Source organism: Stegostoma tigrinum, chromosome 1 (genome assembly GCF_030684315.1).
Source record: "Stegostoma tigrinum isolate sSteTig4 chromosome 1, sSteTig4.hap1, whole genome shotgun sequence".
In the NCBI taxonomy this organism is placed as follows: Eukaryota; Metazoa; Chordata; class Chondrichthyes; order Orectolobiformes; family Stegostomatidae; genus Stegostoma; species Stegostoma tigrinum.
Genome location: NC_081354.1, coordinates 176,130,107 through 176,418,464, shown reverse-complemented (window position 1 = coordinate 176,418,464; position 288,358 = coordinate 176,130,107). Strand labels below are relative to the sequence as shown.

General features: G+C 44.2%; 6 protein-coding genes and 1 long non-coding RNA gene across 9 annotated transcripts; 1 reads left to right on the top strand and 6 right to left on the bottom strand.

The window, feature by feature from the left end:
* Positions 1–21,343: 21,343 nt before the first annotated feature.
* Positions 21,344–24,268, bottom strand: ap5s1 (adaptor related protein complex 5 subunit sigma 1). Its single transcript, XM_048535177.2, has 2 exons — positions 24,070–24,268; positions 21,344–22,742 (listed from the first exon to the last, which is right to left on the bottom strand). The coding sequence occupies exons 1-2, from the start codon at positions 24,249–24,251 to the stop codon at positions 22,316–22,318; spliced, it is 609 nt and encodes a 202-aa protein (XP_048391134.1). The 5' UTR covers positions 24,252–24,268; the 3' UTR covers positions 21,344–22,315.
* A 15,858-nt stretch (positions 24,269–40,126) lies between these two features.
* On the bottom strand, positions 40,127–84,288 carry cdc25b (cell division cycle 25B). 3 transcript variants are annotated; one of them, XM_059650367.1, is made up of 16 exons: positions 84,179–84,288; positions 77,123–77,196; positions 72,276–72,327; positions 68,484–68,525; positions 67,616–67,649; positions 63,900–64,016; positions 61,240–61,350; positions 54,179–54,304; positions 52,485–52,574; positions 52,198–52,371; positions 50,970–51,071; positions 44,472–44,534; positions 43,662–43,760; positions 42,885–43,018; positions 41,506–41,623; positions 40,127–40,745 (listed from the first exon to the last, which is right to left on the bottom strand). In XM_059650367.1, the coding sequence occupies exons 3-16, from the start codon at positions 72,317–72,319 to the stop codon at positions 40,605–40,607; spliced, it is 1,395 nt and encodes a 464-aa protein (XP_059506350.1). In that variant the 5' UTR covers positions 72,320–72,327; positions 77,123–77,196; positions 84,179–84,288; the 3' UTR covers positions 40,127–40,604. The 3 variants fall into 3 exon arrangements, with proteins under 3 accessions (XP_059506350.1, XP_059506346.1, XP_059506348.1); XM_059650363.1 differs by lacking the exon at positions 84,179–84,288 and adding an exon at positions 77,731–78,270; XM_059650365.1 differs by lacking the exon at positions 84,179–84,288 and adding an exon at positions 77,306–77,361.
* Positions 84,289–97,878: 13,590 nt separating this feature from the next.
* LOC125453104 (N-acetyllactosaminide beta-1,3-N-acetylglucosaminyltransferase 4-like) lies at positions 97,879–122,440 on the bottom strand. Its single transcript, XM_048532216.2, has 2 exons — positions 122,350–122,440; positions 97,879–104,652 (listed from the first exon to the last, which is right to left on the bottom strand). The coding sequence occupies exons 1-2, from the start codon at positions 122,392–122,394 to the stop codon at positions 103,486–103,488; spliced, it is 1,212 nt and encodes a 403-aa protein (XP_048388173.1). The 5' UTR covers positions 122,395–122,440; the 3' UTR covers positions 97,879–103,485.
* Positions 122,441–133,325: 10,885 nt separating this feature from the next.
* Positions 133,326–134,840, bottom strand: LOC132210441 (uncharacterized). Its single transcript, XR_009446563.1, has 3 exons — positions 134,793–134,840; positions 133,865–133,976; positions 133,326–133,729 (listed from the first exon to the last, which is right to left on the bottom strand). It is a non-coding gene; the product is annotated as an uncharacterized LOC132210441 (long non-coding RNA).
* Positions 134,841–154,047: 19,207 nt separating this feature from the next.
* On the top strand, positions 154,048–218,958 carry LOC125460011 (histone-lysine N-methyltransferase Smyd1-like). Its single transcript, XM_048547037.2, has 10 exons — positions 154,048–154,311; positions 178,618–178,794; positions 182,080–182,293; positions 188,621–188,751; positions 189,869–189,907; positions 197,920–198,115; positions 202,442–202,534; positions 209,778–209,941; positions 212,152–212,320; positions 216,727–218,958. The coding sequence occupies exons 1-10, from the start codon at positions 154,175–154,177 to the stop codon at positions 216,883–216,885; spliced, it is 1,479 nt and encodes a 492-aa protein (XP_048402994.1). The 5' UTR covers positions 154,048–154,174; the 3' UTR covers positions 216,886–218,958.
* A 2,214-nt stretch (positions 218,959–221,172) lies between these two features.
* Positions 221,173–234,997, bottom strand: LOC125454650 (fatty acid-binding protein 1, liver-like). The gene is made up of 5 exons (XM_059644755.1): positions 234,883–234,997; positions 225,029–225,130; positions 223,815–223,987; positions 223,564–223,656; positions 221,173–221,253 (listed from the first exon to the last, which is right to left on the bottom strand). Exons 2-5 carry the CDS (start codon positions 225,093–225,095, stop codon positions 221,173–221,175), a joined length of 414 nt encoding a protein of 137 aa, XP_059500738.1. The 5' UTR covers positions 225,096–225,130; positions 234,883–234,997.
* LOC125455339 (fatty acid-binding protein, liver-like) lies at positions 234,918–256,906 on the bottom strand. Its single transcript, XM_048537120.1, has 4 exons — positions 256,752–256,906; positions 250,282–250,454; positions 240,968–241,060; positions 234,918–235,046 (listed from the first exon to the last, which is right to left on the bottom strand). Exons 1-4 carry the CDS (start codon positions 256,816–256,818, stop codon positions 234,993–234,995), a joined length of 387 nt encoding a protein of 128 aa, XP_048393077.1. The 5' UTR covers positions 256,819–256,906; the 3' UTR covers positions 234,918–234,992.
* Positions 256,907–288,358: the final 31,452 nt, after the last annotated feature.

Sequence of the window (288,358 nt, the reverse complement as noted above, 5' to 3'; positions counted from 1 at the left end):
GCCCCAAACCCCACTTCTTCCTCCGTTACATTGATGACCGTATCGGCGCCGCCTCTTGCAAGGTATTTTGTAGAACAAGCAAAATGAACGTCATCTACAAAATACCTTGCAAGAACTGTGACAAACACTACATTGGACAAACAGGCAGAAAGCTAGCCACCAGGATACATGAACATCAACTAGCCACAAAACAACATAACCCACTATCACTCGTATCCTTACGTACAGATGAGGAAGGACACCACTTTGATTGGGACAACACCTCCATCCACGAGACACGCACGAGAATTCCTAGAAGCATGGCATTCCATCTGGAACTCCATCAACAAACACATGATTTGGAGCCAATCTACCATCCTCTGAGAAAAAGAACAGGAAATGATGTCACCAACGCAGGAAATGACATCACCAACCCAAGGAAACCTAAACAGATAAATAGAAAGCGGGACCTAACACCAGTGCTTCATCGGAGGCTCACTGATGATGTTACCTAGAATGGTGATGAAACGTCTGAAAACTAACCTTCCAGCTCAGGGAGCAAGCTCACATCCATGTTCCAATTAAGTTTAGGCTGATCCAACCGCGTTCATTTCTGGTCTCCCTGCTATCGAAAAGACGTGAAACTTGGAAGAGTGCAAAAAATATTTACAAGGGCCTTGCCAGACTGGGAGGGTGTGAGCTGTGGGGAGAGGCTGAATAGGCTGGGGCTATGTCCCCTGGAGCACGGAGGCTGAGGGGTGACCCTATAAAATCACTGGGGGCATGGGGACGGCGAATAGTCAAGGTCTTTTCCCCAGGGTAGGGAAGTCCAAATCTAATCTACACGCAGAAGGTGGTGTGTATATTTGAATGAGCTGCCAGAGGAAATGGTGGAGACTGGTATAATTACAACATTTAAAAGGCATCTGAATGGGTATATGAATAGGAGGGGTTTAGAGGGATATGGGCCTCATGTTGGTCAATGGGACTAGGTCAGTTTGGGATATTTGGTCAGCGTGAATGAGTTGGACTGAGAGGCCCGGTTTTGTGCTGTACAGCTCTATGACCTCTCCCTCCTCCCAGTGCCTCCATAGTTAATAGGTGGAACAATCTCCCATTATCTCCAAAGGACTGATAACACTAGCTTCCTGGTTCCTGAACCGGGAGCAAGAAAATGCAACCACAAGGATCCCCCAACCTGTATAAAAATTAACATCTGCTGCTGTCATGGAGTTGGAACTTCACCGTGGTCAACCTTCCTCAGTCATTGATAACCTAGTGAAGGCAGTGGTGCAGTACAGAAGAGAACTACAGCTTTAATTTGATCCCCTGCCTAATCTGAGTTCACTGTGGAGACACTAGGAGGGCAATAATTGATCCTAAAATCCATTTCGTACAGACAAAATACAATCAAGGAGCCAGTACTTCGGTGCAATCAGATGGCACAATTCGGTTCATCCATCCCAGGTGAAAGCCAAATACATAATGGGCAATGCTGACAGCTGAATGCCTGTGTTTTATTCATATATATTTTTATTGTAAATATTTCAGAACCTTAATTAGCCCAGCTGTTTCCAGCTAACTCACACTGCCAGAGTTTACAATCAAAACATTCACCTCTCAAGGAAACAGATTTTGTATTTTAGTTCCGCTGTTTTATTTTAATTGCTCGCTGCTAATCTGCAGATGGTGTTCAAAATCCTGGAGTTAAAGTTCAAAGTGATTCTTTTTTAAGAATCCCAATTTATAATTTTTCAGCATCCAGTTGATTGATGGACACACACTGACCCCTGGTGTTAATTTCTATTACTACAGCTAAGCCAAGCTTCATCAGCCGTAGTTCCAGGCAACATTGATATCCTGTTCTTCCAAAATGCTGGATGCCTTTGGAGCAACATGGTGATGCCATGTAAAGAATTGCAGATGGAGACAAAGGGAGGAATCTTTGTCATTAGAAGAGATCAAAATTAATAATGTCTTGGATAGATTGTTGGCACTTAATGTTGACTAGGCAGTGGGACTGAAGGAGATCCAACCAAGGACTCGGAAGGAAACAAGAATTGAGTTTACAGGGGCTCTGGTCACAATCTTTCAGTCTTCCCGGGTCTCAGGGGAGGTGCCAGAAGACTGGAGAATTGCCTTGTTCAAAAAAAGTTGCTAGGGATAATCCCAGTGATTACAGACCAGATAGTTTAACTTTGGTGGCGGGTAAACATCTAGAAATAATCATTTGGGGTAGAACTGGTAGTCACACGGAAGAAGTTGGCCACTTTAGGAAGTGCCAGCAAAGATTTCCAAAGGGTAAACCATATTTAACTAACTTATTGAAGCTTTTTGAAGTGCTAACAGAAAGGGCTCATGAAGGTAATGCTGCTGATGGGGATTTCCGGAAGGTGCTTGTTAAGTACCACAAAGCAGACTTTGAGGAAAGTTACAGGTCAAAAGTTTAATGAGACAGTAGCAATTTGGTACAAAGCTAGCTGAGTGACAGGGTCCATAGATATTTTTCAGGCTGGAGGAAGGTGTGTCATGGACAATATCAAAGTGTGCAAATGACACTAACTTGGAGGGATTGCAGACTGTAAGGAGGCGAGTGTGGAACGCCGAAAGGACACTGACAAGTCGGTGCAGTGGATGGATAGGTAGCAAATGAGGTTCCGTGCGGACAAGTGCGAGGGAATGCACTTTGATTGAAAGACTATTGAAAGACAATACAAAATAAGGTTGGAATTCTAAAGGTGGGGGCCGGTGGCGAGAGCAGAGGGATCTGTGTGTATGTGTGCGCAAAATATTAAACGTGGTGGCGCAGGTAGAAGGAGCAGTTGATGATGCACACAGCATCCTCAGCTTTAGTAACAGTGGCACAGAGACAAGAGTGAGGAGGAGATGTTAAAGTTACAAAAGACAATTGTTGGAGTATTGTGTAGTCATGGCTACCACATTGTGCTGCAGACGTTGGAGACAGCGAGCTACAAGTATGGTTGCAGCAATGAGAAATTTGGGTATGAGGATAGACTGAATATTGTTGATTGATTTTATTGTCACATGTACTGAAAAGCTTTGTTTACTAACAGCAGAGGCAGATCACAGCAAGCAAAGGATGTGCAGATCAAGAAGACTAAGAGGCACACAGGTTACATTGCAGGTCACATTATTTGAGGCTAGACAGTCCATTCAACAATCTGATAATGGCCGGAAAGAAGCTGTTCCAAAACCTGCTCGTGTGTGTGCTCAGGCTTCTGTATCTTCTGCCTGATGGAAGAGGTTGTAGGGAGTCATTACCAGGGTGCGATGGGCCTTTGATGATGTTAGTCACCTTTCCATGGCAGCGAGCCATGTAAATGGAGTCCAGGGATGGAACCCCACTGCGAAGCCTCTTCTAAGGGTGCCTACCCTGAAAAAGGTACCCTCCTCCCTCTGGAAAAACCTCAGTGGATCTCTCTCCCACTGCAACTCGCTCGTGAAAGCCCATTTCTGAAGAAGGATCTGGGCCCAAAATGTCAGTTTTCCTGCTCCTCTGATGCTGCTTGGCCTGCTGTGTTCATCCAGCTTGTTCTCCATGGATGGAGGGTTGGCTTCCACGATGCTCCAGGCTGTGCACACAGCCTTCGTAGTTTCTTATGGCCCTGGGCAGAGCAGTTGCTGCACCAGGCCGTTATGCACCCAGACAGTTTTCTTCCAATGGTGCATCTGTAGAATTTGGTGACGGACCTTATGGACATGTCAAATTTCCTGAGCCGCCTGAGGAAGAACAGGCATTGCTGTAACTGACTGTCACATCTACATGGAAAGTCCAGGACAGGTAGTCAGTTATTGTCACTCCAAGGAACTTGATGTTCTTCACCCTCTCACCCTCAGTTCTGTTGATGTAGATGGGGGCGTGTTCTTCCCCTTTCTTTCTGCAGTCAATGATTAGATCTTTAGTTTGCTGATGTTGAGAGACAGATCATTCTCGTGGCACTATGTCACTAAGCCCTCTATCTCCCTTCTGTAGTTTGACTCATTGTTGTTAGATATCTGTCCCAGTACGGTGGCATCATTAGCGAATTTGTAGATATTGTTCTTTCAGTATTTGGCAACACAAAAATGGGTGTACAAGGAGTTCATTAGTGGGGGTGAGGACAATCCTTGGTGGGGTGGGGGCCAGGGCCTCCAGTGTTGAGTGTTATGTCGAGGAAGTGCAGTTACCTATCCTCACTGATTGTGGCCTCTAGGTCAGAAAGCTGAGGACACAGTTGCAGAGGGCGGAACTGAGATCAGTTTTGAGATCAATCTGGAGGGGATAATGCTGTTGTAGGTGGAGCTGTAGTCAACAAGCAGGAGTCTGATGTAGGTGTCCTTGTTGACCAGATGTTCCAGGGATGGGTGTAAACCTAGGGATACTGCATCCTCTGTGGTCCTGTTACGTTGGTAGGCAAATTGTAGGGGATCACAGTAGGTTGGGAGCCTGGAGTAGATGTGGGCTGTGAACAGCCTCCTGAAGCACTTCATGATTATTGAGGTCAGAGTCACTGGGAGCTTGTCTTTAACACACACCGCATGTGTTTGCTTAGGTACTGGGATTGTTCTCCTTGGAGAGTAAACAGCTGAAAGGAGGTTTTCAAAATCAAGAGTGGGCAGGACACAGTTAATAGGGAGAAGCTGTTCCATCTCAGAAATAAAACAAGAAAAGGGCATAGATTTAAGGATTGATATGCAAAAGGAGGAAGATGCGACAAAAAATATTTTCACTCAACAAACAGGGTGTGGAATACACTGCCTTAATGTGTAGCCTTTAAGAGGGCTTTGGGTGATTATTTGGATAGAAATTGTGTATAGAGGAGTTTTTTTTCTATTCATTTGTGTGATGTGGGTGTCACTGACTGGGCCAGCATTTCTTGCCTATCCCCAGTTGCCCTTGAGAAGGTGGTGGTGAGCTGCCCTCTTGAACTTCTGCAGTCCTCCTGCTTGGGTCGACCCACAATGCTATTAGGAAGGCAATTCCAGCATTTTGACCCAATGGCAGTGAAGGAACAGGAATATATTTCCAAGTCAGGGTGGTGAGTGGCTTGGGTTTGAAGGTGTTCCCATGTATCTGCCATTCTTTTCATTCTGGGTCGAAGTGTTCCTGGAAATTCAGTCCACTGTCCTCTCACCTGTGGTACCTTTGAAACTGAGCAACAAAAGCATCAAAGACACTTGAAACAAACACAATTTCAAAGTTTCACAAAGCTTGGAGTAGTTGTAAATTGTGAAGAGGACAGTGTAGAACTCTAAAAAGACATTGACAAGTTGATGGGGTAAGAGATGTAAGTACCAAATGTGGTTGATCAGAAGAACATTGACAGACAATGTATATTTTGTTTTAAATGTCCCCAAGATTTGTTACCCCAGGATAAATTCAGAGTTAGGCCCTTCAGGAGACATTTTGTCAGAGAAAGGATGGCAGAAGTGTAGATTCCCCCGGCAATAAGAGTTTGAGGCTAGTCCCATTAATGATTTTCAATCTGACGCAGAAACGTTTCTGCTGGACAGTGAAATGGGATCAAGTAGGCAGATGGAGTTATGTACAGATCAGTTCAGAGCTCATTGAGTCGCTCAAGGGGCCAAATGGCTTTCTCCTGTCCAGCAGTATCCTGGAAATTAATTTTTACTTTGCCGAAGATATCAGGACAATCTTAAACAATTGGCAATTCTGGTCCATCCAGATTGGACACAGGCTGTTCCAGTGCTAAGTTCGCCCATGTTGTGGCTGTTATCCACTTGAAAAATTAGCCTTAATGCTCACCAATTTCTACCCCTTTATCTTTTCGCTGTTTCAGAACAAATGGAAATTTTGGGCCCGTTACCAATTATTTAAATGAATACAATCCCCTGGACGTCAACGCAAACTGTGAGACAGCTGGTGTAGTAATGAGTTATATAAATGCATCCTGAAACACCTCGAAATGGGCTTCAGAACAGCAGGGCTGCCAGGAGTTTACTGCGGAAATGTGGCTGTTATCCCAGGGATCCAGTGGCTGGATCGAGCAGCTGAACAGCTGAGAATGCACTGAATCAATGAACATATTCTCAACTTAGGCAAGAGGTGAGCAGCATTGTCGGTAGGTCATTGCATTAATAACAATGCAGGGAGAGATAGAGCTCCTGGGGCGTGGGGAAAAGCAATTTTTCTGCAAAGACCCCTTGACCTCTAACAGCTAAGGCCAATGAGAAAGTATCACTGGATTTAGATAGCACCTTCAATATAGTAATACACCTCAAGGTGCTTTACAGAGTCCTTTTTAGGTGGAACATGTGTGTGACTGGCTGTTCAGTATGTATTTCCCATCCCTAGTTGCCTTGAGAAGGTGCCTTATTGAACTCTTGTCATTCATCTGCTGTAGGTTGACCCACACTGTCCTTAGGGAGGGACTTTCAGGATTTTGACCCAGCGACATTGAAGGAATGGCGATATGTTTCCAAGTCAGGATTATGAGTGGCTTGGAGGGGAACTCAGAGGTTCCTGTGTATCTGCTGCCCATGTCCTTCTACATGGTTGTGGCCAAGGGTTTGTAAAGAGCTATTTAAGTGAATTTCTGCAGTGCATCATGTATACACTGCTGCTGCTACTGAGAATCATTGCTGAAGGGCGTGAATGTTTCTGAATGTAGTGCCACTGCTTTATCCTGGATGGTGTCAAGCTTCTTGAGTGTTGCTGGGGATGCATCCATCCAGGGGTTGATTGGAATAGTTTGTTTGCGGGCAAAGGGGAGGCCTTTAAAAGAGTGATTGCTAGAGTTCAAGGTCTATATGTTTCTGTGAGAGCGAAGGGTAAAGTTGGCAGGAGTAGGGAACCCTGGAGGACAAGAGATATTGAGCCTTTCACAGAAAAAAGGAGGCACTGCTCAGGTAAGGCACTGGGATCAAGGGAATCCCTGGAAAAATGTAGGGGATACAGGAGGAAATCAGATGGGCGAAAAGGGAATATGAGAAAGCTTTGGCTGAGAAGATGAGGGTGAATATGAATAGATTCTTTCAGTATATTGAAGGCAAAAGAATAACTAGAGAGAGAATAGGATCCCTCAAGGGCCAAAGTGGACATGTATGTGTGGAGAGATAATGGGAACTGCAGATGCTGGAGAACCCAAGATAACAAAGTGTGAAGCTGGATGAACACAGCAGGCCAAGCAGCATCTCAGGAACACAAAAGCTGACATTTCGGGCCTAGACCCTTCATCAGAGAGGGGGATGGGGAGAGGGAACTGAAATAAATAGGGAGAGAGGGGGAGGCGGACTGAAGATGGAGAGAAAAGAAGATAGGTGGAGAGGAGAGTATAGGTGGGGAGGTAGGGAGGGGATAGGTCAGTCCAGGGAAGAAAGACAGGTCAAGGAGGTGGGATGAGGTTAGTAGGTAGGAAATGGAGGTCCGGCTTGAGGTGGGAGGAAGCGATGGTTGAGAGGAAGAACAGGTTAGGGAAGCAGAGACAGGCTGGGCTGGTTTTGGGATGCAGTGGGGGGAGGGGACGAACTGGGCTGGTTTTGGGATGTGGTGGGGGAAGGGGAGGTTTTAAAGCTGGTGAAGTCCACATTAATACCATTAGGCTGCAGGGTTCCCAAGCAGAATATGAGTTGCTGTTCCTGCAACCTTCAGGTGGCATCATTGTGACACTGCAGGAGGCAGACATGTCGTCTGAGGAATGGGAGGGGGAGTGGAAATGGTTTGCGACTGGGAGGTGCAGTTGTTTATTGCGAACTGAGCAGAGGTGTTCTGCAAAGCGGTCCCCAAGCCTCTGCTTGGTTTCCCCAATGTAGAGGAAGCCACACCGTGTACAATGGATACAGTATACCACATTGGCAGATGTGCAGGTGAACCTCTGCTTAATATGGAGAGTCATCTTGGGGCCTGGGATAGGGGTGAGGGAGGAGGTGTGGGGGCAAGTGTAGCACTTCCTGCAGTTGCAGGGGAAGGTGCCGGGTGTGGTGGGGTTGGAGGGGAGTGTGGAGCGAACAAGGGAGTCGCGGAGAGAGTGGTCTCTCCGGAAAGCAGACAAGGGTGGGGATGGAAAAATGTCTTGGGTGGTGGGGTCGGATTGTAGATGGCGGAAGTGTCGGAGGATGATGCGTTGTATCCGGAGGTTGGCGGGATGGTGTGTGAGAACGAGGGAGATCCTCTTTGGGCGGTTGTGGCGGGGACGGGGTGTGGGGGATGTGTTGTGGGAAATGCGGGAGACGCGGTCAAGGGCGTTCTCGACCACTGTGGGGGGAAAGTTGCGGTCCTCGAAGAACGTGGACATCCGGGACGTTCGGGAGTGGAATGCCTCATCCTGGGAGCAGATGCGGCAGAGGCGGAGGAATTGGGAATAGGGGATGGAATTTTTGCAGGAGGGTGGGTGGGTGGAGGTGTATTCTAGGTAGCTGTGGGAGTCGGTGGGCTTGAAATGGACATCAGTTACAAGCTGGTTGCCTGCGATGGAGACTGAGAGGCCCAGGAAGGGGAGGGATGTGTTGGAGATGGCCCAGGTGAACTTGAGGTTGGGGTGGAAGGCGTTGATGAAGTGGATGAACTGTTCGAGCTCCTCTGGGGAGCAAGAGGCAGCGCTGATACAGTCATCAATGTAATGGAGGAAGAGGTGGGGTTTGGGGCCTGTGTAGGTGCGGAAGAGGGACTGTTCCACGTAACCTACAAAGAGGCAGGCATAGCTGGGGCCCGTGCGGGTGCCCATGGCCACCCCCTTTGTCTGTAGGAAGTGGGAGGAATCGAAAGAAAAGTTGTTGAGGGTGAGGACGAGTTCGGCTAGACGGATGAGGGTGTCGGTGGAGGGGGACTGGTCGGGCCTGCGGGACATGAAGAAGCGGAGGGCTTTGAGGCTGTCTGCATGCGGTATACAGGTGTATAGGGACTGGACGTCCATGGTGAAAATGAGGTGTTGGGGGCCAGGGAATTGGAAGTTCTGGAGTAGGTGGAGGGCGTGGGTGGTGTCACGGACGTACGTAGGGAGTTCCTGGACCAAAGGAGAGAAAATGGAGTCCAGATGGGTGGAAATGAGTTTGGTGGGGCAGGAGCAGGCTGAGACAATGGGTCGACCAGGGCAGGCAGGTTTGTGGATTTTGGGAAGGAGATAGAAACGGGCCGTGTGGGGTTGGGGATCAATGAGGTTGGAGGCTGTGGGTGGGAGGTCACCCGAGGTGATGAGGTCATGAATGGTGTTGGAGATGATGGTTTGGTACTCGGGTGTGGGGTCATGATCGAGGGGGCGGTAAGAGGAGGTGTCAGAGAGTTGGCGTCTGGCCTCGGCGATGGAGAGATCAGTGCGCCATACTACCACTGCGTCTCCCTTGTCTGCGGGTTTGATGGTGAGGTTGGGGTTGGAGCGGAGGGCTGCCTGTTCTGCGGGGGAGAGGTTCTAGTGGGTGAGAGGGGTGGAGAGGTTGAGGCGGTTAATGTCTCGACGGCAGTTGGAGATGAAGAGGTCGAGGGAGGGTCGGAGGCCTGGAGGAGGACTTGTGTTGGAAGCAGGTGAAGGGGTCAGTGGAGGGAGGGTTAGGTTACATATGTATGTGTGGAACTGCAGGAGATGGGTAAGGTCCTCGATGAATATTTGTGTTCTGTGCTTACCGTGGAGAAAGACATGAAGACTTGGGAACTTGGCTAAGTTAGTGGCAATATCTTGGGGACAATCCCTATCACAGTAGAGGGCGTGTTGGAAGTATTAGAATATATGAAGGTGGATAAATCTCCTGGTCCTGACCAAATATATCCAAGAAACCTCCGAGAGGCCAGAGAAGAAATTGCAGGGTCCCTGACAGACATACTTGCATCATCATTAGCCACAGGTGAGGTCCCAGAAGACTGGGGAGTAGTAAATGTTGTCCCCTTATTTAAGAAGGGCTGCCAAGAAAAATTACAATTTGGGAATTACAATGGGAATTACAGACCAGTAAGCTTAACATCTGTGCTACTTGAGAAGATTGCAGGATAACGTATCTGTGCATTTGGAAAGATGGGGTTTGATTAGGAGTCGTCAGCATGGCTTTATGCGTGGGAGATGATGCCTAACAAATCTGTTAGAGTCCTTTGATGAAGTGATCAGGAAGGTTGTTGAGGGCAGGGCAGTAGATGTAGTCCGTATGGATTTCAGTAAGACCTTGGATAAGGTTCAGGAGGCTGCTCTGGAAGGTTAGATCACATGGAATCCAGGGAGATCCGGTAAATTGGATACACAATTGGTATGATGTTAGGAAGCAGAGGGTAATAGTGAAAGGATGCAAATCAGATTGGAGGCCTGTGACGAGTGGTGTGACTCAGGGGTCGGTGCTGGGCCCACTGCTGTTTGTTACCTATGGCGATGATTTGGATGAGAATGTACAAGGCATGATTAGTAAGTTTGCAGATGACAGACAAATGGGCGGTATCGTGGACAGCTAGGGAGGTTATCAGAAATCAGCTGGGCAAGTGGGCCGAGAAGTGGCAAATCAAGTTTAATATAAATAAGTGAGAGTTGTTGCAGTTTGGAAAGTCAAGTCCAGGTAGGAGTTTCATGGTGAATGGTAGGGCCTTAACGAGTGGAACGGAGGGACCTTGGAGTTCAGGTGCACAGTTCTCTGAAAATGGAGTCGCAGGTAGACAGGGCATTGAAGAAGGCTTTTGGCACACTGGTCTTCATCAGTCAGGGCATTAAGCGTAGAAGTTAGGAAGTTATGTTGCAGTTGTACAGGAGTTTGGTGAGACCACACTCGGAGTATTGCATTCAGTTTTGGTCACCTTGCTATAGGACGGATGTTATTAAACTGGAAAGAGTGCAGGAGAAATTTAAAAGGAGATTGCCAACAATCAAGGGAAGAGTTGGGCAAGCTAGGAGTTTTTTCTTTATAGCATAGGAGACTGAGCGAGAATGTTATAGAAGTGTACAAGGGATGATGAGGGGCATGGATAGGTTGAATTCACTCAGTCTTGCATTGGGGAATCGAGGATTACAGGGAATCAGTTTAAGCTAAGAGGGGAAAGAATACATTGGAACCTGAGAGGCAATATTTTTACACAGAGGGTGGTGCACATATGGAGTGAGCTGCCAGCAGAAGTGATTGAGGTGGGTACATAACAACATTTAAAAGGCATTTGGACAAATATATGGATAGGAAAGGTTTAGAAGGATATAGGATCAGTGCAAGGAAACTCGGTTAGCATAGATGGACATTTTGGTTGGCATAGACCAGTTTGGGCTGAAGGGCCTTTCTCTGTGCCGTAGGCTCTGTGGCTCTATGACTGTATCTACATAAATTAAATTCTTCAACTTTAAAACCATTCTTGTGAATCCTTTCTACAATCTACATAAATCCTCCATTCCCTTACTAAAGCACTGAGCACAGCTTAATAAAGACGCACCACAATTTGCTTGTTTTGTACTCTGTGCCTCTCTCTATAATTATTGGATCCTGCATGCCTCAATTTCCACTTTCTCACACTGCCCTGTCGCCTTCAATGATTTGTTCGAGTAGACACCCAGGTCAACTGTTCCATTAGCCTATTTAGAATTGTATCTGCTGTACAAGGGTGTAAGGATCAGAAAGGGTTAATGGTGAGGTGTGACTCAAGTACCGCTGACCATGAGGCTGTCACACGGGCTTCAGGGATGAGCAGTTCAGGATCTGGAAGTAGTAAGATGCGCCATCTGGATCTTTCTTTCCATAACAATGCCTATCATATTAGCGTAACTCGTACATCACTAACATGCAAGAAAACATTATATGTTGACAATAGCTTCTTCTGATTCGATGAATAAGTGGCTTTCCTCTACCACAGTCTAGCCTGTGAATCACTGCTCTGAAAGAGCATGGTGGCAGTAAATTCACCTCATAGTCAGCAATTGTATCACATTCAGGTACAAACTGATTTTAATGCCTGTTATTTTACGCTGTCAGTTCTCATTCTGCCTGCTAAATAGAAAGAACGGTAATTTATTGTCATTTGTGTTTTTAACAAGAGAAAGTTTTTAAGTCGCCATACTCTGGCGCCTATAATAATAACAGAAATCATATGCTAAAAAAGAGTTAAGACAAAGTCCATCTTTGTCCAATTCACAGCTCATGGGTTCCTTTTCAATTTCACCCCCATATCAGAGCTTTGCACCGCAGTCTATCACTATCCTCCTCACAGTTCACACCACTTCCAAATCATGCATCATCTGCAGATTTTGAAAGTGTGCTTGCACACCTCATTAAGCAGTGATTCTCAAGGGCCTGTGTGAAGCCCCATCGTATACATTTGTCCAGATTGGAACTTTATTCACAGTGGTGGGTCCTGTCGTCAGTTCTTCAGCAAGAACACATTTAGCTTAAAGAGGCACTTTGTAAATTGACCTTTGTTGGGTTTCATATCCCAGGAGCCATCAGAGCTCTCAAATGAATCAAATAATTCAAACAAGACACAGACATGATGGATGAACTTAATGAATATATTAATCAAGAAATAGCTGGTGCAATCAGACCACACAGTGATATGTGTTTGGCCAGATTTAAGTGGCTGTCTTGATTATTGAACCTTGTGGCTAATCAGGACACACCGACAATGATTCCAATGCATCTCACGTTTTTGCTAGAGAGCTAATGGCTCAGGGGCAATCTGGTAGAAGAATTTAAAACTATGAGAGGCATGGATAGAGTGGATATTTGGAGTGCTGTTCCCCAGGGTGGAAATGCCAAACACTAAGGGGCATAGGCTTAAGGTGAGAGGGGGAACATTTAAAGGAGACTTTCTTTTCCCATTTATTTGTTCATGGGATGAGGGCATTGCTGGCTAGGCTGCATTTATTGCCCAGAGGGCAGCTAAGAGTCAACCACATTGCTGTGGGTCACGAGCCACATGTAGGCCAGACAAGGATGGCAGTTTCCTTCCCTCAAGGACATTAGTGAACCAGGTGAGAGGTTCCCCCAACAATGAATTCATGGTCATCATCTGACATGTTGGGATTTGAACCTGGGTCCATCTCAGGCAACCAGCTTGTAACTGATGTCCATTTCAAGCCCACCGACTCCCACAGCTACCCAGAATACACCTCCTCCCACCCACCCTCCTGCAAAAATTCCATCCCCTATTCCCAATTCCTCCGCCTCCGCCGCATCTGCTCCCACGATAAGACATTCCACTCCCGCACATCCCAGATGTCCAAGTTCTTTAAGGACCGCAACTTTCCCTCCACAGTGATCGAGAACGCCCTTGACCGCGTCTCCCGCATTTCCCGCGACACATCCCCCACACCCCACCCCGCCACAACCGCCCCAAGAGGATCCCCCTCGTTCTCACACACCACCCTACCAACCTCCGGATACAACGCATTATCCTCCGACACTTCCGCCATTTACAATCCGACCCCACCACCCAAGACATTTTTCCATCCCCTCCCCTGTCTGCTTTCCGGAGAGACCACTCTCTCCGTGACTCCCTTGTTCGCTCCACACTGCCCTCCAACCCCACCACACCCGGCACCTTCCCCTGCAACCGCAGGAAATGCTACACTTGTCCCCACACCTCCTCCCTCACCCCCATCCCAGGCCCCAAGATGACATTCCACATTAAGCAGAGGTTCACCTGCACATCTGCCAATGTGGTATACTGCATCCACTGTACCCGGTGCGGCTTCCTCTACATTGGGGAAACCAAGCGGAGGCTTGGGGACCGCTTTGCAGAACACCTCCGCTCAGTTCGCAACAAACAACTGCACCTCCCAGTCGCAAACCATTTCCACTCCCCCTCCCATTCTCTTGATGACATGTCCATCATGGGCCTCCTGCACTGCCACAATGATGCCACCCGAAGGTTGCAGGAACAGCAACTCATATTCCGCCTGGGAACCCTGCAGCCATATGGTATCAATGTGGACTTCACCAGTTTCAAAATCTCCCCTTCCCCTACTGCATCCCTAAACCAGCCCAGTTCGTCCCCTCCCCCCACTGCACCACACAACCAGCCCAGCTCTTCCCCCCCCACCCACTGCATCCCAAAACCAGTCCAACCTGTCTCTGCCTCCCTAACCGGTTCTTCCTCTCACCCATCCCTTCCTCCCACCCCAAGCCGCACCCCCAGCTACCTACTAACCTCATCCCACCTCCTTGACCTGTCCGTCTTCCCTGGACTGACCTATCCCCTCCCTACCTCCCCACCTACACTCTCTCCACCTATCTTCTTTACTCTCCATCTTCGGTCCACCTCCCCCTCTCTCCCTATTTATTCCAGTTCCCTCTCCCCATCCCCCTCTCTGATGAAGGGTCTAGGCCCGAAACGTCAGCTTTTGTGCTCCTGAGATGCTGCTTGGCCTGCTGTGTTCATCCAGCCTCACATTTTATTATCTTGGAATTCTCCAGCATCTGCAGTTCCCATTATCTCTCCCAGAATGTTCTCTAGGTTTAACCAGTCAGCGATAATACCACTAGGCCATCATCTCCCCTACTCATGTGAGACAAGTGTTTTTTGACACAGAGGATGGTAGGTGCCTGGAAAATGCTGCTACGTGATGCGGTAGAAGCAGATACAATAGTGATATTTAAGAGGCATTTAGACAGACACACGAACAGGCAGGGAATGGAGGGAGACTGATCCAAGCAGATGGGATTAGTTTAGAATGGCATCATGGTCGGTGCAAACATGGTGGGCCAAAGGGCCTGTACTGTCCTATGATCTAGATTGCTGCCCTCTACTTCCAAAAAGAAATCAAAATTCAAAATTACTTCAGATTAAAATCATTGTCCAGTACATCCAGAATATCCAGCATGGAAACACTTGTATGTTTTACTGGACTATTCACAAGCCCAGGGTATGAACTTGATACAAAATTTGAGATGTTTGAACTGAAGAGTGGGGTGGAGATGGAAAGCATGTTGTGTCAATCATTCAGAGACAGAGGGAGTGACTTTGAAGGATGACCGTGAACATAAAAAACAGGAACAGAAAGCAGGCAAGATTCAATGGCTATCTAGAGCCTTTCTTTCCCAGCTGAAAGTTCAACTTAGAATCATAGAATCCCTCCTGTCTGGAAGCAGGCCACTCAGCCTGTTGAATTCACCCTGAACCCTTGAAGAACATCTGTGCCACCCTTGAACTAATGGCGCTCTGTGGAAATTTTACTACAGTCCTTATCTCTCCATTTTCTCCTCTCCTTTCCTCAAGCCAGAGAACATGTTCATGGTGCCAAGTCTCCATGAAGTGATGTGTTGGTGTGTGTCAGCCATATTATCTGTACATTCCCTCATCAGGTAGCTTGTATCAGAACAGTCTTCCCTTCTGTTGCTGACAACAGGCTGAGTGCTGACCATACTTAATCAATCTATGCTTTCGAACCTCAGGGCATGATATCTAACACTAAATTTGTTTGTATTTGGACAGCACTTTCTGAAAAAATCCCAGGAGCGCTCTCTTACACGTGCTAGAACCTACATATATGCATATGTATGAACTTGCCTTCTGCAGGAAAACATAATGTGTGGATATTGCAACTTTTTGAATGAAACAAAACCCTGGGAGACAACGGTTCCTTGATGAATTCTCCATGGCAACGCCTTAACCAATATGCCGTCCAGCCAACATCATTTTCTCTCGCAATACAAATTGTTGCTTCTTTTGAAATTTGACCTTCTCTGTCCTGTTAAATGCAAGATCAGAAACTCCAGCAGCAAGTCTCGTTTCTCAGCAGCACTCTAGTTTGTGGATGGTAAGTCCGAGCCTCTGGGTTAGTCACGCAGTGAAATAAGCACTTCCCCACTCAATTAGGCACTGGTCTCACAGTTGTTCTTTTCTACATTAATCTCTACTAATGAAAACCACAACAACCTGAGGAGCCGCACATATCTGTGCCTCCCTGACACTGCTAGCTTTATAAACACAACAGATTATTACCAACATAAATTTTAATTAGACTAATGGTTCCTCACCCTGTTTGCTGTAAAATTACTGTTCTAATCATATGTCATCAGACAATCATTTATCATCCTATCCCTGCTTCACTTGTACCTTTGTAATTTCTTTTAATTATTTCAAGGAATGGGAGAATTACTGGCTAACCCAGCATTTATTGCCCATTGCTAATTGCTCTTGGAACAAACGCGGTGAACTGACTTCTGGAGCAGCTGCATTCCTTGGGGTATGGGGATATTAGGGAAGACATTCCAGGATTCTGACCCAGCAACAGTGAAGGAACGGCGAAACAGTCCCACCTTAGATTTGTGCCTCACTTGCAGGAAAGCACCAGGTCTTCAGGTCTGTCAGGACTGGAGGAATGTTACCCCTCACTGAGTAATGCCCTTGGAAACAGTCCCCACCATTCCCAGCGTTGTCACAAAAATTAAATATTTTAAACAATGCAGAGATTTCCTCAATGTGGCTGTCTGTTTAGACCCAGCTTGACAAAGCATGGACCTGGTTTCTGAACTTGACAAGAATTAGGATTCATTATAAATAAATAGATTCCAGTTACAGATAAACAGTTAGGAGCTGTCAACATATAACTCTAATTAAGACACTAACTGCTTGTAAAACCTCCCTGCACATACATATTTACACACATACACACACGCAATACGGGTGTTAAAAAACCTGGGGGCGCAGTGGGTCAGTGGTTAATATCGCTGGCTTACCGCATCAGGGATTCGGGTTTGATTCCACCCTCGGGCAACTGCCTGTGTGAAGTTTGCACGTTTTCCCTCTGTCCGGATGGGTTTCTTCCAGGTACTCCAGTTTCCTCCCACAGTCTAATGGTGTGCAGTTTAGGCAGGTTGTCTCGTGTCCAGGGATGTGCAGGCCAGCTGGATTAGCCATGGGAAATGTGGAGGTACGGGGATAAAGCAGGGAGACAGGATGCTCTTTGGAAGGTTGGTGCAGACTCAATGGGTTGAGTGACCTTTTACCGCATGGTAGGGATTCTAATAAAAAGAAATGCAGTCTTTACAGGAAGAACTATTTGTCACAACAGCAGGGAATACTGACTCTGCTGCAGAATACTGAAATGGTTAAATGAAACGGAGATAGCAGGAACTGCAGGTGCTGGAGAATCTGAGATAACAAGGTGTAGAGCTGGATGAACACAGCAGGCCAAGCAGCATTAGAGGAGCAGGAAGGCTGATGTTTCGGGCCCAAATTCTAAAGAAGGGTCTCGGCCCGAAATGTCAGCTTTCCTGCTCCTCTGATGCTGTTTGGCCTGCTGTGTTCATCCAGCTCTACACCTTGTTATCTCAGGTTAAACGAAACCCCCGCTTAACATACCATCTGAAAGATGGAGCCTCTGACAGTGCAGTAACCTGGATTTGATGCTCACGTGCCTTAAAATGGGGCTAATTACGTACTCAATATAGAATCCTTACACTGTTTATGCAGACCATTTGGCCCATCAAGTCCATGCTGACCCTCCAAAGAGCATCCCACAAGAGACCCGCCCCATCCCCTACATTTCCCATGGTTAATCTACCCAAGCTGCACATTTTCGGACTGTGGGAGGAAATCCGCACAGACACAGGAAGAACATACAAACTCCCTACAGGCAGTCACCTGAGGGTGGGATCGAACCCAGGTCCCTGGTGCTGTGAGACAGCTACACTAACCACTGAGCCACCGTGCTGATCCAAGTGTTCTCACTTGACTCCTTTCAGTTTTTGCCTTCCTTTCAAATTCAGCCTTTCCTTTCATAGTTCACCACACTCGTGGAAACACAGAGTGAAATATCTCAGTGCTGGTGTGATCGGTCGCCCAAGTCCTGTCAAAAGTCCAAGTGCTGTTCTGTGCATCGACCACCAGGTGGCCATGTTTCACTGCAGAACAACACCAGGCCCTCCTCTAAAAAGAGACCAAAATTCAACCTTCTTGATTATAAACCCCTTCAAGGACATTGATTCTCACTATTACTCCCAATAAGATTTATTACAACCCGAACTGTACCAATACTAATGAAACCTTACAATTACTCAACAAAATACTTAGCCATTTCCCTGTGAAGTCACTTTTTATTTGCTTCATTTTAGTTAGGTTCAATAGCCCCTTGTCCTTGACCCTCCCACCAAAGGAAACAGTTTCTCTGTTACTAGCCCAAGAAATAAAACAAAAACTAATAAAATAAAATAAAAATTATTTAAATATATTAAGTACCTTGTAAAATGATCCTCAACAGTAGCCTCGTACAGTGTCTTCACAATGTCATACTCTGATTGGGCAAATGAATGAAGTGCTAGACTGTTCCATTTAACTACAGAGACCAAAACTTGAAGGGATATCTGACAGAGTGTTTAGTGGTGAGCACTGCAGCCTCACAGCGCCAGGGACCCGGGTTCGATTCCCACCTCGGGCGACTGTCTGTGTGGAGTTTGCACATTCTCCCCGTGTCTGCATGGGTTTCAATAGACAATAGACAATAGGTGCTGCAGCAGGCCATTCACCCCTTCGAGCCAGCACCACCATTCATTATGATCATGGTTGATCATCCACAATCAGTATCCTGTTCCTTCCTTATCCCCATAACCCTTGATTCCACTATCTTTAAGAGCTCTGTCTATCTCTTTCTTGAAAGCATCCATGGAGTTGGCCTCCACTGCCTTCTGGGGCAGAGCATTCCATATATCCACCACTCTCTGGGTGAAGAAGTTTCTCCTCAACTGTTTTCTCCGGGTGCTCTGGTTTCCTCCCACAGTCCAAAGATGTGCAGGCTAGGTGGATGGGTCATGCTAAATTGCCCGTAGTGTTCGGGGGGATGGGTCTGGGTGGGATGCTTCAAGGGGCTGTGTGGACTTGTTGGGCCGAAGGGCCTGTTTCCACACTGTAGGGAATCTAATCTAGTTAAACTTACTTCCCAAATCAGGCCTACAGATCTAAGTAGATACTGTTAATACTGAAAACAAACAATTATGGATGCAGGAAATCTGAAAAAAAAACAGAAATTGCCGGAGAATTTGCCTTCCTACGTACCAACTGAGGCTGCACATTAACCTGAAGAGAATCCTGAACAGGACTCCCTAGTGTCTTTGTTCTTCAGATTGCCGAAGCTTTTCTCAGTTAGAAAATAGTCTACAGCTCTATTCTTCCTACCAAAGTGCGTAGCCTCACACATTCCATCCATTATTCCATCTGCCACTCCCTTAGCCACACTCCTGGCCCATCCAAGCTTCCCCATCTCCTCAATACTCCCCGCCTCGTCACCTTTCTTTGTGTCATCTTAGCAACAATGTCCTCCATTTCTTCATCCATATTGTTACTGCATGCCATGAACAGCTTTGGTCCCAATACGGACATCATTAGTCACTGGCTGCCATCCTGAAAAATACCACTTTATCTCGACTTTTTGACTTCTGCCAGTCAGCCAATCCTCTATCCATGCTGGTACTGATCACATCCACTGGCTCCTGTTTATCTGACATGCTTGTTCTATCCTCAAAGAATTCTAACAGCTTTGTCAGGCATGACCTCCCCTTGTTGTAGCTGTGCTGAATCAATTCTATTTTACATAACTGTAATAATGGACACTAAAATCCTACTGATGACTAAGGTCAGGCTAACCACCTTCTAGATTCCAGTTTTCTATCTCCCTCCCTCCTCCATCTCAAACAGGGATTACATTAGCCATTTTCCGGTCCCTTGAGGCCCTGCCTGACTCCAGGAAACATCACCACCGATGCCTCCACAATCTCTTCCTTCAGAATTCTGGGGCCTACTGTATGCAACCCGGGTGATTTATCCACCTTCAGGCCTTTCAGCTTCCCCAGCACCTTCTCCTCAGTGATGGCCACTGCACACTTACCTCTCTACCTCTGACTCTTGAAGTTCTAGTATGCTGCTGGCATCTTCTAGTGAGAACTGATGCAGAGTACCTCTTCAGCTCCTCATCACTGCTTCTCCCACCTCATTTCCCAGCAGTCCAATGTCCAATGCCTCTCTCTCGCCTCCCGCATATCTTGCAATCTATTTTTATACCAGTATCTAGCAAACCCTCATATTTCATCTCGTCCCTTTGCCCTTTACTATTTGTCTGCTGGTTTATAAAAGGCTTCCCACTAATCTTCACCACATTGTATGCCTTTCCTTTTGCTTTTATGCTGTCTCTGATTTCCGCAGATTGCCTCATCCTGCCTTTTAATATTTTTCTTTTTTTCTTCAGGATGAATTTCTGTCCTGCTTCCTGAACTACCCCCAGAAACTCCTACCATTGCTGCTCCAATGGGGATAAGTTGCAAGTTGGTTCCAGGTGGGATGGTCTCTGGAGGGCTGGCACAGACTTGAATGGCTGCACCGCCTCTTCCTACACCACAGGGATTTTATGGTTATTGGTTGTGGGCGTTTGCGTCCCCTCTGTTTAGTTATTTCAGAAGCCTTCTGTGGAATCTTTGGTTGCATTTCTTGCTCCTGATCTTTGGGCGTCCAGCCAAGAATGGAGTGGGCAAGTCAAAAGAGCTCCTTTGTGGGTCAGTTCCCAGGCCTGGCCAGGCTGGTTATAAACTGATCAGGCAGCGTGCTATGGAGGGAGTCACCTTTACCAACCGCCTGACCCTCTTCGACGTTTACATTCCTGGCTGGGTGACCTTGGAGAAGCAGCACAGGGTGCTCATCGCTGCCTTGAGAGAGAGAGGTAGGTACAGCGAGAGATACGGCACTTTATTTCACCCCTCCCAACTCCCTTTTGAGTTAACCCCTTCCTTCCTCCCCCACTTCACCTTTGATGGTCTGCAATGCCCATTGTAAGTACTCAAATGGTTTACACAGGTGTTGTTACTGGTGCTGGTTATTAGCGAGCCGAAAAGCAACAGAGATTTAGGTGGTGGGGTGGTCGCTCAGTTGAGTGCGATGACACTGCTGGGTAGAAAGGTTAAAAAAAGAGCATTAGTTTGGGTAAGATAGTAGCTGAAGACAGAGCGGGAAGACAGTGGTGCAGTGGCAACGTCACAGAACATGTAATCAGGAAACCAAGGTTAGCGTTCTGAAGATACAGGTTCAAATCCCAATTACGTAGCTATTGAGATTGCAAGAAATCGGAATTTGTTGAAGCTATCGGTGGAAGGAATCCTGCGGCACTGTGGACATGTCCCTATCTCTGAGCAAGAAGTCCCAGCTGCTCAACCGGTAAGTAATAACTTCCCTGAACAGGGAGACCAGAAAATACCTGGGAAGGAAACAAACGGATCCTAACACATAAAGGGAGTGGGTGTCTCTTGTTGTGCCGTGGTAGGGTCCCTACCTGAGCCAGGAAACCCTGCTCCGGAAGTGCGTTATAGGATCTCTGATCAGGTTAATTAGAAAACATCTAAAGGCAGAGACAGTAGCGCCAATAATGGCAGGCTGTTGGATACTACAATTACAGAACTGAAAATGAGATTGGATACACAGAGCCAGGCCAGCACACGACCGTACAGCTTTACTCCTATTTATTAATCAGCATCACCCTTACTCTTCAAGCATCTGAAGTGCAATTTTTATTGGATTAAAAACAACACCATCTTACATCCACATTTGTAACTACATTGATCAGCATTACGTTATCCAGGTGAAGTCTAATATTTCTAACACTCTGTTAATTTTCTGCACTGAGCACCTCTGCTGGCCAATTTGAGGGCTCAGAGGTTGCTCTGCACCGATCATTAAACGGGCATGAGACACAACTCTATTCACTGCATCGCCTTCCTTTCTTACCCATAGCCATCCCTGGAGAGGTGCGAGGCCCTTCAACAAACCCCAAACTGAAATCAGGAATCTGCAGTTTGTGAAAACGCAGTGAACCATCATTATCTGCTGCCCTAATGCATTACTGTAATACTCCTGCCGTAAGCACCGCTCAAAATTTCCAGGGTCAGGCTGCAAAACATTCAGAACAACCATTTAAGTGAGCAACTGAGTAAAGGAAAAACATTAAAGTCAGGAATGCTTTAACTACCACTCATGCCCAATACAACCCAGTTTGAAAAATCTGGAAATTGGACAAATAATTCTCAAGCCTTCCCAATTCCTGTCCATGTTCAGGTCACTGGCTTGTCCTGCTTCTGATGTCTGGCAATCCAACTAGCTTTGGATAAACATTGACCCTGAAGGCTTACATCTTCTGGTATACAAAGTTGTAAAGCTCATTCAATTCTTCCTTCATGGTGCTGCCAAAATGTGCCAAATGTTTCCAGCACACTGTCATTTTCAATATCTAGTATTTTGCTTATGTGTGCGTTAGTACCTGCCGCTGAACATAAGAATGAGAATAAACATTGATAGCCTCTTCCTCCACATCACTCCAAATCTGACCAAAGGAACAGCTGCATGAACCACAGTGGCAAAACTGCAAAATCTTCAGCAAAATGGAACTGCAAGGTTGAGAGAGAAAAGGAGCTCATGCAAGAGTGAAGGCATGGGCGAAACAAAAAGCAAGTGGCATCATTTGAATATTGAAGCATTCAGGTCCTTCTCCAGGCTCTGAATAAAGCAACAGTTCAGAAACATCAGCTGTCCGTGTGGCAAAAACGTGTTCAGGATCGCCTCGATCCTGTCAGTCTTCAGGATGACATCATTGCCTTGCATCAGCAGGTTCAAATGCTGCATGAAGTACTTCACCATCATTCTCATGGTATTTTCCGCCAGCATGAGGTTCTCATGGGGCTCGCAGATTAGGGCAAAGCCCAGGGAAAGGACTGCCACCCACACCACCATGGTTTCCTCTGCGTAAACGTCACCAGCTGGGAGGCGGAACACGCCTATGTCCAAATCCTGAGAGCCAGCGAGTTCTTCAGTGACCACAGACCCGAAATCAGGAACCGGCTTCTCTGCAGCTTGCCGAGTCAGGACACAGGAGGATTTCACCTGCCTGGAAGAACAAACATAGTGAATCACCCTCCAAGATTCTGTCATTGTTACCCCAATCAGGTCACACAAGCAGATAACCTCAGGACACCCCACAGTGCTTTACGGCCAACACCTCTGAAGTAAAGTCACTACTCTATCAGGGGAAACAGTGCAGAAACTTGTTTGCAAGTTTCACAATTAGCAACATGCTAATGGCAGGATAAGTCGTTTTGAGTTATTGATAGGATAATAATTCCTGGGTCAGAAATGAGGGATACCTCCTCTGAAAATAATGCCATGGGATCTTTAACAGCTCATCCAAAGACTGTACGTTGACAGTACAGTCCGAGCATTCACAATGTACTGGGATTGCCTTCCTCGATGTTTTTGGTCTAGAGTGGCCGTGATCCTAGAATTTTCTCACTGGAGAGTTCTGGACTGCTACCAAACCACAGCTGTCAAGTGAACTTTTCTATGTCTAGAAGAACCAGACAGGATTTCACAACTTCTGACTTTATCACCCAGAAAGATTTATGCCTTTTGAATACGATCATCACTGATTCTCCATCGTGTCCTTTCCGGTCAATCTGCCGGCTGTCACCGTTATCCCCACATCCCTTGCCTGCTCCAAGTGAGAGAACTCCCTCCTCCCACCTTCTCCCATATCTCTCTCACTCGACCCCACTTTATTTCACCATCACCATCTCACCTTTAACCACCTTCCCTTTCCATTAAATATCCCTCCGTAAGAAACAGCAACAGGACCACTCGGCCCCTCCAGTCTGCTGCACCATTCAGTGGGATCATGGCCGATCCCACATTCCTCATGATACTGTCCCTCCACTCTCGCCTCCACACGGTTTAGCCCCTCTGCCTCTCCTTCCCTCCAACCCCTCCCCTCTATCCTCCACTCCCTCCTCCCCTCACCCCTTCCCATTGCTTCGACAAAACTCTCCCACAAGCCCTCCCCTCAACTCACCACAGCCCCTCACTTCAGGCCCCCAACCTACCTCAACCCACACGCCCACCACAACACCTTCCCTCCATTCCCTTAACCCCACTGATCCTACTCTTCCCTCACCTCACCCCCTCCTTCATCAAACCCTCCTCCCTTAAACCTCTCTCACCCTCCTTAACCCCCTCTCACCCCATTACCCTCCTCCCCTTTGACCCTCTCCGACCTTTAACTCTCTCTCCCCAACCCTCCTTCTACCCCCTTATCCCTCTCTCCCGCCTTCTCTCCCTTTCTCCTCCCCTTACCCCCCTCCCCACATGTAACCCCCTCCCCTTTGACCCTCTCCGACCTTTAACCCTCTCTGCCGCCAGACCCGGATTCCCCCCTTTTCCACCTGGCCACGGCCGCCAGCTGCTCCTTGCTCCGCAGTCTCTGCCGCTGATGGCGGAGCTCGGCCTCGGCGGGGCTCTCCCTGTCCGCCGAGCACGGCTGCCGCTCGGCCGCGAAGCTGCGGGAGTAGATGAGGCGACACAGCTCCCCGGGCCCGAGGGACAGCAGCACCATGCCCCGCACCATGATGGCGACCAGACCGAGGTGCGCCCTGGGAATTGTAGTCCTCTCCCTTCCGGGGGAAACAGACACTACAAATCCCAAGGTGCCGAGCGGTTGGGCAGGGGCTTGTTCTCTTAACCTCACGTAACATCTCAGCAGCACCCCCAAGTGGAAGCGTGAAGAACAGGCAGGCTGTGAGGTGGAAAACTCATCAATGGACAATCAAACTGATTGGTTAATCCAAGACTAGAGGCAAAGTGGCAGCGCTCATTCCTCTGAGCCATAAGGTTCAGGTTCAAGTCCCAACTGCTCCAGAGGCCAGTCATAAAATGTCTAGAATTGAGGCAAAAGATGGAAGAGAATGCAAGGAAATATGAAATATTGAGAAGCAAGAAGAGGACAGTGTAGAACCTGTAAAAAGTAGGGATAATGGGAACTGCAGATGCTGGAGAATCCGAGATAAGAAAGTGTGGAGTTGGATGAACACAGCAGGCCAAGCAGCATGCATCTAAGGAGTTGAGATAAGTTTGTGAAATGAGCAGGAAGCAGCTGAAACTTGATGCAAAGAGGGGTGAAAATGATTCATTTAGGTACAATGAATGCTGGGAAACGTCAGAAAATAAATCTAAAGGATGTACAGGAACAGGGTGTGTCTGTGCTTAAATTATTGAAGGTGGCAGAAAAGATTGACAGACCAATTAATTCATCAAACAATATCCTAAGCTTTCTTGATCGGGGCATAGAGTACAAGAGCATTTTAAATCTGTATAAACCCCTGGCTCAGCCTCAGTAGAGTTTTGGAGTATTTGAAGGCGCTAGAAAGGGTGCAAAATATTCACAAGAATGGTTCCAAGGCTGTGGAAGAACGGGGAAGTTTGAACTGTACCCAGAGAAAAGATGTTTGAGAAGAAATTGACAAAAACATTCAAACTACCTTGAGAAGTTTGGACAGCAAAGCGATTACTGGAGGATACAGATACAGTGCAACTGACAAAAGGAGCACTGGCGAGATGAGGAAAAGTATTTGGCACAGAGTGAGTGACGTGGATCTGGAATGTACTGCCTGGGAGCAGGGAAATTGCGAATTAGCAAAAGGGAATTGGCTAAGTATTGGAAAAGGATTGATTTGCATTGGGACGTGATGGCCTATTGGTATTATTGCTGACTGTTACCCAGGGACCCAAAATCAAATGCTGCCATTGCCAGGTGCTGGAATTTGAATTCAATAAAACATCTTGAATTATGGGCTTAATGATGCCCATTGAACCATTGTTGATTGTTTGGGGAAAAATTCACTAGTGTCCTTCAGTGAAGGAAACTGCCATCCTTACCTGGTCTGCCCTACACATAACTGCAGACCCACAGCTTTTAAGTGCCTTCTGAGCAATACATACTGGCCTAACTAGTGATGCCCTCTTCTTATGAATGAATAATAAAAATGTAGAGGGTAACCACAGAGGTTTTATAGCACAGAAGGAGACCATTTAGCCCGTCATTATTGTACTGGCTCTCTGAATGAACAAATCATCCAGCGCTTCTCCTCACTTCTCTGTGGAACCCTGTATCTGCAAAACTGAGGCTACAACAAGAATTGGAAGACACCTGCATTTGGAGATGCCCCAGTAGGAGGGATATAAAATATCTCGTTCTTGTGCATTCGGGTGGAAATCCTGGGGGTTGCCACTCCAGTTGGTGTCCCTACCCTAGGGTGATGGAGGGTCTGGAGACAATAGCCACTCCTCTCCCATAACCTCCTCACTGGAAGCTGCCTCCAGGGATTCAGCAGCCTGCCCATACAGCAGGTCATTCCAGTGCTGCCAACATTTTGGTGCCCCAGGAAGATGGCACTCAGTTGGGTGTCCAATCCAACTGACCTGGCCATCTTCCCCCAACAGCTTATAATATACTTGGAGGGGCAGTTGTGGTGCAGAGGCAGCTTTCCTACCCCTGGACAGGGCAGGCCAGGTTCAAGTCCCACTTGTTCCAAAAGTGTGTAATAACATCTCTGTAAAGGTTGATTAGAAAAATAGGTTAAATAAAAAAGTGAAATATTTGGAGGGGCTCTTGTGGTGCAATGGTAGTGTCCCTACTTCTGAGCCAGCAGACCTGAGTTCCTGTCTCAGAGGTGTGTAACAGATGTCTCAACACATTAATTAGAAAATAAGTCAAACATAAATTTTAAAAAATACCTGTATATCTATTAAAGGGCCAGGACCTGCAGGGCCACAAAGCAAATGCAGGAAGATACAGAGTAACTCTTCCTCAACTGGCATGGACAGGTGCTCCAGTTTCCTCCCACAGCCCAAAGATGTGCAGGTTAGGTGGATTGGCCATGGGAAATGCAGGGTTACAGGGATAGAGTACGAGTGTGAATCTGTGGGGATGCTCTTTGGAGAGTCAGTGTGGAGTTGTTGGGCCAAATGGCCTGTTTCCACACTGTCGGATTTCTAGGATCTATGAGCCATGATCTTATTGAACGGTGAAGTAGATTCAATGGGTTGAATGCCCTAAACCCAAATAATGTCTTATGGTCTTAAGTGAATAGAATATGAGCCTGAAAACTTCAATTTGTAACACTATAGTGTAAAACCTTCACTTACATGCATGACTTTTCTCTCTCCATTGTTTTAATAAAATTATTAGCACTTGGGAATATACAAATTAAAAACAGGAATAGTCCATTTAGTCCCACGTGCCATTCAATAAATCATGACCACAACTTCACATTACAACATACCTCCAATAACCTTTGCATCCATTGCTAGTCAAGGATCTGTCTGCCTGACCCTTCAAAGTATTCAATAATCCTTCTCCTCTGCTCTTTAGAGAAGCAAGTTCCACAGGGTCATAGCCTGCTGAGTTGAAAAAATTCTTATTCCTGACTTAAGTGGGAGACTCTTTACTTTGAAACTGTGTACCCTCGTTCTGGTATAAAAACATGGAATGCTGGGAGAAACAGAATTAACATTTCAAATCTGATATACCTCTTTTTCAGAACTGATCGTTTCCAGAAAAGGAAACATCCTATGAGGATCCACCCTGTCAAGCCTCCTCAGGATCATAGAGTCCCAACAGTGTGGAAGCAGGCCACTTGGTCCATACTAACCTTCCAAAGACCATCCCATTCAATCCCTGGAATGCTGCATTTCCCATAGCTGATCCACCTAACCTACACATGCTTGGCTACTGTTGACAATTTAGCAAGGCCAGTCCACATGACCCACACATTCTGGGAGTAAACCACAGCACCCAGAGGAAAGCCACGCAGATGCGGGGAGAATGTTCAGACTCCACACAGAGCATCGCCCGAAGGTGGGATTGAACCCAGGTCCCTGGTGCTGTGATGCAGTAGTGCTAAGCACTGAGCCACCGTGCTGCCCCACAGTGTTTCAATAAGATCATCTTTCATTCCATTGAACTCCATTGAGTACAGACCCAGCCTGTCCTCAGAAGACAACTACTCCCCACCCCAAGAATCATTCAATAGTATCTTTGTTGAACTACTTCAAATGTATTTATGTCCTTTCTTAAATAAGGAGGCCAGAGCTGTATTCGATTCCGATTTCAGTAACTTACCGTCAAATAGAACAAAGAGGAATATATTACTGAAAATGGCAGATTTTGTTCAAGCTTATCATCTTGCTCTCATTTGGACAATTCACAAGAATACCAATGTAAAGATTTAATGGCAGGGAAGTGCTGAATGGGTGGCAAGTGGACTTTGACTGGTAAAGATATGGAGAATGCAACATGAACTCCCGAACTGATTCGAGACATTGGTCCTGAAAAGTTCACAGTCTTCCTCAAAATGTAGGTGTCTCAAGTGTTTGAGCAACTCAAGTGATATTGGCCACCATTGGGGTGCTTCAATCTAGGCCAAGAGAGCATTGGCCCAGCACACAAATGAGTAAAAAAGCGAAAGAACTGCGGATGCTGTAAATCAGGAACAAAAACAAAGTTGCTGAAAAAGCTCAGCAGGTCTGGTAGCATTTGTGAAGGAGAAAACAGAGTTAATATTTTGGTGACCCTTCCTCAGAACTGTGACACAAATGAGTAATGTGGTATATGAATCATAGTGCTGGTGTGATGCCAACTACATTGGCTGACTGTCCCAAAATCGAGGGGAATTGTGTCAAACTCCATGTCAGAGAATCCCTACAGTGTAGAAGCAGGCCAGTCAGCCCAATGAGTCCACACTGACCCTCCAAACAGCATCCTACCCACTCATTATCCTATCCTTGTAACCCTGCATTTCTCCTGGCTAATCCACCTAGACTCCACACTAGGGGCAATTTAGCATGGCCAATCAACATAACTTCCACTTTATTGAACCTTGGGAGGAAACCAGAGCAAACCTATGCAGGCACAGAGAGAATGTGTAAACTGCACACAGCCAGTTGCCTGAGGCTGGAATTGAACCCAGATGCCTGGCACTGTGAGGTCTCCTCAGCCCCCTACTATGTTCCCTTTACACCTATGACTGTCTTGCTAAATTCCAAACAAATGCCATCTACAGGTTCACTGATGACACTACCATAGTGGGAGAGATATCTAACAACAAGTCAAACTACAGAAGGGAGATAGAGGGCTTCGTGAAGTGGTTCAATAGAACAATCTGTCTCTCAATGTCGGCAAAACTAAAGAACTGATCATTGGCTTCAGAAAGAAAGGGGGAGGACACGTCCCTATCTACATCAATAGAATTGAGACTGAGTGAAGAGCATCAAGTTCCTCAGAGTGATGATAACTGACAACCTGTCCTGGACTTCCCACATAGACATGACGCCGAGAAGGTACAACAGTGCCTGTTCCTTCTCAGGCAGCTCAGGAAATTTGGCATGTCCATAATGTCCCTCACTAATTTCTACAGATGCACCATTGAAAGCAAACTGTCTTGGTGTATAACAGCCTGACATGGCAACTGCTCTGCCCGGGACCATAAGAAACTACAGAAGGTGGTTTCCACAGCCCAGACCATCACAGAAGCCAACCTTCCATCCAGGGACTCTGTTTACACGGCTTGCTGCTGCAGAAATGCTGCCAACATCATCAAAGACTCACCACACCCTGGAAATGATCTCCTACAATCTCCTCCATTAGTCGGAAGACACAGAAGCCTGAACACATGCACGACCAGGTTCAGGAACAGTTTCTTTCTGGCTGTTATCAGACTGTTGAATAGACTGTAGCCTCAAATAATGCAACCTGTATGCATCTAAGTCTTTCTGATGTGTCCATCCTTTGCTTTCTGTGACCTCCCTATACCACTCGTGAATAAAGCTTTTCACTGTATTTCAGTACATGTGACAGTAAAATCAATCAGCAGTGCTAACCGCTGAGCAATGTGGAGTTTGCATGTTCTCCACCTATCTGCGTGGGTTTCCTACCGGTATTCTGGTTTCCTCCCACAGTCCAAAAATGTGCAGATTAGGTGGATTAGCCATGGTAAATGCAGGGTTTTTGAGATGGGTCTGGGTGGGATACTGTTTGAAGGGTTGGTATGAGCTTGATGGGCCAAATGGCCTGCTTGCGCACTGTGCAATTCTATGAGAATGGCTTGCTAAGTCATGTTAGAGGATAGTCATGTGCTCACCACATTAAATGTGGGTATGGTGTCACATACTGGTTAGACCCGATGAGGAAGATAGATTTTTTTCCATAAAGGATGTTAACGAATTCATAGAAGCCCTACAGCGTGGAAACAGGCCCTTTGGCCCAACAAGTCCACATCAACCCTCAGAACATCCCACCCAGACCTATTCCCCAAACCCACCTAATCTATACATCCCTGAACACTACGGGCAATTTAGCATGGCCAATCCATCTACTCTGCACATCTTTGGACTGTGGGAGGAAACCAGAGCACCCGGACGAAACCGGGAAGAATGTGCAAACTCCGCACAGACAGTCGCCCGAGGGTGGAATTGAACCCAGGCCCCTGGCACTGTGACGGAGCAGTGCTAACCACTGAGCCAGTGTGCTTTTTTTTTGGCTCTTCATATCTTCAAAGTGAGCATGGACAAAGAAGTCAGTCAAGAATTAAATGGATGTTTACAACAATCACTGATAGTTATCATGGTCACCGTTACAGATGTTATCTGTCAATTCCAGCTTTTAATGCAATTCAAATTAAACCCGTTGTTGGATGGAATCTGAACCCTTTCGGCCAGAACATTAGCTTGAGCCTGTGGATTATGAGCTGGTACCTGTGTGCCTCTGACTTAAGTTAGTTTTTAACCTAACAGCACTGAAAATACTCAGCAGGCCAGGCAGCATCCATGGAGAGAAAAACCATAAACCTTTAAGGCAATGATCTTTCATCAGAATGAAACCTGGAAAAAGATCACTGAGCTGAAACATGAACATTGTTCCTTTCTCCATGAATGCTGCCTGATCTGCTGACCATTTCCAGCATTTCCTGTTTCAGAAAAAACTAATGAACTGCGGACGCAACAGAAATTAAAACAAAACTTGTTGATAAAAAAACCTCATAACAAGGCATAGAGCTGGATGAACACAGCAGGTCAAGCAGCATCAGAGGAGCAGGAAGGCTGATGTTTCGGGCCTAGACCCTTTTTCTGAAGAAGGGTCTAGGCTCGAAATGTCAGCCTTCTAGCTCCTCTGATGCTGCTTGGCCTGCTGTGTTCATCCAGCTCTACGCTGTGTTATCACAGATTCTCCAGCACCTACAGTTCCTACTATCTCAGAAAAAAAACTCAGCAGGTCTGGCAGCACCTGTAGAGAGAAAGCAGAGTCAATGTTTCAATTTCAGAGACCCTTCTTCAGAATAGGATTTTGAGCATTTTTTGTCTTGTTTTGACTTGTTGGAAATGTTGCTTGTGATTTTGGTCAGTGCGGTCGTTGTGTGGTTTATTTCGTTTGTGTTTTTTCTTTAAACGTGACACATTGGAGAGATTCAAACAGTTGCAGGAGTAAGCAGGAAAGAGCAAGAAGGTACAATATATTTCAATTGCTCAGCGATAAGAAAACGAATTTGAAAGCGAGTTGTTGGCTAGTAACGATGGCGCACCATTTTGTGGGAATTTCTGCTTTTTGAGCTTTCATCGAAATTAATTCATGGATGTGGGTGTTGCTGGCCAAGCCGTCACTTACCTTCATGTTTTCTTTTTAATTCAGTCACAGGATGTGGGTGTCACTAACTGAGCTAACATTTATTGCTCTTCTCTGGCTGACTTGAGCAGGGGTGGCCTTTTTGAATCGCTGTTTCAATCCATATGGTGTAGATAGACCAACAACGTTTTCAGGGAAGGAATTCCAAGACTTTCAGCTGCAGCAATATCTTGGAGAATTAATTTTTACGTTGCTGGAGGTGTCAGGACTATCCTAAAAATTTGCAAATTCTGGTCCATCCAGATTGGATACAGGCTGTTCCACTACTAAGTCAGTCCGTGGTTTTCATCTGAAAAATTAGCCTTAATGCTGGCCAATTTCTAATCCATTATCTTTTAGCAATTTCAAAATAAATGGAAATTTTGGGACCTGTTAACAAATTATTTAAATGAATACAGTCCCCTCGACATCAACACAAGCTGTGAGACAGCTCGTGTAATAATGAGTTCTATAAATGCATCATTGAATCCCCCACTATCAGCATCATCGGGTTTACCATTGATTAGAAACTGAACTGAAGTCAACACATCAACACAGCAGCTACAAGAGCAGGTCAGAAGCTAGGAATACAGCAGCAAGTAACTCACCTCCTGACTCCTCAAAGCCTGTCTACCATCTACAAGCCACAAGACAGGAGTGTGATGGAATACTCCCACTTGCCTGGATGAGTGGAGCCCAAACAACACTAAAGAAGCTTGACACCTTCCAGGACAAAGCAGCCTGCTTGATTGGCATCACATCCATAAGCATCCAGTCTCCACCACCGACACTCAGTAGCAGCAGTGTGTACTATCTACAAAATGCACTGCAGAAATTCACCAAATACCCTCGGACAGTACCTTCCAAACCCACGACCACTTCCATCTAGAAGGACAAGGGCAGCAGATACAAGGGAACACCACCAATTGCAAATTCCTCTCCAAGCCACTCACCATTCTGACTTGGAAATATATCACTGCTCCTTCACTGTCACTGGGTCAAAATACTAGAATTTCCTCCCTAATGGCATTGTGGATCAACCTACAGCAGGAGGACTGCAGCAGTTCAAGAAGGCAGCTCACCGCCACCTTCTCAAGGGCAACTAGGGATTGGCAAGAAATGCTGGAACAAATACAAAGTTGCTGGAAAAGCTCAGCAGGCCTGGCAGCATCTGTGGTGGAGAAAACAGAATTAATGTTTCGGGTCCGGTGACCATTCCTCAGAAATGCTGGCCAGCCAGCGACACCTACACACTGCAAAATGAATACATTTTAATTTAATCCTGAAATACCTTGAAATGGGCTTCAGAACAGCAGGGCTGCCAGGAGTTTACTGCGGAAATGTGGCTATTATTCCAGGGATCCAGTGGCTGGATTGAGCAGCTGAACAGCTGAGAATGCACTGAATCAATGAACATATTCTCAACTCAGACAAGAGGTCAGCAGCATTGTCGGTAGGTCATTGCATTAATAACAATGCAGGGAGAGAGAGAGCTCCTGGGGCGTGGGGAAAAGCAATTTTTCTGCAAAGACCCCTTGACCTCTATCAGCTAAGGCCAATGAGAAAGTATCACTGGATTTAGATAGCACCTTCAATATAGTAATACACCTCAAGGTGCTTTACAGAGTCCTTTTTAGGTGGAACATGTGTGTGACTGGCTGTTCAGTATGTATTTCCCATCCCTAGTTGCCCTTGAGAAGGTGCCTTATTGAACTCTTGTCGTTCATCTGCTGTAGTTGACCCACACTGTCCTTAGGGAGGGACTTCCAGGATTTTGACCCAGCGACATTAAAGGAATGGCGATATATTTCCAAGTCAGGATTATGAGTGGCTTGAAGGGGAACTCAGAGGTTCCTGTGTATCTGCTGCCCATGTCCTTCTACATGGTTGTGGCCAAGGGTTTGTAAAGAGCTATTTAAGTGAATTTCTGCAGTGCATCATGTATACACTGCTGCTGCTACTGAGAATTATTGCTGAAGGGCGTGAATGTTTCTGAATGTAGTGCCACTGCTTTATCCTGGATGGTGTCAAGCTTCTTGAGTGTTGCTGGGGCTGCACCCATCCGGGAAAATGGGGAGGATTCCATCACACTCCTGATCTACACCATAAGACATAGATGTAGAATTAGGCCCATCATGTGCACTCTGCCATTAAATGAAATCGAGACTGATCTGATAATCCTCAACTGCATTTTTCATCTTTATTCCCCTTATTGATCAAGGATATTTCAATGTCAGCTTTGCATATACTTAACAACTCAACTTCCATAGCCCTATGCAATAAAAAATCCTACAGATTCACCCGCTTCTGAGAGAAATAATTCTTCCTTGTGTCTGTCTTAAATAGGCGATTCCTTATTCTGAGATTTATGGCCTGTGGTCCTAGACTGCCCCACTACAGGAAACAATCTCTCCACATCCACCCTGTCAAGTCCCTTAAGAATCTTGGATATCATTGGAGAAGGTGCCCCCTCATTCTTTTAATGTCCAACGAGTACGAATCCATTCCAGTCAACATCTCATAAGTCAGTCCTTCCATTCCTGGTGTCAACGTGGTGAACATTCTCTGGACTGCCTCCAATGCCACCAAATCTTTCCTTAGAATAGGGACCCAAAACCATTCACAGTATTCCTGATTAGTGCCTTTTTATTGTTTTTCTGGGACCTTCCCACATATACATACTCTATTTCCTTTGAAATAAACGCCTACGTTCCATTACTTTCCCTATTACCCAGTGAACTCAGCTCGTCCAAATCATACCGAAGCATCTCTGCATCCTTGTCACAGCTCAATCTCCCTATCGCAGCACCATCTGCAAACTTGGAGATATTACTTTTGCTTCCATTATCTAAACCACTGGGATAGAAGTAGCTTCAGGGAGGTGTGATCACACTGCAAGTACAGTCAGGTAGATGGGTAAAAACCAAAAGAACTGCAGCTGCTGTAAATCAGGAACAAAAATTTGCTGGAAAAACTCGGTAGGTCTGGCAGCATCTGTGGAGGAGTAAAGAGTTAACGTTTTGGGTCCGGTGACCCTTCCTTAGAACAAGTCACTGGACCTGAAACATTAACTCTGTTTTCTCCTCCACAGATGCTGCCAGACCTGCTGAGCTTTTCCAGCAACTTTGTTTTTGTTGCAGGCAGATGGGTGCCTGTCAGGAAGGGTAGGAAGATAGTGCAGGGGTCTCCTTGGCTATATGTTACAGTGTGGAGCTGTAGGAACACAGCAGGCCAAGCAGCATCAGAGGAGTGGGAAAACTGACGTTTTGGGTCAGGACCCTTCTTTAATCCTGTCCAGTCAGGGACACAAGACAGGTGATTCAGTGACTGAGAGCAAGACTTCAGGATGGCGTGTTGCCTCCCTGCTGCCAAGGTCAATGACATCTTGGAGCAGTTACAGGAAACTCTGAAAAGAGAGAGTGAATATAGGGAGTTAGGCAGGAGATTTAAAAGCAGGACCTGAAGGGAAGGGTCTAGGCCCGAAACATCAGTTTTCGTGCTCCCAAGATGCTGCTTGGCCTGCTGTGTTCGTCCAGCTTCACACCTTGTTATCTCAGAATCTCCAGCTCCCATTATCTCTGACCTCGGGGGTAGTAATCTCTAGATTACTCCCGGTGCCACATGCTAGAGAGTAGGAATAGGAGAACAGGACAAATTAAATGTGTGGTTGAAGAGATGATGATGGATCAATATAGAGGATGGATTGTATCCAAATGGGAGCAGAACCAATATTGTGGCAGGGAGATTTGCTCGAGCTTCTCAGGAGGTTTTAAACTGTGTGTCAGGGGTTGGGAAGCAATGATGAGGGATCTTAAGTAGCAGTGAAAAAAAAAGAAAAGGTTGAGGATGGCTCAGAAATTAAATAGATAAGGCAGACAAAAGTTCTGATAAGGTAAGGTAGATAAACGCAGGGCACTGATGGGAACGTGGGACTGGAAATATCATAGCTAGTGCTGAAACATGGCTGGAGGGGGGAACAGGACTGGCAGCTCATTTTTATGGGGTATAGATGTGATAGGAAGCATAGAAGGAGATGCAAGAGAAGAGACAGAATGGTGTTTTTGATGAGGCAAAACATCACTGTACTTCGATGATATTCCTAGGGAAATCATCAGTGAAGCTATATATGTAGAGAAATAAGAAGGGGGTGTACTACAGGTCTCCCAATAATTACAGAAATTGAGGAGCTAATATGTAGGGAGATCTCAGATATCCACAAGAATAATGGGGATGTAAAAGTAAGGGATTGTAATTCTCCAAACAGACAGAAACTGTCATTGTTTTACTTGAATGGGGGAGGAATTTGTTAAGTCTTTATCAATGTGTGGATATACCTACTAGAGAAGGAGCAAAACTTGACCTTCTCTTGGGAAATGAGGCAGAGTAGGTAACTGAGGTGTCAGTAGGGTGAGCATTTCAGGACCAGTGGTCACAATTCTATTAGTTGAGTGTGTTTTGGTCTTACACAGTCAACGGTCAGACCCTGGTATGTAGGTACACACAGTTCCTTGAAATTGGATTCACCAGTAGACGAGTTGTAAAGGTGGCATTTGGTATGCCTGCCTACTTCTGTCACAGCATTGAGCATTAGAGCTAGGAGGTGATGTTGCAGCTGTGGAGGTCATTGGTGAGACCACTTTTGGAATATTACAGACAATTCTGGGGGCCCGACTGTATTTAAAATTGGGGCAGGATGCAGGATAGATTTAGCATGTTACTAGGACTGGAGTCTTTCAGTTATAAAGATGAGGCTGGAACATGCTACCATTGAGTGTAGGAGGATGAAGAGTGACCTTTAAAGTTTATAAAAGCAGAGGGGCATATGTGAGGAGAACAGCTAATGTCTTTTTTAAAAGGACAGGGGAATTCAGAACTAGACAGCATAAGTTTACAGTAAGATCTAGCAATTTATAGGGAATCCAAAGGGCAACTCCCCCCCCAGGGGGTGGTGCATATTTTGCATGAACTGCCAGTTACATGTAAGACATTTGGACAGGTACATGAATAGGGAATGTTTAGAGATATGGGCCAAATGCAGAAAGGGTGAGCACGGTTTGAGAAACTTAACGTGGATGGAGTTGGACCAAATGGTCTGTTTCCATGCTGTATGACTATGTTGTCATGCAAAAAGCAGCAGACAGCCCATTTTCTTCAGCAGCTCAACAGAATAATGGAATGCCATGAAAGGATTGAAGTCCCCTTCTTTCTTCGCAGGAATTGCTTTTCAGTTTACAACTGCCATTTGCAGCTGCAAGAGTTTCCAGCTCTGAAGAATGGATTCATGGTGTATGTACACACATAGCCAGGATCCAGTGTCTTATACCAGCAATAGGGGCAAATACTTTTGTTTCCCCCCCCGCGCCCTGCTCAACAGGCAGATTTGCCAACTGTTATTGGCATGTGGCATGATGGTCGTAGGAACTTAAAGAGCATTCTGTATCTTCTTACTTGGATTCCTCTTGCAATTAGGGACCAGTCTGCTCATTTTCCATTATAATCAAAATATCAGAAACAAAAAATACTAAATTCAGCAGGTCTTACAGCATCTGCAGGGAGAGAAAGGAGTTAATGTCAGTTTCCTGACTCTTGCACCTTTTCAGTTGACCGGTTTCAGTCAGCATTTTTGCACTTGCAGCATTTGTGAAGCAACTGTGTATGTAGAAAACATCCACAAATACATTCCACTTTACCTCCATGTGCAGGACTGTCAGACCACCAGGTCAGAGGCATTTAAAAAAAAACACCAAGGTGGTTATGTAGCAGGGCTGAAAGGCATACCCACACAAAGACAGGTGAGGGAAGCAGGAGAGTGGATTAGAGGGTCAACAGAGCAGCATGATCTGATTGAATGACCAAGCAGACGTGAGCTAAACTACTCACTTGTGGTCCTACATCTGTATCTCAGACAGAACTGATGGTAGTACTAGTTTGTCTATTCAGTTCTCTCTGGAAAAAACTTTTAGGCTTGAAATTGCTAACTAGATGTTTTGACAACCAAATGCTGATAGCTCATAGCATTTAGCTCCTTGGGACACAGGTCTATTATCCCTAGGGAAGCACAGATCCTAGAAGTTAAAACAGGACCTATTTAGGATTAAGTGTGAAGTGATAGAATGCATTTTAAGCCATTTGAGGGAACAGGTCCAGAAGAATGGAATGTAACAGTTTTTTTCCTAAAAAGGGCATCTCATGCACAACTCCAAGAGTTTAATATTTCTTTCAGTTTATAGAGCCTGGTTTCCTGTCCAGCAGCTGTCAAAGTTGCTACATCATGGTATCTTAACTCCTGGTAAGATGCACTGCAGCATGTCACCAAAATACAAGCCTGGGGCCCACCCAACCATGACAGGCAAATGGTAAACCAGTGGAACACAATGGTCTGAGAGAAATACCATTGTTTTGTTGAGCATTAGATTAAATTTCCTGTCAACTCCAGTATCCTCAACAATGGGCAAAAAAAACAAACCACACAACTTGAGATCTTGAACTGACCAAACCTCAGAGGTTTGTTCAACATCTCATTGAGCCCAAGGGATGTCAAGTATTGTTTCATTTGGACAAATCCTACAACCAATGTCATCTTTTGGGTTCAGTCCACCTTTGGATATCAGATTTTTGCCAAAGTTTGAAAGCTAAAAGGATAAGTGTCAGATAATGCCCATATGCCAGTGTCATGCTGCATGTCTGAGGGACCAAACCTAATTTCCTCTTCCAGTTCTGGGATTGAGCAATTGAGATCCCACGTATGTGCTGATTGAAAGGCTATGCACCAACAGGGAGACACTTGAACACTTGGCCTTTTTGGCTTTACTGCCAGCTGCAGTGCAAGCTAAAAAAGTGAGAAGCCAACAAGAGCACAGTTAGCATGCTAATATTGCACACAAATTAATTTTCAGGGAAGAGAACTGTTGAACAGGGATGTGTAATTAGTTAATTGTATGCAGGTTACAGCCATGTGAAATGTTAAGGAATGAGTATCAGTCTTGCCATTAGAAAATGCCAAAGTTTGCAAACTCTGAAGACATCAATTTGATTTTCCATCTGTAGCCATTTATTTCCTTGCACTCAAGGCAGTTGGCTAAAGTACATCTCTACAGCAAATAATTAAACCATACTTTCATTATTACAGCCACATTGCAAAATAAGCATTACATCATACCAACTCCACACTTATTACCACTCATTTCACTGCTCAGTTGTCAAGCCCCATGGCAGTAATGACCAATATACAAGTGTTTTCACAAGCTTATGCATTGAACAGTGTTGATCATTTCAGGCAGTATAAATGGGGTGGGAAATTAAATTTCATGCTCAAAGTGGCATAAGTTTGAGTAATTGGCCATGTATCAGGCTTATGTACATTATGTTCAGAGTAATAAGTTAAGATGGTCCAAACACTGGTATATTGAAGTGTACAAACGATAGAATGTTCTGTAGGTTCAAACGTGAAGTGTTACAACTAGAACTTCAAGATTAGCAGGTTAAACCACATGGCTCAACTTTCAGGACTGCATATGTATTGGACTTTATACTCTTGTAAAAAAAAGTTAGAATTATTCAAACAGAGTTCAAAAGCAAGTGCCTAAAATGAGCACTCTTCCCATGAGCAGCACAAACATCTGGTGCTTGCCCTGAGATTTATCTGGGCTCCTGCAGAAGTTAGGCATGGGTCAGTTAAATTAGGGGAGTGAAAATACAAGGACTGCTTTGTTCACAGTACTTTACTCAAAAAAGGGGGAAAAATACCTCAGGTAATTTAACAAATTGCACAAAGATGTTAAACAGGTGAGCGAGTCCAGGAGCCAAAATCTGGCAATAGCCAATGCCAGAATAATCCCCACTCCCCTATAAAAACAGCAACATAGTGAATAGTCAGAATTGTAAGGCTTTCCTTCTACTCAAATTCACTCATCTCACATTTTACCATTGATCTTTTTAGTGTATGGAAAGAATGTAAAATTTTAAAATTTAAGAAATGATGGAAATTTGTAAAATGAATGAATTGTCCCAGAACAGATTAAAATACTATAAGGTCGATGTTTCTTTAAACTTTTTTTTTTAAAAAACACTTGCTATTCCATTGTGCCAGTTAAAAACTTGCCAAATGTGCACATCTATTGTTTAGCAAAACTTGTACTAAAAAATTAGAAACATGTATGCAAAACGCCAACACATCAACTTATTCACCTGATTGAGCTAATACACCTTTGGAAAAAAGGGAATGCCAAGCACAAAATATGGACTACTAAAATAGAAAAATGTTGGTGATGCATTTTGGTTGTTAATGCAAGTTTGTTTCAAAATGCAAAAAGTGTATGAATTATTACACCATATTCATTGCAGAATGTCACAGGAGCTAGGCTCCTAATCCAAATCTTAAGTGCTGCTATATGAACAATTTTCACAGGACTTTGTGGTTTTAGTAGTTTGGCAGATCAGAAATTTAACCATGCACTATACTCAAATTTAACTAGTCTTTGAAAAATATGGACTAGGCTTTTATATGGAAAAAAAAATGAACAGACCAGACTACAAGCTACAGCGTAGTCTCAAACGAAGCTAGACTGATTACTTCAACTTCTTAAATGAAAAACATTGACTTAAAGTTCTTACTTCCAATTTACACGTGGAACAATTGGAAGCAAATTAGCAATGATCTTAACTCGTGAGTTATTTAAGTCTTAGGCCAAATGACTGCTAGCACTGGCCTTAAAGGGCAGATTTACATGATGGAAGATCACAAGTGGATGTTCCAGAAACTCATTCACACCCCCCCCCCCCCCCCCACCCCACCTCTCCAAATCATTATTTTTACAACTGGCCTGTCTGTCTGTGAAGAAAGCTGCATCTCCAACATTAGAAACCCTGTTGGTACCAGGATTAACACAATACATTAGCAAGTCATAGGGTGTACACACAGAACAGCCATCCAGAAACCCAGTAGATTAAAAATCAACTGTGTAGATGTTTACGCAGCAGTTCCCATTCACTGTCTTCATACTCAAATGGCTGAGGAAGTCATCTACTCCAAACTAGGCACAAGATTTAAAGAAAGTTGAATCTGTGGTCCCTGCCCACATCGCACTAGCTCAACATTGTTGAGAACAGGTAATGGAACACCAAGCTGTTGAAAATTAGTTGCTGCATCCTAATTAACTGAAGTATTCACGGGCAACCAATGATCGGAGGCATTATTGTACAGCATCATGGAACCAGCCCAGGAGTTCAAAGAAAAGCCTTCTACCCATCATAAAAAGGCCAAGATCCTCACAACTTCTTCAGCCGGCTGTACATATCCCTTTTGCTTCGTTCACCTGCCCATGTCCTGCTCTTAAAGCGAAATTTCCTGAGATCCTCTTTGAAATCTTCATGATTCATTGGGCGATAACTCTGTGGCTCACAGTAGAGCTAAAAAATGGAAAATGCATTGTCCGTGGTTAGGTTCACAAAAACCAGCCTAAAGTTTGTTTTTTGAAGAATTATTTCATAGAAGACTAAGTGACAGAATAAATTGTCTGGTAAGAGAGTCCACAGTGCGGAAACAGGCCATTTGGTCCAACAAGTCCAGTGACCCCCACCCCACACTTTCCCATCACTAACACCCAACCTTGCACATCCCTGAACACTGGGCAATTTAGCATTGCCAATTCACCTAGTCTGCACATCTTTGGACTGTGGGAGGAAGCTTGAGCACCTGGCACTAACCCATGAAGACATGGGTATAATGTGTGAACTCCATACAGACACTGAGGGTGGAATTGAACCGAACCCAGGTTCCTGGTGTTAAGGCAGCAGTGCTAACCACTGAGCCACTGTAGCACCAAAATATTATGGTCAACTGCACCTTGCAAGCACAGATCAAAATTAGAAGAGAAAAAGTGTGTGCCAATCATTTCTAAGATATAGGTAACAGCAGCCACCGCAAGATACAGGATCATATAGATCATTTCCATGAACTCAAGATCCATAGATTCTTAGAATGTGAAAAATCTCAACAGCCATCTCTTTAAACTTTGCAAAACTGCAAGACATCAAATATTTGGAAGCATGGAAAAAGCTCAAGCTTTCCTGCAATCCTAAAGTAGACAACTATGGACCACTATATAGTCACTTACTGCTGTTAAGTCAGGGGGCTGCAAAACAAATAAAAGTTGAAGAAAATCCTTACTTTAAATTTGGGGAAAAATTCCTTGTAGCCACCCTTCAGAACGTATAGTTCTGGGTAATGCAGTTTTGGGTAATCTGTGCCATTCACCTCACGATCTTTTTCACGCAGGAAACGGCACCTGAAAAGGGTTATAGAAAAAAATGAGGGAACAGCTTGTGCCTTCAATGTATAGTGCATAGAAGAACAGTAGTTTACAGGAACCAATTTCAATTTCACCTTCTTGTTAGCAGCTGCCCAATATACTATTTTATTAAATTTGTTTCCATAGTAAATTATGGCAGCTTCCCTGACCCAAGCATCTGACATGATCTAGTCATTGCAGTCATTTTTGGTAAAAACAAATCCAATTGCCTCTATACAGAATGTGCAGAGCATTTGACAAGCTTATGCCTTCAGAATATAAACCCTCTTCCAGACTTAATTTAAGTCTTCAATTAACGTCAGATACAATAACCGAGCAATACGATCACTAACAAATGAGGAATTCCATTCAAGCTTCAGCTGTACAACAATCACTGCATCCTTAGATGCACTTACGGTATATGGTGAGCTTTCTTGAACCACTACAATCTACATAATTAGATAGAATAATACCATTAGAGAACACCAGGATTTTTGATGCAACACTGAAGGATCCTCATACATAGTTAACTTTATTAAGTCAAGAATTTAAATGACTCAAAAAAAAGTAACTTCAGAGAACAAGTTAAAATTCATCTACCTCTTAGATAAATAAAAACACCTAGTTCATTGAGATCATCTCAGATAGCAGGAACTGCAGATGCTGGCAAATCCAAGGTAGAGAGCTGGATGAACATAGCAGGCCAAGTAGCATCAAAGCAGGCTTAGACCCGAAACATCAGCTTTCCTGCCTCTTGGCCTTTCATGTTCATTCGCCTCCACGCCCTGTTATCATTGAAATCAACTAGTTGGTATTTAGAATGCCATGAAATTTGATTTAGATACTAAGAAACTCTACATGGGTTTAATCCAAGCCACTTTAGGAATATGGTCAGGAATCGTTTGCTACCTGGGTAGTAAGATTCTATAGTAGCTCCAATGGGCTGAGAACAGGTCTAAATTACACAATCTGGAAATGTTACTAAATCAGCCATAAAGCAAGTGGCAAAAAGACCATCAAGTTTAGGTTACTATATTTTGTGAAAAATGAAATGTTTTCAGCTCCCTTATATTCAAGGGATCAATAGACACCAATAAGTGTAAAAACCAAACTGCAACATGTAAATAGTTGGCTAGATTTGACACCCAATTGTATTTTCAATTACCCTTTAACATCCTGAGTTCTAGTTATTTGACCCTTACCAGCAAAAACAAAGATTCATCACTAGATTTACCAATTGCACAAAGCTGCAACTTACATTCTTGGGGCTCGCTCAGATGAGAACTCACAATGGAAAATTATAATCACTCTCTTAGCTTCATCAACTGGAACAATGGGTTTCTTTAGCAGAAAACTCTCCACCTCGTCCTCCATGTGCAAATTAAGGGCACCCTTAAAGCAAATTGACAATCAATGTTTGGATTCCTGAAGTGTTGTGCTAGATATATAACTTTATTAAGACAACATAACCAAAATCCTTGTTCCTTCCCCTTCACATCTAAAAAGATTGCTCAAGAACTGAGCCCTCAATAAGTGAGCAAAATTGATAACTAGCACGCAACGTGGCAATCATTTCATGGTACAAATCAAGAAACTCAAGTTTTATAAATAACAGCACCTACAATTCCCCAATAAATTAGTATACAAAGACATTATCCACTAGCAAAGTGTAGATCACCAGTTCAATTCCCAAGTCAGCAGGGATACAAACAAACAGATTGCTGGGAAGTCACATTTAGTCATTTGTTTAGACACAAGAGCACAGGGAGAAAGTTTGGTTTCACATGTCCTGTGAAAGGCAGGGAGGATTGCAATGACTCAGATGGGATGTCGTGATAAAGTCATCAACAGGAATGACAAATGCCTACTGTCTCCTGCAAAACTAACCTGAAGGTTATGTACAGCACAAGTCCTACTGTGAGAGTCAGCAGTTAAAATAAAAAGTGATCAGGTAAAGATGGGATAATTGCATTATGTCCAAAATAACAGGATGCAAGAGGCATTAGCATGCAGTATTCTGGCATTAAACACTTACTTTAATGTGTCCCCCTTCATACTCATATGGATATCGACAATCAAAAAGCAGGAATCTCTCGACAAATTCATCAAATTTCCCATTCACCAACTGAACTACCTGCAAGACATCAGGGAAAGCAAGCACCATTGTCTAGTCATTAAAAAAGTGACTTTTCAGTACTGCATTCTGGATATTTTCATTCAACCTGCTAAGGTATTAGAATACACTTTTGGGGCAGGTACAACTTTAACCCAGTTTGCCAGCCTTCAAAAAGGAGAGAAACAGCCACTGTGCACTGCACTTTTAACTGAAAACCAAAAATCACCCCTCAGCTTTCATTGTGTCCCCCCCAGGGTCCAAAAACACAAGTCAAGAGGGAAAGAGATATTTCAGTGCCAGAATGAAGCTTCCCCTAGACTCACAGTTAACACGACAATTGATCCACTGGCATGAAGCAAAGAAATTCTCCCAAAAGAACACTTCAAAAGGATCTAGACCTTCAAGTGAAAGTCTGTGAAGCTGAAACAATAGGTGGAGCAGACATTTTGCTTACTTCACCACAATCCCACTCAACTGGTATGCTGACTGTTTCCCATGTCTACTTGAGCTGAAGTGCCTACTGTTTATCTATATTCAAAACAGGGTTACATTTGGAAGGAGCAGAGCTCTTGCGTTAGATACTGGTAGAAATGCACTATTGGAATAAAAATGGTAGCACAGTGATTTTACATTAACTAATGTGTAATGCTTAAACCTAATTTAACTTGATCAGTCAAGCCATATGCCACACAGCTTTCGTCACAATGCTAGGCATTTGTAACTACTTACCATCTCTGCCGTTATATATTGTAACTCTTGGTGTCTTCCCTCCACAGTAGGCAATATATATGGCTGTAAAGAGAAAACGAAAAAGTATTGAAAGTTATAGCTCTGAATACCCAATAAATTTGAGCTGTCTCTACTAGTCAGCAGCAGTGTGGCTTACTGGTTAGCACTGCTGCCTCAGCACCAGATTTGGTTCTAGCCTCAACTGTTGAATTTACACATTCTCCAGGTGTCTGCATGTATTTATTCTGGGTGCTCCAGTTCCCTCCCACAGTCCAAAGATGTGCAGCTTAGGTGGACTGACCGTGTTAAATTGCTCAGTGTCCTGGGGTGTGTAGGCCAGGTGGATTAGAAAATGTGGTATTAGGGAGATAGACTAGGGGTCAAGTCTGGGTGGGAGGTCGACTGTTGACTCATTGGGCCAAACAGCCAACTTCCACACAGTAGGGTCTTATGATCTCTAGTAGTAGAAAACTCCTTTCAATCCTTAAAACTCCAAAAACACACCAGAGAACCATATATGCTGGGAATCTGGGGTTGCACAAACTTGGACTGAGTCTACAGTAGAATTGGAAAATGCTATTTATGTGAAAAGCAAGAGAATGAGCAATCTTGGCCTATAGTACTTTTATCCTCAAAAGAACACTGCAGGATAAATGCTATAATCAAGGATTCTGTATAGCAAAGTTTAGGATGCAGCTTCCTTCTGCCCCCCAGAATTAGGCCCCCATGTCTAATCTCTTCTTGGCAAAGTTTGTTTGATGTTTGAAATAGGTTACGTATGCGGATTCTGCCAGTGACGCCATATCTCATTTTATCTAGAGACCCAGGTAATATAGAACATGGAACATTACAGCACAGTACAGGCCCTTCGGCCCTCGTTGTGCCAACCTGTCATACCAATCTCGAGCCCATCTAACCTACACTATTCCATGTACATGCATATGCTTGTCCAATGACGACTTAAATGTACCTAAAGTTGGCGAATCTACTACCGTTGCAGGCAAAGCATTCCATTCCCTTACTACTGAGTCAAGAAACTACCTGACATCTGTCCTATATCTTGCACCCCTCAATTTAAAGCTGCGCCCCCTTGTGCTCGCCGTCACCATCCTAGGAAAAAGGCTCTCCCTATCCACCCTATCTAACCCTCTGATTATTTTATATGTTTCAATTAAGTCACCTCTCAACCTTCTTCTCTCTAATGAAAACAGCCTCAAGTCCTTCCGCCTTTCCTCATAAGATCTTCCCTCCATACCAGGCAACATTCCAGTAAATCTCCTCTGCACCCTTTCCAAAGCTTCCAAATCCTTCTTTTAATGCGGTGACCAGAACCGTACACAATACTCCAAGTGTGGCCGCACCAGAGTTTTGTACAGCTTCACCAGAACCTCTTAGTTCTGGAACTCGATCCCTCTATTAATAAAAAGAGAAAACACTGCCTTCTTAACAGCCCTGTCAACCTGGGTGGCAACTTTCAAGGATCTGTGTACACGGACACCGAGATCTCTCTGCTCATCTACACTACTAAGATTCTTACCATTAGCCCTGTACTTTGCATTCCAGTTACTCCTACCAAAGTGCATCACCTCACACTTGTCTGCATTAAACTCCATTTGCCACCGCTCAACCCAGTTCAGCAGCTTATTTATGTCTCTCTGCAACCTACAGCATCCTTCATCTCTATCCACAACTCCACCGACCTTAGTGTCGTCTGCAAATTTACTAACCCATCCTTCTACGCCCTCATCCAGGTCATTTATAAAAATGACAAAACAGCAGTGGACCCAACACCGACCCTTGCGGTACACCACTAGTAACTGGTCTCCAGGATGAACGTTTCCCATCAACTACCACCCTCTGTCTTCTTTCAGCAAGCCAATTTCCGATCCAAACTGCTATATCACCCACAATTCCATTCCTCCACATTTTGTACAATAGCCTATTGTGGGGAACCTTATCGAACACCTTGCTGAAATCCATATACACCACATCAACCGGTTTATTCTCATCTACTCAATAAAGGTTTGTGAGGCACAACCTTCCCTTCACAAAACCGTGCTGACTATCCCTAATCAATTTATTCTTTTCTAGATGATTATAAATCCTGTCCCTTATAACCTTTTCCAACACTTTACCAACAACTGAGGTAAGGCTCACTGATCTATAATTACCAGGGTTGTCTCTACTCCCCTTCTTGAACAGGGGAACAACATTTGCTATCCTCCAGTCATCTGGCACTATTCCTGTAGACAGACAATGACGAGTTAAAGATCAATGCCAAAGGTTCGGCAATCTCCTCCCTGGCTTCTTAGAGGATCCGAGGATTATTCCCATCCAGCCCAGGGGGCTTATCCATCTTCACCCTCTGAAGGATTTCTAATACCTCTTCCGTGTGAACCTCAATCCCACCTAGTCTAGCAGCCTGTATCTCAGTATTCTCCTCAACATTGTCATTTTCTAGAGTGAATACTGTCGAAAAATATTCATTTAGCACTTCCCCATCTCATATGACTCCCCACACAACTTACCACTATCCTTGATTGGGCCTAATCTTACTTTCGTCATTCTTTTATTCCTTAAATACCTATAAAAAGCCTCGGTTTACCCTGATCCTATCCGCCAACAACATCTCATGTCTCCTCCTGGCTCTTTGAGCTCTCTTTAGGTCTTTCCTAGCTACCTCGTAGCCCTCAAGTGCCCTAACTGAGCCTTCACCCCTCATCCTAACATAAGCCGCCTTCTTCCTCTTGAAGAAGGATTCCACCTCCTTCGTAAACCATGGCTCCTGCACTCTACAGCTTCCTCCCTGCCCGACAGGTACATACTTATCTAGGACACAGGTGCTTTTCCTTGAAAAAGCTCACATTTCTAATGTGCCCATCCCCTGCAGTTTCCTTCCCCATCCTATGCTCCCTAAATCTTGCCTAATCTCATCATAATTGCCTTTCCCCCAGCTATAACTCTTGCCCAGTGGTACACACCTATCCTTTTCCATCACTAAAGTAAACATAACAGAATTGTGATCGCTATCACCAAAGTGCTCACCTACCTCCAAATCTAACACCTGGCCAGGCTCATTACCCAGTACCAAATCTAATATGGCTTCGCCCTTTGTTGGCCTATCTACATCTGTGTCAGGAAGTCCTCCTGCACACACTGGGCAAAAACTGACCCATCTATAGTACTCGAACTATAGTGTTCCCAGTCAATATTTGGAAAGTTGAAGTCCCCCATGACAACTACCCTGTCTCTCTCACTCCTATCAAGAATCATCTTTGCTATCCTTTCCTCTACATCTCTGGAACTATTCGGAGGCCTATAGAAAACTCCCAACAGGGTGACCTCTCCTTTCCTGTTTCTAACCTCAGCCCACACTACCTCAGTTGACGAGTCCCCAAACATCCTTTCTGCAACTGTAATACTGTCCTTGACCAACAATGCCACACCTCCGCCCCTTTTACCATCTTCTCTGTTCTTACTGAAAGATCTAAATCCCGGAACCTGCAACAACCATTCCTGTCCCTGCTCTATCCATGTCTCCGAAATGGCCACAACATCGAAGTCCCAGGTACTAACCCATGCTGCAAGTTCACCCACCTTATTCTGGACGCTCCTGTCATTGAAGTAGATACACTTCAATCCAACTTCTTGCTGGCCAGTGCCAGCTTGCTTCCCTGAAACTTTATTTCAGACCACCCTACTCTCAAAAGTAAAATAAAGCATTTGGTAGATTCCAGATCCCCCAGAATTAGCCCCCCCCCCTTTCCAAGTACAGCAAGAGTAATCTAGAGGGTTACCAGATCTTAACCATGGGTGGGCACGTGGTTTTAGAAGCTCTAAAATAGATGCCAGCCTGCACAGAAGGCAGCTGCCAAGATGAGCCCTCACCAATGGCAGTAAGTTCATGTGGAGCATTTGGGGAAGACTTCACCTGTCCAGAATAGCCTTGTTCCAATCAAGGTAGTGCAGGTCACCTCAGCTGGGATTGTTTTTCATCATTAAATAACTGACAATTCATTGCAGTCACAACCAGAGCGGAAGAAAAAAAGAAAGTGCTCATTCACTACCCAATCATCCACAAGGAACTGCACTGAAGACAGGCATAGTGGGGCCTGCAGCTAAGTGTCCCCACCTGACATTACAGACCCACAAGAATTGGTTATATGCAGGATTGTCTCCCTGTCAGGAAGTTAAAGTCAAAAGGAACAAGAAACTAGTTATTGATCATTTAAAACTCAGCCAAAAATCAGAGGCTACATGAAAGCAGCATTCAAGTTCGAAAAAACAAAAAGCACCCACAGTGTGCTATAATCTAGGTCCAGGGATCAGATGACAGCAAGCTGAAAGCCAGAAGTCTATTTCTGGCATTGGCTTATTTGAAAGCAGAAGGGTAATTTTCTAATCTTGCTCACACTGCTGAATGCTATAAATGTCAAATACCTTAACTGCAAGTAGTGACATTTAACATGAAATGTCAATCCAGGTTAGTGCTTTTCTTTGCTGTTTTGGAACAGGAAGTGGTTTGTTTTTAACCTGGGTTTTAACTTCAAAAAAGTTACGAGCCATATTTGGTGATGTGACTCATGCAAATGATTCCATTTGAGGGAAAGATTATTGCATGATTTTGTTTTAAAAAATTTAGTTGCTCTAAAACATTCTTGCAAGGTTCAAGATAAACAGCTAACCTATATTTCTAAGTACCTCTGTGCCAGACCAGAGTACAATACCTTTGCGATGCAACCACAATTGGTGCTGAAGGATTGCGTATTACTTATGACATTAAAAATGTTTGATCCAATATCTATTCAGGTCAATGACTGCACCCAGATTTGACAGTTTTTTTGTCATGAACCAAGAGTTAGAGGAAAAAAAACTTAATTGTTGCACCCCAGTCTGCAAAAATCAGGTGCAAGTTAAAGTGCTTGGAATCTATCAAATGGCCATGTTACTTTTAAAATGGGATTATGGCGTCACTGGCAGAATCAACATACATCACCTGTTACGAACATCAAAAAAGCTCTGCCAAGAAAGATTAAAGAGAGTAAAAGGCATTTGAATGCATTTTTTTCAGGCCTTCAACATCAGTACCTTATTGGTGAGTGTCTCAAATTAGCTTTCTTCACCATCTAATGAGCACTAGGATGGCAAATTCAAAGGCAGAAAACATTAGACTTTATGCCCTAATTCTACATTAGGCTAAAAAAGGTTCAAATTAGGAATCAAATCTTTACCCTGTCCAGTGACCCTTAGATTGGGGAGGCAATGGCCTAGTGGAATTATCATTAGACAGTTAATCCAGAAATCAAGATAACATTCCAGGGATCCAGGTCAAAATCCTGTTGTGGCAAGTGGTAGAATTTTAATTTGAATAAATATTAGTAATGAAGAATCTAAAATGGCGACCATGAATCCATTATCAATTGTTTGGAAAAACCCATCTGGCCTACATGGGACTCCAGACCCACAGCAATGTGGTTGCCTGAACTGCCCTCTGGGCCATTAGGGATGGGCAATAGATGCTAGCTGGCCAGCAATGCCCTCATGTGATGAGGGAGGGGAAAGAGGCAAGATCTGGCAAATTTAACACTAAGATTACATTTTAAATGCTTTGAAATCACTAATAGCACAGGGAGATGGTGACAGTGGAAATGCCACTGACTAATTTCCCAGATCTAGATTAGTGCAATTCAGTAATGGAAGCTGATCATTTAAATTGAACCTCAACGTGAAAGCTAGTTTCACCACTGTTGGGACTAAAAATACCACTGATTATAAAGCTTCAGTTCACAAAATTTCTTGAGGCCCCCATTTGACACCAGACCCACAGTAGTGTGGACAACACAACTGCCCTGAAATGTTGAAGCTTTGTAATTTGAGGGAGAGCGATTGGACAAAATATGGAACATCCATATTCCACAAAAGACAAAAGTTAGTGACCGAGTCAGAGGGCTTTAACTTTTTTTTGGTCAGAAGCCAGAAGGGATATTCAGAACAAGGCATATGGCATTACAACTGCCAGAGTCAAGAATAAACACCATAGACTGAACAGCCTGTTTTATGTAATTCAGCAGGGTAAGATATCAGATTCCTAGGGAATCTTATGGCTGTTACTCCAAATCACTGATACAGGATTAGTACAAATTAGATTACAACCTGTTAAATGGCACCCAACACATGGCTCCTAGTGCCTGCTGGATGAGGGACACATTCATGCTGTCCCCTAGCTAAACAAAACAACTTCTTTTGTTGTCCAATTATTTGCTAAGCTACAGATAAATGCACCAAAATCAATTAACATCAAAATCTGGATGTTGATCCAATTCAACTTTTGCCACCTTAATGCAACAATGCCATCAATACTCAGTGTAGGCTTTACAAGACAAAAGACAATCAGCATGGAAGAGTTAGACCAAAGGGTCTGTTTGTGCTGTACAACATTGACTATCCATGAAAGAAGTCTTTTATATTTAGGAGAGGAATTATGTAGAAATGTCATACCTTTGTGAAATCGCCAATCATGTGTCTGCAATCATCAATTTGGAGTACTTTCTCAATTTCTGCACCACAGAAAGATTTGGACCGCAATAGAGAATGCTGCTTCTAAATAGGTAGAGAAGAAAGTCAGCTGACTTGGTATCACAGTCTGTCTAGCTTTAAGTGATATTACTGAAGTAAATATAAACCTGACTGTCCAATTACTCAGGGTAATAAAATGTGAGGCTGGATGAACACAGCAGGCCCAGCAGCATCTCAGGAGCACAAGAGCTTTTGTGCTCCCGAGATGCTGCTGGGCCTGCTGCGTTCATCCAGCCTCACATTTTATTATCCTGGATTCTCCAGCATCTGCAGTTCTCATTATCACTGTCCAATTACTGAAACTAGTCTCAGATCCAAAGGACAGGACATTCTGCCAGACTCATCCAGCTAGCAATATTCACTTACGAAATGAAACCCAATAACATGACCAAACAGGGCACCTAAATCAAAAAAGTGACAAGCTGAAGCAGTTGGAGATGTAAAAGGGTAGAAAGACGAGAAAAGAACACCTGGTAGAATGATTGCTGAAGAGGAAACTAAGTTCACAATCAGAATGTTAGTACTTTTAAGTGGAAGTTAATCTAAAACAATGACAAGAACTTGAGATAGTGGATTCTCCAGCATCTGCAGCTCCCAAGATAAAGTGTGGGGCTGGATGAAAACAGCAGGCCAAGCAGCATCTTAGGAGCACAAAAGCTGACGTTTCGGCCCTAGACCCTTCATCAGAAAAAGTTTTTTTTTCTGATGAAGGGTCTAGGGCCGAAACGTCAGCTTTTGTGCTCCTAGGATGCTGCTTGGCCTGCTGTGTTCATCCAGCCCCACATTTTGTTAATAAGAACTTCTGAATTGGGTTCCATTAAGTACTGATAACACAGACAGCCGAGTTTAAAAGGGCCCTGCATGGTGAAAACAATATTGACTGCTTACTGCTAGGAGCTCACTATTTTACACTAAATGGCTCTACTACACTTAGAACTGGAAAACTCCGCCATATTCAGAACTGCTGTTTCAGTCAATCCTGTACCATTCACTTTTTGCCTGTAGTACCAGCAAGTTCCAGACTGTTTATTGCCAAGGAGATGCATACCTTTTAGGGCAGATGTAACCAGAGTCTCTTACATTTTCAAAATGTAAGAGATTCTCAAGCTACTTAATGCTCCTGCCAGAAACAAAACTTACATAAGCTTACCACATTGTCAGCGCTTGTTTCTTCTGTTAAGCCAGCAAGACTTCTCCTCCGTTTATTCTTGACCGGGGTCTCTTCATCTCTGGGCCGATCCACCCGCTTGAGGATGGACCTCATTTCAGGGCACAGAGTCGGAGATTTGAAGTTATCAGCACAGGACAATTTATTTGGAGTTTCCTAAAAAGCAAGAGACTTTCACCTTCAAACTGAAATTACAATTCTTTCACCCCTCCCCAAAAACTATTCCAAATCTGCCAAGTGTCATTGTAACTAAGCAGCCATAAACTCACATCATTCATAGTTTCCAGTGAGTTCTCCTTTCTAGCCACGAGTGGAGCAGTCAGTAAATTGGTCATGCCAGAAGGCACATCAGCATCATTCTGTCAAAAATGAAAGTCACAAAGATGTTTCAAACAAAAGCAATAACTACGAATGAGCAGGCATCACAGCTTCAAAGTTCCTACTATCCTGACAACCTAGGTCTGAACTAGAAAGTGTTTGTGATCTAGGCATCTCTATTTACTGCGTCTCTAACTGTCCTGGGGAAGGTGGTGATTTTTTTAAAAACCCACTGCAGTTCTTATGACAATGCTTTTAGGGATTCAAGCTTTTCATCTAGCAACAGTAAGGTTATAAAGTTAGAATGGTCGTTTGTGTGGAGGAGTGGGGCTCTCCTGTATCTAAAGATAACAAGGTGTAGAGCTGGATGAACACAGCAGGTCAAGCAACATCTTTGGAGCAGGAAAGCTGACATTTTGGGCCTGGACCCTTCAGCAGGAGTCAGCTTTCCTGCTTGGCCTGCTGTGTTCATCCAGCTCTACACCTTGTTATCTCAGATTCTCCAGCATCTGCAGTTTCTATTATCTCCTGTATCCAAGTGCCTCAACTGTAAAGCCAAGCAAGCCTTCCCCAGCCACTTATGAACCCTCCCCACCACTCAATAACTCAAATTAGACAACAAAACTGGCAGCAGAAAAGCAAGCATTGGGATCTTTACAGCAATATGGTAAAAATGAAATTGCCCATTTTGGCGGAAGACAAAAAAAAAGCACATTACTCAAAACAAAATTTGCAGAACTGAGGTGCAGATTCAACTAATTAGGAAAGCTAGCAATACCACAATTTGTTGCAAGGAGAGTTGAATACCAAGTTAGAGGTTAGCTTCAATTATTCAGGGCACTGCTGATACCACACCTAGAGGACGTGCATATTTATATAGAGGGAGGCAAATATATTGGGAGCAGTTCACAGAAGGTCTATAAACTAATACCTGAAGTGACACGTTATACCGGGATGATGATTCGGCACGCTTGGCCTAATTCACTGAAGTTGACCAGATGCAACTGAGTTGAGAAACTATATCCTGACTGAGTAGATATGGAGGGGGCACTTCCTCCTACAGGAAGAATTAGAACTGGGGGTCACTAAAAAAAGTTGCCCATTTTAAAAAGGGGAGGCAAATCTAAGGGTTGTGAAACTCCCCCAGAAACAGCAGAGTCTAAGACTATGCAGAAAGCACAGGTACAAATGTTCAGGGTAATGGGAAGACGGATTTGAGGTTAATCAAAAGCCATGAGTTTACAAGTATTGCAAACAGTTAAATAGAGAATTGCAACGGCCAAATTAAAAGTAAAAAAAAAAGTGATGACACCACAGTTTCAATGCTAATAAAACTGAAGAACACACATGCTGTGACAAGGACTAACAAACTAACAGTTTATAATTCTGGTTATATAAAAAAGTTTATCACTGATCAGCACACATAGCTACAGTGTTGTAATAGAACAAACCACCAACCTATAAGTGAGATCATAGGTAATTTATATAGTTCAAAGGTGCAACATTTGACAAAATAATTCCAATATTAAGTTCACTTTTTCTACCTATAAAAGGTTGATAGTTGCCAGTGAAGTGACCCTACAAACTGTGCTAAATAGACACCGTCTGCAATTTCATCAGTTTAGGATCAACTAAAAGGCTTTACCTCAATATCTTCATCAAGGAACTCCAAAAACCCATCATCTTCATCATCAACTGAAGATGTTAGTGATGATCTGCGTAGGAGGATTGGACTAACATCAGCTGATGTATCACCCATACAAGGCAAAAACTAAAATGACAAAAAAAGTTGATGTTTTCATGTTTTTCGATCAAAATTAGATTCACGTAATCTAGAAATTTGTATAATAGGGGGTTGATCATTTAGTAGTAATATTCAAAAACTAAGTCTTTCCAATAGACAACATTAAAGTCAGCAGCTCAAGATCAGAGGACACAGGCAAACAGTCATAAAGCACTGGTACAATTCATACTCTCCAAACAAGCAGGTACAATTGCTTTTATTCACTTGTGGGACAAAGATCTAGAATGCCCAGCGTGGAAACAGGCCATTCAGCCCAACAAGTCCACACCAACTCAAGAGCAGCCCACCCAGACTCACTCATTTTCCCTATCACCTTGTAGATGTCTGAACACTACAGGCAATTTAACATGGCCAATCCACCTGACTAGTACAATTTGGGTGCTCTGGGACAAAGGAAACCCTTACAGACATGACAGTGTGCCAACTCCACAGTCACCTGAAGCTGGAACTGAATCTAGATCCTGGCATTAAGGCAGCAATGCTGACCAATGCCACCAAACAACCAGCTAGCAACACCTGGGTAGGCCAGCATTTGTTGCCCATCCATAGTTGCCCTCAAGGTGGTGGTGAGCTGCCACCTTGAACTAAAATCCAAATGCTGTATGTCAACTCACTACTGTAGGGATGAGGTTCCAGAATTTTGAACCAGAGAGGGATGGTGATATTTCAAAATCAGGATGAGTGGGCTTGGAGGGGAACTTGCGAGTGATGTTCCTATGTATCTGGTGCCTGTGCCCTTCTAGGTGGTAGTGATGGATTTAGAAGGTGTATCTAAAGGACCTTTGGCAAATTTCAGCAGTGCATCTTGTAGACAGTACACAGATGCTACTGGAGGAAATGGTGGAAGGAGTGCCAAATCAGGAAACTCAAAATGTCATGGATGGTATCAGCCAGCCAAGAACATCCACATCCCACACGATTAATAAAAAGCATCTTGTTGGAGTTGCATCCATTTAGACATGGAGACCATTCAGCACTCCTTAGTTGTGCCTTGTACATGGCAGACAGGCTTTAGGTAGTCAGGCATGTAGCTTGCCATAGAACCCCATGCTTCTCACCTGCTCTTGTAGCTAGTGTTCTCATCTGGTAAGTCCAGTTGAGTTTCTGTTCAATGGTAGACCCAACAATGTCGATAACAAGGGATTCGATGAAGGTAGCGATTGAGTGTCAAAGGACAGTAGCTAGATCATCTTAGAGGTGATCACTGGCCAGCATATGGCGCAAGTGTTACTTGCTAGCCCAAGCCAGATCTTGTTGCATTTCCACATGGATTGCTACATTAATCAGAAGAGTCACAAATGCTGAACATCGCATAGTAGGCATGTTTGTCTACTTCAGACCTTACAATATAGAGGGAAGACTATTGATGAAACAGCTGAAGATTGTCCTGGGCCCAACAATCCCTGAGGAACACCTGCACAGGTGCCCTGGAAATAAGATGACTGACCGTCACACAACTATCCTCCTACACAGTAAGATGGACACAAGTGGACAGTCTCTCCCAACACCCACCCTCAGCACCCCACCAAACCCCAGTCTTCCTCATACTCTATTCTAGTTTTGCTACAGCTCCTTGATGCAACACAAATGTGGCCTTGATGTCAAGGGCTATCACTCATCTCACCTCTGGAATTCAACTTTTGTCCATGTTTAAATGTTTAAATTGAGGCTATAATGAGGTCAGAAGCAGCATGGGAGAACCCAAACTGGGCAGTGATCAGGGTTATGGTCCACCTCTGCCATTCCACTCACTTGGCACTTGACTGTAGACTGCTACAACTGCTTCTACTGCCATATCTTTTGCACTGTTGTGTGGGGCTATTCCAATAATGATGGGGACATTGTGGAGCCTCCTCATCCAGCAAGTTGTTTAATGGTCCAGTCACAACAGACATGGCAGGACTGCAAACTTAGCTCAGTTTGAAACTTGCTGCTAATGCTTTTGTTTAGCATACAGGCAATCCTGTTGCGGTTTCACATGGTTGACACCTCTTTTTAAGGAATGCTTGGTGCTGCTCTTTGTATGCCCTCCTGCACTCGTTGAACCTGGGTGGATTCCCCAAGTGGAAGATCATGGTTGGGCAAGGGATATGCCAGACCATGGAGGTGACAGATTGTTCCAGCATAATTCTGTTGCTGCCGATAGCCCACTGTGCTTCACATTCACCTAGTCTTGAGTTGTTAAAACATAGTCCAAGTCTGTCTTACCCAACTGTGACAGCACCACACAACATGGAGGTTATTGAAATAAGGTTGGACATTTTATCCACAAAGATTGTGCAATGGTCTCTCTGCCAATACTGTTATTGTGCTCTTGGCCACTTCATAGGCTGTCTCTTTTTTTTCCTTTGATACACTTCCTGACTTCCTTTGTCAGCCATGGCTGTCTAATTCCCCCCACCCGAAAAGTCTGTCTTTTCTTTGGGATGAACTGTTATTGGCAACTGCCACATTGTCCATCCAATTTCCTCTGAGACTTCAGAGCAATTGCTACAACTGAGTGGTTGTTTGAGGGAAGAAGTTGAGCAAACACATTGTGCTTGGAGTCACATGTGGCAAATTTCCTTCCCATGGCCAAATGGGCTTCCTCCCAAAAATTCAGAGGACTCATGGTCATCAGTAGATTCTTAATTCTATATTTAATTCAATTCTATCATCTTCAACAGCAGACTTTAAACTCAAGTCACCAGGATAATTAGTTAACCCCTCATTTCAATGTACTACTTTTGCTTATTGCACAGAAAAAGAAAATTATATTCCGCTCAATGAGCAAATCCATTCAGTCCCAAATCCTGTTCATATCTCCTTGCAACCAACTTGCATCCCTGCACCATTGGGTGTAGTCATCAGCAAGACCTGAAATATTACAACTGGTCTCCACATTCATACCATTTGTTGTCTGGACTTAGGAACAAAGTAGATGAATTAACGGCACAAATCATCTTGAATGATGATGTAGTCATACACAGATGCGGTTGCAGGGGGTTCAGGACAGAGTTAAACATCCAAGGGTTTTCAACTTATCGAAAAGACAGGGAGGTCGGCAGAGGGGGTGGGGTTGCCTTGTTAGTTATGAATGAAATTATATCAAATCTATGGCACTGAATGACATAGGGTCAGATGATGTGGAGTCGAGGAGCCACAAAGGCAAAAATGGGAGTTATACGTACAGGCCTCCTAACAGTGGTCAGGACCAGGGGCGCAAGATGCACCAGGAAATAGATAGGGCATGTCAGAAAGGCAACGTCACGGTGATCATGGGGGACTTCAATATACAGGTGGACTGGATGAAAAATGTTGCTGGTGGATCCAAAGAAAGGGAATTCATGGAATGCTTACAGCTTGGCTTTTTGGAACTGCTTGCGACGGAGCCCACAAGGGAGCAGGCTATTCTGGACTTAGTGCTATGTAATGAGCCAGATCTTATAAGAGAGATCTTAAAGTAAGGGACACTTAGGAGACAGCGATCATAATATGGTAGGGTTCAGTCTGCAGTTTGAAAGAGAAGGCAAGAGTCAGATGTAATGGTGTTACAGTTGAATAAAGGTAATTACAGGGGCATGAGAGAGGAATTGACAAAAATTGACTGGAAGCAGAGCCTAGCGGGGAAGACAGAGCAAGAATGGCAGGAGTTTCTGGGTGTAATTGAGGACACAGTACAGAGGTTCATCCCAAAGAAAAGACAGACTTTTCGGGTGGGGGGAATTAGACAGCCATGGCTGACAAAGGAAGTCAGGAAGTGTATCAAAGGAAAAAAAAGAGACAGCCTATGAAGTGGCCAAGAGCATTGGGAAATCAGAAGATTGGGAAAACTACAAAAACAAAAAAAAGGATAATAAAGAGAAATAAGGAAGGAGAGGATCAAATATGAAGGTAGGCTAGCCAGTTATATTAGAGGTGAAAGTAAAAGTTTAAGTTTCTTTCAATACATAAGAAACAAACAAGAGGCAGGAGGAGATAATGGGGCGCTCCAAATTGATGCTGGAAGGCTAGTGATGGGGGATAAGGAAAGAGCTTAAGAACTTAAGTACGTTGTGTCAGTTTTCAGTGGAAGACATGAGTAGTATCCCAACAATTAAGGAGAATCAGGGGGCAGAGTTGAGTATGGTCAGCATTACAAGACAGAAAGCACGAGAAAAGCTAGAGATCTAAAAATCGATAAGTCTTCTGGCCCCGATGGGCTACATCCTAGAGTTCTGAGGAAGGTGGCTGAGGAAATAGTGGATGCGTTGGGTGGGCCACCCTGTTGTAACCCCCTTGTTTAAGAAAGGATCAAGGCAAAAAGATGGAAGATTATAGGCCGATTAGCCTAATCTGTTGTTGGTAAAGTTCTGGAATCCATTGTTAAGGTTGAGATTTCTAATTTTATGGAAGTGCAGGGTCGGATTAGAAAAAGTCAGCACGGATTTAGTAAGGGGAGGTCATGCCTGACAAACTTGTTAGAATTCTTTGAAGAGGTAACAAGTAGGTTCGACCAAGGAAACCTAGTGGATGATATCTAGACTTCCAAAAGACCTTTGATAAAGGTACCTCACCAAGTACGGTGAGGGCCCATGGTGTTCAAGGTGAGCTACTGGCATGGATTGAGGATTGGCTGTCTGACAGAAGGCAGAGAGTTGGGATAAAAGGCTCTTTCGGAATGACAACCAGTGACAAATGGTGTCCCGCAGGGTTCAGTGTTGGGGCCACAGCTGTTCACTTTATATATTAATGATCTGGATGAAGGGACTGGGGACATTCTGGCAAAGTTTGCCGATGATACAAAGATAGGTGGACAGGCAGGTAATACTGAGGTGGTGGGGAGGCTGCAGAAAGATTTAGACAGTTTGAGAGAGTGGTCCATGAAATGGCTGATGAAATTCAACATGAGCAAATGCGAGGTCTTGCACTTTGGAATAAAAGAATACAGGCACAGACAATTTTCTAAACCGTGAGAAAATTCATAAAGCCAAAGTACAAACGGATCTAGGATTCTCTCAAGGTTAACTTGCAGGTTGAGTCTGATTAAGAAAATGAATGTAATGTTGACGTTTATCTCAAGGGTTGGAATATAAAAGCAGTGATGTGCTTCTGAGACTTTAGTTAGGCCCCACACCTCAGGAAGGACACTGGCACTGGAGCCTGCCCAGTGGAGATTCACATACAGATAATCTCTGGAATGGTAGGCTTAACGTACAATGAACGCCTGAGGATCCTGGGATTGTATCCATTAGAGTTTAGAAGGTTATGGGGAGATCTAGTAGAAACTTACAAGATAATGCATGGCTTAGAAAGGGTGGATGCCGGGAAGTTGTTTGTTAGGTGGGGAGACTAGGGCCCATGGGCACAGCCTTAGAATTAGAGGGGTTCAATTTAGAATGGAAAATGAGGAGACATTGCTTCAGCCAGAGAGTGGTGGGCCTGTGGAATTCATTGCCACAGAGCAGTGGAGGCTGGGACATTAAATGTCTTCAAGGCAGAGATTGATAAATTCTTGATCGCCTAAGGAATTATGGGCTACGTGGAGAGTACAGTTAGGTGGAGTTGAAATGCCCATCACCCATGATTAAATGGCAGAGTGGGCTCGATGGGCCAAATTACCTTTCTTCCGCTCCTGTGTCTTATGGTCTTGCACTGATTTACAATCCCCCCACTGAAACTGATCCATCTCAGGCTGGCAGGTTATTTGCAGTCTGGACTATCAAACACAAAAGTAGTATATTCCCACCTAAGATGGGCACACAAATTCACTAACTGGTGAGACCTTAGCAAAGTCTTCTGAAAATCCAAAATACGCTACCATCCCCAGAAAAGTGTGGAGCTAGAGGAACACAGCAAGCCAGGCAGAGGAACAGAAAAGTTGGCTTTTCAGGTCAGGACCCAACCTCAGAAATTTGAAGATTTTCTGAAGCAGGGTCCTGACCTGAAATATCAGCTGTCCTGCTCCTCTGATGCTGCGTGGTCTGCTGTGTTTCTCCAGCTCCACACTTGTCCGGAGTCCAGCATCTGCAGTTCTTATTACCTCATGCCACATCCACAGGTTGTAGAATTCTAACACAAAACAAAGAGGATCTCTAAATCAATGCTAACCCTGCCCAGTTTTTCAATTTCTAAATACACAATGATCACATCCTATCTGCTCGTCAGGCCTTTACCCTACTACACAGGCAACAGGGCTATAGTTTACCACTGCCCCATCTCCCTTCTTATAGGATTTACATTTGCATTTTCCAGTCAGCAAGAACGCAAGTTCATCTGCTTCACAAGATTATCAACGCTTGACCCAACCCATTTTAAGCACACCTCCACTAATACTGATCTTAAAGCTCTTCAGTTACACAAGTCCCTCAGTCACCTATTTGATAAATTCCCTGCATGTATTCATAATTGTTTATGTTCTGCCATTTTCCCTGTTCACACTAAATTCTCTTGTCCTCACCTGTAAAACATCTATATTTTTAAAAAGATTTTAAACATGAAAATGAAGTGTAACAATTTGAGATGCGCTGAAGCTATTCATTTCAATTGGGATTAATGCAGGAGTGCCAATTAAGACAATTCATACAAGAGAAAAAAGGTGTGCTATTGAGTGCTTACCAAAGATTGTCATTAAGCAAGCAACTGGGAATTATAGGCTTTCCAATCTTCCAGGCAATTAAAGGCACAAGGCTTGAACACTGTCTGCAAACACTGTCATTTCAGTTGTTGGACCAGTGCATTGTGTTAATGATATTTGCAGACAACAGGTCCCCGCATAAGTGTTTGTGGAATTTCATTTGAATAGCAATGCTGTAGCAGTGCCATAGCCAGCCAACTCACTTGTAGTACAGCATTATCCTTTGATGCATTTGCTGTTGTCCTTCTGAATGAAAAGCCAAGCAACTTCTTTGCACCAAGAGTTGTAGTTAAAAATGGTTACTTGCCATTAATGCAGGTGCAGAGCTCGGTCTCTGATCTTGTCTATTCCCACTAGAGAAGGTACAGAGACGGTTTCGAGAAACTGGATGAGCTGGCTTTTTGAACTCAAATCCTTCCTGTGAAGAGACAGAAACAAGGTGAATTCATTTGCAAAAAGCAAGCTGTAAGAGCCCATCTCTGTGCAATTTTCTCCCAATTACATATTTGGAAGCAAGCTACAGTCTAATTTCAGATTACTGCATCACTGGGTGGATTACAGACAAACATAGCAAAGCAGCATTTGAACCACAAAACACTTAACCCATTGTCATAAGTGCTATTTAGGTTAACTTCATACCTTAAGCTGAAGTTAAAGTTACAACCCAAAGAAACAGTTAAATTTTGAAATTATGCAGAATTCCCAACTTTCATGTCCTTTAAACACAGGTTGACAAAACAGAGGCCAAACAGGGGAGCAGCAAGCTCTGGAACAGAGGCCAAATTTCTGTACTCAAGGATGACTGAATAGAATCTAGCTTCAGGTAAATAATTACAAGCCATCAGTAGATAAACCCTTGGTTAAAACTAACCCAGCCTTAGATCCAAAAGAACAAAGTGTTCACATGTGGAGGAAAGGACTGGGAAAAACAAACAGTAGATCCTGATCAGCTTTCAAGTGGTTCTCAATCAAAACAATATTTCTCAATCTTCCTTTCTAGATGCCTTCATAGGTTTGTAGGAGACACTGACTGGTTCACACAACTAAAAAGTCAGTTACGTAAGTCACAGCTTACAACTGAAGGGGGGGGCGGTGGGGAAGAGAGAGAGAAAGAGTCAGCTTTCTTCAGGCTTATTGTGTTTAGGTCACAGGAAGGTGGTGCTGTCAAACAAGCTTTGGTGAATCCTTAAGTGCATCCTGAAGGCAGTACACTACACAGTGGTGGATGACATGCCACTCAAGCAGGCCACACAACACTATCCACAAAGCTACATAGAGAGATGTTCAAGCTGCATACTTCTAGAGAGAAAAAAAGAGAGACAGTGTTTCTCATCACACTCTAAGCAGTACTTTAAGCGGTAGACAGACCGAGTGCCTCTTTGCAGGATTCCTAGCCTCTGATCTGTTTTTGTAGCTTGAGTATTATACGCATAGTCCAGTTTTTTTTTGGTGAATAAACCTTAGCACATTGATAGATAGGAATTCTGCAAATGATTTTTTTTAAAAAAAAAAGGTTTATTCACAGGATATGGGCATCACAGCATCTAGTACTTGTCCCTCATTTCCCAAAAGGGGAAGGAGTTAACCACAATACTGTAGGATTGGAGTCACACTTAGATCAGAAAAGGACATGAGTTCCCTTCCCTACAGGAAATTGGTAATCAAATAGTTTGTCTAGTAAAATCAATTGTTTCATAAAATTCCAATTCCACTGTCTGCCTAGATATTCTGGGTGTTCATAACATTAGAGTATTAACCCAAATCCTAGGAGAGTGTCAACACCTCTCCTTGAGAGGGAGGGGCAATGGTCAGATCCTCCAATTGGGCATGGTCAGTCTGGTATTTGTGGCACGAATGCTACTTGTCCAAATTCAGCAAGGTCTCAACAATAACTGGGCTTGGGCTGAAGAGTGGCATTTCACTCCTACGTCCCTTCTGCAGGTCAACCCTTTTGGTCATTTATGAGCTACGGCTGTAATGTCATGAACCTAGTGGACCCTGCAGAATCCAAACTGAGACTGTAGAGGCTATGACTGACAGTGCTTTTTAGTTCAACTGCAGGATGTGGGCATTACTGACTGGCCAGTATTTATTCCATCCTTAACCACCCTTGAGGTAGTGGTGAGCTGCCTTACACTGCTGTAGCCCATCTGCCATGAATTGACCCACAATGCCACAGGGGAAAGAATTCCAGAATTTTGACCCAGCGACAGTGAACGAACAGTAGTATATTTCAAGTCAGGATGGCAAGTGAATTGGACAAGAACTTATAAATGGTATTCTTGTGTACCTACCGCCCTTCTAGAAGGAAGGAACCGTTGGAGATCTGAATTTCTGTAGTGCGTCTTGTACATAATACACACTGCTGCTACACAGCATGTCAGGGAGTGGTATCTCCTCACCCCTGGAATTCAGCTCTTTTGGCCATGTTTAAACCAAGGCTGTAATGAGGTCTGGAACAGAGTGGCCCCAACAGAATCCAAACCGGGCATCACTGATCAGCTGCTGCTTGATTGCACTGTACATGACCCGAGTAGATTAATGGGTTAATGGTGCAATAACTGGCCAGGTTGGATTTGTCCTGCTTTTTATGTACAGGATATGCCTGAGCAATTTTACACATTGTTAGGTAGATGCCAGTGTTTTAACCATACTGGAAAGTGGTTAGGGGAGCAGCAAACTCTGGAACACAAGTCTGTAGTACTCTTGCCAAAACCCATAGCCTTACAGTATCCAATGTCTCCAACCGTTTTTTTGATATCACACGTAGTGATTTAGTGCCCTGCACCATCTTCAACCTCCCAAAAGCAAAACAAAGTTTCCAAATTTCAACATACCCAAAACAAAGGCACTGGCATTCTTAAGGTTCAGTTTTAAGTTACAGACTCTACCGTTGGTTGCCTCAAAAGAGTCATTCAAATGATTTGCATTTAAAGCAAAACTATTTGTCAGAGTCAAGGAACTTACGTTTTCTTTGTTTTTGTCAGTTGTGAGGATACCACCACTTCCTTCATGAAACACTTCCAAATCCAGAGAATTACACTGGCTTGACTTCAATGCAGGACTGGATCCTAGAAGTCTCATCTAGAAATAAGGAAATCGCTTAGCATCTGCTTTTCTAATTATATGGTAAATATACTGAAACGCCAAATGCAGATGACATTTCTACATTAGGCCTTGTTCACAGTCTCTTGTCAGAGGACCTAGATTGATTAGTCAATTGCAATCCATGGACGACAAGGTATCCTTTAATGTCAAAAACTCATTATGGTCTGCTAGTGCTTCAGTTATTTTACCATTTATCAGACGTGGGCAGCACTGGCAAAGTAAGCCATTATCAAAACAAAAACAAAACACCCCAACTGGAGAATTGACAGAAGAAACTGTACTGAGTGTGGGACGTTATTAGAGACAAAGTTAGTGCACTTTGACTGAATGTACTTCATTTGCAAGATAAGTGGTCTAAAAGGCAGAGAATATTGGAAAATAATGGCGGTTATCCACTGTTAGAAAGATCAGATGTGGAGTATTTCCAAAATAGAAAGCACTTGTACAAAAGAACCTAGGTCTCCTTGTTAGCCTTCATGTCTTTATGACTTGAAGTTCAGCAAGCTATTCAGAAGCCTAAAGGAATGAAAGCCTTTCTTGAGAGGATTTGAATCAAGGAGTCTTGCCTTTAAACTTTTACTTCATTTGTGTAGGAGTTCGGTTAGATTACAACTGGACTACTCTATGCAGTTTTGGTCTCCATGTCAGGAGAGATTATTGCCAGAGGGAGTGCAAAGGTTTACTACACAGCCTTGTGAAGGGAGTGACTAGGCAAAATAGGCCTGCATTCGAGTTTAAAACAGAAGTGACCGCATGCAACTTCAAAATACTGAAGGGAGAGAAGATAAATGTAAATAATGCACTTCCCTGGTTGGAGAGAGTGCACAGCCAAGCGATACCATGAAATTCAGGGGTGGGGTGCCACTTACACTAGAGATGCAGAATTTTGCACGCTTTTAACTCTTTACCAGAGGGCTGTGGAGGCTCAGTGAGAGTATGTTTAAGGAAGTTTTCTGATTACTTGTATGATCCATCAGGATGGTGTACACAGAAGAGTATTCAAGTGTTTGATCAGACATAGTTGAACTCAATTGTGGCATGCACTAGCTGCTCTTGTTCCTCTGCTTATGCCCACTTGTAAGCGACCTTAGTTTAAGTGAGTTCAGATGGTAGTGTGGATGCACAGTCAAGGGCAGGTCAATATTTTTCCCCCCAAAGAGATATTTGTTAACATACCAGTTTGTTACAAACCCACAACTTTTCATTCCTACACAAATGAAATTTAAATTCAACTACTGTCACGGAATTAGAATCCCATCTCCAGATAATAGCCCAGATTTGTAGTTTCAGTCTTAAGTGTTACTGCTCCTTTCATACAAATGAAAGTGCTGTTATAGTAAGTGGAAAGAAATAATTTGAATCATTGGCTATTTGGATGGTGCAGAAGGTAGGGTGAAGGATTAAGATTAAGGCATTAGGACCAATTTAGAAGGAGAATGGAATCTGCACTGGATTGTTTGCACACGGCAGGATCAAATGTCTAAGGTTTAGTGCTTTGGAATAACATTAAATCAGTGAATGAGTGACAAATACTTTGAAACATAACATGAAGTTGCCCATGTCAGCATAAGAACACACCAGTAGCAATGCATTATTTAGAATGTGATAGATTGGAAAAAATGTTGACATACAAAAGAGAAAGCTGATGGTCTCACAGACCAGTCACAGAAAGCAAGTGTGCAGATGGGAGTGTTGTCATCACTGGACTAGCAATCTAGAAACAGGTGTTCTGGGGATATGGGTTCGAGGGTTCAAATTCTACCATGGCATAAAGAAGAATTTGAATTTATTAAAAATCTGGAATAAGAGCAGTATCTTGTCAAACATGTAAACAATTGTAGTTGAAGCCCACTAGTTCAATTTCCTTCTCTTAAGGCCAGCTATTCTCAGCTGCTCCATCTTATAAATGGATCTCTATACCCAAAGCAATACAGCCTGACTTCACTATCTTCAACACACCAGCCATAAAATCATCATATCCCATAAATGAAAAACAATTGAGGCAAATGACATGTTGGGCTTCATTGCAAGGGGTTAGAGTACAGGAGCAAAGACATTACATTGCAAGTGCATTAGGGCCTCAGGACACACCTTTACATAGTTTGGCCCCTGTACCCAAGAAGGGGCATTGTCAGAATGACCAGGAGAAGGCTCAGACTGATGTGGGATTGTAGGTTTAAAACACGAGAGATTAGATCAACTTGACTTTTATTCAGCAGAATTTGAAAGTGACAGGGAATCTTAATAAAATTCTGACACTACTTTGCAACTGGACAAAGGAGTGATTTCTCCTGGCCAAGAATCCAGAACAAGGGTTATGGTGTCAGGATACATAAGCCAATTCAGTCTGAGATTAGAAGAAATTTCTTTCCTGGAAGTGATAAACATGTGGTTTTTTTTTAAACCACAAGTCCTTGTGGAAGCAATGCCACTTAGCAGGTCTAGGCATCTGTCACTTGAATATGTTCAACAGAGGAAGGGTGGTTTTCAATTGGCAGCAGCAGCCCACTGCCACCCACGTTTTGATTCTAATCAAATTAGAATTGTTAAAAGCACAAGAAAGTTCGATGTTTCCTTCTAGTCTTGTCATTATTTTTCTGGAGTGAATTTCAAGCAAAAATGTATGTAGTCAGCTGGTGATTACATCAACTGACAATTCTGACAAACAGCTACACATTGTGGTTTATCATGGCGCATCATTGATATTATGCTCTTTGTTCATTTCAGCACTGCACATTAAGAAACTGGAAATAACAGTTTATAAAGCCACCAGGAAACTCTGTACTGATCCACATAAGTGATTCATAAGATTAGTATCCCTCATTCTTCATGGGATGGGAAAAATTCAGATCAATAGAATAACAGGAACAGCTTTTGACTCACCATTTCCATGATAGGGGAAGTTGAAGGCAAGAAATCTAACCACCAGTTAACATTCAGATTAGTTTAGAACAGCAGCATGGTTGGCACACAGACTTCTATCGCTGTTCTGACAGGTGAACACTTTCTTCACCCCCCAACTCAACAGTATACTTTTAGTCAAACAGCCGCAATAGATCCCTGCCCCTTCGGTGAGATCATGTCTCAGACTGGTTCTTTCTGCCTCCTGCATGCTCCAACTGCCACTCTGCCCAATCTAGATGATTGGACAAGAGCTGTAATTGGTCATTTCCTGTAGATACAGACAGGCATTCAAACTTATTGCCCACATCCCAAGAAGCATACTAGTCTGCTAACTACATTTTTTACACTAGCAACTAAACTTTTTAAATTTAGAGCTAACAAGATGGCCCCTTGAGCCAGAATCTAAGGAATACTAACTAGCAATCACTAGGTGCTGCGCAATCCCATTGTGGTCCCACTGTAAAACCAGCCTATATTTGATGATTAAAACCTAATGGGTATGAAAAGACTAACGTTATTAATAGAAGCATGTATTGATTGCCACCACAGCATATGCAGCATGCTTTAAAAATACCAAATCTGCAACAAGAACTGTTCCTAAAATTTCCAAGTTTTAAAAGCCATAGTCTACAAGGTGTGTAAGAAAACCAGTATCTAGTGAAAGGACTCACCGGGAGGGAGTTTATTCTTCTTATGGGGAATTTTCTGCAAAACAGGACAGAAGAGATTGTTAACAAAACACTATCAAAATTGGCCAATTTAAACTTCTACCCCTTTTGGCTTCCTCATCTTCAGTATAATCAACCTGACCTTTAGTTGGCAGGCCACACAACTTTCTGGTAAAAAAAAGTTGCCACTAGAGACAAGATGGCGTAAAGTCTGCTTAGTTATGTTTGATTAGTAACATATCAATTTGAGTTCATCTGATCAAGCTTGATTGGATGTATTGGCCTGATGAATAAACAATGCACCAAGAATGAGATAGCTACGAAGTGTTTTCCTGGTCCTTTTAAAGCCTATACTACCAGCAGTAACAGGTTTCCCCCTAGTCAGTCAAGATCACAATGAGGAAGAGAGGAAAGCTACAAAACAAAAGTCAGAGAATGGTGACCCTCTTTGCCGCTGTCACCACCTTATAAAGAAGGTATCCTAGTTATTCATCAACTCCAGTGGAGTGTGCACTGGGATAGACAAACATCAAACTGCCAGCGCCCTACACTGGAGGAGAAACCACTTAAAACATAGCAAGAATGAAGAACAGTTTAAAAGCTTGGGAGGGTGACAAGAGAGGAACAAGGAGTTGCTGCATGCAACAGCAGTCACAGCAGGAAAAAGGACTGAAAAATGAGAAATTTTAAGACTAATAAATAATTCAGCTTTATCACTAGAAAAACAAAAGCAGTCTCAAAATTCAAATAAAGCCATGTCAGCAATCTCAGGAGCCCCACTAGAGGACAAACAGAAGGCCATTGCACCATGCATACATTTTAGCACCTCTGTGCAGTTAAAAAGGTTACTTCAAGCCAGAGGCTTACTTACTTGGCAACCACTTTGCCAGATTCTAATATTGCTTTTTCAAACCTGTAAGAAAGAAACAAACTTTAGCTCATTGTTCCATTAACAATCATAGCTGTCAGTATAAGCTATCGAATGAAAGCAGTTTTTCCAAGTCATGGCAATAAAAAAAAAGACAAGTTATCGATGAATTAACCATTACAGCTTGGGTTTAAAGGGTGTATTAAAGGGTAAAACAAGTTGAGGTTCCATTATTTCAAAAACCACAGTTTCATGTAACATTGGTCAAAAGACATGCATTTGAAACCCCATCTAAAAAGATCACATTCACCATTTCAAAATGTTGTTTTAATATTGGTAGATAGTACTACATTCACCAGTGGTTAAATTCATGACACCTTAATACTTAATTACATGGTGGCTTCACAAAAATCGGTCCACGACTAGCATATGAACCTTTAAGTGTTATGAATATAGACATTCTACAAAGCATAGGATTCCAGACACCCTTAGCTCAAACAAACAGGGCCAAAATTGACAATACTATATTCACAGAATGGCTTTTTGGACTCACTGCTTGCCACCTGTATGCAAATCAATCCCTTTGTCTGGGACCAAGATTAGCCTCAGTCACCATATGCCATCCAGGAAGAGTTCTGAAGGGCTAACCCTACAGCTGACAGCATTTAAATCAGTACTACAATCAGGAAGACACGTGTGGCATAACAAAGACAGCACAGAATTAGTCAAGCAGAAGAGATAACCTTTTTCCTTTCAACATGTGCTAATAAACATACACAGCAGTCTAAGGCAGTAAGTTAGCAACAGATGGGCTATACATGCACTCACCCCACAATTAAAATGGAAGTCTCAGTTTATTGCATAGCTTGCAGATAGCAGTACAAGAGAATTGTTTTGACCTCTTCATTAGGAAGAAAGTTAAATCGATAACTCACTAAAGCTGCTTGAGTTTGCCCATGCTTCAAATCAGGGCACAAAAAATGTTAAATCCCCATTTTAAAAGCAACTTAAAATGGATTATGACCTACAGTTCTGTAACTGTACATTTGGCAAAAAGGTAGCTTCCAAAAATTGTTGCTACAATACAAAGGAAATCTTAGAGATTAGGATGAGCAGCAACAAGTTTAAAGTGAAACAACTGCAATAAGCCAGTGTCTTAAAAACATTTGAATAAAAATAAGATCAAGCGTGAAGCTGGATGAACACAGCAGGCCAAGCAGCATCTCAGGAGCACAAGCGCTCACGTTTCGGGCCTAGCCCCTTCATCAGAATAAAAATAAGTACTGAACCAAAGAGAGAGAGTGTTGAGCAGCGAATAACCTTACAGGCATTAAAACAGCATCCGAGGCTGATGAGAAGCTAAAGTATTCCCCAGCACTAGTCTAATTGAACTGAAGCAAAACTGGTCAGTGAGATCAAAACACACACAGTCTTGTCATTAAGTACAGGAGACACAAGAATAACATTCTGCTGTTCAAAGTCAAGCCCAGAGTCGTGGCTGGTGCACCAACATATACTAGTTACAAATTCAGAATATGTAACTGGCCTATTTGTATAGAGAAAAAAGTGAAAAAACAACAGGTTCTTCAAAGAAAACAGCTCCATTGGAAACAAACATAGCAGAGGTCATCACTAGTAATAAATGGTTGCAGATAGAATGAACAGTTTAACTTGACGCTTCTGCAGCACCTGTACAACCCTGTCTGAAAGGGTAGAATCCTAGGGTAACAGATTTAAAAACAACAAAACAGCTTTATACAAGGACAAGGACAGTGACAGCAGAAAAAAGCCCCTGTTGAGCAGAGGCAGCATTTGCCCACAATACCTTGGTCAAACAGATCCTGACTGAAGGCATTTATCCAAAAATCCCAATGTGGTTTAAAAACTGGAAGACCTATCATTGCATGATCTGTACCACTGATTAATAGTTGGTCATCACTTGCATTTGAGTTGGTTGGTCATTTCATCAATCTGATGTCATGAGAAACCAATTTTTAGAGTCACAAAAGAGGCAATGATAAAAATTTCTATTCTTGACAAGTTGTACTAAAGATCATTAGATGTTGGAGATAACTACAGATTTTCTGGGATGTTCCAGTCCAGTTAAGAGATAAGAGCGCTTGCAATTAAGAAAGGATGGGATGGAACGGGACATGACAGGTAGGAAAAAAAATCCCTTCTCAAGTTCTCAATTTAACTAAAATGTTTAGCTCAGCAGAACTCCACAGCCCAAATTCCATCAAATGCATGGCAGAGAGAAGATGGGGAGATGGAAGGAAAGAAAAGAATCAGGCAACTGTTGACCATATTTAGTGGCCCTACTTATTCACATGGTGGGTTAGCATTAGTAAGCAGTGGCTGTACAGGACAAATTTTTAAAAACCTACTCTCCATGACTGAATTGAAGGTGGTAAAGTTACAATAACTGAAATTGCATGGAATAAGGACATGAGGATTGTCAATTCTCTTTGGCTTCTTTCCAAGAGGTTTAATCTGACAAATAAGAAGCAAAAGTATTGGTTTTTGAAGGGAATTAACATCTGCTATTTTTTTTGCTGAGATTTGAAATAAAACACCACTGAAATCAGACAGTAAAGAAACATGCACCGTTAGCTGGCGACATCTGCACAAAACCCAGGCTACATTCAGAAGAATGAAACAAAAACAGCATTTCTGCCTTCATCAGTTGACCTGAATACGTAAAGTCTTTAGATTTTATGCAGAGGGAATTTTGGTGCTCTACATTTGAAATGTGGATCCCTTGCTTCAACATCTTAAGTCATTAGGTTATCCACACTCAAAGGGGTGCTGATTTAAGACAAATAAAAAAGGAATTCCTTGAGGAAGTAGGGCATGACTGCATGGAACAAAGGAACTACTACAAAACAGAGCACAAACTTCATACTTGAGTTCATACACTTCAACATATCCAGGCCCAATTATTAATAAAAAGGATAATGTATACAGTCCAAGCAAAAAGAAACCACAAACAGTTTCCTTTGAGTATTCAAACCCTCTTAATGGCTGGAGCCTTCAATGGGAATAAAACCAAGTTACAAGTAGCATTAAAGCTAATTATTTCTTCCAGACTGAGTGAAGGAAAGTATACAGTGTGGCAAATTAGGAACCAATAGCATGAAGACAGAGCATGGTCAAATTTGAGTCACAGCTAGGTAGTACCAGATGTGCAACTGGACATAGCTGGAAAGGGATGCCTTACATTCGCCCCATTCATTGCACAGCAATCCTCTTCCATAAAGATTTTCTCAGGAAGCAAGAATAAAATGATGCTCAACTGGATGCTTTGCAACAGAACTATTCAACTTTTTAATCCAAAATTCTACCCATGTTCTAGCAAGACACCTCAAAATTACATTTGGAACTGGAGGATAAAGCATGAAGTGAAACAAAAAAAACCACAATTTTGAAACTGAATTTTTGTAATAGCAAAGAGTAACAAGCAATTTCTCATTATACAAAGCACATACCTTGCCTGGAGATAAAAATCTCAGGAAAATTGCTAATGTAAACAGCCCAGGAGCATAGAAATAGAAGTCAGCAAGAACGAGTAAACACAAGGTAGAAAGTGGATTTAATCTATAGCCAGTATGAAAGTAGCAAAACATTCTGGGCACGTCAGAAGTTTGCAAAACACAAGCTATCAGTATACAGAGATACTTTAACACAGCAGCAGGCTCACTAGCAACTAGTATAAAATGTCTGTTAGTTACCGATCTTAGTTAATGCTTTGCCCAATAATTATCCAAGCTTAACCAAAAGGAAGTTGAAACTTACGTTTCACTGATTGCCTTTTCATCCATTGGACTTGGAGAATCCATACAAAGCCCTGGAAAGGCAAGTAGGACAATACAATCAGTTACTCGTTTCTTAGTACAAAGTTTAAAAAAAATTCTTTCAACATCAAAAAACTGCCTAAATACTCAATGACACGGCATCCACATACATCTGGGGCAAGAAAATTCTGAAGATTTGCAGGCTTGAGTAAAACAAAATCCTCCTCATGATAAGGCTTAAATGGAGGAACTACAAACTGTATAGATTGATCCTTGGTTGAAGCACTGTGTACACAAAATTCTGGAGAATGATCTTGTTAAGCCCAATTTTAGATGTTTCATCTTTGTATTAGAGGCATTTCATACCATATCTACTGGTGGGGCAAACCCTCATTCCAGAAATTGAGGACTTCTTTGCACTTCACGTAAGCCAAGTATTTTAGATTTCAGCTGCCTTTATACAAAGTAAGAAGTAAATCCCAACTGAATTTTGACTATATGTTTTGAATTAAAAAATTACAATCATGTACAGTAGTTGTAATTTCTCTATTTATGAAGAAGAGTAGTTATGATTGACTCAAATAAATGAAATTGTTGACTTGCTTGCCGTGTTGGCTTGTTCTCATTCAGCACAGCGAGCAAGGTCAACAACCTCATCCACAACCTGAGCTACAGATGATCTTTGCTATAGTCAATAGGTGCTGGAGTAGGCCATTCAGCCCTTTGAGCCAGCACCACCATTCATTATGATCATGGCTGATCATCCACAATCAGTATCCTGTTCCTGCCTTATCCCCATAACCCTTGATTCCACTATCTTTAAGAGCTCTGTCTATCTCTTTCTTGAAAGTATCCATGGAGTTGGCGTGCACTGCCTTCTGGGGCAGAGCATTCCATATATCCACCACTCTGGGTGAAGAAGCTTTTCCTCAACTGTTCTAAATGGCCTACCCTTATTTTTAAACTGTGTCCTCTGGTCCTGGAAAAGCTGAAATTCAATAAAAAGCTGGAATTAAGGGTCTAATGATGACCATAAATCCATTGCCAGTTGTAGGGAAAAACCCATCTGGTTCACTAATATCCTTTAGGGAAGTAAACTGCCATCCTTCCCTGGTCTGGCCTACATGTCGTTGACTCTTAACTGCCCTCTGGGTAATAAGTGCCACCAAACCAGCAACACCATCTCATTAATGAGGAGGAGAAGTGCTCCATACATCCAATGACTACTGCAATGAAGTGCTGAAGGAGAATGGAGGCCACCTAGCAAGATGCTAGTGGAAGGATGCCAAGCAATATTACATGTCTCTTATTTTGTGAATCAAAAGTCAATTTAAGAGTTGTGGTACACTGTTTGGTCAAAGGATAAATACACAAACACAGATGATTGTAAGAAACCTTACAAGTGGAGAAACATGTAGAATGGAAAGTGGTATTCAAATTTTCAGCTATAAAAAATTACACACAGTGCAATGCAAATACTTGCTTGGTTTAATTCTCGTACAGTAAACAGCAAGTTAGTAACACGGAGTTAGAACTTTAAAATTCAAAACTTTCATCTTCATACTTCCCTTAAATGCATTTATATTATTGAACTCACCACTTCAATCATGTGGAATTTGCTTGCTCTTAGATCAATCTAGTTTCATAAAAGAGACATGCAGTGCATGTACAAGTCATCGATTGATGTAAAGCAATTTATACTGGAGTAAAGAAGCAGTTAGACATGTATACAAGGCACAAATACTCGAAAAAGGTAAAAAGAAAGTCAAACTGATCAGGGTGACTTTTCCTGTCGTATGTGTGAAAAACGGGGGCGGGGGGGTAACATTCTGGCAGTATTCAGCAGTAAGCAGTCAGGAACTAATTTTCCATTTGCAAGCCTAAACGCTTGCTTTTACTAACAATAGAAATATCATCCTAAAGCAGTGCCAGATAATTTGCCCATGTAAAGTGATTGTTTGTTTAGAGATCAATGCACTTTTCAGGCCACTCAGTACCCCGTCATGATCTGGGCTAACCGTGGTGAAATGCAGCAGCCTGTGCTGCTCAGGCAGGAGAACTGCTAATGACAGCTCCACCTTGGGTGTGGCAAATGATACCATTCAACGAACCAAAAGGAAACCATAAACTGGCAGCCAGCCAATGAAATCTACGAGGAGTTTTTGCAAATATCAAAGAACAAACTTGCATAACACAACTAATTTAAAATGAAATGCCGAGATCAGTACATCAGTCAGCCACACCATGAAATTGCTTCTAACTTGAAGTGAAACAATTGTTAGCTCCCTCACATTTGAAGTAGTAACCTTTGTTCTCACTCCCACTCAGCCCTCACACCATCAGCCACGAAGGCTGAGAACGTAAATACAGATGAATAAGTCAGTTTTAAACTATTGCAGGTAGCAAGTTGAAAGTTCTTTCAACGATGAAGATATCACTGGCAAAGCCAGGTTTTGGTGTCCATCCTTAAAACTCGGCATGAGCCACCTTCATTGAGTAATGCAATACGTTGAGACCTGATAGATTTAAAATTGATAAGTTGGCCACAGTATTGGTTAGACTGTCAGCACAATAGGCACCAGTAATGATTTTTCAGGCCTCCTCACACAGAGGCAGTATCAGAAGGCTGGAGTTGCAACATTTTAAATGCAAGGTTTAAGTCCAGCCATTTGCAGGCCAGTCACCAGTGGACAAGCGTCACGTAGCAATAATTTGGCAGATGGACAGTGACATGAACAGACCAGTTGATGAAAGCCAACCTGGGTTTCTTCAGGAAGAAAAAAAAGATACTTAGCTGGCTTACCAGAGTTTATCCCTGTAACCTCTTCAAAATAATTTGAAGTTTGTGGAGAACATTCAACTTCGAATCATTCTAAAACACAACAGTCTGAAGCTTTGATAAAAAGGCAAGGACAGGTTGATGGAATAGGCAACATGTGGCAGATGAAGCTCAAGACAAAAACTCTCAGTCTGACAGAGCCTAAAACTACAAAAGGGGAAGGAGCAGAAGGATCTTTGTGTGCAATTCTAGTTCCTGATGGTGGCATGAGATCGCAGGAGTCAAAATACACAGTATCCTAGGTTTTACTAATAAGAGCATGGAGAACAAGAGCAAGGGAGGTGAAGTTGAATTTGAATTGGAGATATTTTGGCCTTAGCTGGAGTACTGCATCGGATTCTGAAACTCATGATGAGAAGGTAGTGAAGCATGCAGAAGGCATTTCCAAGAATGGCTCCACTGGTGAGGAACTTCAGTTACGAACATCAATTTAAACAGGTCCCACTGAAGTATTCAACACAAGTCAAAAACTTTTTTCCATAATGAGCATACAGAGCTACAGAAAGAATGGGTACCAAGTAAAAGTGTTTATTTGGAGAGGAGATGCAGACATTGAGTTAAGTGCAACGCAACAATTGAGATATTGGTGTAAGGATCAGTGCTGGAGGAAGGGAATTTCACCCAGTGGCAGTGATGTGATGGCGACAGGTGAAGTAAAGATGTTGTGTACCTTTGAGTACAACTTGCAGGCACCGAAGACAAGAGCCAACAGATGCAGGTGGTCACAAGTGATAAAGAGCCCAGGTGTGAAACACGTCAAAGGTAGCTTGGTATGTTTCTGCAGTCCATCTTGTTGGCATATTGGGACCACTATTTTTGGATAGGAACTGTGAGCTAAAGTGGAGTTAGATTTTCAGCAAGTGAAGTTTATGGAAATTGGCTTGGAAAGTTAACCTTAGGTTGATTATTGTTCTAAGATCACGGCAGAAATTGCAGCATCCAAAACGTGTTATGCTTAAGAACCAGCAGCTGTCTGGGCATTAAAAGCAAAAACAAAAGACCAGTGTCAACCAAAGAATCTTAAGTGAAGAAAACAAACATTGAACTGGTTATGACTTTAAGGTAAAAGGTAGTGTGGTTGTGAAAGCTGCTGTATGGAGTTTTGGCTTTTCTAGTTCACATGCAGTTTTCAATAACTTGAAAACTTGAGAAAAGCCTAGTGTTTAGGTCAATAGTCCCAGTCAGCAAAACCTAAGATCAATTTTATTTGCTATTGTCTGCTAAAGTTGGCATTTATAAATTGTTAACTCCTCTGAACTATATAAACCTGGTGTCTGATAACCAGACTGAGTAAATGTGAGGAACAATTGGACACCGACTATTAATTTCAATGCTGCGATATCCAGTATTAGCTAATCTTGTTTGTGTCGGTGAAGATTACGGTGAGTGTTCAAGGTGATGGCTAGATTGCCAAGCGTACAAGAGAGTTTGAACAAACTTGGATTATTCCCACTGCAACATTGTAGACTGAGGGGCAACCCGATAAAAGTACACAAGACCGAGTCAGATAAGTGAGACCAGTCTTTCCCCCCCTGCCAGGGTGGGGATGTCAAACACTAGGAGACATAGGTTCCAAGTGAGACAGGCAAGTTTAAAAGGAAGAAATGCACAAGGCATGTTGTAGATGCCTGGAACATGAAGAGGTAACAAAAGCAAATATGATAGCAACATTTGAGACATTTAGACAGACATACTAACAAGCAGGGAATACAGGGACAAAGGCCAGGAACAGGTATCATGGTTGGCCGAAGGGTCTGTTTCTGTGCTGCTCTAAGTACTACTGAAGACACACTAATGCAGTTAAGTGGATAACTATTTCATTTTCCTGGGATATTAGGAACTGCAGATGCTGGAGAATCTGAGATGACAAGGTGTAGACCTGGAGGAACACAGCAGGCCAGCAGAGGAGCAGGAAAACTGACATTTCAGGCCTAAACCTTTCTTCAGAGATTTTCTTGGCTTGTTCAGAGTATTTGAATAGATAACACCAGCCACCTTTAAGTACCAACCTGCATCAGATTCAGATGAGAGTGTCTTGAGTAATGGGGACCCACTTGGCCTGCGTTTCGGTGTATCACAATTGCTGGATGAGTAGAAGACAGACAAAAAAAAAGTCAGCATTGAAAATTCCACAGACAAGCCACACAGGAGCTGGAAACGTGAGGGTGGGGGAAGAGAACAATAAGGACTACCTGCACACACGCGCTTCCAGCTTCTGCATGGCTTGTGCCATTTAAAACATTGCACAAATTAAAAAAAAAACCTACAATTCAGCATAATAATAAAATGTGAGGCTGGATGAACACAGCAGGCCCAGCAGCATCTCAGGAGCAGAAAAGCTGACCTTTCGGGCCTGGACCCTTCAATTCAGCAGGACACATTAAGCATTATTGGTTGGTGTTTTACTGAGACAACCCTTGCATTAAGCAGAATGCCTGTTCTTCTCGACTTCCTCCAACATTAACCAGCCTCTTCACTTTTTTTAAACAGAAGATTTGCTTTCCCGGTCGGGAGCATCAGGCAAGACAATTATAGATGAGGGAGAGGGAGAAGGAAGGAAATAGGGATAAATCTTACAAAAAAAAAGGAAAAAGGAACAACCCCCCGCCTGTTTTACCTGCCCAGGCCAGTCAGATTGACCATGTTCAACGCCAGGTTGGTTACCGGCGACAGCACCGGAGGCTCGGAGAACAGGGCCTTACACGAGCGGCCTTTCTCCAGCGGGAGGGACGGTGGCGGCGGCTGCGGCCGCCTCCCGGGGACCTGACCGGGGCCGAAGCTCCGGCGCGGCTGCCGAGGGGGACTGGTGACCCCGCTCATAGTGAAGTGGGAGGAAAGAAACGCTTCGACAAAAAAAAAACTTGACGCCGAGGGCTTTTTATTTTTTTTAAAAAAAAAGAAAATTTAAAAGGGGCCGCGGGGTTGAAAAGCGGCGAGGAAAGGGTCGGCTTGGAGCAGGAGCGGGCGGTGGGTGAGACGTCAGGGAGCGTGTTCCTTTCGCTTCAGCCCCGGCGCCAGGGCTTTCTCTTCAGAGTCTCATCAGCGGTGCCCGGCCCTGTCCACTCTCTCTATCGACCTGACGGTGCCCTGCTCCATGGCGCCCCGAAGGCCTCACTCTGGAGCCGCCACTCGCGCCACCGCCTTTATTTCGAAAAATAACATCGCCGGTAGGCACCGCCTCCGAGGGGGTGGGGCGGCAACAGCAGGGGCCACGTGACGCCGACCGACCAATCCCTGTGCTCCTTCCCCTCCCCGCCCCGCCCCGCACGCGATGAAGGGGTGGGGTCTGCTCTCCAGCACGCCTGGGCGGAAGGTCGAGCCTTCCTTCAGCCGCGACCCCGCCCCTCCGAGTCACGTGACAGTGGCGTTCATGACCAGCGCTCCCCCCCGTCGCGGGCGGAAGGGGTGGAGCCTGACCTCCGGCCGCGCCTACGGCGGGGTGCCACAGCTGATGAGGGTCACGTGACAACGAGGGACCAATGCCTGCGTCCCTCACCCGCGGGGAGGGTGGGATGTGACCTCTAGCCACGCCCAGCGTCAGTAGCGTCTGTTGTCACTTGTCAGGGAGATGATGTGCAGGTGCCAGTCTTGGACTGAGATGGATAAAGTCAAAAAAAGAAAGTTACAAGTTTTCTGAGCACAGCCCCGAAGATAAGAGGTTCATACCACTGGTTTGAGTGGAGTGAACAGTGCCTGGCTGACTGCCTGCCTCCTGTTAAAATCTTTAATCATTCCAACATACATTTTGTAGTCATAGGCAGTCAGTGTGGCATCTTATAAATTCCTGCTTTTGGAACAAAGCCAGCCTGATAGCAGGTTAAAATTCAATAAACGTGGAGCTGGACAAACACAGTATCAGAAGAGCAAGAAAGTCAATGTGTCAGGCAGAAATCTTTCATCAGGACTGGGGAGGGGAAGCCCAGAAATAATTTGAGGACGGACCGTGGGCTGTAAGCTCCCAAGGCAAAATATCACGTGTTGTTCCAGCGATAGTAGGAACTGCAGATGCTAGAGAATCAGATAACAAGATGTTAGAGCTGAATGAGCACAGCAGGACCACTGTCTCCGTGGCTCACTTGTCCTCACCACACCACCACCCCCAGCATTTTTCCCTGCAACCGCAGGAAGTGCTACACCTGCTCCTACACCTCACCTTGATCCCAGGCCCCAAGACCTTCTACATCAAAAAGATGTTCACCTGCACATCTACTGTGGTATACTGTACCCACAGTTCCTGATGTGGCCTCCTCTACATCAGGGAAACCAAGCAGAAGCTTAGAGACCACTTTGTGGAACACCTACGTTCGGTTTGCAACAACTGATTGTACCTCCCAGTCACAAGCCATTTCAACTCCTCCTCCCACTACTTGGATGACATGTCCATCCTGGGCCTCCTCTAGTGCCACAACAATGTCACCCAAAGGTGGCAGGAACAGCACCTCATACTCCGCTTTCAAATCCTGCAGCCCAATGGTGTCGATGTGGACTTCACAAGCTCCAAAATTGCTCCTTCCTGGACCACATCCCAAAACCAGCCCAGCTCATCTCCACCTCCCTAACCTGTCCTACCACCTACCCCTTCCTTCAATTTCAAGCCCCATCCTACCTACCAGCCTCATCCCACCTCCTTGGCCTGTCCATCTTTCCTGGACTGACCAACCCTCATCCACTTGAGGAAGGGTCTCGACCCAAAACGTCAGCTTTCTTGCTCCTCTGATGCTGCCTGGCCTGCTGTGTTCATCCAGCTCTACACCTTGTTATGTCGGATTCTCCCGCATCTGCAGTTCCTGCTATCTCTCTTGAACAGGAGGGAGGCAACCAGCCTTCCCGGCTGTGGGGGGGGGGGGTCACGTACCCACATCGCGTCTCAAGCCACGCCCCACTCAATGTCATCCTGTCGGGGGTCATCTTTTCAGGGAGCGACCAGCCTCCAACCACGCCCCCTTCCTGGGATCACGTGATGGAAAAGGGGCCTATCCCAGCGTTCCCGTCTCGCCCCGCCCCCTGTTCGGTCACGTGGCCGTCTTTAAAGGGTCTAGGCCCGAAATGTCAGCTTTTGTGCTCCTGAGATGCTGCTTGACCTGCTGTGTTCATCCAGCTTCACACTTTGTTATCTTGGATTCTCCAGCATCTGCAGTTCCCATTATCGCTGATACACTTTTTACCTTCAGCCGCGTTCGTTCACCCCCTGACCCCGCCCACCCAGAGCACGGGACAGAGCAGAACCCCTGTTCCTCTCCCAACCCGTTCCTGCCCCGGCGTTGGAGAATCTGACCAATCAGAGTCCCCAGCACTCACACTGCTCCGGATCCCACCAATACCCGCCGCTCTCACATCGAGCGACCCGAACATTCGGCCTGGATTATGCCATTAGACCAGGAAAAGGGAGGTACTGGTCCCTAGCTGAAAAGTGAATTGAAGTGAAACGTTAATTAATAAAGCCCTATTCAACTGGTTCGGTTCTTTTTTTTTGCAATTATATTTCTTGTTGTTTGTCTGTCCAGTGAAAGGATTTATTATTTGACATTTATATATTTGAAATGAAGAGACAATCCTCTTTTCCAGATGGATCTTTCGGATTTTGTATCCAGTTTCTGGCGGGAGACAGCTGTTATCTGGGATTTTAAACTTGTTCAGGGCAACACTGTACGTGTCATTTGGGAATGATTATCACGCGTGACTTCTGCTTGGGGGCTGGGGTGCTTGTGCACTTTAAACATTGAAATGGTTATCTGACCTTTGTGGCGGGAGAGGACTGGTTAGAAGAGAGAGAGAGAGCGAAATGGAAATAACAAGAGGAGGTCACACTAGATTTTCATTCATTCATTCATTCAGCGGCAGTGTCCATGACAGCTGGACATAACAGAGCGTGACAGGCAGTGATCATTAACAGCCTTGAATCCCAAACCACCCACAGGCAAGAATATTCCCTCCCCCCACTGCTTAGCATTCTTGCGATAGGGTTGGGGCTGGCGTTTCGGCCCTAGACCCTTCATCATCGGCTTTTGTGCTCCTGGGATGCTGCTTGTCCTGCTGTGTTCGTCCAGCCCCACACTTTGTTATCTTGGATTCTCCAGCATCTGCAGTTCCCATTATCTTTGCTTAGCATTCTTCGCAGCTTTTCAGAAGAGCTCAGTGCCAACAAATATCTAATTTTTCTAAGTGATAATGGGAACTGCAGATGCTGGAGAATCCAAGATAACAAAGGGCCTGCTGTGTTCATCCAGCCTCACATGTTATTATCTCTAATTTTTCTAAAGCAGTTTTAAACTCCGTAATACTCAGGTAATAGAACTGCAATGTTTGTAAACATTTCCTTACATTTTGAAATGAGTTACCATATTATAACTCTTAACCATTTCTTTAACAGCTTTTTTATTTTAAAATGTTACTACTTTGCTTTATCCAATAAATAAAAGTTTTTTGACTACTTTAAATTACACCTTTCAAGTAAACAAATGCAAAAAAACCACATACACTGCAAATCTGAAACAAAAACAAATAGCTGGAGAATCTCAGCATCTGCAGATTCAACATTTCGGGCCCAGAGACCATTTTCAAACAAATGCCCTGTGGTGCTTTCTAAGAGTTGGTGAAGCACCGAGAGCAGAATTTTTGTCACTAAACGTGTTGTGAAACTTTGGAATTCTGTACTCAAAGGTTTGTGGAAGCTCAGTCTTTGAATATATTTAAAGTAGTGATTGCTAAATGTTTGATTTACAATGGTGTTCAAGTTTTTAGGCTTAATTTGAGTAATAGGCATTAAAGTTATGATCATATTAAATAGTGGAAGAGACTCGATTGACTGAATGGCCTAATCCCATTCCTATTTGAAATAATTACACAGAGACTGACATCCCATCACCAAGTCATCCATTAGGTACATGTGGAAAGCCCTTAACACTGATGCAGCTCTCGTATTTGGAGAATGTCTGTCAATTTTGTTTGTATTTGTCAGCCAGGGCTTCCTGTTTGGACCAGATTAACAGGCCCAATCAGGGAACTCATACTCTATGAGGTCCAACTGGTTAAACCTGTTATAATCACTACATCACTCCTGATTCCGAGGATATAGGCTAATTCTATTTTTTTCTGTAGTTCTATTTTAGCACCAAGTCAGGTCCCGCCAATTCTGCTCTGATACCAGCAGTGTTTAACACAGGGCAGCTTGCCTCTTGCACCTGGAGTGTCTCAGAAGAAATTCATTCTCTTCTACAAGTGTCAAAGATATTGAAGTGGCAACATCTACTGTGTCCATTCTCAAATCCCGAGGCGTTTTCAATGTTTGGCAGAGATGGAGAACCCACAGGTTCTGACTGTTTGAGGAGCTGAGCATGTTTTGTTCCCGCACCGTTTGAGAGTTCACAGCTTTCAAATGGCTCACATGCTTGGTTGGGACCATGGCACCTATCTGAACTTCATATGTCACTGGATCTGACCTCATGTCAAACCATGCTTCTTACCCTTGCACGGTCCTTCCTGTGGTTCCTCTGTTAAAATTTATCCCTGAAGTAAATCGCGTCGCTTGCTTAGCTTAGTCTTGTTTCTGGCATTGGCATTCCTGATGCCATTTCATCCTTGCCCCAGGTCTGGAAAGGTCCGATTTAACTTGGAGCGGAGTCTTTCTCCCCATCAGCAACTCTGGTGGAGCTGTCCCTCCACTTGCATGAGGGGTGGTCCAATAAATAATTAGGAACCTTCACAAGGCCTTGCAGAATCATGGAATTGCTTCCTGGTCAACATGCAAGGTGCCTTTGGCAGCCTTGATAGTCCCTAGACATTCCTGAAAATCCTGGGAATTTAATTAGGAGTTCACTCAGGCAGCCATTTTCCAATGAAAAAATGTTGAACCAATCTAGGTGAACCTTCCTCTACCAACTTTGTCCCATCAAGCTTGGGCCTGAACCTTTAACTATAAATTGCAGTAACTGAACCAGCTGCTTCTCATAACAGAACTGAAGTTGTACCCTTAATCAGTAAAGGTTCCCTGGTATAGGTTCTCAATCTACCTGAGGCCTTGCACAAACTTGAGAATTGGATTCCAGAGCAAAGTTTGTTAAAGACTGGTTTTATGATTATTGATACAATCGATCTGGTATTGACCTCCATTAGAATGGGGTGGCCATTTAATCAGACATTTATTTTGATTGGTTCAAATTTGGATATTGCTAAGCTATTTAACTGTTACAAACCAGATGTAGGTGGACTTTCCAGGGTGTGCTCTCTCCTGGATGCCGGCCTATGAGTTATCTTACCCCATTTAGGTCTAGTGGAACTATTTTGCTGTCAAGCCCACATACTGGCAGCAACTGCAATGGCTTTCTGGCCCAGATCCTGAAGAAAATTTTGACTGCTTGGCCAAGGCTTGGTTTTGTTTTGGGGTTTTGCTGTGGCTGATCTAGACTCCCGCTGTTCAGGATATATCCTGAATGAGGCTATGCAATTGTATTCACTCAGGTAGTGTTCCCAAGCTCGCTCAACTGCTGGCACAGACCAATGGGCAGAATCACCTGCTATTATGTATTTTTGATTCTATTATCTGTTTGCTATTTATTCTGAAATAATGCCTGTTCTAACTTGCCACAAATGTAATAAGTTATAAATATCAAATTATCACACAGACGTGGAGGTGAAGGCCTAGTGGTAATATCACTAGACTGTTAATCTAGAGACCCAGATAATGTTCTGGGGACTTGGGCTCAAATCCTGCCACGGCAGATGGTGGAATTCCATCAGAATGCCCTGTAACTCAAGTGTTCTTTATTGCCGCATTTTCCAAAAATAAAGCCAGTTGTAGTGTCTGTTTGAAGTCCAGTTGGCCTTCAGCTGGTAGGCGCTGTTCCATGGTTACATCATTAATCCCTCATACCAAACAGTCTCTCAGCATCTCATTAAGGGTTAAACTAAAGTCGGATACCTTTGCCAGTCATCTTAACCAAGTCAAAAATCCACAGATTCTCCTGGTACTTGAATCGCTGAGTAAAAACAATAGAGTCTTAGAATTAGAGGAGATTTGGGGTAATATTCCTGAACTCAATCCATCAACTCTTGAAAGGTTTTCGTACCTAGTGCTTCAGGGAAAGTTAGGTTCCAAATAACCAAAAAAAGCTCCGGGCTCACAAGCAGTCAGACGAATTACTCATTGCTTTTCCTCTGCCTCAATGTAGTTTGCCTGGAAAAAAATACAACATACTTTTCACATACTGGGCCCAGTCTTTGACAGCAGGATCAAACAAGTCCCAAATAATAGCACAGTGCAAGGAAAGTTTACCCCTACTCAAAGATAACGGTTGCAACTGAGTTTCTTCAGGATGTGCTTTACTCTCATTGCTGTTGAAATAACTCCACAGAGGCCTGTATCCCATCACCAAGTCACCCTTTCATTTACATGTGGAGAGCCCTTAACACTGATACAGTTCCCCCAGAGCCAGCTGCGAGAGTCAAAGGATGTCTGACCCTTCCTAATTCCTTGCAATCATCAGTTTCTCCTGATTACACCTTTATAAAAAAAAACTTGCAAGGCTCATTTTAGTCAAAGTTCTGAAGTTGGGACCCTCATATGAAACATTAACTTGCTTTCAGTAAGAGTGAGGAGCGACTGGCAGACGATGTTTTACTCTGGCAATTGATAGAGTCAGAAATATTGTGTCATTCAATGAGAATAGCTGAAGAAAGTACAGGAATTGCTGTGAAAATGTTCTCCTAACATTTGATCACTGAAGGAAGTAGCTGGCACAAACTAATGAGCAGAATCACCTGCTATTATATATTTCTGATTTTATTGTCTGTTTGGTATTTCTACTGAAATAATGCCGACTCTAAATTGCCACAAACCTGATAAGTTATAAGTATCAGACTATCACACAGGCATGGAGGCAATGGCTTAGTGGTACTATTGCTGGACTGTTAATCCAGAGATCCAGATAATGTTCTGTGGACCTGGGTTCAAATTCCACCATGGCAGATGGTGGAATTTGAGTTCAATAACTATCTGGAATTAAGAATCTAATGATGACCATGAATCCATTGTCGATTGTCAGGGAAATCCCCATCTGGTTTGCTCATGTCCTTTAGGGAAGGAAACTGCCAGCCTTACCTGGTCTGGCCTACATGTGACTCCAGATCCCCAGCAATGTGGTTAATTCTTAACTGTCCTCTCGGGGAAATTAGGGATGTGCAATAGATGCTGTCTAGCCAGTGATGCCCTCATCCCGTGAATGAATAAAGGAAAATAGGATATGTACACAAACATGGGAGGTCCTGATCAGAAAGAAGAGCAACAGGTTAAAAACAACAAAACCCGAGAAAAATGTCAACAAAAACATTGAAGAAACTCTTTGAATTGAAACAGTGTAACTTGTCAGACAAGCTATTAAATTTCAGGAATGCAGGCCTCCCAGGGATGAGAAAGAACAACTCATCAGCCAGCTGCCGATTTCCGGTCCCTTTCAAACATATAATGTCATTTGCAGATGCTTAACAAACAAGGGTGCTCCAGCAAACAAACAGCCACACCGAGATTTGTGACCTTGTCTGAACTAACATTTCCTCTTCACATTCCTCAGAACACCACTTTCCAAGTAGGGCAGTGTCAGAAGTCACGCGACACCAGGTTATAGTCAAACAGGTTTATTTGAAATCACAAGCCTTTGGAGCGCTGCTCCTTCGTCAGGTGAAGTGGACAGTGGCAGCTTGGTTTGTTTATTAGCACTCACTTCTGAGTCAGTTGGTCATTAGTACTAGCCCTTCTCTGCCCCTCCGACAATGGTTTGAATTCTGCCTTGGGATTTGAACTCATGTTTCCAGAACATTAGTTTTGGATTATTAGACCAGCATGTTACTGTAATGTCAAGGAATCCCTCTCCACTTTCATGGATGTCCTCTTCCCCTTAATTTTAATGTCTCAATCTTGCCTCTAACACCAGGTATAACAATATTTATTCAAATCAAACTGAATCTGACACTTATAGCACACATATAGGGAAGGTCTGGGGAGCTCGGCAATTGTGAGATGTTGCATTTTCGTAAGGCAAATCAGGGCAGGACTTATACGCTTAATGGTAAAGCCCTGATATGCACCTAATGGTAGGGTCCTGGGGAGTGTTGTTGAACAGAGACCTTGGAGTGTAGGTTCATAGTTCCATGAAAGTGGAATCCCTGGTAGACGGGATAGTGAAGAGGGCATTTGGTATGCTTGCCTTTATTGGTCAGTGAATTGGGTATAGGAGTTTGATGGTCATGTTGTGGCTCTACAGGACATTGGTTAGGCCACTTTTGTAATACTGTGTGCCATTCTGGTCTCCCTGCTATTAGGAGGATGTTGTAAAGCTTGATTGATTGATTGATTACTTGACTTATTATCACACGTGCTGGAATACAGTGAAAAGCTTTGTTAATGAGCAGTGCAGGCAGATTATAGTAAGCAAGGATGTACAGACCAAATGTTATAAAAATCTTGGCAGAGGCATACAGGCTACATTACACAGGCACGCGCTAGGTGAGATCAATGTTAGATATATCAGTGTTATCTGAGGCTAGAGAGTCCATTCATCAGTGTGATAATGGCCAGGAAGAAGCTGTTCCTAAACCTGCTTGTGCATGTGTTCAAGCTTCTGTATTTTCTGCCTGACAGAAGAGGTTGTAGGGGGCCATTACCGGGGTGTGATGGGTCTTTGATGATACCTTTCCGCAGCAGCGAGCTGTGGAAATGGAGTCCATGGATGGAAGGTTGGCTTCTGTGATGATCTGGGCTGTGCTCACCACCTACTGTAGTTTCTTACACTCCTGGGCAGAGTTACAAGGATGTTGCCTGGATTGAAGGGTTTGAGTTATATGGGGAGGCTGAATTGGCTGGGGCTATTTCCCCCGGAGCAGAATCCTTACAGCATTGTATAAAATCAGGAGGGGCTTTATAGAGCGTGAATAGCCAAGGTCTTTTTCCCAGGCTAGGGGAGTCCAAAACTAGAGGGCATAGGATTAAGGTAAGAGAAGAAAACTTTGAAAGGGACTTAAGTGACATCTTTTTCACACAGAGGATGATGCATATATGGAATAAGCTGCCAGATGTGGTGGTGAAGGCTGGCACAATTATGACATCTAAAAGGCATCTGGATTGGTATATGATTAGGAAGGGTTTAGAGGGACATGGGCTAAATGCTGGCAAATGAGACTAGAGTAATTTAGGATATCTGGTCAGCATGGACTATTTGGACCAGAGGGTCTGTTTCCATGCTGTACATCTCTATGGTGCATACAAGTGGGCAGAGAGAGTGACAGACACTAGATTTAGGGAGGTGGTTACAGGTCCAGATAGAGATGGGTGATTACCAGGACTGGCAGGCAGGTAGTGCAGGAGTCTCCTTTGGATATTCCCCTTTCAAATAGGTATACCGTATTGGATACTGTTGGGGGTACAGGCTCTCAGGAGATAGTACTACCTATAGCCAGACCTGTGGCACCACAACTGGTTTTGCTGTAGAGCAGGGCTGGGCAAAGTCCAGGTGAGTGATAGGAGCAGGTGACTTGATAGTCAGGGGCACAGACAGGCATTTCTGTGGCCATGAACAAGACTCTAAGATGGTGTGTTGCATCACTGGTGCCAGGGTCCTGGATGTCTGAGCAGGTACAGGACATCCTGAAATGTGAGAGTAAACAGACAGACAAGTGACATTGGTAGGAAAAGGGGAGAGGTCCTGTGAGGACAATTCAGGGAGTTAGGTAGGGAGATAAAAAGCAGGACTACCAGGGTAGCAATTTGAGGACTTTGGAAATGAAATAGTCAGCGACAGACAGCATGATTTCATATGGGGAAGGTCATGTCTCACCAACTTGATTGAATATATTGATGAGCTAATGAAGATAATTGATGAGAGAAGAGCCGTGGCTGTAGTTAATATGGACATTAGTAAGGCATTTGATAAAGTCCCACGTGGCAGATTTATTCAAAAACTACAATCACGTGGGAATTGGATGTCGGCTGGCCAGGTGGATACAAAAATGGCTTAGTCATAGAAGACGGTGGAAGGGTGTTTTTCAGAATGAAGATTAGTAACTAGTGGTGTTCCACAGGAATCAGGCCCAGGTCCTCTGTTGTTTATAGTGTATATAAATAACCTGGAGGAAAATGTAGTCTGATTAGTAAGTTGTGATGACACAAAGATTGGAGGAGTTGTTGATAGTGCCAATAATTGTGAAAGGATAGAACAGGATAAAGATAGATTGGTGACTTGGGCATAGAAAGGGCAGATGGAGTTTAATCCAGACAAATGTGAGGTGACACATTTTTTAGGATCAAATGTAGGTGTGAATCCTACTCTTAATGGCAGAGCCCTTTGGGACATTAACATACAGACAGATCTGGATGTGCAGGTCCACAGTTCCCTAAAGACACAACACAGTTGGCTAAAGCAATTAAGAAGGCACGTGGCATGCTTGCCTTCATCAGCCGGGGATGGAGTATTAGAGTTGGCAAACCCAAGCTGCAGCTATATGAAACCCTTGTTAGGCTGCATTTGGAGTATTATGTGCAGTTTTGGAAGGATGTTACATGCAGGATGTGGAAGCTTTGGAGAGAGTGCAGAGAATGCTCACCAGGATATTGCCCATTATTGAGGGCATTGGCTATGATGAAAGGTTAAAAAGACTAGGATTGTTTTCACTGGAAAGCTCCTCATCCAGACTATGATTGCCAATCAAACTTTTCCGGTTTCTATGCAGATTAAAGCCACCCATGATAATGTGTGTCCTTTTACCATAAGCAGCTAATGCTTCGCTTGCGGGACTGGGTAAGATAAAATCTAATACACAAGTAGTTTCTACATTGGGCTGCTAACCAGGCATCTGCTGGCCCTGAGTGTTGTATGATGGAACATAAAAATGACAGTTATCTGACTGATGATATTACTCTGTTCTAATCAAAGCAGTGTAGAGCATTAGAGGAACTGTGGAGGCTGCACTACAGAGTTGTATTCGATATCTAATAAGTGTAAATAGAGGATTACAGTACCAGAGAGAGCTAGAGAGGGTTACTCCACAATAAGGACAACCTGGAAGTGCTAGAGATTAAGGAGATCAGTAATCGAATAAAAAGAGACCAGCCTCTAACAGTGTCCAGAGCGAATATGTATGCATCCCTGGCAGCAATTTTAAAAACATGTCAATCTCTCAGCCTCTGAACTATCCTGGCAGCGGTCCCACTGTGAGCGAGTTTGCTTCCTTTGAGTTTCCCTTAGTGGTAGCGGAGATTGAGTGTGAGATTGCGCCTCTTGTTTCATACATACTGTAATACTGAAGCTGTATTGACAAGCCCAGCTACTTCACCTTGAGGAAGCCCATGGGATGGAGTTGTGGGTGTGGAGACCAAAGTTTCACTCCAATGGTTCACACTCTTACAAACAGGGAAAAAGTCAGCAACAGCGTGTGCAACTGTGATTGCTCCTCCTGGCAAAGTTTTACTTAGGTTGTGAGAGGTTAGGATACAGAGTCACCAGGCTAAACATTTAAGTGCCTACAAAGATCAAAATACTTCTTTGAACACCAACTTAGCTGGTCTATTTGCCAAATCACTGCTTCCACTGCTGTGGAAATGTTATGCACTTGGTTGTTATTGTAGTTAAGAGGGAAAAAAACTCCTGCATGTGACTCTGAATCATATCTAGGACAACAACACCATAAGCACTACACCTGTGACAGCATTGTGGCAGAAACGGATACAAGAATTTGCATTACAGTCAGCTACTCCTGCTCTGTGAATACCAGACAAACAGACAGACAAAGGTATGAACAAAGAGCAGGTCATTCAGCCCTTCGTGGCTGCTGCACCATTCAATAAGGTCATGGCTGATTGGTTGCAACCTCAAATCTGCATTCCCACCTCCCTCAATAAGTGTTCACCCCTCACTTAACAGAAGAGGACAGGGTAGATCAAGATAAACTATTTCTACTGGTTGGAGATCTAGAACTAGGGGGTATAATCTCAACATTAGGGCCAGACTATTCAAGAGTGATATTAGGAAGCGCATCTACGCACAAAGCTTGGTAGAGGTTTGGTAATCTGTTCCACAAACAACGGTGGATGCTGGGGAAGTTGTTAGTTTTAAATTGGAAATGGGTTTTTTTTGTTAAGCAAAGGTATTACAGGATATGGACCCAAGGCAGGAAAATGGAGTTAGGCCATTAAATGGCAGAACAGGCTCAAGGGGCTAAATAGCCTACTCCTCTTCCTACATTTCCTATGGAATCAATCTCACAATGATTTAAAAACATTCAAGGAATCTGCTTCTGTCTGCTTTTCAGGAAGAGCATTCTAAAGATTGACAACATTCAGAGAAAAAAAATACTGACTTATTTCTGTTTTAAAGTGGTAAACACTAATTCTTAGAAGGTGACCCCCTAGTCCCAGGTTCTTTCTGGATGTGAGTTTGCTCGCTGAGCTGGAAGGTTAGTTTTCAGACGTTTTGTCACCATTCTAGGTAACATCATCAGTGAGCCTCCGATGAAGCGCTGGTGTTATGTCCCGCTTTCTATTTATAAATAGAAGGCGGGACATTACACCAGCATAGTGTTCATACTCTAAAATTGTTGAGTCCTGATAGTGGCATTGTCCCCAAGTGGAAGGTGAGGTGTTATTTGTTCAGTTTAGGCTGGGCTTTGCTGGATCACTGCAGCAATCCCGAGACAGAGATGTTAGCCATGGTGGTGTGCTGAAGGGGCAGGCAACTGGAAGCTCAGGGTTATTTCTGTGGAGAGAGCATAGGTGTCATGCAAAACCATCACCCAGTCTGCGCTTTGTCTCCACAATGTAGAGGAGACAACATTGTGAGCAGCGAACACGGTAGACAAGATTGTGTCTAGTGCAGTGCTTCACCTGGAAGTTGTGTCTGGGGCCTTGGACAGTGAGGACAGAGGCAGTAAATGGGCTATTGCAGAGGAAAGTGCCCTGGGGTGAGAGGGGAGTAGAAGAGGAGTGGATCATTCCCAGACGGAATGGTTCCTGAAGGAGGCCGACAAGGTTTGGGGACGGTGGAGGGGGAAGGAGTGCTGGGGGTGGTTGGTGGAGGTGTAGTTAAATCTTGTTGGAGGTGGCGGAAATAGTGGATGTTGGTGGGGAGGTAAGTGAGAGACCCTACTGCTGTTGTGGGAAGGAAGAGACACATAGAACATAGAACAGTACAGCACTGTACAGGGCCTTCAGCCCATGATATTGTGCGAACTTTGACCCTAATCCTAAGGTCTATCTAACTTCCACCCCTAGCCTATACTATCATCCATATGCCTATCTAATAGCCTCTTAAACGCCCCTAATGAGGCCGACTCCACTACCCTCTCCGGCAATGCATTCCCTACCACTCTCTGAGTAAAGAACCTACCTCTGATGTCTCCCCGATATCTACCGCCTTTCACTTTAAAACTATGCCCCCTCATTATAGCTACTTTCACCCTAGGAAAAAGTCTCTGGCTATCTACTCTGTCTATACCTCAGATCATTTTGTACACCTGTATCAAATCACCTCTCATCCTTCGTCGTTCTCAAGAGAAAAGCCGTAGCTCTCTCACCTTTCCTTGTAAGACCTTCCCTCCATTCCAGGCAACATCCTGGCAAATCTCCTCTGCACCTTTTCCAACGCCTCCACATCTTTCCTGTAATGTGGTGACCAGGACTGGACACAATACTCTGGATGTGGCTGAAACCAGGCTTTTGTATAGCTGGAGCATAACTTCACGGCTCATGAACTCAATCCCTCTATTCAAACCAGCGTCTACAGGAAAACAATACACTCAGACCAAATACTGAACTACAGGAGCAAACATCCCAACACCCACAAATGAAGCTGCATCAGAACATTATTCCAATGAGCCACCACACACTGCAGCACAGAGGAACTATGCAGAGCAGAAGAAAATCACCTATACAGCGTTTTCAAAAAGAACGGGTACCCAATGAACACAGTCTGCCGATTCCTCAGCCACAAACCAAAAGAAACAGACAAAACAGGCCCAGAAACCATAACCGCTCTCCCGTACATCAAAGACATTTCCGAAATGACTGCCAGACTACTCGGACCTCTTGGCATCAACGTAGCCCACAAACCCACCAACACACTAAAACAGCAGCTAATGAACTTAAAAGACCCTATACAGACAACAAGCAAAACGAACGTCATCTACAAAATACCTTGCAAAAACTGTGACAAACACTACATTGGACAAACTGGCAGGAAGCTAGCCACCGGGATACATGAACATCAACTAGCCACAAAACGACATGACCCACTATCACTAGTATCCTTACATACAGATGAGGAAGGACACCACTTTGATTGGGACAACACATCCATCCTAGGACAAGCCAAACAGAGACACGCACGAGAATTCCTAGAGTAATGGCATTCCAACCGGAACTCCATCAACAAACACGTTGATTTGGAGGCAATCTACCATCCTCTGAGAAAAAGAACAGGAAATGAGATCACCAACCCAAGGAAACCTAAACAGATAAATAGAAAGCGGGACATAACACCAGCACTTCATCGGAGGCTCACTGATGATGTTACCTAGAATGGTGATGAAACGTCTGAAAACTAACCCTCCAGCTCAGCGAGCAAACTCACATCCAGAATCCCTCTATTAATGAAAGCTAACACACCATTTTCTGTCTTAACAACTCTACCTACTTGGGTGCCAGCTCTCAGGGAACTGTGGACATGAACCCCAATATCCCTCTGCTCCTCCACACTGGCAAGAATCTTTCCATTAACCCTATATTCTGCTTTCAAGTTTGTCCTTCCAAAATGAATCACCTCACACTTTTCAGGGTTAAACTTCTTCTCCACTTCTTAGCCCAACTCTACATCCTATCAATGTCCCTTTGTATCCTAGAACAGCCCTCCGCACTGATCACAACGTGACCCACCTTCGTATCGTCCATGAACTAGCTCATCCACCCTTCCACTCCTTCCACGTGGGAAATGAAGTGCAGGCTGGGTGATGACTTTGTGGAACACCTACATTCTGTCTGCAAAATGATCCTGCAAGGTGAAATGTAGGTGTCTTTTCCCTAGGGTGGGGGATTGAGGGGCAACTATTTTACACGGAGAGTGGTTTATGTGTGAAATGACCATCCAGAGGAAGTGATGAATGTGGGTAAAGCCACAACATTCAAAAGACATTTAGATAAGTCCATGAATAAGAAATGTGTGGAGGGATATGTGCCAAATGCAGAGAGGTGAGACTAGTTTAGTTTGGGAACATGACAGTTATGGACTAGTTGGACTGCAGGGTCTGTTTCTATGCTGTATGACTGTATGATTTTTTTTTTCTTGATTCATTCACGAGATGAGGGCATTGCTGGCCAGGCAGGAATCATTGCCCATCCCTAATTGCTCAGAAGGTGGTTACAAGCGAACCACATTGCTGTGGGTCTGGAGTCACATGTAGGCAAGGATGGCAATTTCCTTCCCTAAAGGACATTAGTGAACCTGATGAGTTTTTCCCCAACATTTGACAATGGATTCATGGGCATCATTAGACTCGTAGTTCCAGATATTTATCGAATTCAAATTCCACCATCTGCCACAGTGGGATTCAAACCCACGTCCCCAGAATATTATTTGGGTATCTTGATTAACAGTCCAGTGATATTACCACTAGGCTATCACCTCCTTGTTATGATTCTATAACTCTAATAACATCAGATCAAACACAGCAATTGGTTTGATGTGCATGACTTCCATTGGAACTGTGAACACTGAGCAGTAACTAAGCATAATTGTTTTGTAGACCAATTGTGTAAAATGTTTGAAAAATGATTGAAAAAGTTTTGGGAGCTGAGGAATCATTGACAGGGAAGTCAACCCCAGCCAAAAAACATGAGCAAAATTGTTGCTCCCAGCAAGAGAAGAAGAGCAAAGGCAGAATGGTTCGTAATTTAAATTCAGCATTGAAATGTTTTTTATGGTCTTTTTAGTCATGTGTCCTAGTATTTTTGCTGGTTGGGGAGATTACAGATGGGTGGAGATTTGACCTTTTATCTAACTGAATGGAGGAGCAGCTTGAATGGCCTAACACTGCTCTGATGTAAGCAATATTCAAAGCAAAGACATCTTACTAAAAGACTGGAATAATTGATGATACACTTTGAGGTTTTCTATCTGTTAGCCTATGTAACCAATGCAACAAAGAGTTACACCCTTGTTGAGACAGATATCCTTTATTTATTCATTGGGATAAGGGTATCCTGGCTTGATAGAACACTTTAGTTTAAAAAATAGATAGGGGAATAAGCTGCAACATAGATTTAACACACATTTAGCTCAAAATCTTACACTGGCAATAATGAAACACCCACTAAAAATGGCCAGCTGAACAATCATTAAGGGAGTCAATGAAAATTTATTTAATCAATTGGAACCATTGAATCAGATCTAACCTCTGCAGTCCTGCCACATCCAGTTGTGTATGGTGGTGAATGATCAACAACTTACAGGAGGAGGAGGCTCCACAAATATCCCCATCCTCAATGATGGGGGAGCCCAGCACATCAGTGCAAAACATAAAGCTGAAGCATTCATGGCTATCTTCAGCCAGAATTGTCGAGTGGATGATCCATCTTGGCCTCCTCCAATGGTCCCCAGCAGATACTAGTCTTCAGCCAGTTTGATTCTCTCCAAGTTATACCAAGAAACAGATGTAGGCATTGGATACTGCAAAGCAATGGGCCCAGACAATATTCTGGTAATAGTACTGAAAGCTTGTGCTCCAAAACGTATTGCGCTATCTCGCCAAGCTCAAGTACAGTTACAACAATCTGGAAAATTGCCCAGGTGTGACCTGGGCACAAAAAGCAGGACAAATCCAAACCATCCAATTACTGCCCTATCAGGCTCCTCTCAATCATCAGTAAAGTGTTGGAAAGTGTTATGAACAGTGCGATCAAGCAGCACTTGCTCAGCAATAATCTGCTCAGTGATGCCCAGATTGGGTTCTCCCAGGGTTGCTCAGCTCCTGATCTCATTATACCCTTGATTCAAATATGGGCAAAAAATTCCAGAGATGAGGTGAGAGTGACAGCCCTTGACATCAAGACAACATTCAAATGAGTGTGGCATCAAGGAGACCTAGCAAATCTGGTGTCATCAAATCATAGAGCTGTGCGGCATGGAAACAAACTCTTTGGTCCAACTCGTCCATGCCAACTAGATATTCTAAAGTAATCTAATCCCATTTGCCAGCATTTGGCCCATAGCTGTCTAAACTCTTCCTATTCATATACATATCCAGATACCGTTTAAATGTTGGTATTGTACCAGTCTCCATCACTTCCTCTGGCAGCTCATTCCATATATGCAACACCCTCTGTGTGAACTAGTTGCCCCTTAGATCCCTTTTCAATCATTCCCCTCTCACCTTGAACCTATGCCCTCTAGTTTTGGATTACCCACCCCAGGAAAAAGACCTTAACTCATCCTATCCATGCTCCTCATGACTTTATAAACCTCTATAAGGTCACCCCTCAATCTCCAATGCCCCAGAGAAAATAGCCCCAGTCTATTCAAACTCTTCCTTTAGTTCAAACCCTCCAACCCTGGCAACATCCTTGTAAATCTTTCCTGAATGCTTTCAAGTTATGCAACATCCTTCCTATTAGCAGGAAGACCAGAGCTGAACGAATGATTTCAAAAGTGGCTTAACCAATGTCAATGGGAAAATCAGGGGGTAATCTCAGGTTGACATCATACCTGGCACAAAGGAAGATGTTGGTCGATGGTTGCATGAAACCTCAGACACTGAAGCAGTCCATTCCCAAACACAGAAAGGCCTGGTCAATAAGTGATAATGGGAACTGCAGATGCTGGAGAATCCAAGATAACAAAGTGTGGTGCTGGATGAACACAGCAGGCCAAGCAGCATCTCAGGAGCACAAAAGCTGACGTTTCAGGCCTAGACCCTTCATCAGAGAGGGGGATGGGGAGAGGAAACTGGAATAAATAGGGAGGGATGGGGAGGCGGGCCGAAGATGGAGAGAAAAGAAGATAGGTGGAGAGGAGAGTATAGGTGGGGAGGTAGGGAGGGGATAGGCTAGTCCAGGGAAGACGGACAGGTCAAGTAGGCGGGATAAGGTGGTAGGTAGGAAATGGAGGTGCGGCTTGAGGTGGGAGGAAGGGATGGGTGAGAGGAAGAACAGGTTAGGGAAGCGGAGACAGGCTGGGCTGGTTTTGTGATACAGTGGGGGAAGGGGAGATTTTGAAGCTTGTGAAGTCCACATTGATACCATTGGGCTGCAGGGTTCCCAAGCAGAATTTGAGTTGCTGTTCTTGCAACCTTCGGGTGGCATCATTGTGGCACTGCAGGAGGCCCATGATGGACATGTCATCTGAGGAACGGGAGGGGGAGTTAAAATGGTTCGTGACTGGGAGGTGCAGTTGTTCATTGAGAACCGAGCTGAGGTGTTCTGCAAAGCGGTCCCCAAGCCTCCGCTTTGTTTCCCCAATGTAGAGGAAGCCACACCGGGTACAATGGATACAATATACCACGTTGGCAGATGTGCAGGTGAACATCTGCTTGATATGGAAGGTCATCTTGGGGCCTGGGATAGGGGCGAGGGAGGAGGTGTGGGGCAAGTGTAGCACTTCCTGCAGTTGCAGGGGAAGGTGTCGGGTGTGGTGGGGTTGGAGGGGAGTGTGGAGCGGACAAGGGAGTCGCCGAGAGTCCGGAAGGCAGACAAAGGTGGGGATGGAAAAATGTCTTGGGTGGTGGGGTCGGATTGTAGATGGCGGAAGTGTCGGAGGATGAAGCGTTGTATCCGGAGGTTGATGGTGTGGTATATGAGAACGAGGGGGATCCTCTGGGGGCGGTTGTGGCGAGGGCGGGGTGTGAGGGATGTGTTGCAGGAAATGCAGGAGACGTGGTGGACAATAACCTGGTTTCAGCTGGTGACAAGTAGTATTCATGTCAGGCAATGACCATCTGCGAATAACCTAACAATCAGACCTTGACATTCAATGGCAGTCCATTGCTGAATTCCCTACTATCAATATGTTATCAGTTATCATTTAACAGAAATTGAAGTGGATAACGTTTGATCCCACCTGCCACCTTATCACTGACTCCGTGCAGCACTGTAGCAGACTGCTTTGTGTACCATCCAAAAGATATGCATTCACAAATTATGAGGCATCCTTAGACAGCACCTTCCAAACCTATAACCACTCCTGTCAAGAAGGACAAGGGCAGCAAAAACATGGGAACATCACCACCAAGACGTTCTCCTCTAAGCCACTCACCATCCTGACCTGGAAATATATTGCCATTCCTTCACTGTCACTGGGTCAAAATCCTGGAATTCCCTCCCTAATGGCATTGTGGGTCACGCCACAGCAGGAGGACTGTACTGGTTCAAGAAGGCAGCTCATCACCACCTTCTCAGGGGCAACTAGGGATGGGTAAGAAATGCTGGCCAGCCAGCGACACCCACACCCCACAAAATGAATACGTGAAACAAACCTCACTTCCTTGTCGCTCTGACACTGGGTCTATTGGAGAAACTCTCAGCTCAGGAAATCTCCAATATGTTGTCTCAGGTAAAACAGATTAAATTAGCAAACAAAATTCACAGCAGAAAAGGGAAGAAGTTCAGAGCAAATCACACCCATCTTATTTTTCTTTGAAATGGTAATTAATTATAAAATGCTCCGGGTAAATTAAAATAAAATCTTTAATCAGATAATTTTCTGTTTATTACACAGCCCAAAGCAAGGCAAAATCCACATTGAGACAACAATGTCCAAAATTCATATTAATTAATAAATTCATTAACACAATTGCAAATAAAACTAGAAAGACACTTAATTTTCTCACTGATTCTATTTTAAAACTAACCTGATCAATTAATGTTAATTTTATCCTGCCTGTCAAGACTGAATGGAAGGGTCTTTTATTCTGAAGGATTTCCAAGCTTCAAAGCTTGCACTAAGGATCTTTGTCAGTGTGAGCTGTGACTCAGTCAGGAACACCCTCACGTCGGAGTTAGAAGGTCAGTTTTGTCCTCCCTCCAGTTGAATTGCTGACTCGATTTGAACAAATAACCAGGTTTTGAGTAGGTGAGCATCAAGCCCTTTTGATGCAGCATTGACGGAGTATGGAGGAGAAATAAGTGAGAGGTCAGAAAAGTTGCTCAGTCTGAAGGCTTTATACAGCTTTTGGATTGATATTGCAGGTAACAGATTGCCATTAGCACGTAAATGGGCAGGCTCACTCCATTTAGAAAGAGATGATTGTTTCACTGTCCTTAGGGCAAGATTTTAGAGACGACTGCAAAGTAATGATCTTGAGAAGTCCTTTCAGTATTGCACAAGATTTTTCACATTGATAAATACATCACTATTGCCCTTTAAAAAAATCCTGGGCTACAGCAACCATAGAATTCCCTGGAATCACAGTGATAATGGGAACTGCAGACGCTGGAGAATCCAAGATAACAAAGTGTGGAGCTGGATAAACACGGCAGGCCAAGCAGCATCTCAGGAGCACAAAAGCTGATGTTTCGGGCCTAGACCCTTCATCAGAGAGGGGGATGGGGAGAGGGTTCTGGAGAGACGGGGAGGCGGACCGAAGATGGAGAGAAAAGAAGATAGGTGGAGAGGAGAGTATAGGTGAGGAGGTAGGGAGGGGATAGGTCATTCCAGGGAAGACGGACAGGTCAAGGAGGCAGGATGAGGTAGTAGGTAGGAAATGGAGGTGCGGCTTGAGGTGGGAGGAAGGGATGGGTGAGAGGAAGAACACGTTAGGGAAGCGGAGACAGGCTGGGCTGGTTTTGCGATGCAGTGGGGGGAGGGGACGAGCTGGGCTGGTTTTGTGATGCGGTGGGGGGAGGGGAAGAACTGGGCTGGTTTTGGGATGCGGTGGGGGTAGGGGAGATTTTGAAGCTTGTGAAGTCCACGTTGATACCATTGGGCTGCAGGGTTCCCAAGCGAAATATGAGTTGCTGTTCCTGCAACCTTTGGGTGGCATCATTGTGGCACTGCAGGAGGCCCATGATGGACATGTCGTTTGAGGAATGGGAGGGGGAGTTAGAATGCTTTTCAACCCGTTATGCCTGCGCTAGTCCTTTCAATGAGCTCTCCATTTTAACCCAACATCCTAACTTTTATCCCTGGAACTCAACAAGTTAATTCTCTCCAAGTACATGCCCAATTGCCTTTTAAAAAATTCTTATGGAATCTAGCTCCATCACTTTTCAAGACCTCAAAAATGTCTTTAACAAACTTTCTCTTCCTCACAAGCTTTCTCAACATTTATTTTCAATGTGTTGTCCGTAGAAGCTGACCCAGTTGTTTGAAGAAAACTTCTCACTATTCTCTCTATGAAATCCCTTTGAAGTTCTGAACACCCTGAAACCTCTCTGGTATATGTTGTCAAGCTTTTGTATCTTCTATTTTGTACTTTGCCACAAACTGAACACCTTCATCCCTTTTAAACTTCCTCTGCACCCTCTTAATACCATACCTATGTGAAGTGCCGTACCCAAAAACACGCACACTGCTTCAGCTGAGGTGAAGCAAAGATTTCTAAAATCTTAGCATTACTTCCTTGCATTTGTACTCGATTCATCTATTGACATTGCACTGTGTCCCATATGATTTTTTTTAATTAGATTCCCTACAGTGCGGGAACAGGCCCTTCGGCCCAACAAGTCCATACCACCCCATGCAGCATCCCACCCAGACCCATCCCCCTGCGACCCACACACTCCTGAACACTATGGGCAATTTAGCATGGCCAATCCACCCAGCCTGCACATCTTTAGACTGTGGGAGGAAACCAGAGCACCCGGAGGAAACCCACGCAGACACAGGGAGAATATGCAAATTCCGCACAGACGGTCGTCTAAGACTAGAATCGAACCCAGGTCCCTGGCGCTGTGAGGCTGCAGTGCTAACCACTGAGGCACTGTGCCGCCCCATTTATGCTTCCATTAAAGATTTCTGATAGCTTTAAATTGAGGGGTGAAAGATATAGGACAGGTGTCAGAGGTAGTTTTTTTACTCAGAGAGTAGTAAGGGAATGGAACGCTTTGCCTGCAACAGTAGTAGATTCGCCAACTTTAGGTACATTTAAGTTATCATTGGATAAGCATATGGACGTACATGGAATAGTGTAGGTTAGATGGGCTTCAGATCGGTATGACAGGTTCGCACAACATCGAGGGCCAAAGGGCCTGTACTGTGCTGTAATGTTCTATGTTCTATGAATATTCATCTTCCTGTCTCTACTTTTGCACTCCCCACTTAAAATATATTGCCTCTCCTTGATGTTTCTCCTTAAAGTGCATTATTTCATACTTGCTTGTATTAAATTGCAACACCATATGATTGCCTGTTTGCACAGCCAGTCTACATCGTCCTGGTCGCTACAATCCTGATTACCATTTGCCATATTGTTGAGACTCGTGTCAGTTGCAATCATCAAAATTGTACTCCCTGCACTGAAATCCAGTTCACATAAAGGAAAAGCAGTGGATATTTAACTTAAACTGGATGGCCACCAATATCCTCGCAGGTAGGTTTGCTGGTGCCACTTGTGAGTGTTTAAAATAGTGTTGGGTGTGGGTGGGTGGTGGGAATTAGAGTTGTAAGGAAGCACATGGAAGGATTGAAGAGATGGTAGATGTTAAGTCATGTAAGTCTAGTTGAAAGAACAGCAGGGCCAAGTCAATGAACACAGCGAGGCTGATGGTTTGAAATGCAGATTATGTCACATGAGATCCATGGTGAGTTGGTAAGTTGGACATAAAACAAGCCTGGTCATAGAAGAGAGAGGGTGGTCGTGGAGGGATGTTTTACTGACCAGAGATCTCTGACCTATGGTTAGCGCCAGGACCGCTTTTGTTTGTAATATATACAAATGATGTGAATGTAAATATATGCGGTCTGATGAGTACGTTTGCAGACAGCATGGCAATTAATAGCGTTTTGGATAGTGAGGAAGGTTGTCAAATGCTCCAAGAGGATATAGATCAGTTGGAAAGTTGGATGGGGAAATGGCAGATAGAGCTTAATCCGGACAAGTGTGAGGTGATGCATTTTGGAGGTCAAATGCAAGAGGAGAGTATGCAATAAATGGCAGGACCCTGAGAAGAATTGATATAGAGAGAAACCTTTGGGGCACAAGTCCATAGGTCCCTGAAAGTGGTAAAACAGGTGGATAAGGTAGTAAAGAAAGCGTATGGCATGCTTGCCTTTATCAGTTGAGGCAGAGTATCAAAGTTGGCAAGTCATGTTACAGTTGTGTAAGACTTCACTTTGTCCACGTTTGGAGTATCATGCGCAGTTCTGGTCGCCACACTATGGGAAGAATGCGAAGGCTTTGGAGAGGATGCAGAAGAGGTTTGCCTGATTTGGAGTGTATTATTTACAAGGAGAGATTTGACAAACGTGGATTGTTTTCGCTTGAACATTGGAGTCTGAAGGGCGACCTGATGGAGGGGTATAAAATTATGAGAAGCATTGATAGGGCGGATAGTTGGAATTTCTTTTTTTTCCCAGGGAGGTTACGTCAAATATTAAGGGGCATAAGTTTAAGGTGTGTGGGTGAGGGGATGGATTCTAAAGGAGATGTGCAAGTCAAGTTTCTTTAAACTGAGGATGGCAAATGCCTGGAACGCGATGCTAGGGAGGTGGTAGAAACAGATGTAACAGCAACATTTCGGAGGAATTAAGACAAATACATGAAACCAGCAGGGAATAGAGGGATGCGAGACCATATGTAGGCCGATGGGATTAGTTGGCATCATGGTTGGTGCCGATGTGGTAGGCCGAAGGGCCTGTTCCTGTGCTGCACTGTTCTATGTTATATGATTCTAATTTTGATCCCTTGGGATCACATTCCATTCACTTCTGTTCACCATGATTCCCAATTGCCTATACTTCACCTATCACATCTGCAGATTAGCAACATCTCTTTAATCCTATGTGTTTCTATTTTGAGAGGAACTTTGTGTGCAGTGTTTTATCAGACACTTTTTGAATATCCACATACGCAATTCCTGTAAACCATTTACAGAGATTCATCTCTTTGAGGGTGATGTTAAAGGTGGATGTGCAAAAGCCACATTGAAACATGTCATAGAGTCATGGAGCCTAGAAACAGGCCCTTCGGCCTACTCCATCTATGCTGACCAACAAACATTAAACTGCACAAACAAAAATAGAAATTGTTGGCAAAACTCAGCAGTTCTGGATTTAGCAATTCCGATGAAGAGTCACTGCACTCAAAACATCTTCCCACTGATGTTGCTGGACTGACTGAGTTTCGCCAACAATTTCTGTTTTTGTTTCAGATTTCCAGCATCTGCAGTTCTTAGTTTCCTATCCAAGTTACTCTTAAACCAATCTAGCTGCACTCGGGCCACATGCCAACTATGCCCTGGTATTTTAAGTCCTTGTCGAGATACTTCTTAAATGTTGTGAGAACACCTGCCTCTACGACACTCTCAAGCTGCTTGCTCCAAATGTCTACCATCCTCTAAGTGCTGCAACATCCTTCTGGAATATAATGCTGTCTCGGCAAAGGTAGTCATGGTCACTTTTTGTTAAAATGTATTTGGTTCCTTTCAGAGAAGGAAATCTGTCATATTTTCTCAGCCTGGCCTACACGTGACTCCAGACCCCCAGCCAATGTGGTGAATCTTAACTGCCTTTTGCAAAGGCCGAGGAAGCCATTCAGAGGTAACTGCTGGATATGTCAGTGACACTCACATCCCCTTGGGAAATAACGGAGCAAAACAATTAATCCCTCAAAATTTCTGACGCAATACAGCAAGACTTTTTTTTTAATTCTCAGGATCCCAACAAGCATAATAGCGTCAACGGTTCATTTTAGGAGGTAAATAGAACTAACATGAGGGCACCTTTTCACAACTTCTGAATGCCCAAGCACAGCCACAGGAATATTTCTGAAATGCAGTGCCTACTGTAATATTGAGAAATTGCTGAGAGCAGGGCCATGTTAAAAGCAGTGGCCAAATAATCTATTGAAGCCCTGTTGAGAAAGGGGTAAGCATTGGCCAAGATACCAGGAGGGATCCTTTGCTCTTTGGTAAACAGAGTGGCCACAGCTAACAGGTACGCATCTTGCCCCAAAAGACAAAAGCCAGGTGTCAGACCTTGGGCTAGACATCCACAGAGAGGCTGATTTGTGTCCAATTAGCTGTCCTCAGCAAGATCAACATTCAGAACATTTCAATGGAGCATGGGAAGGATTCAGAGAGCAGCAGAACACATCTCCCAACTCTGATTTGTCTTTAGTGTCTTCTGCTCGAATCCAAAGGCTCGAGTGTTGCTGTCAGGTAGTTAACGGCATAGAAAGAGCCATTTCTTCATGGTTTAACAGAGAATCTTGTGAAACGACTGCATGGCTTTGTGCTCATCTTTAGCAAGCTCCAGATCAGCCACAATTCATTGGGCATTACTCGGTGAACGACCATTAATCCTTGGTAAACGCACGGGTCGAATGGAATATCCCCGTAGGTACGGAAGCCTCTGTGCGGGATTGCATCAATGTTGGCCTTCTGGGCACAGATTCCCACAAAAGCATCATCGATAGGAAAGAGCTCCTCAAATTCGGCAGCCTTGTGTAGCTTGAGGATTGACGTTCCAGACAACAGGTAACCACCCCCTCCAGCATAGGGAGGATAAGGTTTGTTGCCGTACAGAAAGAGTGGGATGTAGTACTTGCTGTGCTCAGCTCTGGACGGGTACCAGTTTCTGAAGACATCCCCCACATAAAGGTCCTGGGAAGGATTGTGATCCTTTAAAAAATCCACGACATTCTCCACGTTAACAAACACATCATCATCACCCTTGAAGACAAACTTCACAGCCCGGCAGTCCTGGGAGAACCATTGCCAGAAGAGGGTCTCTTTTAGTGTGACGTTGAAGAAGGACTCGCGAAAGCCCCATTGGATGATGTCGTTGTACTGCTTGCTCTCGTGGTCCACCAGGGCCTGCACAGCTTGTGAACGGATCTGGCGCTCTGTAAGGCCCAGGAGAAAGACGCGGCGCACTAATGCCCCTTCCACCACCCGCTCCTGCCCCCAGGTGCTGCGGATGGATGCCCGGCGGTCGGCGTGCTCCGCCAGGGACTTAACTGCCAACAGCAGGAAGGTGCCTTCCCTATCGCAGCTGCTGGCCTTGCGCAGGAGAGGGAAGTTCCTGCAATGTCGGTACATCATGAAGTCCTTGTAGATTGGCTTGAGCTTGGAGGTCAGGCTGTTGAAAGCAGGGTTCGGATGGCAGGGCTGTGGGGTCGGCTCTGCTCTGGGCTGACCACTGAGCACCTCAACCGCGGTCAAGTTCCTGGAATTTATTGTGGCTGGTGGAACCTTGGAACGCCACACAAACTCGTCAAAGTATGACAAGAATGTTAATTTCTTCTTCATGACAATCACAGGGTTGTATAAACTGAAACCAACCATGAGCACAATGGAAAATATCAGGATGCCTTTCATTCCACGGATCAACGCAGCAGTGTTCATGACTGCGGACTGAGAGGGAGAAAAGATACATCTTGAAAAATTTATTCATGCAAAGACATTATGTTTAAATGTTGGAACATATGAAAAGCAATAGGTATTCATTTCTGAGTTAGGAATCTTCCAAACTGAAGAAATCATATTGGTCTCAAAATGCTTAGTGGAGCCAAATGCCTGGTGCTGTTATTCATTAGACTGTTAATCCAGAGACTCAGATAAACTACTGGAGGACTTGAGTTCAAATCCCACCATGACAGATGGTGCAGATTGAATTCAATAATTTAAAATAAAAATTAAGAGTCTAATGATGACCACAAACAATAGCTGATTGTTGGAAACCCTATTTTTTTAAATTCATTAACAGGATGAGGGCATTTCTGGTTAGGCAGAATTTATTGCCCATTCCTAATTGCCCAGAGGGTAGTTAAGAGTCAACCACATTGCTGCGGGTCTGGAGTCACATGTAGGCCACACTAGGTAAGGATGGTGGCTTCCTTCCCTAAAGGACATTAGTGAACCAGATGGGTTTTTCCAACAATCAACAATGGATTCATGGTCATCTTTAGATTCTTAGTTCCAGATACTTTTCTTGAATTCAAATTCCACCATCTGCCGTGGCGGGCTTCAAACTCAGATCTACAGAATGTTATCCGGGTCTCTGGATTAACGCCCAGCGATGGTACCACTATGCTATTGCCTCGCCATTTGGTTTGCTAATGTCCTTCAGGGAAGGAAACTGGCATCCTTGTCTGGCCTGGCCTGCTTGTGACTCCAGAACCATAGCTGCGTGGATGACTCTCAACTGCTCTCTGGGCAATTAGGGATGGGCATTAGACAATGGCCTGGCCAATGATGCCCTCATCCTGTGAATGAAGAAAAAACATTTCTCTCCACAGTTTGTCAAGCCTGCTGAGTATTTCCAGCAATTTCTATCTTATTTCAATTGAACCTTCAATAGTAAAAGGTTATTCAGGCCATCAAAGATACCAGTGTGCATAATCAAATGCAAAAAATTATGTTTGAAAGTAACCTAATTCAAAACAAAAGCAATTAATTCACTATTTTGATGTCTAACGTGTGGAACATCAGGAAAAGGGAAGTCACTTCATAACCTTCAATTCTACTTTGTAGTTAACTTATTGCTATAATCTATTTCTCTTCAATTCTTTAATTCATTCAAATGTCACGATTCATCATGTTCCAGAGTCTGGATGGGATAGATACTTCTCTTTCTGCTTCAAACTGGAATCTCAGGTTTAATCTCATTGCTAGTTCACCACTAAACGCTGGAAGCTTTCATTTTTTTTATTCATTTGTGGGATGTGAGGATCGCTGGCTGGGCCAGCATTTGTTGCCCATCCCTAGTTGCCCTTGAGAAGGGGGCGCTGAGCTGCTTTCGTAAACCGCTGCATTCCTCCTGCTGTGGGTTGACTCACAATTAGGGAGGTGATGACTAGTGGCACTATTGCTGGACTGTTAATCCAGAGAGCCACATAACGTTCTGGGGACCTGGGTCCAAATCCCACCACGGCAGGTGGTGGAATTTGAATTCAATAAAATATCTGGAATTAGGATTCTAATGATGACTGTGAAACAATTGTCAATTGTCGGAAAAACCCATCTGGTTCACCCATGTCCTTTAGGGAAAGAAACTGCCATCCTTACCTGGTCTGGCCTCCATGTGACTCTTAACTGCCCTCTGGGCAATTAGGGATGGGCAATAAATGTTGCCTAGCCAGTGATGCCCTCATCTTGTGAATGAATAAAGAAAGAATTCCAGGATTTTGACCCAGTGACATGAAGGAATGTCAATGTAACTCCAAGTCAGGATGGCAAGTGGTATGGAGAGGAACTCGTAGGTGGTGGTGTTCCCATATAGCTGCTGCCCTTCTTCTAGATGGAAGTCGTCGTGGATTTGGAAGGTGCTGTCTGAGGGTCTTTGGTGAATTTCTGCAGTGCATCTTATGGATAGCACATACTGCTGCTACTGAGCATCATGATGGAGGGGGTGAATGCTTGTGGGTGTAGTACCAATCAAGTGGACTGCTTTGTCCTGGATGGTGCCAAGCTTCTTGAGTGTTGTTGGGGCTGCACCCATCCAGGCAAGTGGGGAGTATTCCGTCACACTCCTGACTTGTGCCTTGTAGATTGCGGACAGGGTTTGAGGAGACAGGAGGTGAGTTACTCACCGCAGTATTCCTAGCTTCTGACCTGCTCTTGTAGCCAGTGTTTTTTATGTGCGTATTCCATGTTTAAATCTCTTAGATTTCTCTGCCAGTATTTGTAACAAAACCCCTGGAATGTTTAACATACAGGTAGTTGGTGAAGAAGACTGACTTTGTATTCATAAAGCAAGTGGGTTGAATGGTTTAATTGATCTATAATAATCTTCTAAAACACATAAACACTTTTTCCTCAATCTCATATTTTTAAGATTGATTCCCCGATGATGTGCTGGCAAGAATAGTATTAACTGACCATCACAAAATTTTTCTTTAACTTATTTCATGGGATGTGGGTGTCACTGCCACATCTACTGGTCATTTATTGCTTATTCCTAATTGCCATGGAGCAGGTGGTGGTGAAACATTGTGGTCCATGCAGTATAGGTGTATCTTATTTGGAACTGATGGTAGCTAGGAAAAGATTGATGCATAAGCTGGAGATGGGGGGGGGAGGGGAGAGGGGTAAACAATAGGTGGAGATGGAGCCCAGAAAGAGAGAGCAAAAGAGTTGGGCAAACAAAGGAACAGGTAAAGGTAAAGGTCAGTCTGGCTGAATCAATAGCTGCTAGTGAGGACCCTTCTGAGGAAGAGTTACTGGACCTGAAACATTAACTCTGTTTTCACTCTACAGATGCTGCCTGACCTGCTGAGCTTTTCCAATCATTTCTGATTTTGTTTCTGATTTCCAGCTTCTGTGCTACTCTAGTTTTTGACTGTGGAGGGAGTGAATGTTGGAGAGAGGATGAGTTCTAATCAAGTGGGTTTCTCTGCCTGAGATGGTCTGGTTCCTGAGTGTTGTTAGAAAAGCGCTCATTCAGACAAATGGGGAGTACTTCATCATGCTCCTGAATTGTGCTGTGGATAGGCTTTAGGGGTGTCTGCAGTTGAGTTACTTACTGCAGCCGCTGACCCGCTCTTGTAGCCACTATATTTATATGGCATTAAAAAGATAGAAATTGCTGGAAAAGCTCTGCAAGTCTGGAATCATCTGTGGAGACAAATCAGAGTTAACATTTTGGGTCAATTAGCTCTTCCTCAGCACTGTATATGGTCCAGTCCAGCTCAGTTTCTGGCCAATGATAATGTCCCACGATATTGGTAGTCAGGATTCGGTGATGGTAATGCCCATTAAATGTCAAGTGACATTCAATTATTAAAGAAAGAAAGGGTTAGATTTGATTTTGAGTTGATTTTTACAGGAAGGATGTGGAGGATTTGAAGAGGGTGCAGAAGACGTTTACCAGGATGCTGCCTGGATTTGTAGGTTTCAGCTATGAGGTTTGGTGAGTACAACTTGGGTTGTTTTCTCTGGAGCAGCAGAGGCTGTGGGGAGACTGGCTAGATGTCTATAAAATTCTGAGATGCATAGATAGGGTTGGTGGTCAGAATAATTTTCCCAGAGTTTAAAAGTCTAATATTAGGGGATACGGATTTAAGTGTGAGAGGGAGAAATCTCAAAGGAGATGTGAGGAGCAAGGATTTTTACACAGATAGTGGTAGGAATCTGGAATGCACTGCCAGGGGTGATGGTGGAGGCAGATACGATAGGGTTATGTAAGGGACTTTTACATAAGCACATGAATATGCAAGGAATGGAGGGATATAGACCAAGGGCAGGCAGAAGGGATTAGTTTAATTTGACAGTGATAATGGGAACTGCAGATGCTGGAGAATCCAAGATAACAAAGTGTGGAGCTGGATGAACACAGCAGGCCAAGCAGCATCTCAGGAGCACAAAAGCTGCTGCTTGGCCTGCTGTGTTCATCCAGCTCCACACTTTGTTATCTTAGTTTAATTTGATGTCATGTTTGGCACAACATTTTGGGCCGAATGGTCTGATACTCTGCTGTACTGTTCTATGATCTTTGTGCTATGTACTATGATTTGATTTATTATTGTCATATGTGCCAAGATCCAGTGAAAAGTACTGTTTTGCATGCTATCTAGACAAATCATACCTTACATAAGTACATCAGGGTAATAGAACAGAATGCAGAATAAGATGTTACAGCTACAGAGATGATGCAGAGAAACATCAACTCTAATATATGAGAGGTTCATTCTTAAGTGGTATGAATTATATAATTAATGGTAGGACCTTAGGAAGTGTTGTAGAGCAGAGGGGCCCAGGGTTTCAAGTACATAATTCATTGAAGTTTGTGTTACATATAAACAGGGTGGTTAAAAAGGACTTTGGCATGGTTGCCTTCATTGCCCAGTCCTTTGAATAAAGGAGTTGGGAAGTCATTTTGAGCTTTTACTTCAAATTAGTGAGTCCTCTTCTGGAGCACTGTGCCCAATTCTGGTCACCCAGTTGAGGGAAGGATATCATTAAGCTGGACAGAGTTCAAAAGAGATTTACCAGGATGTTGCTAGGTATGGAAGGGTTGAGTTATAAAAAAACACTGGATAGACTGGGACTTTTTTACTCGAGTGTAGGAGGCTGAGAGCCACATCGCAAACTCACCTTTGTGGGGAGGTGAAGGGCTAGTGGTATTATCGCTTGACAGTTAATTCAGAGACCCAGATAATGTTCCGGGGGACCCAGGTTCAAAGCCTGCCATGGCAGATGGTAGGATTTGAATTCAATAAAAAAAAGGCCTGGAATTAAGAAACGATTGTTGGGGAAAAGATCATTTAGTTCACTAATGTCCTTTAGGGAAGGAAACTGCCATCCCTACCTGGTCTGGCCTACATGTGACTCCAGGTCCACAGCAATGTGGTTGACTCTGAACTGCTCTCTGGGCAATTAGGGATGGGCAACAAATGCTGCCTAGCCAGCAATGCCCACATCCTGTTAATGAATAAAAAGACCCTTATAGAGATTTATAAAATCATGACAGGTATAGACAGGGTTAATAATAGTTATCTTTTCCCAAGGATGGGGGATTTCAAGACTTGGTGAAAGGAGAGATTTCATTAAGTCACAAGGAGCAAGTTTTTTTTACACAGAGGGTGGTTTGAAAATGGAATAAACTTCCTGAGGAAGCGGTGGCTGTGGGCACAATTACAACGTTTAAAAGACATTTGGAAAATAAAGATGAAAATTATTACCTCCTTACCAGGAGTCAAGGTAAGTCACCAGGCACAAGGCAATAGGGGAACAGTATTTTCTGTCGGTTAAGTTATGGATAGCAGAGTTTTGAATGACCTCAAGTTTACCAAGGACAGACCTTGGGAGACCAGTTACATACATAGAACATAGAACATTACGGCACAGTACAGGCCCTTCGGCCCTCGATGTTGTGCCGACCTGTCATACCGATCTCAAGCCCATCTAACCTACACTATTCCATGTACGTCCATATGCTTGTTCAATGACAACTTAAATGTACCTAAAGTTGGTGAATCTATTACCGTTGCAGGCAAAGCGTTCCATTCCCTTACTACTCTCTGAGTAAAGAAACTACCTCTGACATCTGTCCTATATCTTTCACCCCTCAATTTAAAGCTATGCCCCCTCGTGCTCGCCGTCACCATCCTAGGAAAAAGGCTCTCCCTATCCACCCTATCTAACCAGTGTAGTATTTGGAATAGTTATACCTTGAGGTAACAAAGGAGTGAAGGAAGGTTTCAGCAACAGATGGGCCCAGGCAGGGGTGAGGGTAGATGTTGTTACTGAGGTGCTGGTATGAATACCAGATCAGAGGCAGTCGTTAGTATTGTTTTAAAAAGATTGTTCTGAGTAGGCATAGTCAAGTTACACTCTGAGTAAGAGGAGAAATAAGATCTCATTGAGCTTCACCCAGAGAGTTGTGAGCGCATGGAATAGTTTGCCAGTGGTAGTCGTGGAAGCGGAGTCATTAGTGACATTTAAGCGACTGCTGGACATGCACAGGGACAGCAGTGAATTGAGGGGAATGTAGGTTAGGTTATTTTATTTTTGGATTAGGATTATTCCACGGCACAACATCGTGGGCCGAAGGGCCTGTACTGTGCTGTACTTTTCTATATTCTATGTTCTATGCACAGCTACACAAAAGTCAGCCCCTTTAAATTGGTGCAGATTAAAATTTAAAGGCCATCACACTTAATCAAATCATCTGCAAATTGCAAAAGCAAGTTTAGAGGATACGTTGCTTACAAATGATGTGTATCTCATTTTACAAGAGGAAACTTGTACTTACATGTAATGCTTTTTTATGTTTCTCCTTATGGGAGAATCTGGGACCAGAGGGGCATAGTTTCAGAATAAAGGCCTGCCAATTTAAGACTAAGGTGAGAAAACATTTCTTCTCTAAGTGGGTTGCGGGCCTTTGGAACTCTTTGCCAGAGAGAATTGTGGGGGACATTATCCTTGTGCATATGAATTGTTGAGGTAGATAGATTCTTGATAAGTCGCAGAATCAGGGTTACCGGGAAAGGGTAGGAACGTGGACATGAGGATCATCAGATCTGTCACAATCCCATTAAATGATGGAACAGGCTCAAGAGGCCAAGTGGCTTACTTATGTTCCTCTTTCTTATGATCATGGTTGCACGACCACAGGACCTCCTTTGCAGATGATTAAGGACTTCTGAAATGTCATCAACTATTGCACAATAAGATTCTACAAACACAAACGATAGTATTCTCATGCATCTGTCACCTATGCAGCTGAGGTTGCTGCTTTAGAAGATGTTGCAAGAGCGTTGGCGAATTGCAAGGGGGCATCTTGTAGGCCACTGAAATTGTTTTCCTTTTAATGTGCCTTGTGAGCATCTTTGTGTCCATCACATCCTGATGGTGGAACATAACCTGGATCTAGGGTCAATATCACTGCACTAGTCCCTGTCCTTTAGGTAGAAGCATTGCTGAGATTTGGACTCAGGCTCCATTGTACACTGTGTAGGTACTTCAAAACTCTAAGAAAGCCTTTTTAGAAGGTACAAAAATTATTTTTATTCAACCTGTTCAGGCACATTGTAACGTAACACCAGGGCACCCATGAGGCTCAAAGTCTACGACAAAATTCTGTTTAGAGGTGGCTCACACTCATGTTGCAAGCATTGAGCTAAGTGAATGTAGATACAGGCATGCTCAAGGTATCATTAACAGAAAATAATGTTAACTGTAGCACATATTTAAGAAGTAGCTTCCTGTGAGAGCTTTTGCAACATAGTAGTTGTGTCCCTATCTCTGGTCTAAAAGGGCTGGGCATTGATCATGATGACGGTAGATGCTTAAAGTGGTGGATGGGTTGGGTTGGGTTGACACAGGTTGCTTTGGCCAGATTGGTGATGAGCTACTTGAGTATTGTCTGAACTTCACTCCTGCAGGTCAGTTAGGGGTATTCCATGACATTCCTGACATGTGCTTTGTTGAAAATGGAGTCATGAGGTGAGTTACTGACTGCAGTGTTCCCAACCTCCAACATGCTCTTGTTTATGTGACTAGTCCAGCTCAAAGAAACCTACAGCACAGGAACAGGCCCTTCGGCCCTCCAAGCCTGCGCCGATCGAGATCCTCTGTTTAAACCTGTCATCTATTTTCTAAGGGTCTGTATCCCTTTGCTCCCTGCCCATCCATGTACCTGTCCAGATACATCTTAAAGACACTAATGTGTCTGCGTCTACCACCTCCGCTGGCAACGCGTTACAGGCACCCACCACCCTCTGCGTAAAGAACTTTCCACGCATATCTCGCGTAAACTTTCCTCCTCTCACTTTGAACTCATGACCCCCACTTTCTCTCTCTCTCTCTCTCGCTCTACTCTGGGAAAAAGCTTCTTGCTATCCACATTCAGTTTCTGACCTAATCTTTAAATGAACCATTGGTGATTAAAACAGCCCTTAGTGGGATATTGACAAAGGATCAAGTGACAGACACAGCTATGTGACCCCAAAACCAACAGATCAGATCTGAGCTTTACGGTCCTGCCATATCCAGTCGTGAATGTTGATGGATAACAAAACATCTCACTGGAAGAGGCCGCTTCACAAATATCCCCATCCTCAATGATGGGAGAGCCCAGCACATCAGTGAAAAAGATAAGGCTGAAGCTTTCATAGCAATCTTCAGCCAGAAGTGCCGAGAGGATGACCCATCTTGGCGTCCTCCAATGGTCCCTAGCATTACAGATACAGTTTCCAGCCATCTTGAGTCACTCTACATGATATCAGAAAACAGTTGGAGACACTGGCTACTGCAAAGACCATGGGCCCTGATAACATTCTGGCTATAACACTGAAGGCTTGTGCTCCAGAGCTTACCACTCCAACAGCCAAGATCTTCCAGCACAATTACAACACTTGCATCTACCCGACAATGTGCAAAATTGCTCAAGTCTGTCCCGCACACAAAAAGCAGGACAAATCCAATCCATCCAATTACTGCCCTCTCAGTCTATTTTCAATCATCAGTAAAGTAATGGAAGATGTCATCAACAGTGCTATCAAGCAGCACCTGTTCAGGAATAACCTGCTCAGTGATGCCCAGTTTGGGTTCTGCCAGGGCCTGTCGGCTCCTGATCTCATTACAACCTTGGTTCAGACATGGACAAAAGAGCTGAATTCCAGAGGTGAGGTGAGAGTGACAGTCGTTGACATCAAGGTTCATTTGACTGAGTGTGGCATCAAGGAGCCTTGGCAAAGCTGGAATCAATGGGTATCAAGGGGCAAACTCTCCTGTGGTTAGAGTCATAGGAAGATGGTCGTGGTTGTTGGAAGTCAGTCATCTCAGCTCCAGAACAACTCTGCAGGAGTTCCTCAGGGTATTGTCCTCGGCCCAACCATCCTCAGCTGCTTCATCAATGACCTTCCATCCGCCATAAGGCCAAAAGTGGGGATGTTCGCCGTTGATTGCACAATGTTTAGCACCATTCGCGACTCCTGAGTTACTGAAGCAGTCCATGTTCAATGCAACAATATCGCAACAATATCAGTCCTCTTGGGCTGACAAGTTGCAAATAAACTGCTGCACACAAATACCAGGCTATGACAAACTCCATTAAGAAACAATTTAACCACCTTCCCTTGAAATTGAGATTAAGGGTTCCATTACCGGATCCCCCACTATCAATATCCTGGAGGTTACCGCTGACCAGGAAGTCATCTGGTCTCACCAATTAACACAGTGGCTACAAGACCAGGTTATAGATTAGGAATGCTACAGCAAGTAACTCACCTCCTGACTTTCCAAAGCCTGTTCACCATCTACAAGGCAGAAGGCAGGCGTGTGATGGAGTACTTCCATCTTGCCTGGATGAGTGCAGCCCTGTAAATATTTAAAAAGCATGATACCATCCAGAACAAAGCAGCCTGATTGATTGGCATCACGTCTACATGCATCCGGTCTACGTACCACCAACGCTCAGTAGCAGCAATGTTAACCCACTATCTGATGCACTGCTGAAATTCACTAAGGATCCTCAGTCAGCACCTTCCAAACCCATGACCACTTCCACCTAGAAGGACAAGGGCAGCAGATATATGGGAACACCAGCATCTGCAAGTTACCCTCCAAGCTACTCACTATCCTGACTTGGAAATATATCGCCGTTCCTTCACAGTCTGGCATCAAAGTCTGGAATTCCCTCCCTAAGGGCATTGTGGGTCAACATACAGCAGGTGGACTGCAGTAGTCCAAGAAGGCAGCTCACCACCACCTTCTCAAGGGCAACTAGGAATGGGCAATAAATGCTCACCCAGCCAGCAATTACAACATTCCAGGAGTGAATGAAAAAAGTCAAATATTAAAAGGAGATGGTTAATTCTTCTCCATAACCATTTCCCCATAACACAATTTTCGATGGCAGTTTTGTATAGCACAACCTCCTCCAGCGTGTGGTCAAATGAGAACACAACTATTGTGTTATAGAAGAACTACCTGTAAAGGTCGCTTGAAAGATAGAAGAGTTCCATAATCAGAAATTCATGTGAAAAATAAAGTAAAAAATGTGAAATGAAGATAGCAGAACAGCTGCTGTGTGTAGGAATTGATGGATGCCAGTGAAATCCAACAGTAAAAAGATCAAGAACAAAAACAAAGTTGCTGGAAAAGCTCAGCAGGTCTAGCAGCATCTGTGGAGGGGAAAACATAGTTAACATTTCAGGTCCGGTGACCCTTCCTCAGAACTGAGAGTGGCTGGGAAAACGGCAGTTTATATGCAGAAAATAGGGAGGTGGGTGGGGTAGGGAGTAAATGATAGGACAGAGCCCGAAGAGAGAGAAAAGTAGTTGGCCAGACAAAGGAGTTGCTAACGATCAGGCTGGGAGGGTGAACAGTTGTTAATGGGGACTGTTAGTGATTAAAGTGAAAATATCAGCACTTGAGTTTATAGAGCTTGATAAGCTTCAGCTAATCATTGAACTGGAAATCCAGCAGGTGGACTGCAGCGGTCCAAGAAGACAGTTCACTACCACCTTCTCAAGGCTAGGAGGAAGGCAGTTTTAACCAACATGTGGTTTCACCCCTTGGATCTTCTAATTTCCTCCATGGTCAGGGAAAGGAGAGTGTGACCACAACTAAGACAAGTAGAGCCATCGAAAAGTAAGGGTTTTTCTTTCCCTTTATTCATTAACGGGAGGAGGACATTGCTGGCTAGGCAGCATTTATTGCCCATCCCTAATTGCCCAGAGGACAGTCCAGAGACAACCACATTGCTGTAGGTCTAGAGTCACATATAAGGTAGACCAGGTAGGGATGGCAGTTTCCTTCCCGAAAGGACATTTAGTGAACCAGATGGGTTTTCCTGACAGTCGACAATGGATTCATGGTCATTATTAGATTCTTAATTCCAGATATTTGTTTAAATTGAATTCAAATTCCACCATCTGCCGTGGTGGGATTTGAACCCAGGCCCCCAAAATGTTATTGAGGTCTCTAGATTAACACTCCAGCAATAATACCACTAGCCTCCCCCCTCGTTAAAATATAGAAGTGGGGCATCTTTTATCATGGCAATTTTCCAACAGGTTCAAGTGTTTATCAACCTGCTTGGCTGAAAGTCGTGGATGGCTGCAGGGTAGATGAATGGAACTGGCCATGGCACTGTGGTACATACAAACATACCAGTTAGAAGGAAGACTAAGCCACTCAGCACTTCAAGACCGTTTCGTCTTTCAATATGTTCATGGTTGGTTTGATTTCATCCACATTACAGTCACCCTGTAAACCTTTCATTGCCTTGCTTTTCAAGAGCCTATTTCTCTCTGACTCCCTTCATACGGAAATCCTGCCATTCCAGGAATTAGTCTAGGAAAGCTTTGCTGCTCTGCCTCCACAGCCAGAACATCTTTCCTCAGATAAGGAGCCCAAAACTGCACGCAATATTCCTGAGGTAACACAGTGTGAAGCTGGATGAACACAGCAGGCCAAGCAGCATCAGAGGAGCAGGAAAGTGTGACGTTTCGGGTCGAGACCCTTTGGTTTGAACCAAAGTACTGCTCTTGTCCTTGAATTCTTTCACTATGAGTGCCAACATTCCATTTACCTTCTTCATTGCCTACTGCTCCTGTATTCTTACTTTCACTGACTGGTTTGCAAGGACACCCAGGTCTCATTGCACCTCCCACTTTCTTAATCTATCGCTGTTCAGATAATAATCTACCTTCCTGTTTTTGTTACCAAACCTTCATTTGTCTGCACTAAACGTCACCCACCCACTCACTCAACTTCTCCAAATCACACTGAAGCATCTCAGTGTATTTTAAGAATCATGAGGTTTTATTAAAGCTTTATAGCACCTAGACACAACCCATCTGGCATACTGTGTACGGTTTTGGACTCCTTATTAGAAAAAGGATACAGTTGCATTCAAAGCAGAATAGGAATATGTACTTGACTCCTTTCTGGAACAACAGGGAAGATTGAAGAGGCTAGGCCTGTAACCGATGGAGTTTAGAAAAATGAACAATGATTTCGCTGAAACATAACAATCTGTGGAAACTTGGTAGAGTAAATACTAGAAGGATGTTTCTTTTTGTGCGGGATTTAGACCTCAGCACCAGTGTTTAAGATTAAGGTATCCCTTTTAAGATGGAGATTAGGTGTAATTATGTCAGTCTGAGGAATCATCTTTTTAAGAAGGCAATGGAGGGTGTGTGATTGAAATTTTCAAGGCAATATAAGATTGTTTTTTTGATATGCAGGAGTTGGGGCTTCTGTGGTTTGGGTTAGGGTAGGGCTAAATAGGAAAGTTGGGCTGAGACCACAACCAGATCAGCCACAATCTTACTGAATGCTACAGCATAGTTGAAGGGCTGAATGGCTTACGGCTGTTCATAAGTTCTAACTCAAAGATAACGGATTTGTCATAACACATCCAAGTATAGGTATTGGATCAGTGTTCGAAATCACCAGTGGGCCCGAGGAGAAAGTAAACAAAAGTGAGAAGATTTTTGGAAGCTCCTTTCAAAAGAGAGCATAGTGTTATTGAATGATACAGCATGGAAATGGACCCTCCGGTCCAGCCAGTCCATGCTGGCCATGTTCCCCAAACTGAACTAGTCCAACTTGCCTGCATTTTGCACATTTCTCTTTCACGTTTCATATTCATATACTTATCCAAATCATTGTAATTGCGCACGGCCCCATCACTTCTTCTGGCAGTTCATTCCACGTACAAACTAACTTCTGAATGAACAAGTTGCCCCTCATGTACTTTTTAAATATTTCTCCTCTCATGTTAAAAATGTGCCTCCTACTTTTAAACTCCCCCACCCCAGGGAAAAAAAATCTTTGCTATTTACCTTATCTATGCCCTTCATGATTTTATAAATCCCCTCAACCTCATACGCTACAGTGAAAAGCCCCAGCCTATCCAGTCTCTCCCAATAGAGAGGGAGAGAAGCATTTAGGAAGTATCTATGGCTACGGCGTTCAGGTTGTCTGGGAAAGCAGAGTTGAAGCCTTATCGCTACTGGGTGGATTTGCATGTACATTAGTGAAACAGGCAAAGATAAAGCCTTAAAGTATGTTGTAAGTCAGAAGACTAATTTCAAGAATTTGGGAAACAAGGGTTAAGCTCCAAGGAACCAAGAGGAGAAAACCTCAAAGATCCTGATATCTACAGAATTGTACACTGACACATGCACTATGCTATTCTCCAACTAGCAGAATGTTAAGTTTTAAACCTATTAGAACATAGAATATAGAACTGTACAGCACAGGGATGAGCACTTCAACCTGCAAAGTTGTGCTGAACATGACACCAAATTAAACTAATCCCTTCTGCCTGCTCTTGGTCCAGATCCCTCCATTTAGTGTGCAATAAATCCCGATAGTTTGTTTGCATTTCACAACCATGGATGCAGGGAATCTGAAAAAAAAAGAAATTGCTGGAGAAGTCCAACAGGTCTGACAACATCTACGGAGAGAAAGCAGAATTAACTTTTTGAGTCTAGTGACTCTTATTCACAATGGGTCCTTCTTTATCCATGACACTTTGGGCTTGAGTGCAGAGTTCACATCCCATGGGTTTAAAGGTAGTCTTTAGGCCATATAAATAAGTAAAAACCTTTGCATTAACTGCATTATTTCAACTGATTTGAATGCAGCTTCATTCCTTCTTTGGTGTTTCACTTGCATCAATTAATCGAATAAAAATCTGTAGTCCCTAATGTTATTTATCTATTCAGAGACTGCAATACAAAGATAAGAAAAGGGCTGAATTTGGTTAGATTAGATTCCCTACAGTGTGGAAACAGGCCCTTCGGCCCAACAAGTCCACACCGCCCCTTGAAGCATCCCACCCAGACCCATCCCCCTATAACCACACACCCCTGAACACTACGGGCAATTTAGCATGGCCAATCCACCTAGCCGGCACATCTTTGTGAATGGATAGTATGCGTTCAGTCCATCTCTCATTTTCTTTGCCTGCTGTTAGACAGGTGAAAAATAATTTATTTTCTTTTTTGCTGAAATGTCTACTGTATCCCACTGAATTTCCATAAATTAGGATTTATTAAATCAAATATTGAAAATATTTTTTCTTCCCAAAAATAAGTCTTCCTTTATAAGTTTATCCCTGCTTTTGGAAGAATGTTTTTAAGCATCAAACATTCGTGTTTACATTACAATCAATGATCTCTCACTTTAAAAGAACAGGTAGACATGACACAATTTGACTAGTGATGAGGTAAGTGCATTTAAAACGTTTAAAAATGGGAATGCATTATACAATTTTATTTTTGTTTTGTACTGAGTCTCCACTTGGTGCTTGGCCTTGTTTCCTCTGATTGCAATTTTTCTTTCCTACCATTCAATGTCATCTTTGTTTCCCTTTCTTGTGTCTCCCCACTCAGATTCCCATCCTTCCCCCACTCTTGTTTAAAATCCTACAGGTCACTAGCAAATACTTCTACACAGATTTAGATTCCAGTCCTGCTGGTGTGTGTCCTGTCAGTTTGTCCAACTTCCTCAGAATTGGTCCCAATGTCTCAAGAATCTAAATCCCTTCCCACTCCATCAGCCTCTCAACCATGCATTCAACTGGCCTTTTCTCTTTTCCCTGAGCTCTCTAGCATGTAGCGCTGAGTGTAATCCTAATATTGCTGCCTTTTGAGATCACATTTTTAAATTTATTTCCTAATTCCCTATATTCTGCTTGCAAGACCTCTATCCTTTTACCAACCTGGGCCGAAACCTCTGGCTATTTCCCCTCCCCCTTCAGAATGCCCTGCAGCTGCTTCGTGGCATTCTTGACCCTGGCACCAGGGAAGAAACACACTATCAATAATTCCACTTGCGTGCAGCTGTGAAAGGAACAAGGAAGTTAGCAAACAGGAAGAGCAGGCTAATGCAAAGGCAAGTATGCGTTTGCCTTTCTTGCACGGGGTTTGGATTACAAAAATGAACATCTAACCATGATTGTACAGAACATTATTGAGACCAGACTTAGAATACTATGTATGTTTGGTATAATGAGAGGCTGGGAAAGTTAGGCCCATGTCTGTACATTTAGTAAGATGAGATTAAATCTCATTGAAGCATGCAAGATTCTGATAGGATTTTTTACGGTAGACACTATTTCCCTTTTCTGGAAATTCTAGAACGCAGCCACACACAAGGTATGGAAATGAAGGTTTGTAAGATTGTATGGTCAACCCCTGCTGCTGTGTCATACATTCTTATGAGCAAAGTCCTGAAGCAACTCCACCCCCAACCCCCGTAAATTTATCTGTTGTACAAGACAATGGAGCAGGAGTAGACCATTCAGCCCATCTGCGCTGCCATTCATTGTCATAGATAATCTGTCGACCCTCAACTCCACTTTCTTGTGTTATCTACATAACCATTGATTCACCTACTGACTCAAACTCTTTCTCAGCCTCTAGTATACTTAATGACATAGCCTTAACAGCTCTCTGTGATAAAGAATTCCACAGACTTGTGTGAGAGAAAAACATTCTCCTCATCTGTTTTAAATGTGCGACTCCCTACTCTGGGTGACACCCTCCGACCCCAAACTCTCCCACAACAACCTCCCTGCACTTATGCTGTCAGGGCCCCTAATAGGAATCTAAGGTCTCCTCTCATTCTTCTAAACTCCAATGATTACAAACGCAAACTACTAAATCTTTCTTGGGGTAATAGGGCCTTATAGCATGGAAACAGACCCTTTGGCCCAAGCAGTCCATTTTGACCATAATCCCAAACTAAATCACTCCCAGCTGCCTGGGGTTGGCCCAAATCCTTCCAAAAATTTCTTATTCATTTACTTAACTAAATGTCATTCAAACATTGTAATTGTACCGGTATCCACCACTTCCTCTGGAAGCTCATTTCACACATGAACCTGTGTGAAAAAGTTGACCCTCAAGTCATTTTTAAATCTTTCTTCTCTCGCCTTTAAAAAATTGCCTCCAACCACAAAACTATTCACAGCCTTCTAGGTGTGATCTGACCAGCACCTTGTACAGTTTTAACAATAATTCCTTATTCTTATACTTTGAAACAAAAATGTCTATTTGCCTTACCTATTTCCTGCTGAACTTTGATATGGTGCGAATTGGCAAATGCGAGACTTATTTTGCAATCTTAAAAAGTTTGAAAAGACAGAAGATGCTCAGTTGGTCTCAGTTGGTAATAACCTTGAAATCGTTAGCTTTGAACATTCAAGACAACCCTCAATACTCAATTCAGACCTATCCCACCTCCCTGTCTCTTCTTGTGCCATATAACTCAGCAATAACTTCCATAAGGCAGTCTACCTGAACAGTGTGTTTACCCGTTTCTATGCAATACTGTCTGTGTTTTTGAGTCTCTGCAGATGTTGCCTGACCAGTCTGTGTTTGTTACATTGCGCATTACATTCCCAGCGCTTGCAGTATTTTAGTTTACTTCACCTATCTACAATGGTATATATTCATACAAACTTACAAACTAGATGCAGAAGCGCGGCATTTTGGGCAACATGGCGGCTCAGTGGTTAGCACTATTGCCTCACAATGTGAGGGACAGGGGTTCAATTCCACCTTTGGGTGACTGTCTGTGTGCAATGTGCATGTGCCTGCGTGGGTTTCCTCCAGGTGCTCCGGTTTCCTTGCACAGTCCAAAGACATGCCTGTTAGGTGGATTGGCCATGCGAAATTGCCTGTAATGTCCAGGGATGTGAGGCTGGTTCCCATGGGAAATACATGGATAAGGTAGTGCATTGGGTCTGGTTGGGGTGCTCTTTGGAGGGTTGGTGTGGACTCATTGAGCCAAATGGACTGCTTCTGCACTGTAGGAGTTCTGTGATTCTATGACATTCGGTTCCTCATGCCTGCTTCATCATTCAATAAGATTATGGTTGACCTGACTCAACCCTCCCTCTTACTCCAATAACCAATAGTCTATTGTTCATCAAGAATCTATCCATCATATTAAGAATATTCAGTCACCCTGCCTCCAGTGCTTTCTGGGGAGGAGAGTTTCAAAGAGTCACAAACCCTTCTGAGAGAAAATATTTCTCTTTATCTCAGTCTTAAATGGAAGACTGATATGACAACACTAAACAGCGGAACCAACCTGAGGACCATACAAGTCTGTTCCTATTTCTGCTGCTCTCAAAAACACTAACAATAAAAGAGCTCGACTTACAAGAGAAACAAAAGAGGAATCGCATTTCTGAATCGAGCATTTGAAAGCAGGATTTGCTGAGAGACCGATTAATTGCAATGATTCGAAACAGCCTCCAGTTGATGTAAGTGTATGGCCTCAAGTTAGGAGATTTAATAGAAAAGATGAGCAAGCCGTTGGTTTTTCACTGACAGGCAGAATAAGACAAACAGATGTTTTCATCCTCAAAAGTAGCATCTTCCTTTTACTTGTTAATCACTTCCCTTTTTCTAAAATACTGTGTTCACAAATGTGATAGAGTTAACAACAGAAAGTGCTGAAAGTCTGTACATTGGCTGTCAGGGTGTAAACCTGTCCTTTCCAATGTAGTCATTTCAAACAAAAAGTGCAAGGCTAGATTTTCATTCGTGCTGTATTTTGAATCTCTCTGCAAACAGCAATCAAAGCGTTAGGCTCTATATATCATTTCTATTATAATAAACTATAAAGCATACTTACCTGATAGATTGCTCTCTCACTGCAGCGAGTCACTACCAGCCTCATGTAACCAGTAACTCATTCTATGCAGCAACTTTATTCCAGATTGAGATGCCCTGTGACGTAGGGCATGCCCTGCTGCTGTGCACTCACTGGGCCCTAGTGCCTGCCTGGTTCACACTCCTTTCAGTTGGCTTGTTGAATCAGTTGGAATCTTCTGTCTGGTCGAGGGACATGGCATCAGAACAGGTATCCTGCTGATGGCCAATGCCATGCCGTTGCTGCTGACCAGCCTCTCCAGTGACCCCACCCCACTTCCTTTCACAAACCCTGAGCCCATCACCTTCTTGCAGACTTGGTTCCTCTGCCTGGCGTTCAATGCCAACATCCTTGCCGTCATCCCTGCTGGCACAATCCAAAACCAGGAAAAGAACAAGGGCCCATTAAGGACTAAGAGGGAAATCTGTATGTGGAGCCAGAGGTCATTGACAGAGTATTTAATGAAGGGAGGTAATGGTCTAATGGTATTATTGCTGGACTGGTAATCCAGAGAGCCAGGTAATATTCTGAAATTAAGAATCTAATAGTGACCATGACTCCATTGTTGATTTTCGGGAAATCCCATTTGGTTCACTAATGTCCATTAGGGAAGGAAACTGTCATCCTTACCTGATCTGGCTTACGTATGACTGCAGACCCACAGCAATGTGGTTGACTCTTAACATCCCTCTGGGCAATTAGGGATGGGCAATAAATCCTAGTCTGGTTTATGATGTACTCATCCATATGATGAGAAGAACTGTCTTTCCCGAGCAGGAGAATTTAGGTACAGATTTCGAGAAGAGGGATTGTGAGGTTCTTGAGCAGTTTGGCGGGGACAGTGAGGAGGTATTGGATGTTTTGATGGGCTTAGAAGTGAAAGAATGCCAAGGTCCTGGATGAGTTGCATCCCAGGCTTGAGTTGGAGACATGAGAACAGATTGCAGGGTTTTTCCCAAATGTTTAGGGGGTGGCACAATGTCTCAGTAGTTAGCACTGCTGCCTCACAGTGACAGGGACTCAGGTTCAATTCCAGCCTCGGCCTGTTTGTGTGTTATTTGCATGTTCTCCCCGTGTCTGCATAAGTTTCCTCTGGATGCTCTGGTTTCCTCTCACAGTCCAAAGATGTGCAGGATGTGTGGAATGACCATACTGAAATTGTCTCATTTGCAGGCTAGGTGGATTAGCTATGGGTTACAGAGATAGGGTAGGGGGTGGGTCTGGTTGAAGTGCTTTTTGGAAGGTTGGTGACGACTTAATGGGCTGAATGGCTTCCTTCTGCACTGTGGGGGATTCTGTGATTGTCTGACCACAGGGGAGGGACTGGAGGGCAATGAATGTAGTTCTACTTTACAAAGAAGGTGGCAAAGATAAACCAGGGGATTGCAGACCAGTGAGCCTCACATTGGTAGGGAAACTATTGGAGAAAATTATGAAGGGTGAATTAGTTTTCACTTGGAGAGGAAGGTTTGATCAGGGATAGTCAGCATGGATTTGTCAGAGGGAGCTCATGCCAAAAAATTTTAATCTAACTTTTCAAGGAGGTGACCAGTATGTAGATGAGGGTAGGTGTCAACCTACCTGGACGAGGAGGTGTCAACATTGGACTGGGGTGGACAAAAGTCAGAGTCATACCTCATCAGGTTATAGTCCAACAGGTTCATTCAAAATCACAAGCTTTCAGGTACAGTCTGTGGGTGGTGCCATGTATAAAGCTCATATATATTTTAGCAAAGCCTTTGACAATGTCTCAAAATGGTAACTTGGCGAGTTGCAAATACAAAATTAGTGGTAAGGTTGTGGTAGAACACTGTTTATGTGACTGAAGCAGGGTGCGCAGTGACATATCATAGTGGTCAATGCTAGGTCCCTTTTCATTTGTGATAAATATAAACAAAATTGAAGAGAATGCTGGTGGGTTTGATAAGTACATTTATGGATGACACAAAGATTGATTGGGAGGTTAATAGTGAGGAAGAAGGTCTTAAATTACAGGGAGGTACAGATGGATTAGACAGATGGTCAGATCAGTAACACATGGAATTGAATTCTGATAAATGTGAAGTGATTTGAAAGAAATAACGAGACAAGGGAATATACAATGACTAGCAGAACACTATACGAAGCTCAGACGAACACAGGAATCTTCAAGGCTGCTTGTCCACAGTTCCCTGAAGGACAGTTTAACAGGATAGTTGAGAAGGCATACGGGACACTTGCCTTTATCAGTTGAGGCATGGATAATAAGAGCAGGGAGGATATGCTGGAGGAGTGCAGGACTTCAGTTAGGCCACAGCTGGAGTGCTGTGTGCAGTTTGGCCAACACACTGTAGGAAGAGATAATGGGAACTGCAGATGCTGGAGATTCCAAGATAATAAAATGTGAGGCTGGATGAACACAGCAGGCCAAGCAGCATCTCAGGAGCACAAAAGCTGACGTTTCGGGCCTAGACCCCTCATCAGAGAGGGGGATGGGGGGAGGGAACTGGAATAAATAGGGAGAGAGGGGGAGGCGGACCGAAGATGGAGAGTAAAGAAGATAGGTGGAGAGGGTGTAGGTGGGGAGGTAGGGAGGGGATAGGTCAGTCCAGGGAAGACGGACAGGTCAAGGAGGTGGGATGAGGTTAGTAGGTAGCTGGGGGTGCGGCTTGGGGTGGGAGGAAGGGATGGGTGAGAGGAAGAACCGGTTAGGGAGGCAGAGACAGGTTGGACTGGTTTTGGGATGCAGTGGGTGGGGGGGAAGAGCTGGGCTGGTTGTGTGGTGCAGTGGGGGGAGGGGATGAACTGGGCTGGTTGAGGGATGCAGTGGGGGAAGGGGAGATTTTGAAACTGGTGAAGTCCACATTGATACCATATGGCTGCAGGGTTCCCAGGCGGAATATGAGTTGCTGTTCCTGCAACCTTCGGGTGGCATCATTGTGGCAGTGCAGGAGGCCCATGATGGACATGTCATCAAGAGAATGGGAGGGGGAGTGGAAATGGTTTGCGACTGGGAGGTGCAGTTGTTTGTTGCGAACTGAGCGGAGGTGTTCTGCAAAGCGGTCCCCAAGCCTCCGCTTGGTTTCCCCAATGTAGAGAAAGCCGCACCGGGTACAGTGGATGCAGTATACCACATTGGCAGATGTGCAGGTGAACCTCTGCTTAATGTGGAATGTCATCTTGGGGCCTGGGATGGGGGTGAGGGAGGAGGTGTGGGGACAAGTGTAGCATTTCCCGCGGTTGCAGGGGAAGGTGCCGGGTGTGGTGGGGTTGGAGGGCAGTGTGGAGCGAACAAGGGAGTCACGGAGAGAGTGGTCTCTCCGGAAAGCAGACAGGGGTGGGGATGGAAAAATGTCTTGGGTGGTGGGGTCGGATTGTAAATGGCGGAAGTGTCGGAGGATAATGCGTTGAATCCGGAGGTTGGTAGGGTGGTGTGTGAGAACGAGGGGGATCCTCTTGGGGCGGTTGTGGCGGGGGCGGGGTGTGAGGGATGTGTCGCGGGAAATGCGGGAGACGCGGTCAAGGGCGTTCTCAATCACCGTGGGGGGGAAGTTGCGGTCCTTAAAGAACTTGGACATCTGGGATGTGCGGGAGTGGAATGTCTTATCGTGGGAGCAGATGCGGCGGAGGCGGAGGAATTGGGAATAGGGGATGGAATTTTTGCAGGAGGGTGGGTGGGAGGAGGTGTATTCTAGGTAGCTGTGGGAGTCGGTGGGCTTGTAATGGACATCAGTTACAAGCTGGTTGCCTGAGATGGAGACTGAGAGGTCCAGGAAGGTGAGGGATGTGCTGGAGATGGCCCAGGTGAACTGAAGGTTGGGGTGGAAGGTGTTGGTGAAGTGGATGAACTGTTCGAGCTCCTCTGGGGAGCAAGAGGCGGCGCCGATACAGTCATCAATGTACCGGAGGAAGAGGTGGGGTTTGGGGCCTGTGTAGGTGCGGAAGATGGACTGTTCCACGTAACCTACAAAGAGGCAGGCATAGCTGGGGCCCATGCGGGTGCCCATGGCCACCCCCTTAGTCTGTAGGAAGTGGGAGGAGTCAAAAGAGAAGTTGTTGAGTGTGAGGACGAGTTCCGCTAGGCGGATGAGAGTGTCGGTGGAGGGGGCCTGGTCGGGCCTGCGGGACAGGAAGAAGCGGAGGGCCTTGAGGCCATCTCCATGCGGAATGCAGGTGTACAGGGACTGGACGTCCATGGTGAATATGAGGTGTTGGGGGCCAGGGAATTGGAAGTCCTGGAGGAGGTGGAGGGCGTGGGTGGTGTCACGGACATAGGTGGGGAGTTCCTGGACCAAAGGGGAGAAAATGGAGTCCAGGTAGGTGGAGATGAGTTCGGTGGGGCAGGAGCAGGCCGAGACGACGGGTCGACCAGGGCAGGCAGGTTTGTGGATTTTGGGAAGGAGATAGAAACGGGCCGTGCGGGGTTGGGGAACAATGAGGTTGGAGGCTGTGGGTGGGAGGTCCCCTGAGGTGATGAGGTCATGAATGGTGTTGGAGATGATGGTTTGGTGCTCGGGTGTGGGGTCATGATCGAGGACGCGGTAGGAGGTGGTGTCGGAGAGTTGGCGTCTGGCCTCGGCGATGTAGCGGTCAGTACGCCATACTACCACTGCACCACCCTTGTCTGCGGGTTTGATGGTGAGGTTGGGGTTGGAGCGGAGGGAGCGGAGGGCTGCCCGTTCTGCGGGGGAGAGGTTGGAGTGGGTGAGAGGGGTGGAGAGGTTGAGGCGGTTAATGTCTCGACGGCAGTTGGAGATGAAGAGGTCGAGGGAGGGTAGGAGGCCTGGGGGTGGTGTCCAGGAGGAGGACTTGTGTTGGAAGCGGGTGAAGGGGTCAGTGGAAGGAGGGTTGGGTTCCCGGTTGAAGAAGTAGGCATGCAGGCGAAGACGGCGGAAAAACTGCTCTATGTCCGACCGTGACTGGTATTCGTTGATGTGTGGTTGTAGGGGGACAAAGGTGAGCCCCTTGCTCAGGACGGTCAGTCCTGAGCAAGGGGCTCACCTTTGTCCCCCTACAACCACACATCAACGAATACCAGTCACGGTCGGACATAGAGCAGTTTTTCCGCCGTCTTCGCCTGCATGCCTACTTCTTCAACCGGGAACCCAACCCTCCTTCCACTGACCCCTTCACCCGCTTCCAACACAAGTCCTCCTCCTGGACACCACCCCCAGGCCTCCTACCCTCCCTCGACCTCTTCATCTCCAACTGCCGTCGAGACATTAACCGCCTCAACCTCTCCACCCCTCTCACCCACTCCAACCTCTCCCCCGCAGAACGGGCAGCCCTCCGCTCCCTCCGCTCCAACCCCAACCTCACCATCAAACCCGCAGACAAGGGTGGCGCAGTGGTAGTATGGCGTACTGACCTCTACATCGCCGAGGCCAGACGCCAACTCTCCGACACCACCTCCTACCGCGTCCTCGATCATGACCCCACACCCGAGCACCAAACCATCATCTCCAACACCATTCATGACCTCATCACCTCAGGGGACCTCCCACCCACAGCCTCCAACCTCATTGTTCCCCAACCCCGCACGGCCCGTTTCTATCTCCTTCCCAAAATCCACAAACCTGCCTGCCCTGGTCGACCCGTCGTCTCGGCCTGCTCCTGCCCCACCGAACTCATCTCCACCTACCTGGACTCCATTTTCTCCCCTTTGGTCCAGGAACTCCCCACCTATGTCCGTGACACCACCCACGCCCTCCACCTCCTCCAGGACTTCCAATTCCCTGGCCCCCAACACCTCATATTCACCATGGACGTCCAGTCCCTGTACACCTGCATTCCGCATGGAGATGGCCTCAAGGCCCTCCGCTTCTTCCTGTCCCGCAGGCCCGACCAGGCCCCCTCCACCGACACTCTCATCCGCCTAGCGGAACTCGTCCTCACACTCAACAACTTCTCTTTTGACTCCTCCCACTTCCTACAGACTAAGGGGGTGGCCATGGGCACCCGCATGGGCCCCAGCTATGCCTGCCTCTTTGTAGGTTACGTGGAACAGTCCATCTTCCGCACCTACACAGGCCCCAAACCCCACCTCTTCCTCCGGTACATTGATGACTGTATCGGCGCCGCCTCTTGCTCCCCAGAGGAGCTCGAACAGTTCATCCACTTCACCAACACCTTCCACCCCAACCTTCAGTTCACCTGGGCCATCTCCAGCACATCCCTCACCTTCCTGGACCTCTCAGTCTCCATCTCAGGCAACCAGCTTGTAACTGATGTCCATTACAAGCCCACCGACTCCCACAGCTACCTAGAATACACCTCCTCCCACCCACCCTCCTGCAAAAATTCCATCCCCTATTCCCAATTCCTCCGCCTCCGCCGCATCTGCTCCCACGATAAGACATTCCAGTCCCGCACATCCCAGATGTCCAAGTTCTTTAAGGACCGCAACTTCCCCCCCACGGTGATTGAGAACGCCCTTGACCGCGTCTCCCGCATTTCCCGCGACACATCCCTCACACCCCGCCCCCGCCACAACCGCCCCAAGAGGATCCCCCTCGTTCTCACACACCACCCTACCAACCTCCGGATACAACGCATTATCCTCCGACACTTCCGCCATTTACAATCCGACCCCACCACCCAAGACATTTTTCCATCCCCACCCCTGTCTGCTTTCCGGAGAGACCACTCTCTCCGTGACTCCCTTGTTCGCTCCACACTGCCCTCCAACCCCACCACACCCGGCACCTTCCCCTGCAACCGCAGGAAATGCTACACTTGTCCCCACACCTCCTCCCTCACCCCCATCCCAGGCCCCAAGATGACATTCCACATTAAGCAGAGGTTCACCTGCACATCTGCCAATGTGGTATACTGCATCCACTGTACCCGGTGCGGCTTTCTCTACATTGGGGAAACCAAGCGGAGGCTTGGGGACCGCTTTGCAGAACACCTCCGCTCAGTTCGCAACAAACAACTGCACCTCCCAGTCGCAAACCATTTCCACTCCCCCTCCCATTCTCTTGATGACATGTCCATCATGGGCCTCCTGCACTGCCACAATGATGCCACCCGAAGGTTGCAGGAACAGCAACTCATATTCCGCCTGGGAACCCTGCAGCCATATGGTATCAATGTGGACTTCACCAGTTTCAAAATCTCCCCTTCCCCCACTGCATCCCTCAACCAGCCCAGTTCATCCCCTCCCCCCACTGCACCACACAACCAGCCCAGCTCTTCCCCCCCACCCACTGCATCCCAAAACCAGTCCAACCTGTCTCTGCCTCCCTAACCGGTTCTTCCTCTCACCCATCCCTTCCTCCCACCCCAAGCCGCACCCCCAGCTACCTACTAACCTCATCCCACCTCCTTGACCTGTCCGTCTTCCCTGGACTGACCTATCCCCTCCCTACCTCCCCACCTACACCCTCTCCACCTATCTTCTTTACTCTCCATCTTCGGTCCGCCTCCCCCTCTCTCCCTATTTATTCCAGTTCCCTCCCCCCATCCCCCTCTCTGATGAAGGGTCTAGGCCCGAAACGTCAGCTTTTGTGCTCCTGAGATGCTGCTTGGCCTGCTGTGTTCATCCAGCCTCACATTTTATTACACTGTAGGAAGGCTGTGATTAGATTAGATTCCCTACAGTGTGGAAACAGGTCCTTCGGCCCAGCAAGTCCACACCACCCCTTGAAGCATCCCACCCAGACCCATCTCCCTTTAACCCACGCATCCCTGAACACTATGGACATTTTAGCATGGCCAATCTACCTAGCCTGCACATCTTTGGACTGTGGGAGGAAACCGGAGCACCCGGAGGAAACCCACGCAGACATGGAGAGAATGAGCAAACGCCGCACAGACAGTCACCTGAGGCTGGGATCGAACCCGGGTTCTTGGCACTGTGAGGCTGCAGCGCTAACCACTGAGCCACCGTGCCGCCTTCAGATTACACTGGAGGGGATGTAAAGGAGAACCACCAGGCTGTTTGCCTGGGATGAAGAGAGGCTCGAGAGGTTCAGACTGTTTCACTTAGAGCAGAGAAGGCTGAGAGATCACCTGTTTGATATATATAAGATGTTTTGTGGCGCATGGACAGGATAAATAAAAAACTGTCCCCTTCAGTTGAATGTTGAATGACAAGGGAGATTAGCTTTAAGATGAAAAGCAGGAGTTTTAGAGGGGAGTTGAGGAAAAGTGGTTTCGCTCCGGGGCGATAAGAATGTTCTGTGTAGGAGGGTAATTAAACCTCACCAACCTTTAAGGAGTATTTGGATGACCACTTGAAGTATTATAACATTCCGAGCTGTGGGCCGAGTGTTGGGAAGTAGTGTAGAGTTAGAATAGTTTTGTAGGTGCAGGCTTGAAAGCCTCTTCTATTCTCTGTGATTCTATGAATCTAGAATTGATGGTTGCTGGCCTCTGATTGATGTCATGGAGCGGGAGTGGGGGAGTACTCTCCAGCTCACGTGTGAGGTTCCATTCTCTCGATTGAATCCAAAGAACTGTAGAATAGCTTCAAGTATAGGTAGAGGTCATGCAAACAAATGTATCTGTGTTGGTTCTCACTGCAAGAACAGCCCAGCTAATCCTGCTCACCTGCTCATGTCCTCCAGCCCTTCAAATAATTTTACTTCAAATTTAAATGTCAATTCATCTTTCAGGGTGGTAGTAAGGGCCTAGAATAGCCTCTGGTCACTTTCATGTCTGTCATGATTTGGAGGTGCTAGGTCTGGATAAGGTCAGAAATCACACATCACCAGGTTATAGTTCAGCAGGTTTATTTGAAAATACAAGCTTTCGAAGCCTCAGTCCTTCTTCAATGTTAGTGACAGAGGTAGTGTCAGCCACAAATTTATTATTAAACATCAAAGGGTCACACCTCTGATGTATTAAATAAACCTGAGACGAAAAAACAAAGTTGCTGGAGAAGCTCAGCAGGTCTGGCAACATCTGTGAAGGAAAAAAACAGAGTTATTGTTTCCATTCTGAGGAAGGGTCACCGGACCCAAAACATTAACTCTGTTTTTTCCTTCACAGATGCTTGGCTTCTCAAGCAAATTTGTTTTTGTTCCTGATTTACAGCAGCCGCAGTTCTTTCAGTTTTTATTTAAATAAACCTGAGATGCTGTTATATTTTTAATCGGTTAGAAGGTTTAAATTGATTAATATGTATATGTAAATCTACAAATTCCTTTCAAGTCATGGTCCTGAGAGAACTGAAAGTTTTATCAGTGTAAAGAAGAGGTTACATTTTAGCTCAAACAATGCATGTTAGGTGTGAGGCCTTGTCTAGAATCTGTTTGACTCCAACCAAGTCCCCCTTAATACTGCCATATCCTATCCTTTGTGAGCCTACATTTCCCCTCAGCCAAATGTTCCACCTCTCTAATTACTTTAAAGTGCCCTCTACAACATTAGTTATTCAATTCATCAGAAAACTGGTCTTAGGATGGTTCAAGTGAAGCCCATTCCAGTGGAACGGCTCCCTTTTGCACCAGCACTGTCCCACAAACTGAAACCCATTCCACCCACACCAGTCTTTGAGCAACGTATTTCGTGCTTTGATAACCTTACTGCCCTACCTTATTTATCCCATGCTGGTTGCAAATGGCTCAGATGGTAATCCAAAGATTATTACCTTGGAGTTTCTGTTTTTCAGTATTGTTTCTTACTCTTACCTGAGTGGAGTATTTGGGTTATATGCAGAGGCTGGATCAGCTGGGAATTGTTTCACTGGAGCATAGGAGATGGAGGGGAGACCTTACAGAGGTTTTTAAAATAATAAGGGGGCTATGGATAAGGTGAATGGAAGGTACGTTTTCCCTATAATGTGAGATTTCAAGACGAGGGGCATATTTTTAAGGTGAATGGAGAAAAATTTAATTAAGACATGAGGGGCAATTTTCTTTTACACGAAGGGTGGTTAACATGTGGAATGAACTTCCAGAGGAAGTGATGGACACGCTTACAGTTACAACATTGAAAAGACATTTGGTAAGTACAAGAATAAGAAAGGTTTGGAAGGATACGGGTTTAGTGCAGGCAGGTGGGACTGGTTTAGTTTGGGATTATGGTCGGCATCGACTGGTTGGACCGAAGGGTCTGTTTATGGGTTGTGTGACTCTATGACTTTATGCTCAAAACTTTTTATCAAAATCTCCTTTCTAAATTGATCGATGTCATTGGCACCAATATGGATGATGGCAGTGGCATCCCTCCCCTCCTTCTCCAAGCCTTTCCTCACCCCCCAAAAAGATTTCCTTAACTCTGGCACCAGGCAGGCAACATAGCTTTTGGGATTCTCACTCCAGGTTGCAGGGAACACCATCTGTGTGTTGGATAACACAGTGTGGAGCTGGAGGAACACAGCAGGCCAGGCAGCATCAGAGGAGCAGGAAGGCTGATGTTTCAGGTCGGGACCATCTGTTCCTTAGTTGTACTGTTCTACATTCCTATATCTCCCTACTACTTGACTAGCTGCCTATATCAAACCACTATAGTTAGTTCACACATCGTCCCTGCAGTGCCCACTCTCTTCTGCAAAGTTTGTAAGAACCTCATAATCCCTAGGCAATTACAAGGTCTGAGGCTCCTCAATTGCTATCCCTGGGTGTTCATACCTGCTTCGCTTGAAGGGACACCCGCTGTCCCCTGATCACAGACCAGTTTAGAATGAACTAGGTTGAGGGGTGTGACTGCCCTCTGGAGCAAATTGTCCAGATAATGTTTCCCTTCCCTGACATGGAACAATGTCTGCAGCTTAGACTCCAGGACCTCAACTTGGATCCGAAGTTCTTTGAGCTGCAAACACCTACTACAGATGTGTTTGCTCTTGATGATGCCGATGTCCAGCAGCTCCTACATACTGCAGCAGCAATACATCACCTGTCCAGCCATCTCTTATATAAGATGAGAAAAGTTTGCTGATTGGACCCAACCACAGTCTGCGAACTAAGACTGACAGTTAACTGTTCTTATCGCATCTCCATGCCAACAATGGTCCAACCAATCAACACCCCTTTTTCATGCTGTTTAGACAATAAGATTAGAAGAAATAGAAACAGAAATAGGCCATTCAGCCCCTCAGATTTGCTCCACTATTCAATAGGATCCGACATTCCTCAAATCTACTTTCTTGCCTTTCCCAATATTCCTTATTTTCCCTCATCAACAAGAATCTATTTCAGCCTTAAATATACACAAGGACTCTCTCCACAGCTCTCTGTGACACAGAATTCCAAAGACTTGCAGCTGTATAAATTCCTTCTCATCACACTGTTAAACTGGTGCCCCTGTAATTTTGGGACTTGTTCTCCGGTCCGAGACTTCCATGAGGGGAGAAATCCTGTCAACATTTATCTGTCAAGCCCCTTAAGAATCTTGTACGTGTCCGTTATTTTTCAAATCTGTTTCTTGTGTCCTGGTCCTGATAAGGGCAAGGAAAAACATTTCAACATTTTGTCTGCTTTCAGCAATGCTTAAATTCTGTAATACTAAAATATTATGTAATAAAGTCTGGGATGTCGTGTGCCTTATTGACTAATTTTTCAAAATTACTTACCCCACTCAATGACTTATGCACAAGTGTATATTTCCAGATCCCTCTGTTCCTGCATCTACTTTGAAGTTGCACCTTTTATTTTGTAATGTTTCTCCACGCTCTTTCTGCCAAACTGCATCATAAAGTCCATGAGACCACAATAAATAGGAGCAGAATTAGGCTATTTGGTTAATCACGTTTACTTTGCCATTCAGTCATGGTTGGTATGTTTCTCAACCCATTTTCCTGCCTTCTCCCCATAATCTTTGATTCCCTGACTAAACAAGAATCTATTTCTGTCTTAAATACACTCAGTGATTTGATCTCCACAGCCCTCTGCAGCAATGGGTTTCAAAGATCCACTACCCTCTGGTGAAGGATTTCCTCCTCATCTCAGCCCTAAAGGGTCATCCCTTCACTCTGAGATTGTGGCCCCAGGCCGTCATCTCTAATACCAGTGGAAACATTGTCTCCTATCCAAGCTTTTCAGTGTTCTGTGAGTTTCAATCAGATCCTCCCTTGTCCTTCTAAACTCCATTGAATAGAGACCCAGAGTCTTCAACCGCTCCTCATATGATAAGGCCTTCATTCATGGGATCTTGCTTGCGAACCTCCTCTGGGCCCCCTCCAAGGCCAGTGCATCCTTCCTTAGATACTCCTGCTTCTGAGTGTTGAATTATATTTGCCACCATGGTCTTACTGTTTTATTTCCTGCTAGACTCAGCTGAGTCTTAGTTATCTCAGTTCATTGCCTCATCAGGTCACATCACTCACTTGTTAAATTCTAGGCCCGAAATGTCAGCTTTTGTGCTCCTAAGAGCCTGCCATGTTCATCCAACTCTCCACTTTTTTTAACTCAGTTGTTAAACCCTGTTTTCTCTGACAATTCAGTGCTGAAGCCTTTTCTCTAGGTTTATGCTTTTCTTGGGGCCTTGAGAATGAACCTTACCTCCTCCAGCAGCTCTGTGTCCTTCCAGCCCTTCCCCCTTTCTCTTCCTCTCACCAGTGTTCTGAGCTGTTCTACCTGAGAGGAGCTGTACAATGAGATGGTTGTTTTCCTGCAAACTGCAGCATTCTCTCAGATGGGAGGAATGCCAACCAATATGAAATTCAAGTACAGTCAGAATTAATCCCTTCAATAAAGCTTCTTTGTTTTGCATCAGTCACACCTGTTCCTGTAGAACAGTGAACTGTGAAATGGTAGGACTGATCATTTATAAAAAAGAATTTAAGAATTTCCAGTCAAACCAATATCTGCCGAGGTATTCACCAATATTGTCAACTTCCGCCTGTAGATATTTTTTAGATGAATTTATTTGATGAGAGGAGAGGCATTACTCATGTCATCTATGTCATAGGATTTGGGGGATGTTGAAAGTGGATAAATAGCTGTTCATTTACTGCGAGATAGAGTTTGAACTCCAGGGAATCAAGGGTTATCTTTAATGAATCACTGGGGATGGTTCGTTGCTCTAGGTTACAGATGCAATCAGATTTGCATCATGTAATGTGTTCCTGAAATAATTCAAGAGTAAACAAGTACCATAGATCATAAACATTGGTTTAAATACATCCCTTGTATTCAGATTGTGTTATCCATTTAAATTCAAGGGGGCCATTTAAACAGTAGAAAGCAAGAGTGGAACTTGATGAGATAGACAGTGGGATGATAGAATTGCAGAAAATAAGAGCAGGAGGAGGCCTTTCAGCCCTTCAAGACCCCTGCTCCACCATGGCTGACTGTCTAATCAAGTACCCCGTCTCTGCTTTGCCCGCACACTCTTGGAACCAGGTCTCGTTGCATCTTCTCAATTCCCAATTTATCACCATTCAGATAATAATCTGCCTTTGTGTTTTTGCTACCAAAGTGGATAACCTCACATCATCTACATTATACTACTTGTGTCATGCTCATGCTCTCAGTTTGTCCAAATCACACTGAAGCAGCTCTGCATCCTCCTCACAGCTCACCCTCCCACCCAATTTTGTGGAGATATTACATTTGGTTTTCCCATGAAGAGAGAGAACTCAACCTACTCTTGGGAAATAGGGCAGGACAGGTGACTGAGGTGACAGTGGGGGAGCACTTTTGGACCAGTGGCCATATTTTTATTGATTTTAAAATAGTTATGGAGAGGAACAAAACTAGTCCATAGGTTCAAGTACTAATTTGGGGCAAGGCAAATTTTGATGAAATTAGGCAGGAGCTTGCTGGGGTTGATTGGAATATTTTATTTGCAGGCAAACGGACCACTGCCAAGAGTGATAGCTTGAGTTCAAGATCTTTATATTCCTGTGATGACGAAGGTCAAGGCTGGCAGGAGTGGGGAGCCCTGGATGACAAGAGATATTGAGGCTTTGACCAGAGCAAAGGAGGAGGCATGGCTCAGTTAGAGGCAGCTGGGATCAAGGGAAATCCCTGGAAGTATATAGGGGATACAGGAGTTTACTGAAGAAGGAAATCGGGAGGGTGAAAAAGGGTCACAGGATAGCTTTGGCTGAGAAGATTAGGGCGAATCCAAAGAGATTCATTAAGTATATTAAAAGAAAAAGAATGACTAGGAGAGAATAGGATCCCTCAAGGACCAAAGTGGGCATGTATGTGTGGAACCACAGGAGATGGGCAAGGTTCTCAATGAATATTTCTCCTCTGTGTTTACTGTGGAGAAAGACATGAAGACTTGGGAACTTGGGAAGTTGGTGGTGATATCTTGGGGACAGTCCAGATCACAGTAGAGGAGGTATTGGAAGTATTAGAATATATTCATGTTGTGGCAATGCAGAACATTAGTCAGGCTACTTTTGGAATACTGTGTTCCATTCTGGTCATTCTGCTATAAGAAGGATGTTGTGAAACTTGAAAGGATTCAGAAAATATTTACAAGGATGTTGCCAGGGTTGGAAGGTTTGAGCTATAGAGAGATGTTGATTAAGCTGGAGCTATTTTTCCTGGCACACAGAAGGGGTGATCTTTATAGAAGTTTATAAAATCATGAGGGCTATGGGGAGGGGTAGTAGACAAGATCTTTTCCCTGGGGTAATGGAGTCAAAAACTGGACGGCGTAGGTTTAAGGTGAGAGGGGAAAGATATAAAAGGGACCTAAGTGGCAACTTTTTCACACAGAAGGTGGTGTGTATATGGAATGAGCTGCCAAAGGAAGAGATGGAGGCCGGTACAATTATAACATTTAAAAAGTATCTGGATGGGTATATGAATAGGAAGCATTTAGAGTAATATGAGCTAAATGCTGGCAAATGGGACAAGAGTCATCGAGGATATCTGGTCAGCATGCACAGGTTGGACTAAAGGGTCTGTTTCTGTGCTGTACATCTCTATGATTGTATATGTGGATGGATAAATCTCCTGGTGCTGATCAGATATATCCAAGAACTCTGCAAGAGGCTAGAGAAGAATTTGCGGGGGCCCTGGTTGATATATTTGCATCGTTGTTAGCTACGGGTGGGGTCCCAGAAGACTGGAGAGTAGTGAATGTTGTGCCCTTATTCAAGGAGGACTGCAAAGAAAAACCTGGGAATTATAGTTCAGTAAGTTTAACATCTGTGATTGTAAGAACTGCCGATGCTGGAGTCAGGGATAACACAGTGTGGAGCTGGAGAAACACAGCAGGCCAGGCAGCATCAGAGGAGCAGGAAAGGTAAGGGGGGAAAGAATACACAGTAACTTGAGGGGCAACTTTTTTTACACAGAGGGTGGTATGCATATGGAATGAGCTGCCAGAAGTGGGTGAGGCAGGTACATTAATAACATTTAAAAGGCATTTGGACAAGTAAGTAGACAGGGAAGGTTTAGAAGGATATGGGCCAAGTGCAGTGAAGTGTGGTTAGCGTGGATGGACATTTTGTCCAACATGGGCCAGTTTTGGCCAATGGGCCTGTCTTCGTGCTGTAGGACCTCTATGACTACATCATTGGTATAGATTGTGAATAGCTGGGGCCCAAGAACAGGTCCCTGTGGTACGCAGTAGTTGGTTGCTGATTGGAAAATGACCCATTCATTCCAATGCTGTCTGTCATCCAGCTTTCTATCCATTTCAGTACGCTACTCCCATTCCCATGTACTTTAATTTTACTTAGTGATCTGTTATGTAGGACTTGTTTGAAAGCCTTCTGAAAATCCAAGTAAATCTAGCATGGTGGCTCAGTGGTTAGCACTGCTGCATCACAGAGCCAGGACCCCGGGTTCGATTCCACCCTTGGGGAACTGTCTGTGCTGAGTTTTCACATTCTCCCTGTGTCTGCGCGGGTTTCCTCCGGGTGCTCCGGTTTCCTCCCAGAGTCCAAAGACGTGCGGGTTAGGTGGATTGGCCATGCTAAATTGCCCGTAGTGTTCATGGATGTGTAGATTAGGTTGGTTATAAGGGAATGGGTCTGGGTAGGTGCTCCAATGGTCAGAGTGGGCTTGTTGGGCTGAAGGGCCTGTTTCCACACTCTGAGGATTCTATTAAAAGACATCCAGTGGTTAAAACCCAAAGAGCTGCGGATGCTGTAAATCAGGAACAAAAACAAGGTTGCTGGAAAAGCTCAGCAGGTCTGGCAGCATCTGTGAAGGAGAAAACAGAGTTAATGTTTCAGGCCTGGTGAGGAAGTTCTGAGGAAGGGCCAACGGACCCAAAACATTCTCTTACTACTGATGTCAGACTAACATATTCAGAATTCCCTGTTTGCCATTTATAAATAATGTTTCCTCATGTGGGGATGTTGAAAATAAGGGAACACTGTATGAAACTAAGAGATCTCTCTTTCAAGATGGACATGAGGTGATTTTCTTTATCACTCCAAAATTTTTTACTCTGGCGAATTCTCTTTTGCAACAAGTTGTGGAAATTGCATTATTCAATTCAATCAAGGCTGAGTTAGACAGATTTTTGATAGACAAGGAAGCCAAAAAGTTATAGGGTTGGTGATCAAACAGGAAAGTGAAGCTGGGGATCACAACCAGTTGAGCCATTATCTTATCAAATGGTGCAGCAGCATCGTAGTGCTGAATGTCCTGCTTCTGTTTCTGAGTTCTGAATGCCAAATTGGAATTAGCACTACAAGGATGGCAGTTTATTTTTAGAAGGGTAGAAATGAAACAAACTTAAAATGGGCTGAACTTTCAAGCACCTACTCTAGCCCCATCTCTGTGTACCTCAACTCTGTCTTTTCCCCTCTAGCCCAGGAACTCACCATGTCAAGGTGGCATGGTGGCTCAGTTGTTAGCGCTGGTGACTCACAGTGCCAGGAACCCGGGTTCAGTTCCACCATCCGGTGACTGTCTGTGTAGAGTTTGCACATTCTCCCCATGTCTGCATGGGTTTCCTCCGAGTACTCCAGTTTGGCCATGCTAAATTGCCCATCGGTGATGTGTAGACTAGGGGGATGGGCCTAGGTGGGACACTCTGAGGGTCAGTGTGGTCTTGTCAGGCCGTAGGGCCTGTATCCACACTGTAGGGCCTGTATCCACACTGTGTAGGGATTCTATGTTCTATGTTTGGTACACTACCCGTGCCCTCCACCTCCTCCAAGACTTCCAGTTCCCTGGACCCCAACACCTCATCTTCACCATGGGCATCCAATTGTGTACACTTTCCCCATGTGGATGGCCTAAAAGCCCTCCGCTTCTTCCTCTGCTGCAGGTGCAACCAGTCCCCCTCCACCCCCACCCTCATCCATTTAACCAAACATGCCCTTACCCTTAACAACTTCTCCTTCAACTCCTCCCACTTCCTACAAACTAAAAGTATGGCTATGGACACCTGTATGGGCCTGCCTCTTTGTTGGATACGTGGAACAGTCCTTCCTCCTCTGTTACACTGGCACTCTCCCCCACCTTTACCTCTGCTACATCGATTATTATATCAATGTCACCTCGTGCTCCCACGTGGAGCTTGAACAGTTCAACAACTTTACTAACACCTTCCTACCCAACCTCAAGTTCACCTGGACCATCTCTGATACCTCTCTCTCCTTCCTGGACCTCTCTGTCTCCATCTCTGTTAGCCGCCTCAGCATTGACATCTATTTCAAGCCCACCGACTCCCACAGCTGCCTGGACTACACCAACTCTCACCCAACCTCCTGCAAGAATGCAATCCACTACTCCCAATTCCTCCGCTGCATCTGCGTTCCACTCCCAGACATCCCAGATGACCTCATACTTCAAGGACTGCAACATCCTACCTCAGTTGATCCATTTCCTACACTTATGCCCTCAAATCCCCTCCCCCCAACAAAGCTAAAGACAAAGTACCCCCTGGCCCTCACATACTACCCTACCAACCTCCATATCCAGCACATGATCCTCCACACTTCTGCCACCTACAATCTGATCCCACAACCAAAGGAAAATTTCCCTCCCCACTCCTATCAGCTTTTTTGTGGGGGCCGCTTACTCGGCATCTCCCTCATCCACTCCACACTCCTCACCAGCCCCACCACACCTGGTACTTTTCCTGCAACTGCAGAAGGTGCAACACCTGCCCCTGCATCTCCCCCTTCACCGCTACTCAAGGCACAGGACAAACTTTCCATATCAGGCAGGGGTTCACCTATACATCCTCCAATCTGATCTACTTTATTTGTTGCTCCCAATGTGGCCTCTTCTCCAAATAGATGAGACCAAGCACAGACTCGGTGACCGATTTGCAGAGTATCTGCACTCCATATGCTAGTATCAACAACACCTTCGGGTTGCTAACCATTTTAACTCCTCCTCCCAATCCCTGGGTGACAAGTCCATCCTGGCCCTCCTCCAGTATCATAATGACACTGCCCAGAAGCTGGGGGAGCAACACCTCATATTCTGCCTCAGGAGCCTACAGCCCAATGGCCTGAACATAGAATTCACTAGTTTTAAACTCGCCTCATCCCTCCCTCTCATTGCCAACTCCTTGATCTGTCACAACCTGCTCATCTTCTCTCCCACCTATCTGCCACTCCCACTTCACTGACCATTCCCCTTTACTCCCTACTAGCATCCACATATCACCATCCCACCTACCTTCCCCAGTCTCACCCCTCCTCTTTCTATTTATTTCCCAACTCCCTTCCCCCTCCCCAGCCCTGATGAAGGGTCCTGACCCAAAATGTCAGCTTTCCTGTTCCTCTGATGCTGCCCGATCTGCTGTGTTCCTCCAGCTCCACACTGCGTAAGTTTTCAGGTCCTGTGAAATGTGTCCAAGCATGCGCGCGCGCGCGTGTGTGTGTGTCTGTGTGTGTTCATGTGTGCGCGCGCGTGTGTGTGTCTGTGTCTGTGTGCGCGTGCCTGTGTGTGTGTGTCAGTGTGTGCGTACGTGTGTGTGTGTGTGTGTGTGTGTGTGTGTGTGTGTGTGTGTGTGTGTGTGTGTGTTTGGTGTGGGCGTGTCTGTGTCTGTGTCTGTGTGTGTTCATGTGTGCGCGTGCCTATGTGTGTGTGTGTGTGTGTGTGTGTGTGTGTGTGTGTGTGTGTGTGTGTGCGCGTCTGTGTGTGCGCGTCTGTGTTGTGTGTGTCTATGTGTCCATATGTGCGTGTGAGTGAGGATTACAACTATTCACATTATACATTAACGATTGGGATGAAGAAAGTTAATGCATTGTTGCAACGTTTGCAAATGATACAAAGACAGGTGGAGGGACAAAGTTTGCAAATGACACAAAGATAGGTGGAGGGACAGGTGGTGTTGAGGAAGTGGCGAGGCTGCAGAAGGATTTGGAGAGGTTAAGAGAGTGGCCAAAGAAGTGGCAGATGGAATACAATGGGAGTAGGTGTGAGGTTATGTGTTTCGGTAGGCTATGTTCTAAATGGAGAATCTGAAGCACAAAGGGAGCCCTAGTTCAGGATTCTAATTTGATTTTGGATTTTGATTTTATCGCCACGTGTATTTACAGTAAGATTACAATAAATTATAGTGAGAAGTTCTTATTTTTCACCTCAAAATGGCACCATATTGAATAATTTAAGAATAAGGAAAAATCGAAATAAAGAAAGACATCGCTTGAAGAGAGTCCATCAACCTGACCCAGCTCCTCACCTTTATCGATACCTGCACTGCCAACCCTCAGTCACCGCCTCACCGCTGTCTACACCAGACCCAACCAGCATAGAAGTCCCCGATCCTCGGGTGCCATCTTTGCCTTTGGGCAGATTTCCCTCTGCCACCACCTCACCCCCAGCTGTGCCAGACCCACCAACATCAGAGTCGCACTTCTCACTGCTGTGTCCACCTCATTGATGTCGCTGTGATGCCCTTCCAAATCTGCCGAGATTTTCCACCAATTTCTGTTTTTTTTTCATATTTCCAGCATCTGCCATTCATTTGGGACATTTTTAAAGAAAGAATGAAATCGCTTTGGGTGCATCAGCATCAATGTTACATAGAACCAAGAATGGCACCAACATTTTCTATCACACTAATGCATTGCAATTCTCTTTGACAAGGCCTCTGATTGATCTTGCTTCTATTATAGCCATCCTTTAAGGCACTGATTGCACATATCATGTGTTAGAATTTGTTTCCAAAAATGGTTCCAGGGATGAAGAAACTTCTATTGTGAAACTGGATCGAAGAAGTTGGACTGTTCTTCTTGGAGTGAAAAAGGCTGAGGGGAGATCTGATAGAGGTTTTCAAAATTGTGAGCAAGCTGGATTTAGGAGAAATTTCTTGCTCATAAATAAAAAACAAGAATGATTGGGCATAGATTCAAAGTGATTTAGAACTGAAGCAAGCGTGAAGTGAGAAAAAAAACTTTTTCGCTCAGAGATTAATTAGGGTGCAGAATTCACTGCCTGGAAACATGGAGGAGGCAGGTTCGATTGAAGCGTTCAAGAGATCATTGGGTGATTACATTGATAGAAAAACTGTGCAAGCATATTGGGAAAATGTAGGCGTATGGCACTTGGTAGTGAGAACCAGTGCAGGCATGATGGACTGAATGGTTTCCTTCTGCCGTAGCATTTCTGCAATTCTGTGATGTAGAGCAGTACCTGGGATGCTCAGAGGCTGCAATTATCGGCTGCCCTCTCAGAGGAACATGATGTAGTGAGATACATGTAAGAGCCTGGGGAGTGAGTGAGCACTGTCTAGCCCTTCCTCTATTCTAATAGATCAATACTTCTTGTTGGAATGTTGCCCAGCCTCACGTGTTCCTGTATAACCTTGGTCCGGAAACAATGTAAAAGCTCTTTGGAACAATGAAACAAAGAAACGTACAGCACAGGAACAGGCCCTTCGGCCCTCCAAGCCTGCGCCGATCAAGATCCTCTGTCTAACCTGTCATCTATTTTCTAACGGTCTGTGTCCATTTGCTCCCAGCCCATCCATGTACCTGCCCAGATACATCTTAAAAGACGCTATCGTGCCTGCCTCTACCACCTCCGCTGGCAATGCGTTCCAGGCGCCCACCACCCTCTGCGTAAAGAACTTTCCACGCATATCTCCCCTAAACTTTCCTCTTCTCACTTTGAACTCATGACCCCTAGTAATTGAGTCCCCCACTCTGGGAAAAAGCTTTTTGCTATCCACCCTGTCTCTACCCCTCATGATTTTGTAGACCTATAATGTTATAATGCTATAAAAAGACTTAAATTAAATGCCTAGTAAATGGGCATGAAGTATAGACAGTGCAAAACAAACACTTCCTTTAGGGCTATCATCATAGCTATTCATACCCATTTCTAACTGCCCTCTGGGGCAACTAAGGATGGGCTGGCCTTGTCAGTGATGCCCACATCCCAGGAGTAAACTAAACAAAAACTCCATGGGTTAACTCCATTTAAAACCAATTGTAAAGCAAACAGTATTAGAACCAACTGATTTCTGTGCATGCAGCTTGCAAACTCAAAGCAGAAATGTGGACAGGCACGGTCACAAAATTGTATACACATGGCACATGGTAATGTGTGCTTTATAGCTTATAACATGGCATAAGTATTTGAAACAAAGTTACAACCTCAACACACATAGTTCATCAGTCACCGATAAACAACTGATTGTTAGAGAACCATCATGAATTAGACATGCACCTCCATGTTTTAATTGAACATTTTCGGCCTTATCCTGTACAGTTCTTTCCCTTCATGAATTCAGGTTTGATGAACTCTATGCCTACTTTAATTCAAGCATGAAAATGTCACTTGCCTCAGAGGTTCTCAGTTGACTGGGACTATACAGATCGGAATTTCGAAGAATGATGAGGAGAACTTATAGAAACATAAAATTATGAAGGGAATAGATAGGATAGAAGCAGGGAGGTTGTTTCCACTGGCCAGTGAAACTAGAGCTAGGCGGCAAAGCCTCAAAATAAGGGGAAACAGATTCAGGACTGAATTGAGGAGGAACTTCTTCACTCAAAGGGATGTGAATCTGTGGAATTCCTTGCCCAGTGAAGCAGTTGAGGCTATCTCATTGAATATTTTTAAGGTAAAGATAAATTTTTGAACAGTAACAGAATTAAGGGTTATGGTGAGCTGGCGGGTAAGTGGGGCTGAGTCCCGGAAAAGGTCAGCCATAATCTTGTTGAATGGCAGGTCAGACTGGATGGGCGAGATGGCCCACTCCAGCTCCTATTTCTGGTGTTGTTATGTAGGTTTAGGAGTTTAATTTAAATGGTGATATCATAGTGATATTCATACCATGTTAACTCTGATCTGACTCAGAGATATACAGTATCAAACCTGGTAAAAGTTAGCAACAGGCACTGACTTGGCTATAAGTTGCATCAATAAGTTGATTTTTCAAAGAAAAATTGTCCAATGCTTTGCACTGTGACTCCCTTTCAAAGTAAGATAAAGTCTCTGTAGCTTTACTTGACTGTAGGGCTGCTGTCTCATGAGAGAGAGGAAACTGATAGTGATTTAACTTGAGGGTTGCCACACCACAGATGAGGAGAGAGCCAGAGAAAGGAATTCCTTTATGGTCACCTCAGCCAGTGTTAGGAACTGAACCCATGCTGCTGGTGTTATTCTGCATTGCAAACCAGCCATCCAGTCGCTGACCTAACCAACCCCCACCCTTCAATAACAGCTCAATGGTTGCAAATCACTTTGTGATTCTTCACAAATAAATACTTTACAGTAACCTCTCCAGTCGAGAATACATGGGACCTCATCATTTCTGGTTTTTGGAGCTTTCGTGGTTAAGGAATGATGTTAGAACGCACAAGTGTGTGAACTGGAGAACATTATGGAGCATTTGGCGAAGGTGGGGGAGGTGGAATGTTGTGGGGGGAAGTGGCGGTGTGTGGATGGTGATGGTGGTGTGATGGCCTACCAGTATTATTGCTGGGCTGTTAATGCAGAAACCCAGATAACATTCTGGGGACCCAGGTTCAAATCCCACCATGGTAGATGGTGGAATTTGTATCCAATAAATATCTGAAATTAAGAATCCACTGATGATTGTCAGAAAATTCCATCCAGTTCACTAATGGCCTTTAGGGATGGAACGTGCCATCCTTACCTGGTCTGGCCTACATGTGACTCTTAACCTACCCTCTGGGCAATTAGGAATGGGCAATAAATCCTGCTCTAGCCAGTGGTACCCTCATCCCATGAATGAATAGAGGAAAAATCAACCTATTCAAATACTGTGTTCCCTGTTTGGTTAATGAACTAAAATAAAGCTATGACTTTCTTGTGTCGCTGATAAAAATCAGCTCTCCTGCTTTCTAAATTTCTGGACTGGAGACTAACAAATATGATTTTCTTAAAATCTTTCCATGGGTCGCTTGCATGTTTTCTGACTTCTCTCATCCCATAAAAAATCTTGAGTGCCTCCTGGTCCAAATTTACAACTCCTCCTCTCAAAGTCTCCCAATTTACCTTAAAAAATAATAAAATGTGAGGCTGGATGAACACAGCAGGCCCAGCAGCATCTCAGGAGCAGAAAAGCTGACGTTTCGGGCCTAGACCCTTCATCAGAGAGGGGGATGGGGTGAGGGTTCTGGAATAAATAGGGAGAGAGGGGGAGGCGGACCGAAGATGGAGAGAAAAGAAGATAGGTGGAGAGGAGAGTATAGGTGGGGAGGTAGGGAGGGGATAGGTCAGTCCAGGGAAGACGGACAGGTCAAGGAGGTGGGATGAGGTTAGTAGGTAGATGGGGGTGCGGCTTGGGGTGGGAGGAAGGGATGGGTGAGAGGAAGAACAAGTTAGGGAGGCAGACACAGGTTGGACTGGTTTTGGGATGCAGTGGGTGGAGAGGAAGAGCTGGGCTGGTTGTGTGGTGCTGTGGGGGGAGGGGATGAACTGGGCTGGTTTAGGGATGCGGTTTTTCCTCCGCCTTCGCCTTCACGCCTACTTCTTCAACCGGGAGCCCAACCCTCCCTCCACTGACCCCTTCACCCGCTTCCAACATAAGTCCTCCTCCTGGACACCACCCCCAGGCCTCCTACCCTCCCTCGACCTCTTCATCTCTAACTGCTGTCGAGACATTAACCGCCTCAACCTCTCCACCCCTCTCACCCACTCCAACCTCTCCCCTGCAGAACGGGCAGCCCTCTGCTCCCTCCGCTCCAACCCCAACCTCACCATCGAAGCCGCAGACAAGGGTGGCGCAGTGGTAGTATGGGGCACTGACCACTACATCGCCGAGGCCAAACGCCAACACTCCGACACCACCTCCTACTGCCCCCTCGATCATGACCCCACACCCGAGCACCAAACCATCATCTCCAACACCATTCATGACCTCATCACTTCAGGGCACCTCCCACCCACAGCCTCCAACCTCATTGTTCCCCAACACCGCACGGCCCGTTTCTATCTCCTTCCCAAAATCCACAAACCTGCCTGCCCTGGTTGACCCATCGTCTCAGCCTGCTCCTGCCCCACCGAACTCATCTCCACCTACCTGGACTCCATTTTCTCCCCTTTGGTCCAGGATCTCCCTACCTACGTTCGTGACACCACCCACGCCCTCCACCTCCTCCAGGACTTCCAATTCCCTGGCCCTCAACACCTCATCTTCACCATGGACGTCCAGTCCGTATACACCTGCATTCCGCTGGCAGATGGCCTCAAGGCCCTCTGCTTCTTCCTGTCCCGCAGGCCCGACCAGTCCCCCTCCACCGACACCCTCATCCGCCTAGCTGAACTCGTCCTCACCCTCAACAACTTCTCTTTTGACTCCTCCCACTTCCTACAGACTAAGGGGGTGGCCATGGGCACCCGCATGGGCCCCAGCTTTGCCTGCCTCTTTGTAGGTTACGTGGAACAGTCCCTCTTCCGCACCTACACAGGCCCCAAACCCCACCTCTTCCTCCGGTACATTAATGACTGTATCGGCGCCGCCTCTTGCTCCCCAGAGGAGCTCGAACAATTCATCCACTTCACCAACACCTTCCACCCCAAACTTCAGTTCACCTGGGCCATCTCCAGCACATTCTTCACCTTCCTGGACCTCTCAGTCTCCATCTCAGGCAACCAGCTTGTAACTGATGTCCATTTCAAGCCCACCGACTCTCACAGCTACCTAGAATACACCTCCTCCCACCCACCCTCCTGCAAAAATTCCATCCCCTATTCCCAATTCTTCCGCCTCCGCCGCATCTGCTCCCACGATAAGACATTCCACTCCTGCACATCCCAGATGTCCGAGTTCTTCAAGGACCGCAACTTTCCCCCCACAGTGATCAAGAACGCCCTTGACCGCGTCTCCCGCATCTCCCGCAACACATCCCTCACACCCCGACCCCGCCACAACCGCCCTAAGAGGATCCCCCTCGTTCTCACACACCACCCCACTAACCTCCGGATACAACGCATCATCCTCCGATACTTTCGCCATCTACAATCCGACCCCACCACCCAAGACATTTTTCCATCCGCACCCTTGTCTGCTTTCCGGAGAGACCACTCTCTCCGTGACTCCCTTGTTCGCTCCACACTGCCCTCCAACCCCACCACACCCGGCACCTTCACCTGCAACCGCAGGAAATGCTACACTTGCCCCCACACCTCCTCCCTCGCCCCTATCCCAGGCCCCAAGATGACTTTCCACATTAAGCAGAGGTTCACCTGCACATCTGCCAATGTGGTATACTGCATCCACTGTACCCGGTGTGGCTTCCTCTACATTGGGGAAACCAAGCGGAGGCTTGGGGACCGCTTTGCAGAACACCTCCGCTCAGTTCGCAACAAACAACTGCACCTCCCAGTCACAAACCTTTTCAACTCCCCCTCCCATTCTTTAGATGACATGTCCATCATGGGCCTCCTGCAGTGCCACAATGATGCCACCCGTAGGTTGCAGGAACAGCAACTCATATTCCGCCTGGGAACCCTGCAGCCCAATGGTATCAATGTGGACTTCACCAGTTTCAAAATCTCCCCTTCCCCTACTGCATCCCTAAACCAGCCCAGTTCATCCCCTCCCCCCACAGCACCACACAACCAGCCCAGCTCTTCCCCTCCACCCACTGCATCCCAAAACCAGTCCAACCTGTGTCTGCCTCCCTGGCTTGTTCTTCCTCTCACCCATCCCTTCCTCCCACCCCAAGCCGCACCCCCATCTACCTACTAACCTCATCCCACCTCCTTGACCTGTCCATCTTCCCTGGACTGAACTATCCCCTCCCTACCTCCCCACCTATACTCTCCTCTCCACCTATCTTCTTTTCTCTCCATCTTCGGTCCGCCTCCCCCTCTCTCCCTATTTATTCCAGAACCCTCATCCCATCCCCCTCTCTGATGAAGGGTCTAGGCCCGAAACGTCAGCTTTTGTGCTCCTGAGATGCTGCTGGGCCTGCTGTGTTTATCCAGCCTCACATTTTATTATCTTGGATTCTCCAGCATCTGCAGTTCCCATTATCTCTGATACTACCTTAAAAAATGTTTTATTACATTGAAGACCTATTTTATGTCCCACGTTCATATTAAGGAGAGCAAACCCAGTTTTTCTAATGTCAGTAACTAATTATATGTCTTGTACTATTCCAGAAAATTTCTACTGGACTCTGCGTACAGCATTCACATTCTTTCTAAAACATAGTGCCAAGCCTTAGACACGACTATGTTGCTCTGATTTTTAATCTGTGGTGGGTCAAGCAATGCTCTGTTTTTCCTTTTAGATACATTTAGAAGAGGACCTCCCACTGTAGGTTCAGTTGCAGTTGTTCTGCTGAGGTCATAGTGATTTAAACTGGGTACTTTCCCTTTTGCATTCTTTGCAACTATTATAAGGCCGAGAGTCAGAGGAACATTAGAGCATAGGAACAGAAGTAAGCCATTTAACCCTAAATATACCCCGAGGTACTGCCTTCCAGCAATCTCATGCCTAATGAGGTAGCTTCTCATACTTGCCCGTTTCCCCATTTGACCTCTGAACTTCTTTAACAGTAATCTATCAATCTTACATTTGTCATTCACAATAAACCCAAACGTTCACGACCATTTGTATGTACGGGTGCATTTGACTTTCATCCCTGAAAGGTCTGCATCCAGTCCTAACCTCAAGTTGTCCAGTCTTTGACCTTCCAGCCAATGGAAGTAATTATCTCTATCTCTGTCCATTTAATAACATGAAACGTAATTCCTGACAGTACAATGTTAGTTGGTGAGACTTTTTTTTCATAATTGAGCCTGGGCTTTCAGCACCCTCTTGTGTGCCTACTCCTCCTTCTAATAACAGTAGGGTCAGAGACATCTACTAGGATAGAAAGAGGCCCTTCAGCTCATGGTACCTGCAAAGGGTAAACACAGCCATCTAACTATTCTACTACCATTTTCCTGTATTTGACCCATATTCAGAAAGCAAGGAGGCATTGGATTCAGGAAAATTTGGCTGTCTGGATACAGAATTGGCTGTCCAATAGAAGGCAGAGGGTGGTAGTAGATGGAAAGTATTCAGCCTGTGCCTTGGTGACCAGTGATGTTCTGCAGGGATCTGTTCTGTGACGTCTGCTTTTTGTGATCTTTATAAATGACTTGGATGAGGAAGTAGAAGGGTGGGTTAGTAAATTTTCCGTGACATGAAGGTTGGTGGAGTTGTGGTCAGCGTGGAGAGTTGTTGCAGGTTGCAAAGGGACTTTGATAGGATTCAGAGCTGGGCATAGAAGTGACAGATGGATTTCAACTCAGAAAAGTGTGAAGTGATTCGTTTTGGAAGGTCAAATTTGAATGCAGAATACAGGGTTAATGGCAGGATTCTCGGCAGTGCGGAGGAACAGAGGAACCTCGGGGCCCACATCCATAGATCCCTCAAAGTTGCTACCCATGTTGATAGTGTTGTAAAGAAAGCATATGGTGTGTTGGCTTTCATCGACAGGGGAAATGAGTTTAAGAGCCGCGAGGTTATGCTGCAGGTCTATAAAACCCTGGTTAGACCACACTTGGAATATTGTGTTCAGTTCTGATCACCTCAATATTGGAAAGATGTGGAAGCTTTAGAGAGGGTGCAGAGGAGATTTACCAAGATGCTGCCTGGATTGGAGGGCAGCCTTATGAGGAAAGGTTAAGGGAGCTAGGGCATTTTACATTGGAGCGAAGAAGGATGAGAGGTGAATTGTACAAGATGATGAGAGGCATAGATAAAGTGGATAGCCAGAGACATTTCCCGAGAATGGAAATGACTATTATGAGGGGGCATTATTTTAAGGAGATTGGAGGAAGGCGTAGGGGAGATATGAGAGGTAGGTTCTTTACACAGAGAGTGGTGGGAGTGTGGAATGCACTGCCGGTAGTCGTAGTAGAGTGAGATACATTAGGGTCATTAAAGCAACTCTTGGATATGCACATGGATGATAGTAAAAGAGACAACAAAGTGTGAAGCTGGATGAACACAGCAGGCCAAGTAGCACCTTAGGAGCACGAAAGTTGACGTTTCGGGCCTAGACCCTTCATCAGAGAGGGGTCTAGGCTCGAAAGGTCAGCTTTTGTGCTCCTGAGATGCTGCTTGGCCTGCTGTGTTCATCCAGCTTCACACTTTGTTGTCTCAGATTCTCCAGCATCTGCAGTTCCCATTATGTCTGGATGTTAGTAAAATGTAGGATATGCAGGGTAGTTTCGCTCTCAGAATAGAATAATAGGTCGGTACAACATCGTGGGCTGAAGGGCCAGTACTGTTGTATATTCTATGTAATTTAGATTCATTAAACTCACTTTGTGTATTTCATCATATTTCTTTGCATTAAGTTTTGACTATTCTCTCTTTGCCTCTTTCATGAATCAACCTTCTTCCAACTATAAAATTGGGTGGGATCTTCCCATGCCATGAATGATGATGACTAATTTGGAAGGACTGAGTGAGATGTTGAATGGGGGCTTTCATTCGGAATCAACAATTCAAATTTTCCAACTGAGTTCCAGATGTGGAAAGAACATTCCCGCCAGTGAGAGGTGAGAGGCCTATTAATAGGAATGATTGCTCAGCCTCAACCTCACTTATGTGTAAGTACACCTTGTTTATCTGCAGACTTCTGTCTACCACCCTCCAAATGGAAACCAGTTGCAGAAATACTCAACAAAGAAAAAGTTTCTAGAAAAAGTTTCTAAGTGGGTGCCTGGCAATCCCAGCCCACTGCTTCAGCCTCCAGAAACCAAGCACCAAAGTCTCACTGCGGTCTCCATGGACAGTGGCCGCACACATTCTATGCCCACGGACATTGGCAGCCAAGACCATATCAGTCTTTCTGCAATCTCATGCCACACCTCCGACCCATTCGCAGTAAGCTCCATTCTGGAATGCATCAATCATTGCAGTGCTGCGCATGATAGACTTGGTGTGGGGGAATAGGCATCGATAAGGGGTTGGAACGTTTTGCATCTTGGGGATCCTCACATGCTGTCTCAGCATTCACTCACTTTGCTTAGATGTTTACAACATCCTCAGGTTTACCATGCCTCTTTTCCCTATGCTCCTTCAGGCAGAATGAAGGGATAGATCATATTTCTACCTTGACTTGCCTTCTTGTGCAGACACAAAGCCCGACATTCTGTTATGGTGGTCAGCAGTTCGTCAGACCAGGGGTTGGGCATGTTACTGTGTGGCACTATACTGAGTCAATCTCACACCTGCATCATATGTCAGCACTGTACATAGAAAATACACCACACGCGCAGCAAGAAAATAGACTTTACTCGAAGGCTCCAGAGGCTAGCCCGAAACATCAGCATTTGTGCTCCTAAGATGCTGCTTGGCCTGTTGTGTTCATCCAGCCCCACACTTTGTTATCAAGGTAAGAACCTCTTCAGCCATGGGGTGCTGTTACAGCTGGTCAAGAACAGCCCTTGATGTCACCTCAGGAGCTTGGACATGGTCATTTGGCCAACTGGGATGGCCATTCACCTCTTTGTAGCTGAGGGGCTGAATGTCAAGCAGCACAGCACCCATCTGGTTCATTCTCCCCACATCATGGACTATTTTCTCCTGGAATGAGAGAAAGGGAGGGTTTGAATGAGATTAAGGTAGGAGGCAGAACTGGTAGTTTTGGAGCAGGTGGTCAGAAGCTGATGCTAGAAATGATGGGTTAGTGGTACTATCACTGGACTGTTAATCCAAGGAACCAGATAATGTCTTGGGGAGCCAGGTTTGAATCCCGCCGTGGCAGGTGGAGATTGAATTCAATAAATATCTGGAATTAAGAGTCTAATGATGATCGTGAATCCATTGTCGATTGTCAGAAAAACCCTGATGCAGGGCAGTTTTGCTCTCAGAGTAGAATAATAGGTCGGTACAACATCGTGGGCTGAAGGGCCAGTACTGTTGTATGTTCTATGTAATTTAGATTCATTAAACTCACTTTGTGTATTTCATCATATTTCTTTCAGAAAAACCCATTCAGTAATGTCCCTGAGGGAAGGAGACTGCCATCCTTACCTGGTCTGGCCTACATGTAACTCCAGACCCACAGCAATGTAGTTGACTCTTAACAGCCCTCTGGGCAATTAAGGATGGACAATAAATGCTAACTGGCCAGTGTTGCCGTCATCCCATGAATGAATAAAGAAAAAAAAGTGGCCTGAGTGAGTGAATAGGCAACCCAGAGGCCATGGTGTGAGGGAATTGGGTGGGTGAGAATGAGTGAGGAAAGATGCTTCACACAATACTGAGACTGGTATGGTAGGAAGAGGGTATAGTGGCAGAGATAGAGTGAGAGTAAGGTAGCAGAGTGAAGGTGGTGGTAGTCTTCCTGGCAGAGTGGGGAGGTCATTGACCTTCTTCTAGCGGTGCTGTCTTCCTTCCAGCCAGATGCCTGCAATTGCATTGACCTGGGTGGTAAATATGTGCCTTAGGCTGGCAGACTTTAGTGATGTGCCCTACTCTGTCAATCTTGGCGAAGGGGTAGTCCTAACCTTGCATCACTCTCTCCGGTGGAGCTCCAAGCCCCTGCCCACAAAGCAGGCACCAAATTCCCTTCTCTCCCATGCCAGGCTGAATGTCACCAAATGCTTGACCAGGTGAACAATGACCTTTTAAAAGTGGTACCAATACAAGGTCAGTGATAAGCACTTTCAGTTACAGCGAGTGGGAGAACGAGGTCAGTATCAGACAAGAGGGAAACTATTGGAATGTGGTAAATCGTCAATGGGGTGAGTTTGGAAACTGTAACATGAGAATACTCTTTAGGCTTTGCAAAGTGAAACTCTCTGTGCAAGTCAACAAAAATGACACTTTGCCTGAAGAAAAGGTAAGATTCAGCCCATATTTATTTCATTTAGCTTAGTGTTCAGATAAGCTTAATTTATTGTTGGATTGGGTAACCAGCACTACCCTTCTAACATGCCCCTTTCAATCGCTTAACCTTTGTCAGGTTTCTGGAGCCTTCCATGAAACATTCTCGTGCCTTTGCATTCACTAATGCTTTAGGCCAGTGCCAGAGTCTACTGTTCAGTGTGCAGAAATTCAAGAGACTGATAACACGCTGATATCTTTTAGCGAGTCTCACAAGTAATGGCAACTCCTCTTCAGCTGTCACACTTTGACGGACAATGGCATCTGTTTTCCAAAAATAAATCCACTGGCTGCACCCAGCTCATTTCTCAAGGGGATAGAGACATTACACATGTAATGTTGCAGGATTGTTGTAATACCTGACCAAAAATTTTCCTTTTTCTTTGAAATGAGCTATGACTAACTATTCTGAATCATCGTCAGGAGTTAAAGGAATGTACAATAGTTTGTCTGAATTAACCTAGGCATCGTGTTTCACCAGGTGGGTGTTCTTGCTATTTTCATCCACAAAGCCGACGCTCCCCCCCCCCCCTCAACTCTCCTCACCATTTTTTGACTTGGTACAGGCTGGATGAGTCAGACCATTTATAGAGCTCACTTTTGACTGCCTGAACGTGTCAAGATTAGCTGAAGATTAGTGGCCAAGGTTAAAGCTCGTAGTGCTGGGCTCTTGCTCATTCTCTCAATGACGGTCGGTGACATGGATAAAGTAGAAATCTTCGATGCAGATGGCAAGGGCAGGGGGCTGAAGGCCAAGCAAGATCTTCTGAGTGGGGATGTGGTCTTTGCTGAGCCAGCGTATGCTGCGGTTGTGTTTGACAAGTAAGTACGTCTGTCTACTTGTCTTCCTACAAAGTCACCTTACATTGCTCCAGAATGCAAGTTATAGAATCAAGTTCAGGTGTTGGATAAGAGTTTTTATTTACATTTGATTTTAATACAGCAGCGCTTCTTCGACATTTCATTTCCTATTGACTGTTTAATTGATTGAGTTCCTTGTCTTCATTGACTGAATTCTGCAAGGAATGCCCGAAAACTGTTGTCTTTAATTCCACTGGATACTACAGTCTTCCAGTTGACAATGATCTAGCTTCACCATGAGCTGGTGGGACAATCATATGGGATCATTTTACGTTGCTACAGGGAGTTACTTGGCTCAGTTCTTTCCATTTGGGGGTTTTCAGGCCAAAGGTATTTCTTTAGGGAGAAAGGTTCAGAACCCAGAGTCAAACAGCACAGAAACAGATCCTTTGGTCTGACTTGTCCACTTTGGCCAGATATCCCAATCTGACCAAACCCTATTTGCCAGCATTCAAAGTGGGAACTGTCATTTATTTCATAGAAACCAATCAGGGCTGTTTTTGAAGTGGTTGTTATTAAAATGGAGGAAAATTGACAAAACCTCATTTTTTTAGTTGGCCTTTCCTAGTTGCTTGGGAAGGTGATGACAAGCATTTCTATTTAACTTTTTAATCCTTGCCTTGCTAAAGCTCCAATGTCGGTATTTGATGTGAAACTGCAGGGTTTGAACCTCGTAGTGTTCCAGAAGTGGCGCTTAAATTCAGGTCAGGATGATCTTGATATTGAGGAGAACTTGCAGGTGACGCTGTCCCTCCAATCCTGGTACTCTTATCCTTCTCAGTGTGGCCGAGACTGTAGACTGGGACATGACATTCGAAATGCGGCTAGAAAGTGGCTGCTGTTACCGTAACCTGCCGGGAGATTCATCCAGTGGCAGATCTCCCGATCAAGTGGATCACATTCCGTCCAGGATGGTTTAATGTTTCAGATATCCCGTTCACTATGTCAATCTAATCCCAACTTGAGCCTTGTAAGTTATAGAGTGCACTGAATGAGTGGGAAGTGAGTCACTTGTCAGAGTGATGGAGTTTTTGCTTTGTTCTTGTGTCTGTCTTGTTGCTTTGACTTAGCATACTCGACAAAGGATTTAGAATCACGGATTTGTGGAACTTCCGAAGGAGGCCTTTCAATCGATCATGTCTAAGATAGATCACAACAAAAACAAGTCACCTATTGCCATTCCTCTGCCTTTTCCCTGATAGAATCATAAAATGATCAATGGTGGAATGTTTATATGTAGTGCTGTTGGAGACTTAGGGAGAAATGCGAAGTGGTTACACAGTCTGCATTTGGATTCACAATGTGAAGGAAACTGCATGGTGAGCAATGAGTACAGAAGGCTGGATTGAAAGAAAAAGTACAAGAAAACTGCTGCCTCACCTGTAAGATGTGCTTGGGACCCCGAACGGTAAGAAAGAAGAGGGGACAGTTCCACTGTCACAATTCTACCAATGCATGGGGAGGGGGGCATGGGTTTGCTCTCAGTACAGCTGAGCTATTTCCTACTATTCACATCTATTTTGAATCCAGATCTCTCCTTTGTGGCCATTAGAATTCACTTTGCCTTTTGCTCCAGGCATTCTCATGATCTGTTCCCCTCACCCCCCGTCCACCTTTGTCAACAGCATAAAAAGCATTATTTTCCAGCCCTCTTCAATTCTGAGGAAGAATCACTGGATTTGAAATGTTTCTCTCTTCAGAGATGCTGCCAGGCCTGCTGTGTTTCTCTGCCACTTTCTGTTTTTATTTCTGATTCCCAAAGTCCACAGTACTTCAATCCCACATAACTGCTCTGCTCAATATGGTTTGCATCAGGTGTGTCTCTCCTGGGGGAAAGCAGAAATGTTTGTTGCAATGTCCTGAAAAGATAAAACATCCTGGTTGACTCTTAGGAAACCCTGGTTTGCACTCAGCCTGAGAGGGAACATTTGGGAAGACATAAACCACATTGAGACTTCACTGGGGATGTACAGAGGTCAAGTCAAGACATCAGAGAGTGAAAGTAAATAGCCCATTTGTCTCACCTTTCCTATCTGTGACAGAGTCTGCAGAACAAGCAATGGACTTATCAACCCTTTCAAAAGTTGGGAAGTTATGATGTAGTTGCTCTGGATCTTGGTGCAGTTGCACTTGGAGTATGGTGTTCAGTTTTGGTCACCTTGCTATAGGAAGGATGTTATTAAACTGGAAAGAGTACGGAAGAAATTTACAAGGATGTTACCAGGAGTCAAGGGACTGAGTTATTGGGAGAGGTTGGACAGGCTAGGATTTGTTTCTTTAGAGCGTAGGAGTCTGAAGGGTGATCTTATAAAAGTGTATAAGATCACGAGAGTCATGGTTTAGGGTGAATGCACTCAGTCTTTTTTCCAGGGTTGGGGAATCGAGGATTACAGGGCATCAGTTGAAGGTAAGAGGGGAAAGAATACTTTGGAACCTGAGGGGCAACTTTTTTACACAGAGGGTGGTACACATATGGAATGAGCTGCCAGTGGAAGTGGTTGAGGCAGGTACATTAACAACATTTAAAAGGCATTTGGATGAATACATTGAAAGGAAAGGATGAGAAAGATATGGGTCAAGTGCATGGAAATGGGGTTAGCGTGGATGGATATTTTGGTCGGCATGGACCAGTTTGGGCTGAAGGGCCTTTCTCCATGCTGTAGGACTCTATGGCCCTGTGACACTATATCCCATCAAACCATAGTGGATGCAAATCATCCATGATCCTGAGCACTGCCTAAGGTGATGGAGCAGTTCATGACATTCTTTTCTCAGAGTCATAAGGCTTTGCGCTCGTCTAACTCCCAGACTGGAGCTCAAACCCAACACAGTTACTTAGAAATAGGAGTATGCTATTCAACTTCTCAAACCTACTTCACCATCCAACAAGGCCATGGTCGACAATCTGTGGCCTAATTCCATATGCCTGCCTTGGGCCCATATCCCCCGACACACTTGCTTAGTTAAAAAAAAGTATGTCTCATTTGAGGAAGAGAGCTCCAAAGTTCTGCTACTGTTTATGTGTGAAAGAGCTTCCTAACATCTCACCTGGATGGCCTGGCCCTAATTCTTAGACTGTGTTCCTGGTTCTAGAATCTTCAACCAGTGGAAATAGTTTATCTTTATCTATTGTGTCTTTCCTTGTCAATATCCTGAAAGCCTTGATTAGATTTCCCCTTAACCTTGTAAATTCTAGACAATAAAAGACTAACTTCTCTAATCTCACCTGAAAGCTTAACCCCTGAAGCCCAAGTATAACCCTTGTAAATTTGTATGAAACTCCCTTCGGGTCCAAAACACTCTTCATAAGGTGTGGTGTCCAGATTGGCTCACAGCGTTCCAAGTGAGGTTTAACTCATATCTTGTATAACTGCACCATAATATCTGCACCCCTCTACTGCAGCCCTTTAGATATGAAGGCCAGCATTCCATTAGCTGCCTTGACTATTTCTGTACTGATCATGGAGTTTTAAAGAACTATGTATCTGAACTCCCAATTTTCGTTGGATATCTACTGCATTTAACTTTGTGCCCTCTGAAAATATATTGATTTATCCAATTTAATTCCAAAGTGGGTAACTTCACATATGCTTATATTAAAATCCATCTACTATAGCTTTGCCCACTCACCTAATCTTTCAATATCCTTCTGTGATTTTATACTGTCATCAACACTGTCTATAATGCTGCTCAATTTTGTGACATCAGTAAATTTGAATATTTGACATTTTGTGCCATTTTCCCAGTCAGTAAAGAATGTTGTGAATGATTGAAGCCCAAACACAAATTTCTGCAGGACGCCACGAGTCACATCCTGACTGAATGAATACCTCCCATTATTACAACTCTCTGCTTTCTGCCAGTCAATTAATTTCCTATTCATGTCAGTAATTTGCTCTCAATTCTGTAGGCTTCCACTATAGCTAACAGTCACTGGGACTTTGTGTGGGATTGTTTATGGCACGAACAGTACTGCGTTGTATGATCATAGAATCCCTACAGTGTGGAAATAGGCCATTCATCCCAACAAGTCCACACTGACCGTCCAAAGAGCATCCAACCCAGAGCCTTCCCCCTGAACCTGCATTTCCCATGGCTAAGAAGGATGAGAGGTGACTTGATAGAGGTGCACAAGGTGATGAGAGGCATAGATAGAGTGGATGCCCAGAGATTTTTTCTCAGGGTGAAAATGACTATTGTGAGGGGGCATAATTTTAAGGTGATTGGAGGAAGGTATCGGGGAGATGTCAGAGGTAGGTTCTTCACACACAGAGTGGTGAGCGTGTGGAATGTGCTGCCAGCAGTGGTACTGGAGTCAGATACATTAGTGACATTTAAGCGACTCTAGGATAGGCACATGGATGATAGTAAAACGTAGGGTAGTTTGATCTTAGTAGGATAATAGGTCAGCTAACATTTTGGGCATAGGGCCTGTACTGTTCTAATACACCTAACCTACACTTCCCTGAGTAATATGGGAGATTTAGCATGGCCAATCTACCTAAACTGCACATCTTTGGATTGTGATTGGAAACTGGAGCAGCCAGAGGAAACCTACGCAGACACAAGTAGAACATACACACTCCACACAAACAGTTGATTGAGGCTGGAATCAAACCTGGGTCCACAGCACTGTAAGGTAGCAGCACTAGCCACTGAGCCACCATGCCATTGTTCAGATGGCTTATTAAAGTACAGCCCCAGCTTTCTTCTTGCGTAAATGTTAAAGATCCCATGGCACTATTTGAAGAAAGGTAAGGGTGTTCTCCTGGGGCAATATCTATCTCTTAATCAACATTACAAGAAATGGATTAGCTGGTCATGATCACATTGCTGTTTTTGGGAGCTCGTTGTGTACAAATTAGCTGCTACATTCCATACATTATAGCAATTACGACACCTCAAAAGCATTATGTTCACTGTAAAGCATGCAGGACATTTTACAATTTTGGGAAGTGCTGTGTATATACAGGTCTTTTATTTAATTACAGAGAATCAGGATTGGGAAAATGAAATGAATAAAGCAGATTGCATCTCAACCTACTTATTATGAGGATAATAGATTCTATTGCACTTTCCGTGTAAAAACCTGACAGTCAGAATTAGAGGTGATTGAAGAAATAACTCCACAGAAACTGGTATGCCATCACCAAGTCATTCTTCATTCACATGCGAAGAGTTCTTGACACTGCCCCAGCTCCCTCAGAGCTAGCTGTCAGAATGAGCAGAATCTCTGACACTCCTGTCAGCCAGGGCTCCCTGATTTGACCAGATTAACAGCCCCAATCAGGTAACTCACATTCTACCTGGCTGACCTTCTTATGATCACTACAATTGACATCCATTATATTTCTGCCTGTTCTGCAGACCTGGGCTGGAGAAATACAACTGATCATGTTGTTGCTCACAATAGAATTTCGAGCAAAAATTCTCAGCATAGATTCACTTTAGCTGAGAAGTTACCTGATGGGAAACATCAACTGAAAAAAGCCAGTCGTTGACATTGGAGCTATTTCTGCAGTAAGGAACCAGCAATCGCAATGTGTTCAGTGACATGGGAGATTTTACAATTTCCAACGATAAATTTTGGCACAGTCTATTTATAGCCAAAAGTTGAAATAGCAGAAAATCAGGTCTGTAGGCGGGAAGCATATGGCCAAGAATTAAAAATAAGAAAGTTATGGAAATGAGGCATTTGCAGAATCCATGTGAAAAAATTAGAAAAAGCTGAGGAACTGTTTCCAAAAGCAGTATAGTGACAAAAGTGTGCTCAAAGGCAGGTCTGGTCTATATTCAAGTGGTTGAACGTACCCTCTGAGTTGGAAGGTTGTAGCTTCAAATCCACTTCAGAGACTTGATGTAATTTGTATGTTGATCTGTGTGTAATTCTGAACTGCAGCTTATAACATGATGTCACAATGAGTTTTGACAAAGAGAGTTAGTGTATGTCACCACACTCATAACTTAAGTGCTATCACAATACCTCAGTGCAGCACTGATGAAGTTCATGGCACTGCCAATTTGAACGGGATGTTAAACTGAGGTGGATGTAAAAGACCCAATGTGAGGAACATAATAGTTCTTCTGGCACCCTGACCAACATTTGTTTCTCGATCAATACCACAACGAAAGAATTATCTGGTCACTTGTCTCTTAGGTTTTTGTAGGTCCTTCCTATGCACGTGTTGGAGCTTTCATTAATTTACTTTACAAATGTAGCACTGGCTTTAGGCTCCTTTGAGCTTGACTGAGGTTGAGAAAAGCACTGTAAGGTCCCCCCTTCCTTCTAGACAACAGAGATTTAAGGAACAGTTTGAAATCTTTAAGGATGAAGAGCAGTATTTATGATGAGAAAATGAATAAGGAAGTGGTTGACGTTAACCTTGGAGAGAGTGAATGATGTGAATATTAAAAAGGGATGCATAATAGCCAGAAGAAACCTGAGCACTCCATGTAGGAGAATGAATAGGAGGCAAGGCAGTCATAGATGTGGCAACAATATGTTGGAGTTGGAAACATCACCATAGAACTCGGGTTCTTTTTGGGAAAAATCTGTCTGGGAAAATAAAAAAAAGCTAAGTTTTAAACTATTGAAAATTAACATCTGCTAAAATTACTCATTAGGTATTGATTTCTTAAAAATATGATCTCTATATTCAGTTTCATTTTGTTTTGTCTGAGGCAAGCATCATTATGGAGACTAGAGTGCTACTTTCAGTTATCATACAATGGTGTTCATGCAGAATTATTCTGTGAAATGGCAATAGCTCAAAGCTACAAATACTGTGGATGCAGGAAATCTGAAGTAAAAACAGAAAGTGCTGGAGAAACTCAGCAGCATCTGTGGAGAGAGAAACGGAGTCAATGCTTTGAGTCTGACATGACTGTTCTTTGAAGACTTTTCCCCAGCAATTTCTCTTTTCATTTGTGGTTCAAAACTAACTTGGATTGAATGCATTCCAATGTGTTTTAGTTGATCCAAGGCCATTGTCAACCAGGGACAGGAGTGCAGTGTAAACCAGAATATAGATTAGTTCTAAATTTGACTGTGAGAATGGCATTGTTGAATTTGCTCACTCAGTTTTCTGATGCTGTTGTAACAATGTGGTTCAACAATGTGTCATGATGGGACAGGTGTCACTGGCATGCCAAACAGTTATTGCTTTTAGGATGAAGGTTGTGAGTCACTCTCTTCAATTGCTGCCATCCTTGGTGATGTGGGTACACCCATTGTAGTGTGAAAGAACTCTAAGGGAGTGAGAGCAGCCCCTTGCTGCACCAGTGTAACCAAGTGAATAAAGTCTATGCTGCCTCCTTTGAAAGTAAGTGCACTTTGGAGGCAGAGAGAAAACACAAGAAGGGGAAGTCATTAGCCCGAAAGCCACTCTAAACTCAACTACCTGCAGCATTTAGGGTACAAATCATTCTTAGCAATATTAACATACCTGCCAGGATGCTACTGAACATACCAGGTGATAGAGACGATCACCTTTACCTTGGACAATGGATGGAAAAAGCAATGACATTGAGGTTAGACAGGGAATTCAATTACTATGGCTCCGTGGTATGAAGGAATAAAGCTATATTTCCAATAAGATGTCTGTGATTTGGAAGGGAACAAAATCATTACCCTACTATGTTCACAGTATTGCATGAAGTGACAAATGGAAGGCACTGTGTCAAGCTAATCAGGCAAATACTGATTGTGATCGTTCTGTGCTGGATTGGGTAAGCAACCTAAGGTAATATTTCTGGTCACTACAATTATCCTCAGCACTCTGTGGGCAATCATAGAAACAAAATAGCCAACAAATATCCAGTGGTCTATTGCTCTAAAGTGCAACATGTGGTAGCGTGTGAAGGAAGGATTAAGCTGAGCAGAGGTAGCTACAAATGCACCACCGACAGTCACTGTTTGTGCTCTCATATGGAGAAGGGATGTGACAGAGATACCAAGAGGCAGGGGCTTGGGTTACATAATCCGCAAGCCATTTCCCACCCAGAGGCCATGACTTCAGTGAGGGACGGAGATGTAGGTGGGGCAAACAAAGTGTAGTAAAGGACTGTATCACTAAATGTACTTAACAGATGGCAAAACTGAAGAGTAACATTGCACAAAGAAACATGAAACATTCTTTGCTGAGAACTGATAGCTGATACTTTGAAGGAAGGTCAAGATAAAATGTCAACTGAAGTTCATGGAGTTTCTGGCATAAGGGAATGCCATCATCCCATTCAGATATTTAATAATAATTTACTTTTCTAAAATTCATTCACGGGATGAGGGTATCGCTGGCTAGGCTAGCATTTATTGCCCATCCCTAATTGCCCAAATGGTAAGTAAGAGTCAACCACGTTGTTGTGGGTGTGGAGTCACATGTAGATCAGACTAGGTGAGGAAGGAAGATTTCCTGCCATCAAAGGTGGGTTTTTCATGATAGCTTTCAATTCTAGATTATATATTTAATCAATTCATTTTATGAATTACATTTATATTCCAGTAGCTTCCCCAACAGAGTTTGAATCCATGCCGCCAGAGCTTCCAAATTTGAGACAGAGGTTGTTTCAGGTTGCGAGTATAATACACCTACTGCAACACCATCCCTTGCTATGCCACCCTGTTAAACTGATAAACTCCGTGCCCTTTCGGATGACGCAGATAAAGAGCCCCCTCATTTTCTGATGAATTAATGCCTTTTTAGCTAGATTTCACTTCCTTCAAGGCATTGTCACCCATCAAGCTTGGCTGAGAGGCTGCTGGGAAATGCAGAATATGGGGATGCAGGATACTGGGGCAATGAAAGGGGGCTAAATTTCTGTACCCAAATTGGTGCGAATCTTTCAAATACTCAACCCCTTAGGGTTGGGGCTGCTGCACTGTTGAACATATTTCTGGCTGTAATAGACAGGTGTTTGGTGTTTTGTGGAATCAAGGGATATGTGGAGCAAGCGGGGGAATGGGGTTTAGGCTAATTGCATTGAATGCTTGATCAGGCCTGAGGGGGGTCTCTCCTCTTGTATAATTGTGAGGATTGAGCAGAGAAGGAAGGTTTGGGAATGTTTGGGTGACTGCTAAGCTACCTGTTCGGATGTTATCCATTCATTCTCCTCTTGAGATCTCTTTGGTTGCGGGCAACCAACCCTTGTTTCGGCAAACCTTAAACTTTCAGCCTCTGCTACACCCTGTACTAACACCAACTGCTCTCAAGTTCACCCTGAGGTTGATCCTCAGCCGCTCCCTTTTTATTCACTCAGGGACCTGGGCATCGCTGGCTGCGCCAGCATTTATCGCACATCCCTAGTTGCCCTCGAGAAGTTGGTGAGCTGCCTTCTTGAATCCCCGTGGAGCAAATGCTGTAGGGTGACTCACAATGCCCTTAGGGTGGGCATTCTAGGATTTTGACCGGGTGGCAGTGAAGGAACAGTGATATATTTCCAAGTCAGGATGGTGAGTGGCTTAAGACCATAAAAAATAGGAAAAGGAGTAGGCCATTCAGCCCCTCAATACTGCGCCACTATTCAATAGGGTCATGGTTGATCTGACATTCCTCATGATCTTTTCTCCCTCCTGTCTTTTTACCACAATCCTCAGTTCCCCAACTGATCTGGAATTTCAGGTTTAAATATACGCAAGGACTCTGGCCCACTGCGCTCTGTAATAAGGAGTTCTCACAATGCCGTGAGAGAAGAATCTCAGCCTTAAATTATTTTAACTGCCTGTTCTTTTGCATCATATCCACATCCAAGATTTGTCATCAGACCATTTCCAACAAAGCATGAAAAGTGTTTTGTGTCAGCACGAGAGGCATTGTCATTCATGGCTATACTTGAGTTCAACCTGAGTCCTATCTGACATGTAGGAGGCAGGTTTTAGTGGTGGAGTTCTTGGAAGCCTCCAGACTCCTCCGGATGGTGACCTTCCGTCTGTGGTGGGGTCAGAAGTAGGAAGGTTCACTCATGAGTTCACTGAGAGGTGGCTCAATTGAAGGGTAGCACAATGGTTCAGTGGTTAGTATTGTTGCCTTACAGTGCCAGGGACCTGGGTTCAATTTCAGTCTCAGCTGATTGTCTGTGTAGAGTTTACTCTTGTTCTCCCTGTGTCTGTGGGATTTCTACCAAGTTCTCTGGTTTCCTCCCACGTACCAACAATATGCAGATTAGGTGGACTGGCCATGCTAACTTGTCCATATGTTCAAGGGATGTGTAAGCAAGGTGGATTGGCCATGGGAAATGTATACATGTGGGCTTACAGGAATAGGGTCAGGGACACAGTCTAGGTGGGATACTCTTCAGAGGGTCAGTGCAGTCTTGATGTGCTAAATGGCCTCTTTCTGCACTGTTGGGATTCTATGATTCTAAATAATACTCTGCTGTATTGTTCTGCCTTCCAAATGAACAAATTTGTATTTTCACACATTGAGTTCAATTTACCAACATTTTGCCAACTTGTTTAATCTATGTCCCTCTTAAAACCTGCCTTTCCACCTATTTTTGTGTTGCCTGGCTGTAGTACATTCACTTTCTCTGTCCAAGTCATTAATATATATTGTAAACATTTGTGGTCCCAGTACTGATCCCCGTGGAGCTCCACAGGGCACATGTTGCCCAACTGGAAAAGAACCCTTTATCCCCACTTGCTGTTTCCTGCCCATTAGCCAATTCTCGATCCATGCCAACACTGTGGCCTATTATCTTTTGGCTTAATCTTTTGTGTTGTACCTTGTAGAGCGCCTTCAGGAAGTCTAAATGCAAAACAATGACTGGTTCCCCTCTATCCATTCCAATTGCGACTTCCTTGAAAAACTCCTATAAATTAGTCAGACATGATTTCCCTTTCATGAATCTGTGCTGACTCTACTTGATTAGATTATGATCTTCCAAATGTCATGCAATTACTTCATTAATAATTGATTCCAATACTTTTCCAGCAGTAGATGTGGGGCTAATTAACCTATAGTTACTCGCTTTTTGCCTCCCTGCGCTTTTCAATAGGGATGTCACTTTAGCAACACAAACAAAAATTGCTGGAAAAACTCAGTAGCTCTGGTAGCATCAGTGGAGAAGAAGTAGAGTCAATGTTTCAGGTCTAGCGACCCTTCTTCAGAACTCTTCAGAACTGCCACTTTAGCATTTTTAGAATCCTTTAGCACTTCTTCAGAATCCAGTGGTTTTTTGGAAAATTACAACCAATGCATCTGCTGTCTCTGTAGCTATCTCTTTTTAGGATCCTTGGATGTAAGCCATCAAGGCCAGGGGACTTATTCGCCTTTAACTCCATTAATTTGTCTAATGCGACTTCTTTGCTGGTGGTGATGGTACTTCATTCCTCCCTTGTATTCTTCGATATTAATGGGATGTTCAAAGTACCTTCCATTGTAAAGACAAATGTAAAATATCTGTTTAACAACTCTTCCACTCCTTTGTGCCCAAAACTGGGTTGTTCCCCCGATTCTTTTCCTAAGGGACCTACGTTGACTTTGATCTCTCACTTCCTTTTTATGTATTTAAAGAAGCTCTTAATGTCAGCTTTTATATTTCTCATGAGTTGCCCTCTGTTTTTATTGTCTTTTTTGTCCTCCTTCGCTGGATTCCAGTCTTTGGTGTTAACAGTAACTTTGACCGCCTTAGAGACATTTTCTTTCAACTTAATTGAAGGGAACTTGCAGTGAGGTGTTCCCATGTATCTACTGCCCTTGTCCTTCTACGTAACAATGGTTATGGGTTTGATAGGTTTTTACCTAATGGTGAATTTCTGGCGGTGTGTCTTGTAGATAGTATAGACTGCTGCTACTGAGCATCAGTGGTGGAGGGAGTTAATGTTTTGGATATATTGACAATCAAGCAGGCTTTATCCTGGATGGTGTCAAGAAACTTTACTGTTGTTGGAGCTGTAGCCATCCAGGCAAGCGAGGAATATTCCTGACTCGTGTATTGTAGATGGTGGACAGGCTTGGAGAGTCAGGGGGTGAGTTTCATCCCATTGTCTTTGATTCCTTTAACCCTAAGAACTATATCTAACTCGTTATTGAAGCATTCACTGCTTCAGCCTCAATCACTCTCTGCAGCAGAGAATTGCAAAAGTTCACCACTCTCTGGGTAAAGAAATTTCTCCCCATCTCAAACCTAACTGGCCTTCTCCAATATTCTGGTACTGAGGAAGTAATGGCCAAGTGGCATTATCGCTGAACAATTAATCCAGAGACCCAGAAAATTTTCTGGAGTCATGGGTTCGAATCCTGCTACGGTAGATGGTGGAATTTGAGTTCAATTAAAAAATATCTGGAATTAGGAATCTAATGATGGCCATGAATCCATTGTCGATTGTTGGAATAACCTACCTGGCTCATTAATGCCCTTTAGGGAAGGAAACTACCCAGAGAGTGGTGAACTTTTGCAATTCTCTGCTGCAGAGAGTGATTGAGGCTGAAGCAGTGAATGCTTCAATAACGAGTTAGATATAGTTCTTAGGGTTAAAGGAATCAAAGACAATGGGATGAAACTCACCCCCTGACTCTCCAAGCCTGTCCACCATCTACAATACACGAGTCAGGAATATTCCTCGCTCGCCTGGATGGCTACAGCTCCAACAGAATTCTGGCTTGCCTCACTAATGTGCTTCAGTGAAGGAAATTTGCCATCCTTACCTGGTCTGGCCTCTATGTGACTTCAGACCCACAGCAATGTGGTTGAGGTTCAGCTGCCCTCTAGGTAGTAAATGCTGGCCCATTCAATGACGGCCACATCCTGAAAATGAATAAAAGAAATCACACTGAAGCCATCTCTGCATCCTCCTCACAATTCACTGTCCCACTTAACTTTGTGTCATCTGGAAGATTTGTGATTATATATTCTTGGTTCCTCATTTTCATCATTAATATATCTTGAGAATGGCTGGGGTTCCAACGCTGATCCCTGCAGTATCCCCTAGTCACTGCCTACACTTGAAGAATTGACCCATTTATTCCTATTCTCTGTTTCCTGTCTGTCAACCAATTCTCTAGCTGTGTCAGTGCACCTACCCCGAGTTCCATGCACTTGAATTTTACATGCTAATCTCTTATGTGGAGCTTTGTTGAAAGTCTTCTAAAAGTGCAAGTAAACTATATTCACTGGTTCTCCCTTAACAACTCTACTATCTACATCCTTGAAAAATTCCAGCCCTGAAATAGGCTGCTTCAATATCTGAGGAGCCGTGAATGGTGCTGAACATTGTGTAATCATTGGTCAATATCCCCACTTCTGACCTCATGATAGAGGGAAGGTCATTGATGAAGCAGCTGAGATGGTTGGACCCAGGACGCTATCCTAAGAAGATCCTGCAGCAATGCCCTGGAACTGAGGTGGATCTGCACTGTGTTATTCGCAGCACAGATATTTTCCTGGAACTTCTAAATCACAAAGGAAGCTCCATCAGTGGGTCTCAGGAGACCCACCATGCTCCCAGCTGATGAAATGAAACAAAGAACTGCAGATGCTGGATATCTGTAACAAAAACAGAAATTGCCTGTGGATCTCAGCAGGTCTGGCTGGAACACAGTGGCTACAAGAGCAGGTGAGTGGCCAGGAATAATGCAGTGAATAACTCATCTCCTGACTCCTCAAAGCCTTTTCACCATCTACAAGACACAAGTTATGGAAAACTCTCCACTTTCCTGGATGAGTGTGGCCCCAACAACACTCAAGAAGCTTGACACCATCCAGGACAAAGCAGCCCACTTGATTGGCACAACATCCACAAACATCCACTCCCTCCACCACCGACACTCAGTAGCGGCAGTGTGTACCATCTACAAAATGCACTGCAGAAATTCACCCAAGATCTTCAGGCAACACCTTCCAAACCCATGACCACTTCCATCCAGAAGGACAAGGGCAGCAGATATATGGGAACACCATCACTTCCAATTTCGCCACCAAACCACTCACCATTCTAAATTGTAAATGTATCACCGTTCCTTCACTGTTGCTGGGTCAAAGTCCTGGAATTGACTGCCTGATACCATTGTGGGTCAACCTGCAACAGGTGGACTGCAGTGGTTCAAGAAGGCAGCTCACCACCACCTTCTCAAGGGCATCCAGGGATGGGCAAGAAACGCTGACCAGCCAGTGATGCCTACATCCCGCAAAATGAATAAATAAAAAAAGCTAATTCAATTCAATTCAATTCAGTTCATAATGCAATCTGACCAGAGCCTTACTTAGCCTTGTCAGTACATCCTGGCTCTTGTATTCTATTTCTTTTGAAATGAATGGTAACATTACGCGTGCTTTCCTCACTGCCAACCGAACTTGCCTGTTATTCTAAAGAGAATCTGAACTAGGACTCCCAAGTCCCCTTGTGCCTCAAATTTCTGAAGCCTTGCCCCAAGTAGAAACTAGTCTGCACCTTTAATCATCCTACTAAGGCTCACAACCTCATACTTTCCCACATTATATTCCATCTACCACTTCTTTGTTCTTTCTCACTTTGTAGCTGGTACACACTGCAACCAGCATGCCTCAGTGGTGGAGGGAGTAAATGTTTACCATGACGCACAGTGCATTAATTAACTGGATCAGTGAAGAGCATTCCATCACACCCCAACATGTATCTTGTAGATGGTGGGCAGTCTTTGGAGGCTATGGGTGGCGCAGGGGCTAGCACAGAGACCCAAGTTTAACTCCAGCTGTGGATCACTGTCTATGTGGAGTTTACATGTTCTCCCTGTGTCTGTACGGGTTACTGCTGGGTGCTCCATTTCCCTCCCACAGTCCAAAGATGTGCAGGTTAAGTGGATTAGCCATGGTAATGTGTGGTTACGGGTTAGGGGTCTGGGTGGGATGCTCTTTAGAGGGACTGTGCAGACTTGATGGGCCAAATGTCCGATTTCTATACTCTAGTTTCTGACCTTCTCCTGTGGCTACAGTATTTATAAGACTGGTAAATCCAAGTCTGTCTCTCTATAATTATATATCTAACATACCAAGGGATTAGTAATAGTAACTAGTGTTTCACAATGCTTGCCACCTGTTGGGATACACAACAGTGGAGATGCAAAAACATTCCACCATCAGCTGCTAAGGGACTGGCATAAGAAACACTAATAATTTATGGGGAGGTTACTTCAAACATGCAGCTCCAAAACAGCTTGCACATAGTATTTTTCAATTTTATTCACTGAAATCTTAATTTGTGTAATTTACACTTCAAGTGGACTTAAGGGTTGGGAACAAACTGGTTGAACATGATCAGAACAATGTGTTTGTGTGGAGAGATGGATCAAATGTCCCATCCCAACCATTATACATGATCACAGCAGTAATAACTTCTCATTGTATACTATTTAACTTAAAAAATGTCTCAGGTTTCTTAAAGAAATATGACCAGACAAGAATTCTTGTGGCTTTCTGTGTGTTAACACATTAACATACTACAGAAGCTTAGGGTGTTATTCTGACAGATTTCTGTAAATTTAATGACAACCTACCCTGTACATGAGTATGATATTTCAGACTTACCTTTAGTTTAAGTTCTATGCATAAATGTGATACAGCTGCATTATGTACCTAGCTTGCTGGTTGACTGGCAAACTGACTTAAACAAAGAATTGTGGATGCTGGAGATTTGAAATAAATAAAAAGAAATCGTTGGAGAAACTCAGCCCCCTTAAGGTTCACAGGATATGAAATGTTGCCTCTGTTTCTCTCTCCACAGATGCAGCCAGATGTGCAGAGTTCCTCCAGCTATTCATTTTCGTTTGTCTTATTGACTGACTGCATGCTTAACTAGCCAGTATGCGAGAGTATGACGACACCTCTTATGCTACAGCTTTCACATGTTGTAACGCCTTTGGAACATAGAACAGGAACAGGCTATTCAGCTTTCAAGCTGTTCTACATTACGACTCACCATCTACCTCAATACTATTTCCGCACACCACTTCCCTTGGCATCATTAGCAACTAGAAACTAATCGTATTTGTCATGATTTTACTTAATTACTGAGCTTCCAAAGCACCTTGGAATAGAAAATTTCAAAGATTCACCACGTCCTGAGTGAAGATGTTTCTCCCCATCTCAGTCCTAAATAGATTGTCTTTTATTCCAAAGCTGTGTCTCCTCGTTCTAGATCGCACAGCTAGGACACTCAACATTTACTCTATCTCCCCCATTAAGAATGTGATAAATTTCTATTTGATTGCCTCTCGTTCTTTGAAACTCCAGAAAACCCCCATTCTCCTCAATTACTGCTTGTGAGACAGACCCACCACCCAATCAATCAGTCTGGAGAATATCCGCTGCACTCCCACTATGGCCAGTATATTCTTCCTTTGGCCATCTTTTCTGGGATATAAAAATGAGGAAATCTTCCTAAAGGTATGCCAGGCACTAAAATCATAGAGAGATAGAGATGTACAGCATGCAAAAATATCCTCAGTCCAACTCATCCATGCCAAGCAGATATCCTAAATTAATCCAGTCCCAATTGCCAGCATTTGGTCCCTATCCCTCTAAACCCTTCCTAGTCATGCACCCATTCAAAGAACAAAGAACAAAGAAAATTACAGCACAGAAACAGGCCCTTCGGCCCTTCAAGCCTGCGCCGATCAAGATCCTCTGTCTAACCTGTCATCTATTTTCTAACGGTCTGTGTCCATTTGCTCCCTGCCCATCCATGTACCTGTCCAAATATAGATGCCTTTTAAATGTTGTAATTGTACCCATCTCCACCAGTCCCTCTGGCAGCTTGTTCCATGTACGCACCACCGTCTGCGTGAAAAAGTTGCTTCATACGACCCTTTTGTATCTCTCTCCTCTCACCTTAAACCTATGCCCTCTAGTTTTTGGCTCCCCTACCCTTAGCTCTTCACATTATCCATGCCCCTCATGATTTTATAAACCTCTAAAAGGTCATCCCTCTGCTTCTGACACTCCAAGGAAAATAGCCCCAGCTGATTCAGCCTTTCCCTATCGCTCAAACCCACCAACCCAAACATTCTTGTGAATCTTTTCTGCGTCCTTTCAAGTTTCACAACATCTTGCCTGTAGCAAAGTCAGACCTTAGCTAGAATATTGTGAACAGCATAGTCTCCTTAGCTAAGAAGAAATATATTAGCATTGGAAGCAGTGCGGAGAAGGTTCGCCAGGTTGTTTCTGGGTATGGTGGGATTTTTTCCATGAAAAGGGGATGAATTAGATTGGGCCTGCACTAGTTAGAGTTTAGGAGAATGAGAGGATAGCTGATTGAAACAACACAGTGATGTGTAATCTCTCAATATTTCAAATCTTAATTCTAGGTATTGTAATTTTCTCTCCTTTTTGTAGAAATGTGAGTAGTTGCTGTAAGACATGCATTCTTAGGGGCCTCAGCAGGGAGAGAGATTTCTTCTCCTTGTGGGAAGAGTTCTAGAACCAGCATAGAGCCTCAGACTAAAGGGTCACTCATTTAAACCAGAAATCTAATCTCTCAGTAGGTAGTGAATCTGCAGAATTCTTTACCACAAGGTGATGTAGAGGCTGTATTGTTAAGTATATTCGTGGCTGAGATAGACAGATTCTTAATTGGGAAGGAGATTATGGGTAATAGGGAGAAGGCAGAAAAGCGGAGTTGAGTGTTATCAGATAAGCCATGATTTTATGGGATGGTGGAGCAGACTTATAGGACTGATTGGCTAACTGCTCCAACATCTAATGATCTTATGATCAAGGAACCAGAGCTGCACACAATATGCTAGATGCAATCCAATCAGTGCTCTTTGGAACTGAAACAAGACTTCTTGATCCCATACTGAAACTTTCCTGTTTTAAATTGCTTGCTGCATCTGCTTCTAGTTTTCAGTGACTCACGAACAAATACACCTAGGTCCCTTGGATATCAACATTTTACAGTCTTCCATCATTAATGAAATACCCTGTTCCTCTTTCCAAAATGGGCAATTTAATATTCCATCTTGCTTATTTGCTCAGGCTGTCTCAATCCCATTGAAGACTCTTCGCACACTCCTCACAAATCGTATTTCGAACAAGTTTTGAATTGTTTGCAAACTCAGAAATATTACATTTGGTCCCCATGTCAAAATTATTGATATAGATTGATAACAGCTGGGGCCCAAGTATTGATCTTTTGAGTACCTTACGGTCACAGTCTGCTAACTTGACAATGTTTCTTGCCTTCTACTTTCTACATGTCAACCAATCCTCATTCCATGCCCATAAGCTGTCCCCAATGGCATGCACATTAACTTGGTTTATCCAAAATTTTCTAAAAATTCAAATAATACACACCCACTGATTCCCCAATATCTATCCATCTAATAATAATCTATCAACGTTGACAAACATGATGTCCTCCTCATAGATCTACATTGACCTTTTCCACTCAGATAAATTGATTCTTATTTAATATTTTTTAATTGTATAGTGCTTTTCTGAGATCTGAATAATGTAATGTGCACTAAGCGAAAAAAGGAGCTTGCAGGAAAGGTGGATCAGATAGATGAATTTTAAAGAGAATATTAAATGATGAGTGACAGAGACGTTTACAGAGGCATTTTTTGTTTAAATCTGGGATATGGGAGTTGCTGGCTAGACTTGTATTTATTAGCCATCCCTAGTTGCCCAGGGGGCAATCAAGTTTCATAAAACAGAATCATGGATTTCCTATGTTGGGGAAACAGGCCATTCAGCCCAACAAGTCCACACTGACTCTGACAAGCATCTCACACATACTCACACTCCTACCCTGCCCTATCCTATTCCTGCAGTTCCTATACTAATCCACCTAACCTATCCATCTCCAGACACTATGGGCAATCCACTTACCCGGTACATCTTTGGACTGTGGGAGGGGACCAACACTGACACAGAGAGAATGCACAAACTCGACACTGTCACTCATGGCAGGAATTAAGCCCAGGTGCCGAGCGCTGTGAGGCAGCAGGGCTAACACTGAACCACCAGTCCTTGCGTATTCATGTGCTTATCTAAAAGTCCCTTGAACACTCCTATCATATCTGCCTCCACCACCCACCCCTCACAGCATGTTTCAGACTCCTACCACTCTGAGTAAAAGTCCTGCCCCCTCACATTGCCTTTGAACTTACCCCTCTCACTTTAAAGGCATGGCCCCTAGTTTAGACATTTCAATGTTGGGATAAAGCTTCTGACCATGAACCCTATCTGTGAATCTCCTAATTTTATAGACTTCTACCAAGTCTCCCTCAGCCACTCCAGAGAAAACAACCCCAGTTTTTCCAGAGATAAAAGGAACTGCAGATACTGGAGAATCCGAGATAACAAAGTCTGGAGCTGGATGAACACAGCAGGCCAAGCAGCATCTCAGGAGCAGAAAAGCAGACATTTCAGGCCTAGAACCCTCATCAGAAAATTTTGTGTCGAGGCCCGAAACGTCAGCTTTTGTGCTCCTAAGATGCTGCTTGGCCTGCTGAGTTCATCCAGCTCTACACTTTGTTATCCCAGTTTTTCCAGCCTCTCCTTATAGTTCATGCCCTCTAATCCAGGCAGCGTCCTGGTAAAACTCTTCTACATCTTCTCCAAAGCCTCCACATCCTTCCTGTAATGTGGTGACCAGAACTGAACACAATAAAAGGTTAGTACGCAGATACAGTAAGTGAGGAATGCAGTTTCCTTCCCTAAAGAAGTGAACCAGATGAGATTTTTTTCTCCTGAGAATCAGCAATACTTTCACAGTCATGGTGGGATTTGAACCTAGGATCGGAGACCATTAGTGGGTTCTTGGGTTAACAGTCTGGTGCTAATACCACTGGGGACCATTGGAACAGAATGTTTAAACAGCTGAAAGCAGGCTTGCAAACAATGGGAGTAGAGGAGTCTAATAAACCCGCTTTGAATTGCTTTCAACATCCTACCTGAAAGAAGGTAACTAGTACAATACACACTACTCCGGATGTAGTCTCACCCAGTGCCCTCTATAATTGAAGGCTAACCTCCCTACTTTTGTATTCAATTCCCCTCAAAAGAAATGATAACATTCTATTGGCTTATCTGATTACTTTCTGTGTCTGCGTACTCACCTTTTTTGCAATTCATGCACGAGGACACCCGGAGCTATTTGTGTCTCAAAGCTCTGCAATTTCTCACCATTTAAATGATACACTTTCTTTTTATTCTTCCTGTCAAACTGACGATTTCACATTCTCTCAAATTATGCATTACTTTCCAAACCTTCACCGCTCATTTAATCTATCTGTATAATTTTGCAGCCCCTCTTATGCCTTTGTTACAGCGCATTTTTCCACCCAGCTTTGTGTTGTCAGCAAATTTATAAATATATCTTCCTGAATTACTCAGGAACTTGGAGACCATTTCGTTTCCCGCATTGTTTCCATATGGAGAAGTCTCAGTCAGCAGGAGGCAGTGGTGAATCACATGGTCCATGTGCAGATTAATCTGTCATCAGTCCAGGGCAAATGCTTGGAACTGAAGACAGGGGGCCAGATTGATGATTTAAGCAATAAGATGATCCTTTACACAGCTTTTGTTATCTACCCCTTTCTGGAATTCATGCATCAGCTAGTGTCAACTAAGAAAATTTCACGCTAGCCGTGCACCTGTGCCTGCTGACTGAATAGGGTCTGTTTTGTTGGTACATATGGAGAAAGGCTGGAAGACAAGTTGATGTTCATTTTTAGAACAGGAATGTGCAATGATAACTGAAGGATGCTTACTGGAGGTTTTACCAGGATATTCATTCAGTATTGTGGACCTTTGATGAGGTTTCCCTGTAGTCCAATATCCCTTGGGTGCAAACAACAACAACTTAGATTTTTATGACAATTCTTGTTGTGAAAATTTCCAAGAAGCTTTCGACGCATGTCAATAGAAAAACTAGACCCCGAGGTGCTTTGGGAAGTAAAGGAAAGCTGGTGAAAAGTTTGATTAATGAGTTAGGGGCATCTTACAGCTCAATAATAAAAATACAAATTTTACCCACAAAACTGAAGAAGAATTAACAGTAGGATTTTAATCACTCGCCTTGCAATTTTGTTACAAGAGAGAGGGTTATAGAGGGAATTCCAGAGTTTGGGACTAAGAGCATGGCTAACAATGGTGCAATAATGAAAACTGTTAATGAAGGAGAACAGAATCTTCGATAACAAAGTGTGGAGCTGGATGAACACAGCAGGCCAAGCAGCATCTCAGGAGCACAAAAGCTGATGTTTCGGGCCTAGACCCTTCATCAGAGATGGTGAAGGGGAGAGGGTTCTGAAATAAATAGGGAGAGAGGGAGAGGCGGACCGAAGATGGATAGAGGAGAAGATAGGTGGAGAGGAGAGTATAGGTCAGTCTGGGGGGATGGACAGGTCAAGGAGGCAGGATCAGATTAGTAGGTGGGAAATGGAGGTGCAGCTTGAAGTGGGAGGAGGGGATAGGTGAGAGGAAGAACAGGTTAGGGAGGCGGGGACGAGCTAGGCTGGTTTTGTGATGCAGTGGGGGAAGGGGAGATTTTGAAGCTTGTGAAGTCCACATTGATGCCATTGGGCTGCAGGGTTCCCAAGCAGAATATGAGTTGCTGTTCCTGCAACCTTCGGGTGGCATCATTGTGGCACTGCAGGAGGCCCAGGATAGACATGTCATCTGTGGAATGGGAGGGGGAGTTAAAATGGTTTGCGACTGGGAGGTGCAGTTGTTTATTGCGAACTGAGCGTAGGTGTTCTGCAAAGCAGTCCCCAAGCCTCCGCTTGGTTTCCCCAATGTAGAGGAGGCCACACCGGGTACAATGGATGCAGTATACCACATTGGCAGATGTGCAGGTGAACATCTGCTTGATGTGGAATGTCATCTTGGGGCCTGGGATGGGGGTGAGGGAGGAGGTGTGGGGGCAAGTGTAGCATTTCCTGCGGTTGCAGGGGAAGGTGCTGGGTGTGGTGGGGTTGGAGGGCAGTGTGGAGCGAACAAGGGAGTCACGGAGAGAGTGGTCTCTCCAGAAGGCAGACAAGGGTGGGGAGAGAAAATTGTCTTTGGTGGTGGGGTCGGATTGTAGATGGCGGAAGTGTCGGAGGATGATGCGTTGGATCCGAAGGTTGATGGGATGGTATGTGAGGATGAGGGGGATTATTTTTTGGTTGTTATTGCGGGGATGGGGTGTGAGGGATGAGTTGCAGGAAATGCGTGGAACAATCCCCCTTCCGTACCTACACTGGCCTGAACCCCACCTCTTCCTCCGTTACTTTGATGACTGTATCGGCGCTGCCTCATGCTCTCACAAGGAGCTCGAACAGTTCATCCACTTCACCAACACCTTCCACCCCAACCTTAAGTTCACCTGGACCATGTCTGATACCTCTCTCTCCTTTCTGGACCTCTCTGTCAACCACCTAGAAGCTGATGTCCATTTCAAGCCCACCGACTCCCACAGCTACATAGAATACACCTACTCCTACCCACCTTCCTGCAAAAATGCCATGCCCTATTCCCAATTCCTTCGCCTCTGCCGCATTTGCTCCCCAGATGAGCATTCCACTCCCGTACATCCCAGATCTTCTTCTTCAAGGATCGCAACATCCCCCCCCCCCCCGCAGTGGTCAAGAACACCCTCGACAGTGTCTCCTGCTTTTCCCACAACTCATCCCTCACACCCCGTCCCCGCAATAACCACCCAAAGAGAACCCCCTTCGTCCTCACATACCACCCCACCAACTTCCGGATACAATGCATCATCCTCCGACACTTCCGCCATCTACAATCCGACCCCACCACCAAAGACATTTTTCCCACCCCACCCCTGTCTGCTTTCTGGAGAGACCACTCTCTCCGTGACTCCCTTGTTTGCTCCACACTGCCCTGCAACCCCACCACACCCGGCAACTTCCCCTGCAACCGCAGGAAATGCTACACTTGCCCCCACACCTCCCCCCTCACCCCATCCCAGGCCCCAAGATGACTTTCCACATCAAACAGATGTTCACCTGCACATCTGCTAATGTGGTATACTGCATCTGCTGTACCCGTTGTGGCTTCCTCTACATCAGGGAAACCAAGCGGAGGTTTGGGGACCGCTTTGCAGAACACCTCCGCTCAGTTCACAATAAACAACTGCATCTCCCAGTTGCGAACTACTTCAACTCTTCCTGCCATTCCTTAGATGACATGTCCATCATGGGCCTCCTGCAGTGCCATAATGATGCCACCTGTAGGTTGCAGAAACAGCAACTCATATTCCGCTTGGGAACCCTGCAGTCCAATGTTAAAAATGTGGATTTCACAAGCTTCAAAATCTCTCCGCCCCCTACCGCATGCCAAAATCAGCCCAGCTCGTCCCCGCCTCGCTAACCTCTTCTTCCTCTCACCTATCCCCTCCTCCCACCTCAAGCCGCACCCCCATTTCCCACCTACTAACCTCATCTCACCCCCTTGACCTGTCTGTCCTCCCCAGACTAACCTATCCCCTCCCTACCTCCCCACCAAAACTCTACTCTCCACCTATGTTCTCCTCTATCCACCTTCGGTCTGCCTCCCCCTCTCTCCCTATTTATTTCAGAATCCTCTCCCCATCCCCCTTTTCTGATGAAGGGTCTGGGCCTGAAACATCAGGTCTCCTGCTCCTAAGATGCTGCTTGGCTTGCTGTGTTCATCCAGCTCCACCCCTTGTTATCTGAGAGGTAGACAGAGTTGACGTCATGGAGGAGTTTTGAAAAAAAATGTGAGTTTCATATTACTGATATCCAAAATATTGATCACGGTGCCTCGCTTGTCAATCGACACTCCAGCCAAGCTTCTTGGAAAGTTTCACAGCAAGAGGCATTACATAAATCTAAGTTGTTGAGTCATGAGGAAACGGAATCAAATGTCCACTTTGTGAAGAATTAATCACCTCTGGATTAATAGTCCAATGACAATACCACTAGGCCCAGTTTCGTGGCCTCCTTCTGAAAGCATTGTGCCCAAACTGAACTTGAACTGAGGCTAAGATAGCAGGAACTGCCGATGCTGGAGAATCTGAGATAACACGGTGTGAAGCTGGATAAACGCAGCGGGCCAAGCAGCATCAGAGGAGCAGGGAAGTTGACGTTTCGGGTTGAGACCCTGCTTGGCCTGCCGTGTTCATCCAGCTTCACACGTGGAACTGAGGCCGATCCAGTGTCTCCAATTCTCAATAAAGCAACCAATCCCAGCACCTTTGTTTTTTGTAATAGCTTTGCGACACCTCCTTCGAAAGTAGTCACCTACGTTGAGTGTGCCGTGCAACTTCTGTGGCAGTGGAAACTGAAAGACAAGCTTTCTAATTTCTTTTCTCCCTCACGACAGCCTCATATATGAAGTGTGCCACAGCTGTTTCAAGAAACAAGCTAAACTCCAGCGTTGTGGACAGTGCAAGTTTGCCCACTACTGTGACCGGACCTGTCAGAAAGCAGCATGGGCCGAGCACAAGAATGAATGTGTTGCCGTCAGGAACTATGGCCAGCCCACCAATGAGACTGTCAGGTGAGTCTACTCCGCTGCTCCCTACCACCTTGCAGAACCTACATCTGCTTCGTGAAAGCACAAAGTAATTGAAGCAAGTTGGAGGGATGCTACAGATGGACAGAGGAAGGGTACAGTGGAGATCGCATATGCTGATTACATAACTCAGGTTAAAAGTCCTAAGGTATTACTAATCATGGAGAATGATCACTTTCTGGTCACTGAATGTTGCACTCTGAGGCCCTCAAAACAGAGCCAATTAGAAGGTAGGAATTTTCCATTTATTTTGGGTAAACTGGGGCCTTAGATTATAGGAGCAGAAGCAGGCCATTCAGCCCATTGGGTCTGCTTTGCTATTTCACTCCAGCTGACCTGAGGATCCTCAATTCCAGCTCCCATCTTTTCCTTAGAAGCCTTGACCCCCTTACTGGTTAAAGCTGTCGTACTCAGATTTGAATATATTCAATGATCCAGGCCCAACAGCCCTCTGTGAACAAAAATCCATTGATTCATTAACCTATGAGAGAAGAAATTCCTCTTATCATTGTCTTGAATATGGTTTAATCAAGTGAGACTTTTGAGTTAGCCAAGGGTTTACTTGATTGCCCCAGGTGGTTGGAGAGGAATTTTCCCAAGACGTTTCCTCAAATGGGCCACAGCTTTTTAACTTGCTTCTTAATTTTGCTCTCCCAGGAGCTCGCAAGTTTTTTAAAAAATCTCTGTTGTTAATGTTTTATGGGCATAACTTACAAGGCTAGCATTTTCTGCGCAGTCTTAATGGCCCTTGAACCTAGCAGCTTGTCTGGCCTATTCAAATGGAGAGTCAAACATTGGCTTGGAATCACTGTAGACCAGACCAGGTAAGGATGGCAGATTGCCTTCCCTTAAGAGTGTGAGTGAACCAAGCAAGTTATTAGACAACAATCAATGATAAATCTCATTGTCACCAACACTGAAACAAGTTTTCACTGAAATTAAGCTCACCCAGCTGCCATGATGAGATTTGAACTCTAAACACTGGAGCATTAACCTAGACTTCTGCGTTATTAGCCCAGTGACTTACCACTATGCCACACTACTCCCATGATTTATTTAATGGTGCACTATCTTGATTGGGAAGGCTCAAAGCGCTACATAATCCTTTCCTATCCTTTTGTATATTTCTATCAAAAAACTAATTGGTCTTTTCCATTGGAGACTTTCAAAAAGGGAACTTGACTTTGCAAATTCCCAGTGGCAATGAGCAAATTTATAAAAACAATCAATTTTATATTAAACTCAAGTCTTAGAGAAATAAGCATTGACGTATTTTGCCTCTTTATCCAGATCTTTCCCCTCACCCTGAAGGCCATTCTTTATCTAGTTTTAGAGAACTTGTTTTGTGGTGGCGTAGTAGTTGGTGAATAAATCTATTTGATTTTCAATCCATAGAACCATAAAAATAATACAGCACTGAAGGGAGCAATTCATGCCATCTTCTCCATGCTGACCCAAAGACACCCAGATGCTATTTCTAATCTCATCTTCCTGAATGTAGCCCAGAGCCCTGGAGCCTAAGGTGCAGACCAAAACAGATGATCTACCCAATCCATCTTAATCTCCAGCCATTAATCAGGCAACCTCTGTTCCTGAGCTAGATACCTATTGCTCTGAGACCTCTTTCTTATACTACTTTTCAATGAAAGTCGCCTGTCCAGTCTTCAGAAATTGTATAGTTTTACCACTGGCAAACATCCTAGGAGTGTGATTCCTTCCACGGCCTCGTCAATCTTCAGCTTGTTTTGACAATTTCTCGTTCCTCATTGAAAGAGGCTAATCTCTAGATTTTAATAGACCTTGACCTCAGGCCAGCCTGTTCAGGTTGCTCGTAATCCCTTGTAGTTTTTCAGTCAATCAATCAACCATAATGATACTTCTGCAGAAGAATGTGATCGACAGCACTTTGTTACAATAGCAGCTGATCAGCAGGTTCACAGCGAGTGCCATATGTTTGCTGCAAACAGAGCTTTAGCCAGACATTCTGTGTCACCAGTTTAATCCATCACTGACTGAGTTGTAAACACGCATATCCTTTCAGAAAACGCAGAAAGCTCTTAAGACATCCCAGGAATCATCCAATTGCTATTTAAAAACCGAAAGAACTGCAGATGTTGTGAATCAGGAACAAAAACAAAGTTGCTAGAAAAGCTCAGCAGGTCTGGCAACATCTGTGTAGGAGAAAACAGAGTTAACGTTTTGGGTCTGGTGACCCTTCCTCAGAACTGGTTCCTCTGGGTCACCAGACCCGAAACGTTAGCTCTGTATATTTCCTTCACAAGTGCTAACAGACCTGCTGAGCTTTTCCAACAACTTTGTTTTTGTACCATCCAATGGCTAGTTCATCTTCTGACCTATTGACTTTTTCGAATGTGGTGTTTTTTTCTCTCATTTTGTCTAACCCAACAAATTTAAGGTTATTGCATGCAGGGGGAACTGACAGCTAGTGATGCTCCCCTGTATTTACTATCTTTCCCTTTTAGGTGGTAGTGATCTTGGATTTGGAAAGTGCGGTTGAAGAAATTGCAATGATGTGTATTACCATGCCTGAAAGCAGTGTAGAAGCAAATCCAACAGTAACTCTCTGAAGCCACCGGGTTACACATACTTCAAGGTTTTGGGGGCTACATTGCCAGGGAAAGAAGGCTAGCAACATTTGAATACCACTTTCTAAACACTGCCACGATCTCAGTGGACTTGCTGTGCTACGCCATTCGATGGAGTCATAGAGCTTTTGACAGCCTGGAAAAAGGACCTTTGGCTCATTTTGCTCCTGCTCCTTCATATCGTTATATGAACAAAGAACAAGAGTGGGCCATTCAGCCCTTCAAGACTACTCCAGTATTCAATAAGATAATGGTTGATTTAATTTTGACCTCAGCTCTGCTTTCCTTCATATTCCCAATAATCTTTCATCCCTTTGGCAAACAAACGTCCAAATATTCTAGTTACATTTTCCAAAACTTGGTCCATAGCCTTATATCCAATGGTGTTTCAAATGTTCATCTAAATAGCTCTTAGGTGCCTTGAGGGTTCGGTCTCTCAGGCAATGAGTTCCATATACCCACAACCCTCTGGCTGTAGAAATCTTTCTTCAAAGCCCCTCTAAACCTCCAACCCCTTAACTCAAAATGGTGCGCCCTATGAAGATGGCAAGTCCCATTCTCTATACCTGGTTTACGGCCCTCAGAACTTGGGTCCATCACAATCAGTTCCCCCCTCAGCACTCTGTGCTCTAGAAGTAACTTGATACTTTGGCGTTGCTTTCAGACTGGCTTCCCGTATTTTGTGGCGAATGGTAAGAGAGGGAGACAATGTTTCTGAGGACCGCCTCTCATCGCTTGCGGATCTCCAGGACCATGTGGATGACCTGAGTGAGGAAGAGAAGAGACAGCTCATGTCAGACGTTGAAGTTTTGCACAAGTATTGGCACTCAAACAATCAGCACTTTGACAGTCAATCCATAGCCCATATATTTGGAGTGGTAAGTTATTGTTGAAACAGTGACCTCAGCCTGCTAAGCTAAGATGCTGCTAAAAGTGACTTTCAGGGCTAAGTGTCATGTGAGTATAAAGCTGTGAGAAGTTGGTAAAGTTAATGTGACTGATTCCTGAGATGGCAGGACAGGTGTAGGAACAGAGACTGGAGCAGTTGACACTGTATTCACTGGAGTTTAAAGAGAGTTGGGGAGATCTCATAGGACCCTATAAAATTCTAATATGGCTTGACAGTGTAAATGTAGGAAGGATGTTCCCAATGACTGGGGAGTTCAGAGCCAGAGATTACGGACTAAGAACTAAGATGAGGAAACACGACGTCACCCAGAGAATGGTAAGCCTGTGGAAATCTCTGCTGCAGAATCCAAAATACGGAGGCTAAAATATTGAATGATTTCAAGGAGTTAGATATAGTTCCTAGGGATAAGGGAGTGGATCAAAGGGGTCTACACTTTGTTTCCCCAATGTAGAGGAGACCACATTGTGAACAGCGAATGCAGTAGACTAAATTGAGACACTACTTTGAACAAAAAATGTTTGGAGTAAATAATCATAAAGCTTGACAGTCAGACAGCTCAGTCTTTGTTTTGTGTTGGAATGGTTATAGGAATATCCAGGGTGGTGGTGTGGGGGTGTGTAATTTCTAGGACTTACTGAGGCTGAGTATTAGGATGCTCTGCAAGTGCCCTTGGTACTCATAAAACAGACAGGATATACCAGGGTAACAAAGTGTGGAGCTGGATGAACACAGCAGGCCCAGCAGCATCTCAGGAGCACAAAAGCTGACGTTTCGGGCCTAGACTCTTCATCAGAGAGGGGGATGGGGTGAGGGTTCTGAAATAAATAGGGAGAGAGGGGGAGGGGGACTGAAGATGGAGAGAAAAGAAGATAGGTGGAGAGGAGAGTATAGGTGGGAGGTAGGGAGGGGATAGGTCAGTCCGGGGAGGACAGACAGGTCAAGGAGGCGGGATGAGGTTAGTAGGTGGGAAATGGAGGTGCGGCTTGAGGTGGGAGGAGGGGATAGGTGAGAGGAAGGACAGGTTAGGCAGGCAGGGACGAGCTGGGCTGGTTTTGTGATGCATTGGGGGGAGGGGGGAGCTGGGCTGGTTTTGGGATGCAGTGAGGGGAGAGGACGAGCTGGGCTGGCTTTGGGATGCAGTGGGGGAGAGGGAGATTTTGAAGCTTGTGAAGTCCACATTGATACCATTGGGCTGCAGGGTTCCAAAGCGGAATATGAGTAGCTAAAATCCCCCTCCCCCACTGCATCCCAAAACCAGCCCAGCGCTTCCTGCCTCCCTAACCTGTTCTTCCTTTCACCTATCCCTTCCTCCCACCTCAAGCCACACCTCCATTTCCCACCTACCAACCTCATCCCGCCCCCTTGACCTGTCCGTCCTCCCTGGACTGACCTATCCCCTCCCTACTTCCCCACCCACACTCTCCTCTGCACCTATCTTCTCCTCTATCCATCTTCGGTCCGCCTCCCCCTCTATCCCTATTTATTTCAGAACCCTCTCCCCATCCCCATCTCTGATGAAGGGTCTAGGCCCGAAACGTCAGCTTTTGTGCTCCTGAGATGCTGCTTGGCCTGCTGTGTTCATCCAGCTTCACACTTTGTTATCTTGGATTCTCCAGCATCTGCAGTTCCCATTATCTCTGATCAGGATATACTGGGGTAATCGATATGGGACATAGGCAAAGGCAGAGCAATTGCTTTCAGGCATAAAGAGGAATTTATCAAAGAAATTGGGAATAATGTACTGGACCAATAACCTTTTAATATAAAGGAGGAGCTGAATGGAATTCACTGTCTTTGAATCAGCTGTTGCATTCGAACACTTCTGAATGACTTTGTTCACTTTTTCGGACAAATGTGCTCTCAGCGCCACCCAATGGTGATGATGGAACTATTCATGGTCTGGGAAAATATACTGAGACGTGGTTCTCGTGAGACTACCCCACAGCACAGATTTAACAAGAGGAAATCTTACATAGAGAGACCACTGTGTCTGTTTTGGGAGATTGAAATGGAAATCCAACGTGAGACGGGCTGTCAAGAATTTGAGTTAGAATCCCTTCTTAGGTACTAATCCCAGTTCTGCTTCAGTGCATTTTACACAGGCCTGCAGCTTCAGTTTCCTGGAGTATGTGACATAAATACAGTATGCGATAACTTTGGTGGCATTTTAGACCACTTCACACACCAATATACAGGAGCACGACTACACCATTCACAACCATGAGCCTGCTCTGCCATTTGACAAGGGCTGATCTAATTGAGGCATTAACTCCATCTCCTTGTCTGCCTCCTTTCCCCTTTGACTCTCTTGTCAATCAAGCATCAATCTACCTCAGCCTTTAAAGCTTTCACCAATTCCCTCATACAAAGTTTGGAGGCGGCATGGTGGCTTTGTGGTTAGCACTGCAGCCTCACAGCGCCAGGGACCCTGGTTCGATTCCAGCCTTGGGCGACTGTCAGTGTGGAGTTTGCACATCCTCCCCATGTCTGCGTGGATTTCCTCTGGGTGCTCCGGTTTCCTCCCACAGTACAAAGATGTGCAGGTTAGGTAGATTGGCCATGCTAAATTGGCCATAGTGTTCAGGGGTGTGTGGATTATAGGGGGGTAGGTCTGGGTGGGAGCCCCAAGGGGCAGTGCGGACTTGTTGGGCCAAAGGGCCTGTATCCACACTGTAGGGAATCTAATCTAAAAAAGTTGATTATTCCAGCTTCAACTACTACACACTTGAGGTCATAACCAAACCGTTTGCAATGCCAATTTTATGGAGTAATGATATTTTACAAACCCCGATTACTCAGATATGAAAGATAAATGGAATGTAATTCATGAGTTTGAAATAATGCAAAAGTTTCTTGATATTTTGTGAACTACTTTGTCATTGTGTGTAGATATTGCTTCAAGTACTTTAGAAACATTGACAATTTATGGCACAGAGGGAAAGTATTTGGCTCATTTCGTTGAGTTTCCCCTTCCTGGAGGTGCAACAAGGATAAATAATTGAGTGGGTTATCTTGGAAAGATACTTATTTTGGCCACTACACCAGTAAAGATCTGGGTGAGAAGCTCTTTTGGAAACATTCCTGGCCTGTCAGTAATGGAGGGGGTGGCCTTAAGAGATGAATTAATGGCCACTTAAGGGCTTCAAGTCACAATCAACACAATTTCTTGCAGTGCCTAATAAGTGGCTGGTCGGGGAAACAAGGTCCAGCTGGGATGGTTCCTGAGGGATCTCTGTTTGTCCCAATCTGGCACAATTACTGCAAGAGTTTAGCTCCCGAAAGTCAACCCCAACCCCTTTCCTTGCCTGTGACTCCTGGAGCCCCACCCCTGGTGATCACCACCCCACCAGAACTGAAACAGAAAGATTTACACTCTTGCCATTGCGTTCCCTGATGACAAAGCCTCACCCGACGATCTTTACGGCCCAGGATCTGCCACTGAAAATACTTGCCCTTACATTTGGGCTGCCCTTCAGAAAATCATACCTGTTACTGACTTCGCAGCTCCTGCTCCATACCGCTGCAGGATACTCCACTTCCAATGACAATCGAAGTTTTTGTTTAGACGCTAAATAAATTCTGTGCTCATTGTATGGCTCTACCAGCCTCTGACAACAGTAGGGATCTGTAACAAATCAGTTTGTTCTCAGCCCTGGAGCTTCCACTACAAAACACACTGTGCGAGATCAAAATGAATCCTATCAGGGCAAAAGGAAATGATGACCATGAGAAAATCGTTGTAAAAACACATCTGGTTCATTAACATCATTGAGGGAGGGTAATCTAACATCTTTATTTTGTCTGGGTTACTTGTGACTCCAGACCTACAGCAATGTGATTGACTTTCACTCGTCCCCTGAAATGACCGAACAAGCCATGCAAGTACATAGAACATAGAACATTACAGCACAGTACAGGCCCTTCGGCCCTCGATGTTGTGCCGACCTGTCATACCGATCTGAAGCCCATCTAACCTACACTATTCCATGTACGTCCATATGCTTGCCCAATGCCGACTTAAATGTACCTAAAGTTGGCAAATCTACAACCGTTGCAGGCAAAGCGTTCCATTCCCTTACTACTCTCTGAGTAAAGAAACTACCTCTGACATCTGTCCTATATCTTTCACCCCTCAATTTAAAGCTATGCCCCCTCGTGCTCGCCGTCACTATCCTAGGAAAAAGGCTCTCCCTATCCACCCTATCTAACCCTCTGATTATTTTATGTGTTTCAATTAAGTCACCTCTCAACCTTCTTCTCTCTAATGAAAACAGACTCAAGTCCCTCAGCCTTTCCTCATAAGACCTTCCCTCCATACCAGGGAACATCCTAGTAAATCTCCTCTGCACCCTTTCCAAAGCTTCCACATCCTTCTTATAATGCGGTGTGACCAGAACTGTACGCAAAGCTCCAAGTGCGGCCGCACCAGAGTTTTGTACAGCTTCACCATAACCTCTTGGTTCCGGAACTCGATCCCTCTATTAATAAAAGCTGAAACACTGCATGCCTTCTTAACAGCCCTGCCAACCTGGGTGGCAACTTTGAAGGATCTGTGTACATGGACACCGAGATCTCTCTGCTCATGTATGCTACTAAGAATCTTACCATTAGCCTTGTACTTTGCCTTCTGGTTACTCCTACCAAAGTGCATCACCTCACACTTGTCTGCATTAAACTCCATTTGCCACCTCTCAGCCCAGCTCTGCAGCTTATCTATGTCTCTCTGCAACCTATAGCATCCTTCATCACTATCCACAACTCCACCGACCTTAGTGTCGTCTGTAAATTTACTAACCTATCCTTCTACGCCCTCATCGAGGTCGTTTATAAAAATGACAAACAGCAGTGGACCCAACACCACTAGTAACTGGTCTCCAGGATGAACATTTCCCATCAACTACCACCTTCTGTCTTCTTTCAGCAAGCCAATTTCCGATCCAAACTGCTATATCTCCCACAATTCCATTCCTCCGCATTCTGTACAATAGCCTATTGTGGGGAACCTTATCAAACGCCTTGCTGAAATCCATATACACCACATCAACCGGTTTACTCTCCTGCTGATTACCACATATCGTCCCTCCATTGACTGATGACTCTGTGCTCCTCTATATTCAATAATACTTGGAGGAAGCCTAAGGGTGACAGAGATGAGAAACCTACCCTGGGTTGGGCAATTTCAAGACCCTCCCAACATGTCCTTGCTCCCCCATGGCACCTTCCCATGTAATTATAAGGTGTAAACTTGCCCATTTACCTTCTCCATCCTCACTGTCCAAACGCACAAACACAGCTGCCTGGCAAAGCAGCAATATACTTGTACTTCTTTCAATGTAGTCTCCTGTATTTGCTGCTCACGTTACAGTGTCCTTTCTATTGATGAGACCAAATGAAGACTGGATGACTATTTTGCAGAACCCTTCCACTCTGTTTGTAGGAATGATCCCAACCTACCAGTTGTTTACCATTTCAATAAACCACCTTTGATCTCATGTTAATATTTCTCAGGTCCCCTAGGGTGTTACAATAAATGCATTTTGGAGCAGCACCAAATTTTCCACTTGGTCACATTACAGTCTCAGGACTCAATAATGAATTTATAGTTTTAGAGTTTGACCAGCAGTTCTTCACTTACATTCTTCTCCGACCCTGGTATGAAGAGTCATATCAGACACAAACGCATTAACTCTGTTTCTGTCTCTACAGACGCTGTCAGATCTGCTGAGCTCCTCCAGCATTTTCCATGTTTGCATTAAGTTTGTAATAAGCATTTGGCCAAAATAAATATCCTAATCACACAAAATGGTAATCACATAAGATGGTTCTACACAATATGGGAACTTGCTTTCCACAAATTAGTTGTCTCTTTCTCCATCGTAGTTGTGCTATAAAACTACTTAATGGGTTGCAACGTACTTTGGGAACACCCTGAGGTAATGAAAAGATCATAGATCACAGATCACAGAATCCCTACAGCACTGAAATGGGCCCTTTGGCCCAACAAGTCCACATCGACCCTCACAGCATCCCACCCAGATCTATCCCCCATAACCCATCTAATCTACATCCCCGAACACTATGGACAATGTAGCATGGACAATTCACCAAACCTGCACATTTTTGAACTGTGAGAGGGAACTGGAGCACCCGGAGGAAACCCACGCAGATGCTACATAAATGCAAGTATTTCTTCTTAGGAGGAAGAAATGTGATCAATAACTTAGAAAGAGAATTTAATGCCATTTTTATATACAGGATTTAACAATGAAAACAAATTATGTTTTTAATTTGCCAGATAAACTGCAATGGCTTTACCATCAGTGACCAACGTGGATTGCAAGCGGTGGGAGTTGGATTATTTCCAAACCTCTGTCTTGTAAATCATGATTGCTGGCCAAACAGCACAGTTATACTGAACAATGGCAAGTGAGTACAAAAGAAATGATAATTAGAATAAAATGTTAAACATAGTTGCACGATCATTGTTATTTTTAGGGAAGATGATATTTATCTGAAAACGTAATGGTGAGTTAAATGTAATGTGAATTATACTGATATATATGTGCTGTTACTGTATTATAGTTTAATGTGGCCTTATCACATTTGCAGTTAATGAATTTTAAACAATACAGGACAACTACTTGGCCATAGATTTGCCCTTGAGCCATCTCTGACATTCAGTTAAATCATGGCTGATCAATAGCTTAACTTCCTCTAACTTGCTTGCTGTCATGACTTTTAATAACCCTACTCAACACAACTGTTTCAAAGGTGTAGAGTGTGATATATTATAAGCAACTGTTAAATTCAGAGTCCACCAGATTCTCAGTTCAGCAGGTACCGCTCTTGTCTCTGAGGTGAGGTTAATGGGGGAACAAGACCCACTCGACAGAGTTGAGCACATAATCCAGGCTGAGCACTTGAGGCTACTGGAATTACTCCATTCAGATGACATGCTAAACCAAGGTTTTAACTGTCTGCTCTGAACATAAGAGAATGCATGCACTATTTAGAAGAACATCATGTGCTATTATTCCTATCACTGTGGTTAACATTTATCCCTCAATCAATATCACTGAAAAGAAAACATCTGGCTAGCACTTCATTCTGAATGAATAGCAGGTCACTCTTTGTGGGAGCTTCCTATATACAAACATCTGTTGTTCTCCTACATTACAACAGTGACTACATGTCAAAATTATTTCAATGAACTTTGGGATATCGTGGTGCTGTATATTTTATATATACATGGCCTCCTTCCTTTCTATAAAATGCTGCAGATGTGTAGATATTCTACTGGTATAACAATGGGACCTCAAGTTCCCTTCCTAAATCCATTCATCTCTCTCTCTTATTTCTTTGACAATGTATACAGTTACCTCTTCTACTATTGCTTTATGTAGCTGGATGTCAAACTTTGTCCTACAATCCCTCCTGTTTTGGAGTAGGTTGTACGTTAAACGCCGATTATTAAGTGTTGTTGAGTGTGACTTCTTTAATTCTGCTTTGGTTGTGAAATGTAGCTTTTTATTTTGTTTTCCAGTCGCTCTGCAGTTAATTCAATGTTTCACACGCAGATGAGGTGGGTTTCAGTGTTTTTATTGACATCGGTGTTTTTTTTTCCTTTACCTGTTTGGCATTAACTCTGCACAGTATTCATTGTCTAGGAGATGTAACAGATTCTACCTCTTCTGAGGTTAACCCTTCCAATAAATTGTGCTGAGAAAGTAACAAAGTATGAGCATGTGAGAAAGATGAATCTGTACAGACCAAAAGAAAAAGGCATGGCAACAATATTCAAAATGGGACAATTACAAATAGTGACTGTGGACAGCAGGGCAGTTAGCATCTCAAGTAGAGAAAAAGGTCAATGTTGGTAACAAAAATGGCTGGAGATCACAGCAGCTCAGGCAGCATCATTGGAGAGACAGTAAGCTAACATTTCAAGGCTGGGTGACTCTTCATCAAATCTTCGTGTTGAGCATGCAACCCAACCACAATTGCCTTTGAGAAGCTGATGGTCATCTATCGTCGTTACATTACCAAAAGGATGTGGATGCTTTGGAGAGGGCGCAGAGGAGGCTCACCAGGATGTTGCCTGGTATGGAGGGCGCTAGCTATGAAGAATGGTTGAGTAGATTAGGATTATTTTCATTAGAAAGACGGAGATTGAGGGGGGACCTGATTGAGGTCTACAAAATCATGAGGGGTATAGACAGGGTGGATAGAAAAAAAGCTTTTTCCCAGAGTGGGGGACTCAATTACTAGGGGCCATGAGTTCAAAGTGAGAGGAGGAAAGTTTAAGGGAGATATGCGTGGAAAGTTCTTTACACAGAGGGTGGTGAGTGCCTGGAACACGTTGCCAGCGGAGGTGGTAGACGCAGACACGTTAGCGTCTTTTAAGATATATTTGGACAGGTACATGGATGGGCAGGGAGCAAATGGACACAGACCGTTAGAAAATAGATGACAGGTTAGACAGAGGATCTTGATCGGCGCAGGCTTGGAGGGCCGAAGGGCCTGTTTCTGTGCTGTACGTTTCTTTGTTCTTTGTTCTAGAACCACAGTAGTCCATATTCTGTTGGTAGACCCACAATGTGCTTACTGAAGGAATGGTGACATATTTCCAAGTCAGGGTGGTGAGTGGTTTTGAGGCGAACTTGCAGGTGGCGTGTGCAATCATTATCGAAAAGCGTTAAGCTTCGAGAGAGCGCTGAGCACAGACCCGAAGGGACGATTTCAGGGATGGGACACTTTAATTGGCAAGAGTACAAAAGCAAGAAATCTTTTCCTTTACAGAATATTGGTTAGGGCTCTGCTGGACTATTGTGTTCAATTCTGGGCACCAATCAACGTTCCCTGCAAACCATGAACAACACAGCTACCTCAGAGCTCCTGTTTGCGTTACAGTCAAGATAGGCCCTTTGTTATCATGCAAAACAAAACTGTAAAGATGCTATTCATTTAAACAAGATATTCGCCCTCTCCAAAAGAAATCAGAGAGTGATTTGCATCATGCCATAGGAAGATTGGAAGACATTTTCAAGGATACACAATACATTTATTTCCTTACTGAGAGTCAGCCTCATGGATCGAGTGAAGGAGACTTTGTCAGAGGGAGACTGAAACAGAGTAACTGGGAATTTGGAGCAAATTGGGAATTCGGTGCAGAGGGAAATGCTTTGATTAATAGTTATTGCAAGAAATGAATGCTCCGGAGTGAGAGATGTATGGGAGAGGAAATAAAATATGAATCGAGAGGTCTTCCTGTAGTGTACATCAGTAGTGGTGTGAGTGTAGGAATAGCAGTTGATTGGTGAAAAAGGGTCTAGGCCCGAAATGTCAGCTTTCCTGCCCCTCTGATGCTGCTTGGCCTGCTGTGTTCATCCAGCTGTACACCTTGTCTTCTCAGATTCTCCAGCATCTGCAGTTCCTACTATCTATGAAGACTAACTTGTAGTTGTAGTAAGCTATTAGGAAGGCTTGTGGAGTACTCCTTTTTGTGGCCAGTGGACATTGGGTACAGGAATAATGACATTTTGCTTCAATTGTATCAGAGCTTTATTAGATCACACTTTGAGTACTCAGTGCAGTTTTGATCTTCTTACCTCAGCAAAGATGTTATTGCCACTGATGGAATGTAACAATGGTAAACCAGTCTTCCCTGGATGAGAGGGGACTGTCCAAGGATTAGAGATTAGGAAAACTGACCCTGAATTCCTTAGAGTTTCGAAGAATGAAAGGTGATCTAACTAAAACCTCCAAAGTACTCAAAAGGATACCCAATTTGGCTGCAGGTAAGATATTTTCTCTGGTTTACAGTCTAAAACTGGGAGGGAGGGGTCAATTTAAAAACAAGGGGGATGCTAATTAGGTCTGAGTTAAAAAGTAATAGTTTGTTTCCCATTGAGAGCTGTGGAAGTTGGGCCAATCTTAATTCCCTCAACAGCTCAGTCTTTGCGTATGTTTAAGGTAGAGATTGATAGATTTCTGATTACCTTTGGTATAAAGGGTAATAGCGATGGGCTGAGTAAAAAGTAATGAAATGTTTGATGGATTACTCCCTGGCACAGGAAGCAAAGAAGACTAAGGGGACCTCTAATAAAGGTGGAAAGCATTTATGGAGGATTTTGTTTGAGTGAATTGGTATGGTCTATTCCCTCTGGTGACTTGATTATAGGAAGAGTTGGTTGGTTTGCATTTGGAACTGCTTGAGAGAATAAGGAGGCAGGAACTGTTAGATTGTATGTGAAGGTGAGAAAATATTTCAAACAGAGGACATTGCGGTTACGAAGGAGAAACATAGAAACTAAGAGAAGGAGTTGTCTAGTCAGCACTTTGAACCTCTTTTATCATTCAGTACGAGATAACAAGGTGTGGAGCTGGATGAACACAGGAGACCAGGCAGCACCTTAGGAGCAGGAAAGCTGATGTTTTGGGTCTAGACCCTTCACCAAAAATCGTCGAGGCCAGAAACATCAGCCGTCCTGCTCCTAAGATGCTGCTTGGCCTGCTGTGTTCATTCAGGTCCACACCTTGTTATCTCAGATTCTCTAGCATCTGCAGTTCCTAATATCTCTTATCATTCAATACGTTCATGGCTGATGCTCTATTTCAATGTCAGATTCCCGCTTTCTCACCCTACCCCTTGATGCCTCTAAAATCTAAAAATTCAGCTAATTGTTGAATATATTCACTGCTTTGGCCTCCACAGTCTTCTGTGGTAGGGACTTTCCCAGATTCACTAGTCTTTGAATGAAGACACTTTTCCTCATACTTAGTCCTAAATGGCTGACCCTGTATCTGGAGATTGTGTCTCTTGGTTCTAGATTCCCCAACCAGGGAAAGCATTCTTCCTGCATCTAGCCTATCCATCCGTGTCAGAATTTTACACATTTGAATCAGATCCCATCTCATCCTTCTAACTTGTAGTAAATATAGGCCCAGATGAACCAATCTTTCTTCATAGGACAGGGAGGTGTTGTGTGATTCAGAGATAATGGGAACTGCAGATGCTGGAGAATCCAAGATAACAAAGTGTGAAGCTGGATGAACACAGCAGGCCAAGCAGCATCTTAGGAGCACAAAAGCTGTTGTTTTGGGCCTGGACCCTTCATCAGAGGAGTCTAGGCCTGAAACGTCAGCTTTTGTGCTCTTGAGATGCTGCTTGGCCTGCTGTGTTCATCCAGCTTCACACTTTGTTGTGTGATTCATTTCAGTTTGTCCTAGCACAAATCCAATGGGTTGATTGTACTGCCTGCCGTAAATATCTGTCATAACACAATATCAGGCAAGAAAGTGCTACGTCAATGCTATTAAAATACATTTTCAGTCCAGTCTTTCTCGTTCAGATATTGACTGTTACATATTTTCTGCATTTTTAATTTCTGTGTCAGATTGAACTCCATTGTGAAGGAAGCCAATGGGTTAAAATTAACCTGAATAAAAACTGAAGGAACTGTGGATGCTGTGAATCAGAAAGAAAAACAGAAATTGCTGTCAATCAGAAACGAAAACAGAAATTGCTGGAAGAGTTCAGCAGGGCTGGCCGCATCTGTGAAGCAAAATCAGCGTTAACATTTCTGGTCAAGTGACCCTTCCTCAAAACATCCCACGTTCTGAGGAAAGTTCACTCGACCCAAAACGTTAACTCTGATTTCTCTTCAAGGATGCAGACCTGATGAGCATTTCCTGCAATTTCTGTTTTTGTTTAAAAGGAACCTATCTTTCTCTTCTAAATGCTAACTGACTTGCCCGTGGTGATTTGTATTTGTCTGTGGAGAAATAAATGAATTGTTGCATCCAAGTTGTCGAATAAAGCCATAATATCTCACCATTCACCCACCTTACATCACTAACAAATGGCCAACTTGTGAACAGGGCTTCAGGCTGAACCACACATGTGTGTTGGTCATGGGCCTGTTTGTGTCAGCACGCAGATGTCTTCAGTTATGTATTGGTACAAGCCATGGTGCACAAACGTTGCATCACAAATGCAAGTTCTCTTAATGTTAAAAGCAATGGAAGTGGAACTGTGCAGGTAATCAAGGCTGACTCTCCATTGCTTGGAGCTAGTGCAAACATTGTTTGGATGTGGTGTAATTTCTGACTTTGTCCATCCCAGTCCATCACCAACATTTCGACATCATTGTTTGGGATAGATAGCTATCATTGCACGAAGGATTGAAGTTGGGTTCCACCTCAGAATCTGAGAAGGATCTGTAAGGATCCATGAAATCAGTCCAGATCAGCCAATTCACAGGAAGAATTATTCAAGGGAGACAGAGAAATGAAAGTCCCCGCTGATGCAGGTCAAAACCAACCAAAAGTAGCTCCCAGAGTGAATCTTTCTGAATGCCCTCATTTGTTTTCACCTCTGCTTGTGCCTGCATGGAAGTAATATGTAGAGCCTTTCAATTGATTCTTTAGTTATAAAAAATTTCTAGGTTCAGTGCAAGTAACTTAACATTCGCTAGCTCTTTTGCTATGAGCAGTTTTTTAAAAGAAAATGAATTAGCTATTATTTTCCAAATCATCAATGAAAGGAAAAGTTGAACAATGTTAAAATGGAAATTTCCACCATTCTTTTCAAATACTTAATCTCTGTTGAAATCTATCGTTGAATCTGCTTCCACCACCGTTTTGACTAGTAAAGTGATTAAAAGCAATGGGCCAAATTCATTTCCTTGAACACCTGCCTTACTGAATATGCTTTGCCCTGTTTAGTGCAGATTTATGTGTCTGTTTTATGCCCAGCATGTATGCATGTAAAAACGGGGTTCACATGGACACAGCTAATTTCACACAGAGATGCTTACAATCAGCACAGTCCCAGGAGCAACTATGGGGTAGCATGGTGGCTCAGTGGTTAGTGCTGCTACCTCAGAGTGCCAGGGACGCAGGTTCAACCCCACACCTTGGGTGACTGTGTGGAGTTTGCACATTCTCCCTGTGTTTGCGTGGGTTTCCTCCAGGTGCTCCAGTTTCCTCTCAGTCCAAAAATGTGCAGGGTAAGTGGATTGGTCGTGTTAAATTTTCCCATAGTGTTTAGGGATGTGTAGGATAGCCATAGAAAATGCAAGGATAGGTTGGGATGGGATGTTCTTTAGAGGGGTGGTGTGGACTTGAATGGCCTGTTTCTACACCGCAGGGGCTTTACTGTGGATTCAAACCAGACTCCGCTGTGGCTGAAACCCCATCTGCAGACTGGAACAGGAAGTGCAGGTTGACTCTAGCATTTTGTCAGGTGGAAAAGATTTCAAGGAACTATTTTCCAGAGACTGATAATTTGACGAACACTCACCCGTCAAACATCGAAAATGCATGATCGTTTCGCTGCAGTTTATGACATGTTACTGTATGTAAATTGGTTGCTGCATCTCCTACATAACATCAAGGATTAGACATCAGAGGCACCTCACTGGATGTAATGCGTATTGTGAAAGTGGCTATATAAATGTAAGCGCCCGACACTGATCTCTTCCATCATTGTTATGACCCATAGATAGCCTGTATTTAATTACAGGGGGAGTGCACATATTCCAGCAACAGATCAGATTAAATAAAAACCGAAAAAACTGCAGATGTTATAAATCTGAAATGAAAACAGAAATTGCTGGAAAGGCTCAGCAGGACTGGCAGCATCTGTGAAGAAAAATCAGAGTTAGTGTTTCCTGTGACCCATCAGATTGAACGCTGAGTGAACCAACTTGTCAACAAATGATAATGCAATAAAATGATCCTTCCTGTTGTGCAGAGCATGACTGTGCCTCACCTCAAAAGGAACCAAAGTTAAAAGTATAGAAGTACCATTTTGCAAAAATTTGTATTTGCATGACAGTTGCACTTTCAATTTGAGTGTGGATCAAGACTCTTCTGTACAAACCCTGCAGTCAGTCATTTGAAATTTTCCAAATGCAAAAATCCTACAAACTGCTGTATGAATGTGTTGAAAATTTAACCCTACCTTTTAAATTGTTATGCTTGTTGTTTAAACAAATGTGTTCCCTAGAGACCACTAACTTTTAAAAAGAAATTTGAATTTCCACTTGATAGTTGAAAAAGTGATATAGAGCATGTAAAAGGACACTTCGGCCCAACCAATCCATGCCGACCATAATCCCAAACTAAACTAGTCCCACCTGACTGCTCCTGGCCCATATCCCTCCAAGCATTTCTTATTCATGCACCTATCTAAATGTCTTTTAAACATTATAATTGTACCCACATCCATCACCTCCTCGGGAAGTTCATTCCACACGTGAACCCCCCCTCTGTGTATAAAAGTTGACCCTCATGTCTTTTTTAAATGCCTGTCCTCTCACCTTAAAAATGTGCTCCCTGGTCTTGAAATCCAGAATCCTTGGGAAAAGACCATTACCATTAAACCTATCCATACCCTTCACTTTAAGTCTTACTATAACCTGCAAACTACAATGTTATTGCCTAAATGCTGTTTCACAGGCAACTTATTCATTAAACAACATAACTTAATTTCCTCTTTTACTTTTAGCACAACTGGAAAAAGCCACTTCACAAGTATACTTCACTCTGTGTTATAAATAATGAATCAACTTTCCCGAACCACAGTGATTTGTAGCTCCCGAGAATTGGCTTCCATTCCTTCTTTTCCCCTGCTTGATAGCCACAGAATAGTCATTCCCAGTTATTACATGAGTATCCCTCCAGTGTAAGCTAGGTAAAAGCTCAGGCATCATTTTAAATCATCATGCATTTAGCCTTTTCACTCTGGACATGAGCTCTCACTATCATTCCTGGCAGTGAACCATGGAGACGTCCAACCCCTGGTTACTCATTCCCCCTCATGCATCTTGGCCCACTAATTTGAGGAGCTTCAGAGATATCTTAGAAACTGTTTCCCTCCAGAAACCCACCTCGATGGTCACATTAGTCATTCCTTGTGTCCAGGTAGAAATGCTAATTAGACACTCACTCTATTCCATCTTGAAAGTCAATGGATATTTTGAAGAGTATTGGCATCCTCCTGATATTCTCAACACCTTCATGGCTGGTAGTCTAACCACGGTCAACATAGATGCTGCTGCAGAGGTAATGGGAACTGCAGATGCTGGGGAATCCGAGATAACAAGGTGTGGAGCTGGATGGACACAGCAGGCCAAGCAGTATCATAGGAGCAGGATAGCTGATGTTTCCTGCTCCTGAGATGCTGCTTGGCCTGCTGTGTCCATCCAGCTCCACACCTTGTTAACATAGATGCTGCTAACATTGTCCATTCTGGAAAAGCAACTAAGGTCTTCCTTTAATTTTTCACTGCTGTGTTAGCTGGGTCTGTTGTTAGGCAGACATCAGAACAGGTCACAAATCTCCTTCACTTTTTCATATATAACAATGCAGTCCCGAAACATAGTGATTTTACAAACCTCGCACTTGTAACAACATTATAAACTGGATGTTAGAATGTGCAGCATGGTAATTAAATAATGCAAGTGCCCATATTCTAATCTTGTGCTAACAGCCAGCAACATAGAAACAAGTGGACAATTGGCCATGGGCCACGACTGTAATATCTCCTACAGTTAAGCCTTGCAAAAAAAAGTCTGTTTTTGTAAACAGAATTGAACTTCGGGCAATCCAGAAAATCAAGGCAGGAGAGGAACTGACGGTGTCGTATGTGGATTTCCTGAAACCAAGTGCAGAGAGGCGCAGCCAACTCAAAAAACACTATTACTTTGACTGCACCTGTGAACACTGCACAAAGGGAATTAAAGATGACCTGATGCAGGCTGCGAAAGAGGAAGACGGCAAAAAGGTAAGCAATGCAGGGATATTAGTGAGATAAATTGAAAAAACAAGATGTGAGAGCAAGGAAGCAAAAAGGGATACAATATCAGAGTGTGACAGGAAGGAACAGAATGCATAATCATATCAGACCCCCAGCAGATAAAGCTAGAGGCTACAGAAAAAGGAAAAAAGACAGAACTGAAGGCTCTGTATCTGAATGCACATGGCATTCATAGCGAAACAAGCATTTTTACTGCACAGATGGAAATAAACATGTATAATCTGATTGCTATTGCAAAGGCCTGGTTACAAGATGATGCTGACTAAAACCTGAATTTTAAAGGATATCTAACATTTAGGAAGGATAGGAAGCTTGGAAGAGATAGAGGGTTATCTGTGTCAATTAAAGATGACATTAAAACAAGAGAGAGGCAATGACAAACTTATTAAATTTAAAACTGAAATGAGACGACATTTTTTCAGCCAGAGAGTGGTGGGCTTGTGGAATTCATTGCCACGGAGTGCAGTGGAGGCCGGGGCGTTAGATGCCTTCAAGGCAGAGATCAACAAATTCTTGATCTCACAAGGAATCAAGGGCTACGGGGAGAGTGCAGGGAAATGGAGTTGAAATGCCCATCAGCCATGATTTAAATGGCGGAGTGGCCTTGATGGGCCGAATGGCCTTACTTCCATTCCTATGTCTTATGCTTTGATAGTCTTATGATTTTAGTTCCAGAGATAAAGATGTGGAATCAGTTTGGGTAGAGCCGAGAAATGTTAGTATTAATAAATAACTTCTGGGAATGGTTTATATGACCCATAGCAGAAGTCACATTGTAGCATGGGGTACATGGGAAGTGATAATGGGGAGACAGGTATGGTGGCCATCACGGATGCAAGAAAATACAATCAGCATGCATTTGTGATCGAGAATCTATCTCAGCCTTCGATATGCCTAAGGACTCTGCCCCCCACCGCTCAGTGTGGTGAGGAGTTACAACCCTCTGAGACAATTAGAGCTCTGAGGTGCAGAGGGATCTGTGTGTCCTGGCACATGGATCACAAGAGGCTCAATAGGATGATCCCTGATGTAAAGGGATTGCCTTATGCTCAAAGGTTAAACAGGTTGGGATTCTACTCACTGGAGTTTAGAAGAATGAGAGATCACCTCGCTGAAACATATAGGATTTTTCAGGAGCTTGGCAGGATAAATGCTGAGAGAATGTTGTCCCCTCATGGGACACTCTTGGACCGTGGGGCATAGTCTCAGAATAATGGTGTGCCAATGGAAACAGAGATGCGTAAGAATTTCCTCTCTCAGTTGGTTGTGAGTCTTTGTAACTCCTTCTCACAGTGAGCTGTGAGGGGAGAGTCCTTGTGTATATTTAAGGCTGAGACAGGTAGATTCTTGACCAGTATGGGAACCGAGGACTATGTAGAAAGGGCAGGAAAGCGGACATGAGGAAAGTCAGATCAGCCATGATCCTCCAGAATGATGGAAAAGGATCAAGGGGCCAAGTGGCCAATTCCTGCTCCTATTTCTTAGAACGTTAGTATGCACGTACAACAAGGTATGCTCCTGAGATGCTGCTTGGCCTGCTGTGTTCATCGAGCTCCACACTTTGTTATCTTGGATTCTCTAGCACCTGCAGTTCCCATTATCTCTGAGGCAAGTAGAATGTCGTCTTTTTGCGTGGAGTATAGAATATAAAAGTCGGGATGTTTTAGAACATAGAACATAGAACATTACAGCACAGTCCAGGCCCTTCGGCCCTCAATGTTGTGCCGACCTGTCATACCGATCTCAATCCCATCCAACCTACACTATTCCATGTACGTCCATATGCTTGTCCAATGACGACTTAAATGTACCTAAAATTGGCAAATCTACAACCGTTGCAGGCAAAGCATTCCATTCCCTTACTACTCTCTGAGTAAAGAAACTACCTCTGACATCTGTCCTATATCTTTCACCCCTCAATTTAAAGCTGTGCCCCCTCGTGCTCGCCATCACCCTCCTAGGAAAAAGGCTCTCCCTATCCACCCTATCTAACCCTCTGATTATTTTATATGTTTCAATTAAGTCAGCTCTCAACCTTCTTCTCTCTAATGAAAACAGCCTCAAGTCCCTCAGCCTTTCCTCGTAAGACCTTCCCGTTTTGTTGTATTTATACAAGATATTGAGGCCATATCTGGAATACTATGAGAAGCATCGGTCTCTTTACTTAATAAAGGATGTAATTCTGTTTGAAGCAGCTCAGAGGTAGTAGGATTGATTGATATCTGAGATTGGGGATATTGCAGTTGTTCAAGAAGATGGCTCACCACAATGTTCTCACAACAATCAACAGCAGGCAATCAGTGCTTATTTTGTTAATGATGTCTTTATCGCAAGACCACAGTAATAGATAATGGAGTTCACATTTTTTAATAGCTATTTTAATGGTTTCTGGATGATTAAGGCATAGTGCAGCCATCAATCCCTTTTTCTACGCTTAAAATAATAAACTTTAATGGGGCACTGTAACATGAAAACTTACAGAAGGAAAATTTATCAAAACAAACTAATATAGTCTTGCTTAATTGTTAGCAGCAAAGCACAGACCACTGCTCGTCCTCAACAACAGCCTTAACTTCTGTTACATAATAAGAGATTTTTTTGTATTAGGCATTCTTGGGATGTGGGTGTCACTGGCTAAGCCAACATTTAATGCCCATCTCTAATTGCCCAGAGGGCATTAAGAACCACTTTGGAGTCACACATTGGCCAGACCAGGTAAGGACAGCATTTGGACATTGGTCAATCAGATGATGTTGTCCTGGCAAATGACAATGGTTTTATGGCCATCATAAATATCAGATTTTTTTAAAAGTTTGAATTCAAGTTCCACTATCTGCCACAGCAGGATTCAAACCCAAGTTCCCAGAATGTTATCTGGGTCTCTGGATTATTAATCTAGTGCTAATACCACTTAGCCATCATCAGCATTGGGTACAAGTGTTGTGGCAATGATAGCATCATATACAGCATGAAGGAAATAGGTAAAGCATTTTTTTTCATTGATGGGAGGTGTGTGCCATTGGCAAGATTGGCATTAATTCCCCCATCCCTGGTTGCCTTTGAGAAGCTGGTGGTGACCTGCCTTCTTGAACAATTGCAGTCCACTTGATCTTTTCTTAAGAGAGATTAGAGGTTTTTCAGTGACTTTGACTCAGCGACACTGAAGGACAGGTGATGTATTAACATGTCAGGATAACAGGTGGCTTGGAGGGGAGTTTTCAGATAGAAGTGTTCACATAGATCTGCTGCCATTGACCTTCTAAATGGTAAGAACACAAAAGCTGACGTTTCGGGCCTAGACCCTTCATCAGAGGCTCTGATGAAGGATCTAGGCCCAAAATGTCAGTTTTTGTGCTCCTGAGATGCTGCTTGGCCTGCTGTGTTCATCCAGTTCCACACTTTATTATCTTGGATTCTCCAGCATCTGCAGTTCCTATTATCTCTGATACAATTTTAACCTCACTGCAAAGCCTCTTCCAGGGATACCTAACCTGAAGAAGTTACCCTCCTCCCTCCGGAAGCTCTGATGAAGGGTCTAGGCCCGAAACGTCAGTTTTTGTGCTCCTGAGATGCTGCTGGGCCTGCTGTGTTCATCCAGCCTCACATTTTATTATCTTGGATTCTCCAGCATCTGCAGTTCCCATTATCTCTGATCTTCTAAATGGTTGTGTGTTTGGAAACTGCTGTCCAAGGAGCCATGGCCAATTTCTGCTGTACAGCTCATAGATGGGGCACAGTGCTGTCATTGACTAGTTCATCCATTAAAACTATCAGGAGCCTGAGGTGAGACTTCTGTCTCCATCGGGATCTTATACAATATGACCTGATTCTCCACTGTGCACCATCATCAAATTGGGTGGAGCTAATGTGACTTCAACATTAACTTTTTCAGAACCATTGCCTTATACAATAGTAACCAGCACGTTCAAAATTCCAAACAAAACACTTCAACATCCCTCCCCAAATCTGACTCATTAACATTTACGAGAACTTATTAATTCAGCACTTCCCAAAGTCAACCCGCTTTGCAGTCACCAAACCCAACACATTCAATATTGCCAAATCTGTGAAGGCAATCTGGTCAGTTGCGATCATTAGGAGTTAAAAATGGACGGGCTTCATAATGTGCACCAGTCAGATCTTCCCAATTATAATTCCGATCCTTCTTGGTGAAAGTGCTGAGAGGAATTGTGAAAACAGACCCAACTGAATACATCAATACTGTAATTCTGTTATAATTCTGTTAAATCCATGCCCCTTAAACCAATAACTGCTCTATTTGTCACATTTTAGCCTTCGGATGAAACAGTGAAGGAAGTTATCGAGTTTTCAAAGATGACCTTGGAGAAAATTGATAAAGAACGATCTGAGGGGCTGTGGAGTAATGTAAGTACTGGCCAACATTCACTGAATCCTCTGAATTTAACAATGAAATGTTCTATTTGGATACATAGGACTCACCTTTTTCTTCACCAGGTAGCACCCTTGATTATTTTGGGCCAACAAGTGATGTCTTACGTAATGCCTTTACTGTTGAGCGTAGCATGGAGGCTGTCCCCACGTTTGCCCGAGTTGTAGTAGGGATTGAACCCCGTTTCGTTGGTGGTGTGCTGGCCACAAATTCACTGGTGTAGCCAATTGAGGTAATTGTGGCTATCACCCCTCTCACAGTAGAATGACGGATAGAATGACAGTAGAATAACAGATGAACTGGTCAATGACAGTGCTGCGCCCCATTTACTTCCTTTTAAGCACTCAGCCTTTTAGCCTAACTTCGCTTACAGTGCTTGGATTCTTATATAGAGGAGAAATTTTCCCCAATTAGATCAAGGGTTTGTATTTGTCCAAGTGCATTTTCAATAAATTTGGGACTGTGAAATAGTGTAGGTCAGTCATAATCTTACTGAATGGTGGAGAAGATTGAAAGAGCAAAGGGTCCTACTGCTGCTCCTAAACACAGGAGGCAGGACCTAATGTTGACTACTGACTTTTGGCCCAGAGTTTGCTGACAAAATGAAGCCACGAAAACAATACTTATGTAACACGTAAACTGCAAATTTCCAAAATTTTCTGGATTGCTTGGGGCCCTCCATCAAAGTTTCCTCTAATTTATTCTCTGGTGTACAGACCTCCAAGGTCTGTGCAGCAACACTGTCTGAAAGTGGAAGCCAATGTGTTGACATGTCAATCATCACATGGAGAAACCTTTGCATAATTGTACAGCAGAGAAGGAGCCATGCCCTCTGTCATTAGTGTCTTTTCTAATCTCTACCTAAGTTTGATGAAGCTGCTATATTGCTAATTAAACTTAACATACGAAGTTAAATCTATAAATTAAGCCTAACTACAAGATGGTAATTGTCACTCATTGCATGAAATATAGTTCTTTGGGCTTGTGTGGAGAAATGGTAGCATCGCTATCTCTAAGCCAGGAGGCTTGGCTTCAGAAGTGTACAATAGCATCCGTGAACAGGGTGATTGGAGAAAGAAAAGGTCGTTCCTTTCATTTCCCACTGAATCTTTCACCCAAATTCTTTGAACCATGTCTCCAGTCCTGACACTATCAGCTGCTGGCTTTGCCTTGTCTACCTTGTTTAAAATTCATAATCTGGTACATCTCTCCCATCAACCGTATCTCTCCCATCATCTCGCCCCTCATTGCCAGAGAAAGGCTGCCAACATCATCAAAAACCAATCGCAGCCCAGTAATACTCCCTTACAAATTCTTACGTCAGGCAGAAGATACAGAAGCTTGACCACACACACCAACAGGTTCAGGAAAAGCTTCTTCCTGACTGTTATTAGACTGATGAATGGACTCTCTAACTTCAAGTAATGTTGACCCTGCTCCTGTGATGCTGCTTGGCCTGCTGTGTTCATCCAGCTCTACATCTTGTTACCGCTTGATCTTGCTAATGTTGAATTTGCCCAGCACACACCCTGTGCAATGTAAGCTTCTAAGTTTGTTTTTCACCCGATTATCTGCATGTCCTTGATTACCATGTTCTACCTGTACTGCTCATAAACAAAGCTTTTTGCTGTAGTTAGGTACACATGACAATAAATAAATCAAATCAAATCAAATCGGATCAAACTTCCATTGCCCTATGCAGAACGGTAGTAGCTTCTCATACAATCCTTGAATTGTTTTGGCTAAGGAAGGTCTCAGTTCCACGGAGTCTCACTGACTCTATAAGAAAGTAATATCTTGTAGCAAAGCGAACACTAAGACAATTTTATAAGTTTTGTTTAATTAATCAATACTGTGAAAAACCTGCAACATTTTGAAAGTAATTGGAATCCAGAATGCCTGTAGTGTGGAAACAGGCCATCAAGTCCATTCAACGAACATCCAACTCAGACCAACTGAACCCCTGTAACCCTACATTTCCCATGGCCAATCCATCTAGCCCATACATCCCTGGGCACTATGCGCAATGTAGCATGGCCAATCGTAAGCAGCATCTGTGGACAGTGGGAGGAGCCTGGAGCACCTGGATAAAACCCACTCAGACACAGGGGAATGTGCAAACTCCATACAGACAGCCACCTGAGAGTGGAATAAAATCCTGGTCTCTGATGCTACGAGGCAACAGCGCTAAAGAATGAGCCACTGTGCTGCCCCTAATTATTCTAATATTCTATAATTTTAAACATAAAGAATCATTCATCAATTTCCACTTAGCTATCAACCCTACTGTCTCTTACATTTTTGTCACAGATTCATGTTAAGCTTTCCCTGTTATGTATTCTCAACTTTCACTTTGCATTGGGAATTATCCGTTTAATTTTACCACATTGTAGATGCAGCCTTTTGTTTTGACTGGTCGCACTGATTTGCAATTCCCATGTTTAAACCAACTCAATCTCTCAGATTCCCAACTCGCAGACCCAACGAGTCCCCCTCCACTGACACCCTCATCCGCCTATCCAAACTTGTCCTCACCCTCAACAACTTATTTTTCGATTCCTCCCACTTCCTACAGACAAAGGGGGTGGCCATGGGCACCCGCATGGGCCCAAGCTATGCCTGCCTCTTTGTAGGTTACGTGGAACAGCCCCTCTTCCGCAACTACACAGGCCCCAAACCCCACCTCTTCCTCCGTTACATTGATAACTGTATCGGCGCCACCTCTTGCTCCCAAGAGGAGCTCGAACAGTTCATCCACTTCACCAAAACCTTCCACTCCAAACTCAATTTCACCTGGGCCATCTCCAACACATCCCTCACCTTCCTGGACCTCTCAGTCTCCATCTCAGGTAACCAGCCAGAAACCGATGTCAATTTCAAGCCCACCGATTCCCACAGCTACCTAGAATACACCTCCTACCACCCACCTTCCTGAAGATAATTCCATCCCCTATTCCCAATTCCTTCACCTCTGCCGCATCTGCTCCCAAGATGAGGCATTCCACTCCCGCACATCCCGGATGTCCTCGTTCTTCAAGGGCCGCAACCTCCCCGCTGCAGTGGTTGAGAACGTCCTCGACCGTGTCTCCTGCATTTCTCACACCTCATCCCTCACACCCCACCCTCACAATAACCGCCACAACAGAATCTCCCTAGTCCTCACGTACCACCCCACCAACCTCTGGATACAACGTATCATCCTCCGACACTTCCGCCATCTACAATCCAACCCCACCACCAAAGACATTTTTCCAACCCCACCCTTGTCTGCCTTCCAGAGAGACCACTCCCTCCATGACTCCCTTGTCCGCTCCACACACCCCTCCAACTCCACCACACCCGGCACTTTTCCCTACAACCGCAGGAAGTGCTACACCTGCCCCCACACTTCCTCCATCACCACCATCCCAGGCCCCAAGATGACTTTCCACATCAGGCAGATGTTCACCTGCACATCCGCCAATGTGGTACACTGCATTCGCTGTACCTGTTGTGGCTTCCTCTACATTGGGGAAACCAAGCAGAGGCTTGGGGACCGCTTTGCAGAACACCTCCGCTTGGTTCGCAATAAACAACTGCACCTCCCAGTTGCGAACCATTTTAACTCCCCCTCCCATTCCTCAGACGACATGCCCATCCTGGGCCTCCTGCAGTGCCATAATGATGCCACCCGAAGGTGGCTGGAACGGCAACTCATATTCCGCTTGGGAACCCTGCATCCCAATGGTATCAATGTGGATTTCACCAGCTTCAAAATCTCCCCTCCCCCCACTGTATCCCAAAACCAGCCCAGCTCATCTCCGCCTCCCTAACCTGTTCTCCCTCTCACCTATCCCCTCCTCCCACTTCAAGCCACACCCCCATTTCCTACCTACTAACCTCATCCCACCTCCTTGACTGTCTGTCCTCCCCGGACTGACCTATCCCCTCCCTACCTCCCCACCCATGCTCTCCTCAGCACTTATCTTCTCTTCTATCCATTTTCGGTCCGCCTCCCCCACTCTCCCTATTTATTTCAGAACCATCTCCCCATCCCCCATTTCTGATGAAGGATCTAGGCCCAAAACGTCAGCTTTCCTGCTCCTAAGCTGCTGCTTGGCCTGCTGTGTTCATCCAGCTTCACACTTTGTTAACTTGCTGTCAGTCTAACCTGCCTTATAAATGTTAACATACAAGCAAAACTATGATGTAGGTATGTGTGTTGCCATCTGCACAGGGTCACTATGATCAAAGGAAGTAGGGTCAATTTTTCTACGGTACTCTCTGGTTTTGCAGAACAACGACAGGAGTGAAGAGGAAAAAAAAACTCTTCACTTGGTGGGAGCATAGGATCCCTGCAGATATCTGCATTCTATGTGATATAACCAGAGCTTGGTGCTTGGGGATGGGAGTTGGAGGAATGGGAGATGTTATACCATAGAATCATAGTGTCATACATCATGTAAACAGGCCCTTTGGTCCAACTTGTACCTGTCAACCAGGCTTCCTAAACTGTACTAGCCCATTTGCCTGCATTTGGCCCTTATCCCTCTAAACCTTTCCTATTCACGTACCCATCCAGATGCCTTTTACATGTTGTATTTGTACCTAAAACTATCACTTCTCATGGCAGCTCAATCTATACACATATCACTGTCTGTGTGAAATTGTTTCTCCTCAAATCCCTTTTAATTTTTTTTTCTTTCTCACCTTAAACCTATGCTCTCTTGTTTTGGACTCCCCTACCCTGGGAAAAAGACCTTGACTCTGCATGCTATCCTTGCCAGTCATGATTTTATAAACTTCTATAAGGCCATCCCTCAGCCTCCTACACTTCAGGGAAAAAGTGTCCCGGCCTATCCAGCATCTCCTTATAGCTGAAACCCTCCAATCCTAGAGGGACATTCTTGTAAACCTTTTCTTTATCCTTTCCATTTCAATGATATCTTCCTATAGCATGCCATAACTAAGCAGTTGTCACACCGCTAGCTTCCAGAGACAGATTAGAACAGACTTCAGTGGGTGGATATCCCTGTTTCACAGAAGGGGATAAGCTTCCCACATCTTGTCAGTCAGACGGCACCAACATCCAGTGGGCACTCATGTCTTGTCGCATATCGAACCCGATTGTGCAGCTGGTACTCAGACCTGCACTCAGGCTGCCCCTCAAACCTTCATTGAGGACATGATTTTCCACTGCTGGCCTCTCTCCCTCTGCCCACTCGGAATCAAAGATTGGGATTATTTCCGTGTCCCGAACCTGTGCCATTGGAGCAGATCAGTCATGGGATTGGGGTATGTGGTTACTGACCCCAAAATCCCTCAGTTGCCTTGGAGGCTGGGTGTCCACTTGGGTGGGGCAGTCCAATCAGAGACCTCACAATTTGACACGAGCGGCTGACTGGAAGGTGGTTCAGGGAGAGGCTGCTTCAAGATGGAGGGACTCCCATGTCAACTTTGTCAAGGAAGATGGTTTGTAGCTAGGCCATGCTGTGGTTTAGTGGGACTGAGGAATAGAGTGGTGTGGGGAAACTAACTGGGATCCCTTCTTCAGAGGAGCCTGTGACTCCTGAGTCCAGGAAATTAGGAAGATAGAAATTAAGGGGAAGGCGATGGCCTAGCTGTATTATCGCTGGGCTGTTAATCCAGAGACCTAGATAATGTTCTGGGGACCTGGGTTCAAATCCTGCCATGGCAGATGGTGGAATTTGAATTCAATACATATCTGGAATTAATAATTTAATGATGACCATGAATCCATTGTCAACTGTTGGGAAAAACCCATCTGGTTCACTAATGTCCTTTAGGGAAGGAAACTGCCATCCTTACCTGGCCTGGCCTACATGTGACTCCAGACCCACGCAATGTGGTTGACTCTTAACTGTCTGATGGGAAATAAGTGTTGCCTAGCCAGCAACATCCTCATTCTGTGAATGAATAAATAAATAAAGAAAGAGCCAAAAACAGAAGTTGCTGGAAAAGCTCAGCAGGCCTGGCAACATCCGTGAAGAAAAAAATCAGAGTTAACGTTTTCGGGTTCGGTGACCCTTCCTCAGAACCAGACCCGAAATGTTAACTTTGATTTCTTTTCATCACAGATGCTGCCAGACCTGCTGAGCTTTTCCATCAACTTGTGTTTTTGTTCCTGATCTACAGCATCCGCAGTTCTTTTGGTTTTTAAATTAAGAAGGGCCTCCAGGCCTGTCTGGATGGATACCACTCTCCCTATCCTCACAGTTCCACTGGATGTGCTGCTTCCGTAGAAGCATAGAATACCAGAGCAGGAGTAGGCCATTCAGCCCTTTGAGCTGACTGCGCCTTTCACCATGTTGCTAATTTATCGTCCAACTCAGTCCCCTGTTCCCATTATCCCTTGGCGCCCTTTGACCCCTTTGGACGCAAGAACTCTATCTAACTCTCTCTTGAAAGCATTCAATGTTTTGGTCTCAACTGCTTTCTATGGCAGAGAATCGCACAGGCTCATCACTCTCTGGGTGAAAAAAGTTTCCTCCTCAGGTCTTCATCCTGGGCAGCTAATAGTCTGGGGGATTAGCAACGTAAAGTCCCAGTCAGCCTTCTTTAATTTACCCAGAGAGGTTCTTAGTGAGCCCGATGGGTTGCCCAGCTAAGTCATCACGACTCGTTAAGAATGGCCCAAAGGGCAGGATAACAAATGTGAGAAGGCAGTGCCACTAGTAGCTGCTGCCCACCTCTGATTCACCACTGGGGCTGCACAATGTGGCTAGCACTGCTGCCTCACAGCACCAGGGGCTGGGGTTTGATTCCAGCCTCGGGCGGCTGTCTGTGTGGAGTTTGCATAATCTCCCTGTGTCTGTGTGGGTTTGCTCCAGTTTCCTCCAAAGTTGTGCAGGTTACGTGGATTGGCTGTGCTAATTTGCCGTAGTGTCCAGGGACGTGCAATTAGGTGGGTTAAGGGGGGTGGCTGTGCGTGGGATGCTCTGAGAGTTGGTGTGGACTTGTTGAGTCAAAGGGCCTGTTTCCACACTTTCTAAGTCTTATTAGCTCCCAAAATGGTGTCAGCAGAGGCTGACCACTAATCCACCTACTGACTCCCAGCTCTAAGTCAGGGTAGAATTAAATGGATAAGCTTTGAGATGAAATAATAACACCTGAGTGAATGGGCATTATTAACTGATAGCTTCCTCTCTCTCTCTCGTGTTTTCTTCCCCCTTTCCATCTTCCTCCATGCTTCTCCGCTTCCCTTCCTCACACATTTAGGTTGTGAAGCTGTGTCGCAGTTGCCTGGAGAAACAGGAGCCGGTTCTGGCTGGTACAAATCTTTACCAGCTGAAGATTCTTAGCCTTGCCTCCGAGGTGCTCTCCTATCTGCAGCACTTTGAAGAGGCAGCTGGATATGCCAGAAGAATGGTGGAGGGATATCAGTGAGTGCCAACAATTATATGTTACAAACCAGAGTGGCAGGCAGTGTTATGATGGTGAGGTCACTGGAATAGTAATCCTGAACCCCGAGTTTTAACCATATGGGTTTAAATTCCACCGTGTCAGATGGAGAAATTTCATGCTGTTAACAATCTGGAGTTGTAAAAGTCTAATGGTGACTATGTAGTCACTATTATCATTGCATAAAACCCTTTAATTTGCCAATGCCTACTTTTTAAAGAAGGAAATCTGCCATATCTACCTGGTGTATGTGTGATTCCAAAATATTGAATGATAGGTGACTTTTAAACCCACCTTTAGTCAATAAGTTCAGGCCTAGTCAGTGATCATAAACTATTAATAATAAGAACAAGAGTAGGTCCCTCTAGCCTGCTCCACCCTTCAATAGGATCATGGCTGAGCTGTCATTCCTCATGTCCACTTTCCTCTCCCATAATCTTTGATTCTCTGACTGGTCAAGAATCTATCCATCTCAGTCTTAAATCTACACAAGGCCTCTGCCCCTACAGCTCTCTGTGGCAAGAGTTTCAAAAACTTACAATCCCCTGAGAGAAGAATTTCCTCTTTATCTCAGTCTTAAATTGGCATTCCTTTATTTAGAGACAATGACTGTTGGCCCTAGATTCTCCCATGAGGGGAAACATCTTCTCAGCATTTACTCTGTTAAGCCCCCGAAGACCCAAAATGTTAACTTTGATTTTTTTCCTCACAGATGCTCCCAGACCTACTGATATTTTCCAGCAAATTCTGTTTCTGTCCCTGAAGAATCCTATATATTTCAATGTGATCACCTCTCATTCTTCTAAACTCCAAAGCCTGGAGTCCCAACCTCTTTAATGTTTGTTCATAAGAAATTTCTCCATAGTGGGGATCATCCCGGTTTTCATATCTTGTGAACAGATTATTTTTAGAAAAATGTGATCACGTAGACTTGGAGGTTGATGTCAGTAAGATGGCGACACAGTTGCTAACAGCCCCGAGCTTGAGAATTCTTTGTGATTTTGCTGTCAGTAATGGCTCTGTTGATACTGTTTTTGATTATGAGTTTCAATGTTGTGGGGACAAATCCCATTCCTGAAGTATCTGCACGCAATTCCACTCCAGCCTAGCACAGAGGGAATGCTGTACAGACAGTGGTGATGTCGTTATGAAAATACTTTAGACTAATAGTATTTCCCCCTTCAGGTGGATTTTACTGACCAAATGCTTCTATTGCCCAGAACAGCAGGAGAGCAGCAGTTCCCTCCAGCGTCCTACTTAATGTTTATCTCATAATCATTGTCAGTAAAGTTGAATCCATTGTTCCTCGGCCATCCACCTGAATATTAGGTCTGTTAGAAGCTTGCTGAATGTTTGTGTTCCAGAGATAGTAGGAACCACAGATGCTGGAGAATCTGAGATTACAAAGTGTAGAGCCGGATGAACACAGCAGGCCAAGCAGCATCATAGGCGCAGGAAAGCTGATGTTTCCGGCCTAGAACCTTCTTTCTGAAGAAGTGTCAGTTCTCCTGCTCCTCTGATGCTGCTTGGCCTGCTGCATTCATCCAGTTCTACACCTTGTTGTCTTGGATTCTCCAGCATCTGCAGTTCCTACTATCTATTTATGTTTTATAAACTACTTTGCTGTTATCAGGACAAAACTTTCTAAAAGTGTGGTGAAAGCAGATTCAATTGGGACATTCAAAACAGAATCAAATAAATACTTCAAGGACAGACGTCCTCCAGGTTGTGGGGAGAGATACTGATGGAAAAGCTCTTCAGGAGAGCTGGGACATAGCCAAGTTGGAGAAGGCCCTTGGGAAGTGACCAGTGACTCCATGAGCATCATCATTTCCAGCCTGACACCCGGTACCGAGTACACCATCTGTACACTGGGCTGAATGGCATCCTTCTGTACTATTCCATTCTATGATTCTACTACCCAGTGTCTTTGATGGCTGCCTGTTTGATCTCAGTACAAACTGATATCCATCTTATACTTTGCCAGTTTAGATTCACTCAGTCCAACACAATGCAATTTCTTATCAAACTCTTTCAAATGCTTTCAGATTTCATATAGCAACCTGCTGTTGATCTCTGACTAAGTAGAGCAGTCCTAGAGCAGGCCTTTGTTCAGCATAAGTAGGACTGGATTAAATTTGTATCATTAGGCATTGTTTAGCCTTTAGTAAAGTTTGTTATCTGTTAACAGGAAACTTTACCATCACAACAATGCTCAGCTGGGAATGTCTCTCATGAGGGCTGGTGTGACACACTGGCATGCTGGGCTCATCGAACCGGGCCATGCTATGATTTGCCAAGCGAATGGGATTCTCCTGGTGACACATGGTCCCACCCATCCAATCACCAAGGATCTTGAGGTCAGTTGTAAAAGCAGCATTGTCACTTATGGCGTAACACGAGTGATGACACAGCAAGTTAGGAATCTTGAGTACGCTGTAAGTTCAAAATTGAACCAAATTCTGCATCTGATCCATCACTTACTGCTTGTGTTAGATTTTCAGTTGTCATTTAGAGATGAAGGTATGGTGGAATATGTTCACTTTACAGGAAAATCAGTTTGTGGTCAAGATATAGATCAGAAAACATCAATTCTGCCAAACTGCGGTGGGGGTTGGCTGGCAAACTTGAACTGCCGTGCAGGGCAGATCTCAAAATAACTCCATCCTTTTAAACAATGTACTGCTTAACAGTGTAAAATGTGGGTTAACTGAAATAACTCCCCAGCAACTGGTATCCCATCACTAATTCAACTTTTATTGATTGATTGATTGTCACGTGTACTGGAGTACAGTGTAAAGCTTTGTTTACGAGCAGTACAGGCAGATCATAGTAAGGAAGGATGTACTGACCAAAGGTTATAAAATAAACTTAGATAGAGGCATACAGGTCACATTCCACAGGACATGCGCTAGGCGTGATCAATGTTAGCAAGATCAGTGTTATTTCAGGCTACAGACCCCATTCAGCAATCTGATAATGGCCAGGAAGAAACTGTTCCTGAACCTCCTGGGGAACGTATTCAAGCTTCTGTTTCTTCTGCCTGATGGAAGAAGTTGTAGGAGATCATTATCAGGGAGCGATGGGTCTTTGATGATGTTGGCAGCATTTCCGTGGCAGCGAGCTGTGTAAGTAGAGTCCATGGATGGAATGTTGGCTTCTGTGATGATCTAGGTTGTGCACACCACTTTCTATAGTTACCAGGCCCGTTATGCACCTGGACAGTTTGTTTTCAATAGTGCATCTGTAGATGTTGATGAGGGGACTTTGGATGAGACACATTTCCTGAGCCACCTGAGGAAGAGGCGTTGTTGTGTCTTCTTGACTGTCATATCTACGTGGGATGACCAGGTTTTCAGTTATTGTCACTCTGAGGAATTTGATGCTCTCCACCCTCTCAACCTCAGTTCTGTTGATGTAGATGGGGGGGTGTTCTCTTCCTTTCTATCTGAAGTCGATGATCAGTTCTTTAGTTTTGTTGACACTGAGAGAGATGTTGTTCTCAATGTACCACGTCACCAAACCCTCTATCTCCCTTCTGTGTTTTGACTTGTCATTGTTAGGCACCTGCTATGGTGGTGTCGACAGCGAACTTGAAGATGGCGTTCATTCGGAATTTAGTGACACATTTGTACGTGTGCGCCGAGTAGAGTAGGGGGCTGAGGATGCATCCTCGTGGGGCTCCAGTGTTGAGTAGAGGAGGTACAGTTACCTATCCTCACTGGTTGCGGCCTCAGGGTCAGAAAGCTGAGGGTCCAGGTGCAGAGGGCAGATCCAAGACCAAGGTCGCGCAGTTTTGAGATCAGTCCGGAGGGAATAATGATGTTGAAGGCGGAGCTGTAGTCAACAAGCAGGAGTTTGACAGAGGTGTCTTTGTTGTACAGATGTTCCAGGGATAAGTGCAGGGCTGGGGGATATGGTCCTGAGTCCTGAAGAATGGTAACACCTGAAATGTTGACTGCTCCTTTTTCTCCAGATGCTGCCTGGCTAGCTGTGTTGTTCCAGCCTCCTGTTGGTTTCTCTAGGGATGTGGTGTCTGCTGTGGACCTGTTACATTGGTCAGCAAATTGTAAGGGAACAAGGCAGGCTGAGAGGCTGGAATTATTTACGTTTGGAGAGCCCCTGAAACAGATCCAACTTCCTCAGATCCAGCTCTCTGAGTGAACAGAACCTCTGACTTTCATGTTTATATCTGTCAGCCAGGGCTCCCTGATTGGACCAGATTAATGTAAAACGTATATTGTACGTGGTCCACCTGGCTGACCTCATTACAATCACTACATTAATTGTGTTAAAATGCTCTGTGGTATAGAAGGAGGTCTTTTAGCCCATTGTGTTTTTGCTGCCTCTTTGCTAGTTTATAGATTCATTCAGCAGCTGAGCTATAGAAAGAAAGGATTGTAGTTAGAAAGTGAACATGTGCGGTTTAAGGGTGAAGCTAGAACATAGACTGGCACAGTATTCATATCTGGTCCATTTATAATCACTCCGAGTTCTGTTGTAGCTTAATTCATGAATTTTATCAGATCCACTCTTGGCAGCTGTGAACTAGCCATTCTTTACATCCAAACCTGTCGTCCTGGTCTGGTATAATTTAGAGATATAGGTAAGAAATTTCTCCTAATACATTGGTAAAAGTTTGCCCCAGAACCAACAACTCAAAGCACATTAATTGATCATTTATTAGAAGGCCGTGCGTGAGATGCTGCTGTGCTCACTTACACAACACAGCCACATTTCCAAATGACCGGTAGTTGCAAAATACTTGTGCCTTTTTGAGAAATGTGATACGGTGCTATCACAAAAGTAAATATACATTTATCTGCTGCAACTGAAGATCAATTAGAGCATTAATGAAAGGCGTGCTTCGACTACTTGCAATTGAGGTGTCTGTGCATCAATTTCTGACAACAGTATGGTGTTACTAATTCCAACATTCTACCTTGTCATTATTATGAGCCAACTCAAAAACAATGACATTCCACACATTTCTTTTTGTGGTGCAGTAACAGCAGATGACAATTATTAACTCCAATGAGTTTGACATCTGAATCCAGCAATCGATTATAAATAAGAGCTTGTTTTTGGAATGACTACATTGACCAAAGTTAAACACAGGTATGATTTTGAATTGCTCTCTCCTCCCCAGCTCAGTAGCTGAACATTGTTTTTACTCTCGCTGCTCCCTTTATCAAAGACAGGAGGCAAGGGGAGAGGTTGATTTTTGTAGCTTGATGTAAAACAGGCTTTTTCACTTAAACTTGCTTGACGACCAAATACAGGCACAAATTCCCAAAATAATGGACAAGTTATGTGCCTGATGTTTTTGCAATGCAATTCACACTTCCATTGCAAACCGCTATGGTTCTCATGATTACAACGTGTATGTTTAGCCAGATTGGCTATGAGAAATGACCAAGTCTCCGAACAATAACACATTTATTACAAGTTAAGGAATGAACTAAGACCCTACGGGAATGTGATTGGCTCTGTTGAAGCTATGATTCTTCCTTGAAACATGTTCTTATGTGATCTCTTAATTCTTCAGAATGGGAGGTACTACTCACACTGTTATTAACCAGTTCAAACCCTTATACAGCAGGAAAAGGGATGAATTGGCCTGGAAGTCAAATTTAAAAATTACTGTAACAAGGATGATGACCAGAAAGAAAAAGGTTTCTGAGGAATAAAAACCAAAAGAATGAGAAACAAAAACAGAAATTGCTGGAAAAACTCAGCAAGTCTGGCAGCATCTGTGGAGAGAAATCAGAGTTAACATTTCAGGTTGAGTGGCCCTTCCTCAGATGCTGCCAGACCTGCTCAGCTTTTCCGGCAATTAATGCTTATGTTTCTAGGGAACATTGGAAAGTACTTCAACCCATCAGAAATTAAACAGTGTAAGGAATTAAGAAGTAGGGGCCTGAACTTGGTTGGGAGGATCAGGGCGCAGTCTCTCTAATGGTGCCCTTTGCCTTTGAACATACCATCCCAAGGAATGTTGCTGGCAGACGTAAGAGGATCGTAACACTAACATATTGTGGACATTCAAACTCCCACCTGCAAGGAGGGTATGTAGGAGGCTGTGTCCTTTTTGACGGAATTATGGGGGTGGGGCGTGGGAGTCCATGTTCAGTTCACTCAAGAGGGCACAAAACGGTTAGGATCCTTTGCAACAGCATACAGATATGGAGGCCTAGTCCACTTCCTAGTCAGATTTCCAACCAAGCCCCCACTCATATATTGGCCCCGCAAAAGAAAAGGTGTAACTGACTCACACTGGAATGCTAGATAACAAAGCTCTGATGAAGGGTCTAGGCCTGAAATGTCAGCTTTTGTGCTCCTGAGATGCTGCTTGGCCTGCTGTGTTCATCCAGCTCCACACTTTGTTATCTTGGATTCTCCAGCATCTGCAATTCCCATTATCTTTGATCACACTGGAATGCTGCTTACTTTCCATCTAAAATTAGGCAGTAGAGGAAGAAAGATCACTGCTAAAATGTCCTTGACTCCTGACCAATGTATCAGAGAGAAAGAATATTTTAATGGTTTAACACATGGGCTTGCACAGCAAGATTCTAACTTCAATCCCTGCTCAGACTTTAGTGATCTCTGAGACACAGCCATCCTCAACATCCCTGGTGCATGATAAGGAAACACAAATTGTGGCTTTTGAGTAAGACCTTGTTGGAAAATGGTCAGAAACTCAATGGATGTTCATTGTTTTCTAAAGCAACAGTAATGAATTTTTATTGTGACTACCTTGCAGACTATGCGGTGCCAGACAGAAATGGAGCTGCGAATGTTCAAGGAGAATGAATTCCTTTATCACCAGATGAGAGAGGCAGCGTTGAAGAATCAGAAAATGCGAATGATGGCCGAACCAGCTGGCGAGTATGTCAAGGAGCTTTTCCACAGGAGAAAATAAGACGTCGCAGGAGTTCTGAGTTCACTAGCGTTACATTACGAGTGGTTGGAAAGGGGATGGAGGTGGACACAAATTCAACCATAGTCAGAATTTGGCAGTTATGAAAAACTGGCAGCAGCTTTCTTTCCTCTCTCAGTGGTATCTCGTGCATTTCCACATAACTTGTGCGTTCATAAAGTAGTTGCAAACTGTTTTGTCAAACATGCCTTTCACCAAAGTTTCCTATATGTTGTTGTTCAGGCTAATCAAGGTGGGGTAGGGTGGGAGCGCTGAGCAGGGAGAACTGGACAAAAGGGGGAATAATACTTATCTGAGTGGAATCCTAATTAATCCTCTACTAACTGAAACACTCCATCAGCTGGAGTGAAAAGTTAGACAGTGGGGTAACCACAGAGTGATAAACAGGGTTAGGTTAAAATTACCTCCCCCCGTTTAAGATCACATTCTTTTCTCCTGTCATGGTGCTCAATGATCTACACGTGCAGCTCTCCTTGCTTCTCTATTTAGTATATTGCACAAATCCAGTCCTCTGCCAATGAAATACAATTCCATCTAAGATTTACCTATTTCCCCAGAGGGGAAAAAAAGTCCTGGTTTGAGTCTCTCAGTTCAAATCATGACTTGTGAGCATTGCCGTCTGGGCTGGCATTTATTGGCCATTGCTAATAATGCTGCAAGATGGTGGTGTGCTGTCTTCTTGAGCAACTGTGGTCCATGCAGTGTAGGCAGAAGCAGAGTGCTATTAGAGAGGGAACTCAGTCAGAGTGGATGATGTTAGAAGTTGCAAGAACACTATTACTGCCAATGACTCAACAGGAATCAAGTGATAACAATGATAAAAACAACAGGCTTCTCATAAAATGTTCAAAACCTTTCAGGCAGGAAATTAATTGATTTTATCGATTTATTGTCACATGCATGGAAGTACAGTGAAAGGTTTTGTTTACAAGTGGTATAGGCAGATAATGGTAAGCAAAGGATGTACAGATCAAAAAGACTTAGAGGGATACAGGTTACATCGCACAAGGTGCAGAGTAGGCAAGATCAAAGTTAGTGAGGTCAGCATTGGAGGCTAGACAGCCTATTCATCTGCTAAAAACAGCTGAGAAGAAGCTGTTCCTGAACCCGCTGGTGCGTGCGTTCAGGCTTCTGTATCTTTTACCCGAGGGAAGAAGTTGGAGGAGATCATTACTGGGGTGCAATAGATCTTTGCTCATGTTGGCCGCTGCTCTGCAGCTGTGTAAATGGAGCCCATGGATGTAAGGTTGGCTTCCATAATGGTCCTCTGTAGTTTATGGTCCTGGGCAGAGCAGCTGCCATACCAGGCCGTCATGCACCCGGACAGTGTGCTTTCAATGGTACATCTGTAGCAGTTGGTGGGGATCCTTATGGGCATGCCAAACTCCAAGCTGCCTGAGGCAAAGGCATGATTGTACCTTTTTGACTGTCACATTCAAGTGGAAAGTCTGGGATAATTTCAGTTATTGCCACTCCAAGCAAGTTGACTGCCTTTACCCTCTCACCCTCAGTTCGGAGGATGTAAATAGAAGGTGTGTTCTGTTCCTTTCTTTCTGAAAGGAATGACTTGGTATTCTTATGCAGTCCGGCCTATTGTACAACTTCAAATTCCAGCAGAATTAGTTCTTATTTATTCAATGACTGAACAAGATGCTCAGTTGCGTTCAAGAAAGTACCACACCACCACTTCTCATTGGGTAGTGGCAAGACTTAACCTTGCCAGTGATGCTCAGCTTCCTGAATAAGTGAAATAGTCTTGATGCAAGAACACAAAGAACAAGAATGGAAAGGTATTTCAAATATATGTGTACCCTTCATCATGATAGGCTGTATTATGAAATCTAATTAAGAAAGAAAAATAGTGCCACAAAAATAGTCTAAGTAACGGATGTACCACAGTAATTCATTTTTACAAGTCTTTTGTTTGCTTCTAGTCTCCCACACTACATTATCTTCAGTAGCTTGATATTTATGAATACCAGTTTTATGTTTTAAATCAAGTCAAGTGTTGTGTACCTCAAAACAACGCCACCTGAAAAGACAAATAAAAATAACTTGGAGTATCTTCCTGTGTTCTCCTGCACCTTACTGTTTTTAAGTAACTACTGACTTACCACAGCTTTGAGCTCATGCATTGCAAATCCTTTCTTCACCCTTTTCCATTCTAGTGGTACAGTGGAATCTTTACATGAAGTTTTCTTTTACTTCTCAAAGATGATGTTAAAAGCACATTCTCTAATGAGTGCTTCTGTTGTAGGGACATCTTCACCCATGCTGAAGATGTTAGATACAGTGTGATCATCCCATGTGACTGCAATTTTTTTAAATATGCAAAGTGAGGTCTAATACAGGTACACAAACATGAAACAGTATAAGAGATAATGGGAACTGCAGATGCTGGAGAATGAGATAACAGTGTGTAGCTGGATGAACACAGCAGGCCAAGCAGCATCTCAGGAGCACAAAAGCTGACATTTCAGGCCTAGACCCTCCGGGGGGGGGGGGGGGGGGGGGGGGGGGGGGAAGAGATGGAGAGAGTGTTCTGGAACAAATAGGGAGAGAGGGGGAAGGGGGACTGAAGATGGAGAGAAAAGATGATACGTGTAGGGGAGAGTATAGGTGGGGAGGTAGGAGGGGATATGTCAGTCCAGGGAAGACGGACAGGTCAAGGAGGTGGGATGAGGCTAGTGGTTAGTAGGTAGGAAATGGAGGTGTGGCTTGGGGTCAGCGGAAGGGATGGTGAGAGGAAGAACAGGTTAGGGAGGCAGAGACAGGCTGGGCTGGTTTTGGGATGCTGGGGGTGGGGGGGCAGTGGGTGGCGAAGAGGGAGGGGATGAGCTGGTCTCATCTTTTACCCTAATCCTAAAGGAGGTCTATCTACCCTTGACTCCGACTTTATACTAATCAGCCATAAACCAATCTTACTTCTGCTTAAATGCCCCTAATGAGGTTGACTCCACTACCCTGTCAAAAAAAGTCCTTGCATAACCACTGCTTTGGGATATTTTGAATAAATGCACTGGCACTGACAGTATTCAATTCATCTCTTCTGAACTTCCAATCTGAGGTGCAGCAACATGTGAAAAGCATCAAAACAGTTTCATTTGTAGAATGAATAGTGAAAGCAGGGACATTTTACAGTTCCAGAACAGAGGAGATAGCAGTCAAGAAATTTCAGAGAAAGATTGGGAAAGTAAGAAGTTAGAAGGGGGAAGCTGGAGTCCAATAAATTTTATTAACATTTCACTGATGGGACCAGGTTTACATCGCAGGATCTGGATTCAGGTGTCTAGAATAAGAAGTGGACAGAAGCTAAATGTTGTGAAATTTAGCTAAAGCAAGGTCTGAAAATAATTTGGGGACTGCAAGAACTGCTGATGCTGGAGTCCGAGATCAGCGTGGAGCTGGAAGAGCACAGGAGGCCAGGAAAGCTGACATTTCTGGTTGTGTTTCTGATTAAGGGTCCCAACCTAAAACATCAGCTTTCCTGCTCCTGAGATGCTGCCTGGCCTGCTGTGTTCCTCCAGCCCCACACTACTGTCCAAGGTCTAAACAGTTACTTGCCAGTTGCAGTTCTGTAGCATCCTCCAACATCTCCAGGCACAATCCTTGATCTGTTGTTTCTTGCATTTGGTAAATGCATTTCAGTTCTAAAAAATAAAAAGCCTGATTTAATTGTCCTTTAAACCTTATTTGGTATCCAATCAGTATCCTCCAGTGAAAGATACTGAAGTTAACTTTTTTGCAGCCAACTGAGGGGACAAGTTAAAAAGGTGGTGGGGGGGGGGGGGGGGGGGGCGGAATTCCTAACTCATTGAAGGAGCTCTGTCTGAACTGTAATGAACCTAATTGGAGGTTTGACAAAATAAAAACAAGAAAGATGTTCAATAAAAATTGCACTGAAAAAGTGCAATATGGTCACATGTCAGGGGTAGAAAGGAGTGTAAATCATGAAAGTTGGTATACTCCCAGAAGGCCAAACAACTATAGGACTGTTCAGTAGATCGATGACTAATAGGAAGTTTCAAAGGATCACCATGCTTCAATAAAGAAAGGGACAAGGTTATAATGAAGATCCCAACAACTTGTGCAGCAATTGAACTCACTTTTGGTATCACTCTGCAACCCAAGTCAGCTGTCTTGCTGACTGAGCTCACCTAGCCAATTATAAAGGGCAGCTTTAGCACCATGTGAACACCCACAATACATCAAGTAGATCAATAACCAGCCACACCACTGCTCAGTGCACATTTTATTTTCACAAATGAACTACAGATGATCTTCCTCAGCATCAGGATCTTCAACTTTTTTGCTTATTTGTTTGTAAACAACATCACCAAAAGTGATTGTCTGAAAAAAGAGACAAGCCAGGTGTTAGTTAGTAAATGCAGAAGTGTAGTGCATAGATTTAATGGCACTCAAAATCAAGCTTGAAAGGCAACCTCAGGTCACAAGGCCAATATGCACACATTCTAGATTGCCTTATTCCAGAGAGTAGGGTCAATATAAAAATGGATTTCTGAATAAGTGTGCAGCTCAACACAAAACATGAAGTGGAGCAGTTAGCCAGCTTCATCTCATCTAGAAGATATTACCCATTGTACATGATCATACAGATAAGCACACTAATGAGGACCAAGTCAGGCAGCCTATTGAACCTTCTTTTAAATAAAAGTCAGAACTGAAAAGATTACAGCTGCAGGCACACATTCCTGCCTAGTGCCAATAGTTCCTTATGCCCTTATTCAAGTGTTATCAAGTCATGCCCCAAATATTCAAAAGGACTCCTTTTCCAAAGTGTTAACATTATCGCTGTTTGTTTCACCACGTCTGGGATGGAGAGTCTCCTTATTCTGGATTCTAGCAGAAACACTGTATTCTTTCAAATTGGAAAAAGCCTTGCATTTCTGGTGAGTCACCTTTTTCTTCAAGTTCCTTAGGATGCAAGGCTAGGGGGTCTAATCTAAACATTTAGAACATAGACATAGAACATAGAACAGTACAGCACAGAACAGGCCCTTCAGCCCACAATGTTGTGCCGACCATTGATCCTCATGTATGCACCCTCAAATTTCTGTGACCATATGCATGTCCAGCAGTCTCTTAAATGACCCCAATGACCTTGCTTCCACAACTGCTGCTGGCAACGCATTCCATGCTCTCAACTCTCTGCATAAAGAACCTGCCTCTGACATCCCCTCTATACTTTCCACCAACCAGCTTAAAACTATGACCCCTCGTGCTAGCCATTTCTGCCCTGGGAAATAGTCTCTGGCTATCAACTCTATCTATGCCTCTCATTATCTTGTATACCTCAATTAGGTCCCCTCTCCTCCTCCTTTTCTCCAATGAAAAGAGACCGAGTTCAGTCAACCTCTCTTCATAAGATAAGCCCTCCAGTCCAGGCAGCATCCTGGTAAACCTCCTCTGAACCCTCTCCAAAGCATCCACATCTTTCCTATAATAGGGCACCCAGAACTGGACGCAGTATTCCAAGTGCGGTCTAACCAAAGTTTTATAGAGCTGCAACAAGATCTCACGACTCAAACTCAATCCCCCTGTAAATGAAAGCCAAAACACCATATGCTTTCTTAACAACCCTGTCCACTTGGGTGGCCATTTTAAGGGATCTATGTATCTGCACACCAAGATCCCTCTGTTCCTCCACGTTGCCAAGAATCCTATTCTTAATCCTGTACTCAGCTTTCAAATTCGACCTTCCAAAATGCATCACCTCGCATTTATCCAGGTTGAACTCCATCTGCCACCTCTCAGCCCATCTCTGCATCCTGTCAATGTCCCGCTGCAGCCTACAACAGCCCTCTACACTGTCAACGACACCTCCAACCTTTGTGTCGTCTGCAAACTTGCTGACTCATCCTTCAATTCCCTCGTCCAAGTCATTAATAAGAATTACAAACAGTAGAGGCCCAAGGACAGAGCCCTGTGGAACCCCACTCACCACTGACTGATATATTCTGGTAAGCCCTCTGAACAACTTTTGACTTGTATCTAGCATTTGGTACGATCAATATCGTCAAATACTCCAGAAACTGAATCACCAGTTCGCAGTACAACAAAAAGTGTGAGGAAGTAAATGTCAGTTGTACCCCCACACCTTTAATTCATCATTAAAACCAATCTGTTTCATCTCAACCTCACTAATTAGGTAAAAACTCTTCATTAAAAAATGGAATGATCCATTGTCAGGACTAATCAAAACACTGGCTTGTCATGACTGTCCATCTGGCCACATAGCCCATTGAAACATAGTAAAACCCACACTACATCATTCCACATGGAATCTGCCCAAATGACTGAAAAAGTCAAATCCAGTTGAAATTCAACTCTTAAACCTTTAAAAATGTTAACACTATTTAAAAAACTTTCCAAAGGTTATACACAGTTAAAAAGTGGAGAAAAATCAAAGAATTCTAAAGATTATACTGCAATAGAATTACACCAGAAGTCAGTGATGATCAGGGAATGAGGGGAAGTGGTGGGGAGTGTGTTTGGCCAACTTCTTCAGTATCCTACTACCAGCCCCACTGTACAGCACAAAGGCCACCATTTGTTGCTGTTTACTTAACATGAGTAAGCATGCTTAAATCTACGTGATCAGCCAACAGGAGCTGTGGAAAATGTGTTTTAAAAGCTTACATTTGTCAGCAGATCTCCATCAAACTCTGCAACTGAAGTAAAATCTTTTGCTTTAACAACTAGCTTATTTTCTCCCTCTAGGTTCATTATAGCCTGCGCAAACAAAAATTGAGACAGCAGAGGTTCAGGAATATTCCAAGTAGCCCTTGTAATTACCTTAATGCACAAGTTACATCAGCAAGCCTTATTGGGCAAAATTGCCTGAGGACGTTACACTAACTCTCATTCCTTCTTAAACTCTAGGTGCTTACCTTGATCCTGTCTCCTGCAGGAGTTTGCACGTGCGTCTCTTGTCCAAGTGTGAAATTATTGACAAGTACCTGATCACCAGTTTGGATAGCAACTATGAAGTCATCTCCATTTTGGACAATTTTAGTAACCCTCTTGAGGTCTTTGAATTTTTCAATCATATCATCTGGGACTCCTACAAAAAGTACACAAGATGCCAGTTGTACCATTGCTGATAGCTTCAAGGAAATGAGTTACAAAAACTCCAAGAGTCAAAAGATGCACACATACAAACATTAAACTCTACATTTTAGTGTAAAAAGACTGAGTAAAGATACAAAGAACACATGGAGGAAAATTTAAAAGTCATTAACCTAGTCAGCTCAAGATTAGACTAAGAAATTAGACCTTACGCTCAACCTTGTAAAATGAAGGTGTTGAGCAAGATCAAACAAGGTGGTATTGAACCTTAAAGATTGAACCAGTCTATGTTTAAATATTTGAACTTTATCTATTTATAGTTGTGGAAATGGTGAAGAGTAAATATTTCAGCTACATCTCAGTTTTACATTGAGAAAGTTTAAAAACAAATTATCTTGCTAATGTTCAATCATAATGGAAGAATTTGAAGACCTGTTCCAAAGTTCTTCCCTAAGCAATTCTTTAGGCCAAGCCCCAAATATCCAAATTTTAAATAGCATGGAGGGTGTGCAGAGGAGATGGTGGGGGGGCTGTGACAGTGCTTGTGTCTGTCAGCCATCTTTCCCTAGGCTGGGAGTAAGGCCCTATTTTGATGAGCAATAGGCAAAAATAAGTATCTTGGTGGATCTGGTCTTAAAGATTGGTTTATTGTAGGATAACAGACAAGTACAATGATATTGTTGCTAAAACTACTTGGAGATGAAGTAACAGGTCTGTTCAGATTGCAAGAGGTCTGCCCTCCTTCCATTTAGGATAAAATGGAGCTCATTCAGGCTCCAGAAGATTTTTTCCCTTATGTACTGTATACATGCACTCAACATAAGGTTAAAAACAGAACATAAAACAGATTTTAAAAACAATTTTTCTTTTTGGTTAAAGAGAAAACAATGCAGTGGGGCACAAAGGATTATTGTAATTGCTGAAGTAAAACTGCTTTATTTGCAGATTTAGACAAAGCAGCCTAGTCAAAGACAATCCCAAGTGGAGTTTAGAACATTCTCATCCACTGACATGCTATAGTTCATCTTCTGCTTACCCAAAACTTCCATAAATTCTTCCATATTTTCTTGACTCTGGAGTTCATATTGTCCACTGAAGTCCATTGTAGATGTTTAGCATTCAAGAGAGTCTAGAGTTGCTGGGGGTGGGGAAACAGATAGAGAGTTTGAATCTTGGGCAAGTTACAACAAACATCTGCAGATTGGATCAATAATGGTGAGGTGGCAGGGCCTCGAGTACTGTACGCAACTTTGATCTCCAGGCCGGATCAAAGACATTCCAGCTGTTGAGACAGAGTCTAGCAAAAGCTCACTGGACTGATTCCTGGCAGGATTAACACAAGGAAAGATTGTCTCAACTGGGCTTGTACTCACTGGAATTCAGCAGAATGAGGGAGATCACAATAAAAATTCCCTTTGGGACCGGACAGGTTAGATATGGGAAAAGATAGTGTTCCTGATGTTTGGGGAAGTCCATAACTAGGGGTCAGTCTGAAAATAAGGAGCAAGCCGCTTATTATCAAGATGAAGAATTTCTCAACTCCGTTGAGTTCCTGTGGAATTCTTTACCACAAAGCTGTTGGTGCTATTTCAGAGAGAGAGATTAGTCAAGAGGGAGTAGCTCTTGTGGTTAAAGGGATCAAGGGTTATAGAGAGAGAAGTGGGAATGGGATATAGAAATTGTATTATTGGCCATATCATGTTGGATGGAAGAGCATGCCTGAAGGGAGGAATGGCCTGCATCTATTTTCTAGGATTTTAGAAGAGGCAACTTAGCAGATCTTGTTTCAAAGATTATTTGAGGCATGGTAATGATGAACCACTCAGTTTAGAGTCTTCCTATTGCTAGGAAAAACCTAGACACAGGTAAAGTTAGGTCACCTGGAATTTCTGGAGAGCCTTGGTATATAAAAAGAAAGTTACATCAGGAATTCTTGTGAACATTCTTCCCTTGTTGTTATACTAAGATGGAAGATTTATTCCTATTTTGTCACAACTTGTTCAGTCACATGTAATCTAGCAGCACCATTTTAAATTAAATATTCACTTTTCCTTCTAGTTTCACCCACAAATGAACAGTTTATAAAACCTCACTTCCTGCTAGGGAAGAATCATGGCTTCAAGTTTGTTTCTGCAGCCTTCTGCTCAGGAAAATAAACTAACATTTTGCATGCACACTAAAACAAACTATTTCCATCTGGCCTGACCAGTTTGCAGCAACTCAAGCATTTCATGGCTTCAAAAAAAAAAACAAATTGACAAATGGTCCATTGGTACTTTAATGGTAACAGCATCTAAGCAGGCTACTTTCCTGCCTGTGAAGGGTCATTTTGTTTACAAAGCCAGATCTATAGAAACAAGGAACCATAATCATAAGCAACTGGCCCTGTCTTCAAGCGGGCAGATGTGATTCCATTACTGATTGAGCATCCTTCAAGTCCTCTGTTAATGGGGACATCTCAAACAGTATCCTCAGTACACATTCTATATAGTATTGAGCACTACTGGCAGAGCCCATTCCCAGTTGACTTTGAACTGGCTGTCTGCTCCTGTTTCAGAGGAGCAGATAACAGAAGAATTTTGTGGAATGGATTCCAAGTAGACTGGGCTAGGTAAGGCTTGTGGGGTGAGAGCACATTTATTCCAGGTTGCCTGCTAGACGTACACAAACTAGAAAGTTAAACTAGGTCTTTTGCTAAGCCACTCATTTGTGCAACTTGGAACAAGAACAAAAAGTTACTAGCATGCTGAACCATTGCATTCGTCCAAGAGAGACAGTCAAATCAGTTATTTGTTGTCTATGTAATGAGATTGCATTCAAAGCACCTGCTGGCAGTTACTCCGCTCAACTATGACAACATTCCATTCATCAACAGAAAGATCTTTGCCTGGCCCCAATCAGAACAGATGCAATCTCTTCAGCTGTTTCTTCAATTGCACTTTTTTAGTGCTTCCTGCAGCTGTTACAAGTTGGAAAGCAGTGACAAAGCTGATGTAAATATCACCAAATATCCAGGTTGAAGCAGAACCAGAAAGAGCAGCCTGTGCCAGAGAGACATGCTAACAAGGGCTGCAGCATAAAGATGAAACATTTTACCACCCAACTTGCTGAAAATTTAGACTGGGGTTACCCAACCAAGGAGGTGGGTGGGAGAACGCCAGATTTTTAAAAACAGCAGAAGAGGCTGCACTAGTGGAAAGCCCTTCCACAGCAAACTTGTGCTCCTGAGATGCTGCTTGGCCTGCTGTGTTCATCCAGCCTCACATTTTATTATCTTGGAATCTCCAGCATCTGCAGTTCCCATTATCTCTCATCTCAGGTCAGGGCTCTCAGTTTGGAAGGGGCTCTTATGGCCAGTTGGGATTCCAATTCGTTCTGCGATTCTTATGTTAGTTTACACCAATGCCATGTCGTGGCAAAAACAACAATTCCATCCTCGTGCTATCCTTCCCTGGCTCCCACCCCAAAGACATCCATCCTCACATTACCGTGCTTTCAGAATTAGTGTTCACTAACATTTTATAACGTTTGCTCTGGACATTGTATCAAAGACCCTATCCACTTGCCTCTTAGTAAGTTAGACTCAATGACTACTCAATCACTTGGAGATCCTTGCAGCTTCCTTCAGATTTCGAGATGTCACAGCCTCTTTGTTCAGATAGCACTGTTCTCTATGCACATTAGTCAATAGTAGTAGTTAGAAAAAGCAGCCAATTTTAAAGGTTTCCTTTCAATAGGAAGGGAAAGTTAATAGTTCATTGTTTATTGTTTGACCATAGAAAAAAGTCAGCAACATTAAGGAACTTTACTTACATTGATGGCATTCAAAGCCAGTTAGGCCATTCTTTTGAATTTTAAGAGATAATACAAAAGGAAGTTTCAGTCCATTGAGATGACACTGCCAAAAACTGCTATCTACACTAGTCATACTATCCTGCACCAAGTCCTTGTGTTGTAACACTTCAGTGAAATTCTCTTTTTCAGAAAAAGAGAGAGAATGTGGAGGCTTCCCACCTCAACCATCCTCTTAGGTAGTGCATGCCAGACCTACTGCTCCCCCACCCTCAGGGTGGGGATTTCAATACCTCTAAACATCTTGCCTTTCATGCCATGGTGACACTGCTTTGATATTGACCCTTTGACTAAAGTGATGACTTCTCTATTTACTGCCCATATCCCTCAGTTGTATACACCTCAATCAGATGCCTTCCCTCCAGCAGAGGTCTGTTCTAAAGAAAACCAACGAGCGTGCTCCAACCCAAGTAACATCTTGGTGCATCGCATCTGCGCCCCCTCCAGTGCACTATTAGGAGAATGACTGCAGCAAAGAAAGCCACATTCAGCACTCCAGCAGTAAACAAATTTCTCTGCAGCTCCAACACAATCAAGAGCACAGATGTCATTAAATTTAACAAACTCCACATGTTCCAACACACCTCCAGGGTTTGTAAAGACTGTAACCTGGATCCACATTACCGCTGGGAGTCTTTCCTCTTACTTTTAAATGTTGTTATAGATCAGCAGAAACAAAGCACCTCATATGCTTTCCTAGCTACCTTATTAAAATAAGTAATTTGAAAAACACATTTAAATTTAATCTAGCAGAAGTTTAAGTACTTGAAGTGTAGATTAACAAGTCAGAAACATGCTGTTGTTATGTAGATGCTTGCCCTACTAGTCTCTTAACATAAAAGACATCTATTTCTGTGAACCATAACCAATGACATCATAAGCCAATTTAGTCTGCAAGCACCCAAAAAGAGAAATTAGACCACCATTATACATTTCAAAAACACTTAGAATTGAAAATCTACATAAAAGCAAAGCCTAAATATAGATTAATGTTACTAAAGTCTAATCCAGTTGAAACTGATGTTTGACACGATATGCAAGGATAGGATGAATGGCCAAAATCTTTTTCCCCCAGTGTAGGCGAGTCTAAAACTAGACAGCATATGTTTATGGGGTGACAAAAGATTTAAAGAGAAGACCCAAGGTAGAACTTTTTCCACACAGTAGTACATGCATGGAGTGAGCTGTTAGTAGTGAAGGCCTGCACACTTTCAGCATTTGAAGAGTATTTAGAGACACTCATGAACATGAGGGCCGAAGGGCCTGTTCTGATGTTGCACCAACCTGTGAACTAATCTAAGCCCATCCCCCTACACTATCCCGTCATCATCCATATGCTTATCCAAGGACTGTTCAAACACCCCTAATGTGGGGGAAGAGGAAGGGTTCAAAGAGGGAGCTGGGCCAAATAGGACTAGAATAGCTTAGAATACCTAGTCAGCATAGACAAGCTGTTTCCATTCTGTACATCTGACTCTTATTGCTACTGAGAAGAGTCTTTCCTGACAATTTCTGTCTTTTCCCATTATCTTACAATAGTCTGTGAGAAGCAATATCAGAAAAGTCAAGTTATTATCAACAGGGGGGAAAAAAAAAGTTTTTCCATAAAGCCAGTTTAACCTGAATCAACAGACCACAATCAACTGCAGAAGATCAGAACTGTACAAAAAAAACCCCTCTACTAAATGAAGTACAGGGGAAAGACAAGTTCACCTAAACAGGGAGGCAAAATTTTAAGAAAAAAACATTAACTCATACCTTAGAAACAAGAAAAAAAACCAAACAGACAAGCAAAATGGCACCAAAAAGGATAATTTATGTGAGCTTCATCTGGGCAGCCTTCTGGAATAAGGAGAAATCTAAGGGCTTTTAAATTGAAATCAGGATATTTCCAGAGGAATTTAGGGAAAGTTGCTGATTTTTAAACAACAGCAATCAATTCTAATTAAACTTCAATTAAGCAATCAATTGATAAAAGATGTTGCAGGCTGTTGAAAATAACAGGTTTATTCTTACCAGCCAAAGCTGTTGGCAGCCATTCTTGGCTGAAAGCACTGTCTTTTAGAGGTTAAGCAGACTCAGGGCTGGTTATTACTTGTGTGGTGACATACCTGGTGCAGTGGGAGAGTTCTTGTGGTGCACTGATTAGTGCCTCTACCTCTGAGCCCAGTGGTATGAGTTCAAGTCTCACCTGCTCCAGAGGTGTGCCATTACACCTTCGAGTAGGCTGATTGGGAAAATATCTGCTAGTCAAGGAATTCTTTTGGTGTCGTGGTAAAGTCCCTCCCTTTAAGTTAGAACATCTTGGTTCAAATCCCATCCAGCACAGATAATCACCCTAATGTGCTTGAACCATTAAACATAACAATTCCGAGTGTCTGGCCAGCACTAGTTGCACAGCTAAAACCAATTTTCCAAATTTATTGCATATTCCAGACCTATGTTCTATCCAAAGGTGCTATCAAAGAGTGAGTCAGAGGCCAAGTTACGTTACCTCAGGGACAACACAGGACATGCAAAAGGGCAAATTCATTTCTAAGATTCGGAGGCTGTTTAGAGAGGGTTACACTAATCGCAAGAACCTTTTCTACCTCGTTATTCCCCTGAGGTATTACACTTAATAATTCCGAGTGTCTGCGCAGTACCAGTTGCACAGCTGAAACCAATGGATTTAGCTGCTGTTTTCCAATTTTATACGGTTGGAGCCATACCTGACAGACAGGAATATGGTCGTGGTTGTTAGAGGTCCATCATCTCAGCTCCAGGACATCTCTGCAGGAGTTCCTCAGGTAGTGTTCTCGGCCCAACCATCTTCAGCTGCTTCATCAATGACCTTCCCTCCATCATAAGATCAGAATTAGGACGCTCACCGATGATTGCACAATGTTCAGCACCATTCGTGATTTCTCAAATTGCAGATTGTGTTCAAATACAACAAGATTTGGGCAATATCGAGGCTTGGGCTGACAAATGGCAAGTGACATTTGCACCACACAAATGTGTGGGCAATGACCATCTCCAACGAGAGACAATCTAACAATGGCCCCTTGACATTCGTTGGAGTTACCATCACTGAATCCCGCCCTATCAACATCCTGGGGGTTATCATTGACCAGAAACTAAACTGTGCTCACCACTTTAACAGAGTGGCTACAAGAGCAGGTCAGAGGCTGGGAATACTGCGGCGAGTAACTCACCTCCTGACTCCTCAACCCTGTCTGCCATCTACAAGGCACAAGTCAGGAGTGTATTGGAATAGTCCCCACTTGCCTGGATGAGTGCAGCCCCAACAACATACAAAAAGCTTGACACCATCCAGGACAAACCAGCCTGCTTGATTGGCACCACATCTACAAATACTCACTTCCTCCACCACTGACCCTCAGTAGCAGCAGTATGTACTACCTACAAGATGCACTGCAGAAATTCACCAAAGATCCTCAGACAACACCTTCCAAACCCATTACCACTTCCATCTAGAAGGACAAGGGCAGCAGACATATGAGAACACCACCATCTCCAAGTTCCCCTCAAAGCCACTCACCATCCTGACTTGGGAATATATTGCCATCCTTCACTGTCGCTGGGTCAAAACCCTAGAGTTCCCTCCATAATAGCATTGTGGGTCAACCCCCAGCAGGAGGACTGCAAGAACAGCTCACCACCACCTTCTCAAGGGCAGCTAGGGCTAGGCAAGAAGTGCTGGCCAGCCAGAGAAGCCCACATCCAACAAATGAATAAAAAACATACGGAAACTGGATGGAGAGAGGTTGTTTCCACTGGTGGGAGAGTCTAGGAGCAAAGTATATAATCTCAGAATAAGCGGTCCAGTTAAAACAGAGATGAGAAAGAATTTCATCTCGCAGAGGGTCATGAGTCTGTGGAATTCATTGTCAAAGATGGGTTGATAAAGATACCTGAATCTGAGATAGAGAAATTTTTAATCATTCAGGGAATCTTGGGTTCTGAGAGAAAGGTAGGAAATGGAATTGAGGATTGTCAGGTCAGCCATGGTCTCATTGAATAGTGGAGCAGTCTTGATGGTCTGAAGGTTCTACTTCTGTTCCTTTGTCTTATTTTGATCCAGGTTGTTGTTGCTCTTTATTGATTGTAAATAACATCATGAAAAGTGTACTTAGTAAGCAGTTCTTTATGAAAACTCAGTGAACCGTATGGTGAGTGAGTAATCGTCTCTGTCTGATGTTTCCATTTTGTACGCTGGCATATGTTCCTCTGCCATGGCTGAGGAAGGTTGACATTATGCCTGTGGAATATACCCCTCCCCTAAAAGTGGCACAGTAGGTGGAAGATAGTGTAAGTACTGGGCCAAGTTGATGCCAGTGAGACACCAGTTCCTTTCAAGCCACCTCATCACTCAGTTTCTGGACAGGCAGGTCTATTGGTGACATCCCTAAACTGCCCCATCGTCTCAAAAATTCCAAAAGTATCTGTGATAGCAAGTAGCATGGATTATCCCAATCATCTGAGAAGAATGAAAAAAAAATTGCTTACGCATTTTGAAAGCAAAACTCAGCGAACTGTATTCACCTGTCCCAAGAGATAATTGGAGGTAGATATCAAGTCCTGACATTGTGTAAAAAGCTTTCTGTGACATAGAGTGTGCTGCAATACTTAGGGAGTCATCTGGAAACCTAACTGGTATTGATGTACATATGGTTAGTTGCCACCAGGATCTTTCTCCCTTGAAAGCTACTCTCCTAGAGCCAAAGAGGTCTACAGCACAAAAAAACGCTTCAGTCCTTTGAGTCTGTGCTGGCCCAAAGCAAGCAACTAACTACTGTATCAGAGATAATGGGAACTGCAGATGCTGGAGATTCCAAGATAATAAAATGTGAGGCTGGATGAACACAGCAGGCCAAGCAGCATCTCAGGAGCACAAAAGCTCTCTGATGAAGGGTCTAGGCCCGAAACGTCAGCTTTTGTGCTCCTGAGATGCTGCTTGGCCTGCTGTGTTCATCCAGCCTCACATTTTATTATCAACTAACTACTGTACTCCATTTTCCAGTGCTTGGCATCGCAAGTACACATAGAGTCATAGTCATAGAGTTGCACAGAATGGAAACAGCCCCTTCGGCCCAACCAGTTCACGCTGAACATAATCCCAAACTAAACTAGTCCCACCTGCCTTCTCCTTGCCCATATACATGCAAATCCTTGCTAGTCATGTACTTATCCAAATGTGTTTTAAATGTTGTAATTGTACCCACATCCATATACGAGCCACCCTGTGTGTGAAAAATTTGACACCCATTTCTTTTTTAAATCTGTCTCTTCTCACCTTAAAATTTGCCCCTTAGCTTTGAAATCTCACATCCTGGAGAAAAGACAACTATCGTTAACCCTATCTATACCCATCATTATTTTATACACTTCTATACAGCCGCCTCTCAAACTCTATGCTCCAGTGAAAATGATCCCAGCCTAACCAGCTTTCCTCATAACTCAACCTTCCATACCCACAACATCCTGGTATATCTCTTCTGAAACCCTCTCCAGCTTGATAATATCCTTCCTATAACTGGCAGACCAGAACTGGACAATATATTCCAGAAGAGGCCTCCCTAGCCTCCCGTACAACCTCAACATGACTTCCCAACTCTTATATTCAAAAGATTGAGCAATGAAGGAAGCATGCCAAATGCCTTTTTAACCACTACCTATATGTGGTACAAACTTCAAAGAATTATACACCTGAGCCCCTATGTCTGTCTATTCTACAACACTACTCAAGGCCCTGCCATTAACTGTATAAGCCTTACTTTTGTTTGTTGTACAAAATTATAATACCTTACATTTGTCCAGATTGAACTCAGCTGCTATTTTGCAGCCTATTGACCCATTTATTCAAGATCCTATAAAATCTTTAAAAAATTTCACTATCTATAATTCCACCAATTTTGATGTTGTCTGCAGACATACTAACCATCTATTCTACAGTCTCATCCAAATCATTTACATAAATGACAGACAAAGGGGGACCCAGAACCGATCCCTGTGGAACACTGCTGTCCACAGGCCTCCAGTCCAAAAACCAAACCCCCACCATGACTCTCTGTCTCCTACCGTTAAGCTGAGGCTCTCTGATGAAGGGTCTAAGCCCAAAACATCAGCTTTTGTGCTCCTGAGATGCTGCTTGGCCTGCTGTGTTCATCCAGCTTCACACTTTGTTATTTTGTATCCAATTGGCAAGTTCCCCCTGAATCGCATGTGACCTAACTTTATTAATTAGTCTACCACGCAGAACCTTGTCGAAGGCTTAATTAAAGTCCAAGTAAACAACGTCTACTGCTCTGCCTTCATCAATCTCTTCAGTAATTTCCTCAAAAAGGGGGTGGCACAGTGGCTCAGTGGTTAGCACTGTTGCCTCACAGTGCCAGGGATCTGGGTTCAATTCCACCCTTGGGCAACTGTGTAGAGTTTGCACTTTCTCCCCATGTCTGCACGAGTTTCCTCCCACAGTCCTAAGATGCGCAGGCTAGGTGGATTGGCCATGCTAAATTGTCTATAGTATCAGGAATGCATAGGTCAGGGGTATGGGTCTGGGTGGGATGCTCTGAGGTTTGGTGTGGACTTGTTGGGCTGAAGGGCCTGTTTCCACCCTGCAGGGATTCTTAAAATAAAAACTCAATCACATTTGTGAGATATGATTTTCCACACACAAAACCATGCTGACTATCTCCAACCACGTTTTGCCTCTCTAAATATCTACAAATCCTATTTTTTAAAGTCACCTCCAATAATTTAACCAACAGCCGACATCAGACTCTCATGTCTATAGTTTCCCAGTTTTTCTGTATCTACATGCTTCTTCAATGAAATGGGAATTTCAGCTTCTATCACCATTACTGACAGTGAGTTCCAAAACTCTCTGGGTGAAAAAAAATCTTTCCTCATATCCCCTCAGAACTTTCAGCTGTTTCCCTTAAATTTTCACATCTGGTCATTTATCCCTTCATCAAGAGGAAAAGTTTCTTATAAGTAATTAATATTCATGGCAATAAATATAATTGATAATACCTGTCACAAAAGGGTAATTAAATTCAGACAAGTCATCAGACAGGAACACAGGTTTTATTGTAATACTATACAATGTGATACAATTTGCTACATGGTGTCCTGCAATGGCCTCAGCTGATCCTCTTGCTGATTCTTTTGTAGAAGATATCTCCAATAGTCATGGTCTGAAATGAGAAGATAAAACTGAATAATTTCACTGAATCAAAGGAAATTGTATAACTCTGACACTGATTACAGTTTTGCTGGGTTGATTGCACATTCCTCCATGAGTAAGCAGTTTCAAAGTTCACCTTTACTCCAAAGTAATAATTCATTACACAAGGAAGGAAAAATTAATTTATACAGCAGAGATAATGGGAACTGCAGATGCTGGAGAATCCAAGATAGAACATAGAACATAGAACATTAGAGCACAGTACAGGCCCTTCGGCCCTCGATGTTGTGCTGACCTGTCATACCGATCTCAAGCCCATCTAACCTACACTATTCCATGTACGTCCATATGCTTGTCCAATGACGCCTTAAATGTACCTAAAGTTGGCGAATCTACTATCGTTGCAGGCAAAGCGTTCTATTCCCTTACTACTCTCTGAGTAAAGAAGCTACCTCTGGCATCTGTCCGATATCTTTCACCCCCCCAATTTAAAGCTATGACCCCTTGTGCTCGCCGTCACCATCCTAGGAAAAAGGCTCTCCCTATCCACCCTATCTAACCCTCTGATTATTTTATATGTTTCAATTAAGTCACCTCTCAACCTTCTTCTCGCTAATGAAAGCGGCCTCAAGTCCCTCAGCCTTTCCTCGTAAGACCTTCCCTCCATACCAGGCAACATCCTAGTAATTCTCCTCTGCACCCTTTCCAAAGCTTCCACATCCTTCCTTTAATGTGGTGACCAGAACTGTACACAATACTCCAAGTGCAGCCGCACCAGAGTTTTGTACAGCTTCCCCATAACCTCTTGGTTCCGGAACTCAATCCCTCTATTAATAAAAGCTAAAACACTGTATGCCTTCTTAACAGCCCTGTCAACCTGGGTGGCAACTTTCAAGGATCTGTGTACATGGACACCGAGATCCCTCTGCTCATCTACACTGCTAAGATTCTTACCATTAGCCCTGTACTTTGCCTTCCGATTACTCCTACCAAAGTGCATCACCTTACACTTGTCCGCATTAAACTCCATTTGCCATCTCTCAGCCCAGCACTGCAGCTTATCTATGTCTCTCTGCAACCTACAGCATCCTTCGTCACTATCCACAACTCCACCGACCTTAGTGTCGTCTGCAAATTTACTAACCCATCCTTCTACGCCCTCATCCAGGTCATTTATAAAAATGACAAACAGCAGTGGACCCAACACCGACCCTTGCGGTACACCATTAGTAACTGGTTTCCAGGATGAACATTTCCCATCAACTACCACCCTCTGTCTTCTTTCAGCAAGCCAATTTCCGATCCAAACTGCTATATCTCCCACAATTCCATTCCTCTGCATTTTGTACAATAGCCTGTTGTGAGGAACCTTATCGAATGCCTTGCTGAAATCCATATACATCACATCAACCGGTTTACTCTCATCGGCCTGTTTGGTCACCTTCTCAAAGAACTCAATAAGGTTTGTGAGGCACGATCTTCCCTTCACAAAACCGTGCTGACTATCCCTAATCAATTTATTCTTTTCTAGATGATTATAAATCCTATCCCTTATAACCTTTTCCAACACTTTACCAACAATTGAGGTAAGGCTCCCTGGTCTATAATTACCAGGGTTGTCTCTACTCCCCTTCTTGAACAGGGGAACCACATTTGCTATCCTAACAGGGGAACCGCATTTGTTATCGTAGTGTGGAACTGGATGAGCACAGCAGGCCAAGCAGCCACTTAGGAGCACAAGAGCTGACGGGCCTAGACACTTCATCAGAAAAGGGGTAGGGGGACAGGGTTCTGAAATAAACAGGGAGAGAGAGGGAGGTGGACAGAGGATGGATAGAGGAGAAGATGGGTGGAGAGGAGACAGGCAAGTCAAAGAGGTGGGGATGGAGCCAGTAGAGGTGAGTGTAGGTGGGGAGGTAGGGAGGGGATAAGTCGGCCCGGGGAGGATGGACGGGTCAAGGGGGCGGGATGAGGTTAGTAGCTAGGAACTGCATCTCCCAGTCGCAAACCACTTCAACTCCCTCTCCCATTCCTTAGACGACACGTCCATCCTGGGCCTCCTGCAATGCCACAACGATGCCACCTGAAGGTTGCAGGAACAGCAACTCATATTCAGCTTGGGAACCCTGCAGCCCAATGGTATCAATGTGGGTTTCACAAACTTCAAAATCTCCCCTTCCCCCACTGCATCCCAAAACCAGCCCAGCTCATCCTCGCCTCCCTAACCTGTTCTTCCTTTCACCCATCCCCTCCTCCCACACAAGCTGCACCCCCATTTCCTTCCTACTACCCTCATCCCGCCTCCTTGACCTGTCCATCCTCCCCAGACTGACCTACCCCCTCCATAACTCCCCACCTACACACACCTCTACTGGTTCCATCCCTGCCCTTTTAACTTGTCTGTCCCCTCTCCACTTATTTTCTCCTCTATCCATCTTGGATCCCCCTCTCTCCCTATTTATTTCAGAACCCTCTTCCCATCCCCCTTCTCTGATGAAGGGTCTAGGCCTAAAACGTCGGCTTTTGTGCTCCTAAGATGCTGCTTGGCCTGCTGTGTTCAACCAGCTCCACACTTTGTTATCTTAATTTATATAGCATCTTTTTTATGACTTTGGGATACCCCAAAGTGTGTTAGAGCCAATGAAATACATATTTGAAGCATAACCATTGCTGCAATGTTGGTAAACCAGAAGCCAATCGCTTATTGTAAATTCACCTAACTACTAATTAGTAAGCTAATTTGTTTTTGCAATGTGAATTAAGGGATTGATATTGGGAGGCTGATGAGTTCAGTCTGTCTGCTCCTCTGTGTTCGAGGTAGATGGTAAAGAACATAAAGTATTGGTCAAAGAAAAATATTAGTTCCTCAGCCAATGTCACCAAAGATTGTATAATTGGGATGACAAAATGTTGTCTGTTTTGTTTATTTATTTATTTAATTAATTAATTAATATTATTTTAGAGTTTGGGTGACAAAGATTAGCATATGGGGACAATTACGTTTGTGAAGAGTTTAAAAAAAAGTCAGTCAGACAGTCCTTCTGAAACAGTGACTTAATCCAATATATATCAAACAGCAGAGACTTCTTAGAATACTAATGTCAAATACACCACCACCTGCATGTTCCCCTCCCAGCCACTCTCCAGCCCATCTTGGAAATGTATTGCTGTTCCTTCAGTGTTGCTGGGGCAAAATCCTGGAATTTAATCCGTCAGGGCCTTGTGGGTTTACTCACAACACATGGACTGCAGCAGTTCAAGAAGGCAGCTCACAATCACTTTCTCAAGGGCAACTAGGATGGGCAATAAATGCTGGTTCGCCAGCAACACCTACAACCAATGAGTATTTAATATAAAATTTTCTTTATTGTGCTAATTTATGAGAGGGAGTATAGACATTGGAGGCCATGAGATTGTTTCTGGTTCATGACAATTATTCATTGATTTTAGCCTAAGAAACACAGAGGTTAAAAATTAAAGGCCTTTCAGAAGGAGACCTGATTGGGATCACAGCAAATATAGTTTGTTTCCTCAAGAGGAGTATTGAATAGTTCAAGGAAAACACAGTGACCTCTTTAGAAAGGTTTACTTTGTGCAACTTCCAAATCAGACATCTGTAGGCTATCAGTGGCTGTGAAAGTCTAAGCTCTCAGTTTTGTAAATACTCATGAAAGAAGACTTCACAATTTACAGGAGAGATTGGGGGAGAATCAATTTACTCAAACTTACATATTTGATAGGACCACATATTTGATGTAAAGGTATACTTTGTCTGGATTTGAATCAATGCAAAATGTTGAGAAAAGGATAAAACTTTGTTTTGCTGAGTGATTTAAATTTTTCCACTCATGTACTTCATTAAGATAGCTTGGTTTGTTATGTTTTGTTTTCATTTTGTGATTAATAAACTCTAGTTTTAAAGAAATTCTGTAGCATTGTATGACTATGACTACAATATTAAGTAAAATAAATAAAACCATCCAGATATTCCCAGATTTCATTCTGGGATCCGACTTGGACAATGTCTGGGATCATAATACTGACCATTTATCAAATTTTTGCTTGTGAGATTATACTGCAAAAATAATTGGTTACTGTAGATGCCACAAGAACCATCCACAACTGAACTTGATTTCCACCCCGTTTTCTATGCCTTTTTACATTAAGCACGTAAAGAGCATAAAGAAGTGGTAACAGGAGTGGGCCATTTAGCCCCTTGAGCCTACTTACCCATTCAATAGGATTATGGTGATCTAACATTCCTCACGTTCACTTCCCTCCTCTTTCCCTATAACGTTTGCTTCCCCAATTGATAAAGAATCTATCCACCTCAGCCTTAAAAATACACAAGGACTCTGACTGCACAGCTCTCAATGGCAAGGAGTTCCAGAGACCCATAACTGACTGAGAAAAAAAATCTTCCTCATCTTAGAATCATAGAATATTCCAGTGCAGAAGAAGACATTCAATCCATCATTCAGGTCTGTGCCAGCTCTCGAAAGAGTTACCCAGCTAATTTCATTCTCTAGAACTATCTCCATAGCACTCTAAATTAATCACTTCCAAATATATGTTCAACTCTCTTTTGAAGCCTTCTATGAAGTTCACTCCACCATTCTCCCAGGCAGCAGATTCCAAATCCTAACATACCTGACTAAAGACATTTCTCCTTGTCCCACTCCTACCTCTCTTACCGGCATTCTTCAAATTGTGACTCCCTAGTTAGTGACATACCAACAAGTGAAAACAGAATCTCCTCTTTACCCCGTCAAAATTGTTCAGGATTGAGATTTTGCCCTCAACACCCATCTCCAAAACTTGTCTCCAATCTGAGGAATGCCTACCTATGCTTATATTCTGTTTCTTGTCTTTTAGCAAACTTTTAATCCATGCTGCCCAGGACCAGTCAATCCCAAACATTTCTAATTTGCTAACCAACCTGTTGTATGGCATCTCAGCCTTAAATTGGCATGCCTTTATTCTGAGATCCTCTGGTCTGAGTTTTGTTCTTTCTCTATTATTCTCTGTGATTGTGTATCATTCCATTCACTTCACACAACCTCTGGTCATTGCTGAAATATATTCCTTGATAAGGAGTGCCAGTAAGCTACTCAAACAAATTGGGCTTCTTACCAAGATAATAAAGTGTGAAGCTGGATGAACACAGCAGGCCAAGCAGCATCTCAGGAGCACAAAAGCTAATGTTTCGGGCCTAGACCCTTCATCAGAGAGGGGGATGAGGTGAGGGTTCTGGAATAAATAGGGATAGAGGGGGAGGTGGACCGAAGATGGAGAGAAAAGAAGATAGGTGGAGAGGAGAGTATAGGTGGGGAGGTAGGGAGTGAATAGGTCAGTCCAGGGAAGACAGACAGGTCAAGGAGGTGGGATCAGGTTAGTGGGTAGGAAATGGAGGTGCGGCTTGGGGTGGGAGGAAGGGATGGGTGAGAGGAAGAACAGGTTAGGGAGGCAGAGACAGGCTGGGCTGGTTTTGGGATGCAGTGGGTGGAGGGGAAGAGCTGGGCTGGTTGTGTGGTGCAGTGGGGGAAGGGGACGAACTGGGCTGGTTTTGGGATGCGGTGGGGGAAGGGGAGATTTTGAAGCTGGTGAAGTCCACATTGATACCATTGGGCTGCAGGGTTCCCAAGCGGAATCTGAGTTGCTGTTCCTGCAACCTTCAGGTGGCATCATTGTGGTACTGCAGGAGGCCTATGATGGTCATGTCATCTAAAGAATGGGAGGGGGAGTTGAAATGGTTCGCGACTGGGAGGTGCAGTTGTTTATTGTGAACTGAGCGGAGGTGTTCTGCAAAGCGGTCCCCAAGCCTCCGCTTGGTTTCTTACCAATACTGCTGCTGTTTCATGGCTGGTTCAGCTAAGCAATTCCAAACTGAGAAATACAAGGAACCCCAAAACAGAATTAATGTCAACTTACATTTGTTAGTTGGTCTCCAATGATCTCTGTAACTGAGGTAATGTTTTGTATCTTGGCGATAAGTTTATTTTTCCCATCACGGTTAATTACGGCCTAGGTAATTAAGAAATAAGACATCAAAAATTAGGTTTTGAAATGCATCTAATTCAGTTTTGCCTGACACCAAGATAACTCAATATTATAGTCATGGTTCCTCAGCAACCCGAGTTTCCAGTATCCAATCACGTATTTCAATTTTCACTCGTCCAACATTGGGATGTCAACTTTCCAAGTAAAGTTTGTACAATACTGCTACACGCCTTAGGAAGTTTAACCAAAAGACAGATTTGCAACAAGTCTTAAGCACCCTCAGTTTTTGTTAGCCCCATACCTGTCAGAAATTTCTTTCAGATTTGGGCTTATGGGGAAATTGATTTGATTAGCTGACAGGACAGAGAACTACCGACGCTGAAGCAAAATGCTGCAAATGCTGGAGATCTGAAATAACAAAAAACAGAGAGTGCTGCAGAAACTCTGCAGGTCTGGCAGAAGCTGCGGAGGCAGAAATAGGGTTAACACTTCCAGTCCAACACTTCCAGAACCGAGGAGTGATGTGGAAATGCTGTAAGTTTTATTCTGTTAACAAAGGGGAGGAAGAGCAACTGCAATAAAGGACACGTCAGGGGAAGGTTAACTGGCATTACACATCCAAAGTGTGATGGAGAAAAAGACAAATTCAAGTATAACTCATCCTTCTTATGGAGGTCGCTTCTATCCCAGTGTGATCCAGTGATCCAGAATGCAAATCCCTGCCCCCTACACCAGCTCCTCAGCCACACATTCATCTGCTTCAGCCTCCTATTCCTACTCTCACAATTTGTTTTTAGATTATTCATTGGATGTGGGCATTGCTGGCCCGGGCAGTATCTATTTCCATCCTGAGTTGCCCTTGAGAAGGCTTGAGTTGCTTTCTTGAACTGCTGCAGTCCACATGCAGCAGGTAGGCCCTCAACAGCATTAGGGAGAGAATTCCAGGATTTTGACCCGCCACACTGAATGAACAGCACTATACGTCCAAGTCAGGATGATGAGTGGCTTGAGGATGACATTCCCATGTATCAGCTGTCCTTGACCTCCTTGATGTAAGTGATTGTGAGATTGGAAGGTTTTGCTGTAAGGATTTTTGATGAAGTTGTGCAGTGCATCTTGTAAATGGTGCACAACGCTGCTACCATGCATCAGTGGCACAGAAACTGTCTGCTCGTGGATGTGGTAAAAACCAAGCGGGCTGTTTTGTCCTGGATGTGTCAAGCTTCTTGGGTGTAGTTGGAGCTACAGCCAAATTTCACAGTTGGCCTGAGAGAGACCTCATTATTGGAACTGTAGCTGGGAGTTTCAGGATTTCAGAGCCTGAAGCAGCTAAGTGTTTGTCTTCAAACCTTATAAAACTTATAAATCTTAGTTTTTCTTTGTTAATCTATAATAGTGAGTAGGGTGAGAGGAGATCTGTCTCTTGATTAAAAATAAAACATCGGTATTGTTATCTTAGAGCAGTAGTTTTAGAGCAGTAAGACTGTGCAATTTTCTGGGTTTGTTGATTGTTAAGTGCACAAATGGCTTTAGTAGAATGAAGTTGTATCAGAGATAATAGGAACTGCAGATGCTGGAGAATCCAAGATAACAAAGTGTGAAGCTGGGTGAACACAGCAGGCCAAGCACCATCAGAGGAGCACAAAAGCTGATCCTTCGGGCCGAGACCCTTCATCAGAACAGGGGGAGGAGGAGAGAGATCTGAAATAAATAGGGAGAGAGAGGGAGGTGGATCGAAAATGGATAGAGGAGAAGATAGGTGGAGAGGGGGCAGATAAGTTAAAGAGGTGGGGATGGAGCCTGCAGAGGTGAGTGTAGGTGGGGAGGTAGGGAGGGGGGTGGGTGGTTGTGGCAGGAGAACCCAAAGAGATAGAGAGAAAAAGAGATAAGTCTGAGGCTGGTACAGTTGAGAAGAGGTGCAAATTAAATAGTTGAGTCAGGTAAGAGTAGTACAGAAAACAAGATAAGACTGGCAAATTAAACTGAATTTATTTCAATGCAAGAGGCCTGTAGGTAAGGCACATGAACTTAGGGTATGGTTGGGAACATGGCAATGAGATATCATAGCTGTGACAGAAAAGAGGACAGGTAGCTTAATGTTCCAGGATAGTTATGCTGCAGGAAGAATAGAAATAGGGCCAAGGGACAATGGGGGATGGCATTTTTAGAACATAGAACATTACAGCACAGTACAGGCCCTTCAGCCCTCGATGTTGTGCCGACCTGTCATACCGATCTCAAGCCCATCTAACCTACACTATTCCATGTGCGTCCATATGCTTATCCAATGACGACTTAAATGTACCTAAAGTTGGTGAATCTACTACCGTTGCAGGCAAAGCGTTCCATTCCCTTACTACTCTCTGAGTAAAGAAACTACCTCTGACTTCTGTCCTATATCTTTCACCCCTCAATTTAAAGCTATGCCCCTTCGTGCTCGCTGTCACCATCCTAGGAAAAAGGCTCTCTCTACCGACCCTATCTAACCCTCTGATTATTTTATATGTTTCAATTAAGTCACCTCTCTACCTTCTTCTCTCTAATGAGAACAGCCTCAAGTCCCTCAGCCTTTCCTCGTAAGACCTTCCCTCCATACCAGGCAACATCCTAGTAAATCTCCTCTGCACCCTTTCCAAAGCTTCCACATCCTTCTTATGATGCAGTGACCAGAACTGTACGCAATACTCCAAGTGCGGCCGCACCAGAGTTTTGTACAGCTGCAGCATAAAAATTTTGATTAGGTATAACATTACTGTTGTATTTAAGGGGAATATTCATGGGAGCATCAGAGATTGTAAGAACTGCCAATGCTGGGGTCAGAGATAACATCATGAGGAGCTGGAGGAGCACAGGAGGCCAGGCAGCATCAGAGGAGCAGGAAAGTTGATGTTTCGGGTTGAGACCTTTCCCGAAACGTCAGCTTTCCTGCTCCTCTGTGCTGTCTGGCCTGCTGTGCTCCTCCAGCCTCCACACTGTGCTATCTCTTATTCCTGGGAGTATGTCCATTTAAGTTGTTAAGGTGGAATTAGAAATAATAAAAAGTTGCTCACTTTATTGAGATTGTACTATAGATCTCGTGATGGTCAGCAGGAAATTGAGAAGCAAATTTATAGGGAGATCTCAGTCAAATGTGAGAATAATAGTGTGTTAATAGTAGGGGATTTTAACTTTCTTAACATAGACTGGGAGTACCATAGTGTCAAGGGTTTGGATGGAGAGGAATTCGTTAAGTGTGTACAAGAAAATTTTCTGATTCAGTACCTACTAGAGGACGTGCAAAATGTGACCTACTCTTGGGAACTAAGGCAGGTGAGGTAACTGAAGTGTCAGTGGGGGAGCTCTTTGGGAGCCAGTTATCATAATTCTATTAGTTTTAAAACAGATATGGAAAAGGATAGACTGGATCTAGAAGTTAAAGTTCGAAATGGGAGTATGGAGAATTTCGACAGTATTAGGCAAGAGCTTTCCAAAGTTGTTTGGGAGGGGCTATTCACAGATAAAAAGATGATTGGAAAATGGGAGGCTTTCAAAAATGAGATGATATGAGTCCAGAAATATTATCTTCCTGTTAGTGTGAAGGGTAAGGCTGGTAGGTGTAGGGAATGCTGGACGACTGGAGAATTTGAGGCTCTGGTCAACATCAAGAAAGAGGCATATGGTAGGTATAACCAGCTGGAATCAAGTGAATTCCTCAAGGAGTATGAGGGTATTAAGAGTATACTCAGGGGGGAAATCAGGAGGGCAAAATGAGCACATGAGGTTGCTTTGGCAAATAGGGTTAAGGAGAATCCAAATAGATTCTATGAATATATTAAAGGAAAAAGTGTAACTTGTTAGAGAATGGCGCCCTTGAAGATCAACAAGACTGCCTGTGTCTGGAACCATAAGAGATGGTGGAGATACCAAACAAGTATTGCCATAGAATCCCTGTAGTGTGGAAACAGGTAATTTGGCCAAACAAGGATACACCAACTCTGGAAGAGCACAGCAGGCCAGGCAGCACAGAGGAGCTGGAAAGCTGACGTTTCGGGAAAGGTCCCAACCCGAAACATCAACTTTCCCGCTCCTCTGATGCTGCCTGGCCTGCTGTGTTCTTCCAGCTCCTCATGATGTTATCATGAATCCCTCCCAACCCCCCATGTTGTCCCTGTAAGCCCCATGGTTAATCCACCAAATTTACACATCCCTGGGCACTACAGACAATTTAGCATGGACAATCCACCTACCCTTCGCATCATTGGACTGTGGGAGGAAGCCAGAGCACCCGGAGGAAACCCATACAGACACAGGGAGAATGTGCAAACTCCACACAGACAGTCGTCTGAGACTGTAATTGAACTCGGGTCCCTGGCGCTGTGAGGCTGCAGCGCTAACCACTGAGTGACCGCGCCACCCTCACACCATGCCATGTCAGTATTCACTGTGAAGAAGGATATTGAAGTTACAGAAATTGCAAAAATATATTGTGATATCTTGAAAAGAGTCCATATTACGGAGGAGGAAGTGCTGGATGTCTTCAAACACATAAAGGAGGACAAATCCCAAGGCCTAACCAGGTTTAACTTCGAACTTTGTGGGAAGCAAGAGAAGAGATTGTTGAGCCCTTTGCTGAGATATTTGTATCATCAATAGCCACAGGTGAGGTGCGAGAAGACTGGAGACTGGCCTATGGAGTGCCATTAATTAAGAAAGGTGGTAAGGAAAAGTGAGGGAATTGTAGACCAGTGAGCCTTATGTGACGGGTAAGTTGTTGGAAGGGATTCTGAGGGGTAGGATTTATGCATATTTAGAAAGGCAAGGACTGATTAGAGATAGTCAACATGGCTTTGTGCAAGGGAAATAGTGCCTCTCTAATTTGATTGAGTTTTTTGAAGAAGTGACAATGAAGATTGATGAAGGCAGGGTGGTGAATGTTGCCTGTATGGACTTCATCAAGGTTTTTGACAAGGTTCTTCATGGCACACTGTGAGCAAGATTAGATCACAAGGAATCCAGAGACAGCTAGCCATTTGGGTATAAAATTAGCTTGAAGGTAGGAGACAGATGGTGGTAGAGAGTTGTTTTATGGACTAGAGACCTGTGACCAGGTATGTGCCGCAAGGATCAGTGTTGGGTCCATTGCTTTTCATCATTTACGTTAATGATTTGAATGTGAAAATCCAAGGTATGGTTAGTAAGTTTGCAGATAACACCAAAATTGGTACAGAATTGGTAGCTTGCAGAGAGACATAGATAAGCTGCAGAGCTGGGCTGAGAGGTGGCAAATGGAGTTTAATGCAGACAAGTGTGAGGTGATGCACTTTGGTAGGAGTAACCGGAATGCAAAGTACTGGGCTAATGGTAAGATTCTTGGTAGTGTAGATGAGCAGAGAGATCTCGGTGTCCATGTACACCGATCATTGAAAGTTGCCACCCAGGTTGACAGGGCTGTTAAGAAGGCATACAGTGTTTTAGCTTTTATTAATAGAGGGATCGAGTTCCGGAACCAAGAGGTTATGGTGAAGCTGTACAAAACTCTGGTGCGGCTGCACTTGGAGTATTGCATACAGTTCTGGTCACCGCATTATAAGAAGGATGTGAAAGCTTTGGAAAGGGTGCAGAGGAGATTTACTAGGGTGTTGCCTGGTATGGAGGGAAGGTCTTACGAGGAAAGGCTGAGGGACTTGAGGCTGTTTTCATTAGAGAGAAGAAGGTTGAGAGGTGACTTAATTGAAACATATAAAATAATCAGAGGGTTAGATAGGGTGGATAGGGAGAGCCTTTTTCCTAGGATGGTGACGGCGAGCACGAGGGGTCACAGCTTTAAATTGAGGGGTGAAAGATATAGGACAGATGTCAGAGGTAGTTTCTTTACTCAGAGAGTAGTAAGGGAATGGAACGCTTTGCCTGCAACGATAGTAGATTCGCCAACTTTAGGTACATTTAAGTCGTCATTGGATAAGCATATGGACGTACATGGAATAGAGTAGGTTAGATGGGCTTCAGATCGGTATGACAGGTCGGCACAACATCGAGGGCTGAAGGGCCTGTACTGTGCTGTAATGTTCTATATGTTCTATAGAACATAGAACAGTACAGGCCCTTCGGCTCACGACGTTGTGCCGAACGTTTACCCTAATCCTAAGGACTATCTAACCTCCACCCCTATCTAATACTATCATACATATGTGTATCTAATAGCGGCTTAAATGCCCCTAATGAGGCCGACTCTGCTACCCTCTCTGGTTATGCATTCCATGTTCCGACCGCTCTCTGAGTAAAGAACCTACCTCTGACGTCTTCCCTATATCTACCTCCACTCACTTTAAAACTATGCCCCCTCATAATAGCTACCTCCACTCTCGGAAAACGTCTCTGGCTGTCTACTCTATCCATACCTCTGATCATTTTGTACACCTCTATCGGGTCACCTCTCATCCTTCATTGTTCTCAAGAGAAAAGCCCCAGCTCTCTCAACCTTTCCTCGTAAGATCTTCCCTCCATTCCAGGCAGCATCCTGGTAAATCTCCTGTGCACCTTTTCCAATGCTTCCACACCTTTCCTGTAATGAGCCAACCAGAACTGGACACAATACTCCAGATGTGTCCAAACCAGGCTTTTGTATAGCTGGAACATAACTTTACGGCTCTTGAACTCAATCTGTCTATTTATAAAAGCTAACACACCATACGCCTTCTTAACAACTCTATCCTCCTGGGTGGCAGCTTTCAGGGAACTGTGGACATGAACCCCAAGATCCCTCTGCTTCTCTACACTGCCAAGAATCTTTCAGTTAACCCTGTGTGCTGCTTTCAAGTTTGTCCTTCCGAAATGAATCACCTCACAAATGTTGTGTGTATGTAGTGTATGTAATGCAAGTGCATGTAGTGGACAGTAACGAAAGTTATTGCAAAGTACAACGGGGCCTTGATCAGAGGCAGATGGAGTTCAATACAGATAAGTATGAGGTGTTGTATTTTGATAAGACAAACCAGGCCAGGGCTTATACACTTAGTGGTAGGGTCCTGGGGAGTGTTGCCAAACAGAGACCCTGGGATGCAGGTTCATAGTTTCTCAAAGGTAGAGTCACAGATAGACAGGGTGGTGAAGAAGGCATTTGGTATGCTGGCCTTTATTGGTCAGTGCATTGAGCATGGCAGTTGGAAGGTCATGTTGCAGCTGTACAGGACATTGGTGAGGCCACTTTTAGAAGACTGCAATCAGTTCTGGTCTCCCTACTATAAGAAAGATGTTGTGCAACTTGAAAGGATTCAGAAAAGATTTACAAGGATGCTGCTGGGGTTGGAGGGTTTGAGTTATAGAGAGAGGCTGAATAGGCTATGTCTATGTTCCCTGGAGAATCAGAGGCTGAGGGGTGATCATATAGTGTTTTTATAAAATCATGGATAGGGCGAATAGTAAAGGTCTTTTTCCCCAGGGTAAGGGAGTCTAAAACTAGAAGGCAAGGGTTTAAGGTGAGAAGGGAAAGATATAAAAGGGACCTAAGGTTTCATGCACGGGATGGTGTGTGCATGGGATGGGCTGCCAGAGGAAGTGGTGGAGGCTGGTACAATTACAACATTTAAAAGGCATCTGGATGTGTACATGAATTGGAAGGGTTTAGAGTGATGTGGGCCAAGTGCTGGCAAAGCGGAATAGATTACGTTGGGATATCTGGTTGGTACAGATGAGACAGGCCGAAATGGTATCTTTCCATGCCGAGCAGATTGATGACTCTCAGTGGGGAGTATTCCATCACACTTCTGACTTGTGCCAGGCTTTGGGGAGTCAAGAGGTGAGTTACCTGCCACAGGATTCCTAGCTTCTGACCTGCCCCTGTAACCACTGTGTTTATGTGGCTAGTCCAGTTCAGTTTCATGTCAGTGGGAGCCCCCTGGCTGTTGATAGCTGGTTATTGCAAAGCCATGACAGAATAAAAGTGAGCTCTGACTGAAAGCAAAACCGTGAAAAACATGAAACTGACACTAGGGGAAAGGGGTGGTGTTTATGAAAAAGGATTCCCATCTTGTCGTGTGAAGTTGCGAACTTAATGAAGGTTGTAAAGTGTCTGAACAGAAAGTGAGGTGCTGTTTGTTCAGTTTGCAGTGAGCTTCACTGTAGCTGCAGAGATGTGAGTGTGAGAACAGGGTGGGATATTGAATTGGCAAGTGATCAGAAGCTTAGGATCCTGCAGGTGGACTGAGCAAAGCAGTCACTCAGTCTGCATTTGGTTTCCATCAGAGAAAGAAATTGTGAGCAGCTACTGTAGCAAATAACATGTTATAAAGTAAATAAGCACTGGGCTCTTGCTTATCCGGCCAGCCTTATCAACCTGGTGAGGCACTGCCTCATTCCGGTACATTGCATTTTGGATTTGCTGTGTGTTTTTCACTTTGCTGATGCTTCATATAAATGCCTGCTCACTAGTCAGGCTATTCCATACAAGAACTGGAATTAATACTTTTCAATCATATAAATCATATAAAAGTTGCAGAATCTCACCCAGTTCATGTAAAAATTGTTGCATGAGTCCCGCAGGTTAAACTGACATTTGGCAAAAGAACTAAAGGCAATACCAGGAAAAGTCATTCTTATCTGTCGAGTGATTAGGGCATGGTTTGCATTGTCAAGCAGTATAGTGGAGGCCAATTCAACTGGGGCATTTGGACAGGTATGTGGATGGGGTAGGTATGGAGGGATGTGGACCAGGCAAATGGGACTGGTTTAAATTATGGAAACTGGGCAGCATGGGCAACTTGGGCCAAAAGGACTGTTTCCATGATGCAGACCTTAATGACTGCATGGCTTAAAGAAAAAAAATTGGAGGGCTACAGAAAAAGAGGGTGGGGGGGAAGGGATTGGGTGGGGAATCTAAATTGCTCTTTAAGAGAATATGCATGGCTCTTGGATGGCTGAAGGGACTCATGCTGTGCTGAAACCATCCTGTGATTCTTCCTTAGAATAGACACAGAAGAAATTGGATGCGCAGTCAGAGCAGAGAGGTTGCAATGTTATGGTGAACGATTAAGAGAGTGACACTAAGTGGTTAGCTCTTTCAAAATACTAGCGCAGTCTCATAGGCTGTAATGTTCTATGTTCTATGTAAACTTCCTTCTTTGCTGTATTTCATTATCTCAGTTTGAGCCTTTAGTTAAGAATAATAGACATATAAAATTAAGCCACAGAACTGCACAGTCAAATACAGCTAACAGCCTGAAAATTGAGCTGAATATATGCCCTTCATAGTTAATGGAGGGAAGGGTTACCTTAATTTTTTCTCCTGTGGGAGATTCTATTTCAGTCTCCTTTCCAATTGTAAACTCATTAACCAGCACTTGACTGCCCGTTGTGACGGTGATTTTAAAGTGGTCTCCAGTTTCGACAATTTCTGAAGTGCTTTTTCTGTCCTTCCCTTTTTCAATCAAATCGTCTGAGAGTCCTGGAAATTGCAGAAGATCAACAGGATTATTGATAGGAACTGACACGTTTGAATAATCAAAGACTTCACAATGGGAGAGATGGAAGTGAACAGAAGAATAGAGAGGGCCTGAAAAATTGTCAAACCAAAGGCAGAATGGGTTCAAGATTTGAATATAGCTTGAGAGATGAGATTGAGAATCGTGTAGACAAATGTAATAAAGCAAGGCTAGTGCCTCTCCCTTCACCAGTCATTCCTGGGATGGTGGGACTGATGTAGGGATAGAGACTAGATTGCTTAAAACTATATTGAATTGAGCTCAGAAGAATGGAGGAGGAGCTCATAGAAGTCTATACAATTGAACAGGGTAAGACAGGACAGAGATGTAGGAGGACATTCTTGGAGACCTGTAAGTCCAGAACAAGGAGTCACAGGGCCAGGGTATGGGGTAGGCTATTTAGGGCATGAAGAGGAGAAATTTCTTCACTTAAGAGTGGTGAGTTTGTGGAATTCTCTGTCACAGGGAACTGTTGATGCTAAAACATTGAAGACTTTCAAGAAAGATGAAGGGCTAAAAAGATCAAAGGATATGGAGAGGAATCAGACGTTAAGGTCCCCTCCCAGGGCTTGAGCTCAGAAGGTAAATGAATCAAAAGGCAAAATGAAAAATGAAAAATGAGTAATGTGATACAAGAATTTCAGTGCCAGTGTGATGCAGGAAGATTGGCCAAGTATCCCAAAGATTGTTAGATCATATTTATTTGGTTGCTTGCACCAAGCAAGGTACTGACCTTACCCAAACATCTCACACTTGTAAAACTTACAACATAGTGACCAACATAAGATGTGATTCTGCAATTTGCCCACATTTATTGGATATTCCAGAGTGTGCAGATAATTACACGGTCAATTAATTTAAGCGTATCAATCAGGTTCACAATATGACACACTCGCACATTCTTTTTATTCATTCAGAGGATGAGGGCATTGCTGGCTAGGTCAGCATTTATTGTCCATCTGAAAGAGCAGTTAATAATCAAACACATTACAATGGGTCAGGAGTCACAAGTAGGCCAAACCAGGTAAGGATAGCAGTCTTCCTCCTGGAAGGACATTAGTCAAACATAATGGATGCAACATATATTAGTAGACAGGGCCCTGATTTTTATAAAACATAGAACATAGAACATTACAGCACAGTACAGGCCCTTTGGCCCTCGATGTTGTGCTGACCTGTCATACCGATCTCAAGCCCATCTAACCTACACTATTCCATGTACGTCCATATGCTTGTCCAATGACGACCTAAATGTACTTAAAGTTGGTGAATCTATTACCGTTGCAGGCAAAGCGTTCCATTCCCTTACTACTCTCTGAGTAAAGAAACTACCTCTGACATCTGTCCTATATCTTTCACCCCTCAATTTAAAACTATGCCCCCTCGTGCTGACCGTCACCATCCTAGGAAAAAGGCTCTCCCTATCCACCCTATCTAACCCTCTGATTATTTTATATGTTTCAATTAAGTCACCTCTCAACCTCCTTCTCTCTAATGAAAACGGCCTCAAGTCCCTCAGCCTTTCCTCGTAAGACCTTCCCTCCATACCAGGCAACATCCTAGTAAATCTCCTCTGCACCCTTTCCAAAGCTTCCACATCCTTCTTATAATGCGGTGACCAGAACTGGACACAATACTCCAAGTGCGGCCGCACCAGAGTTTTATACAGCTTCACCATAACCTCTTGGTTCCGGAACTCGATCCCTCTATTAATAAAAGCTAAAACACTGTATGCCTTCTTAACAACCCTGCCAACCTGGGTCGCAACTTTCAATGATCTGTGTACATGGACACCGAGATCGCTCTGCTCATCTACACTGCTAAGAATCTTACCATTAGCCCTGTACTTTGCCTTCCGGTTACTCCTACCAAAGTGCATCACCTCACACTTGTCTGCATTAAACTCCATTTGCCACCTCTCAGCCCAGCTCTGCAGCTTATCTATGTCTCTCTGCAACCTACAGCATCCTTCGTCACTATCCACAACTCCATTGACCTTAGTGTCGTCTGCAAATTTACTAACCCATCCTTCTACGCCCTTATCCAGGTCATTTATAAAAATGACAAACAGCAGTGGACTCAACACCGACCCTTGCGGTACACCACTAGTAACTGGTCTCCAGGATGAACATTTCCCATCAACTACCACCCTCTGTCTTCTTTCAGCAAGCCAATTTCCGAACCAAACTGCTATATCTCCCACAATCCCATTCCTCCGCATTCTGTACAATAGCCTATTGTGGGGGACCTGATTGAACGCGTTGCTGAAATCCATATACACCACATCAACCGGTTTACTCTCATCTACCTGTTTGGTCATCTTCTCAAAGAACTTAAGTCAATGAAGTAGATGACAGCCATTAGCTTGTCCATTTCACAGATCAATTGCTTGACCAAATAAAGTCAAATTGCCTGGTTTAAAATTTAAAATTGAGCTGTTAATTGTCATTTGGCGCTAATGACTGCATTCTCCATGGCAATACCTCTTCCAATCAGAGTCCACTTGACAATCACTTATCATTCCCTCTCATGTAACATAGATATTGGTTCTCATTTTGAAGTTATATTCTTGTGGAATATCCTGATGAGTATCAGATGAACAGCTTTGCTCACCAATATTCAAGTACTGTGCTATCGAAGGAGTATAATTAATTTATTTGGGACTGATGAAAATTGATTCTTTATTTTTGTTCGCTTGTTAATTAGATTTTAACATCAGCTTTATAGTGGGCATTATGGCAGTTATAATATTACAACATATGTCAATCTCTGAAAGATCACAGTGTTTACTTACTCATGTTATTTACAATCAATGACACACTTTCAAAGGATAGTCAACTGTCAGATTTGGTTCTGTGACCTCTAAGGATTGAGGTTTACATACCAGAAGCATACTGAGGGACCACTGCACAGTCAGAGTTCTGCCTTTTGACAAGACTTTAAACCAAGGCCCCATTTAGTTACTTACAGCAATGTGAAAGATCCCATGCACCATTTGGAAGCAGTGCACTGCAAGGGGAAACATCCTTTCTACATTTACTTTATCACTCCCCTTTAGAAACTCACACAACTCTTAGATCTCCTCTTATTCACAGAACCAGAGATTCCCTACAATGTGGAAGCAGGCCATTTGGCCCATTGAGTCCACACAAACCCTCTGAAGAGCATCTCACCAGAACCCAACCCCCCTGCCATTTCTCTGCAATTCCTGTGGCTAGTCCACCTAGCCAGCACATCCTTGGACACTACGGGTGATTTAGCATGGTCAGTCCACCTAACCTGTGGGATCTTTGGATCTTTGGACTGTGAGAGGAAACTGGAGTATCCAGAGGAAATCCACACAGACACAGGGAGAATGTGCAAACTCACAGTCATCCGTGACTGGAATCAAATCTGGGTCCCTGGTGCTGTGAGGCAGCAGTGCTAACCATAGTGTCATCCAAAACTCTCGAGAGTATAGGCCTAAAGAGTTCAATCTTTCTTCATAAGACAAATTACTCATCTGTGGAATCTATCAGGTGAGCCTCCTCCCAACTGCCTCCAATTCAACTACATCCCTCCTCAACTAAGAGACAAAATTGTATGGAGTATTCCAGGTGTGGTCTCACTAATGCCTTGTACAGTTACAGCACCACTTTCTTACTTATATAGTGATAAATGTCAAAATTCCATTTTCTTTCCTTAGTGCCTGCTGTACCTGCATATTAATTTTCTGTGTTTCATGCACCACCCTTCAAAGTACATCAGACGGTAAAACTTTGTGAGCTATTTGGTAGTTGTGTCAATCACTATACAAAATGTTTCAGTCATGTAATGCACTCTGCTGAAGGCAGACAGGACCTTGGATTGATGAAAGAGTGTCTCAGATCATGCAGCATTCCTTCATCATGGTATTAGAGTGTCCTTTGTTTGGTGCTGGACTTGAACCAATAACCTTAACTCAGTGGTTACAGAATGACCAAAGACTGGTAACTAAACTGAAGGCAACACTTTGATTCTATTCAACTTTAACTGCTATGTCGTGACCAATAGGTATCAAATTAGGTCCGGTTGATGGAGAGCCGTCGTAATGGAGAATATTTTGATCTAATGGTCTCCTCCTAGGTTTCAATCATGTGTCTCAGATTAGACCTCCTAAAGTGTCGCTTTTTGATTTAAAGCAATTGCCTTCTTTCACTTTGGAAATTGATCAATTGGTTAGCAAGCCTTGATATTTCACTATTTGCTCAAAAGGAATAGAAGGTAGAGGTAGAAAGGTGCAGGCTTCAGGTTTCTAAACGCAATATTGAAATAAATAGATGACTGTTGGTTATTGTAGTTAAACGCATCGCATTTGTAGCTACAGATACAGATTGACAGAATATGATGAAAATAATCAATTCAGTTCAGAAGCTGAATTGCGAATTTAATAGTGCAGGGGATCCAATTTTTCAGCTAGTTAGAATGTTTCCTAAGTTTATCTGGACATATGCTAGAACTACAACAAGTGGAGAATGGAAAGGCTGTACATTAAGCTGTGAGAAAATGCCTTTAACTGTATTTGTGCACGGTCAGAACTGTTTAAAGTGGATAGAGTCATAGAGGTTCACAACATGAAAACTGGCTGTTCCCCGGATTCGAAACATTAACCCTGATTCTTTTCTTCACAGAGGCTGCCAGACCTGCTGAGCTTTTCCAGCAACTTTGTTTTTGAAATTCGACCCAACTTCTCTGTGCTGCCCAATTTTCACAATTAATCTAGTCCTATTTTCCTGCATTTGGTCCATATCCCATCCATGTACCTGTCCAAATTTTTCTTAAATGGCAAAACTGTACTTGCCTCCAAGACGACATCAGGCAGCCTGTTCCAGACACTCATCATCCTCTGAGTGAAAAAATTGCCCCACTGGGCCCTTGTGTATCTCTTCCCTCTCACCTTAAACCAATGCTGTCTAGTCTTTGACTCCCCTACTGTGGGGAAAAGCTGTCGACCACCTACCTTATCTATACCCCACATGACTTTACAGACCTCTGTAAGGCCGCCCCTCAGTCTCAACAAAGAAACAAAGAAACCTACAGCACAGGAATGGGCCCTTCGGCCCTCCAAGCCTGCGCCGATCAAGATCCTCTGTCTAACCTGTCTTCTATTTTCTAACGGTCTGTGTCCATTTGCTCCCTGCCCATCCATGTACCTGTCCAAATATATCTTAAAAGACGCTAACATGTCTGCGTCTACCATCTCCGCTGGCAACGTGTTCCAGGTGCCCACCACCCTCTGTGTAAAGAACTTTCCACGCATATCTCCCTTAAACTTTCCTCCTCTCACTTTGAACTCATGACTCCTAGTAATTGAGTCCCCCACTCTGGGAAAAAGCTTTTTTCTATCCACCCTGTCTATACCCCTCATGATTTTGTAGACCTCAATCAGGTCCCCCCTCAACCTCCGTCTTTCTAATGAAAATAATCCTAATCTACTCAACCTCTCTTCATAGCTAGCACCCTCCATACCAGGTAACATCCTGGTGAACCTCCTCTGCACCCTATCCAAAGCATCCACATCCTTTTGGTAATGTGGCGACCAGAACTGTACACAGTACTCCAAATGTGGCCGAACCAAAGTCCTATACAACTGCAACATGATCTGTCAACTCTAGTACTCAATACCCCGCCCAATGAAGGAAAGCATGCCATATGCCTTCTTGCCATATGTCTCCTATGGGGAAAAATGTCCCAGTCTATCCAGCCTCTCCTTATTCCTCCTTACAGCTATAAAGCAGGTACTTTTTTGGTAAGCTAGTTGTTTGATATCTAAGAAAGCTTATTTGTAGAATCCCTGAAAATGTGGTACTGACTCATCAACACAAGGGTTGTGCTCACGAGTTGTCTGATATGGAGCTGCTGGGATCAATCTTGGGTTTTATGTGGCATTATTACAGTTGACACAGAATTCCCTGCCTGCTCCACATCGCTCCTGGTGTTTTCTCTGCCATCGATCACAAATTCAGAGAGAAGGCAAATAGACTGACCATTCATAGCCATCACACAAGATCAGGAGCCACCTCACTTTCTCTGTATAGGAAACCAGTTTTAACTCAAACATTTTGCTAACAGTTGAAACAGTCAAGTCTTAGCCTATACAGTACGAGCAACTGAAGTTGCTTGTTTAACTTTTGGCTTGCCTAATGAACACATTTACATTGACCTCAGACACTATGTTAATACCTTAGAATTTTATGTCATGATTTGAAACACACAAGCACACTGAAAGCCTTTACACTCACCAATAGCTTTCATAAACGGTGCAAAATTCTCCTGGCTCTGTAGTTCATAATGTCCGTTGAAGGCCATTGTGGGGAAATTCTCTCTGTGTAACCCAACAAGATGAGAAAGCCTTTCTCCACTCTGCTGCCTTGCTTTATAGGGATTTCTTCAGCTGGGGAGGATAGAGGTGTGACGCTTTGTGGTGATTTTGAATCATTAACTCACTTACACAATGTGAGTGACTCAGCCCTGATGTGGCAAGTGGTATTGGAGCCATTAACACCATTACGTCAATTCTCCGCAATCTTTTTGCTTTGAATGTGCTGATTCATGGTGCCAGTAAGTGCCAATCTGGCCCAGGATTTCCTACTGCCTCAAAACATTACACCCCTGAGTTTGCAACAAGCAATATTCTGCTCTGTGTTAGTGATAATGGGAACGGCAGATGCTGCAGAATCCAAGATAATAAAGTGTGAAGCTGGATGAACACAGCAGGCCAAGCAGCATCTCAGGAGTACAAAAGCTGACGTTTCGGACATAGGATGAAGGGTCTAGGCCCGAAACATCAGCTTTTGTGCTCCTGAGATGCTGCTTGGCCTGTTGTGTTCATCCAGCTCCACACTTTATTATCTTCTGCTCTGTGTTTCCAGCTTTGCAGTCTGTCATTTTCTGGGAAATGGTTTACACAGAATTCTACCGATGACACAATAATGAAGGCATTAATCACACTTATTTCACATCATCTTTATTTATTTTGTACTTGTCTCCTCTCACTTCTCCTTTTCCAGTAATATCAACATTACCTAATCATTCTCTGATATATTTATCTGGCTTCAGCTTAGATGCATTTATTCTATATTCACCTCAATCATTCAGTGCGAATAGTTACTCCCACATTTTCACGCCTCCCTGCAAGAAAGCTACCGGATTTATTAACAAAGACTTTGCATTTTTGCCTACAAGCATCAGACTCCACTGGCCCGACCATCTCCCTGTCTTCCAGCTGCATGTATTGGGAATGGCGAATGAGGCTTTCATCGTGATCATAAATTGGCCACAGAAAAGGTTCAATAGGCTTAAGACTGAGGCAGGCTGACTAGCCCACTTCCTGCACACTGTCATACGAGGCACAGACTCATTCAGAATGAAATCCTCATTTGAGATCATTAACGTGGGCCAATCAGGGAGCCCTGGCTGGCAGATATAAACTGGGAATTCAGACAATCTCGTCATTGAAGGTCTTACGAGGAAAGGCTGAGGGACTTGAGGCTGTTTTCGTTAGAGAGAAGAAAGTTGAGAGGTGACTTAATTGAGACATATAAAATAATCAGAGGGTTAGATAGGGAGGATAGGGAGAGACTTTTTCCTAGGATGGTGATGGCGAGCATGAGGGGGCATAGCTTTAAATTGAGAGGTGAAAGATAGAGGACAGATGTCAGAGGTAGGTTCTTTACTCAGAGAGTAGTAAGGGAATGGAATGCTTTGCCTGCAACGGTAGTAGATTCGCCAACTTTAGTACATTTAAGTCGTCATTGGATAAGCATATGGACGTACATGGAATAGTGTGGGTTAGATGGGCTTGAGATTGGTATGACAGGTCGGCACAACATCGAGGGCCGAAGGGCCTGTACTGTGCTGTAATGTTCTAATGTTGTAATTCTAGGGACTGGCTCTGAGTTGGCTGGTCAGAGCCCATGTATGGCGCACATGTACATAAAGGGTGACTTGGTGATGGGATACCAGCCTCCGTGCAGTTTTTTCAGTAACTTGAGGGCATTGTTGCTAAGTTTGCAGATGACACAAAGAAAGGTGGAAAGATAGGTAGTGCTGAGGAGGCACACAGGTTGCAGAAGAACTTGGGCAGGCAGACGGAATACAATGTGGGAAAGTGTGAGCTTATACATTTTGATATGAAGAATAGCACATATTCTGTTTTCTAAATGGGAAAAGGTTTGGAAATCTCATGCCCCAAGGGAATTGGGAGTCCCAGTTCAGGATTCTCTTAAGGTTAACATGCAGGTTAGTTGGCAGTTAGGAAGGCAAATGAAATGTTGGCATTCATTTCAAGAGGACTAGAATACCAGAACAGAGATGTATGGTTGAGGCTATAAAAAGCTGTGGAACTTTATGAGCAGTTTTGGGCCCTTTACCTAAAGAAGCATGTGCTGTCATTGGAAGGGTCCAGAGGAGGTTTACAAGAATGATCTCAGGAATGAGAGACTTCTCATAAGAGGAGCATTTGCGGACTCTGTGTCTGTACTCGATAGACGTGAGAATGATGAGGGGGGCATCTCACTGAAACCTACCAAATAATGAGAGGCCTGGATAGAATGGATGTGGAGAAGATGTTTCCACTCTTAGGATGCTATGTCCTGAGGGTGCAGCTTCAGCGAAGGGATAACCCTTTAGCACTGAGATCAGGAGGAATTTCTTCAGGCGCAGGGTGGTGAATCTGTGGAACTCATTGCTACAGAATACAATGGAGGCCAAGAAAATGAGTTTATTTAAATCAGAGATAGACATCTTCTTGATTTGTAAGGGAATCAGGGTTATGGGGAGAAGAAAGGTTGAGAAACATGGCAGCCATAATCGAAAGGTGGAGCTGAATGGGTGTAATCCTGCTCCAATATCTTATCGTCCTTTGGTCATTAAAAATTGTGGAAAGTTTTAGAGTTTGAATCATAGTTTAAAGAGCTGATTTCTTCCCCCTCTGACTGAATAAATCAATGCCAAATCCTACACATACTCAGTTATAACACTGAAGTTCTTCTAAGTATTAATGTTTATTCTTTCTTCATCTAAGTCTTCTGATCTGAGGAGTAGTTTTAACTTTTGTTCGACTTACAGCTTTAATGTCCTTTAGGGAAGGAAATCAGCCATACTTACTTGGTCTGGACTGCATGTGACTCCAGCCACACAGTGACATTATTGACTGTTAACTGCCCTCTGGCTGATCAGGGGTGAGCAGGATATGCTGGTCTCGCCAACAATGCTCACACTCCCATTAATTCATATAAAATATCTTGACAAGTGCTACGTCTTTGGACTCAAGAATAATCTCAGTGATATGGAGAAATGGAACAATGGCTGGTAATCCGACCTGCCTGGAAGATGATCAACAGTAGCTCTATTCAAATAGAAACTGGGAGGGAGTTTCATTAATATCCACTGACACAAGAATGAACACACTGGATTTCTTATACTGGATTTCAAGGAATTCTCCTTAATTTATAAAACTTTCAAGGCTAGACAGATTTTTAATCAGTAAAGGAATAATCAATTTTGGGGAAAGGGCAGGTAAGTGTCTTTCAGGAGTATTAGATCAGAATGATCTCATTGACTGGTGGAACAGACTCAGTGGGCTGAACGGCCTATTTCTGTTCTTATGCCTTGTTATTTTATGGCTTTCCAGTGTTAAAATGTGATTGAACGCTTTAGTCATTTGTACAGCCTTTAATGGTCACGAATCACATTGGGAAGGATGCTGATTGTAAACATGACCTTTTGTAATTGATTAATGAATTTCATATTGGTTTTCCTCAATGTAAGATTAGATAACTTTCAATGGGCTTGAATTAATTGTCAATCAAATGAAACGTTGATACAATATGTACATACATAGAAATAAATACCTGTAATTTCAACATTATTGTCCTTGTTTGCTGAATAGACTGGAACATGCATTAAATAATTGGAGTTTTCTGCTTGCATAAGCTTCGTCCAGATCGGGGAAGTTTACCTTCCTCAGCCCTGCCATTTCTCCTGCTCATTGTAAGATCACAAGGCTTTAGAGTAGAAATTGGATCTCCAGACTGAAGAACCTTCTCAAAGGTTTCTTCCTGGGCTTGGTCAATGTAACCATTGACTGGTCCAGGCAGCAGGCCATGGAGGGGATCATAGCTCCCAGCTGCCTGCTCCTCTTTCTTGATTCTGTTGTGCTCAGACATCCATGGATGAGGAGCATGCTGAGTCCACCCAGGGCCTGCACAGGGGCTGAGGTGTATCATCACATCGGAGGTGACATCACAATTCAACTTTGATAACTTTTCACTACAGTTCTGTAAGTTTCCATTCATGACTTGTTTTGTGTTTTGGGTACAGTACTCCATCAGGAGCTCTCTAATTTATTAGGTTAGCTTCATTTAAAACAAGTACAAATTGGTTCTCATCCACTCTCAGGCAGAAAGCCAGTGATAGCAAGGATCTCTGTGCCTACACTGGTCAGAGAAATACTGGTTCTTATTTAACAGGAGTCCATTCAACCCAACTCCAATCCTCATTCTTTGAAATGGTTATCTTATTTCAATCCAACACCCAATTTCAGCCCCACAGGCTTGAAAATTAGTACCAGAACCAGAAATTGGTAGAAAATCTCAGCAGGTCTGGCAGCATCTGTGGACAGAAATCAGAGTTAATGTTTCATGTCCAGTGACGTGAAAATTACTTACTTTCAAGTATTTATCCAATTTCTTCTTGAAGTTTCTTAAGCGATCTGCTTCCATTGCCCTTTCAATTCTCTGTGTCAAATAGATTCTCTTTGTTTCCCCATTAATTATTTTTGCTGATTATTTTCATTCTTCAATCAATGATGGACCCACATGCCACAATATACTGGGTGAAAATTTCTGTCCCATCCCACAGTTGGAGGCAGGAAGGGTGTCTAATTTGGTGCAATGTTTACATAACAGAATCCTGCAATCTTCCCACCACTATCAGAGTTAGGTTTTGGGAGGGAAGTCTGATGGCTAAACCTTTCCACACTGCCATAATGCAACAATAATAGACCAGAACTGGAGAGTGTTGATTCGAGGCAGTTGTGTGAGGGTAAATCCACATTGGACTTGTGGGAGTATTTCAATTGGCAGTAAATTAGAGTTCAGAAGTGGCATGGTTCCTGCGAGAATGAAGGATGGATATGGCAAGTTACATGAACCTTGGAAGACCAGGAATGCTATGACCTTGGTCAAAAAGAAGAAGGAAGCATACATAAGGTCTAGGAGAATGGGAATTGACAAATCCTTAAAGTCTAGATTAGAAATAGTTAGCATGGCTTCATGAGGGGTAGTTCATACCTCACAAACCTTAATGAATCGACAGAATCTCTACAGTGTGGAAACAGGCCCAGTGATCCAACCCCCTATAACCCACCTATCCCTGAACACTAAGGGTAATTTAGCATCCACCTAGCCTGCACATCTTTGGACAGTGGTAGGAAACTGGAGCACCTGGAGGAAACCCGCACAGTCATGGGGCAAATATGCAAACTCCACACAGACAGTTGCCTGGCAGTGGAATTGAACCCAGATCCCTGGCGCTGTGAGGCAGAGTGCTAACCACCGAGCCACAGTGTCACCTTGAATTGAGGATGTGACAAAGCACATTAATGAAGGCAGAGCAGTAGATGTGGTGTGTATATGGATTTTAGCAAGGCATTTGATAGGGTTCCCCACGGTAGGCTTATTCAGAAAGTAAGGAGGCATGGAATTCAGGGAAACTTGGCTGTCTGGGCACAAAGCTGGCTGTCCAAAGAAGACAGAGGGTGGTAGTAGATGGAAAATATTCAGCCTGGAGCTCGGTGACCAGTGGTGTTCCGCAGGGATCTGTCCTGGGACCTCTGCTCTTTGTGATCTTTATAAATGACTTGTACGAGGAAGTGGAGGGGTGGGTTAGTAAGTTTGCCGCTGACAGGAAGATTGGTGGAGTTGTGGACAGTGTGCAGGGCTGTTGTAGGTTGCAATAGGACATTGGCTGGATGCAGAGCTGGGCAAAGAAGTAGCAGATGGAATTCAACCCAGAAAAGTGTGAAGTGATTCATTTTGGAAGGTTGATTTTGAAGGCAGAATACAGGGTTAACGGCAGGATTCTCAGCAGAATGGAGGAACGGAGGGATCTTGGGGTCCACGCCCATAGATCCCTCAAAGTTGCTACTCAAGTTGATAGGGTTGTAAAGAAGGCAGGGGAATTGAGTTTAAGAACCACAAGGTTATGCTGCAGCTCTATAAAACATGGTTAGACCACACTTAGAATATTGTGTTCAGTTCTGGTCGCCTCATTTTAGGAAGGATGTGGAAGTTTTAGAGACAGTGCAGAGGTGATTTACCATGATGCTGCCTGGAATGGAGGGCAGTTCATACGAGGAAAGGTTGAGGGAGCTGGGGCTTTTCTCATTGGAGCGAAGAAGGATGTGAGATGACTTGATAGAGGTGTACAAGATGATGTAGATAGAGTGGATAGCCAGAAATTTTTTCTCAGCGCAGAAATGACTATTACGAGGGGACATAATTTTAAGGTGATTGGAGGTAGCTATGGAGGAGATGTCAGAGGTAGGTTCTTTACACAGAGAGTGGTGGGTGCATGGAATGTGCTGCTGTCTAGTGCCGGGCTGAGCTAAGCAGAATTTACAAGTTTTACTCAGGTGCCAGCAATCTTTGATCCTGTAATTTGAATGCTGCTGAAACAGCTCAGGTTATCAATCAATTTCTAGTTGACTATCAGTTGGACATTGCCTCTTTTTGTGACTCCTACAAACAGTTTGATAACCAATAACTAAGGGCACTTATGACACAATTAACATCCCGATTACTTGATCAAATGATGGCACAGAATGGGAGAAAAAGCCTTTTCTGTATGACCAACACACTGATTAATTCCTATTACTTATGAAGTCGTCAAAGGAGATTTTTAATAGAGATATCATTACACTAATGAAAATAAAGATGCTTCATATATATTTCATCTCCTGTGACTCCAGACCCACAGCCATATGGGTGACTCTTGACTACCCTCTGGAAAATTAGGGATGGGCAATAAATGCTGCCTGGCCAGTGACACCCTCATGCTGTGAATGAATAAAGGAAAAAAAAATCACTACATCAATTTCAACTCAATAAAATAGGTAGCAGGCATTCTCTGATTCATTTGTCTGAGCAATATCCTGACCAATCAGAGTCAACCTGCTTTTGTTAAAATTTTTAAAAAGCTTGGCAGTTTACTGTCAGTCATAATTAACCAGTGCATTCTCCATTTAACAATCCTTCCAAACAGAGTCCACTCGCCAAACAATTAGCACTCTCCTCCCATACAGTATAATTGTGGTTTACTGTTTACTTTGGTATTTATTGTAAAAGTATCCTGATGAGTGCAAAGTGAAAAGCTTCAAGATTTGTCTATTTTTTAAGCAATATTCAAGTTTAAAGGGATGAAAGGTGACTTTATTGAGACATATTAGATCCTGAGAGGACTTGACAGGTTGTTTTGTAAGAAGGATGTTTCCCAGTTCTGAGACAAACTAGAACTAAAGACACAGTTAAATCAAAGGGCTTTCTATTTAAGATTGCAATGAAGAGAATGTTTTCTCCCAGAGGGTCATGTGTCTTTTGAATTGTCTTTCTCAGAGTCAGTGCCTTTGAAAAATTTTAAAGCAGAGTTTGATATATTCTTGACTAACAAGATTATTGGAGGTAGACAGGAATGTAGACTTGAGGCAACAATTAGATTCTATTGAATGGGCTTCATGAACCAAATTCTCTTGTTGATACATTCTTAATTTTACAGAGAGTGATTCACTTCCTGACTCTCCAAAGCCCCTCCATCAGTGAGGGATGATGGCTCACTGGTTAGTACTACTGCCTCACAGCGTCAGAAGCCCAGGTTCGAGTCCAACCTCAGGTGACTGACTGTGTGGAGTTTGCGCATTTTCCCCGTGTCTGTGTGGATTTCCTCTGGGAGCTCCAGTTTCCTCCCATAGTCCAAACATGTGCTGGTTAGGTGGATTAGCCACTGGAAATGCAGGGTTAGATAGGGTAAAGAGGTGGGTCTGGCTGGAATGCTCTTCGGAGGGTCCACGTGGACTCGACTGGCCTGCTTCCCCACTGTGGGGGTCGTATGATTCATCACCTACAAGGCCCAGGTCAGGCTTGTGATGTAACATTCCTCTCTCACCTAGTTGGGTGCAGTTTCAACAACATTGAAAAAAGTTAACACCATTTAGGAGCAACAATCCCATTTGATTGACATTCAATCCACCATGTTTGACATTTGTTCCCTCCAGCAACCAACAGAAGTGTTTAGCATCAACAACTTTTTAAAAGAATGCAATAAATGACCTGACCACATGAGGTCACAACGTTGAGCATGAGGGTGAAAGATTTTGGAAGATTTTGAAAGATATTGGAATTTTAGAACATAGAACATAGAACATAGACATAGAACACAGAACAGTACAGCACAGAACAGGCCCTTCAGCCCACGATGTTGTGCCGACCATTGATCCTCATGTATGCACCCTCAAATTTCTGTGACCATATGCATGTCCAGCAGTCTCTTAAATGACCACAATGACCTTGCTTCCACAACTGCTGCTGGCAACGCATTCCATGCTTTTACAACTCTCTGTGTAAAGAACCCGCCTCTGACATCCCTCTATACTTTCCTCCAACCAGCTTAAAACTATGACCCCTCGTGTTAGCCATTTTTGCCCTGGGAAATAGTCTCTGGCTATCAACTCTATCTATGCCTCTCATTATCTTGTATACCTCAATTAGGTCCCCGCTCCTCCTCCTTTTCTCCAATGAAAAGAGTCCGAGCTCAGTCAACCTCTCTTCATAAGATAAGCTCTCCAGTCCAGGCAGCATCCTGGTAAACCTCCTCTGAACCCTCTCCAAAGCATCCACATCTTTCCTATAATACGGCGACCAGAACTGGACGCAGTATTCCAAGTGCGGTCTAACCAAAGTTTTATAGAGCTGCAACAAGATCTCACGACTCTTAAACTCAATCCCCCTGTTAATGAAAGCCAAAACACCATATGCTTTCTTAACAACCCTGTCCACTTGGGTGGCCATTTTAAGGGATCTATGTATCTGCACACCAAGATCCCTCTGTTCCTCCACACTGCCAAGAATCCTATCCTTAATCCTGTACTCAGCTTTCAAATTCGACCTTCCAAAATGCATCACCTCACATTTATCCAGGTTGATCTCCATCTGCCACCTCTCAGCCCATCTCTGCATCCTGTCAATGTCCCGCTGCAGCCTACAACAGCCCTCTATACTGTCAACGACACCTCCGACCTTTGTGTCGTCTGCAAACTTGCTGACCCATCCTTCAATCCCCTCATCCAAGTCATTAATAAAAATTACAAACAGTAGAGGCCCAAGGACAGAGCCCTGTGGAATATCACTCACCACTGACTTCCAAGTTCTCACGATAGTTGCTACAAAGATATTCTCATTGAAATAATTTAGAATCTCACAAGTTAGGACCAGCTATACCACATGCCCAACAAGTGCAGGTATACAGGTATACAGGTACACAGGTATACAGGCATACAGGTATACAGGCATACAGGTATACAGGCACGCACAACAAGCAGGATTTAATTGTCGCTCACCTGTTAGTTTATTGATGGTTGAACACCTTCAGGTGTGACTGAGACAAACAGATCTGAAGATTTAATCTCTTATCTTATTTTGTGAGCAGCTAAACTATAAGCATTTTTGTTTATCTATTCATGGGATATAGGTATCGCTCGCTAATTGTACACATAGTATATCCTCAGATAACAAAGTGTGTAGCTGGATGGACACAGGAGGCCAAGCAGCGTCTTAGGAGCACAAAAGCTGACGTTTCGGGCCTAGACCCTTCATCAGAAAAGAGGGATGGTGAGGGGGTTCTGAAATAAATAGGGAGAGAGCGGGAGGCGGACCGACGATGGATAGAGAGATCCCCTGAGGTTGGTCCGAAGGGAGGAGGGTAACTTCTTCAGGTTGGGCATCCTGGAAGAGGCTTCGCAGTGAGGTTAAAATTGTGACCAGAGATAATGGCAACTGCAGATGCTGGAGAATCTGAGATAACAAAGTGTGGAGCTGGATGAACACAGCAGGCCAAGCAGCATCTTAGGAGCAAAAAAGCTGATGTTTCGGGCCTAGACCCTTCAGTTGACCTGATGACAGGTGAGAATCAATCACATCACGGTGGGTACGGAGTCACATATTAGCCAGACCAGGTAAGAATGGCAGATTTCCTTCCCTAAAGGGCATTATAGAAGCAGATAGGCTTTTTTTTTCACCAAACTCAACTTGACTGCCAGTAGCCTAGTTTTTAATTTCAGACTTTTATTGGGCTCAAATTTCATCATCTGCCTCAGCCATGTCCCCAAAACATTAGCCCAGGGCTTTGGGTTACACGTCCTGTGACAATGCTACTGCACCATCAGATCCTCTCACATTATTGCCCATTGGCCAATGCTGGAAGCTGCCCTTCTGTGACAATGGCACAACGAAACTTGATTATAAAACTACTTTTGGTTCAATAGTCCACCCATACACATTGTCTAGGTACACACAATGGAGGAGCTACAAAAGGGTTATCAACGAACAAGTTTAGTTTAATTTATTGATCATTCAGTAGTTGGTTCATTGTGATTTTAAGTATCATATGTGATCTGTTTACTTACTTATTTACTGGGGAGGCAACAACCTAGTGTTATTTTCACTGGGCTGTTAATCTACACACCAAGGTAACGTTCTGGGAACAAAAACCAAGTTGCTGGAAAAGCTCAGCAGGTCTGGCAGCATCTGTGAGCAAGAAAACAGAGTTAATGTTTGGGTCTGGTAACCCTTCATCAGAACTCGGGAACAAGGTTTGTTTCGTGCCACAGCAGATGGTGGAATCTGAATTTAAAATGAAAGACACAGAATTAAGGTTCTAATGGCGCCCACATATCTATTGCTGATTGTCGGAAAAACCCATCTGGTTCATTAACGTCTTTTAGGGAAGGAGGTTGTCATTCTTACCTGGTCTGGCCTACATGTGACTCCAGACCAACAGCAATGTAGCTGGCTCTTAACTGCCCTCTGGGCAATTAGGGACTGGCAATAACTGCTGACCTATCCAGTGACACCTTCATCCCATGAAATGAATAAAAACATTGATATTTGTATGAGGACTCACTCTAGCAATTGACAAAGAACTGCAACTGGATCAAATCAGCCTCATTGAGAAGTGTTTATGTTTCATTCACTGTTTGGAAAGAGGGCATTACTCTCAGGACTAGTTAACTTGTTTAAAATAAATTGTCAAAGCAAATACTGCATGCATGACGTGGTAAGGTAAACTTTGGTTTGTCATTACCTGAGTCCATAGATTAGCTAAAGAATCACTTGTCCAAAGAGCTAAGTTTATTGTTCTGGCTATCTGCTGGGAAAAAAAATGATGTTAGGATAAGCATCAGTATTTTATGATCATTAAAAGGGGATTTTCTTTTCAAAGATTTTGAGACGATTTGTAGCTCGGGTTGTGGATGAGGTTGTAAAATTGCTCGCTGAGCCCATTTGTTTGATTGCAGATGTTTCGTCATTCTGCTGGGTTACATTGTCAGTACGCCTCCGATGAAGTGGTGGCATTCTGTCCCGCTCGTTATTTAGGTGCCTTGGCTGGCTGGGATGGTCAGTATTATTTCTGGTTTTGTTTTTCAGTAGTTTGTCTGTCAGGTCCGGTTCACTGTGTTTGTAGATGGAATTCCAGTCGGAATGCCAGGCCTCCAGGAATTGCCTGGCATGTCTCTGTTTGGCTTGTGCTATTATGGATTAGATTGGTTTAGGATATCTGGTCAGTATGGATGAGTTGAGCCGAAGGGTCTGTTTCTGTCCTGTGCAGCTCTATGACGCTATGGCTATGACTGCACAGGACTATGGAGAAGAACAGGAGAGTGGATCTAAATGGAAAGCTCTTTCAAGGAACGAGCATTAAACTTTCATGTTATAGCTAAAGTTATTATTCTAGAAAGTTAGTGCCTGGCATTCCTGCAAAGAATTCATATTTGTGTATTGAAGGAGTATTAACATAAAAATAACAAGTTTTAGAAAAACATAGAAATAGGACACGACGGCGTAGTACAGGCCCTTTAGCCCTCGATGTTGCACCGACCTGTGAACCAATCTGAAGCCCATCTAACCTACACCATTCCATTATCATCCATATGTTTATCCAATGACCATTTAAGTGCCCTTAAAGTTGGTGAGTCTACTACTGTTGCAGGCAGAGCGTTCCATGCCCTTACTACTCTCTGAGTACTGAACCTGCCTCTGGCATCTGTCTTAAATCTATCACCCCTTAATTTTAAGCTATGCCCCTTGCGCTAGCCATCACCAACTGAGAAAAAAGGCTCTCACTGTCCACCCTATCAAATCCTCTGATCATCTTGTATGTCTCTATTAGGTCACCTCTTAATCTTCTCTCTAACGAAAACAGCCTCAAGTCCCAGAGCCTTTCTTCATAAGACCTTCCCTCCATACCAGGCAACATCCTGGTAAATCTCCTCTGCACCCTTTCCAACGCTTCCACTTTCTTCCTATAATGCAGCGACCAGAACTGTACGCAATACTTCAAGTGCGGCCGCACCAGATATTCGGGCAGTGACAACATGACTTCATGGCTCCGAAACTCAATCCCTCTAACAATAAAACCTAACACACCGTACACATTCTTAACAGCCCTGTCAACCTGGTGGCAACTTTCAGGGATCTATGCACATGGACACCGAGATCGCTCTGCTCATCCACACTACCAAGAATCTAACCATTAGCCCAATAATCTGTATTCCTGTTACTCTTTCCAAAGTGAATCACCTCACACTTTCCTGCATTAAACTTCATTTGCCACCTTTCAGCCCAGCTCTGAAGCTTATCTATGTCCCTCTGTAACCTGCAACATCCTTCCGCACTATCCACAACTCCACCGACTTTAGTGTCATCTGCAAATTTACTAACACATCCTTCTACGCCCTCATCGAGGTCATTTATAAAAATGACAAACAGTAGTGGCCCTAAATCAGATCCTTGAGGTACACCACTAGTAACTGAACTCCAAGATGAACATTTCCCATCAACCCTACCCTCTGTCTTCTTACAGCTAGCCAATTTCTGATCCAAACGACTAAATCCCCCTCAATCCCATGACTCTGTATTTTATGCAATAGCCTACCGTGGGGAACCTTATCAAACGCTTTACTGAAATCCATATACACCACATCAACCGCTTTACCCTCATCCACCTGTTTGGTCACCTTCTCAAAGAACACAATAAGGTTTGTGAGGCACAACCTACCCTTCACAAAACTGTGTGGACTATCCCTAATCAAATTATTCCTTTCTAGATTATTATAACTCCTATCTCTTATAATCCTTTCTAACGCTTTACCCACTACCGAAGTCAGGCTCACTGGTCTATAATTACCAGGATTGTCCCTCCTCCCTGTCTTGAACAAGGGGGCATCATTTGCTATCCTCTAGTCTTCTGGCAGTATTCCTGTAGACAATGATGATATAAAGATCAAAGCCAAAGGCTCTGCAATTTCCTCCCTAGCTTCCACAGAATCCTAGGAAACAATCCTATCCAGCCCAGGGGACTTATCTATTTTCACATTTTCCAGAATTGCTAACACCTTCTCCTTATGAACCTTAATCCCTTCTATTCTAATAGCCTGTGTCTCAGTATTCTCCTCAACAGCATTGTCTTTATCCTCTGTGAATACTGACAAAAAATATTCATTTAGCACCTCTCCTATCTCTTCTGACTCCACACACAACTTCCCACTACTATCCTTGACTGGCCCTAATCTTACTCTAGTCATTTTTTTTATTCCTGGCATGCCTATAGAAAGCTTTAGGGTTTTCCTTGGTCCTACCTGCCAAAGACTTCTCATGTCCCCTCTGGGCTCTTCTTAGCTCTCTCTTTAGGTCCTTCCTGGCTAACTTGTAACTCTCATGCACCCTAACTGAGCCTTCACGCCTCATCTTTACATAAGCCTCTTTCTTCCTCTTGACAAGAGATTCAACTTCTTCAGTAAACCATGGTTCCCTCATTTGACCACTTCCTCCCTGCCTGACAGGTACATACTTATCAAGGACACGCGGTAGCTGTTCCTTGAACAAACTTCACATTTCAATTGTGCCCAGCCCCTGCAGATTCCTTCCCCATCCTGTAAATCTTGCCTAATCGCCTCATAATTGCCTTTCCCCCAGCTATAACTCTTGCCCTGCGGTATAAACCTATCCCTTTCCATCGCTAAAGTAAACGTAACTGAATTGTGGTCACTACCACCAAAGTGCTCACCTACCTCCAAATCGAACAACTGACCTGGTTCATTACCCAGGTCCAAATCCAATGTGGCCTCGCCTCTTGTTGGTCTATCTACATACTGTGTCAGGAAACCCTCCGGCATACATTGGACAAAAACTGACCCATCTAAACCCCTTGAAACGTCAGCTTTTGTGCTCCTAAGATGCTGCTTGGCCTGCTGTGTTCATCCAACCCCACACTTTGTTATCTAAAGTACTCAAACTATAGCGTTTCCAGTCAATATTTGGAAAGTTAAAGTCCCCCATAATAACTACCCTGTTACTTTCGCTCCTATCCAGAATCATCTTGGCAATCCGTTCCTCTACTTCTCTGGAACTTCTCGGAGGCCTATAGATCTCTCCTTTCCTGTTTCTAACCTCAGCCCAAACTACCTCAGTAGATGAGTCCTCATCAAACATCCTTTCTGCCACCGTAATACTGTCCTTGACTAACAGTGCCACACCTCCCCCTCTTTTATAACCTTCCCTGATCTTACTGAAACATCTAAACCCCGGAACCTGCCCTGTCCATGTCTCCAAAATGGCCACAACATCGAAGTCCCAGGTACCAGCCCATGCTGCAAGTACACTCACCCTATTCCGGATGCTCCTGGCATTGAAGTAGACACACTTCAAACCACCTTCCTGCCTGCCGGTACACTCCTGCGACCGTGAGAACTTATTCATGACCTCACTACTCTCAACCTCCTGTACACTGGAGCTACAATTCAGGTTCCCATCTCCCTGCTGAATTAGTTTAAACCCTCCCGAAGAGCATTAGAAAAATCCACCCCCCCCCCAGGATATTGGTACCCCTCTCATTCTGGTGTAGACCATCCCGTTTGTAGAGGTCTCACCTACCCCAGAATAAGCCCCAATTATGCAGGTATCTGAATCCCTCCTTCCTGCACCATCCCTGTAGCCATGTGTTCAACTGCTCTCGCTCCCTATTCCTCACCTCATTAGCACGTGGCACGGGTAACAAACCAGAGATAACGACTCTGTTTGTTCTAGCTCTCAGCTTCCACCTTAGCTCCTTGAATTTCTGCCTTAAATCCCCATCCATTTTCCTATCTATGCCATTGGTGCCTATGTGGACTACGACTTGGAGCTGCTCCCCCTCCCCTTAAGGATCCCGAAAACACTAACTGAGACATTATGGACCCTCGCACTTGGGAGGCAACACACCAACCGTGAGTCTCTCTCATTCCCATAGAATCTCCTATCTGTGTCCCCCTAACTGTGGAGTTTCCAGTGACTAATGCTCTCCTCCTCTTGCCCCTTCCCTTCAGAGTCACAGGGACAGACTCTGTGCCAGAGATCTGTACCCCATGGCTCACCCCTGGTAAGTCATCCCCCCCAACAGTATCTAAAATGGTATACTCGTTATTGAGGAGAACGGCCACAGGGGAACCCTGCACTGTCTGCCTATTCCCTTTCCCCTTCTTGAGAGTCACCCAGCTGCCTTTTTCCTGTACCTTGGGTGTGACCACCTCCTAATAACTCCTCTCAATTATCCCCTCAGCCTCCCAAATGATCCAAAGTTCATCCAGCTCCAGCTCCAGTTCCCTATCGTGGTTTCCGAGGAGCTGGAGTTGGGTGCACTTCCTGCAGATGAAGTCAGTGGGGACACTAGTGGTGACACTTACCTCCCACATTCTACAGGAGGAGCATGCAACTGCCCTAACATCTGTTCCCACTGTTCTGAATTCTCCAACAGACTATTGAAAAAAAAACTAGTAACCTTACCAAATCGGTGCTCGGAACTTTTTTTTTGGTTAGAGGAGGAGGATGGGTAGGACACACTACTTAAGTAATTTATCAGGTAAAGCAACTGCCCAAATATATATACTGGAGAGAAAAAACAACCTTACTTTCCCATTGACACTCTGGCTCACGTTGCTGCAGCTGAAAACAAACGTCCCTAACAATCCCTAGCAAACCTCCCATGACATTTCACAGGAACAAAAACAAAATTTGAGACCAGTTCATGTTGGCAGTTGCTGCATTTTGAATATAGTCAATGTATGAAGAAATATTACGTTCCTTTGATAAATGTAGGGAAGAGTTTTGCTTACATTTCTCACTTGCTTCATTATGTGTAAACTTATTGCAGGTTAGTCGGGCACAGCAAAGGCCAATCTAAAGGTATCAGTAGCTGTAAAGATGAAAGACTATTATTGAGTCAATGGAAATGTAATCCTGCAGTTTGTAATTGATCCTGTGCAATGGTTGTTTGGTAAAACTGGAGAGAATTGGGGGAATGAAATGAAATTTAAACAGGATACAAACAGGTTAAAGTTAGTGAAGTCAACAGGTGCAGAAGAAGCTCAGCCAAACCTACTGCTGGGATCACAAAATGTGAGGCTGGATGAACACAGCAGGCCAAGCAGCATCTCAGGAGCACAAAAGCTGACGTTTCGGGCCTAGACCCTTCATCAGAGAGGCTCTCTGATGAAGGGTCTAGGCCCGAAACGTCAGCTTTTGTGCTCCTGAGATGCTGTTTGGCCTGCTGTGTTCATCCAGCCTCACATTTTGTTATCTTGGATTCTCCAGCATCTGCAGTTCCCATTATCTCTCTCTACTGCTGGGATCATCCTGCTCTAATGAGGGATTACCAGGGCAATATTGGATTATTCGTAGACTGTTGCTGACTGAGAAATTAGCCAATGACAAAGTGATGCATGGACAGGATGTTAATTGAACTGAGAGCCGTCGCTGCAAAAAGAGACTGTTAGTTTTCAGATTGAACGAGGCCGATAGCTAGATCATCTCTCAAAGGAGAGAACAGCAGAAAGCAGACCACCCTCTGTCCAGGACTCAGGGAATCCAAAGAAGTTGGGCACAGGATGAGTGTTGAATCTCATATCTCAAATATTATTGTCCTGTGTGCATAACATAATTAACCATCAATAAAAGAATAATTGCTTGGACTCCAAGTTTTGAGACGTTGATACCCGGAGTAAACCTTTGAGCCTTTCAGGGAGCAGGTAACCCGAAGACAGTCTACAACCACATGAAGAGATCTTAAGCCAGATGCAAGTTTGCAGGCAGACAGTTAGGTTTTAAGGAGTACCTCAATGAAGGACAGCATGAATGGAACGAGAAGATTTAGGGTGGAATCTCTAGCGTTTAAGGGTAAAGTAATAATGGCCATTGATTAAAATTGGGGATGTATTAATGGCCATTTCTCGAGAAGTTTAACTATCCTGGAGATTTGTCATGCTGGAGGAGATCCAGAGATATTGAGGGAGTCATCTAATATAATTGGCGCTTGGATTTTTTTGTTAACATTTTGTTATGTGGTTTTATGTCCACATCCAACAGTTTGGGTCATGACAGGCTGGTAGAGGAGACGGCAAGATCACAAACTATCCTCTGGCTTGGGCTTCTTTTGAATGCCATTTATTCCACAGTGATCGAAAATACAACTATAAATGGTAAACAGAGATAGACCAGGTTCTAATCTTACTGTCACATTACTGAAAGAATATTTTCTACTTGTGGTTCTTTCTCTTTCAATTTTTATGTCTCTCGTTTTACCTCATCCAATCTAGTTAAATCAACCCACACTGCGCTATTTATACACAGTGAAGTAAACCTTTGTAACATCATCACAAAATTACTCCGGGGTCCTAAAGCCCTTTCTCAACAGTCTATTACATATTCCTTCACTAAGCCTTTTACCTTCTCTCTCCAATCTCTCTGCAAGATGGTGCCGGAGTGTGGTAACTCTTTGTAAGCTCTCCTAAGCAGATCATTCCCTCATGTCTTTTACAATCATTCTACTCTTTCAGATCTCAGCTGGAAGTTTGTCAGAATTACTAACAATATTCTCTGAAAACTACTTACAGGTCTCCAGGAACCAGAAACCCTTTTCACCACAGCCCAACTGACTCTGACCTGATGAAGACCAGAACCTCCCAGAGTGTTATATTGCATGAACCCACAGGGCCCGACTGCCAACACTCGAACCATGATCATAGCAACCAAGTGACCAGCTGGTCACCAGCTTCTCAAAGGTCCAACGTAGATGTTAATGGGTGATACAATTCTGTGAAGTGGTCCCGATGTGGACTTGACTCCCTCTCCAACCTTGTGGAGTCTTGACAACAAGGCCTCATCAGACTAAGAACAAGATCCTTCAGCGGGCCTGAGGCCACAACCAGTGTCTAGGACCCCACTGGATGTACCCACCTACGCTCCAGAATGGCAAACTATCCACTCCAACATCGGGGCCTAACCAGAAACAGCCAACTACCCATGACCTGGGCCTAACAAGAAACAGCCAACTACCCATAACCCAGGCGTAGCCAAAATAGCCAACTACCCACGACCTGGGCCTAACAAGAAACAGACAACTACCCATGACCCAGGCCTAAGCAGAAACTACCAACCACCCACAACCCTGGCCTAACCAGAAACAGCCAATTACCCACGACCCAAGCCTAACCAGAAACAGCCACTTCCCCATGAACCGGGCATAACCAGAATCAGCCACTTCCCCACGACCTGGGCCTAATGAGAAACAGCTTACTACCCACGACGCGGGCCTAAGCAGAATCAGCCAATTACCCACGACCCAGGCCTAACCAGAAACAGCCAATTACCCACGACCCGGGCCTAAGCAGAATCAGCCACTTACCCACGACCCGGGCCTAACCAGAAACAGACAATCATTCAGGAAACATGGGACGTGCACTGACTTACAAGTGAGACTGAGACAATGTGGCTTTAAGTGACCTGTGTTCGGCACACTCCTGACAAATGTCCAAAGTATTGAAAACAAGTTGATGAACTGAAAGTTAGGTTAGTAATGGCACATATCACCGCCAGACTCCCAGATTGCTTTGATTCACTGTAATTCACCTATAGCCACAATAGGTCCACAGCAGATCCCAACAACATGGCCCTACACTCATCTCTGGAACATCTGGATAACAAGAACACCTACGTTAGGCTTCTATTCATTGATGTTAGCTCTCTTCGACACAGTAAATCCAACAAAACTCATCTCCAAACTCTGAGGCCCAAGACTCTACATTCCCCCATGCAACTTGCTCCCTGACTTCCTAACCTACAGACTACAATCAGTGAGGATGTGTGACAACACCTCCTCCATGATAATCCTCGAGATTTGCCAACTTTAGGTACATTTAAGTCGTCATTGGATAAGCATATGGACATACACGGAATAGTGTAGGTTAGGTGGGCTTGAGATCGGTATGACAGGTCGGCACAACATCGAGGGCCGAAGGGCCTGTACTGTGCTGAATGTTCTATGTTCTATGTTCTAATGGTGCCCCACAAATCTGCGTACTCAGCCCCTTGCTGTGCTCCTTATGCATTTACAGCCAAATTCAGATCAAACTTCATTTATAAATTTGCAAATGATCCCTCTTTAATGGGTTAAATCTCAAACAATGGTGAGATGGAGTTTAGCAAAGAGATAGAGAGCTTAGTAGCCTGGTATAAAGGCAACAATCTCTCCTTCAAAGTCAGCCAAACGAAAGAGCTAGTCATTGATTTCAGGAAGCAGAGCGGAGGACTTGCCCCCAATTATATCAATGTCATTGAGGTGCAAGTGGTCGAGAGATTCAAATTCCTCGGAGTAAATATCACCAACAATATATTCTGGTACATCCACACTGATACCACAATCAAGGAAGCACACCAATGCCTCTACTTCCTCAGGAGGCTAAGGAAATTCAGCATGTTTATAATGACACATTTTATAGATGCATCATAGAAAACACCTTACCCAGTTTGATAAGGCAATTGCGATGCTTACAACTACAAGAAATTACAGAGAGTTATGAATGCAACCCAGTCCATTGTGAAAGCCAGCCTTCCATCTATTGACTCTGTCTGACTTCCTTGTGCTTCAGGAAAGCAGCCAACATCATCAAAGACCCCCTCCAGCCCCAATTATACTCTCTTCCACCCTCTTCCATTGGGCAGAAAGCAGAAATATTTGAAAACACGTACTGACAAACTTATGAACAGGTCTCTCATAAATTAGAGTTGGTCTTTTCTCTGCATTCTGTTCTATTACCTTGACGTACGAATGTGTGGTGTTCCTTTTTAGAAGATTCCTACACACTTAATACAAATGCAATATGCCGACTTCTGTAAACAGCCACAGATTATTTAAGCAAGTACAAGCTTTTGGAGGATCACTTAACAATCTTTGCAGGGCTTGCGGAGCCGTGTCAAGCGATGCCCCCCAACAAGAGAACTGTCCTCCCTTTATAGAAGATTTTACATCAGTCAGTCATGTATGCAAGATACAACTTTTTACTTCCCTATAGCCACATGCCTAGCAACAGTGATAGTACATGACTTAATCGCCTAACATTAGAAGCAAAGGTCAGCTGCCCAAAAACAATGTGTACAACTAGACGGTTCTTCAATTCTCAATTGCCACTCTAGACAGTTCCTCATATTTTAAGCCTTAGTTCAACATGTACAGAAAGCAGAGTACAATTAGATTACTACATTTTGTCTGCGAGACAGAGGCGCCCACGGCGCAGCTTAGCACCGAATTTCTTACATATCAGCAGAACAAAAAGCACCTAATTTCTTACATGTCAGCAGGACAAATATTATCCCTTTAACATTTCAAATGTAGGATATAGTTTCTGTGGATAACACACAAAACAATACTGTTCAGAATATCTTGGTACATGAGATAATAATAAATCAAATCAAATCATTATGACACTCCTTGCATAGAACGCAGAACAGTACAGCTGAGGAACAGGCCCTTCAGCCTACCATTTCTGTGATATTTTGCATTAGTGCTATTTACCTGCAAGTGGTCCACATCCCTCTATTCCCTGCTTGTTCATATGTCTATCAAAATACCTTGTAAACTTTGCTGTCATATCTGATTTACCTTGGTATCATATTCCAGGCACCCGCTACCACCTAGGTAAAAACTTTTCCTTGCAAATCTCCTTTAGACTTGTCCCTCCTCACCTTAAATCTATGCTGTCTTGTATTTGACATCTCCACCTGAGCAAAGAGACCCTGACTATCCACCCTGTCCTTGCCTCTTATAATTTTATATGCTTCTATCAAGTCGCCCCTCAGCCTCTGATGCTCAGACAAAATCAATCCAAATTTGTCCAAACTCTCCTTATAACTAGCGCACTCCAATCCAGGCACTATACTGATAAACTGCTTCTGCATTCTCTCCAAAGTGTCCATATCTCTCCTGTAGTGCATTGAGTAGGGCTGCCCGCAGTACTCCAAATGTGATCTGACCAAAGTCTTTTATAGTTGTAACATGACTTGCCAATTTAATGAAGGCAAGTATGCTGCCTTTACCACCTTTCCCATTTGTGTTGCCACTTTCAGAGAGCTATGGATATACACCCCAATGACACTCTGTGTATCAGTGCTACTAAGGGTCCGTCCATTTACTGTATAAAGAACAAAGAAAATTACAGCACAGGAACAGGCCCTTCGGCCCTCCAAGTCTGCACCGATCAAGATCGTCTGTCTAAGCCTGACATCTATTTTCTAAGGGTTTGTATCCCTTTGCTCCCTGCCCATCCATGTACCTGTCCAGATACATCTTAAAAGACACTGACGTGTCTTCATCTACCACCTCCACGGGCAATGCGTTCCAGGCGCCCACTACCCTCTGTGTAAAGAACTTTCCACGCATATCTCCCATAAACTTTCCTCATCTCACTTTGAACTCATGACCCCTAGTAATTGAGTCCCCCACTCTGGGAAAAAGCTTTTTTCTATCCACCCTGTCTATACCCCTCATGATTTTGTCCCCCCCCAACCTCCGTCTTTCTAATGAAAATAATCCTAATCTATTCAACCTTTCTTCATAGCTAGCGCCCTCCATACCAGGCAACATCCTGGTGAACCTCCTCTGCATCCTCTCCAAAGCATCCACATCCTTTTGGTAATGTGGCGACCAGAACTGTACACAGTACTCTAAATGTGGCCGAATGAAAGTCCTATACAACTGTAACATTACCTGCCAACTCTTGGACTCAATACCCCGTCCGATGAAGGAAAGCATGCCGTATGCCTTCTTGACCACCCTACTGACCTACGTTGCCACCTTCAGCGAACAATGGACCTGAACACCCAGATCTCTCTGTACATCAATTTTTCCCAGTTATGTTCCATTTACTGTATAGTTCGAGATGACAAAGCATGGAACTGGATGAACACAGCAGGCCAAGCAGCATCTTAGGAGTACAAAAGCTGATGTTTCGGGACTAGACCCTTCCCCTCCACGCTTACTTCTCTAACCGGGAGCCTGACCCTCTCTCCACTGGCCCCTTCACCTGCCTCCAACACAAGTCCTCCTCCTGGAAACCACCCCCAGGCCTCCTACCCTCCCTCAACCTCTTCATCCCCCACTGCCATCAAGATATCAATCACCTCAACCTCTCCACCCCTCTCACCCACTCCAACCTCTCCCCCGCAGAATGGGCAGCCCTCCATTCCCTCCACTCCAATCCACCGCACCATAAAACCCGCAGACAAGGGTGGTGCAGTTGTATTATGGCGCACTGACCTCTACATTGCTGAGGCCAGTCGCCAACTCTCCGACACCACCTCCTACCGCCCCCTGGAACAGGGCCCCACCCCGGAGCACCAAACCATCATCTCCCAAACCATCCGTAACCTCATCATCTCAGGTGGCTTCCCACCCACAGCCTCCAATCTTATTGTTCCCCAACCCTGCACCGCCCGCTTCTAAGATAATAAAATGTGAGGCTGGATGAGCACAGCAGGCCAAGCAGCATCTCAGGAGCACAAAAGCTGACGTTTCGGGCCTAGACCCTTCATCAGAGAGGGGGATGGGGTGAGGGTTCTGGAATAAATAGGGAGAGAGGGGGAGGGGACCGAAGATGGAGAAAAGAAGATAGGTGGAGAGAGTATAGGTGGGGAGGTAGAGAGGGGATAGGTCAGTCCAGGGAAGACAGACAGGTCAAGGAGGTGGGATGAGGTTAGTAGGTAGATGGGGGTGCGGCTTGGGGTGGGGGGAAGGGATGGGTGAGAGGAAGAACAGGTTAGGGAGGCAGAGACACGTTGGACTGGTTTTGAGGTGCAGTGGGGGGAGGGGACGAACTGGGCTGGTTTAGGGATGCAGTTGGGGAAGGGGAGATTTTGAAACTGGTGAAGTCCACATTGATACCATTAGGCTGCAGGGTTCCCAGGCAGAATATGAGTTGCTGTTCCTGTAACCTTCAGGTGGCATCATTGTGACACTGCAGGAGGCCCATGATGGACATGTCATCTAAAGAATGGGAGGGGGAATGGAAATGGTTTGCGACTGGGAGGTGCAGTTGTTTGTTGCGAACTGAGCGGAGGTGTTCTGCAAAGCGGTCTCCAAGCCTCCGAATGGTTTCCCCAGTGTAGAGGAAGCCACACCGGGTACAGTGGATGCAGTATACCACATTGGCAGATGTGCAGGTGACCCTCTGCTTAATGTGGAATGTCAGCTTGGGGCCTGGGATAGGGGTGAGGGAGAAAGCATGGGGGCAAGTGCAGCACTTCCTGCGGTTGCAGGGGAAGGTGCCAGGTGTGGTGGGGTTGGAGGGCAGTGTGGAGCGAACAAGGGGGTCACGGAGAGAGTGGTCTCTCCGGAAAGCAGACAGGGGTGCGGATGGAAAAATGTCTTGGGTGGTGGGGTCGGATTGTAGATGGCGGAAGTGATGGAGGTGGATGCGTTGTATCCGGAGGTTGGTGGGGTGATGTGTGAGAACGAGGGGGATCCTCTTTGGGCAGTTGTGGCGGGGGCGGGGTGTGAGGGATGTGTCGCGGGAAATGCGGGAGACGCGGTCAAGGGCGTTCTCGATCACTCTGGGGGGAAAGTTGCGGTCCTTGAAGAACGAGGACATCTGGGATGTGCGGGAGTGGAATGTCTTATCGTGGGAGCAGATGCGGCGGAGGCGGAGGAATTGGGAATAGGGGATGGAATTTTTGCAGGAGGGTGGGTGGGTGGAGGTGTATTCTAGGTAGCTGTGGAAGTCGATGGGCTTGAAATGGACATCAGTTACAAGCTGGTTGCCTGAGATGGAGACTGAAAGGTCCAGGAAGGTGAGGGACGTGCTGGAGATCGCCCAGGTGAACTGAAGGTTGGGGTGGAAGGTGTTGGTGAAGTGGATGAACTGTTCGAGCTCCTCTGGGGAGCAAGAGGCGGCGCCGATACAGTCATCAATGTACCGGAGGAAGAGGTGGGGTTTGGGGCCTGTGTAGGTGCGGAAGAGGGACTGTTCCACGTAACCTACAAAGAGGCAGGCATAGCTGGGGCCCATGCGGGTGCCCATGGCCACCCCCTTAGTCTGTAGGAAGTTGCCCCCACACTTGCCCCCACACCTCCTCCCTCACCCCTATCCCAGGCCCCAAGATGACATTCCACATTAAGCAGAGGGTCACCTGCACATCTGCCAACGTGGTATACTGCATCCACTGTACCCGGTGTGGCTTCCTCTACACTGGGGAAACCATTCGGAGGCTTGGAGACCGCTTTGCAGAACACCTCCGCTCAGTTCGCAACAAACAACTGCACCTCCCAGTCGCAAACCATTTCCACTCCCCCTCCCATTCTCTAGATGACATGTCCATCATGGGCCTCCTGCAGTGCCACAATGATGCCACGAAGGTTGCAGGAACAGCAACTCATATTCCGCCTGGGAACCCTGCAGCCTAATGGTATCAATGTGGACTTCACCAGTTTCAAAATCTCCCCTTCCCCAACTGCATCCCTAAACCAGCCCAGTTCGTCCCCTCCCCCGACTGCACCACACAACCAGCCCAGCTCTTCCCCTCCACCCACTGCATCCCAAAACCAGTCCAACCTGTCTCTGCCTCCCTAGCCTGTTCTTCCTCTCACCCATCCCTTCCCCCCACCCCAAGCCGCACCCCCATCTACCTACTAACCTCATCCCACCTCCTTGACCTGTCTGTCTTCCCTGGACTGACCTATCCCCTCCCTACCTCCCCACCTACACTCTCTCCACCTATCTTCTTTTCTCTCCATCTTCGGTCCGCCTCCGCCTCTCTCCCTATTTATTCCAGAACCCTCACCCCATCCCCCTATCTGATGAAGGGTCTAGGCCCGAAACGTCAGCTTTTGTGCTCCTGAGATGCTGCTTGGCCTGCTGTGCTCATCCAGCCTCACATTTTATTATCTTGGATTCTCCATCATCTGCAGTTCCTATTATCACCGCCCGCTTCTATCTCCTTTCCAAAATCCACAAACCCGCCTGTCTTAGTCGACCTATTGTCTCCACCTGCACCTGCCCCACCGAACTCATCTCCACCTATCTCAACTCCATTTTCATGGTTCAGGAACTTCCTACCTACATCCGTGACACCACCCCCGCCCTACACATCCTCCAAAACGTCCAATTCCCCGGTCCCCAACACCTCATTTCACCATGGACGTCCATGCCCTATACACCTGCATTTCCCATGCAGACGGCTTCAAGGCACTCCGCTTCTTCCTGTCCTGCAGACCCAACCAGTCCCACTCCACCGACACCCTCATCCGCCTAGCCGAACTCGTCCTCACCCTCAACTTCTCTTTCGATTCCTCCCACTTCCTACAGACAAAGGGAGTGACCATGGGTGCCTGCATGGGCCCAAGCTATGCCTGCCTCTTTGTAGGTTACGTGGAACAATCCCTCTTCTGTACCTACACTGGCCGCAAACCCCACCTCTTCCTCCGGTACATTGTTGACTGTATCGGCACCGCCTTGTGCTCCCAAGAGGAGCTCGAACAGTTCATCCATTTCACCAACGCCTTCCACCCAACCTCAAGTTAACCTGGACCATCTCCAACACATCCCTCACCTTCCTGGACCTCTCAGTCTCCATCTCAGGCAACCACCTACAAACCGATATCCATTTCAAGCCCACTGACTCCCACAGTTACCTAGAATACACCTCCTCCCACCCACCTTCCTGCAAAAATGCCATCCCCTATTCCCAATTCCTTCACCTCTGCCGCATCTGCTCCCAGGATGAGGCAATCCACTCCCACACATTCCAGATGTCCTCGTTCTTCAAGGAGCGCAACTTCCCACCCGCAGTGGTCAAGAACACCCTCGACCGTGTCTCCCGCATTTCCCGCAATTCGTCCCTCACATCACGCCCCCACAATAACCGCCAAAAGAGAATCCCCCTCATCCTCACATGTGTACCTCCGGATACAACGCACCATCCTCCGACACTTCCTCCATCTACAATCTGACTCCATCACCAAAGACATTTTTCCATCCCCACCCTTGTCTGCGTTCCGGAGAGACCACTCTCTCCGTGACTCCCTTGTCCACTCCACACTCCCCTCCAACCCCACCATACCTGGCACTTTCCCCTGCAACCGCAGGAAGTGCTACACCTGCCCCCATGCTTCCTCCCTCATCCCCATCCCAGGCCCTAAGATGACTTTCCACATCAGGCAGATGTTCTCCTGCACATCCGCCAATGGGGTATACTGCATCCGCTGTACCCGTTGTGGCTTCCTCTACATTGGGGAAACCAAGCGGAGGCTTGGGGACCGCTTTGCAGAACACCTACGCTCAGTTCGCAATAAACAACTGCACCTCCCAGTCGCGAAACATTTCAACTCCCCCTCCCATTCCTTAGACGACATGTCCATCCTGGGCCTCCTGCAGTGCCATAATGATGCCACCAGAAGGTTGCAGGAACAGCAACTCATATGCTGCTTGGGAACCCTGCAGCCCAACGGTATTGATGTGGTTTTCACAAGCTTCAAAATCCCCCCTCCCACTACTGCATCCCAAAACCAGCCCAGCTCATCCCCGCCTCCCTAACCTGTTCTTCCTCTCACCCATCCCCTCCTCCCATTTCAAGCCGCACCTTCATTTCCTACCTACTGACCTCATCCCATCCCCTTGACCTGTTCATCCTCCCCGGTCTAACATATCCCATCCCTACCTCCCCAGCTCCTCTCCACCTATATTCTCCTCTACCCATCTTCGATCCGCCTCACCTTCTCTCCTTATTTATTTCAGAACCTCCTTCCCCTCGCCCATTTCTGAAGAAGGGTCTCGGCCCGAAATGTCAGCTTTGCTGCTCCTAAGATGCTGCTTGGTCTGCTGTGTTCATCCAGCTCTACACCTTGTTATATCAGAGATAGGCCCTTGATTGGTAAGGGGATCAAGAGTTACAGGGAGAAGGCAGGACAATGGGCTTGAGAAACAGATCAGCCACGTTTGAATGGTGGACCAGGCATGATAGGCTGAATGGCCTAATTCAGCTCCTATATCTTATGATCCTTGGGAACGCTGATTACTTTCAGTGCAAAGATGTCTTTCCTGACAACAGTCCTGTGACCATTCACCATTTGGAAACTGCGTCCTTTTAATGGGAGTCAGACCTCAGAGTTTGCCTCTCCTCGCTGATGTAGCTCATTCATAAAGGAGGGAAATATTTAATGGAACAACTGTGGTGTGAAACCAAACCTCCACTGTTAGGAGGATAGGGAAGGAAATTCTTGGGGTGGAGGGAAGGTAGGTTGTGGGCAGAAAAGTCTTCGGACTGAAATCTGGACACGGCTTGTGGATTGGCAGAGGATAAAAGCTTTCGACCCACATAATCTTATCACGGTTATTACTATCAGAATACACATGGCAGATATCTAATTGCAAAGGTAAAAGGTACATGAACTGAGCTAGGCAAAGTACAAGTCAGTGTACTTTGCCTTCTGGGGACAGTTGAACACGTGGCAAATTGTTTTGTGTTAATTGATGACCAATAAATGTGTCTTTCAAGAGAGAACAGGGATGAAATTATATGTCTGACACACGTTACACAAGAGCTTTTTTTTAACTGTCAGTTTGTTTCAAAGGAGATGTGTGTGAATGTAGGTATGTTCTGCCACAAGTTACCAGAACATGTGTGAGACCACACCCAGTGTACTGTGTACAATTTCAGTCTCCTCACTGAGGGAGGGACAGACTTTGAGCAGCTCAGAGATAACAAGGTGTGGAGCTGAATGAACACAGCAGGCCCAGCAGCATCTCAGGAGCACAAAAGCTGACGTTTCGGGTCTGGACTCTTCATCAGAAATGGGCAAGGGGCAGAGTGTTAGAACATAGAACATTACAGCACAGTACAGGCCCTTCGGCCCTCGGTGTTGTGCCGACCTGTCATACCAATCTCAAGCCTATCTAACCTACACTATTCCATGTACGTCCATATGCTTATCCAATGATGATTTAAATGTACCTAAAGTTGGCGAATCTACTACCGTTGCAGGCAAAGCGTTCCATTCCCTTACTACTCTCTGAGTAAAGAAACTACCTCTGACATCTGTCCTATACCTTTCACCCCTCAATTTAAAGCTGTGCCCCCTCGTGCTCGCCGTCACCATCCTAGGAAAAAGGCTCTCCCTATCCACCCTATCTAACCCTCTGAATATTTTATATGTTGCAATTAAGTCACCTCTCTACCTTCTTCTCTCTAATGAAAACAACCTCAAGTCCCTCAGCCTTTCTTTGTAAGACCTTCCCCCCATACCAGGCAACGTCCTAGTAAATCTCCTCTACACCATTTCCAAAGCTTCCACATCCTTCTTATAATGCGGTGACCAGAACTGTACACAATACTCCAAGTGCGGCCGCACCAGAGTTTTGTACAGCTTCACGATAACCTCTTGGTTCCGGAACTCGATCCCTCTATTAATAAAAGCTAAAACACTGTATGCCTTCTTAACAGCCCTGTCAACCTGGGTGGCAACTTTCAAGGATCTGTGTACATGGACACCGAGATCTCTCTGCTCATCTACACTACTAAGAATCTTACCATTAGCCCTGTACTTTGCCTTCCGGTTACTCCTACCAAAGTGCATCATCTCACACTTGTCTGCATCAAACTCCATTTGCCACCTCTCAGCCCAGCTCTGCAGCTTATCTATGTCTCTCTGCAACCTACAGCATCCTTCGTCACTATCCACAACTCCACCGACCTTAGTGTCGTCTGCAAATTTACTAACTTATCCTTCTACGCCCTCATCCAGGTCATTTATAAAAATGACAAACAGCAGTAGACCCAACACCGACCCTTGAGGTACACCACTAGTAACTGGTCTCCAGGATGAACATTTCCCATCAACTACCACCCTCTGTCTTCTTTCAGCAAGCCAATTTCCGATCCAAACTGCTATATCTCCCACAATTCCATTCCTCCGCATTTTGTACAATAGCCTATTGTGGGGAACCTTATCGAGCGCCTTGCTGAAATCCATATACACCACATCAACCGGTTTACTCTCATCTACCTGTTTGGTCACCTTCTCAAAGAACTCAATAAGGTTTGTGAGGCACGACCTTCCCTTCACAAAACCGTGCTGACTATCCCTAATCAATTAATTCTTTTCTAGATGATTATAAATCCTATCCCTTATAACCTTTTCCAACACTTTACCAACAACTGAGGTAAGGCTCACTGGTCTATAATTACCAGGGTTCTGAAATAAATAGGGAACAAGGGGGAGGCGAAATGAAGATGGATAGAGGAAAAGATAGGTGGAGCGAGCTTACTTGTTCACAGTTCACTTGCTTCATTTTGGGATGAAAAGGGGTCTTCAGAGGAAAGGCTGAGCAGGCGCAATCTATATTTATTGTCGATTAGAAGAATGAGGGGTAGAACATGGAACATAGAACAATACAGCGCAGTACAGGCCCTTCGGCCCTTGATGCTGCGCCAACATGTGAAACCAATCTGAAGCCCATCTAACCGACACTATTCCATTATCATCCATATGTTTATCCAATGACCATTTAAATGTCTTTAAAGTTGACGAGTCTACTATGGTTGTAGGCAGGGAATTCCACGCCCTTACTACTCTCTGAGTAAAGAAACTACCGCTGACATTTGTCCTATATCTATTACCCCTCAATTTAAAGCTATGTACCCTCATGCTAGCCATCACCATCCGAGGAAAAAGGCTCTCGCCGTCCACCCTATCTAATCCTCTGACCATTTTGTATGTCTCTATTAGGCCACCTCTTAACCCTCTTCTCTCTAACGAAGACAGCCTCAAGTCCCTCAGCCTTTCCTCATAAGACCTTCCCTCCATACCAGGCAACATCCTGGTAAATCTCCTCACACCCTTTCCAGTGCTTCCACATCCTTCCTATAATGCAGCGACCAGAACAGTACGCAATACGCCAAGTGTGGCTGCACCAGAATTTTGTACAGCTGCAACATGACCTCACGGCTCTGAAACTCAATCCCTCTACCAATAAAACCTGACACACCGTATGCCTTCCTAATAACCCTTCTGAAATAAGATTCAGAGAAGCCTGATAAAGTAGACAATGAGCGATTGTTTCCTGTTAAGTTCAATGTTAAGAGAACGCAAATGGAATGTTAGCTTTTATTTCAAAGGGAATGAAATATAAAAGTGGGAAGGGTTTGCTAAAATTGTACAAGGCTCTAGGCACACCACAGCTGGAATACTGTCAACACGTTCAGGCCCCTTACCTACAGAAAGATATATTGGCATTGGAGGCAGTCCAGAGAAACTTCAGAAATGTTCTATTTTGGGCTGTATTCTCCAGAATTAAGTGAAAATTGAGTGAAAATTGAGTGAGATGGAAGTAATATTCACAGCTGTTACTGCTGGCACTGAGAGTTACAGAGTCATAGGGAGCAAATCCTTCGGTCCAACCAGTCCGTACCGACTATGTTCCCAAACTAAACTAGCCCCACCTGCCTGTGTTTGGCCCATATCCCTCTAAACCTTCCTATTGTTAAACTTATCCAAATGTCTTATAAATGTTATAACTGTATCTGCATCCACCACCTCCTCTGGCATTTTATTACACACACAAACCATTCTCCGTATGAAAAAGTTGCTTCTCATGTCCTCTTTAAATCTTTTTCCTCCACCTTAAAACTATGCTGTCTAGTTTGAACTCGCCCATCTAAAGACCTATGCTGTTCACCTTATCTATGTTCCTCATGATTTTATAAACCTCTACGCTTCTCAACCTCCTACACTCCACACAGCAGACCAAGCAGCATCAGAGAGGCAGGAAGGCTGATGTTTCGGGCCTAGACCCTTCTTCAGAAATGGGGGAGGGGAAGGGTGTTCTTAAATAAATAGGGAGAGAGGGGAAGGTAGATCGAAGATGGATAGAGGAGAAGATAGGTGGAGAGGAGACAGGCAGGTCAAAGTGGCGGGGATGGAGCCTGTAGAGGTGAGTGTAGGAGGGGAGGTAGGGAGGGGATAGGTCAGTCCAGGGAGGACGGACAGGTCAAGGGGGTGAGATGAGGTTAGTAGGTAGGAGATGGGGGTGGGGCTTGAGGTGGGAGGAGGGGGTAGGTGAGAGGAAGGACAGGTTAGGGATGCGGGGACAAGCTGGGCTGGTTTTGGGATGCGGTCGAGGGAGAGAAGATTTTGAAGCTTGTGAAATCCACATTGATACCATTGGGCTGCAGGGTTCCCAAGCAGAACATGAGTTGCTGTTCCTGCAACCTTCGGGTGGCAT

What these genes read in the sequence shown, in the direction of transcription:
- cdc25b (XM_059650363.1), bottom strand. Translation starts at nt 77,933, where the DNA reads ATGAGCGGGGTCACCAGTCCCCCTCGGCAGCCGCGCCGGAGCTTCGGC. An exon ending in CTCATCTGAATCTGATGCAG is followed by an intron (nt 72,328 to 77,122) that starts GTTGGTACTTAA and finishes TTGCCTTTCCAG; the next exon opens with GGCTTTGTATGGATTCTCCA. An exon ending in CACTGGAAACTATGAATGAT is followed by an intron (nt 52,372 to 52,484) that starts GTGAGTTTATGG and finishes CTTGCTTTTTAG; the next exon opens with GAAACTCCAAATAAATTGTC.
- LOC125454650 (XM_059644755.1), bottom strand. Translation starts at nt 225,095, where the DNA reads ATGGACTTCAGTGGACAATATGAACTCCAGAGTCAAGAAAATATGGAA. An exon ending in AGAATTTATGGAAGTTTTGG is followed by an intron (nt 223,988 to 225,028) that starts GTAAGCAGAAGA and finishes TACTTTTTGTAG; the next exon opens with GAGTCCCAGATGATATGATT. An exon ending in ATGGAGATCTGCTGACAAAT is followed by an intron (nt 221,254 to 223,563) that starts GTAAGCTTTTAA and finishes CTCTTTTTTCAG; the next exon opens with ACAATCACTTTTGGTGATGT.
- LOC125453104 (XM_048532216.2), bottom strand. Translation starts at nt 122,394, where the DNA reads ATGAGGCTGGTAGTGACTCGCTGCAGTGAGAGAGCAATCTATCAG. An exon ending in GTGAGAGAGCAATCTATCAG is followed by an intron (nt 104,653 to 122,349) that starts GTAAGTATGCTT and finishes TCTCCCTCTCAG; the next exon opens with TCCGCAGTCATGAACACTGC.
- ap5s1 (XM_048535177.2), bottom strand. Translation starts at nt 24,251, where the DNA reads ATGGTGCGGGGCATGGTGCTGCTGTCCCTCGGGCCCGGGGAGCTGTGT. An exon ending in CAGCTGGCGGCCGTGGCCAG is followed by an intron (nt 22,743 to 24,069) that starts GTGGAAAAGGGG and finishes TTGTTCTTCCAG; the next exon opens with GCAGGTGAAATCCTCCTGTG.
- LOC125455339 (XM_048537120.1), bottom strand. Translation starts at nt 256,818, where the DNA reads ATGGCCTTCAACGGACATTATGAACTACAGAGCCAGGAGAATTTTGCA. An exon ending in ACCGTTTATGAAAGCTATTG is followed by an intron (nt 250,455 to 256,751) that starts GTGAGTGTAAAG and finishes TGCAATTTCCAG; the next exon opens with GACTCTCAGACGATTTGATT. An exon ending in CCACAGGAGAAAAAATTAAG is followed by an intron (nt 241,061 to 250,281) that starts GTAACCCTTCCC and finishes TTAATTACCTAG; the next exon opens with GCCGTAATTAACCGTGATGG.
- LOC125460011 (XM_048547037.2), top strand. Translation starts at nt 154,175, where the DNA reads ATGACGGTCGGTGACATGGATAAAGTAGAAATCTTCGATGCAGATGGC. An exon ending in CCCACCAATGAGACTGTCAG is followed by an intron (nt 178,795 to 182,079) that starts GTGAGTCTACTC and finishes CGTTGCTTTCAG; the next exon opens with ACTGGCTTCCCGTATTTTGT. An exon ending in AGAATGGTGGAGGGATATCA is followed by an intron (nt 209,942 to 212,151) that starts GTGAGTGCCAAC and finishes ATCTGTTAACAG; the next exon opens with GAAACTTTACCATCACAACA.